The sequence below is a fragment of the Musca autumnalis genome, unplaced genomic scaffold (assembly GCF_047663935.1).
Source record: "Musca autumnalis isolate F117 unplaced genomic scaffold, ASM4766393v1 scaffold_1, whole genome shotgun sequence".
Taxonomy (NCBI): domain Eukaryota; kingdom Metazoa; phylum Arthropoda; class Insecta; order Diptera; family Muscidae; genus Musca; species Musca autumnalis.
Window position 1 is genome coordinate 102,366,012 of NW_027411644.1, and position 277,738 is coordinate 102,643,749.

General features: G+C 35.8%; 1 protein-coding gene across 1 annotated transcript; it reads left to right on the forward strand.

The window, feature by feature from the left end:
- The first annotated feature begins 27,525 nt into the window (after window positions 1–27,525).
- On the forward strand, window positions 27,526–145,939 carry LOC141403803 (uncharacterized). The gene is given in 9 exon segments (XM_073986787.1): window positions 27,526–28,456; window positions 71,405–72,859; window positions 87,065–87,411; window positions 107,491–108,426; window positions 111,749–112,089; window positions 129,805–129,879; window positions 129,881–130,005; window positions 130,384–130,507; window positions 145,309–145,939. Coding segments are annotated over 8 exon segments (3,009 nt in total). The 5' UTR covers window positions 27,526–28,456; window positions 71,405–71,927; the 3' UTR covers window positions 145,438–145,939.
- The last annotated feature ends 131,799 nt before the right edge of the window (window positions 145,940–277,738 follow it).

Consider the following 277,738-nt stretch of genomic DNA (forward strand, 5'->3'; position numbering starts at 1 on the left):
CTCCTGATGGTAGGTATCGTTGTGCAAACATTTGGTGTGTATAATTTTTATGGGCCTCCAACAGTCTTAATTTTATTGCTTCGTTGTTTGTTCGTTGCTTGCTCAATCCTGTTGATTCCTTCCATTCGGTTGTAATGTTTTCATATTGAAAGTCTTTTCCTTCGAAAGTCTTGGCGAGGAAAATAACAGAACATCTTTGTTCATATCTTATTTGTTTAAATACTTGTGTACACCACTTGAGTTCTGTGTGTGTTATTAAAGCCTCAGGCGGCGCTGTGGCAGTATGGGGTAGGACAAATTGTGGTATTTCTGCTCCGGTAACATGTTAAACACACAGCCTTACGGCTGGAGGTAAGCCGATGGAAGCAGTTAAGCGTTCCATGTGGAATAAAGTTCTTATTTGCCTTTAAGTGTTTGTTTTATTATAACTCGCCAGCCATGAAGGCAACACTTGCCGACGATTTTATTGTGTGTCGGTGTATTTCATTAGGGATTTATTGTCAGGATGACTTTTTTGTTTTGTACTGGCTTCAGGTGCTCGGAAGTAATTTAATTGCTTTAAAGGATTGATGTGAAAAGATTTATAAGCTATATTATTTTCCATTGAAATTTAAATGCCTAATATGGCAATTAAGATTATGGGGAAAGTTTTTTCTTGTGTGGTTTATTATGGTTGGCGGTGTGAAGTCAAAGGGATTTTGGTGGTTTCTTCTTTGTGGTTTTTGGTTTTAGTATTATAAGTTTCAAGAAACTCAAGATGTTGGCTCCCCTTCATTCCATGTTGACACATTGCTCTCCATTTTGTCGTCTGAGGAGCGACCTACAACATTCGGTAATTGTAGTAAGCGATCATTTGCGGCGAAAAGTTCACCAATGAAAAAAGTAACAAGTAAGAACGGCATTAAGTTTGGCCGAGCCGAACTTTTTATACCCTCCTCCATAAAGTGTATTGAAGTGAACAGGAACAATTAGTTTCCTTTTATTTATGAAAGTACTATGCTCCTCCTATTATTCTTTGCAGGAGCAGAATATCTTAACTGATAATACTCCCTTTAAAACAGCTCATATGGGGCGTCATCGTTGTTCTTCCCAAAACATGAACCAATATTGTTAATATTCCGAATTAAGCTTTCTATTATCTGGCAATATCCAATATTAAATTACATGTTCGAAAATTTTTCAAAAAAAAATGTGACTAAAATCTTCAAAAAACCTTAAATGGGGCTACCCTTATATGTGAGCCTTACCAAAACGTGGACTTATGCTGTCTGATTTTTTCCACGGGATGTTTTGTACCTGTAACCTGTAGCTTTAGCGAAGACTAAATATCAAGTTTCAGTAATTGCTAAAACTTAATGTGGCTAAAACTTTCAAACTAACGAAAATCGGGAAGTTTCAGCCATTTAGGTGTGATATTGAGGCTAAAACCTTAAAAATACCGGAGATTAGGAGGAACGGGGGCTGTATGAAGACGTGGAGCAATACCGACAACTTTCAGGTGGGTAGTTTTAAACCCCAAAAATTTTACCATTTCGGCGGGATATTGAGAGCACAATCTTCAAAATACCGAAAATATATTTATATATGAAGACGTGGACCTATAGTGATATTTCTCGTCTGGAATATTTTATACCCCATGGAAGACTTAATACCAAATTTCAGCCATTTCGGTGCGAAATTAAGGACGTAACCTTCCAAATAACGAAAATCGGGAGTTACCGTTATATGGGGGTTATATGAGGGCGTGAACTTATACCGAAAAATTTCAGGTGGCATTTTTTTACCTACATCGAGAACTAACTACCATATTTAAGTCATTTCTGTTGGATATTGAGGAAACAATCTTCAAAGTAAATGAAGACGTGGACCTATACTGATAATTATCCTCTAGAAAGCTTTGTAACCCCAGCGAAGACTAAAAACAAAATTTGAGCCATTTCGGTGTGATATTGAAGCTTTAACCTACGAAATACCGAAAATCGGGAGATACACTTCTATGTGGGCTATATGAAGACGTGGACCTATACCGACAATTTCTATACCAAATTTCAGTCATTTCAGTGCGACATTAAGGCCATAACCTTTAAAATACCGCCACAACCTTCAGCTGGAAAGTTTTGTACCCCCAACGGAGACTAAATACCAAATTTTAGGCATTTCGGTGGGATATTGAGGACACAAACGCAAAGTACTAAAAACCTGGAGGAGACATGGACCTATACAGATAATTCTCCTCTAGAAAGTTTTGTACCCCCAACGAACACTAAAAACCAAATTTCAGCTATTTCTGTGCTACATTAAGACATTTAAAATACCGAACATTCAAAATACCGAAAATCGAAATGTACCGTTCTATGAGGACTATATGAGGGCGTGGACCTATACCGACACATTTCAGTTGTAAAATTTTATACCTTCAACGAGAACTAAATACCAAACTTCAGCCATTTCGTTGGGATATTGAGGAAACAACCTTCAAAGTACCGAAGAGCGGGAGGTACCGGCCAATGGTGCTAAATGAAGACATAGACCTATACTTATAATTCTCTTCTATAATATGTTGTACCGACAAATTTCTAGGGAAAGTTTTGTAGCTCCAAAGTAGACTAAACACCAAATTTTTGCAATTTAGGTGGCCACAGCCATCAAAATACCGAAAATCGTTCTACGGGGCTATGTCAAAACAAATTTCTGGGGGAAAGTTGTGTAGCTCCATAAAAGACTAAATATCAAATTTCAATTATGACACCCTAGCACCCGTAATTTCTCTTTGCCCAGACTAACTTTCCGCCAGAAGACCACACGTCGTCTTAAGCTCTGAACGTCGTATTTTTTGGGTCATGATTAATCTGAATGACAAGAATTTACCAATTACTGTTTCAAAGAGAGTTGTCCAGCCCTTCGGATCCTGAGCGAGCTGAAAGAACTGTCTGGGATACCATCCCTGCAGGACGCGGTCGCTATATGCCTCCTGGTCGAATACTTGAAGAAGCGTCAGCGTTCCCTTTGTAGTCGGTGGGGCAAAGTAAACGAGCGTGACGAATCAAGTCGAACGATGAATTGGAGAGCTTACTCCTGAAGTAATCGATGACTTTAAAAGATGAATCAACAGTTTAATAACTCCCGAATCCAGCTAGGAACGGTCATAGAGGGACTGTTGCTTCAAATGGCGTGTCAGAATGTGTTGATGGTATTTTAAGCGGTAGTTCATAACGTTTCTAGATAGTGTCAGGACTAAGAGAAGCAGGGAAGCTGTTAGAAACATTTTCCCAATTCACAAACCCCTTCGAATGGATTCTATTGAAGGGCTTAACCGTCTGACACTGTGGGATTTCATTTCTAACCATTAGGTTTGACACTTCCTACCAGGTCGAGTAAATTGATAGCTTCACATTTGTTATGGATAAGAGAAACCGCGATTATGACACTTTGGTCCTCAGACCAACTTCAGGTTATCCTCCACGTCAAAAGACAACACGTCATCATAACCTCAGAACGTTGTATTTTCTGGGCCATGATTAGGTTTATTGGCAAAAATTTTAAAATTGCTGCTTCAAAGAGAGCTGTTCCTTCCTTCAGAACTGGCAGCTGAGAGAACTTTCTGCGATATAATCACTTCGTGATGAGTCAGGACGAACCAATAATTGGGGAACTCGCTTTTGAAGTAATCAGTGACTTTACCACCTGAATTGTGGACAACGGAGAGAACGAGGAGAATTAGCGTTAACGTTTAATATCGCTCCTAGCCGAGAAGCTCATGCGAAACGCGACATATTTCAAAGCTGTGGTAATTCAACTGAATGAATCCGGAGGAGAATGCTCAACAAGTTTCCTCAACAAGTATGTATATACATATACCACGATAGTTGAAAGGGTGATCACACTTCTGAAGCTAGCCAAGTACGGTAGCAATGGCAAATTGCACAGACCGATTTTCTTTCTGTCACCAGTAGCGAATATACCTAAGACACTACACTATTCCGATGATTAGAAGCTTTGCCCCAGTTGCCCCACATCAACAGGGAGTCTGCAAAATTTACAGTACAAGAAGAGCATTATACACTATATCCACATTAGTCGAGGACTGCATATGACCTATCAGAGACCTTCGATGTCGTCAAACACGTCCAGGTCGCGTATATAGAAAATATGGTCTCTAGTAGTGTTTGAAACTTTGGATAATCAACACCATACAAAAACATATGAGTGAGTTGCGGTGGTTCTTGACCTATCGAAGGTCTTCTAAATCGTCAACCATGCCCAGCAGTTTGACGACTTGGAAAGAATAGCCTTCAGAAAGAGGGAATAATATCTGGAGAATCAACGAAGCATCAATGGTGATCTCAGTTGAAGGGAATCTCTTCAAAGCTTAGTATCAGTTTAAGTTTCGCAGAAGCGCACACTGGTCGAAACCATTGATCTAGCGGCGCGAAAGTCAAAAAATCAAAGTATAAAATTGCGAAATATTTTCCATTGTATCGTTTACAGACACTCTGGTGACTAAAATTTTGTTTTTACTTTTTTGTTGCTGTAAATATTCACTCAGTTATTCGCTGTCAAGTGCAAGAAATTTTGATGCATCAGATTTTAACAAAATTGTTGCTAAAAATCTGATTTCATATTTGTTTAATTATTAAACAAATTCGTAATAGAACTAAACAAAGTTTATTTTTTATTGATAGGGGATGGTGTAAGTTAAATTTAAAATAGATGTTTGGGGCCTGAAGTTATATAGCAATAAATTGTCAAAAATTATAATTATACCCTATACCACAATGTGGAAAAGGGTATTATAAGTTTGTTTTGGTAAAAATTCATGTAACACCGCGAAATATTCGTCGGAGACCCCCAATGTGGTATACCAATCTTCATATCTCGACGAGATAAAGCGATTTTGAGATGTGTGTCTGTCCGTCCGTCCGTCTGTCCATTATAAATTGTAAACACGCTCCAGGCCGCAATTATGGACCGATCGTCACGAAATTTTGTATGGAGGTCGGGTTCAGGTCAGAATAGATCCCTATTCTTATTGGTGATGATCGTGAAATATTTAGCGGGTGAAATGGACTAAAAACATAATATTTATTCAATTTTCTAGCGGCTCTGTAGGTCTCAATAATAGTCCGATCCACGCGTAATTTTAAAAAAGGTAAGAGTATATCACAAAGGAGAAGCTTGCAATTTCAGATGGCGATCGGATAATATTTAGAGGGTTAAATGGACCAAAACTTTTGTGCGAAAATTGTGAAAATTTTTAATATACAGTTTATATCTTAATTCCTGGAAGTGACATTCCGGACAAGTGGGATATACTTGAAAGTGGAACGCTTGACCTTTCAATTGATGCCAATTATGTTGGTGTGCATGATCAGATAACAGAGTTACAGCCTAATATATTCCGTTATTTGTTTGTAGTGTAATAATAAACTCGCTAGAAGTCGCAATTATACATCAATAGTCCCGAAATTTTGCACCGGGTAAGAGTATAGGTCGAAAAAGATGCCTACAATTTTGAATGATGATCTGATGTTCTTTAGCGGGTGAAATTGACCATTACTTTTGTATGAAAAATATAAAAATTTTATTTTTGGTCGATATTTTAATTCCTTGAGGACATATATATTTCGCAAAGTAGCCTACATATGAAAAAAAAAACTTCTGACCTATCCTCTGATGTAAATTGCAATAAAGTGTTTGGTAGATAACGGGCCTACTGCCTAATATATAATGGGTTCTGTGTAGAGAACCACATTTTTATCCCATGCTACATATTGTCTCTCCAAAAGTTTATGTAACACCACGTCCAATATTCGTCCTTATTTGGTATGCCAAAATTCATATCTCGACGAGATAAAGCGATTTAGCGATGTGTGTCCGTCCATTAAAAATTATAAACAAGCTTTTAAGGCCGCAATAGTTCGGGCCAGAATAGCAATGATTAGTTCTTGGTGATGATCGTGAAATGTTCAGGGAATGAAATGGACCAAAAACAAAATTTTAACCAATTTTGTAGCGGCTCTGTAGGTCAAAATAATAACACGCAAAATTTTAAACAAAGTTTGAGTTTATGATGAAGAAGAAGGGTACAAACCAACGTGAAGATCAGATAATACTTACCGGGTTAAATGGACTGAAACTTTTGTGAGAAATTGGTAAAAATTTCAATAACGTAGCGGTTAAACAACGGAAGTAGTAGTACTAAATAAGTGGGTTTCATTACATTTTAGATTGTGTGAACTAAATTTTCCTTTCCTGCTACAAAAATGTCTTTGTCATGCTAGGTAACTTTTTGGTTTTGGTCATAAGTATTATACATTAGATCTCTGATATCTGATAATTAAATTTTCACAATCATTGAGAAGAAGTTCCGTGAAGAGCGACAGGGATAGTGGTATAGGGTATCCCATGGTCGGCTCCGTTCGACTATAGACTTTTCTCACTTGTTTTTTTTATGTATTTAGTGCAACATACTTTTGTTGAATGGAGCGTAACTACAAAGGTTCTCTAAGTTCCAGTCCAATTTTTTGTTTACTAATTAATTTGGACTTCCTAGATTCCGAATAACCACAATTTAGCTGCAAATATTTGCAAATCTTGCTAATAAATGGTTTTGAAAAATAGCTTAAATCCTCAAGATACCCAAAATCTCTCGGTACAGTTTTATGGGCTATGTAGAGCTATGTTCACAATTTTTGGTGGAGAAGATGTATAACCAACGAGAACCTCCTATACCAAAATACAGCTTATTTGGTCTGAAAATGTAGACAAAATCCTAACAATACCGAATATTGGGGGTACCGTTATTAGGGGACAATATCAAAACGTAGACCTATGTCCACAATTTTTGGTGGAGAATGTTTATGTCCACTGGGAACCCCAAATACCAAATTACACATAATTTGGCTCGAAAATTTTGCTTTAAACCCCCAAAATACGGAAAATCGGGAGGTACCTTAAAAGGGGCCTATACCCAAACGTGGACCTATGTCCACAATTTCTGGTGGAAAGGTTTAGTGATCACTAGAAACCCTAAGTACCAAATTACAACTTATTTGGACCCTTAAATTCTCAAAATACCGAATATTGGAAGGTACCGTTATACGGGGGCTATACCAAAATATTACCCGATGTTGTTCATATTTAGTCCATTATTACCCACGGACACAGACTGGGTTTGCGCAAAATTTCAGAAAGATATCTCCATTCGTTTCCAAGTTATTAATTTCGCGCCGCTAGATCAGTGATTTCGACCACTGTGAGGCGCTCCGAAATCTGTTTTAAGTTTGACTTTAAAAACTGTCTTTGTGGTTTGCTCTCCTAAATTCCGCCTTTGGACATTCTACAACTCAATAGTTCTAGAGCTGGGTAATCTAGTTCCTAGTTCACTGTACTAGTTCCAAAACGCAATGTCATAAAATCTAACTTGTGTTACGTATACGCTGTTTGATCATACAAATGATGTGTGCCATTGGAACCGCTACTTCGTATGCGGAAAGGATATAAAAACACAAATAAACAATATTTAATACGGAAATGGCGAAAACTGAAAATTTTGTTTTATTAATACCAATTTTATTCAATATTAATTAATTAATAATTAAAAAAATCAGTCGTATCTCAGCCAATACTCACCCTAACTCCAAAAAAATACAGATTCCAGCTCTGTCCCTACACCCAATGACAAATTGATTGTCATTTAGTAATTTTCGTATACTTATGGTACGTAATTCGACAACCACACATCTCAACCATACACTGACATTAATACAAAATACAGCAATCTTAATTCCTAATCTCATTTCAGCTGTATGCGTTCATCCAATACTAAATTGTACCAAACTTAGAACCATTTAGTACTCTTCGTACCCATAAGTACGATTTTTCAAAACTACCTCAATCCTACACTCCAACAGCAATCTTAATTTCAAATATCAGTATTCCAGCTCTATCCGTTCATTCAAATCCATATTGTACCATAATTAGTGCCATTTCGTACTTCTCGTTCGATTAAACATAACTTCCTTAAACCTACACTCCAACAGTAACCTTTATACCAAATCCAGCTCTATTAGTTCACCCAAATCTAAATTGTACCAAATTTAGTACCATTTTGTACTTTTCGTACGCATAAGTATGTATTTAAAACACTTCCTCAATCCTACACTCCAACAGTAATCTTAATTCCAAATTTCAGAATTTCAGCGCTATCCGTTCACCCAAATCTAAATTGTACCAAATTTAGTGTCATTTAATACTTTTCGTACCCATAAGTACGAATTTCCAAAACTACTAGGATTACACTCCAACAGTAATCTTAATTCCAAATTTCAGGATTCCAGCTCTATCCGGTCATCCAAATCCATATTGTATCATAATTATTGCCGTTCAGTACTTCTCGTACCCATAAGTACGAATTTACAAAACTTCCTCAATCCTACAATCCGAAATTCCAGCTCTATCCGTTCACTAAAATCCAAATAGTACCAAATTTAGTACTTTCCTTACCCATAACTATGAATTTCCACAACTCCCTCAGTCACACATTTCAACAGCAAATCTTAATTCCAAATTTCAGGACTCCAGCTCTATCCGTTCACTTAAATCCAAATTGTATCAAATTTAGTACTCTTCGTACCCATAAGTACGAGTTTTCAAAACATCCACAAACCTACAGCCCAACAGTAATCATAATTCCATATTTCAGGTCTCCAGCTCTATCAGGTCAACCAAATCCAACTTGAACCTAATTTAGTACCATTTACTACTTCTCTTACGCATAAGTACGAACTTCCAAAATCATTGCCTTATATCAAACTCACTTCCTAACCTTGATTCCCATTTCAAATTTGAAGATCCGTTCAAAATATATAATTAGTACCAAATTTAGTAGCTTTTAGTATCTTTCGTACACTTATTGTTCGAATTTCCAAAAACCTTTGGTACATCTTTATAACTCCTCATCAGTGACTCTCATTCCAAATTTCAGAATTCTAGTTCTTCTTGTTTGCCGAATACTTTTCGTGTCCTTCTAGGGAGAATTTCCAAAAAACTCAGCATTATCTCACCCCACACATTTGAAGCTGGGGTAGGTTCAGCGGGGGCCAGGGTCGTCACAAGAATTTATTTCTGATATTGGACGTAAAGGAAGAGAAACTCACACTGATATATTTTGTTTAATAAATCGTTATATATGTCTTTATTTACTTAAACACTATCACTACACTACACCTAACACTTTGACTGCACGGCAACAATAACACAAAAACAGCTTATCGTTAATACGGGAGCATTGTAAATACAGCAGCGGATCTGTTGTTGAAGTTAATAACGAGATGCAGCAGCAGCGGGACGATGAGTTAGGTTGGATGACGGCGAGTTGTATTGGCGGCGGCTTGGCCACAGCGGCGACCCGATGTGGATGGCGAAGATTGTTATTGGCGGCGGCTTTGGTACAGCGGCGGCCCGATGCGGATGACGACGGATGGTGATATTGGCCACTTGGACAGTAGCGGCACGACAAAGATGATGGCGGCAGCTTTGACCAACTGCCCCATGATGAAGCGCTATGATGGTGGCAGATTTGGCACAACAACTGCCCGCTGATGATACGCTATGATGACGGCAGCTTCGACACAACATCCGTCCGAAGCTTACAACGGTGACACGTGGTGACGCTATGCTGACACGGTCAATGTACGGTAAGTTGGCGTCGGCGCAGCCCGAAGAATAGGGTGTATTGCTACAGCCCCCACTTGGGCCTGCGGTCAGTCGGCGTCGGCGCAGCCCGAAGAATAGGTTGTATTGCTACAGCCCCCACTTGGGCCTGCGGTCAGTCGGCGTCAGCGCAGCCCGAAGAATACGGTGTATTACTACAGCCCCCACTTGGCCCTGCGGTCAGACGGCGTCGTCGCAGCCCGAAGAATAGGGTGTATTGCTACAGCCCACACTTGGCCCTGCGGTCAGTCGGCGTCGGCGCAGCCCGAAGAATAGGGTGTATTGCTACAGCCCCCACTTGGCCCTGCGGTCAGTCAGGCGTCAACGCAGCCCAAAGAATAGGGTGTATTGCTACAGCCCTCACTTGGCCCTGCGGTCAGTCATGCGTCAACGCAGCCCAAAGAATAGGGTGTATTGCTACAGCCCTCACTTGGCCCTGCGCACGGTCCAGTCACCACCAAAGAGTTAAGGCCTATTGTTCAGCTTACTAAGGCTCAGACCAACCAAAGTTGCCCACGTTTTCTTCTTCCCAATCACACTTAACTCATCAGCCATCAACAGACGACTGTCCAGAATGTGTGAAAAGCAACTCCTTTTATAGCCGAACGGCCGCTCATTCATCCACTCACTGCTCTCTCACAGGCAATGTTTACAGTACGTTGTTCTGTCAGCGGTACTATTAATTGTCGCTTTAGTCTCATTATTAGCCGCCAGGGGTGCATGTATGTGTTGATGTTTAATATCCTCGCTAGGTGGCCTGTTTGACCGTTAATATTTAAATGATAATTTAAATAATTTATTATTTCAAATATAAACAAAATAAACTTTACTTCATCCATTAAAGGTAAATATATGAAAATTAATTACAAAATATAAAATAAACACATTACGAGGGCAGTTCGGAAACTTCTTAGCCTAGCACAAAAAGCGCGGTATAAACAGAAAAAAGTTAAGTGTTTTGGAAACTTCCATCTCTTTTATGAACACATGTTAAATTTTGTTTTGATCTGGCAACTCCTTCATATAGAAACAGGTGTTTAAAAAAGACGCATCCGCAATTTTTTTACAATGGAAAAATTAGATATGCGTGCTGTCATTAAATATTTACATAAAAAAGGTTTATCGGGACAAGAAATTCATAATGATATGGTGAATATGTTAGGTGAAAGTGCTCCTTCATATGCCACAGTAAAAAATTGGGTTGCTGAATTTAAACGTGGGCGTACAAGCATTGAAGATGAACCACGTATTGGACGTCCAAAAACAGCAACAACAACAGAAATTATAGCCATAGTGCATGATATGGTATTAAATGATAGACGAATAAAAGTGCGTGAAATTGCTAATATCATGGGCACTCAAATGATCGAGTCCATTTAATTTTGCATGAAGAACTACAGATGAACAAGCTTTCTGAAAGATGGGTGCCGCTTTTGTAACCAGTCGATCAAAAACGCATAAGAATGAACATTTCTCAAGCTTGTTTGGATCGTTTTAAGCGAAATAAAATGGATTTTAAGCGTCGTTTCATAACTGTTGATGAGACATGGATCCACCACTATACTCCAGAGACAAAAGAACAATCCAAACAATGGACTGAAGCTGGAGGAAGTGCCCCAAAGAAGGCAAAAACAATTCAATCGGCTGGTAAGGTTATGGCAACGGTTTTTTGGGACTTCAAAGGTATTTTATTGATTGACTATCTGCAAAAGTGTAAAACAATAAATTAAGAGTACTATTGCAACCTTTTGGATCAATTAAATGTACAAATTCGAGAAAAACGTCCTGGCTTACAACACAAAAAAATAATTTTTCATCAAGACAACGCACCAGCGCACAAGAGTGTTTTAACAATGGCTAAAATCAACGAATTAAAGTACGAGTTGCTTGACCACCCACCTTATTCTCCTGATTTAGCTCCCAGTGACTTTTACTTGTTCCTAAATCTAAAAAAATTCCTTGCTGGCAAGCGTATTACATCAAATGAAGATGCAATTACAGTTGTAAACCACTATGTTGAAGACCTTGAGGAAAACTATTTTAATCAAGGGAAAGAACTGCTAGAAAAACGTTAGACTAAGTGTATTGAAGTTTCAGGAGATTATATTGAAAAATAAAAATATTTTTGAAAAACTGACTATTCTCTTTCATTGATAGGCTAAGAAGTTTCCGAGCCGCCCTCGTAATATTCATAGATACATCAGTAAAATATTGAATAAACAAATAATATTTATAATGAACCCCAAAAACAAGCGTAGGGACTTTTGGGCGTTACAACATCAACAGCAACCCACAGTCAAAATTTCAACTTTCTAGCTTCAGCGGTTTCGTTTGGGCGATGATATGTCAGTCACTCACTCGCTCACTCATCACTAAGCTCTTTTATATAATAAGATTTGGCATAACTCTAAATAGCCCTGTATATTTGATTAATATATTGCAGAGTTTCAGCTTGCCTTTCAAATAGTTCTAAGTATTTTTATTCTCCAGATTACCAAATTTATTTAAAATGTAACTGTTGCAACTTTAAAAACTCTATTAAAGACAACCTACTACACCTACAATTTTGAAAAAGTCATTGTATTGTAACAACAATAACAACATCCATCATACTCTACTTTAACCTAAAAACACCATCCAATTGGGGAAACAAAACATTTGCACTGCTGTCATATTGTGTCGGTGTTGTTGTTGCCTGGTGTTTTTGTTCTGGTATCTGCGGAAACAATTGTGCCTGCTCCAGGATGCATGTGTGTCAACAACACAAAACCATAATTAAATGCATGAATTAAAAGACCTCAAGAATGTAATTAACACAGTAATGTCAGCTGCACGCTGTCCGTCGACTAGCAGCAAATGTGTAACAAAAACCAAAAAGCTCACGCGAAGTAAGAGTGCCAACTATTGTTACAACACAATACAATGTAACCGCTTAACCTAGAGCGTGCACATAGGTTTCAGATGGACTGAACTAGTTTTAAAGGGAGTTGGGAGAAAGTTTTAAAATGAACGCAGTATATAGCACGTAGATCCTACGAGCTAAACTCTGAAAATAATATAACATTTTTAGGAAGGCAAAGCTAATGTCCAGATCCATAGTAAACTTATTGTTGTTATTATTAAAGGCAAAGAACTCGTTGTTTCCGTTGTTACGTTGTGTTCGATCTTATCTCGTTGTCACATGTTAAATCCATTGAACGTCCAGCTTTCTAGTACAGACATCTTTATTCATTATCATGGCATGATTTAACTTACGAAATTGTAGCACCACCGTGGTGCAATCATAAGGTCTGCTGTATTTGTACTATTATTTATGCGGTTTTTATGAACCGATTATTGCACTGCAACAAAAATCGTATTCTTGAACCTCCACCATAGTATGGAAGATATATTAAGTTTATTTTTCTGTTCGTACCTATAAAGTACATATGTTTGTATATTATTGATCAGGGTAAAATTCTGAGTCGATACAGATACAAAACATTTTTGGCCTATCTGTTCGTTCCACTGCACATTGGTCGCAAATGTGAATTCTTTGGGCAAAAGTCAATTTTTTGACATAATTCTTTTGAGTTTTTTCTTCTCAATATTGAAGTAAACACTCCAAAACAACAAAACCAATGATTGTTTATTACAAATTTGCATTTACCGTTAGACGAGAAGGAGTCAAAGTAGAGATTTGTTTACTGTATTACACTATGCAACACTGAAAATGCAAACAACTTCTCGTATGCATTTTTTGAAAGTACATATTTAGACTACAAAAACCCTAGTTGGGGTTTGTCCTGTTAGATCCAGTTCGGATTTTATGGCCCCATCCAAACCGGGCTAAATCTGCACATTGCATTTATCAGGCCTTTATCTCAGAAACGAATAGGAATTTGGCCTTGCTGTCTTTAGCAATATTGTAGCCCTAAACTAGTAGAACTTTACTTTTGAAAAAACCACATAAGAAAAACTCCATCTAGGGCATCAAAATCTATAAAATATAGAAAATTTTACATAATTGCTGGAATTCTGGTTAGTATCGGCTAAACTATTGGGAGTTGAACCAAGTAACCTTTTGCAAAAATCTTCCAAATTAAGTTCTCAACAATTCTTTAGAACATTCTGAAACTTTAAAATGCTTACTTCATGTTGTTTCAGCAGTATTTTGCATCATATCTTTTACAACACGTTTTTCAAACACAGTTCACACCAACAGTTTATTCTCGCATTTCGGATTTCACTGCATTATTGACATTTTTATTAAATCGTCGTTGAAAAATGTACTGAAAACAACGGCATAGAGGCATTTTACGACAATGACATGTTCTGAAGAGTTGTGTATTACATTCCAGGGAATATTTTTCTAAAACAAAATATTCAGAAAAAACTAACGGTTTTGGAGATACGCACGGTGGTCGAAAGCACTGAATTAGCGGCGGGAATTTCATAACTTGCAAACGAATTGAGATACGCCACTGAAATTTTGCACAAACTCAGCTTGTACCTTTGGGTAATAATAGGCCAAATATGAACAATATCGGCTAATGTTTTGGTATAGCCCCCATATAACGGTACTTTCCGATTTTCGGTATTTTGAGGATTTAAGCCACAATTTCGTAGGAAATTAGCTGTAATTTGGTACTTAGGGTTCCTAGTGGTCACAAAATATTTCCACCAAAAATTATGAACATAGGTGCACGTTTTGATATAGCCCCCTTGTAACCGTACCTCCCAATTAAGGTATTATGAATATCATGACCACATTCTAAATTCAACTTGGCTGTAATTTTGCATTCCGTGTTCTCACTGCGTATTAAATCTTCTTGCAAAACATTTTCAATACGGATTTATGTTTCGATGTAGCCCCTTTTATGGTACCCCCGATTCGTTGAATTTTTACTTGTTATCCCATATTTAGTAACATATTTAGCTATAATATGGTATTATAGTGTCTCCAGGGGTAGAACTCCTCCTTGCAAACATTTTTCAAAATAGGTCCATATTTTGATTTAGCTCCCATACAAATGTACAGGTAAACTTGTATGAATTTCATGCAAAATCCCTTATTTTAAAAGTGCAGTCATCTAAAGATTTGCAAATATTTGCAGCCCGAATGTGGTTATTCCGTATCCAGAGAGTCCAATTTCATTCCCCAAAAAATAATCGGACCTAAGTTCGGCCAAGTTTACAAGATGCACTCTATGGAACAAGCGCGTACAACCCATAAAAACACTAAAAAATTGAATTTTTTAAAAATTTATTGGTATATAACTAAGTACCTCCAGACCCCAAACTAATTTTTATAATTAAATCACACCCTCTGCTATTAATTAAAAATATATCTTGTCCATTTTCATTACGAATTTATTTAAAATTTAAACTAATATGAAGTTAATTTTTTTGCAACCATTTTTTAAAATCTGATGCAACAAAAACTCTTGTATTTGATAGTGAATAACTGAGTGAATATTTACAACAACAAAAATGAAAAAACAAAATCTTGGTCTGCAAAGTGTCTGCAATCGATACAATGGAAAATATTTCTCAATTTTATAGTTCGATTTTTTGACTTTTCCGCCGCTAGATCAGTGGTTTCGACCAATGTGATACGGTGGGAAATGTATAAAAATTTTGGAATTTTTGCATATATTTTGAAATTTGAGGCAATAAATGTTGTTTTTCAAGTTCATTATTTCTCCAAATATTTTATTCCTGTCCTTATCTACAAATTTGCTTCGGAGGTCAGAAGAAGATTCGCATTGGTTTCAGAGATATAGCCCCGAATTTCTTTAAAAACTCAATATTTAACCATGTTTAGATGGGGCCATAAAATCCGACCTGGATCCGACACAACAAAACCCAACACGGGTATCTTGTCGTTTGGGTCTGTACTTTCAAAAAATCCTCAGTTCGAATTGTTTGCACAAGATCACCTTAAAAATGTTGCACAGTGTTATTAATCGAGTTGAGTGCGCTGTATTTTGTAATAATTTGTGGGTTATAAAATCGCAATAAGTAAAAGTGTAAAGGTAAAACTCAAATATGGAGAAGAAAGAAGAATGTAAATACAATCATTTTCCAAAAAGAACAGAAGAAAAATTCGGTCTAAGAACAAAGCTATCAACATGTTTCTGGAACACTCTTTAATTCTTACATTTTGTTTTAATGGTAAAATTGTTATGGACCGAAATAATTTTGGCCGCTAGTGGTCGATGTTAGAAAAAAATCAAAAATACATTGATGTGTATACTTTAATAAAAAAAATCATTTCAAGGTGCGATTCGTTGCGATAAATGATGCACAATTTTTTCGGGCTACATCAAATTCCGAAATATTTCATATTCGGCAGGTACAAAATTAATTCTAAGAAACACAATTTTGAACCGATTTTCCTGAAAACTTGGTATTTTTATTTTGAGAGTCCAGAGAATATTTCAACTAAAAATTGTCGACATAGGTCCACGTTGGGGTATAGCCCCCATATAAGGGTACACCCAATTTAAGGTAATTTGACAATTTTAGGCATATTTTTAAGCCGATTTAGCTGTAATTTTGCATTTTGATTTCATAAAAGATATGAACCCTTCGCACCAAAAATTATTAATATTGGTCAAAGTATTAGTTTAGACCCCATACAATGCGATCACCCTGTTTAATATATTTTAACGGTTTTTTGGAAATTCAGGGTGAAAATAATTCTGAATTAATATTTTGTGACAGTAATTATAAACAACCCTAAATATTAATAAAAAGGAGCATACAAATAGTTTTGGCCAGAAAAATTGGATTTCGGACCAGTGTGCACTGGGAAGGTCGAATTATTGAATGTGTATGTGACATTGGTTTTCACGTGATGCATTATGAATACTAGACCAGACTTCCTGTGGGCCACGTGAAGTTTTTCCTTCATTCTAGATATACATGAATGGCTTGTTAGTGATAAGGTCATGAATACCCAGACAATAGTTTGACTGGTGTCGGCAGAGATTTCATAAACAATATTGGTCCATTCCATCGAGTACTTCACTACTCTCGAATCGCTTTGATTTTTTTCAACAACTTGTATTCGCTGCCCCCATTACGACAAGGGGCAAGGCCATACTTCCTGAGAAAATGGCCCGAATGCTGTAGTGGAGCTGGAGAGCACGATAACTCGTGAAGGCAGTGACCGAGTTGATCCATACTTTCCACATTGTAATATTTCTGCGAATCCTAAATGCAGTTCGAATATGGACTATATTGTCCATACCGATGTTACTCCTTGTCGTCATCTTTTCAACGATATTATGTTTTTCGTGGGTAAGTCCATGCTTTCTAGTGACTAATTGAAATGACTGGAGGGCGCGCTATGTATCGAAAAGAAATGACACCCAAAATAAGATCCAAAATGGACAATACCGATGTATTCCTTCAGGTATCTCCTCCGCTTTAATCCAAATAGATTTTTGTCGGCAAGTCCATACGCCCAAAAGGGGCCACAAATACATAATTATTGAAAAAGGATTTCGGTAGCGTAGACAGTATTCAATTCGATATTGTCAATAGATGAAAGTTTCACACAGGCTGAGGGTATGTCCCTGTCGGCACAGCAGAACGATACTTTTTTTACTTTACATCGTCAAAGACGATCCCGATAATCGCAAAAAGGTCATAACTGATGACGAATTATGGGTACACGGCTATGACGTTGAAACCAAGGCCCTAACATCCCAATGGAAATGTCCAGAAGACCGGAAAAATGGATTTTGCACCATGATAACGCATCGACTCACACATCGATGGTTGTGCGTGAGTTTTCGGCCAAAAACAAAACCGTTATCATGCCTCACCGACGTAGCCGGGCCCCCCCCGAAATGATTTTCGATCCCATGGGATATTAGCTTATGCTACACATTTTTTGTTAATTTTTGAATTTTTTGTTTTAAATTTTTCAAGAAATATGTAAAGTATTTGGAGGAAGTATTACAGAGAATTATTTAATTACATTGATATACTTATTGTCCAACATATTTGAAAGTATAAAGACTAATGAACACGTTAGGCTTTTTGATCAATTTGTTAAGTTTAAAGGTGTTTAAGTGTTTATTCGTAATTTTAGGCTGACTGCAAGTGTTACTGAGTTCAGAAGAAACTGTTTATATGTATTTGTTAAGGCTTATAACACCATCTAACAAAACATTTTCGCGATCTTTTGTTTTTGAAATTTTTGATAAGAGTAATTCAACAATAAAAGATACAATCGTTGCTTAATTTTGTGGTTTTCAATTTTTGTATATAGTTTCTAACACGTTTTTGGAATGAACTATTTTGAACGTCATAACAATTACAAATTCTGTATTATATTTAAAATTTGCAAAAAAAAAAAAAACATATCAACCATTTTTTATGTTATATGTAATTCTGTTCCACCGCAGTGTCGCCCGTTGAGATTATTTGAAACTAATCTCTTGCTACAAATTAGTAAATGCCTATTGTACAAAAAAACGGATTTTTCTGTCGTATTGTTATGTTTTGTTTGACCTTTTGAATGATAATAAAATCAAGATTATTTCCAATATTTGGAAATTACATTGAATTTCATCTTCATTGTATTTTGGGAAGTACTTTCAATGGATACACATTCCTAGAAATGTTCCTTTTCCTTCTTCGGCAAAGGACTTTGTGACGACAAACGAAATCAAAAAAAGAAAACAAGTGGGAAAAGCGTTAAAATCGGTCGGGCCGAACTTTTTATACCCTCCACCACAAATTTCAGCCATTTCGGTGGATTAATCTGGCCACAACCTTCAAAATACCGAAAATCGGAAGTTATCGTTCTATGGGGGCTATATGATGGCGCGGACCTATACCTACAAATTTCTGGGGTGGAAGTTTTATATCCACAACGAATACTAAACACCAAATTTCAGCCATCTCGGTGTGATAATGAGGCCAAAACCTTCAAAATACCGAAAATCGGGAGATATCGTCCTATGGGGACTATATCGAAACGTGGACCTATATAAACATTTTATGGTAGAAATGTTTCTTAGCCTCTGGAAACACAAAATACAAAGTTGCAACCGATTCTGTTGTCAAATGGGAATAATACATTAATACTTATATTAAAATGAGGCGTACTTTATATGGGGCGTTATATGGGGGCTATACCAAAACATGGACCTATATAAACCAACTTTGGTAGGAATGTGTTTTGGCCTCTGGAGACACAAAATACTAAATTACAACCAATATAATTGTGTAGCCATTTGCGGACGTATGAACTTGCCAATAAAATATAGATTTTATCATTGAACACAAGTGTTGCGGAGAAGGTACCTGAAGAAATGGACCGGACCAACATAGTTTATTTTGGAAGTAGATATTATTTTGGGGGTCATTCCTTTTAAAAGATATTGCGCCCACCAGTCATTTCAGTTATTCACCAAGGCTGTTCATTTTCGAGCTAAAACTAAGTTTGGACAAAATATTACTAACTCCAAAGTTTGGTCCAAATCTGTGGCTCTATTCACGAAAAATCGCACATACCGCTTTAGCTAAATTCTTGATATTTGAGGGAAAATTCCAGAAGGAGTAGACCGAAAATCACCACCTTCGAACTTTATATAAGGCTCGAAGAAATATCGCGATAAAGATGTCGGGCGCACCAACCACTACACATGATTGCCGTAGGTGTTCTTTACAGCTTTCGGGCCATTTTCTCTCGAAGTATGGACTTGCCCCTGAAAAAACATGTACTGTAGTAAAAGAAGACCCGAGAACGCTTGTTGCAAAATACCAAAGGGTTTCCCGAGAGGTATTTTTGTTTATTAATTTATTTATTTCATATTTTTACTTATAACTACATTATTATCATAAAGGAAGTGAAGCCATATTTACTAATTATCCAGAGAGGTCTTAAACTGCACTTCCCTGAAAATTTTAGAAATACTCTGTGGAAGGATATCGAAAGGGTGGACCGATATTGTCCATATTCGAAGTTGATCGAAATGTGACAAAATATAACGAAGGCCAAATTTTGGACAGAGTCGGTTGATCTGTTCGAGAATTATCGTGTTCTCCACGCAGCCACCCAGATGGACGAACATAGCTAAGTGGACTCCAAATTTTCTGAACACATTTCTTCCAAACACTCTTTGCCCTTAAAACCCTTATTTCGATGAGGCACATTTTGACTAAAGGCTGAGAGTATAAAAAATATAGATTGGGAAAAATTGTGTTTATGGATTTTTGCTAAAAGAATGTATACATGTATAGACCTTGGATTTGTGCCAGAATTTCATTTTAAAAGAATTCAAGACTGGTTGCCAGAGTTTTCCTAGTTCCTGATCAACTTATGAGAAGATCCACCATAGGAAACCAGAATTTCTGTAAGAGAAGTGCGACGATTGTCCCGCGATTGGGTGCTAGAATTTCATCATGGATAGAATCACTCTTGCTCAGCATTAGTTCTCTATCAAGAAAACCACTATGAGCCTTCAGAAATTCTTTGCGATAAAATCTACGATTGGACACCAAGATATACTTAGGAAAATAACTACAATAGTTTTCTTTATGACAATAACAACGATTGAATTTCCGAAATTGACCATATTTTGACGCGGCAGCGTGATAAAAGACAAAAAAGGAGACACGTTTCTCGGCGTTTTTTCTTTATTTATATAACTCCTAAATATACCTGTAAATATAAAAAAATACTACTGGATAACGCCATGATATCCGAACGTTCCCTCTGCATAAATCAATTCTCTACTAATCCCATTTTCGTTCCATAAATTGTTCAATAGAATTCGAGTGGAAAATTGAAGCCGTGGTTTTGAACTTTTGTGAAGTAGAAAACAAAGGAAAGGTCCTCAACATTCCATGTAAACAACAAAATTAAATGTTAAGATATTTCTAAGGTTTTCCGATTGTATACTATTCCTTTTGGTCTTACCGAAGTGATATCACTGAATTATATAACATTAACTGTAGTTGTGAGTTAATTGATAAATTATACATCCAAAAATATATGCTATTATTAATATATACATTGTTTTGAACATATATTGACTTTGATATATTGTCAAAAAAATAAAAAAAGAAAAAAAAACAAGGGACATTGGCGAAGAAGTCTTTCGTCATTTTAACTAAAATATAGTAACAATATTTCATCAGTAATATAAGTCTAAAATAAGGTTTACGTCTTTGCTAAATAAGAAATTTTCGCTAACATGAACTTTCAAAATTTTGGTCAGGTGCCCCCCCCCCCCCCCCCGAAATGAAATCCTGGCTACGTCCCTGTGGTCTAGTTGACTTTTTTGCTCAGTACAATCCCAAGAATCAGAAACTCCGGGCGCCCGATAACACTTTTTTCCTTCCATACAAATCGCCCCGGCCTAATGTGCTTATTTTGGCTATAATATTCTAACTACTATCCCGATGATTATAAGTTTGGTCTCATTTGATTCCCCGTGAAGTCTTTCTTTAAAACTGTTACTTTTTTCTAATTTTTGACGGGTAAATGGACCTATATTTTCAAACAATTCGGATTACATTTAAAATTTTGTCAATATTTTGTAAATTCCGCGAATGCTGAGTAACATTTTACAAATATTATGCAATCTACTTATGACGTCATTTCGTGATAACTTTTTAGTGCCAATTGTGCTCAATAAAATAATTAGCGTTTTTATAATAATTTTTTCTTAAAAGCAGAAGTAAAACCGCGATAACATTTGTCCGCAACAACCAAAAATTTGCTCGCGAGCGGATTTGTACTGGGGAATTTTTTCTTAACCTATGTACCAAAAATCGTTAATGTAGCGCGAAAAGAAAAAATTCAATTTTTTGGAAATGGAATATGAAATAATTGGCAGTTTTGCCCATATATTTTTTGAAGAACAAATTTATTCATCGGAAAAAACTATTTCCCATAAAGACTTCTTCATACCAATGTTTAAAAATGTTGAAATAAGTAATGAAACATCAACAAAAGTTAAATATTAATTCTCCCTTAACGTTTCTTCTCTCTCGATTTAGCTCAGCTCTGTTTTAGAGTCATATCTTTTTGATAGATATGGCGCCCACTAGTCATTTCAGTGGGTCATCGTATAAATTTTGGACCAGTAAGCTAGGATGCTGTAAACAGGACCACAACGAACAGCATCGGTATGCATTTCCAAAGGATCATCGAACAGACCCTACACTGCACTTAGACAATGTTAAACTTTTGTGGGGGAGGTACCGTAAGGAGAAGATCGATATCGGCCATTTTAGAAGTTAAATTAAATTTGGACAAAATATTGGAGGGAAGTACCGGAATTTGTTGCCCATCTTCGAACTGAAACTAAGTTTGGACGAAATATGACGAAGTCCAAATTTTGGACCAAATCGTTTGATCAGTTCTAGAGTAATTTTGTTCTCCAGCGACTACATATGGTGCCATAGGAGGTTTTACACCTTTCAGGCTGTTTTCTCAAGATGTGTGGATTTTGCCTCAAAAAAAACTTTTACCGTCGTAATTGAGGCAGCCAATGCAAGTTGCTTCAACAGAAATCAAAGTGATTCGAGAGCAGGTCTTAAAGTGAACTTATATGAAATTTTGTGTGGGAGGCCAAATTTTAGACCGCAGATGCGTTCGAGAGTTATCTGCAGTTGCGTTCGAGAGTTATTTTGCGCTTCAACCACTACACACGTTGTCATAGGGATTTTTTTTTGCAATTTTCAGGCCATTTTTTCATGAAGTATGGACTTGCCCCTGATGAAACCTGTACCTTCGTATGGGGGGAAGTGAATGCAAGTTGCAACAATAAAAATCAAAGCGATTCGAGAGCTGGTTCTAAACTGAACTTCATTTAAGTTTGGCAGAAGTTTCACGATGTGCAAAGTATGGACCAAATCGGTTACTGTTCGAGTTATGAGTTATAGTGCGCACAGATTTTCGAACATTTGTGGAGGAGTGGACCGATATAAACCATCTTCGAACTTAAACTATGTTTAAAAAAATATTACGAAAGCCAAATTTTGGACCAAATCGGCCAGACAGACGGACCGACATGACTAAATCGACTCCAAATTGTCTAAAACGGATTTCATCCAAACATACTTGGGGTCTAAAACCATTATTTCAATGAGACACATTTTGCCGTATGAAAGTGTATATACACTCGTTAGCATAAATGCTGAGGTTATAAAAAGGACCAATGTAACCCCATAGACGCCTTAAAGACCCCTTTAATGACCCGCACGAGGGTTAAGATAAAAAAAATTCCTCGAATTTCTCTAGTTAGTAAAGTTGCCAAGGACACCATATACCTAAAGTGATGATACTGATATCTCCTTGGTAAGTAATGCAGCAAGGGCTTTAATTATTTTGTTGACTTATATTGAATTTTTTCTGCAGTTTAAATAAGACATAACGTTTTGATTATTCTAGGTCTTTAATAAAATTTTATGGCGAACACATTTGTAGAATATTTTGATTTGATACGATCATAAGTATCTAAAGTTAGGTCAAAATCCATTAATTTTTAGAGTATTGGCCAGGTTCTCAGAAAATTGGCCACTGTGTACCAAAATTTGGTGTTGTTTGTGGACAGGAAATATCACAATTATTGACATTTATACGAAACATAATGATCATGATAAAAGTTCCAAAAGTTCCAAGACGCCGTATTTTATTAGCAACCCACCCGAATAAAAAATTTCTAAAAGGATTTCGGTTTTGTAGTTGGTATTTGTGACGTAGGGGATGAATGATACCAAGCAACGGTCTTGACCGGCTTTAACACGGCAAAGCCCAGGATTTATCTTGGTCCCTCTTTCATCTCAAGTGGACACTGACCTCCCCGTGGTGTCACCTGGGGAACTGCCTTTAACACCCGTTAATGGTAGTGAGCTAACATGTGCCGCGCGTTCACCCATAAGAACGTTAAAAACTTGGGTTTGGGCGTCGGGTTAGTAACCCTCCCCTAGAAAAAACATCCTACTATGAAAAAACGAAAGAAAAGAAAAACAAACCCCTCTAAAGTTGACGAACCCCGCAATCGTTTTAAGGACCATGATCTGCGAATCTGCACCTGGAATGTTCGCACTCTTTATAGAGAAGGTGCAGTCTTCGCATTGGCAGACGTACTTGAAAAGTACAAGGCCGATATTACTGCCATACAGGAAATACGATGGATTGGGAAAGGCGTCACAACAACACCTAAAGGTGACGCACTGTATTATAGCTGCCATGACGTAAAGCATGAGTTTGGTTGCGGATTCGTAGTTAGTCGGAGACTAAAACATCTGGTATCCAGCTTCACCCCAGTGAATGAAAGACTTGCTGCAATTCGAATAAAAGCTAAATTCTTCAACATCAGCTTTATTTGCGCTCATGCTCCCACTGAAGAAAAGGACGAACAGACCAAAGATATATTTTACGAGTGCTTAGAAGAAACATATGACCGTTGCCCTGCCCATGACATTAAAATCATTCTAGGCGATTTTAATGCCAAAATTGGAAAGGAGAATATCTTTGGCCCAACAGTCTGGAAATTCAGTCTCCACAGTGAAACATCTGACAATGGTATGAGGCTGATAGACTTGGCAGCTGCAAAAAACATGGTAGTTAGCAGTACCAGATTTAATCACCTCGATATTCATAAGGGCACCTGGCTGTCTCCAGATCAAAGAACAAGTAATCAAATTGATCATGTTGTGATAGATGGAAGACATTCATCCAGAGTGTTGGATGTACGATCGTTCCGAGGCGCAAACATTGATTCGGACCACTACCTTGTTGCAGCAAAGGTACGTACCCGTCTAAACGTTGCAAATAAAGCACGAACAGACACAACGCGGAAGTTGGACATCGATAGGCTGCAAACACAACAGATAGCCACAGCATATTCCACTCAACTAGCCCAATTACTTAACGCGAGCACTCCTTGTCCCGATAGCATAACAACACAATGGCAACATATTGCCCACTCCATGCAAACAGCCGCAAAATCCATACTTGGATTCCAGAGACCTCCACAAAGGAATTCATGGTATGACCAGGAGTGTCGTGCTGCTACCGAAGAGAAAAATGCGGCATATAGAGCTACTTTACAATCAGTAGCAACGCGTAGCGCACGAGAGAGATATCGGGAGAAAAGGAGAGAAGAGAAACGTCTTTTCCGCAAGAAAAAGAGAGAAATGGAAAGGCGGGAGTGTGAAAAAATCGAGATGTACAGGAGCCAGAATGAAGTCCGAAAATTCTACCAAAGAGTGAAGCATCAAACAGAAGGCTTTGGTACAGGCACATCCTCCTGTAGAGACCAGCAAGGTAATCTGGTAACAGATACAGATAGCGTGCTCAGGATATAGAAGGAACATTTCTCCAATCTGCTGGTATCCAATAGTAGGGAAGACGATGATACCACAGATCCAATTCCAGAAGATGGTATAGAATGTATACCGCCCGGCCAAGATGAGGTAAAAACAGCAATCAACCGGCTGAAGAATAATAAAGCAGCAGGAGCCGATGGCTTACCAGCCGAGCTGTTTAAAACCGGCGGCGACGCGCTGATAAGGTGTATGCATCAGCTGGTTAGCACCATCTGGCAGGAAGAACGCGTACCCGACGATTGGAACCTGAGTATCCTATGTCCCGTCCACAAGAAAGGAGATAAGACTGTATGCTCAAACTATAGGGGCATAAGTCTTCTCCCTATTGCCTATAAGATAGTGTCAGGGATATTGTGCGAACGACTAAAGCCAATGGTCAACGAAATAATTGGACCATACCAATGTGGCTTTAGACCTGGCAAGTCCACCATTGACCAGATATTTACCCTCCGGCAAATCCTAGAGAAGACCCAAGAGATGCAGATCGACAAATTTCATCTTTTTGTCGATTATAAAGCAGCATTCGACAGTCCCCTCCGATCAAAGGTATTCCACGCAATGTCTGAATTTGCTATCCCCGCAAAGCTCATCCGGCTTTGTAAGATGACATTAACTGATACTAGGTCCTCAGTTAAAATTGGAAAGAACCTCTCCGAAGAATTTTGTACCAAAAGAGGTTTCAGACAAGGAGACAGCCTTTCGTGTGATCTTTTCAACATTTTGCTGGAAAAGGTAATACGAGATGCAAATGTCAAAAGAAATGGCACAATTTACACCAATAGCCACATGTTACTTGCCTATGCTGATGACATAGACATCATGGGACGATCAGTAAAGGAAGTAACTGATACCTTTATGAAGGTCGAAGCAGAATCTGCGAAAGTGGGTCTGGCGGTAAACGGCGAAAAGACCAAATTGATGGTGTCGACGCGCAAAGCGTCCATAGAGCTCCTACAACAAACAACATCAGTTGTGAAATAAGAAGAAGAATTGTATTGGCCAACAGATGCTACTATGGTCTAAGTAAGCAATTTAAAAACAAAGCCACATCTCGTCAAACAAAAATAACACTATACAAAACGCTGATACTACCCGTGCTAAAGTATGGCTCCGAAGCATGGGTACTTGCGCAAGCAGATAAGGCAGTGCTTGGTGTGTTTGAGAGGAAAATTCTTCGAAAGATCTACGGGCCGATTTGCGTTGACGGTGAATATCGACGTCGTATGAACCACGAGCTATATAAGCTATACAAAGACATGAATATAGTTAAACGTATCGAGATGCAACGATTGCGTTGGCAAGGCCATATCATGAGAATGAGTGATGATGAACCCGCTAAAAAGGCGTATGAATACATGCCACATGGCGGTGCACGCAGAATCGGGAGGCCTAAGCTTCGATGGAGCATACAAGTGGATGAAGAAATGAAAAGGCGCGGTATTCCAAAAAGTCAAGCGAAAAACAGAGAGGAATGTAGATCTTTTCTTAGTTCGGTCTATGGAACAAATGTTCTGTAATGGGCCAACTAAGTAAGTAAGTAAGTATTTGATCATCCAATAAATGAAAGTCTCAATTTCTACTTGAAGGTCTGCCTCATACGGAAACCAATACATGTCACACTCGTAGACGCCACGACTAAAATATTGGGATTTGTTTCTTTTTTATATCTCAGTTGAACATATCCCTTTTTGGCAAGCGGTTTGTTGTTATAGGATGGGGTTACTAATCCAATGCATAGAAAAGCGATTTTTAATGTCCTCATAGACAAACCCCAGAGATCAAGTCTACTCTGACATTTTCACTGAATGTGTACGCCAGATCCGCATAATTCTACGGTGCTGTTTATTTAATTCGCAGCTACCTTATATCCACCGGTTGTTCCAATATTTAAAGTCTGATCTGTCCGACAGCACTAAGCCAAGAAGGATTTATACTGTTAAATTTATTTAGCTACCTATAACTTTTGTTTAAAAAACATTTACATTCCTTTTGCCTTCTTATTTTCTTCTCCAAAAATTATTTCCTACGTCCTAAATTATAATATCAAAATGTTTCAAAGTACCACCCACATTATATAGAGGTAGGTATGGTTGGTTAGCGAAACAAAGCACGTGTTATGTTACATGAAGCCTAAGTTGGTTTTCCGGCATTTTGGCATATCTAGTCCTTATTAGCATATGGTGATATTTTGTAAAAGAAAAACAACACAAACACGGAACTGTTTCGAAGCACGTGTAAGAGGTATCAACAAATGTAAACAATATTTCGGCGGCTATTTAAAGCCGGTAACAATATTTACATATCACATTTATCCGTAGCGCATGTGCAAAAAAGAGAATTACTACTCACAGAAAGCTATTTTTATCCATTCACTCTCTCACTATAGAAAAAGCACAAAGGATAAAGGTAAAGCTTTTTTGGCAAAAAGTATAAATTGGGATGATTTTACCATTGAAAGATTAGTTTGTCGTTGGCACGCGTTTGGTAAACTGGATAAAGAATTAACTAAAACAAAGCGGAATGTCATTGCTGTTAAGGATTAAAGCATAAACTCTTTCTAAACTCTCTCTCTCGAAGAACAAGGATTAAAGTGTATTTGAAAGGATTTAATTTTTGGTGTTAATTAAATGTTTAAAAGTTTTAACAGCATTTTTTTCATAAAGAAAAAAGCAAACATTTAAGGCAAAAAAAAAAACATAAATGATAAATGGATAAAACATAAATTATCCTTGCTCATATAAAATTTAATTAAAACAGACATTTAACAGATAAATTTTGTTCAGACAAAAAATGTTGTCTGCTGCTGTGCAACGACGAGTGTTGGTGTTAAATGCTCAATAATTAATCAAATGAATGCCTCAAGTGTTGGCATGCATACATAGTGCTTTATGTGTCAGTGTGTTGTCTACGATAATTTAGCTGAAGATAAAAGCCTTCTGGGGCGTATGATTAATATTTCATTAATATCCCTATAATCATCATTAAAAACTTATACGCCAGTTGCAACCAACACACTAGTGAAATTAACAAAAAGATTAAAACACATTCACATACATACAGAAGTACATGCTTATGTTTGTACAAACTCACACATATGATATGCCTAGTGACAGTGTCTGCAAATATCATTAATTATAGCATCCATTTTAATCAATTTGATTTATGTAAATCAATTTCCGAAGCGTCATCATCAGCAGTGGATCAGTGAGTGTCGTTGGTTTTATTGTGTGCGATGTATTAAATGCAAATTACTTATAAATGGAAAATTAATGTATTTTGTGTCTTTGTGGTGTTTCGAAGTAAAAAACTACTAACAGAAGCAAACTTATCCACATTTGGCCAGATTTGTTTTTAAGAGGATACGAAAATTTATCAGCTATATACAATAAAAAAGGTATGTTATCCAAAATATTGAAAAATGATTAAAAAGTAAATTAGTTTACGAAATGTTGTGTATGATTAAACCCTCAGCCTTTATGCAAGCGAATTGTTAATATAAATATTTTATACAATATAAATATATTTAAACTAATTGAAGAGTTTTAGCCACGGCTTCATAATATGGACCATACAACGGCGTGTGCATTAGGGCTTTGTTGTTAACCTTCTTACGAGGATTTTTTGATGTTTGCGCTATGGAATTGACATTAGTAACCAAGTGGGTTTATTAAATCCGCTCAAGTCCAAACGGGGTATAACAAAGTATTTACATGGAAGCTGTTGTAATATAAAACAAGTACGAAACTATCAGGCAGCTGTGCTGATGGAGATATACCCTCAGCCACTGACAAAAAAAAAACAGTTTGGAAAACATTTTTGAAAAAGTTTTAAAGTTATCTTGCACAATAGCTATATGTGCCAACAGGGTTTTGGAGCTTTTGGGCCATTACCTGAGGAAGTATTGACTTACTCCCAAAAAAGTGTACCGTTGTAAATGAGGCCGCTAGAACAACATACTGAAACAATAATCAAAACGATGCGAGAGGAGCTCTTAAACTTCACTTTTTCCGAATTTTTTTGTGGCAGGTACCCGAAGGAATGGACCGATATAGTCTATATTCCAACCTGATACATATCTGGATGAAATAATACGATGTATTATAGTAAACAGAACCGCAAGGTCAACTTACTGAAAAAAATTCAACCCGATCCGAGAGGTGCTCTTAAAATTCATTTTATCCGAATTTTGTGTGGGAGTTACCCGAAGGAGTGGACCGATATTCTCCATATTCGAACCCGAACGATGTATTATAGTAAAAAGAGCCGCAAGGACAACTTACTGAAAAAAATTCAACCCGATCCGAGAGGTGCTCTTAAAATTCACTTTATCCGAATTTTGTGTGGGAGTTACCCGAAGGAGTGGACCGATATTCTCCATATTCGAACCCGATCTATATCTGGAAGGAATAATATGATGTGCAAAGTTTGGACGGATAATTTTACAGACAAATTTTGAACTTTTGTGGGGGAGGTAACCGAGGGAGTGGACCGATATGGCCCATCTTCGAACATAAACTGAGTTTGGACAAAATATTACGATACTCAAAATTTGGTTCAAATCTGTTGATCTTTTCGAGAGTTATCGTGCGCACCAGCCAGCCATACAGACGGACAGACAGACGGACGGACATGGCTAAATCGACTGCAAGTTGTTTGAAGTGAATTTCGTCCAAACATACTTGGGGTCTAAAACCGTTATTTCGATGAGGCACATTTTTGGTCGTATCAAAATGTATATACCTTTTGTAGCCTAAAGGCTGAGGGTATAACAAGTAAAAAACATTAAGTGCGGCCGGGCCGAACTTTTTGTACCCTCCCTAGGTACAAAAATTGTTCGACTACGGATACCCCAAATTTAGTCAGAAATGCTGAAAACCGCAAGTGTCAAACTACAGGTGGTTCGGTTGAAATTGTAGCTAAAATCCTCAAAATACCGATAATCGAGGGGGGGGGGGTACCTTTATATGGGAGCTATATTTTTGGCGGAGAAGTTTCGTGACTACTGTAAACTTCAAATGTCAAATTACAGCTAGTTCGGTGAAAAAATTTGGCTAAAATCCCCAAAATACCTTAAATCTGGAGGTACAGTAATTACGGGGCTATACCGTATTAACCCATGTTAAAGATTTTTGTTGGATAAGTTCCGTGACTGAGAAGGTCAAATATAAAATTACAGCTAGTTAGGTCACAAAATTTAGCTAAAATCCTCAAAATACCGAAAATCGGGGGTACCGTTATATGGGTTATCTTGATGAATTTTTCTCATGAATTTTTTGTAGAGAAGTTTTTTGGTCATTGGGAATATAGAATGTCAAATGTCAGCTAATTCGGTCAGAAAGTTTAGCTAAAAGCCTTAAAATACCTGAAATCGGGAGATACTGTTATATGGGGTCTATACAAAAACGTGAACCCATGTTCTTAGTGGAGAAGTTTTTGGTCGTTGAGAACCTCAAATGTCAAATTTCAACTCCTTCGGTCAGAAAATGTAGCTGAAAGCCTCGAAATGCTTTAAATCGTTAGGTGCCGTTAAGTGGGGGCTATACACAAACGTGAAATTATGTTGGCAATTTTCAGTGGAGAAGTTTGCTGGTCATTGAGAACCTTAAATGTAAAACTTCACCTAATTCGTTAAAAAAATTTAACTAAAAAACTTTAAATTGGGAGGTACCGTTGTATACCAAAACAAGACCAACCTCTACCATTTTTGGGCAGCAGTTTTTTGACCTCTTGAAACTCTAAGTGCCAAATTGGAGCCAAATTGGGTGGAAAATGTAGCTCAAATCCTCAAAATACCTTAAATTGGGAGGTGCCGCTATATGGGAGCCTATATCAATCTATTTTAGGGACATTTTGAGTTATGAAATATATATCTATATATATACATTCCGTTTCATGTCAACAGCACATTTCAAATAGTTTTTGTCATTTCAGTTTAGTCGACATCCGTGGAATAACCTCGGGAAAGTTTATATATCTTGGTTTGTAATTTTATGAAGTATCTTTCAACAAAAAGTTTGGTTTCGATAACGTACCGTTATAATTGTTTTAATTTTCTTTCAAAAAGCCCAAAATGTGTACTATTTAAAGTGTTTCATCGGAATAGCACATTCTTTAATAACTTGAGTGAAAATGAAAATATTAAATGCTACTGTTACGATTCTTTAAAATTGGAATAAATAAAAGCTATTTCAAGTTTAAAACGCTAAAATTGGTCGAACTCTTAATAGCGGGGAAATAAGACCTTATGAAAGCTGTGGGCTTTAATTGTCTATAATACGTTAAAAATTTGGCATAAGTTAACAGTTTATTCTTAGTTTTATAAAAAACTAAAGAAAAACGAAGGAATGAAGAGAGATGGTGCAAAATAAACTTGAAATTCTCACCTGATATTTTGAAGTTTCTCGATCAAAAATATCCAATTATCAGTTGAATTTCAAGTTTATTTTGACCATTCGTTCGTTTTTCTTTAGTTTTTTTTTTTTTTATAAAACTAAGAATAAACTGTAAATTTATGCCAAATTGTTAACGTATTATAGACAATTAAAGTCCACAGCTTTTATAAGGTCTTATTTCCCCTGTATTAAAATCTTAGTTCGACCAATTTTAGCGTTAACGTAAACATTGCGTTAACCGAACGAATGCGTTTATAGTGTACGTGTGTGTCGTTTGCCCGCGGGCATAGGAAAGTTGTTGTCACTACATCCCACTTTAAACTTGTTGTTTTTATTATTACAGTGTTTTATTTAACTTGCTTTGGTGTGTGTTTAGTTCAAATCTGGTAACTCATTTTTAGCACAGTTGCAGTTTACCAATCGAACTAAAACTTTGCACACTTTTCAGATTTGGATGACAATACATGAATATGAAATCAAAACCAATATTGGTCCATTTTTACACTGTTTTACAGTGTTTTATCTAATTTGCTTTTCAAATCTGTTAACTCATTTTTCACATAGTTTCAGTTGACCAATCGAACTTAAAATTTGCACACTTTTTAGATTTGGATGACAATACATGAATATGAAATCAAAACTAATATTGGTCCATTCTTACAGTGTTTTTACGGTGTCTAACTTGACCCCCTTTTCAAATCTGGTAACTGATTTTTAACACGGTTGCAGTTGACCAATCGAACTAAAACTTTGCACACTTTTTAGATTTAGTTGACAATACATGAATATGAAACCAAAACCAATATGGGTCCATTGTTTCCTATAGCCCCCATTTAACGGTACCACCCGATTTCCGGTATTTTGCTTTTCAAATCTGGTAACTCATTTTTCAGGCAGTTGCAGGTGACCAATCGTACTTAAACTTTGCACACTTTTCAGATTTGGATGACAATACATGAATATGAAATCAAAACTAATATTGGTCTATTCTTACAGTGTTTTTACGGTGTCTAACTTGACCCCCTTTTAAAATCTGGTAACTGATTTTTAACACGGTTGCAGTTGACCAATCGAACTAAAAATTTGCACATTTTTCAGATTTAGATGACAATACATGAATATGAAAACAAAACCAATATGGGTCCATTTTTCCCTATAGCCCCCATATAACGGTACCACCCGACTTCTGGTATTTTGAGGATTTTGTCTTCATTTTTATCCCGAATTCCGAAGCGACAAATTATTTTTTAGTTTTAAGTGCATTTCTAAATAAAACACTGAAACATAATTTTTTTAAATTATTTTTTTTTAAATTTGAAAACAACAAATATGAATAGTAAGTAACTTATTTTTTCTATAAAAATTTTGTTTCTTTTATTTTTAAATTAGTTTTTTTGTAAACGAAATCTATACGTGATGGGTTTGTTAGTGTGGTATGTTTTGATTTGTTAGTGATGGTTGTTTAGGGCCTAAACAACCGGCAAAAAGGGGCGCACGTGCCCTTGATGCGAATAACAACAGAACAACCACCACTCAGTCTTCGTTTAAAAGTCAATGAAGAAGGTTCTGCTGTCGCTTGTTTCAATAATTTTTAATTTTAGCAATGCATTAACGCACACGCTGTTTGTGTAGAGAGCGAGAGAGAGTCGCATGCGTGCGGCCGCTAACAATGCGTTTGTATTAGTGCCGATACCAGGTTTATGTTGTTGTACTTTGTTCACACGGAGCATGGTACAATTACTTAGGTAAAAAATCTCACTCTACCAATACCAAGTAAACTATACCTATTAGATTATCTTAATGTTCAATTAAGCTAGTTTAATTAAGTAACTTTTTATTAATATCTCCTTTAACTGAACTACTAGTTAGTCACATAAATTAATTGAGACTAGTTGTAGTGTAAATTAAGCACACATTGTAACTGATAATGCTTAATAAAGACAAAAAAAAAAAAAAAAAAACTTAGGTAGATGCCTCAGCCCAGCTGATCTAATGTAAAACGTCAAAAACTAGGAATTCGCTATGAAAAATCAAAACAAAAAACCATATGATTCGGTAAGTAAGAGATAGCATGTGTTCACTTCACTGTACAAACACAAGCGATAAAAAGAGACAACAAGAAACCATTCGGCGAAAATTTTGACAGTTTACATTACAAAAAATGTTGCTTTGTTGTAGCAATTCGCCGATGTTTCTACCTAAGTAATTGTACCATGACACGGAGTCAATGTCAGTGTAGATCAGTGTTAATCACCACTGGGCTCGCGAGCCGTGTCTGTGTGAACACACACAATCTCAATTGTGGTGAGTTTGAATGTTGCTCTCACCACCGATCATCTTCTTTGTTTTAGCAATGAATTAACGCACAAGATGTTTATCTAGAGAGGGATAGATAATCTCGTGTGTGTGCCCAACACAAACGCAGCGGTTGAATTTGTTGTTGCTGATGAACACTGGTGTAGATACGATGGAGGGGAAGAAAGACAAAAACAATAGAAGCAAAACCAAACATCTTTATAGCAGCGTCAGGCACCATACTTTTCTATTGCATACTTTACGGAGCGTCATTGTGTGAGTGCATGCTTTTTCAATGGGTTGAATTGTGTGTGTGGAGAGAGCAACGTCAAATGAGCGCACACGGGCGCCTAATCGCCTGACGCTACTTTATAGGCAAAACACAGAAACCTTTTTTTGCAAAAAAATAAATAAATAATAATAATAATAATGGTGAATGTAGGGGAAACTAAAAAATTTATTTTTGTATTTTAGAAAAGCATTCATAGTTTTGCAATAATAGTATTGTGTACATGAATACACAAATGTGTCCATTCAACTTAAAATTTAAACGTAAATTATGGGCAAAAAAAAAAATATGAACGGAATTAGTAAAAAATCATAGTTTTGTTTTTTCTGTGTAAGTTTTTTTTTGAAAAAGGTGTTTCAATTCACACAGGCTGAGTGTATTCCTCTGTCAGCAAAACCGACTGATACTTTTTTAATTGTTTTGTTTCCATTTATATGAAATGATAGGAGTTTGCTAGTAATTCAAATGAATTTGGTTTCTCATCGTCTTAGGGAACTGACCATAATATTTTTGCGTGTTATTCTAAAGATTGTCACTTTATGTAGTATTTTGTTGTTTTGAATGCTGTTTGTATACTGCTCAATAATAACACTATGCAACAAAATTCAAAATGATGGGAAACCCCGAGTATATTATGAAATATGATACACGTGTATCGGCGTTTTTAAAGTTTACATCGAAAAGTAACCAAAGTAGTCGCTGCAAGTTCCGCCTATTTCTAGTTTTTTTTCGAAATATTCGAGATAAGATTTTATGGAATCCTTGCATTTTAGGTATATAGTATCTTTGGCAACTTTAAAGAGGAAGATAAGGGCAATATTTTTGTTAAAAATTGTAACCCTCCTGCGGTTCCCCAAAGGGGTCTTCTTGGTAATATTTTTCGAAAATCATTCAAAAACTACTTTAAAATGTGATCATATCAAATCCAAATATTCTACAAAACAGTTCGTCATAAAATGTTATTATAGGTCTCAGAATACACCAAATCTGTAATTCTTATCTAATCGCAAGAAAACTCTTAAAATGAAAAACACGTTTTAGGGTTAAAGTCGGACTTAATCTGACTTTATTCAAAATTGTCCCACAAAGAACGTCAAAAACAAAATTATTTCACTATGGGTCACCAAAGAAAGGAAATGTCTATTTATATTATATATCAGAAAAATAGCAGTATCAATTTTGCTGAAAAACATGTAAATATTTCCAGATTTTTTTTTTTGATGGAATTACTCCCATCATTGTATTATTTTGATCCAGCATGGAATTAAGTAAAATTAACAGTCCAAAATTAAAAAAACATAAGTTCATCCTAATATATATATATATATATACATTTGTAATCTATTTTTCAAGGAAATTTACCTAGATATACGGTTTATTTTGAAACTCATAGTGAAATATTATGTAGAATTTTTCATCTTTTGACACTTTTCACCTAGAACCAAGTTTCATATTACTTTCATGTATCAAATCGAAAAAAGAAGGAAAAAATTTCATCAAAAAAACAGGGAAAAATTCTTCAATGTATATAATAGGTCTAATAAACTCAACTCGAAAGAGAATTAATTAAAATTGGGAAACACTTTCATGTTTTTTCAGCAAAATTGATACTGCTATTTTTATGATATATAATGTACATATACATTTCCTTTCTTTGGTAAGTTATAGAAATTTGATGAAGAATATTTTTGACCTATAGTAAAATTTTATGACGAACAGTTTTGTAGAATATTTGTATTTGATATGATCACATTTTAGGAGTTTTTGACAGATTTTCGAAAAAAGGACCAAAAAAGACCCCTTTGATGAACAGCAGGAGGGTTAAATTTTTTAACAAAAATATTGCCCACATCCTCCTCTGTAAAGTTGCCAAGGACACTATATACCTAAAATGCAAGGATTCCAAAATATCTTAACTCGAATATTTAAAAAAAAAACTAGAAATGGGCGGAACTTGCCCGCCTACTTTGGTTACTTTTCAATATAAACGCCGTGCACGTATCTCATATTTTTAGCAATACTTTCATAATCTACTCAGTTTTCCTTGTCTTTTTTTTGTCGCACAGTGTAATATTCAGCCATGCTAAATGTGAAACAAACTTTTATGTATATTAGGGTTAAACTTTTTCACAACCTCGTATCCCTGCATCATATTTTGAAATAAGCTCACGCACAAAGTCATTTGAAAATGTTTGAGCTTTTTTGACAAACTTTGAAGTCACTATCATCCGATATATAGAAAAAATACACTGAAAGAAAATTGCTTTGTATCAATGAAATTTGTCATTGATTTTGAACCAACGTAACACTTCATTGTATTAGTGAAGAAATTTCATTGAGTTTCATAAAATAACTTTCATTATTGTTTCATAGTATTAATGTAGAACTTTCAAAGCAACAATAGAATTGCAACTTCTGACTACTTTATTGAATTAATAAAGAAGTATCATTGCATAATTGAGGAAATTTCATTGGAATAATGAAGAAATCCATTATTGTTATTTAATGAAACACTTCATTTAATCAATGAAACTTTACATTGGTTCAAAATCAATGAAACATTTTTCTTTCAGTGTAAGCTTTGGAGCCACACGATATACATATATGTATATCATTTTATATCATACTAGCATATGCCCGCTACTTCGTTAGCGGAAAATCCCCATGGTATAAAGCAGGATAATAAATAAATTTACCAAAATTCAGAATATAATGTCTCCATTTCCCATTTACAACTTTTTTTTATCAAAATAAAAGCTAGTAATGCTACTTACGACAGTTAGTGTTAGAGTGTTACTATTTATTTTATTTGCAATCAAGTATGCAGTTTTCAAAAAGAACTACATAAATCGAATCGTTCGCGATATAGTTTGACGTAAATCGACTTATCTCCAAAAATTAATGTCTACAATCGTAAGCAAATATGTCTCTCCCTCACTCCTTCCCTTCGCATCTTATGGAATTGTATTTTTTGAAGGCAAAAAAAAAAAAAATGATTTCTTTGTTAGTTAATACCAGCACTTTAATGTTAATTAACATTTAGTAATATTCGTACCGCGAAAACACTAATTATCAAAAACTCTACCCGTTTGTAAAAATTGAGCTTGCTTCTAGTTTGTTATAAAATAGTTGTTTGGTGGATAGAATATACGGAATCGGGAGAATATATGGGAGCTATATCCAAATCTCAACCGATTCTCGTCAAAAGCAATAGCTATAGTCCTTTGGTCAAAATTGCGACCATCATAAATTTTAACCCGGATGATAAATGCGACAAAAGTGCATTAACGGATGGACGGGAACGTATAAATGGACTCAGAATGTGATGCTATGTAGATCATCGAAAGGAACCATTGACCTGTTTCGTTTCCTTTTGCATGTTACATACAAATGCACAAATTGATAATACCCCTTAACACAGAAGGGTGTAGGGTATAACAAAAAATTCTAAAATCGACAAACTTTATCATAAGAAGATTTATGGCCAGTTTCATTAATACGATACATATACAAATTCGTTGAAAAATATATAAAAATGTATGAGTCATGTTTGTTTTCAGTCAAACAAATATTTTCCACAACAGTAGGAGTTTGGTTGGTAGTAATTCGAACGGATTTGATTTCCAATCATCTTAGAGAAACAGGCCATTAATTAATTACTTTGTCTTAAAATATTCAGCGTTAATAGAAATCTACTATACTATAATCATTCAATAACCATTATTCAAAAACGCAGATTTTTTTCACTGAAAAGTAAATGTATTGCAATTTTTCTGCAGAGCAAAAATGTATTTAGTTTCGTTGTAATTTTAAATATGTAATGGATACTTTACACGATATGTTTTTACATATGTGTTGAAACTTTTCATATGCATTTTGTATGTACATATTTAGGGTTGGTCGACTTTTGACATTCTTTTTCACATGAACATTGAGGATGTCCGAAGAAAGTATTCTTCGAAAAATGTATACATTTGACTGTTTTAGTTATCTAAATATTATACAAATTTTATTTGTATAACATTTATCGTATCGGGACTTTCAGGAAAAGTTGGTCTTAATATAACGTATACCTACTTTGGGTATCAATTACAGCTTTTAAACTCCTAGGATTTAAAAAAATACAATTCGAAAGGTCATATTTTCTTGGTATTTGTGCCATTGATCTTTATTAAGTCTCTCATATTAGTGGGCTGTCTTATTCCCGACTTCTGTCTTCAGATGAACCCATAAATTTTCAATGGGGTTAATATATGGACTTTGGACTTTAGTGTCGATGTCTTCGTTGTAGTTGTATAACAACCAAGTCCTACGTAAATAAGATTTACGTCTGTATAGACTGTCTTGTATTGGTAGAGTTTATATTATAATTTTCAGTGTCCAAAAACCCAATGTTGACGTTGTCGATTAAATAATTTTCAATGTTTCCTCCGAAATCCGTATTTTAACAAAGCCCTTGCTTTATATACAACCCCATGCCACAGAAAAACGGATTGTATAGACAAAGGACTGCTCTCACCAATTTTATTAACATTGAGTTTGGTGACAGAACAACTGTATTAAAAATACAATTGTAATCATATTTTGTTCAAACAAAAACTGTATGGGGTTAGTTTTTGACGAAATCTACATCCTCAGATAAATGTATAAATGCAAATATTGCATTTTTTTAAATCGCCTTCGAAAAACGTTGAGTATTTTTGTTTGGGTCGGTTAACAGCATATAACATGATGTGGTGCTCTTGAACCAACATTAAATGAAAGGAGCTTACACCTGGGAATAAAAAAATCGCCTGAGCGTTTTTAAACAAATCACGGTCAAAGTTCACATTTTTTGGGGGTTTTTAGGTTTTCACGCCCTATCAAAATGGAATAAAGAAATTGTTGTAGCATCGAAAATTCTCTACAAAGTTGTCCTTTATGATATTTTTGTAGGTTTTACCATTTGTAAGATATAGATGTTCAGATTAGGACAATTCACTGACTGTATCGTCTCCATATGAAACAATGTCACGACTGCAATTTCCCTACTTTAACTTATATATCGCAAAAATGGTACAACCTAGGAAAAAAATACGAAATTTTCACAGCTATAAGATTTTTTTAGTCCCATTTTGACAATACATGCCGTTTTCAAGCAAACTCGCGAAAACCTAACAAAAACCCTAAAACTGTGACCTGAACTTCTATATCTCAAAAATGGTAAATCTAGGAACAAATCGAATGAGTAATCCTTTGTCTATACGATTCATTTGTTAACATCGATTTCGTTTACAGAACAACTCAATTAAAAACAATTAAAAACAAAAACTGTATGGGGTTAGTTTTTGACGGAAAGACATCCTCAGATGTAAAAGAAAATCTTGCAATTTTTCTCAAAAAACGATTTCGAAAAATGTTAAGTATTTTGGTTTGAGTCTGTTGACAGCACTCAACATGAGTAATGCTTTGTCTATACACTTCATTTGTCTATGCCCTTACCATAACTTACAGTTCTCCGAACTTTACAGTATGTATTGCATTTTTATTTTCCAGGGCTGTGAGAGGGTTGCGCCATAGTTTTTGGGTTCCGTCGTAATAGTGCAACATAATTTTCATCTCATCAGAAAATATAACGTCATCAAAGTACTTGAACGGGCTTGAAATCTTCTTAGTAGCAAATCTGATTCGTTGCTTTATATTTTGCGAGGAGATAACTTTTTCCTAACTCTTCGTGATGAATACTTGTTATGTAATACGTTTCTGCCTTTTTCACGTAACACACATACTCCAAAATCGTTTTCAATTACAGAACCAATCTTTTGTCTCTGGTTTGGGGCCTATTATTGATTTCATTAATTATTTAGCGATTTCTTCAAATTACAGATTTTGAAATTGAAAATTGAATAGTTATGACTGTACATCTCCATATACGATAAAATTCTTAATTGCAAATAAATTGTGGTAATATGCACCATTTTATTGCACTTTCATTGATTTGCAAACATTTAGTTATTACCAAAAAGTCAAGTCCATACAGTTTTTTAGCTGTTGTTATTTCTGGCCGATTTCTGAATTTATTCCCCTAATGTTGTCTTCAACAGCAACTCATTTGTTCAACAAACCCAACATTATTTATTGAAAGAATTTTTGTTTTAATTTTAAATTGAAAATCAAAATTTTTACAAATGCATCGTTTGTAATCATTTTTTTAACTGGACTTTAAAGAGTGAAAATCTTTTGTGCGACACCTGTTATGTGAAAACAAAATCAGAATCGGTTTGTCTTTGGCTTTCTATTATTTAGTGGTTTACGATAAAATAAGTGCGCCTAGAAGTAAACTACAAAATTTGAAATTATGTGTGATCTCTTACGATATCAAGAAGTTATAGCATAGTTAATTTGACACATGTCTTGCAGAGGGCCAACTAAGTGAATAAGTACGTAATAATAATGAAAAATAAGGATTTTTGTTGTTGTTATTTTTTGTGGTTCCAGGACGAATTTTCTAAAACCCGGCCTTATCTCGCACATTTGCATCAACAGTGACCCACTGGTAAAATTTCAAGCTCCTAGCTTTAGCCGTTTTGGCTGGGCGTTGATGATGAGTCAGTCAGTCAGTCACTTATCACCAAGCTCATTTATATATATAGATATATAGATAGATATAATCATATTTCATATATCATATCAAGTCAAAGTGGTTTGTGCGTGACCTTTTTGAATAGTTAAATGGAATAAAATTGTTTTAGTCAATAATAGGCAAAAAGTCAATCATACGTGCAACAGGAAATAATTTTTCGGGAATTTTTTTTATTTCATAGTATTTTTTAAAAAGTGGTTTGTGTGTAACTTATACAGAGTAAACGTTATTTTAGTCATTAATAGGAAAAGTTCATTCACGAAATCATTTTTGAGAAAAAAGATCAACAAGTCATAACCCTATTGTTTATACCATCTTCGAAAATGGTGAAGTTGTGTCCGAAAAGTAAATAAAATAGGAATTGAAATAATAACAAATAAAAAGCGTTAGGTTCGGCCGGGCCGAACTGTTTATATTCTACACCATGAAATATGTCATACGTTGGATAAATCTTTTTTTGAAATGTTCGCCCACTTTTTTTCAATTTTAATATTTTCAACAAAAATTACTGAACTGATTTTCCTAAAACTGTCATGGCCTGTGCATACAATAATTAGGAATGTATCGGTTTGGAAATTAATTTGCGACACAATTGTGGTTGTGTCTCTGCCCTTACCTATTTTGTAGAAACCGAAGACTTGACCACGCCCACTTTTTAAAATATGTTACATCTACAAAACTACTAAACCGATTTTCATGTACCTCCCCATGCGATATTTAAAAAATGTTATATTTGCAAAAATTACGTATGTATCGGTTTAAACATTTACGGATTAATCTACAAATTAGGTACTTTTTTGGAGCCTATATATGTTATATCTCCAATACTACTGAGTCGATTTCCTTCAAATTTGCAGCGAAAGCTCAATGTTTGCCGTTGTTATGTATGTTTTATGAATTTTGGAAGAGGTGGGGTACCTACCCCATGCGTTTCTTTTAAACGCTATATGTATAAGCCAAACTTATGATTATATCGGCCTCAGCATACATTTCGGTAGGCAATGAAGTTGTGTGCACCCTAGGTACATATTTGGAGCCAAAATACCGGACCACGCCCACTTTTTTAATATTTTATATCTTGATAACTGATGATGATGATCTTAAGTGGTGAGGTTCTGCGGTCCATCAGCCATGAACAGCTAAAATATATAAGTCTCAATTAACGGGAGAATTCGACTTAACCATTTTTTAAACTTTTATAAATAGATAGCTTTGATTAATAAATCCTAAACAACATAAAAAAAATCCGACAAAGCCCGAAAGAGAAAAGAAAGCTTACAGACCAAATTCGTTTGACAATGGACCGAAGAAGTGAGGTAGAAAATACTTTTTTTAATTGTCAAGCATAAAGTCGATAAAAAGTTGTCATTAAAACTCATTACGACGGCCAGCAACGCGTACCGGGGTCTGCTAGTAATAAATATAAATCATAAAATTTTAATAATTTTTAGAAATACATTCAATTTCATTTATATTCTTTAACAATAGGAATCCTCTTAGTCTGCATTTCTGATGGATAATAACATTGTTTATAGCTTTGTTCTTATATTCTGCTTCACGTTCACATATGCAATTGAAACCGTGTCAATTACAGCATCATTTCAATTGATTCCCCCAGACAATAGACATCTCTTTTAACATACATTTATACGTATGTATCTATGAGCGTTTTAACCTTTCGTGACGTTGCACAACAGCAACTGAAAAGAAGAAGGAGAAATTCCTAATAACCCCACATTAAGAATTCCATTAAATCAATCATGAAGTGGCTTCATTCCCAACTGCTTAATGAAATTTCTTTTGCCAACAACAGATCCAATAGAAAAAAACTCATTAATTCTTTTCATGAACCTTTCTACGTAGTTTCCCTGAAGGACTTACAGCTAGCTAGCTCCTCGTCGACTGACAAAATGACTAAAAAACAACCATCGAACAGAAAAAGCTTAGAGAAAGTGAACATAATTAAGGCATTGTTGTGTATAATGTGCAGTAGAAGAAGGATGTTCAACTTCATGAATGGAATATTTTCATCATCAGAAGAAGCAGCAAAACATCGTCGCCGTCGTCATCATCAATGGAATTTTCGCCAATGTTTTTGAATAGTTAATGCGAAACAAGGCAAAAGAGAAGAGAATAGAAAAAAAGGCATCCAATTATTATTATTGGCAGAGTACTGCTAGTCGAATTGAGGTTGCAACAACGTCAACCAACAAAAGCTATTCCTTCCTCATCTATCCCAAATCTAAAGTTGTTGTGGCGGTTCACGCATACATGAAATGGTTTTATTTGTTAGCTGTGCTGTCATGCGAAAAGTTTACGAGAAACTTTTTTAAAGTGAAACATTAGAATCTTTCAATATATATTAGCTATAGAATAAGAAGGATTTTTTGATATACGAAAATCCGCCTAATGCTTCATTTTAGGAAACGAATGAAACAATAGTTGCAGAGGCTCAAAATTAATATTTTGCTCCATAGAAAATGTGGGCCAGGAACTCATTCTTAAGGGACTTTCTTTATACCCCTCACCATTTAAATAATCATTTGTGATTCTGTAAAGTATATGGTAAATTTCAAATTTCCTTTACAATTACATAGAAAAAAAATTAAAAACTTTTTTGGCGAGCACATCCGCCATTTTTGGTACATGGGTTACGAAATAAATCGTGGTTCAAATCTGTTCGCGTTCACAAAATTGGATGCTGCACTCAAAAGTTATATGCGGTTTTACTCTCTTGTAAAGAAAAAATATTTAAAAATTCCTATTGTGTTGTAATAAGAACATGTATATATGAATCGTTAGCAGCATTTGATATCTATCCGTAGATGCTGAAATAGTTGCTAATTTTTTTTTATTTTCGCGGAAAATCAAAAAATATTGAAGAAATCTTGGAAAAAATTTTATTTATTCTAAATCGGAGTCCAAAAAATCTCTAAAAAAAATAATTTAAAAATACGAACAGAATCTAGACAACGCGTAGAAAAATGTGAGACCAAAATTATAAAGATCGCGTTTATAACTTGCATATTACAGCAACAACAAAGAACGGAAACTTATTGTTGGAAATTATTTCAAAAATATATTTCTGGTTAAATACGAAAAATTTGAAAAATAAATGTTGGGAGTTATTCTGTTATTTCGCTAAATTTCGATCCAAATCCTGAAGTATTTTGCTTAAACTTCTACGAGAAAAGTAATTAGTCATCGTGAAAGTATATTTGATTTCTGTGATAAGCAATAGAAATAAGAAGTGGAGAGTAATATTGAAATTACAATCAAAGAAAAAACATAGAAGTTAAAAACCGTATAATTCGCGAATTGCTTTAAATCGGTTGAGGTGCATGCGCTTTTCGGATACAGGGAGTCCATGTCTATCAATATGCATGGATTTTCCCATGTTTCATCCAGCGGCCAAAGTGTGCCATCAGTTGCATCTTACTATTCAAAAAACCTTCAAGTGGGCAAAAATTACGCGATGTGCATATGATTATAAGGTGCATCCGATTTCAATGGCCCCCTATTAAAAATACGTCAATATAAATTATTTTAGACAGATTCGTCAAGAACTGCGGATGTGCCACCGCATTCTATTTTGGGATAAATAGGGATATTACTCCTGAATCTTTGTAATTTGTGACACACCTTTTTGGCAAATATTATAATCGCGTATAAAGGATTACATTTATGCAAAAATAATCAAAGAAAATCGCGGTTCAATTCGCGGAATTGTCACAATATATTTTTGCAGATTTTTCTACTTTCAAGGTATCTATATCCGGCGTTTTAATGGATGGATTCGACCGCGGAAGAGCTCATTAGATCCGGCACGTAAAAAAACTAAAATCACGCGGGGTTCAGGGGTACCTGTACGACAGTTGTAAATTTTAAAGCCAAAAAATAGGTTTTTTTCAGAAAATTTACGCACCAAAGTTTCGCCTTTTGACTCCTATTACTAGGAAGCTGTACGGAGCACACTCATGAGATATACATCGAACGACGTGGAATCGCGAGTTCTACAATCCTATAAACTAGTTTGGATTATTATCTAGTTGCACCCTATAATTATAAGAAAATATCGAAAAACACTGAAATCAAAACTTCAAAATGTCAGCATCGATTTTAGGGGGATGCAGTGTATATATCCAAAAGTCATACACTAGAAACATGTTGCCCAAGGGGTATTGTTTAGTTCTTTCTTTGAGCACAGGTTCAAATTTTGCGTGGTTTGGCCAGAAATCAAAAAAGAACACAAAAAAACAAGTAAACTTCAACACATTTTTCCCAGTTTTTTATATTACCACCAACGCATCTTCCACGAAAATGATTTGTTATGTTCCATATTATGAGACCGTGGCTAAAACACTTCAATTAATAAAAATATATTCATATCTTATAAAATATATTAACAGTTCGCGACTTATTAAATGGTGAACCTCAACTTCAACGATTGAAAAACTTTTTTGAATATTGCCATATATATTCTTGATTAGAATAAAATTCTGAGTCGATATAGCCCTGTGCGTCTGCTGTGATCATTCTAGCGTCCACAATAATTGAGCCAGAACGATATATTTTTACACCCGAGTGTATTTTTACCATAGACAGGTCAAGTTCAAAGATAGTCTATATCGGCGCACATTTTGTTATAGCCCCCATATCCTGTTTTTTGGTATTTTGGGGATTTTTACTAAAATTTTTAACCCACTTAAAGCCATTGGCCGTTTAAACGCCACCAAAAATGGTTGCAAAAATTTGCGTAAAACTGGAATATTTTCGCACATTTTTGTGTTTTTTTTTGCATTTTGTTATAGTATTGTCTGTTATCTGTCATTCCATGCTTATAAAGCTTTATTTAGCCTATGCGTTTCCACTCAATTGGCCTAAAACGACTTTTGATGACAAATTTAAATATGCGATAAGAATTTAATCATAAATGTTACATTCGTATAAAGTCAGGGATTTGTTAGGAATGTTGTAAGAGTATTTTCTCAATAAAAAACCAAGAGATTGGCGTGTAAGAATACACGTATATTACCTTTAAACGTTTTCGGGACTTTAAAAAGAAGTTCATAGTGCTAAAAAATCTCCACATAAAATTGGGACAAATTAATTATATCCGAGGTATCCGTGGTCATAAAATGTCTCCACCTTAAATTTTGGACAGGAGAGGGAGGCAATTTTATGGTGGATGGTATAAAATGTTCGCCCAGGCCGAAATTTGTGACTGTTACTTGTTTTCTGTTGGGGAAGCAGAATTTTTAAATGGTTTTATTTAGCTCACCCCGTTTGTTTTATTTATTATTCTTGGGTCAAATTTAGTAATTCAAATTTCACCCTCTTCCTGTCAACCGATTAATCTGAAATTTTGTATACACTTTGGATTTTGGTGACAATACAATTATGTTTATTCATTATCATTATAAATTCAAGATGGCCGCCGCTACAAAATGGCGGATAACGTAGGTTTTATCAATCCCATTAATATGAGTATCAAATGAAAGGGCTCAACAAGCAGAATACAATGTACTATATAAAATTAAAACCCAAGATGGCGGCCTCTACAAAATGGCGGATAACTTAGGTTTTATCAATCCCATCAACATAGGTATCAAATGAAAGGTCTCAACAAGTAGAATACAATTTACTATGCAAAATTGAAATCTAAGATGGCCGCCGCTACCAAATGGCTGATAACATTTTTTTATTAATCCCACCAAATAAAAGGGCTTGACAAGAAGAATACAGTGCACTATACAACCTCAATATTTAAGATGGGCGCAGCCACTAAATGGCATATAATTAAGATTTAAATTTAGAAATTGAATCTGTAATTTAGGTATCTGATTAATCCAGCCTGAATCCACCACCCACGTCAAGATTTTTTATCGTGTTGAGGACTGTGTGGCGTTAGGGTGGCTAAAAATGATACGTCGTTAGCGGTACACCACCCAAGTTAAGGTGAAAGGTTAAAACGCGCAGAGAACTGTATGGCATTAGGGTGGATAAAAATGATATGTCGTTAGCGTTTTCCCCTCAAGACTCTGGCGCATCTTGTTGTACATAGCCTTGCCCCTTTATTGGACCTCTGGGGGGGTCGACCGTTTAAATGTCCATTACTCGTGGGAACAAAATGGTAAAAAAATATAAAAAATACAAACACAAATAAAACAGAAACTGCAACACAACGTAAACGAAGGCTTCAAAAAGCGAAAGAAAAGTATAAAGCAAAACGAGCTAAAGAAAGTGAAGGTGATAGAAATAGTCGATTACAGAAACGACGGGAACAATTAGCGTCAAAAACACCTGAGCAATATGAGGCCAGGTTAAAAAAGCAACGTCAGCGATATACACAAATGACGGCGTCAGAAACGCCTGAAGAATATGAAGCCAGGTTAACAAAGCAACGTGAGCGATACACACAGATGATAGCGTCAGAAACGCCTGAAGAATATGAAGCCAGGTTAACAAAACAACGGGAGCGATACACACAGATGTGTGTTGCCTTTAATACTATCATGGGCTTCTACAATACATAAAATGCAGGGCAGCACTGTGGATCACGCAGTCGTATACTTAGGTGCGAAACTGTTTGAAGAAGGTCAAGCCTACGTGGCTCTTAGTAGAGTAAGATCTTTGCAGGGACTACGTATAGAGGAGTTGGACTGCAATAAACTAACGGGCAAGAAACCTTGCAATAATGAAGCACTAAATGAATTAAACAGAATGCGAAATAAAAACTAAAAACTAGAAAATAAAAAAAGGTAAAACAACTTTTTAAGTTAAACGGTTTTATGTTAAATATACATTGCAATGTTTAAGATAAATGTACTAAAACCAAAAAATAATAAAATAGATACAGTCGTGGGAATTATAAACATATGCATAGACTAGACTAAAATAAAACCGTGGGGCACGTCAATTGTCTACAAATTATCGACTTAATGTGCGATAGAAGAATCGTTTAATTCGTCGTTAGGCAGTTGGCCCGCAGACGGTGAGGAAATTACTTACTATTTTCTTGCTCATGGAAATTCCAATAGTTATACACTCCATGTAAATAAAAGAGATGTTTCAACTAGTTTATCGTTGGACATTCACACTGCTGGCTGGCGAGGAATCGTTTCACTGCTCGTAGTTTGTCTTTAATCGACAAAGTACTACTCGCTCACCACTATGTTGTTTCCACATTCCACAGTGGATCCACTTGTATGGAGAAAGTGGCCAAAAATATTTAGAGCGTAAAAATCAAGCTAATGCGCCGGTTACAGCTTTGTGCTGCTGCAAAGAGCGTTTTAAGAAACCACGAGCGTAACATTCTCCCCCCTTTCCCCTCTGGAGGGGGTATACGGTAAGAATTGTTTTATGCTGTTAATACAAAATGACATGAACAAAGCTCCCGATTATCTTATGATGCAAAAATAGGCTTGGGGAAGCAAAACAATCTCCAAAACAACATAAAATCCAACCAAGTTAGCGGATTAAAAAATATCAACATTTTTGCCTGAAAATTGGTAAAATTTTTAATATTGATCTTATAGCGTTCTTCCTGGAAAGCACGTACCGTCAACGTAAGACAAATTTGGAAGAAGATTTCTTCATCTTGCCACTGATGCCAATTATGTTAATGTACGTGGTCAGATAGCAGAGTTATACGCTAATATATTCATAGAAGGGCAGCTTTAGTCAGCGACCCACCATTTGTAGTGTGGCACTAGATGGCAGCTGATCTTAATACTGAGTAATCTTAAACCCATGACCTACTTTGGAAAATTATTCCCGAGGTGGGCACTGGTGGGCATCATGACTAATACCTTAGGTCAAATTTAAGTATATGATCGAATTAGCATTACAAAATACACTAAGAAAATATGCAGCTAACTAGAATTCCACAACATGCTAAAGCACTATTTTTTAATGAAAATTAAGCTATTACCTTCTCCTTCAAAATCCACTATAATATTTTGATATACGTATTAGTTTCGCGATATTTTGAATATATTTACTTGCACTTAAAATATAGGTTGTACTCACAACAAAAAATATTAGTCAAATGTTCCGACTTTTGAAGCTATTCTTAAGAAGATCGCGTTCGAATGAAACAAAAACTAATATATTTTTAAAAAGGCCCATGTCATAGCTTTCAGATTTGCCAGATGTTGTACCAAAATTTTGACATTCACTTTTTTTATTTTTGGCCAATGTGTGGATCCACTGTGCATTCTAGCCCTACTTATCACACGTCCATCGTTGTCGGTTGAACAACTGCCTCATTATAGTGTAACATTACAAAACAAACATTTTAATCAACGATTGTAGACAATTTACGTGCCCCACCGTTTTATTTTAGTCTAGTCTATGCATATGTTTATAATTCCCACGACTGTATCTATTTTATTATTTTTTGGTTTTTAGTACATTTATCTTAAACATTGCAATGTATATTTAACATAAAACCGTTTAACTTAAAAAGTTTTTTTACCTATTTTTATTTTATTAAAATGCACACCCATTTTTATACCCTCAGCATTTATGCTAACGAGGGTATATACACTTTCATACGGGCAAAATGTGGTCTTAGACCCCAAGAATGTTTGGACGAAATCCGTTTCAGACAACTTGGAGTTGATTTAGCCATGTCCGTCCGCCTGTCTGTCTGGCTGATGCGCACGATAACTCTCGAACGGATCAACCGATTCGGTCCCAAATTTGGCTTTCGTAAAATTTGGCCAAACTTAGTTTAAGTTTCCACTCCTTGCGTTACCTCCTCCACAAAAGTTCGAAAATGTTCAGAAATTTGTGCGCACGACAAATCTTGAAGGGAGTAACGGATTTGGTCCATACTTTGCACATCGTGAAATTACTACCAGACTTAGACAAAGTTCCAATATGGACTTAATCGGTCCAGTCCTTCGGAGGTACCCGAACACAAAATTTCGCAAAAGTTTGGGACCTGCTATCGAATCGCTTTGATTTTTGTTGTAACAACTTGTATTCACTGTCCCTTATACGACGGTACAAGTTTCATCAGGGGCAAGTCCACACTTCCTTAGAAAAAAGCCTGAAAGGTGCAAAAAAAACCCTATGGCACCATATGTAGTGCTTGAAGCGCAAGATAAATCTCGAACGGATCTGCCGATTCGGTCCAAAATTTGGCTTTGATAATATTTTGTCCAAACTAAATTTAAGTTCGAAGATAAGCCATATCGGTCCACACCTTCTGGTACCTCCACCACAAAAGTTCAAAAATGTGCGGAAAAATTTTGCGCACGATAAATCTTGATGGGGGTGACCCTGTCCATACTTTACCCATCCTAATATATCTACCAGATATAGATCAGGGAATATGGACTATATTTGCTCACTCCTTGGGGAACCTCCCACACAAAATTTCGGATAAGTTCACTTTAAGATCTGCTCTCGAATCACTTTGATTTTGTTGAAGTAACTTGCATTCACTGCCTCAATAGGGGCAAGGTGTTATAGGGGCAAGTCCATACTTCTTGCGAAAACAGCGCGAAAGGTGTTAAAAACCCCTATGGCACCATATGTAGTGCCTGGAGGGCAAGATAACTTTCGTCATATTTTGTCCAAACTTAGTTTCAGTTCGAAGATGGACAATACCGGTCCACAATTTCCGGTACTTCCCCCAATATTAAAAAAATTCCACTTAAATGGTATGCACTATATCTCTTGAACGGGGCAACCAATTTGGTCCAAACATTGAATCTCCTAATATTTTGTCCAAATTTTGTTTAACTTCTGTAATGGGCCATATCGCTCCTCTCTTTAGGATACCTGCACCACAAAACTTCCGCATTTGTGTTTAAGCGCAGTTTAGAGTCTGTTCGAAGATCCTGTGGAAATGTATACCGATAATGGTCGTTGTGGTCCTGTTTAAAGCGATATTATGTTTTCCGTGGACAAGTCCATGCTTCATGACATACTGGTCAAAAAGATATGACTCCCAAAATAAGATCAATTTCCATAATGGACGAAGTCGGTTCATTCTTGACGACACTTTTGAGCTTTATTCCTAATTCACATTTTTGTCGGCAAACTCAACTGTCCAAAAAGGGACCACAAAGTTCTGAAAAGACCCTAAATACATTCGATATGTTCGTAGATGAAACTTTCAAGTTTTTTACTTGTTATACCCCCAGTCTTTAGACTAGAAATAATGATTTTCAACTTCAAGTAGGTTTAGACGAAATCCGTTTCAGACAATTTGGAGTCGATTTAACAAAGTCTGTCCTTCTGTCTGGCTGGCTCGAGCACACGATAACTCTCGAACAGAAGAACCGATTTGGTCCAAAATTTGACGTTCGTAATATTTTTTGCAAACTTAGTTTAAGTTCGAAGGTTTGTTTTAGTTTTAGGAAAAATTGTGCGCACGATGACTATTGCACATCGTGAAATTTCTACGAGACATAGATGAGGTTCCCATATGGACTCTATTGGTGCACACCTTCGGTTACCTCGCACACAAAATTTAAGACCTGCTCTCGGATCGCTTTGTTGTTCGTTGTAGAAGCTTGTATTAGCTGCCCTCATTATGACGGTATAAGTTATTTTCAGGGGCATGCCCATACTTCTTGAGAAAATAGACCGAAGTTTGTAAAAAACCTATACGGCACAATGTGTAGTGGTTGGAGCGGACCATAACTTTCGAACGGATAAACCGATTTGGTTCAAAATTTGGGTTTCGTAATATATTGTCAAAACTTAGTTTAAGTTAGACGATGGGCTACATCGGCTTACAGCCTCCGGTACATCCCCTAAAAAGTTAAAAAAATCACTAAAATGTACGCGCGATATGTCTTGAACGGAGCAATAATTTGTTCCAAATTTTGGATCTCCTAATATTTTGCCCAAATTTTATTTTTGCCCAAATTTTATGTTCTAAAATGGTCCATATCGGTTTTCTCCACAAAAGTTCAGTTTAGCCTCTGTTCGAAGATCCTTTGAAAATTTGTACAGATTCTACTCCTTGTAGTCCTGCTTACATATTATAATTTTCGTGGGCAAGTCCATGCTTGATGATATACTGGTCCAAAGGCTCTAATTTATACAGTGATTAACTGAAATAACTGCTGGGCGCAATATCTGTCGAAAAGAAATGACTCCCAAAATATAATCCACTTCCAAAATGGTTAATTCGATTCATTGCTTCAAGTACATCCTCCGCAAGACTTTTGAGCTTTAACCCTAATATATTTTTTTCGGCAAGCTCAAATGTTCGAAAACATTCTGAAACCCCCCTAAATACATACTTTTTGGGGAAAGAACTTTGGTCCTGTAGCCGGTATTCGATCTGTCGGTAGATGAAAGATTCAATTTGCATTGACTGAGGGTAATCTCGGTCAGCAAAGCTGACTACTTTTAACCATAAGAAACTGGTTGGAATGGTTTCAGAGCATTTAAAAATATCTTACTTTAGAGAGCATTACCTGCAGATTTGCCTCCTGTGCCAAGTGTTACAGTTAAGCTAACGCCTTAATAATTAGTAGTTAGGGTTTCGCCATCAAATAGAAAAAATGGAGGGTATGTATTTAAGGAAAACAATTTTGTGATGTGGCTATCAGTTGTGATTTCAGCTTACCGATGCCCAACTTCCGTGTGTCTGTTTTTATTTGCTACGTTTAATCGATGTTTGCCCCTCGAAACTCGATAACTTCCATCTATCACAAAGTGATCACATTGATTTCTTGAATGTCGAGATGCTTTAATCTGGTACTGCTAACTACTATGTGCTGCGAGGCATATCAGCATCATTCCATTGTCAGATGTTTCACTCTGAAAATTGAATTTCTCGAAAATATTCTACTTTCTACACTAAAATCGCTAAGAATAATTTTAATGTCCTGGACAGGACAATGGTCCTATGTTTCTACTAAGCGCTCGTAAAATATATCTTTGGTCTGCTTGTCCTTGGCTTCAGTAGGAGCATGAACGCAAATAAAACTGTTGATAAACAACTTATTTCTTATCCGAGTGTAGCAAGTCTTTCAGCTTCACTAGGGTGAAGCTGGAGACCAGATGTTTTAACCTGTGACTAACTACAAATCCCCAATTAAACGCATGGTTAGTGTCATGGCAGCTTTTTACAGTGAGTCACTTTTAGTTGTTGTTAGTTGTTAATGTTCTTATGGGTGTTACATTGGGCGCCACCGTGGTGCAATGGTATGCACGCCTTACGCGCAGAAGGTCGTGGGTTCGATATCCCGGCCAGTCAACATCAAATTTTTAACGGTGGCAAAATACCCCTCAGTAATGTTGGCGACATTTCCTGAGTATTTCAGTCATGTAAAACTTCTCTTCAATTGGTGTCTTAAGACACACCGTTAGGGCTCGGCGATAAACAGACTTTCTTTTCAACTTTAGTACACCTCGTAACCAGCCATAGCTTTCCATCGTGATTTCATCGCTAAGATAAATCCTGTACCCTTTGAAAACTTTAAATAAATAATTTTGAAATGTTGGCTCAATTATGTTCATAAATATCATCCACATTTGCCTTCTCATTGACATTCATCTTTAGCAATGTAAAATTTCCTCATGCACACTGGGAAAAGTTTTCACATTTCAAAGGAAAAGTTTCACATCGATGTGCGGAAGAAGCAGAGGAAAACAGCCGTTGAAACAAAGACAAAAAGTAACAAAAATAAAATTGTCGAAAATTTTCGGTGGTAAAACATCCTGAACCAATTAAAAGAACATTAAATTGTTTGCTCACTCAGCCACAATTAATTAAATGGGAACAGAAGACAAAGGACAAATATCATGGACCTCAGGCGGAAGATATTTTTATGTTTCCTGGCAACCTTTTGTCGAGAAGTTCAAATGTGTTCATTGGTTCGTGTATATGTTGCGTATATACATGCAATTGTGAGTGTGTACTTGTTGATAAGATTGTATGGGTTGTTCTGTGGCATAATTAAACCCGGAAAATGTTGGAAAATATAAAAAAAAACTTTGTTAATAACTTACAATTTGTTATGTATGTGTATTTAATTTTCAATGGAAAAATGTTACACATGAGAAATGTAAAAAAATATTGTATGTATAAAGTTTACAACTACTTTAAATATTTTTTGTGAATGTTAACTTTTGTAAAATTGCTCATATTATGGATTCGTTTTAATTGAAAGAAACTTTTTGGAGAAAAAGCAGGGCCACGAGTCTACAATTGCCATTCGGCCATGGTCATGAGTATGTACAGAGCAAGAAGATAACAACTGCTAGAAAGCATAAGTTACAGCAGTTTAGAGAGATACATAAGATGATTCTAAAAAAATTAAGGTTCACTCATATGGCACTACTCAGTACTGCATTCGTGGTTTTTTGGAACAAATTAAGAAAAATTGAAACACTGTTTTCTCCGGAATTGTAAACAAATATTACAACTAGTAAGAAACGACTTTAAGTTCTGCCAAACATAGGAAATATGTATGTTTTTATATCCTACACTACTATTCGGGGGAAAATGTCCTGGACGACCCTTATATTAAACCAAAAAGAATGGCTCGAGGACCTGAAATGACTTACCTATGCATGTCTTCAAATTGGGAATTTAGTTACAAAAATTAATATTTTCCTAACGGGTGAATGTACAGCAATGGAATTTGGAGGATATGTGGAATTTATTGAAGTTCAGTGCGATTTTTAATAAAAGATCACGAGGCCTTTCTTAATAGTCAAGTAGGAAGAAGGAATCTTACTATGAAACAAGTAAGAACGGCGTTAAGCTCTTCCGGGCCAAACTAGCGTGATTACAAAAAATGGAAAAATGAGATGAATTGCCGACTTTTGAGATATCTCCGTTGTTTGACTCATGGGTACAAAAAGTACTAAATTTGGTACAATCTGGATTGGTACTAAATTTGGTACAATTTGGATTTGGGTGAAGGGATAGAGCTGAAATCCTGAAATTTGGAATTAAGATTGCTGTTGGAATATAGGATTGAGGTAGTTTTCGAAATTCGACCTTATTGTTTCGAAAAGTACTAGATGTTACAAAATTTGCTACAATTTAGAATTATGTGAACGGATACATCTAGAATCTTGAAATTTGAAGTAAGGATTGCTGTTGTAGTATAGGATTGAGTAGTTTTGGAAATTCGTACTTATTGGTACGAAAAGTACTAAATGGTAATAAATTTGGTACAATTTGGATTTGAGTGAGATTGTAGTTGAATTAAGTAGAATTAATGAATGTAGTAGAATTAAGGTAGTTTTGAAAATTCGAAATTATGAAATCGAAGTGTACTTAATGGCACTAAATTTGGTACAATTAGGATTTTGGTGGACGGATAGAGCTGGAATACTAAAATTTGGAATTGAGATTAGGATTGAGATATGGAGGTAGTTTTGAAAATGCGTACTTATGCATTCCAGAAGTGTTAAGTGAAACTACACCTTGAACCTTTTGGTATTTGTTAAAATATAAAACTAAAATTCTGAATTAGGATCACTGTGTAGAATGGAGATGAGAAAGAAAGCTCGGATATAACTGCTTATCTTTGTAAATAAAAACCAAATGTCGTTCGTTGGTAATGGCATCAGTTGAAAATGGCTGGACTGATTTGGATATATCTTTTTATGAAATGTTCGCCATAACCCGACTTAAGTTTCTATGCAAAGAATATTTGACCACGGCCACTTTTAAGCCCACTTTTTTCTAAGTTTCAATTGTTATCTTTTCTACAAAAACTACTGAACCGATTTTTCTGAAATTGTCAGGTAATGTATAGGGATGGCCCCGGTTAAAATGAGCTACAAGTTTTGTTGATTTTCGGTGGGGGCGGGGTACTTCCCCTATACCCTATTTCTTTAAAAATGCTATATCTTTATAAATAAAAATCAAATTTCGGTCGTTGGTTATGACATCAGTTGAGAACGGCTGGACCGATATGGATAATTGTGAATTGTTCGCCATAACCCGACTTAGGTTTCTATGCAAAGAAAATTCGACCACGCCCACATTTTTTTTATAATTTTCAATTGTTATCTTTTCTACAAAAACTACGGAACCGATTTTTCTGAAATTGTCGGGGAATGTACAGCGATGGCCCCGGTGGAAATAGGCAACATATTTAGTTGAATTTCGGAATTTTCGAATTTCTTTAAAAATGCTCTATGAACAATAATTATGAATGTATCGGTTTGGAAATAAATTTGCGAGACCGTTGTGTTTGTGTCTCCGACCTTACCTAATTGTTTAGGGCCTAAAGACTTGACCACGCCCACTATTTTAAATTTGTTATAACTTGAAAAGTGATGACAACGCCCATTCTTTTCAATACATTGTTTTTCCAAAACTACTGAATCTAATTTCATGCAATTTTCAGAAAATGTTCAGGAATGTCCCGTGGTCCAAAATGCTATATATTTTCAGACGAATTTCTGCGGTCTATTGTTTTATAATCGCTATATTTGCTAAACTTATGAGTGCATCGGCTTGCAAATTAATTTTCGAGACAACGTTGGGTGCGCCTCGATCAATAAAAACAATATACTTACAAATTTCCTCAAATGGCGAGTTTCAACGGTTCATAAGCCTTGAAAAAACTAAAAAATTACATAAGTCCAAATAAGGGGGAGATTTCGCCTTAGCCATTTTTTAACTTTTATAATTGGATCGCTTTAGGATAAAGACAGGGGCATGGACGATAATAAATCCTTAACAGCATTAATGGGAGAAAAAATCCGACCAAGTCCGTAAGAGAAAAGAAAGGCCACAGAAGAAATCTGTTGACAAATTTAAAATCCTTCTCGGTTTGACCATGGACCTAAGAAGTTAGGTAGAAAATACCTTTTTTGAATTGTCAAGCATAAGGTCCATAAAAAGTTGTCATTAAGACATATAACTACGGGCCAGGAAGGCGAAGGCGTGTTGTAATAAATTTGATATCGTATGTAGAAATAGGGGGGATTGCGGAAATATGGTATTAATTTCGGTGTTTGTAGGTTGGCTTGAGATATGGATGTGGTTGTGGAAGTTCGTATCATAAGTATACCAAAAGTACTTAATGGTACTCAATTTTTATTTGGTGTAAGGGTGAATGTTGGTGTGTACCGCTGGTATATGGAGGTTATTAAATACGTTCCATAAATATACAAAAAGTACTAAATCGGTCTAAATTAGGTATTTGGTGTAGGGGCAGAGCTCGAATTCTAGAGACACTGTTGGTGTGTTGGGTTAACATGAGATGGGGGAACATATAGAAGTAGCAATGAGAATAACGGTTGGTGTATAGGGTTAATATAAGGAGCATTTTTTGATGTTTATTCCAAGGTGTACGAAAAGTACTAACTTCGGTACCATTTTAAATGCGTAAAAATTTTGAAATTTATTATGAATGTCGCAGTGGACTGAGCTTTTGAGGTGGTATTGGAAATACCTCCTATAAGGCTACGAGAAGTACTAAATTTGGTCATGGGTGTAGGATTAAAGCTGAAATTATATAACTTGGAAAAATACTAAAGCTTTAAAGGGTACTATACAAAAAGTGTTCTAGATATTAATGAACTGATAAATCCAGCGCTATAAAATTTGTTATGAGAGTCACTGTTGGGATTTGATCACAATGGTTATGAAAATTCGCACTTAAAATTTATGGCATGTTTCTACATCCCACCAAAAATTTGGATCCGGTAGTCATTACGTAACCCTTTACAAAGTAATGTAAACAAGCTTCTTTTCCCATTACAAGTAATCTGAAAAGTAATGGGTTACTTCTTAAAAAATTTACAAGGTAAACCTACTTACTTTACTCCTCACTAAGTAATGACGACGGTGGCACAGTGAGTGTGTGTCCGACTATAAATCCTACGGTTGTGTGTTCAACGCTCACCGTCGGCACGCGAGTTTTTTTTAATTAAAAAATAACAGTTCGTGGTGCACATGTGTACTGCACATTTAAGTTCGTAAGCAACCCTTAATATTCGTGTGCGGGGCATAGTGTGTAGTGTCTTTGGCTAGAAATCAGAGGTTTCGAGGGTTCAATTCGGGCAGACAGCGAAATAAAATAAAGTAAAATAAAAGTAAGAAGTGTGATGAAATTAAAAATTCTCTACATCAACTGTTCAAAAAATATAATTTTTTTTACCTTACTTTTCAACTTCTAGTGGCCACAGAATAACTAGTTATTCTAGTGGTCATAAAATAACTACAAACTGAGTGCGACATGCCCTTGTAAAAATAATGGGGAAGAAAGGGGGTTTGAGAGTAGTTACGGCTGCCAAAAATCCCTTACGAAACCCATGATTTTGGGAGGACTTTTTTTGCTGGGATGTAATGCCATTGGCATTGAGCGAACAAGTAGGCATAAAACTGTAAAATGTTAGGTAAGGCTCTGGGTTTGAAAAATTTTATTGAATATTGCACCATACGTTTTATGTGAAGGAGGTTTTAATTTTTCAACAAAATTCTGAACGCTTAGAAAGTCCATTTGAAAATGTGGACCTATGCGACAATTTTTTTGCAGGGACTTTTAAAGCCTGAGGACAGAAAACCATAAATTGAAATAATTCGTTCTTGATTTGTGGGGGGTGATACGTCCGATTTTTTGGAAAATCTAACTAAAGTGATACAAATAGTAATTAACAACAATTTCGCTATTAAATATTGATTGTTGTTTTTTGTTTTCTTTCCGCATACGAAGTGGCGGGCACTTTGCTAGTTGTACATAAAACTTTGTTCATTTTTCTTAGGTATTCTGACTTCTATCATGAATTCAACAGACAGACGATCGGACATAATTCATTCAACTTAGAATTGTATGCTGGTCAAGAATGTATAATTTTTAGATTCTATGAGAATAAAAATAGGTAAAAAAACTTTTTAAGTTAAACGGTTTTATGTTAAACATATATTGCAATGTTTAAGATAAATGTACTAAAAACCAAAAAATAATAACATAGATACAGTCGTGGGAATTATAAACATATGCATAGACTAGACTATATTAAAACCGTGGTGCACGCCAATTGTCTACAATCGTTGATTAAAATGATTGTTTTGTAATGTTACACTATAATTAGGCAGTTGTTCAACCGACAACGATGGACGTGTTATAAGTAGGGCTAGAATGTGGAAACAAGCTAGCAAGCTCGATTATAAGCGAGTTTTAGGGTTTCATAGTGGTGAGCGAGTAGTACTTTGTCGGTTATAGACAAACTACGAGCAGTGAAACGATTCCTCGCCAGCCAGCAGTGTGAATGTCCAACGATAAACTAGTTGAAACATCTCTTTTATTTACACGGAGTGTATAACTATTGGAATTTCCATGAGCAAGAAAATAGTAAGTAATTTCCTCACCGTCTGCGGGCCAACTGCCTAACGACGAATTAAACGATTCTTCTATCGCACATTAAGTCGATAATTTGTAGACAATTGACGTGCCCCACGGTTTTATTTTAGTCTAGTCTATGCATAAGTTTATAATTCCCACGACTGTATCTATGTTATTATTTTTTGGTTTTTAGTACATTTATCTTAAACATTGCAATGTATGTTTAACATAAAACCGTTTAACTTAAAAAGTTTTTTTACCTATTTTTATTTTCTAGTTTTTAGTTTTTATTTCGCATTCTGTTTAATTCATTTAGTGCTTTATTATTGCAACGTTTCTTGCCCGTTAGTTTATTACAGTCCAACTCCTCTATACGTAGTCCCTGCAAAGATCTTACTCTACTAAGAGCCACGTAGGCTTGACCTTCTTCAAACAGTTTCGCACCTAAGTATACGACTGCGTGATCCACAGTGCTGCCCTGCATTTTATGTATTGTAAAAGCCCATGATAGTATTAAAGGCAACACACATCTGTGTGTATCGCTCCCGTTGTTTTGTTAACCTGGCTTCATATTCTTCAGGCGTTTCTGACGCTATCATCTGTGTGTATCGCTCACGTTGCTTTGTTAACCTGGCTTCATATTCTTCAGGCGTTTCTGACGCCGTCATTTGTGTATATCGCTGACGTTGCTTTTTTAACCTGGCCTCATATTGCTCAGGTGTTTTTGGCGCTAATTGTTCCCGTCGTTTCTGTAATCGACTATTTCTATCACCTTCACTTTCTTTAGCTCGTTTTGCTTTATACTTTTCTTTCGCTTTTTGAAGCCTTCGTTTACGTTTGTATTTTTTATATTTTTTACCATTTTATTCCCACGAGTAATGGACATTTAAACGGTCGACCCCCCCAGAGGTCCCATAAAGGGGCAAGGCTATGTACAACAAGATGCGCCTGAGTCTTGAGGGGAAAACGCTAACGACATATCATTTTTATCCACCCTAATGCCATACAGCCCTCAACACGATAAAAAATCTTGACTTGGGTGGTGGATTCAGGCTGGATTAATCAGATACCTAAATTACAGATTTATAAATTTAAATCTTAATTATACGCAATTTAGTGGCTGCGCCAATCTTAAATATTGAGGTTGTATAGTGCACTGTATTCTTCTTGTCAAGCCCTTTTATTTGATACCCATATTGGTGGGATTGATAAAAAATTGTTATCAGCCATTTGGTAGCGGCGGCCATCTTAGATTTCAATTTTGCATAGTAAATTGTATTCTACTTGATGGGATTGATAAAACCTAAGTTATCCGCCATTTTGTAGAGGCCGCCATATTGGATTTTAATTTTATATAGTACATTGTATTCTACTGGTTGAGCACTTTCATTTGATACCCATATTGATGGGATTGATAAAACCTACGTTATCCGCCATTTTGTAGCGGCCGCCATCTTGGATTTCAATTTTTTTATAGTATATTGTATTCTGCTTGTTGAGCCCTTTCATTTGATACACATATTGATGGGATTGATAAAACCTACGTTATCCGCCATTTTGTAGCGGCCGCCATCTTGGATTTCAATTTTTTATAGTATATCGTATTCTGCTTGTTGAGCCCTTTCATTTGATACCCATATTGATGGGATTAATAAAACCTACGTTATCCGCCATTTTTTAGCGGCCGCCATCTTGGATTTACATTTTTTTATAGTATATTGTATTCTGCTTCTTGAGCCCTTTCATTTGATACCCATATTGATGGGATTGATAAAACCTACGTTATCCGCCATTTTGTAGCGGCCGCCATCTTGAATTTATAATGATAATGAATAAACATAATTGTATTGTCACCAAAATCCAAAGTGTATACAAAATTTCAGATTAATCGGTTGACAGGAAGAGGGTGAAATTTGAATTACTAAATTTGATCCAAGAATAATAAATAAAACAAACGGGTGAGCTAAATAAAACCATTTAAAAATGGTTCAGGGTATAAAAATTAATAATGTATGACGCGTACTTTATATGTGGCGTTACTACCTACTTCAATCCGTTCGGACGCTAGAGTGATTTTCACATACGGACATGCCTATATCGATGTAGATTTTGCAAAAAGATTGAAGGATTAAAATATCGTATATCTCCTCTGCACAGTTGTGGCACTTACATGGGAAGTATAGATAGTATATCGAACTGAAATTTTTATCAATGGGTCCTAGTGACCTAAAAACACTGTAGCATAATTATTACAGTCCTATGTTCAAGTTTTCGCGTGGTTCCCATGATATTAATGTATAGTAAATATTTTCATTTTTACCAATATTATAAATAAACAAGTAAGAACGGGGTTAAGTTCGGCCGGGCCGAACTTGTTATACCCTCCACCATGAGTTGTATTGAAGTAAAATGGAACAATTAGTTCCCTTTCCTTTGTGAAGAAGAACAAATACCAAATTTCAGCAATTTCAAAATACCGAACTTCTGGAGGTACCATTTCGATCGATTATTCTGGCCACAACCATCAAAAGACCGAAAATCAGGAGTTACCGTTCTATGGGGGCTATATGAAGGCTTGGACCTATACCGACAAAACTCTGGAGGAAAGTTGTGTACTCCCAAACTTCATTTCGGTGTAATAATGAAGCTAAAACCTTCAAAATATTGAAGATCGACTATTACCGTTCTATGGCGGCTATATGAAGGCGTGGACCTATACCGACAAAATTCTGTGGGAAACTTTTATACCCCAAATTTCAGCCATTTCCGTGTGATAAGGAAGCCAAAACCTTCAAAATACCGAAAATCGGGTGGTACCGTGGTGTTTGCCATTAGAAGTAATGACCTAATCGATCCAATGTGTACAAACGAAGTTATTCAGGGTCAAAGGTAATTTTTGGAGGCCTTATTCAGTTTTTTGATTTTTCTCAAAAACGGTAAGACCTTAAAAATTGTCTATAAGAATGATCTTTATTACTTTCCAATAGGAGTCACCATTCTTGAGATATCGTGATATATGTAAGTGTCAAATTACACATGTGAAGAAATAAAATAACAACGCCATGTGCTAGGTATTTCCATAGGATTTCAAACGATATCCATTTTGCAGTAAACGGTTCAGTAGAACCGGGTCTAACCCGTTTTAGATCAGGCCTTTCGGATCAAATAACCGCCGAACCGGATCCGCCGCCTATGAAAATTATGCATTTCCGTAATCAGCGCGACAAACCCTACCTTTTGACAAAAATTCAAAAAAGATCGGAGAGTTTTCGTTGGTGTCGTTCCCGTTGGGCTTTTGATTACACATGTGGGTTAAATGGGCTATTATTGCATAAAATGTCTCTAACATGGAATAACTCTAGTAAACACGCTCCAATTTTTTTATAATAGATGGGGGAACAGACCCGGTTACTTCGGTTATTTAAGCCGTTTCACCCGAATATGTGCGTATTTCCCTTATACATAATTGGATATAAATAAGGTGTTTATTAGAACCGCAATATCTCAAGAATGATTCCTTCTAGGAAAAAAATATACATAAATACCAAACTTGTAGAGAATTTTTCTGTCTACAATATTTGCTCTAGTCACTTTTTGATTAGCCCCACCGTTTTCAAGAAAATATCCTAAAACCTAAAAAATTTTGACTTTTGACCACGAATAGCTGTTTTTGCACACATAGGATTGATGGGGACTTTTAGGACATTGCTTCTAATGGCAAACCCTAGCTCTCTACCAAAATTCACACAAAGCTGAGAATTTTGGTAGATAGGTGTGAAATTATTAGCTTATCTAATTGAGCCTTTGCTTACATATTTTATATCTTTTATTGAGTTTTTTTATGACTTGACTATAGAAAAATAAAGAAATTCAATTTTAAGAAAAGATTTCTTAAGATTTTTCTTAAAATGTTGATAACCTTTATTTAGTGCTTTTAACTTTCACTCTTTTGCATATTCAACATAAACATATGTATATAAATATGTACATACATATCTATACCTTTAACTTGTTCACATATGAATACGACAGATCCATGTCTCCACACACACAAATTAAGCTAAATGACAAAAGAATGACAGAGATTTAAGGTATTCGTTAGTGCAAATGATGCCATTTCTTTTACAGTTAGAAAGAAGAAATACCGCATTGGGATATTACCCAATTTGTTAGGGGATTAACTGACAAGCAAAAGTGTGCCGCTCCATTTCCTTTGCTGAGGCCGTCCCATTGTTGCCAGCCAGCACACAAAATGAACTTCCTTCGTTTTAAACATTTTGCGAAATAATAAACCTTTCTCTAGATGAATGAAATAATCTCTTCCATAAGGATATCCGTAAACGGATGTTACCAGTTCCTCTGAGTGTTGTCTATCTATGGCTTACAAAAACTACAACTACAAATTCTCAAGTGGATTTTTCATTTGAAGGTAAAATGAAAGTAAAATAAAAAGAAGCTTATAAGAAGTGGAATTATTTACAATCCATTGCTTTTATAAAAATACTTTGGTTCATCGTTACCATGTGAATGGGTGGATGTCCGTGTGTATGTGTAGTAAAAGTAGTAGTTTGTGACTCTAATCCTTAATTGTTATTATCCTTATGAGTTTCTTTCTGTAATTTACTAGTTTGCTGTTTTATACTATATTAATTGAAAAGTGTTTTTACGAGAATTTATATTTGATATCCGTAAACATAAGGTAAGGATATATGGGTAAAAATTGAGTTTTCCAAACTTTGATCGACCGTTTTGAATTTGTTGATGTGAATGTTTGGAAAACAATTAAAAAAATTACGGATTGATATAATAAGCCATTATATGTCATTACCGTTAAATAAATTCTTATACTTTGCGATGATGCAAAAATAGTCCCGAAATTGCTAAATAGATTTGCGAAAAATCAAATTTATGACACAATTTTTCGCATTTGTAGACATATTTTTGAAATAGCGCATATACAATTCCGGTCATTTTTTAATATCTGTTTTAGCAAATTTTAAGCGTATCGATCTATTTATTTAAGTAAAAAATGAAACATCTAAAACGCGTTTTAATACGCGATATCTGCGAAACAATTTTTTGCAGTTTTTCAAAATTTGAGTTGTTTTTTTTTTTGAAAAAAAAAAAAAATATACGCACAAAAATTTCTTTTTTGGGAGAGGATTGCTCTGATCCTATGAAGCTTACACTCTCGATTAATACATGCAAAATTGCGTAATCGTAAGTACTGCAATCACATATTAATCTTTTAGATAAATCCAGTTGTGCGTCCAAAATAGAGACAAAATTCAAAAGAACCCCATTTTTCAGTCTTCAAAACGTCAACATCCGTTAGAGGCTGATATAGTGGATATATCAAAAAATCATACATTAGGAACTTCATTCCTTAACTTCTTCTTGGAGCATTATGCTCTACATTGCGTTGAAAAGCTACTAATTGGAAATTAATGTAAAAAACTCGTTTCATTCAAAGCATTTTTCCTATTTTTTTACGGCTTCCGCTCAAATTATTATTTTAAAAACCTTTGAGAATCGCTTGGAAATGCGCTCAAAACTTATGGTATAGGACAATTCTTCGCGAGTTAAAATACCCCAAACCTCAGTTCCAACATTATGTTAATTTTCTACAATAAGGCTCATATACGTGATGAAGGTCTTTTAAGAAGATTGTTACACGCAGAGAAAAAATATTTTTTTTAACTGGTGGTGGGCAAAATTTTATTTTGGCTGACACCAAATAATTTTTGTGGAGCACATATTATTTTGAAGGCGATAATGTATATTGCCAATTTTGATTCTCTTCACCATATAAAACAACAACAAATCACAAAATCTTGATATATGGTAATATTTTCATAATTATCTGATGGGCAATCCAACCACAATCTGCTTAACTTTCTCATTTTGACATATGAAGTGTCAAAAAGTAGGAACAGCTGTTCACTGCCAAAAGCAAATACATATTCTCTCATTAGTTGTTCTGTCGCTGAGTAAAGAGGTTGTAAATTTTGTTAAATTTTCATTTAAAAGAATGGTATAAAATTAGTAAAAACAGATTCCAAACAAAAAATTAAATAGTTCGAGTATTTGTTGACGGTATTAATGACAACAATTTATTTGTGATTGAAGATATGAAAATGTGTAGAAAGAAAAATCAAAAAGTGACAAAAAGATATCAGTGCCGGAGTTGTGTTTCATTTTCTTTCACTTGTTAAATAAAAAGAATCTCCGAATGTTTCTTGCAAAGTTTGTGCATTATTTCATTTTGTAATTGATAATTAATAATAAAAATAATGTATGTATAACATAAACATCTGTTGTTGTTTCGTAATGTTCTCCAACATAAACATGCCTTCGGTATAGGTATGAAACAAACGTAGAGACAACAGAGAGAACTGCATAGTATTTTTTAGTGTTATAAAGTATAAGAGTATTCTATATTATACTTATTTATTCTATTATATTCAAAGTGTTCTAGAATAAATAAAACTTTTATTTAAAATATCTAGAAAAATCTTTTAATGGGCAATTAATCACAAAGGTACAGTATAATTCCAATAAAAATACTACTTATTACAGCCAACCACAACATGTTTCGGCGGCTACCACATCATTTTAAAATATTTCAAAAATTGTATTATTAAAATATGATAGAGGTTACCATATATCTATAATATATATTTTTATTTCAAAATATGGTGGCATGAATCATATTTTTTCTCTGCGTGTAGTTATAAAATTTTGTTTTACATAACAATACAATGAAAAGTGGTTAAAAACCACTGCGGTATTAAGCGTGCATCGTTGATATACATATACAGTTAACAGTAGTTGTTTAATGAATATACAGTCGAAATCGCTTATAACGTCGTCGTTTATAACGTCATATCGCTTATAGCGACGAAATCCAAAAGTCCCGAATTTCTGCCCTTTATATTCCACACAAATAAATATCGCTTATAACGTCATCGCTTATAGCGTCATATCGGTTGTAACGTCGGTTTTTTGTGAAATATTTGAATTTTGCTATCGGTTATGACGTCGAATCATACGAAGAAGGAAATTGTCTCTTAATAATTTGTTGTATGTATATTTTTTCAAACTCAAACAACAACAAAATGCCAAACTTATGCACAACATGTTCGAAGATGGCGGTCTCAAGTCAATTAAGCTTGAATGTTTGTCACCCAATGTCACATCTGTTTTACAACCCATGGACCAAGGTGAAATATAATCATTAAAATAGCATTGCCGGATAAGCAAATATCCACTATCCTGTCAAGAATAGAAAAGGATCAAAGTACGAAATTAAATGTGTTGGATGCCGTGTTAGTGTTAGATGAATCATGGAAAAATGTAACGTCTTCTGTCATTGATAATTTTCTTCATCTTGCGGGATTGTTAATGGATCTTTAAAAGTTTCTGAAGACATTTATCTTCGTTCTAATTTCTCCCAACACGTAGAAGATATTCATGAATTATTTGCCGTCGATGACAAAGTTTTCACATCTGCCTTATATAATGACGACATAATTGGAAGTTTTAGATGGAGGCAATTCTAATGAACAGAGTTTCAAATGCTGTAAGTGTCAGAGGCGTGTCTAGCTGTAGAAACTCTTCAAAAATTTATTTACTCAGAAGATGTTACAAACAAAAATGTGTTTTGGAAACCCTTTCAAAACTCAGATCTGAGTTAAATTTAAAACTTATGTCGGAATTCAAAAGCACAAACTAAAATAACAGACTCTTAGAAATAGAACCATATCCTATTTAAAGGTGATATTTTGAAGGCGATCTGCTGAAGAATGAATTTAATATCGTTATTTTTTATTATTTTGTCATTTATAGAATTAAAAAGTAAAAAATTGAATTAATTTTATTTATTTACTTAATAAAACAACGTATTTATACCCAAATGTCACAATACATAATATTATATTATCTCTTTTATAAATATCGTTTATAACGACTATCGCTTATAGCGTCCGATTTTGGCCGGTCCCTTGACCGACGTTATAAGCGATTTCGACTGTATATAGATTAGGCCGGGGCGATTTGTATGGAAGGAAAAAAGTGTTATTGGGCGCCTGGAGTTTCTGATTCTTGGGATTGTACTGAGCAAAAAAAGTCAACTAGACCATATGTCTACGATTTTTGCATATTTTGGCATATAACAACCAAACCACTGAGATTTGCGATCCAACACAAAGACAACAATTGTAGCCAAGACAATAATAAAAAACTCTTTAGTATATCGCAATAGCATTGGAACGCTCCTTCAGGAAGTTATGGCCTCGAGAAGGTGCAAATTTTTCGGAAAATATCGATAAATGACACTGTGCTACAAAATGGGACTCAAAGTCAGTGGATGGAAAATTCTTTTTGGAGATAAAAGCCCTTGGTTAGTGTAGTAAGAACCCAAAAGGAAATTTTCACCTTAGGTCAAGTTTCCGAGATATTGCGTGATTAAAGGTTCAATTTTGGCCCCTTAATATGTGAGAAAATAGCTTTATATCTCTCTAAAGCGTTATTGTAGCTTCATTTTGACATTACATATCTTCAGTCAAATCGGATGGTGAATCTTTTTGTAGAATATTTCATCCCTCTAACTCAATTCCTTTCACGTCCTTTTCGTCCTTTATTTCTTGTGAAAGTACCACAAGACGAGATTTTACAGCATCCAAATATTCTACAAAAATGTTGTTCAGAAGATTTTAGGTACGTTTCTTATTGATGCCCAATCGATATTTCCCCGATTTCATGGTCCTTTTTGACATTTACCCGGTTTTTGTTCAGAAAACTATGCTTTGTTTTTATGCATATTCTTTATTGGTTTGTGGTGCTTCTGAAATAATTACCATAAATAGCTCTTGTAATGACGGACACGTTAATAACAAATTTGATTGGAGGATAGAACCGGTTATGTAAATTTTTGAACCGGAATTTCTGATATTGAAACCGATTTTAACCGTATATGTATATCATTAGAAAGCTAATAAAATGGTGGATCAAATGACAACAAGTAGCTTATTACAACTTTGTTGGTTCCGAAGTTTGTTGGTTTGTTGGTTGGTTCAGAAGTTTGTTTATTCACAGTTTATTTGATGCTACGATCGTTTACAATAAACTAACAAAAATTCGTCAAATGAACTAAAATCAATAAAATAATAAACAATTAAAATCCCATTAACCGTTAGGGTATACAATAGGGATACGTAGGTCGTCTTTCAATAAATCGATTAGTCGACTTTTCGGTTGACGATATAAATCTAAATAATTGGTCTGTTTCAGTACTGCAAGAATCTACTAACTTATACTATTTTTTCCGATAACATAGAGGGAAAAATGCTATCGTAGTAAAAAACAGTAGCTTCTTGCAGGTTTTGGAACATAACAATAATAAGACATAGAACATTTTTAAAATTTTGCGCTATGAAAAAATGAAAATGGTAAGGACGGACGGTTATTGACGTGGTTCAAACTTCTGAGTTATCGGTTTTTTTTGTTCTAGCTTCGGAACCAACAAAGTTATAATCAGCTACTTGTTGTCATTTGATTCACCATTTTATTAGCTTTCTAATGATATACATATACGGTTAAAATCGGTTTCAATATCAGAATATCCGGTTCAAAAATTTAGATAACCAGATCTATCCTCCAATCAAATTTGTTATTAACGTGTCCGTCATTACAAGAGCTATTTATGGTAATTATTTCAGAAGCACCACAAACCAATAACGAATATGTATAAAAACAAAGCATAGTTTTCTGAACAAAAACCGGGTAAATGTCAAAAAGGACCATGAAATCGGGGAAATATCGATTGGTCATCAATGAGAACCGTACCTAAAATCTTCTGAACAACATTTTTGTAGAATATTTGGATGCTGTAAAATCTCGTCTTGTGGTACTTTCACTACGGTTCAAGAAATAAAGGACGAAAAGGATGTGAAAGGAATTGAGTTAGAGGGATGAAATATTCTACAAAAATATTCACCATCCAATTTTACTGAAGATATGTAATGTCAAAATGAAGCTACAATAACGCTTTAGAGAGATATAAAGCTATTTTCTCACATATTAAGGGGCCAAAATTGAATCATTAATCACGCAATATCTCGGAAACTTGACCTAAGGTGAAAATTTCCTTTTGGGTTCTTACTACACTAACCAAGGGCTTTCATCTCCAAAAAGAATTTTCCATCCACTGACTTTGAGTCCCATTTTGTAGCACAGTGTCATTTATCGATATTTTCCGAAAAATGTGCACCTTCTCGAGGGCATAACTTCCTGAAGGAGCCTTCCAATGCTTTTGCGATATACTAAAGAGTTCTTTATTATTGTCTTGGCTACAATTGTTGTTTTTGTGTTGGATCGAAAATTTCAGTGGTTTGGTTGTTAGATGCCTAAATATGCAAAAATCCTTGAAAAAAAACTTCAAGTCAAAATCCGGGGGCTCGATTTTCACCATAGACATATGGTCTAGTTGACTTTTTTGCTCAGTACAATCCCAAGAATCAGAAACTCCAGGCGCCCGAGATGATGTTCAAATCGCCCCACTCTAATATAGATACCTTTTATCACACGTGGTTTAAGTATCTGTAGAAGCACAATTTTTTTAAAGAAATGGTCTACAGAAGCGCCCTTTCTTCGAGAAAGGGTTTGTAGAACCACCATTTCTTTACGAAAGGGTCTATGGTCCTTTCTTCGAGAAAGGGTCTATAGAACCACCCTTTATTTGAGAAAGGGTCTATAGAACCACCCTTTCTTTGAGAAGGGGTCTATAGAACCACCCTTTCTTTGAGAAAGGGTCTATAGAACCACCTTTTCTTTGAGAAAGGGTCTATAGAACCAGCCTTTCTTTGAGAAAGGGTCTATAGAAGGACCCTTTCTTTCTTTGAGAAAGGGTCTATAGGAACACTCTTTCTTCGAGCAAATGTCTATAAAAGTGCGCTTTTTTTGAGAAAGGGTCTGCAGAAGCATCCTTTCGTTGAGAGAAAGGGTCTATCCCGATTCTTTTTGCATGCTACGTACTAATGCAAAATGACATAATACCCCTTATCTTTAGAGCTGGTAAACCATCGATAGTCAAATTATTGTTTTAATCAATTTTGCAAAGCTATGTTTATGTTATACTTCAACACCGCTTTATTTCAAATAGTTGGAGGCGCATAACTCAAAACAAAACAAGTTTTGTTGGGCGACTTAAACTTTGCTTTATCACAGCAACTAAAACGATGGTGGTGGGCAAAATTTTATTTTGGCTTGCACCAAATAATTTTTGTGGAGCACATATTATTTTAAAGGCGATAATGTATATTGCCAATTTTGATTCTGTTCACCATATAAAACAACAACAAATCACAAAATCTTGATATATGGTAATATTTTCATAATTATCTGATGGTGAATCCAACCACAATCTGCTTAACTTTCTCATTTTGACATATGAAGTGTCAAAAACTAGGAACAGATGTTCACTGCCAAAAGCAAATACATATTCTCTCATTAGTTGTTCTGTCGCTGAGTAAAAAGGTTGTGCATTTTGTTTAATTTTCATTTAAAAGAATGGTATAAAATTAGTAAAAATAGATTCCAAACAAAAAATGAAATAGTTCGAATGTTTCGTGCAAATTTCCTGCATAATTTCATTTTGTAATTAATAGTTAATATAAATCGTATGCAAGTGATCGAAATAACAAAAAAGAATGTATGTATAACATAAACATCTGTTGTTGTTTCGTAATGTTCTCCAACATAAACATGTGTTCGGTATAGGTATGGAACATACGGAGAGACAACTGAGAGAACTGCATAGTGTTTTTTAATGTTATAAATTATAAGTGTATTCTATATTACACGTATTTATATTCAAAGTGTTCTTAAATAAATACAACTTTTATTTAAAATATATTGAAAAATCTTTTAATGGGCAATTAATCACAAAGGTACAGTATAATTCCAATAAAAAGACTACTCATTACAGGCAACCACAACATGTTTCGGCGGCTACCACATAATTTTAAAATATTTCAAAAATTGTATTATTAAAATATGATAGAGTTTACCATATATCTATAATATATATTTTTCTTTCAAAATATGGTGGCATGAATCATATTTTTTCTCTGCGTGTATGGCAAATATTCCAAAATATTCCAACAATTTTTGTTGCTCTCCTTAAAATTCTACATTTGTTCTTTAAGACATTACTTTTAGTCAGCGAAGGGAACACATAAAATATTGATGACAAATACTTGGAAATTGTATATATTTCTGCAATTTGTCATCTTTATATCTGTACTTGACACTATGAAATATTTCTCTCGATTTTTTTTCTCAGCTTTCATTAATAATGTGCGACCTTCATAATTAAATCTCATTAGTAATCGCCTTTATGCAGCTTAATTATTCTAATTAATTTATTTCTTTTTATTTCGAAAATTTTTAGACATCCAGTCAGTCATGGAGCTTAACAACAAACAACACGTACATCTATCATAGTTGCCAAGAACAAAGGGAGAACAACAAAAGCACAACAAAAACAAAAATACAATAAAATGCCATTTTTATGTCCTTACGTGACTCTTAACACACAAAAATGTGTGACGGCGAACAATGAAATGTTTTGCCAACAATGCTCTGGAGAACAATAATTTTAGCAAATCTTTTAATGTTTAAATAACACAGAGGTCATCATCGTCCTAGTCATTATCTGAAAAACGACAACAACAACAAAACAAAGCTTAAATCACACGAATAACAGCAAAACTGAGAGATAAATGAACCCAAGTGCTCAGCAAACATGAAATGTCCCATCTTAAGTGGTTCTAACGTCAAAAATTAATTGCTGCTCCTAGATTTGTTAATATACTCGAGAGTGGACGAAGAAGAAGAAACAGAAGACGATAAACTGAACAACTGAAAAGTTGCATGCTCAATGCTTCAATGATTAGGACAAAAAGAAGAAAACCATGTTTTCTGAACACAAACAACGAATGAGTAATCAAAAACACCAACAGTCACCAAAAAGTCTGAAGAATGTCCTGACCTGCCTACTTGTTACAATACTGCTGCTATTTGAAGGACATGGTATAGGGGCAACACCCATAACTAGATTAAGAGCTAGACAACAGTCGCAGCAATACCATCAACATCATCAGAATCACAATCTTCCACAACAATTGCAGCCAGAATATGAACACCAACATCATCATCAAAAACAACAACAACAACAGAAGTTTCAAGAAAAAAGTGCCCTGGATTGTGAACACAAAAGTTTGGTTGAACTCATTAAGACTAGTCCCATAATACTTAAAGCTTTGGGTTCCCACATATTTAGTCCGACTGCCACCAACATTAACACCAACAACAACAATTATGATGACGATGAAGATCTCCATGGCGGACACAGTGATGACGATGATGTTTTATTATCACCTTGGCAAAGTGAACAAATTCAATTTGCCAGATACAAAGCGACTTCATCATCGTCATCATCAACATCTTCATCATTTTCACCATTGTCGGATTCATCTGCAGCGTATACAGCCTCCCAGTTGAATGCACAAAGTCTGCTAGAAGAGCGCATAGCCAGACAAAAGTCAAACGAGCAAAATTCCCTTGACATGATGACAGCAAAAAGTGACGCCATTCTGTCCTACTCATCCTTGAATAGTGATGCCCTTTTAATAACATTAACACCGGACACCATTTACAAAGGAGCTTCACTTCTAAAAACGGCAACAAATGCCGCAGTTACTCCCGCCAACAATCGAAATACAGGTGGTAGCGGTGGGGCTTTTGGCACTGCAGGCGGCAGTGGTGGTATCAATTCTGCTGATACAGCTGATGCAGCCAATGATGGTGACACGTTGTATTCATCGTCAGAATCCGCAGTTGATGGGTAAGTGGAGAAAAAAAAATAACTTGAATATCATTATTTTGAAAATTTGTTTTTCTTTTTTTGTGAATAAGCATGGAAACACATTTTAAGGATGAATTTTTGAAAGTTTAAGATTAAAGAAATGCAACTGTGATTACGAAAAAGAGATGTACTTATTTTACCTAAGTAGGTTTTGAGAGACTAACTTATTTACTTAGGTGGACCCAAAGCCGAATTTACTGCAGCAAGGTAGTGACACGGGTGACATAGGGGATGAAAGATACCAGCCAACGGTTCTGGCTTTAACATGGCAAATTTCAGGATCTATCTTGGTCCCTCTTTCATCTCAAGTGGATGTCACCTGGGGAGCTGCCTTTAACACCCGCTAAAGGTAGTGAGCTAGCATGTGCCGGGCGTTCACCCTTAAGAACTTTAACTTTGGGCGAGTTAGTAACCCTCCCCTAGAAAAAGCAGCCTACTATGAAAAAAAAACGAAAGAAAAGAAAAACAATCCCCTCTAAAGTTGACGACCCCCGCAAACGTTTTAAGGACCATGATCTGCGAATCTGCACCTGGAATGTTCGCACTCTTTATAGAGAAGGAGCAGTTTACGCATTGGCAGATGTTCTTGAAAAGTACAAGGCCGACATTACTGCCATACAGGAAATACGATGGATTGGGAAAGGCGCCACAACAACCCCTAAAGTTGTCATGACACAAAGCATGAGTTTGGATATGTAGTTAGCCGGAAAATAAAACATCTGGTCTTCATCTTCACTCCAGTGAATGAAAGACTTGTTACAATACGGATAAAAGCAAAATTCTTCAACATTAGCTTTATCTGCGCTCATGCTCCAACCGAAGACATGGACGAACAGACCAAAGATATATTTTATGAGCGCTTAGAAGAAACATGTGTCCTGCCCATGACATTAAAATTGTTCTGGGCAATTTTAATGCCAAAATTGGAAAGAAGAATATCTTTGGCCCAACAGTCGGGAAATTCGGTCTCCGCAGTGAAATATCTGACAACGGTATGAGGCTGATAGACTTTGAAGCGGCAAAAAAGCATCTGGCATCACCACATTTAAGCATCTCGACATTTATAAGGGCACCTTGCTGTCTCCGGATCAGAAAACAAGAAATCAAATTTATAACGTTGTGATAGATGGGAGACATTCATCGAGCATGTTGAATGTACGTTCGTTCCGAGGAGCAAACATAGACTCGGACCTCTACCTTGTTGCAGCAAAGGTACATACGCGGTTAAACGTAGCAAATAAAGTACGAACAAACACAACACCAAAGTTAGACATCGGTAAGCTGCCATCACAACAGATAGCCACAGCATATCCCACTGAACTGGTCCAATTGCTTAATCAAAGCACCCGAGAGGGGTATCGGAGAGGAGAAACATCTTTTCCGCAGGAAAAAGAGAGAAATGGAAAAGCGGGAAAGCGGGAGTGTGAAAAAATCGAGATGTACAGGAGTCAGAATGAAGTCTGAAAGTTCAACCAAAGAATGAAATATCAAACTGATAGCTTTGGAACAGGTACATCCTCTTATTGAGATCAGCAGGTAGCAGGAGCCGATGGCTTACCAGCCGAGCTGTTCAAAACCCGAAGGCGACACGCTGATAAGGTGTATGCATCAGCTAGTTAGCACCATCTGCAAGGAAGAACAAGTACCCGACGATTGGAACCTGAGCATCCTGTGTCCCGTCCACCTCAAAGGGGATACGACTGTATGCTCTAACTATAGGGGCATAAGTTGTCTCCCTATCGCCTACAAGATAGTGTCAGGGATATTGTGCGAACGACTAAAGCCTATGGCCAATGAAACAATTGGACCATACCAATGCGGCTTTAGACCTGCCAAGTCCACCCTTGACCAGATATTTTCGCTGCGGCAAATCCTGGAGAAGACCCAAGAGATGCAGATTGACAACTACCACTTTTTGTTGATTATAAGGCTGCCTTCGACAGCCCCCTACGCCCAAAGGTATTCCAAGCCATGTCTGAATTTGGTATCCCCGCAAAGTTCATTCGGCTTTGTAAGATGACTTTAACGGATACTAGGTCCTTAGTTAATATAGGAAATAACTCCTCCGAACTATTCAGTACCAAAAGAGGTTTCAGACAAGGAGACAGCCTTTCGTGTGACCTGTTTAACATCCTGCTGGAAAAGGTTATACGAGAGACAAACTTCAAAAGGAGTGGCACAATCTACACCAATAGCCACATGTTACTTGCTTATGCTGATGATTTAGACATCATGGGACGATCAGTAAAAAAAGTAATTGATACTTTATGAAGATCAAAGGAGAATCTGCTAAAGTGGGTCTGGCGGTAAACGACGGGAAGACCAAGTTGATGGTGTCGACGCGCAATGCGTCCATTGAGATCGGACCAACTGTTGAAGTTGGTTCCTATAATTTTGAGGTAGTAAAAGACTTCGTCTACCTCGGCACCTCCGTAAACACAACAAACGACATCAGTTGTGAAATAAAAAGAAGAATTGTATTGGGCAACAGATGCTACTTGGCTTAAATAAGCGGTTTAAAAACAAAGCCACATGTCGTCAAACAAAAATAACGCTTTACAAAACACTGATACTACCCGTGCTGATGTATGGTTCCGAAGCCTGAGTACTTGCGCAAGCGGATAAGGCAGTGCTTGGTGTGTTTGAGAGAAAAATTCTTCGAAAGATCTACGGACCAATCTGCGTTGACGGTGAATATCGATGTCGCATGAACCACGAGCTGTATCTGCTATACAAAGACATCAATATAGTTAAACGTATTGAGATGCAACGATTGCGTTGGCTATGCCATATCATAAGAATGAGCGATGATGAACCCGCTAAAAAGGCGTATAAATATGAGCCGCTTGGCGGTCCCCTCAGTAATGCTGGCGACATTTCCTGAGTATTTCAGCCTTGTACAACTTCTCTACAAGTGGTGTCTTAGACACGCCGTTCGGACTCGGCGATAAAAAGTAGGTCCCATATCATTGAGCCAATATGAATCGGCGTGCACTCATTGATATGAGAGAAGCCTCCATTGTCCCTTCGGGGATGTTGTGGGAACATATGTATGTATGTATGTAAAAGACTTCGTCTACCTCGGCACCGCCGTAAACACAACAAACGACATGAGTTGTGAAATAACAAGTAAAAAAGTATCAGTCGGCTTTGCCAACAGAGATATACCCTCAGCTAGTATATATTGAAACAATTTTTTTCCCAAAAAACGTATGTATTTAGGGGTTTTTATAAATTTTGGGAATTTGAACCGACAAAAATGTTCATTAGGATTAGGGAAAATAATCGATCTACAATGACCATTATGGAAGTGGATCTTCAGCCACTACATATGGTGCCATATGAGGGTTTTACACACTTCGGGATGTTTACTCAAGAATTATGGACTTGCCCCTGAAAAAATGTTTACCATCGTAATTCAGGCAGCGAATGCAAGTTGCTTCAACAAAAATCAAAGTGATTCGATGGCAGGTCTTAAAGTGAACTTATCCGAAATTTTGTGTGGGAGGTACCGGATGGAGTGGAAAAATATAGTCTATATTTGATCCTGATCTATATCTAGTAGATATATTAGGATGTGTAAAGTATGGACCAATTCGGCCACTCCCTTTAAGAGTTACCGTATGAACAAATTTTCCGAACATTTTTGAACTTTTGTGGGGGAGGTACATGAAGGAGTGGACCGATATGGCTTATCTTCAAACTTAGACTATGTTTGGACAAAATATTACTAAGGCCAAATTTTGGGCCGAATCGGCAGATTCGTTCTAGAATTATCTTGCGCTCCAACCACCTCACACGGTGTCATAGGGGTTTTTTTTTTTGCAACTTTCAGGCTATTTTCTCAGAAAGTATGGACTTGCCCCTAATGAAAATTTTACCGTCGTGTGGAGGGCAGTGAATACAAGTTGCTAAAACAAAAATCACAGTGATTCGAGAGATGGCCCTAAACTGAACTTTTCCGAAATTTTGTGTGGGAGGTACTCGAAGGAGTGGGCCGATTGATACCACATTGGAACCTCATCTGCCTCTTGTAGAATGTTTACGATATACAAAGTATGGACCAAATCGATTACTCACTTCAAGAGCTATAGTGCGCACTAGTTTTGCGAAATTTTTTGAACATTTGTGGGGGAGGTACCTGAAGGAGTGGACCTATATGACCCATCTTCGAACTTAAATCAAATCTGGACAAAATATTTTGATACCCAACATTTGAACCGAATCAAGTAAGTAAGTAATTGCGGGACGAAGTTCGCCGGGTCCACTAGTATTTTATAAACGGCATAATTATTGTGTAAGCTTCTTCTTTTTTCTCGGAGGCTGAAGGTATATCTCCTTCAGTATAGATGACTGATACTTTTTACTATTTTTCTCTTCATTTTCGGGCAAAATTGTATATCAAAAAAAAAAAAAAAAAAAAAATAGGACATACGCAAAGGGGGTAAAGCCCCCATATAACTTTAACGCCCGATTTCAGGTATTTTCAAGTCTCCAGATAACCGAAGTTATCAAAAACTTCCACACCTAAAATTGTGGGCATTGGTACTCACGTAACTGAAAGAAAACTAATTATTCCATTTTATTTGAAAATACAGTATAGTCTCGAATTTTTTACATTGTAGACTCTGTAATCCGGACACCACAAATTTTTCTTACATCGATAATCCGGACATCAACAGTTTTTTTCTATCGTGAGCATTAGATTCTTATTTATTTAAGTAACATTTTCGTTCTTAGCAATAACAATTGGAATATAAATCAGAAAAATTATGTTTTTCAAAGTTTTCAGTCCAAATCTCCACTTTTTAGCAAACCACTGTTGACTCAGTTATGCAGTCAATGCGGAATTAATAATCTGAATCTGTCGAATGATTTTTCTACCGTTCAACCATTGATGGCTGACTATGATAAGACCCATCGATCCCATGTCTGCAAAACAAGTTATTCGGGGTCAAAGGTCATTTTTGGAGGCATTATTCAGTTTTTTTTTTAATTTTTCTCAGAAACGTTAAGACTTAGCAAAAGCCGACTAGAGTAAAAGTTGTAGATTTAACAATTATCTACAAGAATGGTCTTTATGATTTTCAAAAAAAAAATACTTACCATTTTCGAGATATCGCGATCTAAAGGCCAAATTAAAAATTAGCCGCGTAAATACATTTTGGGTCGAACGGGTGAAAATATACACACTATGTGTTAGGTATTTCCGGATCCGCCGCCCATGAAAAATATATGTTTCGGTAATCAGCGCAACAAACCCTACCATCGGACAAAACTTCAAAAAAATCGGAGAATTTGCGTTCGAGTCGTTCCCGTTGGGCTTTCGATTACACATGTGGGTTAAATAAGCTATTTTTGCATAAAATTACTTTAACATGGAATAACTCTACTAAACACGCTCCGATTTTGTTGGAATTTGTTTTAAAAAATAGGTGTAATTTCGCTCTTCAAGGAAACATATATTTTTTGGGGGGACAGATCCGGATATTTACTTTAGTCACTTTTCGATTAGATCAACCGTTTTCAAAAAATAAATCCGATAACCTAAAAACCTTTAAAATTTGTTTTTTGACCCCGAATAACTGTTTTGCACACAAGGGATCGATGGGGAATTTTAGGACGTTGCTTCTAATGGCAAACCCTATCTCTCCATCAAAATTCAGCTTTGTGCGAATTTTTGCTATTTCAATATCTATTTTGACTGGACTATAAAGCTTTGGTATTTATATCTTACTTTATTGGGATTTAAGGCTGAACGTGGAAACGAGTAGAGACCATGTATAGAATTTCAATAAATTATTAAAAAAATCGTATTCTTTGACATTAAAAATCAGATGTAGGTCGAGGTATTGTTGTATTGTACTCGCGAAACTATGCAACCAATAGATTTAAATTCCGTTTTGTCTTATTTGTAGACTATAACATTTATATAAATCAATGTCTATTTTATGTTTTAACGACGAGATGAAGTCATTTGTCGAGGTTCATAGAAATTGTAAATATATATTCACCATAATGTGATGAGTGCATTAAAATTCTGAAGTTCTATCCTGAGTCGTAAGAGGCTCATGTTTACAAGACGATTTCACGTCTGTGAAATGTATACACATAGGCTACGAAGTTTATATCCTTAAAAAAACATTGAATAAATATAATATATAATTTTTCGAGTAGCTATGGCATAAAGAAGAAAATATTGGAAAATATTTCAGCTTTCAAAAAACTGGTTATTATTAAATTAAATAGTTAAATTTTTATAGCATATACATATATTCATTGTTATTAAACTTCACAGAAAAAAAATACAAAAAACATAACTTTTATTCGAGTATCGATATTATACTGTATATAATGGTTGAGGGTATAAAACGCTTCTTCTTCTTCTTCTTTATTTGCAAATTCGGTATTCGAATATAAGCGACCATACAATTGTAGCATATTTCATTGCAATTACATAGATTACAAATGTGATATTTTTTTCATGACATTTATAAATTATTGATAATTCTTTCAAAACTGCTTCTATTTCTTGATATACTGAGAAGATTAGCCGTGTTGTTGATATTTGTCCAGTCTTCTATGTTTTTTATCCAAGTCATCTCTTTTCTGCCTCTGGTACGGCGTCCTTCAATGGTCATTTTAATTATTGCCTGCAGGAGCTTATACTTTCCATGTCGCATGATGTGTCCTAAGTGTGCCGTTTTTCGTTTTTTGATGACAGATACAAGTTCTCTCCGTTGGTTCATTTTTGTCAGTACTTCGAGATTTGTGACGTGTGCAGTCCAAGGTATTTTTAATACTCTTCGATAAATCCACATTTCGAAGGCTTCTAGTCTTTTTATGTCAGCAGCTTTAATGGTCCAGACTTCTGCAGCGTATAATAAGACTGACCATACATAAAACGCTTCTTAACTTGTTATAATCTACACCACAAAGTGGAAAGTGTATTATAAGTTTGTTTTTCCAAAAATGCATGTAACACTGCGAAATATTCATCGTGGTACATCAAACTTCATATCTCGACGAGATAACCCGATTTTGAAATGTGCGTCTGTACGTCCGTCTCATCACGAAATTTTGTATGGAGGTCGTGTTCCGACCAGAATAGAAACGATTAGTTTTTGGTGATGATCGTAAAGTATTTATTTAAAGGGTGGAATGGACTAAGGTTAGGGTTTATGACAAAGAAGAAATTTGCAGTTTAGCATGATGATCAGATAATATTAAGCGGGTTAAATGGACCAAAACTAATGACTATGTCTTTATTTCTGGACGACATATTCCACTCACATGTGTTATATTTGGAAGAGGAACTCTCGACCTTTCCATTGATGTCAATTATGTTGATGGTCAGATAACAGAATAATAATAATAATAATTGTTCAACAAACATCCCAGGCGGGACAGGGGAGACTTCTCTCATATCAATGAGTGCACCCCGATTCATATTAGCTCAATGATATGGGACCTACTGTTTATCGCCGAGTCCGAACGGCGTGTCTAAGACACCACTTGTAGAGAAGTTGTACAAGGCTGAAATACTCAGAAAATGTCGCCAACATTACTGAGGGGTATTTTGCCACCGTTGAAAAGTGTTTGATGTTGACTGGCCGGGGAATCGAACCCACGACCTTTAGAGTGCAAGGCGGGTGTGCATACCATTGCACCACGGTGGCACCGGTACAGTGACCCACAGTTATAGTTTAATACTGACAAAATTTTTAAAAACCAAGGAATTTCTATAAGTAGCCGTTAATATAAGTTAGGGGTTTGTAATATTTCAATTTTGTGCACTAATGAAAAAACTTCATGTACATTTTATTCAATTTATTACGCATTCCCTGAAGATATCAACAACAATTGACGAAACGTCGTTATCTTCTTATATATAAAAGACAATAGCTTTGTTCCTTTACTTTTTTCATGGTAAGAGTGGTAAAAGAGAAAAGTGTCAAAATTGCTCTCTCGTGAACATTTTTACCACAAAAGTAAAGGAACGGAAAAAGGTAGATCCGGCAGCAATGTCAGAAAAAAAAACATAAAAAAAACCAATTTTCGTCTTTTATTTCACAGTTTTTAATTTAGTGTTGTCAGTGTTCGACTTTTTCTTCGGTTTTTCGTCCATTTTGTGAAATAATCGTCAAACAAAAGTCGAAAAATCAGTTCTGCCATTTTCTACCTGCAGAAATTTTGCTGGTAGCCTGTGGTAGAAGAGAAAGCCATTTTCGGTCTCTCTCCCCTCTCACTCTCTTAAAAATTGCTTCCAGTTTTGCCACTTTTCGGGGTTAAGGAACACTTTGCAGGTTAAAAATGGTAACAAATGGTTAAAATGGTAACCTCAGGTAAGTAAAGGAACCCAGCTAATGTGTGTATGTTAGTATGTTCCGTATAGACTACAAAACGTCTGAACAGATTTTCTTGAAAATTTCAGAGAATGTATAGGGATCACCCGTGGTGAAAATAGGGTACATATTTTTTTTGAATTTCGGAGGGGGAGGGGTACCTCCCCCATGCTATACTTTTTTAAAAACCCTACTTTAGCAAGCCCACTTTTTAACTATGTTGTATATCCAAAATTAGCGAACCGATTTTCCCGAAATTTTCAGAGAATGTACAGGGAGGATCCGTGGTGAAAACATATTTGTTGAATTTCGGAGGGCGGGGTACCTCCGCCATGGCACATTTTTTAAATACGATATCTTAGCAAAACTGAAACGAACGATTGAGTTAATTCTTTCAAACCCCAAACCACTTTTTAAGTTTTTTTTGAATTTCGGAGAGGGCGGGGTATCTATCCTATGCCATATTTTTTTTTTTAAAAACTCTATTTTAGCACGGCCACTTTTTAATTAAGTTATTTATCCAAAACTACTGAACCGATTTTCCTGAAAATTTCATAGAATGTACGGAGAGAACCCGTGGTGAAAATAGGTTATACATTTAGTTGGATTTTGGAGGGGGCGGGTACCTCCCCTACGCCCTACTTTTAGCACGCCCACTTTTTTATATACCTTATTTCTTCAAAAATACTGAACCGATTTTCCTGAAAATTTCATTGTATGAATTTCCGAAGGGCGGGGTACCTCCGCTATGCCCAATTTTTTAAAAAAACTATTTTAGCAAAACTGGCACGAACGATTGAATTAATTCATCCGAACTTTCACCATCCAAACCACGCTCCGAACTCCCACCCTCCGATCTACCCGCTCCGAACTTGCACCTTCCGAACCACTCTGCTTCAAACTTTCACCCACCGAACCACCCTGCTCCGAACTTCTATCCTCCGAACCAACCCGCTCCGAACTTCCACCGTCCCACCTACCCCGCTCCGAACTTCCACCTTCCGAACCACTCTGCTCCGAATTTTCAGCCTCCGAACTTCCGCCTTCCGAACCATCAAAACTACTGAACCGATTTTCCTGAAAATTTCAGAGAATGTACAGGGAGGACCCGTGGTGAAAAAGGTTATATATTTATATATTTTCGAAAAATCACTTTAAGTCCTTATTTGGGACCTAAATGCCCGACATGAATTTTTTAAATATGTTATATCTTTAAAATTTCTGTACCGATTTTCATGTATTTTTCAGATGATGTACAGGGATGTTCCCTGGTGAAAATAAACTATATATTTTGTTGAATTTCGGCAGAGCGGCGTTTAAAAATTAATTCGATAGACAATGATGGTTGTGTCTCGGAACCGAGGCACTTATTTGTGTTCTTAAGACCCGACCACGCCCACTTTTTTCAATATGTTGTAAATTAATGGAAATACCAGCATAACGAAGCTTTGGTCTTATTGGAAATCAAGTATTAAATTAGAAGACTACATATCGATAGCTCAGGTATTTAACATACATTATAAGAAGGTGGAAGGACGATACAGTGGACCCTTAAGTTGCCGCTGGATATTCATTTGAATGAAGGGCACACATGCAATATTAAATAGAAGTTATCATTTGAAACGCATGAACGATTGCACATAAAATTTCCCTAGAAACTTTAGATCGATTCTTGGGCGATTTAAGAAGCAATCCGCGTTTAGTTTTCAGACAAACACTTCCAGTTATTGTACTCCAGCAGATGAAATAAATGCATACCTTAAGTCATCAGTTCTTTGGCGGTATGTTAAACTAAAACATAAATATAACATAAAACTGTTTCAAGGGCCAGCAACGCGGACCGGGTCGGCTAGTCTAATATATAAAAGACAATGTGTGTATGTTAGTATGTTTGTTTGTATGTTCCGTATTGACTCAAAAACGGCTGAACCGATTTTCTTGAAAATTTCAGAGAATGTACAGGAAACACCCGTGGTGAAAATAGGCTATATATTTTTTTTTGAATTTCGGAGGGGGCGTGGTAACTCCCCCATGCCCTACTTTTTATATATCCAAAACTACTGAACCGATTTTCCTGAAAATTGCAGAGAATATACAGGAAACACCCGTGGTGAAAATAGGCTATGCATTTTTTTGAAATTCGGTGGGGGCGGGGTACCTCCCCCATGCCCTACTTTTATATAAACCCTATTTTAACACGCCCACTCCTCTATGTCTGATTTAATAAAAACGCTATCTGAGCTAAACTGAAATGAATGATTGAATTAATTCTTCGGAACTCTTACCCTTTGATCCACCGCGCTCATAACCACCCTGCTGCGGACTTGCACCCTCCGAACCACCCGCCCCGAACTTCCAACTTCCGATCTACACCGCTGCGAACTTCCACCCTCCCATTCACTCTGCTTCGAACTTCCACCCTCCGAACCACCTCCGAACATCTACTCTCCGAACTTCCACCTTCTGAACCACCTTGCTCCGAAGTTCCAACCTCCAATTCACCCCGCTCCGAACTTCTACCTATCGAACCACTCAGACCGAACACCCTGCTCCGAACTTCCACCCTCCGATCCACCGTGCTCCAAACTTCCACCCTCCGATTCACCACGCTCCGAACTTCTACCCTCCGAACCACTCTGCTCCGAACCACCCTGCTCTGAATTTCCACCCACCGATTCACCCTATTTCAAAACATTCACCCTCCGAACCACCCTGCTCCGAACATCCATCCCGCTTCGAACTTCCACCCCGCTTCGAACTTTTACCTTCCGAACAACTCTGCTCCAAACCACCCTGCTCCGAACTTCCAGCCTCCGATCCACCCTGCTCCGAACTTCCACCCTCCGAATCACCCCGCTCCGAACTTCCACCCTCCGAATCACCCTGCTCTGCGGAGTACCTCCCCAATGCAGTATTTTTAAAAAACGCTATTTTGAGAAAGTTAAAGTTAAGGCAATTGGGGCTGTGTCTCCGACCCTAGGGACTTATTTTCGGACCTTTAAACCCGACCACTCTAAATTTTTTTAAAATGTTATATCTCTGAAACTTCTGAGCCGATTTTCCTACAAATTTCAGGGAATGTACCGGTGAAAATAGACTGCATATATCCCTTGGTGCCTGGTGAAAATGAGTGATATATCTTGTGGAATTTAATCGGACCGGGGTTTGAAAATTAATTCGATAGACAATGGAGGCCGACTACGCCCACTTTTTTAAATATGTTATATCTTCAAAACTTCTAAACCGATTTCCATGTAATTTTCAGATGATGTACAGGGATGGCCCTTTGATTCCTAAAGGCTATAATTTTTTGTTTAAATTTCGGAGGTGCGGGTTATACCCTGCGCACAGTGCGAAATTTGGGAAGTTTAGTGGAACTTTAAGGGATTTTCAAAGTACATGAAATTAATTAAACTTTTATTGAATTCGTTAGCTAAGTACTCCACTGCAAATGGTCCATACTCAGTTCGCCGATTTACTCCACCAAACGACTAAAAAATGCACTTAAATTTGCACTCTTGTTTAATAATTTTTTTTTTTGTAAGAAATGTATTTTTGATTCATTAAAAAAAAATTGAGTGGCGCGAACAAATGGTAAGTCAGTATGCCACAATTTATTTTTCTTAATATTTTACAAAACAATTATGATATTTTACACTTTAAAACAATGCAAAAAACCCTTATTGTTTTCGTACAATTTTAGTCGGAAAGAAGTGATTTTTTGAAGTTTTCAAAATTATAATTTTTTATTTTCCGTGGACAATTCAAAAGTGAGTTCCGTACATTCACGTGTTAAGATATATATAATCTGAAAAATTGGATTCTCCTCTGTTCGCAAAGCTTTAAAACTGCTGTGGTATCGGTCTTTGGAGATATTCAAGATTTTCTAAAAAGACTTCGGGAATTTCATTCAGTTGCATTTTCCAAAAGTGGAAGGTAAACGCGACAATGAACGCCATTGTTGACTGTGTTTTGAAGAAATGGACTCACTAATTCTAACAATGATAATTTCTGTAAAATTAAGAAACCTCTCGCAATTTTTCATAATTTTGACCTCTAAATGTTGGTGATTTACATATAGTGCAACATTTTTAGATGCTGCGGTGCAAATACAAAAATACGTTAAAAATTGTAATGCAGTGCAGACCTGAACTTGATCTGAAAGACATTATTAACACAATTAATGGTACAGACCTGCTGAATGGACCAATAAACATTATAGATACAAATGGAAACAAAAAATATTGACATTTTACTCCTTAATAGATGTGTAGGGTAGTGGGGCTTCACCCAGAAGTGGACCTATGTTGACAGCTTTTGTGTGAGAAGGTTTTTTCATCGCTAACATCTTAAAATTTACATTTGCATCAAAATCGGCTGCAATTTTTGTCTTTAACCTTTAAAATACCCAATATGAGGGAACCCGGCATGTGGGGGCTATTCCAAAACGCGAACCTATATTGAAAATATTTTGTACATAAGTTTTCTATCCGCTGAAAACTCAATATACCAATTTGCATCAAAATCGATTGAAAAATGAATGTAAAACGTAAAAACGGCAGCCACCGTTACATGAGCGCTACAGGAAACCGCGGGTCTATATGGCCCAATTTGAGCCCCACACTGTGCACTAATATAAGAAACATTTGTGCAAAAATTTGGGAATCTACACCTTTTCCTTTAAAAGTTATTAGTAAAGTTCCGCTAACGTGCTCATATTTTGCACTGTGCTGCGTCCTATTTTGTAGATGTGCTATATATGTAAAGTTTACAAACCATAAGACCCGACCACTCCCACTTTCTTAAATATGTTGCAAATCAATGGAAATACCAGGTGTTATGCATAGCGAAGCTTTGGTCTTATTGGAAAGCAAGTATTTAAATTAGAAGGCAACATATCATCTGGTATATAAGATGTACATTATAAGAAGGTGGAAGGACGACACAGTTGGCACTTAAGCCACTGAACATTCATGTGAATGAAGGTCACATATGCAATATTAAATATAAGTTATCACCTGGAACGAATTTACAATGACACAAAATAATTTAAGAAGCAATTCACCTTTAGATTTCAGACAAACACTTCCAATTATACTATTCCAGCAGATGAAAAAAATGCATGCCTCAAGTCATCAGCTTTTTGGCGGTATGTTAAAATTGCATATCGACACAAATAAATCTGATGATTTTTTATTTATAGTCACTTGCAGATCCCGACTAATTAGCGATGCAAGAAAACTACAATTGCTGACTTAAGGTAACATAAAACTGTTTCAGGGGCCAGCAACGTGGACCGGGTCCCCTAGTTTATGAAATAAAATTGAATTTTTATTTACATAACATAGGTGTACAACCTTAAAAAACCACACAAATAAACCCAAGAAAATCATAAATCTTTAAAAAAGTTTAATTTTTACCTTGAATTCGTCAGCATCTGCTAAACCTAATTTGATCGTTTATGATTCATCGGAAGCGAATTATGTTACCTGTCCAACAAAAAAAGAAAATATATCTATCCGTTCAAAAACTACAGAATTTTGATCAAGAAAAAAACTATTCTGAACCACAAATGTTACGAACATGGTCGTAACAATTGACAGTTGTTTAGCTTTACCAATATTCCACACATATTTTTGTGATATCCCTAATGTACATCCCTATACATACAAATAGATATTTGCTTTTTTATTTTCATTTGTTTAGTTGTTCTAAACCAATGATGTGTAAACATCCATTACAATAATTAAACATGTTTCAAATTTAAAACAAAAACAACGAAACTTTGTTACAACAAATTTAATTAGGTCTTTGTTTCCACACGTTTTCTATTTTGCAGACAATTAAATGCAACCATAGAACCATTATCGTGTTTCGATGAAAATTTATTAAAAATGTTGCCGACTGATTTAATTATTTTTGGTGAATTAATCACAGTGGATCAGCAACCAAACCATCAACATCAGCAACCCGAACCCTTAGATGCATTAAATAGTCGTCATAGTTATTCAATAGAAACATCATTACCCTTATCCTCCGTCCATCAGCAATCGCAGCAGCAACAGTCTCTGTCGCAAAAACAACATCAAACGCCGCCACAACAAACGAAGCAAATTCTAAGGGTCAGCATAAATGGTTTACATCGATGGTCAGCACAATTTGAGAGTTTCATATGGACACATTTAGGTAAGTTGGCGATGTGTGTAATATATGTATGTGTTCATACATACGTTTGTACATTGTAAATATATTTGCTTATGTATAAATTAAATTAAAATTCACATACAGGGCTAGTGGTTATAAATGCATTTTCCGCTATTTATGGCGGCATTCGACATTTTGTAAAGTTATACGTAGAATTAGGGATTCTTTTTCGGATACATGTTTGATCACTATGGAACTCCTACTTGGACGTAATTTGATTATTGACAAAATGCCTTTGTTTCACATTAAAAACATATTAAATGTTAAGCGATCTGCATTAAGATTCTGCATTTTCACATAGCCTGCATTACGTAGTCAATGCCACTGTCATGACATTGGGACCACCACCATCCATACATGTCCGGTTACAAGAATAGCATTCACACAGATGCAGTCGCAGATGCCATAAACAATTATCGCGCGAATGCGGTGATCGGAGTACATGCCACATCTATCGCAGCTGAGGAGCGTCAGCTTCCACGACTAACCAGAGTAGTTATAGCTCATAACACCGTGCAAAACATCTACCCAGTATGTGAGAACAAGCGATGTGGTGGAACAACCTTGAGCCGTACTAAAACAGTATAGGTTCCCAGTCGAACAAATAGCCGCACACATATTGTTCAGGGTCCATACTTTGGAACTGCACCATATAAACAACAGCCTGGATAAAATGCTGACTGTAGAGAATAAAACCATGGACACGACAGTGACCCACGTCACAATCTCTAGTCATGATACACAGAAAAAATTTTAACCATTTGATAAAAAATTCAAAAATCTGATTTATTATACCCTACTCCAAAAAGGTGGGAAGGGTATTATAAGTTTGTTTTGCTAAAAATTCATGTAACACAGCTAAATATTCGTCGTAGACCCCCAATGTTATATACCATTTGTCATATATCGACGAGATAAAGCGATATAGCGATGTGTGTCCGTCTGTCCATTATAAATTGTAATCAAACTCCAGGTCGCAATTATGGACCGATCGTCCCGAAATTTGGTATGGAGCACGGTTTTACATCAGAATAGATCGCTATTTTCATTGGTGATGATCATGATAGGGGTGAAATGCACCAAAAACAAAATTTTTATCCGAATTTGAATCTGCTCTGTAGGTTGTAATTATAGTCCGATCAGCGCGAAATTTTAAATAAGGTGTGAGTTTATAACAGAAAAGAAGCTTGCAATTTTACATGATGATCATATAGTTTTTAGCGGGTAAAATGGACCGAAACTTTTGTCTGAAAATTGGAAAAATTTAAAAATATATATTTCATCTTTATTCCTGGTAGACACATTCCGTGAGTTATTTTTAAAAGACGATCTCACGACCATTCGATAGATGCCAATTATTTTGATGTACGTGCTCAGATAACAGAGTTACAGCCTAGTTATACAGAAATTCGACAGTTTTAATTGTGTGTATAGTAACCATAACCAAGCTAGAATTCGCAGTTATAGTGTAATAATGTCAAAGTTTTACACGAGGTAAGAATTTTGGTCAAGGAAGATGCCAACAATTTTGGATAATAATCGGATAGTTCTTAGCGAGTGAACTTTTGTGGGAAAAATATTCAAATTCAATTTTTGGTCTATATTTTATTTCCAGGATACATATTTCGGCAATCTGCGAAAAAAAAAAACTTGAAAACTAACATGAATATAGCGGTTAGAACTACTGCCTAACATATAAGTGGTTTTTTATTGTTGTGATTTTCTTACATAGACCTACATTTACATTCCATATTACAAAATGTCGCAATCATGATAGAAAAGTTTTCAAATCATGGAAGAAGGAATTAGTCCGGTCAAAATAGACATGCGTATAAGGGGGAAATAGCAAAAATTCCCACAAAGCTGAATTTTGGTGGAGAGCTAGGGTTGGCCATTAGAAGCAACGTCCTAAAAGTCCCCATCGATCCCATGTGTGCAAAACAAGTTATTCGGGGTCAAAGGTCATTTTTGGAGGCATTATTCAGTTTTTTTAATTTTTCTCAAAAACGGTAAGACTTAGCACGAGCCGGCTAAAGTAAGAGTTGTAGATTTAATAATTGTCTACAAGAGTGGTCTTTATGATTTTTAAAAAAGACTTACCATTTTCGAGATATCGCGATCTAAAGGTCAAATAAAAAATTAGCCGCGTAAGTACATTATGAGGCGAAACGGTTAAAGTAATGACACCATATGTTAGATACTTTCATAAGCTTTCAAACGATATCCACTTTGCAGTAATCGGTTCAGTAGAACCGTATCTAAACCGGTTTTTAAATTTGGCCTTTCGGGTCGAATAACCGGCGAACCGGATCCGCAACCGTTAAAAATTATGCATTTCCGTAATCAGCGCAACAAACCCTACCTTCTGACAAAACTTGAAAAAAATCGGAGAGTTTTCGTTGGGGTCGTTCCCGTTGGGCTTTCGATTATACATGTGGGTTAAATGGGCTATTTTTGCATAAAATGACTCTAACATTCAATAACTCTATTAAACTTGCTCCGATTTTGTTGGATGTTTTTTTTAGAAGATAGCTACAATTTCGCTCTTCAAGAAAATATATATTTTTTGGGGGACAGACCCGATTACGTCGCTTATTTTAGCCAGTTCGTCTGAATATGTCCATATTTCCCTTATAAGTGCATAAAAATCATGTGTTTTTTAGAACAGCTATATCTCAAGAATGGTTCCTTCTAGGAAAAAATTATAAAGATAAAACTTGTAAATAGTTTTTCTGTCTACAATATTAACTTTAGTCACTTTTTGATTAGATCAACCGTTTTCAAAGAATAAATCCGAGAACCTAAAAACCATTAAAATTTGACTTTGACCCCGAATAACTTTTTTGCACACATGGGATCGATGGGGACTTTTAGGACGTTGCTTCTAATGGCAAACCCCAGCTCTCCACCAAAATTCAGCCCTGTGGGAATTTTTGCTATTTCAAAGTCTATTTTGACCGGACTAGAATCCCAGGTTTTTAAATTGTTACAAATTACAATGCTGTACGGGGTCTTAAAGTTTTTGTGATAACTTTGGTAAAAAGTAATGTAATAGTACCTCGAAATATTCGACAAAAATCCCCGAAAACTATTTCCATTTTTTTTTAATATTTGTTTATACCCTCAACATTTAGGCCAACGAGATTTTCGATAAGATAAGGTTTTAGACCCCAGGTATGTTTGGACAAAATCTATTTCAGACAATCTGGAGTCGATTTACCCATGTCCGTCCGTCTGGCTGGCTGGTGCGCACGATTACTCTAGAAGGATCAACATGTTTGGTTCAAATTACACGTACATTTTGTCCAAACTTAGTTTAAGCTCGAAGATGGACCATATCGGTCTACCCCTTCAAAGTTCCAAAAAGGACTAACCGAATTGTTCCAAACTATGGATGTGGAAATATTACTTCCATGCATATGGTAGGTTCGTATATGGATCATACCGGCTCACTCCTTTGGGAAAAGTGTAGTTTAAAAGATCTTCTCGCACCGGTTTGAATTTGTTTGAAACATGTTCGCCTTGCGGCCCCTTTTACGACGGTGCAATTTTTTTGGGCAAGTCCATACTTCCTGTGACGACGCCAACTGACAAGTGCCCAAGATAACACTGTGTAACATTTTAAAGTTAATTGTGTGCAAACAACATCAACTGCGGATTTTATATAAGTACGGACCATATTTTGGATTTGTGTTGTTAGATCGGGTTTACATTTAATGGCCTCATCTAAACATTGCTAAATATTTACTTTTCAAAGACAATTTGATAAATATATAAACAATGCATTGAAATCTCAAATATGAAAATATACAGTATGTGTGAGCATTAGGGTGGGGCGATTTGTGTGGAAGGAAAAAAACGTTAATGAGCCCTTCGCGTTTCTGATTCCTGGGATTGAACTGAGCAAAAAAGTCCACTGGACCATATATCTACCGTGAAAATCGAGCCTTCCGATTTTGACTTTAAGTTTTTTATTGACGTTTTTTGGATATTTTGGCATATAACAGTCAAACCATTGAGATTTTCGATCCAACACAAATACAAATATTGTAGCCAAGACAGTAATAAAGAACTCTCTAATACATCGCGAAAGCATTGGAACGCTCCTTCAGGCAGTTTTAAATATCCAAAAAACGTCAATAAAAAACTTAAAGTCAAAATTGGGAGGCTCGATTTTCACGGTAGATATATGTTGCAGTGGACTTTTTTGCTCAATTCATTCCCAGGAATCAGAAACGCGAAGGGCTCATTAAAGTTTTCAAATCGCCCCTGACTAGTGAGCATTGTTTGAAATATGTTTTGTAGAACGTATGATATGAAATACCGTCTAAACAACTTGAAATAAGTATTTTAGAGTTTCAGAATGGTCTGAAGTATTGTTGAGTACATCATTTGGAAAATTTTTGCCAAAGGGTTCTTGGTCCAACTCCCAATATTTTAGTTACAGAAATTATGTAAACTTTCATATGTTTTAACGATTTTGATGCACTAGATGCAGCTTTTCCTAGTTCTTCTGTTTGACACGAAGGTTCTACTCCTTTAGGGCTACAATATTGCTAAAGACTGCAAATACAAACCCGATCTAACAACACTAAACCCAACTAGAGGTTTTGTACTCTCAATATATACTTTCAGAAAATGCCCATTAGAAGTGGTTTGCATTTTCAGTTTTGCACAGTGTAACCCTCAAAGGAAGAAACCGGTTTGGTCCTAATTTTATACATCGTATTATTTCTTAGAGACTTGGATTACGTCCGAATATAGACTACATCGGAACACTCCTTCGGGTGTCTCCCACACAAAATTTGGAAAGAGTGCCGTTTAAGCACTCGTCTCGGATTATTTTAATTTTTTGCATTTTTTGTCTTTGTGGTCTTTGTGTCACGACGGTACAATTTTTTGGGGGTCAAAGTCCGTTCTTCTTGGGATATTGGCAAAAAATTTAAAACAAACCGTAGAGACGATATAAGTATTGAGTTTACTTATTTACTTTGTGTCCGAGGCTAAGGGTATATCCCCGTCGGCGCAGCTGACTGATACTTTCTAACTTGATTTAATAATAAGTAGCGAAAAAGCCCCTATTGGTCATTATAAAATACGGAAAATAATACCTTACGCTTCCATTAATGACGGCGTATATACATATGTATGTATGTTCTAATCCCTGGTATGTTACCATTTATATCATCTAATGAATGTATTACCGGACGGATAAAATATATCGCAATCATATAAATGAAATTCCTTGGAAAATAGTGACCAGGTGTAGTGGAGTGTATCACATGGTCGGCGCTGTCCGACTGTAACCCTCTCTTACTTGTTTTATTTACTTTTATGACAATAATGTTCTACGTCCCTAATATTCTACGATACATAGCAATGGCTTTTCGTGTTTTAGTTGTTACATGGTCTTTTGGGCTTCGTGCTTTTTCTGCCAAATAAATGTTGCAGTATAAGTATTACCGTTTTACAACAAATGCATTTTATTACATTTCCTATAAGCTAAGGAATAATCCACTCGATTGGAATACAATTTCAATTTAAGTTTCAATTAAGAAAGGTGTCACGTTAAAAACAAAACATGTCCACACTTCTTTCGTGCTCTGTAAGATTCCATTTCAATCGGATTAAAAGCTGAAATCCCTCTACTGATTCCTTTTTCCTTTTTTATATACGGTAACATAACATATCACATGAATCACTTTATGCGACATGTGCGGAATTCCACAATTAAATCGCAACGAATGAAGAACATTCACCTAAAATGAAGTCACGCGAATCACAAGTGCTTCAACAAATCATAGTTTTACCCTCAATAAATTTCTCTTTTCTATCATTTTCCATGGAAAGGAGAACAGCAACAACAACAACTGTATAAAATGTAATGAAGCCCTAGATAAAAAATCCCTTTTCAAATGTTGCAGCGAAAACAAAAACTCGAAATAAAATTGAAACCAAAAAAGTAAGATAAACCCATATATAAAAACACACAAAAACAAAAACAAGTCAATGCACCCTGAGTCTGTAATAAAGTCAATTGTTGGTTTGTATTCTGATTCATGTGCTTTACTGTTGAAGTTATGTGCATATTTTATGGCAGACAACCAACCACACAGGGAGTGTGTGGTGCATCGTACCAGAAAAAATCGATGAGATACGTGTTAACGCATCACTGACACTTTGAAGGAATGTTGAGGAGCATACAACATGCTCATAACTTATTTTTTATTGAAGTGAGTGAATGTTTCGATAAAAGTGTTGCCACAAAGTTTGTTACATGCAACTACATAGTTGAATTTACTACAAAAAAGCAAAAAAAAAACCTTCAGGTACTTATGCAAATTGGCACAAGCATAGGAAATCTCAAATGAAGCAGAACCACCTTATATTTCCCACATACGTATAAGCAAGAAGAAAGATATGCAAATGTATGTTGTTGCTAATCCGTAATACAACGATATAGGGAATGTGTCCTTCATTTTTTGTGCCAAAGACAAACACTACACCTCATGTAGAGTAATTGGAGGTCCTTAAAGTGGGACAACATAATTAAATAAAAATTAATTTTTTTATAATATTAAGCAAATTTTTTATATCCCAGTGATACATTTATAGCTCAAAACATTACGTTAGAATGGTGATAAAATGTTGTTATATTTTACTTCGGGCATCAATGACTTTTGGTCATTCATTAATAAGTTTTGCTCGAAGGTTCACAAATTGGGATCATTAAGGAAAGAATCAAAGTCGAATGTGGCCGACTATATGATACCCTATGAATACACGCAGAGAAAAAATATGTTTCGATTTTCTTGAAACAAGAATATCTATATGTTTCCTAACAATTTATTTGGTTTGTTCAAGCATTCTAATTGCAAATCCAAAAATGCCATATTTTGCCCCAAACGTAAAAAATAAAAACAACTTTCGAAATTCTTCAATATTTATGAAGGTTGATCCATTTTGCCACCAGACTGAAGGGTATGGTGCAGGCACCTTCTCCTGCAAAGATCATGAAGGGAATCTGGTAACTGATACAGATAGCGTACTGAGGTTCTGGAAGGAGCATTTCATGAAGCTCTTAGTATCGAATATGGGCGACGATAAAGATACACCAGAACCAATCGCAAACGACGACGTTGAATGTCTTCCACCTAGCCAAAGCGAGGTCATGACAGCAATTAATCGGCTGAACAACAGTAAAGCAGCAGGAGCTGATGGGCTGCACGCCGAACTGTTCAAAACCGGTGGCGAAATGCTGATAAGGAGAATGCATCAGTTAATTCCCGAAATTTGGCAGTAAGAGAGCATACCCAACGATTGGAACCTCAGCCCCCTATGTCCCGTACACAAGAAAGGAGACAAAACGATGTGTACAAACTACAGAGCATAAGTCTGCTCCCAATCGCATACAAAGTGCTGTCGAGTGTACTGTGTGAACGTTTAAAACCCATGGTCAATAACAGGGTCATACCAATGCGGTTTTAGACCTGCTAAATCGACAATTGACCAAATCTTCACAATGCGCCAAATACTGGAGAAGACCCACGAAAGACAGATCGACACATACCACCTGTTCGTCGACTATAAGGCCGCCTTCGACAGCCCAATTCGATCAAAGGTGTTTCAAGGCATGTCTGAGTTTGGTATCCCTGCAGGATGACATTGGCTAATACAAGATCAGCTGTTAAAGTAGGAAAGAACCTCTCGGAATTTTTTTAAACAAAACGAGGTTTCAGGCACGGTGACAGCCTATCGTGTGACCTATTTAACATTCTATTGGAAAAGGTCATACGAGAAGCGAATGTACATATATACCGATAGAGATAAAAATAGCACTATATACAATAAGGATATAATGTTACTGGCCTACGCAGACGATATTGATATAATAGGTCGATCAACTCGATCCGTAACAGCCACCTTTGGAAAAGAGTCTGCCAAAGTGGGTCTACGCAGACGATATTGATATAATAGGTCGATCAACTCGATCCGTAACAGCCACCTTTGGAAAAGAGTCTGCCAAAGTGGGTCTGACAGTCAACGGCGATAAGACAAAGTTTATGGTATCAACACGCAAGACGTCCAGTAGACTCGGGCCAACTGTTGATGTTCAGAACTACTATTTTGAGGTAGTAAATGACTTTATTTACCTCGGCACCGCCATAAATAAAACGAACAACATCAGTTTTGAAATCAAAAGAAGAATAATATTGGCCAACAGATGCTACTTTGGTCTAAGTAAACAGTTTAAAAGTAAAACCACCTCTCGTCAAACAAAACGTATACCCCACCAGACTCTGATACTATCCGTACTTATTTATGTATGGATCTGAAGCATGGATACTTGCAAAAGCAGATATGACAGAACTTGGTGTGTTTGAGAGCAAAATTCTTCGAAAGATTTATAGACCAATAGGCGTTGACGGTGAATACCGACGTCGTATGAACCACGAGCTACACCAGCCGACCGACATCGGTATAGTAAAACGTATCGAACTACAACGATTTCGTTGGCTTGGGCAAAACGTATATATATACGCCCCAAGGGAGGCCAAAACTCCGATGGAAAGGCCAAGTTGAAGAAGATATCACAAAACATGGCATCAAAAATTGTAAAAGTAAAGCAGAAGGTTGGTGCGTTTGGAAATCTATTCTTAGTTCGGCTTTTGGAACGAGACGTTCTGTTTAATATAAAAGCCATCTATGTAAGAAAGTAAGACCCATTTTGAGGTTCCTACTTTCTTTAAAGCAAAAAACACAGAAAAATCAAATTGAATGCGCAATGTTTATTATCATTTGAAAAAACATTCGATGAAATATCTTTTTTACAGATTATGTCTAACAAATATTGGCCGAGGCTACGTCTCTGACGATCCATCCGTTGAGTCCAATTTTCAACTACCCGTTCAAGCTTTTCGACTGGTAACTGGCGAATGGAACGTCTGAAGTTTTCCCCCAAGACCGGAATCGAAGCGGCTTTATCCGCATACAATTTTTACATATTCTTACTAGAAAAAGTCTAACGGAGTGATAAGAGACGATCTTGGTGGCCAATCGACTGATCCAAAACCTGCTCACCGAAGTGCTCTTTCAATAAATCCATTGATTGATGCGATGTGTGGGAAGTTGGTTATCACGGCGCAATAACGGTCGTCATTGACGATGAAGTCCTAACCGGCATCATTTTGAAGAAATAGGGTCCGACGATTCCACCGACCCACAAACCGTTATTTTTTCTGGATGAAGTGACAGCTCTTAATTTTGCTTCTTTACATACCTATAAAGCCAGAAATGTGCCTCATCACTAGACATCGAATTTTGCATATTTTTATACCCTCAGCATTTATGCTAACAATATATATACACTTTCATACGGACAAAATGTGCCTCATCGAAATAATGGTTTTAGACCCAAAGTATGTTTGGACGAAATGTGTTTCAGACAATTTTGAGTCGATTGAGCTATGTCCGTCCGTCTGTCTGTCTGTCTGGCTGGCTGGAGCGCACGATAACTCTCGAACGGATCAATCGATTCGATCCAAAATTTGGCTTTCGTAATATTTTGTCCAAACTTAGTTTAAGTTCGAAGATGGGTTATATCGGTCCACTCCTTCCGGTACCTCCCCCACAAAAGTTCGAAAATGTTCGGAAAATTTGTACGTACGATAACTCTTGAAGGGAGTAACCGATTTGGTCCATACTTTGCAAATCGTGAAATGTCTACCAGACTTAGATGAGTTTCCAATATGGACTCAATCGGTCCACTCCTTCGGGTACCTCCCACACACAATTTGGAACATGTTCAGTTTAGGACCTGTTTTCGAATCGCTTTGATTTTTGTTTTAGCAACTTGTATTCACTTTTCCCTATATGTACCCAGCAAAATGTTCGATGCCAAGGATGCTATTCAAGAATGGGTGCAAGTGAAATGGAATGTCATTTTTTCAGCATCTTCACTCATTCTTTTTACAAGAGCGTGACCCCCAAAAGATGCAATTCATTTTCAGATCCTAAGCATGTCATCTTTACTAACTCGATGAATGGCATCTTCAACAATTCTTTGGAATGGCATCTATACCAATCCTTTGGCATGTCATCTTAACCAATTCCCAAGAATAGCATTTTCACTAATCTTTGGCATGTCATTTTCACCAACCCTTTGGCATGTAATTTTCACGTCTTGTTCGGAAAATGGAAAATGCTGTATTGAAAAATGATTTTAATTTTTTTATTTTATTAATTCAAAGGAATTAATGAATTAACTATAATTTATTTATCATCATAAAGTTTACATCTATATTTGCAGTTTGTTCTCGTTGTTGTAACAGTAGTAAATATGTTTGTATTCTCATTTTTCTACTTAATCTGACTCTTGGTCTATCAGTCGTAAAAATGTGCCTATTTCGCTATTTATATGGTTTGTAACCACAAAGCTGCAAAGTTAAGTTTCTTAGCAGGATTGGTAGGGCAATTGAAAAGGAGCAGTGTGTCGTGGGGGCCTGTGCTGTATGCTGGGCAGATGTTTTCCACGGTGTCATCAGTACTTGCCCTATAGGAATTTTGACGGCTGCACCATCCCGAGCGTATTGACCCTAAACTACTCTGGTTTGTCCTGACAGCTGGCGCTTCTCAGCTGCGATAGATGGTGGATGTTCTCCAAGGACTGCATTCACACGATAACTGTTTACTGCATCTGCGACTGCATTCGTGTGAATGCTACTTAAACCTGGTTGAAAGGCTTGTTGATCGAGGTTCTCTCTTGTAACGTTAGACTTCTCTTATAGTTATTTATGAAGACACCCTGGCTGCCTGGGCCTGTGGTCTGAATTCTGCTATCATCGACCATGACATTCAACTCTATTGTTCCCAACTCGGCCGCCCAGGTAGTGAACAGAGAGGCCGTAGATTTATTGGCTGGTATTTGCATATTCCTCGCGTGGAAACAAATGGTAAGATCAGACAAAAAGTACCTCAGTCTTTCACAAATGTCGTCAGGGAAGGCACCTGACGCCAAGATAGTACAATCATTCGCATACGTTACGTTCTCAATGCCGTCTGCAGCGTTTGGAATTCAGAAGAGGTTTTCTTCACTCTACGGGTCTTGGACTTCTTGATCCTAAATTCTACGTACTACTGTCATCCACACTTAAAATTTATTATCCAACGTTTCAAACTTGGACAGTGCGTAGTCTGCTCGATGACATCAAACAACGAGGGTGCTTGACAATATCAAAGGGCTTTGCTAAATCAAGTGTCACTATCACTGTTCTATCGCACAGCTTGCTCTGAGTGAGTCTTCGGCTAATATGGAGATGGCCTTCAGCGCAGTTGTTGTGCTGCTTATGGATCCTTTGCTATTGATCGGCAACTGGAAAGTTATTTCTGATGGTGGAAGAACTAAAGCCACAAGGGTCCTTGCTACGGGCGACAAAATCGGCCTGTAAGATTCACCTTTGCTGGCATCCTTTTCGGGCTTCAGTAGCTGACCTATTTTCCAGACTTCGGGAACGATGTGTTTGACAAGCGACAGGTTGTAAATTTAAGTGAGAAACTTGACTTCCGGCTGTCCCAGCTGTGGCAGTCTAAACACCGCCGCTGCACCGCAACAGAGTTTACTTCGTCTACTTCAGCCACTGATTTTGTTTCATCTTACAAAAGCTTTTCTATTATCTTCTCATCACCAGTTCAGATTTCGACATGGACTCCAACAGCACTCCTTTAAGAATTTCTAGTTCGTGAACCTACATTTAACTTGTAATTTTATAACAAAATTTTTGGAAATGTATACTCTTTTGTTTTGATGTCGCTACATGTAGGGATGTACAAATCGACTTGTTTTTTTTTTGTAGTGATCTGTAAAAATGATTCAAATGCTGATGAAAAGATCGGATCTTTCACGACTTCCTTTGCATGGGTTTAAATGCTAATGAAAAGATCGGATCTTTCACGACTTCATTTGAACCAATGCAAAAGATCCAGTGAAATCATGGCATCTCATGGAACCACTTCCATAAAATTTTGCTGGGTATTCACTGTTCCCTACGGTACAAGTTTCATCAGGGGCAAGTCCACACTTCCAGAGAAAATAGCCCCAAAGTTGCAAAAAAAAACCCTATAACACCGTGTAAGGTGGTTGGAGTGCAAGACAACTTTCGAATGGATCTGCCGATTCGGTCCAAAATTTGGTCTTAGTAATATTTTGTCCAAACATAGTTTAAGTTCGAAGATAAGCGATATCGGTCTACTCCTTCAGGTACCTCCCCGACAAAAGTTTAAAAATGTTCTGAAAAATTATTCGTACGTACGTTCGTAACTCTTGAAGAGAGTGGCCGAATTGGTCCATACTTTACACATCCTAATATATGTACCAGATATAGATCAGGTTCAAATATGGATTATATTTGTCCACTTCATCCGGTACCTCCCACACAAAATTTCGGATAAGTTCACTTTAAGACCTGCAATCGAATCATTTTGATTTTTGTTGTAGTAACTTGCCTTCGCTGCCTCAATTACGATGGTAAATTTTTTTTCAGGGGCAAGTCCATACTTCTTGAGCAAACAGCCCGAAGGGTGCAAAAACCCCCTATGACACCACATGTATTGGCTGGAGATCCACTTCCATAATGGTCAATGTCGATCCATTCTTTAAGTATCTCCTCCGCAAAACTTTTGATCTTTAATTCTAATCAACATTTTTGTCGGTTCATACATCCAAATTTTTTAAAACCCCCTAATTACATACGTTCTTTTGGATAAAATTGTTGCAATATACATAGGCTGGGGGTATATCTCTGTCGGCAAAGCTGACTGATACCTTTTTACTTGTTTTTATTAATAAAGATAAGAAAATTCTGATTGGACCAAAATTCGTTTCGAGGAAAACTGAATGCAATGACGGGCTCATATTTTTTATTTTTTTTTTGTAGAAAATATGCAAAATATGCAAATATGCAAGCATTTTTTTTTGACGAAAATCGTCAATTAAATTTGGAAAATCATCAAAAAGTGTTCTAAATTAAGTTTTTTCCCATTTAACGTCGATTTTTTGCAGATTATTATGTCATTGAGACTCTCCAGATATTCCGGCATAGAAATAAATATGGGATAATGCCATGTTCATACAAGCATTTGAACCACGCTGTTCGCTCTCATAATTACGTACATGAATTAACCCGTTCATACGACATGGTACTCAATTCATAGCAACATGATTCAAATTTTCATACTTTTTATTTACTGATTTTAAGGAAAGTTCCAGGCAAAAGTCGAGTAAATTAATTGATATGAACTGAAAAAATATTTGCCCTTCTTGCAGATATCTATTTAATATTAAATTATATTATTTTCATTCATGTTTTCTATTTTTTATCACAATTTTGGTATTTTTAGGACATATTTTAATTAACGAGAGCAAGACCTGCCAAAATAACTTTTTGGTATACATACTTTCTGGCAGGTATTTGATTTTTGTTTCTAGATTTGTACGCGAATTTGAACCGATGGACAAGAAATGCAACTGCAATGAAGAGAAGACAAAATTTGCTATGATTTGAATGTATACTACACCTTTTTGAAATGCAATTCGAAACATTCCAGTTGTAATTCGATTATTCTATTTGTAATTCGTAACATTTCATTTGTAATTCGTAACATTTCATTTGTAATTCGAGAATTCCATTTGTAATTCGAATTATTCTATTTGTAATTCGAATTATTCCATTTGTAATTTGAATTATTCCATTTGAAATTCGAATTATTCCGTTTGAAATTCGAATTATTCCATTTGAAATTCGTATTATTCTATTTGCAATTCGAATTATTCTATTTGTAATTCGAATTTTTTTATTTGTAATTCGAATTATTTCATTTGTAATTCGAATTATTCCCTTTGAAATTACAAATAGAATAATTCGAATTACAAATGGAATAATTCGAATAACAAATGGAATAATTCGATTTACAAATAAAACAATTCGAATTACAAATAAAATAATACGAATTACAAATAGAATTATTCGAATTTCAAATGGAATAATTCGAATTACAAATAGAATAATTCATATTACAAATGGAATATTTCGAATTACAATTATATCGTAATTTGGGTTCGAACAACGAATGGAGAGCGAATAGGCCTAAGTATGACCAAGGCATAATAAGACTTAAATATAGATATAGACAAAATTAGTTTACACAAGGTGAGACAATTTCCTATAACCCAGCCTTGTTATTACAACATAAATTGCTTTCCTATATAAATTTGTTCAAACACTCAATCAGAAATGTCAAAATCAACGTATCCAACTATGCTGATAGTTCCAAGCAGAAACTAGCAGAAAAACAAATGAACTAGACATTAAAACTAAGAAAATATTGAATTTTACATAAAATCTATTGTACGTTTGTTTGTTTGTTTGTAATTAATGGACTCGAAAACCACTGCACAGATCTTCCTGAAAATTTGAGGGTATATTGCGACATGGCCTGAAAGTAAAATAGGCTATATTAAATTTTGAAATTCCGCTCCGATCCGGAGATATAGCCTCAGAATCGGAGGTAACTCCAAGAAATTTATATTTTGTATGCAGATATCTGATTAACGGTTATAGATACAGTCTCCAAATTTGGAATGGGTGACGAAATTTGGCCTACAAATAAATGTGCCAAACTATATCGAAATCGGTTCAGATTTGGACATAGCTCCCATATATATTTTTGTCCGATTTCAAGTATTTGCTGTACTAAACACGCTATGCCACAAAATATCGAAATAGGTTCAGATTTGGATATAGCTGCCATATATATTTTCGTCCGATTTGAAGTATTTGATGCACAAAAAGAACGTTTTTACAGTGGTTTTCCTCTGTATCCCTTATAATTGTTTTCACAAATACATGACCAGGCGGACAAGCCTAAAGCGACTCAGAAAGTGAATCTATGCATATCATCAAAAGGGGCTATGGATCTATTTCGTTTTCTTTTGCATGTTACATATATATATATATATATATATATATATATATATATATATATATATATATATATATATATATATATATATATATATATATATATAATTTAATACCCTACACCACACTGTGATAAGGGTATTATGTCATATTGAATTAGTTTGAAACATGCAAAAGGAAACGAAATAGATTCATAGTCCCTTTTGATGATATGCATAGAGTCACTTTCTGAGTCGCTTTAGGCTTGTCCGTCTGGTCATGTATTTATAAAAACAATTATAAGGGATACAGAGGTGAGATACCTCACTGGTGGTATAGGAATATGTACATATTTTCTATTTTATGACTCGTAACTCAATAATGGTAAGTCTAAGCCAGAAATCGTGAGGAGCAATTTTATTGCAATCTAAAAGGTTTACTTTAATCCCTCTTTTTGATAAAACCTCCCGTTTTTGAAATAAGTTTAAAATAATCGTGTAATGACAACTTCCTCAGAGGTGGCGTGGAAATATTGTGTATTGTTTTACAGACCGTAAATACCGTTCTTGTACACAATTTTATACTCTACTAGCGGACCCGGCGAACTTCGTCTCGCTATTAAGGAATAAAATTTCATACAAAAAACTCAATTTTCGATTTTTCCAATTTTCCGACTTTTCCAGAGAGATTTTCCAAAATTTTCTTCCGTAAAGACCTTCTCCTCGAAAATACGAATAACTGACAAAAAATTTTACAGAAATCGGCCTAGCCGTTCTCATTTTATGAATTACTATACATTTTTTACACCATTTTTATATATATAGATAATCTGTTTTTAATCACTTTTTAACAGAACATACAGTTTTCGAAACAATTGTAAAATAATCGCGTCATGTTAATTACCTCTTAGGTGGTATGGCAATAAGTGCATATCGTGTATTGTATGACTCGTATCGAAGGAACGGTACCTTATAGGTGTTTATTGTAAAGAACAGTCTTATTGGAAATTTTGTAATATGCATTCTTCTCTGTGTTCATTTCTTGATAGAAGCTATGGTTTTTGAAATAAGTGTAAAAGAATCGCGACATGCAAACTACCGCATTTTCCCATTTTTTGAGAAATACGAAAATTTTGCACATTTCTGGAGAAAGAAGTAGCTATTTCTCGGAAACTATAAGAGAGATTGTGTTAATGGTTTTTGATAAAGTAGGTAGGATTGTGGCCTTTAAAAATAGTTTTAATAAATTACCGTATCGTTTACACTTCATGAGCAATTTTATTTTTCCTCAGGTACTAAATTGTATGAAATTGCAAATGTAGTGGACTAGAACCAAAAAATTAGGTCAAAATATTGGAAGGTGTAGGCATGGGGTGCCCCTAAAGACGAACATTTTTCCCATTTTTGGGAAATACGCAATTTTTGCACATTTATGGAGAAAGAAGTGGCTATTTCTCGGAAACTATAAGAGAAATTGTGTTTATGGTTTTTGATAAAGTAGGTAGGATTGTGGCCTTAAAAAATAGCTTTAATAAATTACCGTAGCGCTTACACTTTGTGGAATAACATGGACCAATGTTCTGTTTTCACAGAATGATGTCCGAGAGACGCGTGCTTCAGCCCATATATACTTTTGTACCAGTTCCGCTCCGTCCGTTTAACACTTTTTTTTAAATTTATTGAAATTACGTGGAACATTTTTTGATGAGTTTTTATACGAGTTATATATGTTTTATGAATACCCATGGAGTATTTTTTTTAATTTTTGAAAAAAATTAAATTTTTTTGTAATTTTTTTTTTATAAAAAAATTTTTGGTATTTTTTTAGTTTCCTTATTGGCGTTTGACCATCTTTAATACATACGAAGATATAAAAACACAATAAGTATATAATTAAAAAAAATTAAGTAACAGTGTTTTATTTATAAATGCACTTAAAAGTAGAAAATAATTTTTCATGATGGAATCTCTCAAATAAAAAGCTTGCCGTTCAATATTGTCACAATTTTTAATTCAAATGCAAGCGTTTTATTTGAGAGATTCCATCATGAAAAATTATTTTCTACTTTTAAGTGCATTTATAAATAAAACACTGTTACTTATTTTTTTTAATTATATACTTATTTTCTAGTTTTTAGTGCATTTAAAAATAGAACACTGAAACTTATAAATTTTATAATTATTTTTAATTTTTTGGTAAATACATTTTTAAGATTTTCAATTTTATTTCTATATACTTGAGATTATAAATGATATTTAATGATGGGCTTATTTTTATTAATTACATGTATAATGTTAGTAAAAATTTATTTAGGTTGGTAGTTTCTCATCCTATTGATTTCAGTTAACGCTTCGTTATTGCATGGCTCCTTTCCTGTTAGTTTCGAGCAATCCAGTCCTTCTATTCTTAATCCATCCAGCGATCTTACACGACTCAATGCCACATATGCTTGTCCTTCTTCGAAAAGCTTGGATCCTAGATATTAAACTTCCACCGAACCTCCGAAAAACCACCGCCGAACAACCTCCTCCGAACTTTCCCCTCTCAACATGCTCTTTCCATTTTCGACGGGACCCCATAACCAATTTAGGCCGAAAATGTAGATACAAACTTTAAAATGCCTGAAATTGGCTGGTACCATTTATAGGGGCTATATCAAAACCTGGACCTATGTCCATAATTTTTGGTGGAGAAGTTGGGAACTAGAAATCAAAGTTATAGCAATTTCGGCCCAAAATTAAGACAAAAAAAACTTAAAATCTGGTGGAGCCGTAATATAAGGGCTATACCAACACCTGGACCTATGTCGCAATTTTTGGTGGAGAAATTTCTGTACCACTGGATCTTCAAATGCCAAGTTACACGCAATTCGGTATAAAAATGAAGATAAAATCCTTAAAACACTTGAAATCGGGCAATACCGCTATATGGGGCTACATCAAAACCTGGACCTATGTCCATAATTTTTATTGGGTACGTTTCTGTACCATTGGAAACCCTAGTTGTCCAACAAAAGCCAATACGGGCTTAAAATGACGATAAAATACCTATCGAGTGGTACCGCTGGATGGGAGCTACAGGAAAAAATGGACACATATTGGTTTTGGTTTCATATTCATGTATTGTCATCCAAATCTGAAAAGCGTACAAAGTTTTAGTTCGATTGGTCAACTACAACTGTGTGAAAAATGAGTTACCAGATTTGAAAAGCAAATTAGATAAAAAACTGTAAAACAGTGTAAAAATGGACCAATTTTGGTTTTGATTTCATATTCATGTATTGTCATCCATATCTGAAAAGTGTGCAAAGTTTTAGTTTGCTTGGTCCATTACAACTGTGTTTAAAATGAGTTACCAGATTTGAAAAGCATGTGAAATTGAATACTGTACAAATCTGGTATTGTCATCCAAACCTGAAAAGTTTGCAAAGTTTTAGTTCGATTGGTCAACTGCAACTGTGTGAAAAATGAGTTACCAGATTTGAAAAGCAAAATACCGGAAATCGGGTGGTACAGTTTTATGGGGGCTATAGGAAAAAATGGACCCATATTGATTTTGGTTTCATATTCACGTATTGTCATCCAAATCTGAAAAGTGTGCAAAGTTTTACTTCGATTGGTCAACTGCAACAGTTTTAAAAATCAGTTACCAGATTTGAAGAGGGGGTTAAGTTAGACACCGTAAAAACACTGTAAGAATGGAGCAATATTGATTTTGATTTCATATTCATGTATTGTCATCCAAATCTGAAATGTGTGCAAATTTTAAGTTTGATTGGTCAACTGCAATTGTGTGAAAAACTAGTTACCAGATTTGAAAAGCAAATTAGATAAAAAAACTGTAAAACAGTGTAAAAATTGACCAATTTTGATTTTGATTTCATATTCTTGTATTGTCATCCAAATCTGAAAAGTGTGCAAGGTTTAAGTTCGATTGGTCAACTGCAACCGTGTTAAAAATGAGTTACCAGATTTGAACTAAACACACACCAAAGCAAGTTAAATAAAACCCTGTAAAAACACTGATATTTTGATGAAAAATAGTAAAAAAACTCAAAAGTATAACTTTGACCTTGAGTTTCTCTGCAAGTGCCACACCGAATTTGACCGCTTATAATTCATTTGATTGTGTTATCTGTCTAACAAAAAAAAAAAAGAATTATGGAAATATCTCTATGCGTTCAAAGTTTACAGAATTTTGACCAGGAAAAAACGATTCTGAACCACTGTGCGGCGTATATATGTATGTATGTTCTATATCTCTGGTATGTTACCATCTATATCAACTTATGTATGTAAGACCGGGCGGCTAAAATATGTCGCAATCATATAAAAGAAATTCCTTGTAAAATAGTGCCCAGGTGTAGTGGAGTAGCGTATCACATGGTCGGCCCTGTCCGACTATAACCCTATCTTACTTGTTTTTTAATAATTCATTACACTTCACTTAAAAACTCCAATGCTTTATTAAGATGAATGTTTGAAACACCACTTAAGTTGAAGTAAAGGCAGAATTTTGAATTTAAATGAAATCAGTTGACATCCGAAATGGCCACAAAAGCTTAATACTAACATTTTTTGGTTCATCACAATGGTAGTGTTTCACATTTTCCTTGTCATATTCGGTAAAAAACAACAGCAATTGTAGCGTTAACATAACTCTCTAATTACCTTTATTAATAACGTCTGCCGGTTTTCCTGTCGTAGCTAATTTTCTAACGTTTCATTTAGAAACCAAACAAAAAACCTTTAATGACATTTTCTCCTTTTCCACGAATATTCATCATCATCATTATTATCATCATCTGTTTAAACGTGTAATAATATTCATGTTATGGTCCTTCCATCCATCCACAGGTGTTCGTTCGACAGATACTTAATTGATAATGGTTTACAATACACTTAGCTTCAATTTGCGCAAATATTCATTCATTCCACTAACAGCATTTTCTTGTAATTAATGTCGTTACAACAACAACAATAAAGAGCAATCACAACAACCACATCCGCATCATACCCACCACATAGCTTTGGAATATAAATTAATTCGTTTTTACCACCTCACCTCCACTATTTCTCATTTATGTTTTTTTTGTATTCTCTTTCAGGTTGGGATGATTGGAGTGATTTTACCGTTTGTAGTGTTGCCTGCGGCAAGGGTGTCCAACAACGCTTCCGACGTTGCCTTCTCGATAATCCCATGGTTGATATGAAAATGAATTTCAATGAAATCGAGGAAGAAGAAATCGAAGCCGAGGAGGAGGAATTGGAGGTGGAAGAACAAGTGGAACAATACGATGATGATAATGAACTGAACGATGACGAAACGGTTGCTGATGCTGAAGAGGAAAAACAATACGATGATATTGACAGAATGATATTTGAGGATGATGATGACGATGAAATCATTGAACAGTTGAAAGCTATCGACAACTATGATAGTGCCGAACGTTCACATTCCATTGATGCTGGCGGTGGTCAAGCTGTTGCCTTTGGCTTTATAAATGAACGTTATGAAAAACCGGATGTTAGAAATAAAAAGCATCGTCGAAGAGCTCAACTATCACAGGATGTTGCCAGTCAACAAAATAGGAGAGCTGATGAAGAGATGGTGGAGGAGGAAGAGCACCAGCGAGAGCAAGAGGATGGTGTTGAAGTGATGACCCAAACGGATGTATTCGAAGTGGACAACAATATGTTGCACTTTGTAACGGCACCATCGTCATCGTCGTTAGTAGGTGAAAAAATAAAATCACAAAAGGCAAAAAATAAACTTAAAAAAACAACAACGACAACTGAACAACCCGAAATTATGCGCATATTTGAGGGTGATTTCAACGATGTCTACAGTGAACGAATTTACAATGAAAGTCCATTTAATGGTCCCCAGTTGTCAGAGGATAAACGAGACTTCAAAATGCACAAAAAAGGACAACAACAACATTCAAAGCGTAAACGTCATAAATCAGCAAAAATCGTCAGCACAATGTTCTGTGAGGGCTACAATATTGAACAGAGAACGTGCAATAATTTTGAATGTAGTGGTAAGTGTAACCATTGAATTTATTAACAACACACTGTGTGTAGAGTTTTTGTGAATGCGGAGTTTTAAAATTTATGATTTGAATTAGGTTGGAGGCTCCATTTTAACTGAGCCAAAAATCGATAAAGGCTGCACTCATTGATGTGAGAAAAGTCAGCGAAACTATTTTGTTAGGCGAAAATGCTATTGACAATTTCCATGAAGTTTAAGGTTTTCCAAGCAAAATCCTAAACACCTAAAATTATCCTAATAATGTGAACTTTGACCGCGATTTATTCAAAAATTCCTCCTGCGAGCATCAGGGGAAAGGTCAGTAGTTTTTCATTCATATGTTACTGATTTTTACCTATGAACATTGATGTTTCAGATTCCGCAAAAAACTTCCCAGGTGTAAGCGGTTTTCATTTGAAGTTAGTTAAGGGCACCGTACATGACATTGGGCTATATCATCCACGTTTTGATGGAGCCCCCATAGAACGGTACATCTCGATTTTCGGTATTTGCAAGGTTTTATCTTCAGTAGCCCCCATAGAATGGTACCGCCCGATTTTCGGAATTTTTAGTTTTTAGCGTCGTCAACACAGTGGAATGATTGAAATTCAGGTCTTCTTTGGGACTATAAAACTTACCCCCACAAATTTGTCAGTACAGGTCCACGTTCTGAAGTGGCCCCCATAGGACGGTACCGTCCGATTTTCGGTATTTTCAAAATTTTAGCCTCATTACCACACCGAAATTCCTGAAAGTTGATATTAAGTTTTCCATGGTTGATCCATAGAACGGCACCTCCCGATTTTTTGTATTTTATCAGTACAGGTCAACGTTTGCAAGGTTTTATCTTCATTATGACAGCGAATGGCTGAAATTTGGTACTTAGTCTTCGTTGGGGTCAAAAAATTTTCCACAGAAATGTGTCAGTACACGTTTCGATATAGCCCCCATAGAATGGTACCGCCCGATTTTCGGAATTTTTAGTTTTTAGCGTCATCAACACAGTGGAATGATTGAAATTCAGGTCTTCTTTGGGACTATAAAACTTACCCCCACAAATTTGTCAGTACAGGTCCACGTTCTGAAGTGGCCCCCATAGGACGGAACCGTCCGATTTTCGGTATTTTCAAAATTTTAGCCTCATTACCACACCGAAATTCCTGAAAGTTGATATTAAGTTTTCCATGGTTGATTCATAGAACGGCACCTCCCGATTTTTTGTATTTTGTCAGTACAGGTCAACGTTTGATGTAGCCCGCATAGAACGGTACCTCCTGATTCTCGATATTTTGAAGATTTTAGCCTCATCGTCAAAACGAATTTGTAGAAATTTGGTATTTTCTCCCAGAAACAGATCCACGTTTTGATATAACCCCAATCAGTACCTCCCGATTTTCGGTATTTGCAGGTTTTTAGCCACATTATCCTACAGGAATTGGGAAAATTTTAAATATTATTACGACATTATTACAACATTCTTGCAGAAAATTGCCAGTTTAGATTCAAGAGAAATGACAGAAATTCCCAGATTGGAAGGTAACCTATATCGACCGATGTGAATGAAGCCTTTTAAAGATTTTTTTACTGAAGTGGCGGCCACTAGATATTTCGGATTCTTAATAGGTAGAAAACATCGGCGTCTCATTGGTATTAAACCTTGCATAAAAAGAATTGATATTCTTCAGTTAGTATATTCCACTTCAATGCTTAGTACATTCATTAATTCTGGGTCTATATCTAGTTCAAGGAATGTGACTGCTTTTATCCACAAAGCTAGTGGGTTGCATCCACAAAGCTACTGAAGTTAGTTGAGTAAGTTAAGCAGGGCAGTTGAAAAGATGCAGTGTGTCGTGCGGGCCTATGTCGCATTCGGGGGAGATGTTTTGCTCGGTTTCATCTATCCTTGACCAAAATGAATTTATAAAGCTTCACCATCCCGAGCCTATTTGAACTAAAACTAATCTAGTTAGTCGTGGACACTGAGGCTCCTCAGCTGCGATAGATGGGGGATGTTGTTGATGATAGTTGTTTATTGCATCTTTGACTGCAAGTGTGTGAATGCTATTAAAACCTGCTTGATAGGCTTGTTGATCTAGAGGTTTTCTCTTGTAACGTTGAACCTCTCCTTCTAGATCATAAAGATCTCACCTCATATGCTCGGGTGGTGGAGTCCCATCCACCATATGGTGATAAAGATAGCTCTCACGGTAACACCAGAGCAAGTTCTGCAGCGATAGTATGCCATCGTGTTGCTGTACTTGAAGAATGTAGATAATCCACTGAAGACATGAGGAGGTACTCTGTTGCAGTTCTCAGGGCGGCATTCTGACAGGTTTGAATATTTGTCCAATGCGTTGCACTTATATTCGCGGACCACACTGGCGCCGCATAGCTTACAAGAGACCGACCTATCGCGTAGCAACAAGGCCAACTAGGGATTTGAGGACCTTTATCCTTCATCTCAGCTTATCGCAGATAGCTGTGGCATTTGCGGACGACGTGAACATGCTTTCAAATATGACCCCTAGAATCTTGGGGTGGTTGGTGGTCGGAACTCGTTTACCATCGACAATGACATTCAACTCAGTGCTCCGCTCTGCAGTCCCTGTGGTGAACAGAGTTGCCGTAGATTTAGTGGCCGATATTTCCATATCCCTCGTGTGGAAAATGGTGGTAAGATCAATAAAATAGGAGTTTAGCCTTTCACAAATGTCATCAGGGAAGGTTCCTGAAGGTATTTTTTTAGCAAAGTTCATGCTTCCTTACATTATTGCCCAAAAGCTCAAAAGGCCCAGTCAGCACGAACCAAAATGACTGTCGAGTACGATAACTTACAAACTTAGTAACCGATTTTGCCGAAAGTATGCAAATCATAATATTTCTTTCTATCGTACCTGAATTCCAAAGAATGTCTATATGGCACGAGCCTCCCTCACAAATGTTTCAATTTAAGTGAAGTTTTCATAATATATGAAGGATTTATTCTTCCACAAAAATTCCTAAATTATCACATTGAAAACTTTCAAATAATTTTTGTCACCTACGTAAATGATATTTCATTTTATCATTAAGCATCTGTTCATCGAACGTTCCCATCCACCAATCCCAAGGGTATTTAGCTGTCGCGAAACCCGGCAGAGTTTTTATACCATTTTCCTGTTACACTGTTTTACCTTTTTTCGAAGTTTGTTCCGCTTTCTCTTCATTCTCATATATTTTCTTATGCAACGCCTATAACAATGATGTATTTGTATTGTCCTTAAATATTTCAAACATAAATACTAACACAAAATATTTCATATGTTTTGTTATTTTTGTTGTCTCATTTACAGATGATATCAATGATTTATTAAAGTTTTATCGAAAATATCCCAGCAGCGAGGAAACAAGTTCTACATCAACACAAACATTAAATAACGATTTTAATACAGCGCCATCATCATTTGTATCTTCTTCATCATCATCATCATCGTCCACTTCCTCAGTAACAACATCATCAGCAAATAGCTTCAATGGAGCGTTTGCTCCTTCAACCCAGCCAAATGATTTGGGACTATGGAACAGTTTTACAGAAAATACAAATACAATAACACCAATACCGAAGAATACAGGCTTTGTAAAGACGTGGCATAATTTCTTAAATTTTACCATTATGCTAACGCTGCGGGCGAAGGTAAGTAAAACAGTCATTCTTGATCTATTTAACGAAATAGACATATCTAAGAATTTTTTTGTCTGTATGCTATTAGAGGTCATTGGAACAGGGAGGTAACTATCCAATTAAATTGACTGATGAACGCAATAATTTACGAATGGAATATCCGAATTATCAGAACCGTTGTAAATCGTAATATTTATTCCAAATGTACATAAAGTCCCAATCTGGTCTGTATTGGCCAAGCCCAACGGGAACATCGAAGACCTGCAGGCACTAACTTAAATGAAAATGTAAAAATTGAGTATCCCATTTGGCAAATCGTGTAATATGCGCCCATTACATGACAAAGCCCAGGACGTAAAAGATAAAAGATAAATAATATAAATAATATAATAATAACCCAGCAAAATGTTCGATGAAAAATCATGAGTTGAATCATGGGTGCAAGTGACACGTCATAAGTGAAAATTCGGGTGAATCACCGATGACATTTAAAAGGGAGTGACATACGATTTCACCAATTCATTGTCATGGTTTTTTGCACCAATTCAGTGTCATGAATTTGTCATTTAAATTCCAAAGGCCAACATTTTTCAACAATTATTTAAAATACTTGTACTCATCGCACGGTGCTGGTGTTGGTGTCATACCAAAGAGGAGAGTATTGGCCTTATATAAGAATTATAAATTATTGCATACAAGGATTAAAAAGACTTCTAAAATGTCCTTAAAAAATTAAATACTAAAAAATCCTTTGTAAACGTCTTGCAATTTTTTTTTCAAAAATATATATGTTGATATTCTTATGTAGCGCAACACTTCCCGAAATTGCAATATTCTAGCTTTGTAAGTTATTTTTTAATAACTATTTACATGAAATTCATTAAAGAAAACAAGACATTTTATTCTATATCAATGTGCGACACGAAATGATAGAATACCAAAAATAAGAAGACACGTGTCCCGGGGTTTTTCCCCATCGCTTCCACTTTCGCGGTTATGGGCCCGAAAGTTTTGAGGACTTGTTGACAAAAGGTATTATTTTGTCATGCTCATACCTTTTAAACAATGAGTACAAGTGTGATGAGTACAAGTATTTAAAATATTTTTTTTGAAAAATTTTGTCCTTTGAAATTTGAATGTCCTTTAAAAGGTGAGCAGGCTTTATCAAAGTATGGAGCTATGTTGACAATTTTTGGTGGAGAAATTACAGATATTTTAGTCAACAAATGCAGCTAAACTCCTCAGAACACCTAAAATCGAGAGGTACCGTTATATGGGGGGGCTATACCAAACACTGACAATTTTTAGTGGAGAAGTTGTGAAACCACTGGGAACCTCAAATGTCAAATTACAGATATTTCAGTCAAGAAATGTAGCTAAACTCCTCAAAAAATCTAAATCGTGAGTTACCGTTGTATGAAACTCTAAAATGTCAAATTACAGCTATAGTCCTGTCAAAATAGACATTGAAAAGCGAAAATTCCCACAAAAACGAATTTTGGTGGAGAGCTGGGGTTTGCCATGAGAAGCAATACCCTAAAAGTCTCCATCGATCCCATGAGTGCAAAGGAAATTATTCGGGGTCAAAAGTCAAGTTTTAAGGGGTTTCAGGTTTTCGGAATTTTTTCTTCTTAGACCCACCTAATCAAAAAGAGATTAGAGTAAATGTTATAGATGGGGAAATTCTCTACAAGTTGTTCTTTATAATTTTTGTCGTAGGGGAAACCATTCTCTGAGCAGCTCTAAAAAACACATTATTTGTATGCACATATAAAGGACATATACACATATTGAGGCGGACCGGCAAAAATAACGGGGTCTGTCCCCCCAACAAATATATGTTCCCTTGAAGAATGCAATTACTATGTTAAAAAAGACTCCAACAAAATCGAAGAGTGTTTAGTAGCGTTCCATGTAAGAGACATTTTATGCAAAATTAGCCCATTTAAGCCACATGCGTAATCGAAAGTCCAACGGGAACGACTCAACGAAAACTGTTGGTCCATTCTTTTAATTTTGTCGAAAGGTATTGACAATTTTGGTGGAGAAGTTATGTAGCCAATGGGAATCTGAAATACAATTACAGCTAGTTTGGTTAAAAGTTGTAGCTAAAATTCTCCAAATATCGAAAAACGGGCGGTATCGTTATATGGGGGCTATACCAAAACGTTGGCCGATATAGCCCATCGAACTTAAATTGCCTATGGAAAAATACACTCGGCTGCAAAAATTAGGTATTCTAGCTCAACTGTTGTGGACGGTAGATTTTAAATCAGACAGACATGGTTATTTCACTGCGTTACAAAAGGAAAAACAAAATTAATATACCCTCCGTACTATGTGGATGGTATAAAAAAAATAAAACAAAGAAAAATAAAAACGACCTACCCTAAAGCAAACGTTTTATGGACCATGATATGCACCTGGAATGTTCGGACACTCTATGGTGAAGGTGCAGTTTATTCCCTGGGGGATATAGTTGCAAAGTAAGTAGCCGAAATTACTGCTGTAGAGTAAATACGAAGGTTTGCGAAATTACGAGTTTAACAGCGGATTTGCAGTTGGAGGTTAAACATTTAGTTATCAGTTTAACTGTGCCCATGTCGCCACCGAGAACAAGGACAAGCAGACCAATGAAAACTTCTCTTTTATTTATCAATGAATGCACCCCGATTCATATTAGCTCAATGATATGAGACACCACTGCTGAGGTTTATTTTCTACGTTGAAAATGAGATCATTAGGGTGGCACCCTACCTTTGTTCATAGTAATATTTCTCTCGAACTTAAATCAATTTCGAAGATGGATTACATCGGACACCTTCTTTCTAGTATCGCCCCAATAAACCTTCAAATTTTCACTTTGTGCAGTTTTAGGCTATTGGAGGATCCTGGTGAAGTTTTTACTGACATTAGTGGATGTGGCTCTCTGGACAATTATATAATGTTATTCGTGGGCAAGTCGAGGTATGAGTGTACATTCATTGGCAGAGGGTATTTCGCCAGATTTTGGATATATTATGAGAAATTCAGTGAAAGATTTTTTGTTTGTTTTTTTTTCACATTACAACCACTATAACTTAGTCATTTATTAACCGACTTAGAAAATAATAGCTTGTTCGAAAGATATTATTCCCCGCTTTAAAAGGAAAAATATTCAATATAAATCCGTTATGAAAATAGAAGTTATGCCCGTGTAAACTTGAAAATCTTAGAAACCAAGTTTTTCACTACATTTACGGTTATAAAAAAAAATAACCAAGTGACAACGTTATTTTCGTTGTCCATGAACCTTAATACGATAGAATTTTTGTATCAGAACGCTTGAATATATTTCCGGTCAACTTTTGTAGCACAGTGTCATTTTTCGACATTTTCCGGAAAATTTGCCAAGGCCAAAACTGTCTGAAACAGCGATCCAATGCTTTTGCGATGTACTAGAGAGTTCTTTATTATATATAGTCTTGGCTACAATTACGTCTTAGTGTTAAATCGAAAATTTCATTGATTTAGCTGTTATATGCCAAAATATCAAAAAAACCTTGGATAAGAAACTTCAAGTCAAAATCGGGAAGCTTGATTTTCACCGTAGACATATAGTCTAGTGGACTTTTTTTCTCAGTACAATCCCAGCAATCAGAAACGCGGCGCCCCCGTTAAGGTTTTTAAATCGCCCCGGCCTATTGTATACCCTTTACCATGAAGTATTCGGAACTAAAATAATTAGTTTTCTTTCTGTTATATTCTGATAAAAAAGTAAGAAGTATTAGTCGGCTTTGCCGACAGAGAACTAAAACATTCATCTATTGGTAATATTGAATACCGGCTACGCAACCAGAATCCTTTTACCCAATACTTATGTATTAGGGGGTTTTTAGATTTTGTGGCCCTTTTAGACGCATGAAAAAATATATATATTTGGATTAAAGCTCAAAAGTTTTGTATACAAAAAATTTTTCTTTTAGATTCACTTTGGCAGTTTTTTGAGTTTTGTTGAGATGTGTGTTTTACTTACTATTTGTATGTAAGTCAAGCTTAATCTCATATTTGTTGTTTTCAAATTTAAAGACAACAAGTTCAAAGTGGGATGTAGTTAAAATTGATTACTTTAGAGGATGGCAGAGAAGACTAGTTTCGTCCAACGCCACTTGGACTCATCAGTTCTCTTAGTTCTTTGCATTGAGACAAAGAACCCTTCCCCAATTTTATGACGACTCGAGCTCAAGAATAAGTGTGACTGATGAATTCGTTTAAAAGCGAATTCAACCGAAACACCTAAAAACTCTCGTAGCCGCATATGTAAACCAAATGAACTACTCCCGCTGTCATGTGTCTTCACATTGCAGAGAATGCACATAATTATTTTGATAGTTGTCCCCTAAAGTAATCAATTTTAACTACATCCTACTTTAAACTTGTTGTTTTTAAAATAGCTTGACTTACCCACAAAGAGTAAAAAAAATTTTTTTGATTATTTAAGAAAATAAATAGTGTCTTAAAAAATATGCAAGTACATTCTTAAAAACGAAAAGCGCCACAGGCGAAAATAATTTTGAAAAAAGCGCCGCAGCCGAAATTATCGCGCAATTTTTTACAAAAATGTTTTCACTATTTAAAAAAATAAAAAAAGTTTTTGTAAAAATATGCAATTACCTTCTAAAAATCAAAAAGCCAAAGGCGAAAACATTTTTAAAAAGTCGCTCGATTTTCTTAAAAATTATTTTTATAATTTAAGACATTTTTTTGTAAAAATATGCAAATACTTTATATATAAACTTTATATACTTTTTTATTTACATGTCTATATTAAAAAAATTAAATAATTAATATGTATACGAAATATCTTCTTCGAATACCATAGTCTTACAAAACTTCTTCGAACGGATACTGACATAATTTTATAAATTAAGCAAAAAATAATTTTGAAATTGAAACAAATGCTTTGGAGTTATGCCCGCGTTTTTTTTTTTTTTTTTTGTGGGAGTTACGCGTTTTGCCATATAACTCCCAACGAGTTTTGGGAACTATGTCCGCAAAGCAAAGCGGACATAACGCCCAAAATCATTTTGGGGGTTATGTCGAGGCACCGCCAAAATATCCAAAAAAAACTTTGATAAAAAACTTCAAGTCAAAATCGGGATGCTCGATTTTCACCCTAGACATATGGTCTAGAGGCTTTTTTGCTCAGTACAAACCCAGGAAACAGAAACGCGGCGCTCCCATTAAGGTTTTCAAATCGCCCCGCCCCACACTGGTCGAAACCACTGATACAGCGGCGCGAAAGTCCAAAAATCAAACTATAAAATTGCGAAATATTTTCCATTTTATCGATTATATACACTTTGCTGACAAAAATGTTGTTTTTCATTTTTGTTGTTGTAAATATTCACTCAGTTATTTACTATCAAATACAAGAAATTTTGCTGCATCAGATTTTAAAAAATTTTTTGCTAACAAATTGTCTTCATGCTCGTATTTGTTTAAATGTTAAACAAATTCGTAATAAAACTGAACAAAATTTAATTTTAATTGATAGCGGAGGGTGTGACTTAAATTATAAAAAATAGTTTTGTGTCAGGAGGTACATAGTTATATAGCAATAAATTAAAAAAAATAAATAATTTTTATAGGGTTTTTCTTGGTTTTCCCCTCTTTTTCCATATAGTGTATCTTATAAACGTGGCCGAACTTGGGTTCGATTATTTTTTGGGGAATTAAATTGGACTCTTTGGATACGGAATAACCACATTAACCACAAATATTTGCAAATCTTCTGATAGCTGCACTTTTAAAATATGGGATTTTGCTTTAAATTAATACTTATTTACCTAAAATACCATGTTATAGCTAAATCCGGTAATAAATACTCGCAGTGATAACACGTAATGCAAAATAACAGCCAAGTCGGTTGAAAAATGTGGTCACGATCTTTAAAATACCTTAAATTGAGAGGTACGGTTACGTGGGGACAATATCAAAACGTGCACCTATGTCCATAATTTTTGGTGGGAATATTTTGTGACCACTAGGAACCCTAAGTACAAAATTGCAAATAAATTGCAACGAAAATGTGGCTTAAATCCTCCAGATATGGAAAATCGGAAGGTACCGTTATATGGGGGCTATACCAAAACATTAGCCAAAATTGTCCATATTTGGCACATTATTACCCACAGACACACCGACCACCGTGCGCCCTATTGTATACCCTTCACTACGAAGTTTTTTGAACAGAAATATTTAGTTTTCTTTTTGTTATGTTCTGATAAACAAGTAAGAAGTATCAGTTGCCTTGGCCAACAGAGATATAACATTAGCCCTGTGAGAATTGAAACATTCATCTATTGATAATATCGAATACCGGCTACGCAACCAGAATCCTTTTACCCAATAATTATGTATTAGGGGGTTTTAAGATTTTGTGGCCCTTTTTAGACGTATGAAAGATATATATTTGGATTAGAGCTCAAAAATTTTGCTGAAGGAATGCATCGGCATAGTCCACTCTGGAAGTTGATCTTATTTTTGGGAGTGATTTCTTTTCGATAGATATATACCTCCAGTCATTTCAGTTGGACTTGCCTACGAAAAACATAATATCACCATAAACAGCGCCACAAGGAATTGTGTCGAAGGATCTTCCAAGAGACCATAGACTGCACTTAAACGGAAGTGTTGAACTTTTGTGGGCAAAGTACCCTAAGGAGCAGACCAATATGGACCATTTTCGAAGTTAAACTATATTTAGTCAAAATATTAGCAGAATCAATGTTGCTCCGTTCAAGATAATCGTACATACAATATTAGTGAAGTTTTTATACCCTACACCACTATGTGGAAAGGGTATTATAAGTTTGTTTTGGTAAAAATTCATGTAACACCGCGAAATATTTCGTCGGAGACCCCCAATGTGGTATACCAATCTTCATATCTCGACGAGATACAGCGATTTTGAGATGTGTGTCCGTCCGTCAGTCCGTCCGTCCGTCCGTCTGTCCATTATAAATTGTAAACACGCTCCAGGCCGCAATTATGGACCGATCATCACGAAATTTTGTATGGAGGTCGGGTTCAGATCAGAATAGATCCCTATTCTTATTGGTGATGATCGTGAAATATTTAGCGGGTGAAATGGACCAAAAACATAATATTTATCCAATTTTCTAGCGGCTCTGTAGGTCTCAATAATAGTCCGATCAACGCGTAATTTTAAATAAGGTAAGAGTATATCACAAAGGAGAAGCTTGCAATTTGAGATGGCGATCGGATAACATTTACAGGGTTAAATGGACCAAAACTTTTGTGTGAAAATTGTGAAAATTTTTAATATACAGCTTATATCTTAATTCCTGGAAGTGACATTCTGGTCAAGTGAGATATACTTCAAAGTGGAACGCTTGACCTTTCAATTGATGCCAATTATGTTGGTGTGCATGATCAGATAACATAGTTACTGCTTAATATATTCCGTTATTTGTTTGTAGTGTAATAATAAACTCGCTAGAAGTCGCAATTATACATCAATAAATGCACCGGGTAAGAGTATAGGTCGAAAAAGATGCCTACAATTTAGAATGATGATCTAATATTCGTTAGCGGGTGAAATGGACCATTACTTTTGTAAGAAATATAACAATTTTATTTTTGGTCGATATTTTAATTCCTTGAGGACATATATATTTCGCAAAGTAGCCTACATATGGGAAAAAACTACTGACCTATCCTCTGATATAAATTGCAATAAAATGTTTGCTAGATAACGGGCCTACTGCCTAATATATAATGGGTTCTGTGTAGAGAACCACATTTTTATCCCATGCTACATATTGTCTCTCCAAAAGTTTATGTAACAACACGAAATATTCGTCCTAGACCCCTTATTTGGTATGCCGAAATTCATATCTCGACGAGATAAATCGATTTAGCGATGTGTGTCCGTCCATTAAAAATTGTAAACAAGCTTAAGGCCGCAACTATGGACCGATTGTAACGAATTTTTTTAAGGAGGTTGGGTTCGGGCCAGAATAGAAATGATTAGTTTTTGGTGATGATCGTTAAATGTTCAGGGGATGAAATGGACCAAAAACAAATTTTAACCAATTTTGTAGCGGCTCTGTAGGTCAAAATAATAACCCGCAAAATTTTGAACAAAGTTTGTGTTTATGATGAAGAAGAAGCGTACAAACCAACGTGAAGATCAGAAAATACTTAGCGGGTTAAATGGACTGCAACTTTTGTGCGAAATTGGTAAAAATTTCAATAACGTAGCGGTTAAACAACGGAAGTAGTAGTACTACATAAGTGGGTTTACTAAATTACTAAATTTTCCTTTCCTGCTACAAAAATGTCTTTGTCATGCTAGATAACTTTTTGGTTTTGGTCATAAGTATTATACATTACATCTGTGATATTTGATAATTAAATTTTCACAATCATTGAAAATAAGTTCCGTGGAGAGCGATTGTCCAGGGATAGTGGTATAGGGTATCCCATGGTCGGCTCCGTCCGACTATAGACTTTTCTTACTTGTTTACTCTTTTGAGAGGGAGGGATTTGAGAGCAGACCTTAAACTGCACTTTGTCGAAATTTTGTGTGAAAGTTGCCCGATGGAGTTAACATACTTATGGGGATTTCTGAGTTAAGCCGGGCACTTTTTCAAAATGAGGCTTTTGATTTCCTTTATTCTTTGCTATGCAAAGAAATACTCATAACTTCTTTAATATTGCTCCAATTTGAAAAAAAATCTGTTTTGTATGTTTTGTTGTTTTATCAGTTATTTTATAAAAAAATTGGAAAAAATTTGCACTATGGGCTCGCATGCAATAATGTACATAAAATGCTTCATTCGGGAGGCTCTTTTTATGGTGCCTATATCTAACTATGTATGTTGACATTTTTGGTGGGCGAGAAATTAGGAAGTACCGTTATATAGGGGTTATAATAAAACATGGACCTATGTTGACAGTTTGATGGAAGCCTTTAATGTCAAATAACTCCTAATTCGGTTAAAAATTGTAGCTAGAAACTTCAAAATACCGAAAATCGGTACATAACGTGGGAACTTCAAATGTCATTAACAGCTAGTTCGGAGGTATGTGGGCTATACGAAAATATGAACTTAAATGAACAATTTTTGTTGCAGAATTTTTGTTGGCTTTCAAATTTTAAATTACAGAAAGTTCGTCCAAAAAATAAAGCTAAGGTACGGAAAATCGGGAGGTTTGTTTTGGGGCTATACCAAAACATGGACCTACGTGGTTAAACATTTTAAATAAAATCCTCAAAGTACCGAAAATCGGGAAGTATCGTTATAATGGGGCTATGTTGAAAATTGTTGATGCAGATGCGTGGTGACCACTATAACCTTCAAATCTCAAATTTCAGTTAGTTCGGTTAAAAATTGTAGCTAAAATTGCCAATAACTGAAAATTGGGAGGTACCGTTATATGGGAGCTATATCCGAACATGGACCTATGTTGACAATTTTTTATGGAGAGGTGTTGTGACCACTAAGAACTTCAAATGTCAAATTACTGCTAGTTCGGTTTAATATTGTAGTTAAAATCATCAAATTACTGAAAATCGGGAGGTACTTTTATATGGGAGCTTTATAAATACATCGACATTTCTTGACAATTTTTGGTGGAGAGGTGTGGTGACCACTAAGAATTTCAAATGTCAAATGTTCAAATTACAGATAATTCGGTTAAAACTTGTAGGTAAAATTCTCAAAATACCGAAAATCCGTTATATGGGGATACCGAAATCCGTTATACCGAGGTACCGTTATATGGGGCTATACCAAAACATGGACCTACGTTCATAATTATTTCGAATACAAGTTTTTTGGTCACTAAGAACACTAAATATCAAATTATAGCTAATTCGGTCTAGAAATGCAACTTAAATCAAAATACCAGAAATCGGGCGGTAACGTTATATGGGGGCTATTCCAAAACATGGACCAATGTCCATTAGTTATATAAGTTTATTGACATTTAAGAACCCTAAATGTCAATTTATAGCTAAATCGGTCTGAAAATGTAACTAAAAACGTCAAAATGCCATAAATCGGGGGTACCGTTATATGGGGGCTATACCAGAACGTGGACATATGTCCACAACTTTTGTAATATAAGTTTATTTACACTTAAGAACCCTAAATGTCAAATTATAGCTACATCAAAATACCGTAAATCGGGGGGTACCGTTATATGGGGCTATACCAAAACGTGGACCGATATTGCCCATCATCGAACTTGACCTGCCTTCAAACAAAATACGCATTTTCCCATAATTACAGACAATTTTGGTGGAGAGGTGTGGTGACCACTAAGAACTTCAAATATCAAATGTTCAAATTACAGCTAATTCGGTTAAAACTTGTAGGTAAAAATCTCAAAATACCGAAAATCAGGAGGCACTAAGAACCCTAAATATCAAATTATAGCTAATTCGGTCTAGAAATGCAACTTAAATCAAAATACCAGAAATCGGGCGGTAACGTTATATGGGGGCTATTCCAAAACATTGATCTTCGTCCACTAGTTTTGTTATATAAGTTTATTGACACTTAAGAACCCTAAATGTTAATTTATAGCTAAATCGGTCTGAAAATGTAGCTAAAAACGTCAAAATACCGTAAATCGGGGGTACCGTTATGTAGGGGCTATACCAAAACGTGGGCCTATGTCCACAACTTTTGTCATATAAGTTTATTGACATTTAAGAACCCTAAATGTCACATTATAGATAAATCAGTCTGAAATTGTAGCTAAAAACGTGAAAATACCGTAAATCGGGGGGTACCTTTATATGGGGCTATACCAAAACGTGGACCTATGTCCACAACTTTTGTTACATATGTTTAGTGACGCTTAAGAGCCCTAAATGTCAAATTATATCTAAATCGGTGTGAAAATGTAGCTAAAAACGGCAAAATACCGTAAATCGGGGGGTACCGTTTAGGGTGTCCAAAAAACCGGTTTTTCCAAACAAAACGGTTTTCGGTTAACCGAAATTTTCAGTTTTTTCAAAAACCGGTTTTCGGTTTTCAAAAATTTTCAAAACCGGTTAACCGGTTTAAACCGGTTATGTAAAACAGGTACAAAATTGCTCATAATTGATAAATATTTGATTAAAAATGTGCGGCAAGGGGTAAGTATAACTAATTCGTTATTATATAATTATCTGATAATATCCTTATTACTTAACTTTCAACCTTAAAGTGGAGACAGCAAACATAAGCCTTAAATTGTGCTCTAAGAATAGTAAAAGCCCTTGCAAATATACGATTGTGTACCAGAGAAATTAAATATACATTTTATCAAGTCTGGATTCTCCTTCTTGCGTTGAGAACCTCAAATTATCGTGCCGGAATCAAAATGCACTTTGTTATCGTTACCCTTTACAACCTTAAATTCGACAAGTTCTTAGTTTACTGTAATAATTCAAAAACGTATGAATAACGTCATTCAAACAACCGTGTGATATTACGTATACGCAGTTTTTTCATAGATCGTTCAATTGAACTATATTGGAGTTGTGCCATTTTACACAAAATATTTTCAAGTTTAAAGGTATCTGACATTTATAATTTAGCCGTACCTTTTGTTATTTAAGTTTAGTTTACATTCAAGAATACAATTGTAATGAAATTTTAAAAATATTACTACTTTTTTAAAACCGGTTAACCGACACAAATAACCGGTTTTTTCGGTTAACCGAAAATGACGTTTTTGGCGAAAACCGGTTTCGGTTTTGTAACTCAAAACCGGTTAACCGGTTAACCGGTTTCGGTTTTGGACACCCTAGTACCGTTATATGGGGGCTATACCAAAACGTGGACCGATATAGCCCATCATCGAACTTGACCTGCCTGCATACAAAAGACGCATTTTCCCAAATTTTTTCAGCGTTCTATATCCATGCTAGGGTGATTACCACAGACGGACGGACGTACACAGATCGACTCAGAATTTTACCCTGATCAAGAATATATATAATTTATAGGGTCGCAAATGAGTATTTCAATGCGTTACAAACGGAAAAACAAACTTAATATACCCTCCATACTATGGTGGAGGGTATAAAAAAATACAAAATTACATTTTTATACCCTACTCCATAGTATGGAGAGTATATTAAGTTTGTTTTTCTGTTTGTAACACATCGAACTAATCATTTGCGACCATATAAAGTTATACAGTGCACGATGGGGCCGATGATATGTTTTTGAGGCAAAAAATCACAGGGGCAAGCTAGACATTCAAAATTTCGTGCAGATGTTTATAATCGGCCTAGAAGCTTATCTGCCAAATTTGGTTGATATCGGTTCATATATAGATATAGCTCACATATATATGTTCGCCCGATTTCGAGTAATTGATGGACCAAACACGAAAATTCTGTCCAATTATGATAATATTTGGAATATGTGGCGGAATTCGGACTGGAAATAAGTTTGACAAGTTATTTTGAAATCGGTTCAGATTTGGATATAGCTCCCTTATATATTTTCGCCCGATTTGAGGTATTTCGTGCAACAAACACGCAATTTCTGTCCAATTTCCAAAAAATTTGAAACGTGTGACAGGATTTGGTCTAGAAATATGTTTGCTAAATTATATTGAAATCGATTCAGATTTGGATATAGCTCCCATATATAATTTCACCCGATTTTAGGTATTTGGTGCAACAAACACGCAAATTCTGTCCAATTTCGATGAAATTTAAAATGTGTGTCGAAATTACGTCTAGAAAAAAGTATGCCAAATTATATCGAAATCGGTTCAGATTTGGATATAGCTCCCATATATATTTTCACCCGATTTTAGGTATTTCGTGCAGCAATCACGCTATATATGTCTAATTGTGATGAAATTTAAAGTGTGTGACGGAATTTGGTCTAGAAAACATTATTGAGACATCATATTGAAATCGGTTCAGATTTGGATATATCGTTCATAAATTTTCTCTGTCGAAGTTAATTCTTTTCTCAATTTAGTTGGTTTATACCGAACTTCCTTGAGAACATAGTTTAAATATTTTTCTTTTGACAAATTGGCCGAAACAGAGGCGGCATGAATCAAGGGTTTGGTATTGTTGCCGTGTTCATAACAGACTTCCGAAGCAAGTTTTCTTCCTTCACTATAATCCACATTAGGGCGCCCTCTCTTCTTTTTATCATTACCTTGTTCTAGCGTAAATACTGTGTCGCTAGCTAACCATAAGCTTTCAAATTGTAATACACGACTTTTTGATATCCAATTGTTTATCCATTTTTGGTTAAGGCGTGCACAAATATTATAAATTTGCTTTTTACTTCGGTCATGAAGTTGTCTTTGACACCTCGATTAAATTTTGCAGAAATCCATTCTATAAGGTGTTTAGGTTTTCGCTGATTTTCCAACCAAAAATTAAAAATATCCAAATTTTTAAGTTTTACGAAATCTGGAAGTTGATAATTTTTTTATTCGCAAGTATACGCAAAAATTCTTTTCAAAATCTGTTAGCCGACATTGTCGCCTTTCACCAGATACATATTTTTACGAGAAAGCACCCTGAAGCCGAAAGTTCTACTCCAAAGAACACATGGACGATACCACAGACTACATCAAAAACCATCACTTACTGACACAACAAATTATTGACCACATCTAATACTACATTTACACTTTTAATAATAATCTTAATTTACATACCATTTCCCGTATTTTCCATTTTTAAAAAATAGATAATATCAACAGGCGCCAAAATACTTAAATTGTTTAATTACGACTGAATGTCAGAAATAAACGGCATCATAATTATGACATTTTTGACAGCTTGGCATGTCGCCGTGGTTCGTTGCCAGATTGTAATTTTTTGGTTTTGGAAGTTTGAAAGTGTTAAGAATATAATTCCGTTATTATTTGATTTCAATCGCTGACTTGAAATAATGACTTGTTGCCTCAAAAACCTGCCATTGGCCCCATCGTGCAGTGGTGGCCAATACATTTGCAACAAAATTACGTTTTAGAAAATTTGATTTAAACTATTTTTTTGAAAGTATTGTTACGAAAATAACTGATAGATTTAAGAAATTTAGATGAATATCTGTTAAGTTAAGAATTTGAATTGTAACGTAAATTTTTAGTAAGCATTTTGTTCATTTAAATCAAGTTTACAACAACAATTACGCTATAGAATTCCAATCACTATCGTTTACGTTTTCAGTTCTCCCTCTCTTATTTATATCTGCAACAACAACTATTATTCCAATTATGAAATCATCACTGAGTCCTCATTTACACTTTTACTTGCCTAAATAGTTTTTGTAATCTCACTCTCTTTTTCTGTTTATTTGTTTTACGTCATTACATTCACCTATATGCCCTACTGCTCTCGCGTGTTTATTGCCGCTGCCCTACTGTTTACATTAAATTTGTCTGTTTGTATACGGGTATGTGTGTATGTGCATCCGGATCTCGTTGGAACATAGTGGAACATTCTACATGAGGGATGCTAGAAACTTCTATGTATCGGCGAGCGGATATAAATACGCGGGTGCAGTTGCCGGCCTAGTTAGTTATGATCTGAACGCGATATTTAAACCGTAAGTGTAAGTAAAGAAGTAAAGTGGAAACCAACTAAAGTGAAGTCTTGTGTGAATATCGGAAGTGAATAAAGTCAATAAAGCATTGTGGAATCGTAATCTAAAACGAACCCTGTTTTATTTGGTACAAATCGTATCGGGGAATTAAACAACGTCTACACGGGATTAAGTTCAAACCCTAATTCCGTAACAGTATAATTAAGTATTTTTGCAATTATTTATAGCTTATTGCTTCAAATATAAGAAAATAAAAAGTTTTGACACGTTATACGACAAAAATTTTGAAAAAATATGAAAATCCATAATACGCCTTGAAATTTAATGGTCAAAACATATGCAACTGAACCAAATTCAAAAATCTTCAATATTTCGTAAAATATAATTTTTTATATGATTCAAATAATTTGTTTTTGTTTTGGAGATATTAAAAGTGAAAAAAATTTGAAATTGATATCAGTCATACGAACTTCTTCGGGGGAGTGGCCGGTCGTACGGGAGAAGCATGGATATGGGTGCAAGGTTCAAAAATTTCAAAAGTAACATTTCTTCACATTTCAGTTGCCAATTTAATAATTCAAATTTCAGAGTGCAGTTGCATCATTTATTAGCAAAAGTCAAAAGTCTGGGACTCGAAAGACATATGAGCATAGGGATTTGGTCCATATCAAAATGATGCATACTGATCTATTGAAGTTATAACGGGCGGTATCATTGGAAATTTTGAATTCTATAAACTTAAAAAGTTTTAGTAAGCTCATCAAATGATAACTAAATACAAACATTGAGGTTATAGACACTTCCAGAAAAAGGAAACGCCGGTATCAAAAGGTTACCGGCGTTTTTTTTCTGGAATTGTCTATATAATCAATGTTTGTGTATAGTTATCATTTGATGAGCTTTCTAAAACTTTTTAAGTTTATAGAATCCAAAATTACCAATGATACCGCTAGTTATACATTCGAGACTCAAACTTCTGACTTTTGCTAATAAATGATGCAACTGCACTCTAAACTTTGAAACTGAAATGTGAAGAAATTTCCATTACTTTTGAAGTTTTTGACCTTTGGACCCATGTCTATGCTTCTTCCGTGCGACCCGCCACTCCCCCGAAGAAATACGTATGACTGATATCATTTTCACAATTTTATACACTTTTAATCATCCCAAAACGAAAACAAATTATTTGAAACAAATAAAAAATATGTATTTTTTCCATAGGCAGGTGAAGTTCGAAGATGAGATATATCGGACTACTTCTTGGCATAACCCCTATATAACGGTACCTCCCTGTAATGTCTTGTTTGGGGTTCCCAGTGGTCACAAAATATCTCCACTAAAAACTGTCGACATAGGTCCATGTTTTGGTATAGCCCCATATAACGGTACCTCCCTTTTTTCGGTATTTTGAGGTTTTTAGCTAAAATTGTTGGCCGAACTACCTGTAATTTCACAGTTGCGACTCCTAGTAATTACAAACCATCTCCACCAAAAACTGTCAACATACATAGGTCCAAGTTTTGGTATAGCCCCTCATATAACGGTACCTCCCGATTTTCAGTATTTTGTGGATTTTAACTACATTTTCTGACCAAACTACCTGTAATTAAACATTTGAGGTTCCCAATGGTCACAAAACATCTCCACCAAAAACCGTCAACATAGGAAAATGTTTTGGTATAGCCCCCATATAACGGTATCTCCCGATTTTTGGTATTTTGAGGATTTTAGCTAAAATGTTTGACCGAAGTACCTGTAATTTGACTGTTGGGGTTCCTAGTAATCGTAAAAAATGCCCGCTAAAAACTGTCGGCATAGGTCCATGTTTTGGTATAGCCCCCATATAACGGTGCCTCCCCATTTTCGGTATTTTTGACCGAACTATCTGTAATTCGAAAAACTATCCACATAGGTCCATGGTTTGGTAGAGCCCCCATATAATTTTTGACCCAAATATCTGCAATTCGTCATTTGAGGTTCCCAATAGTCACAAAATTTCTCCACACTTTGATATAGCCCCATATAAGGTTCCCGACAGATTGAACACATTTTTATGTTTGTTTACCTTATTCAGGTATCAGTGGTCACAAAGTATCTCCGCCTAAAATTGTGGATGTATAAATAGGGGATCCAAATGGCGAAAATTGTCTAGCAACAACAACATCTGATACGCCTGAGGATGTTAGCCTTACCAGATAACGAAATGCTCGTCGCATATCGGTTTATGTGTGTGTAGGACTTCGCTAGATATCAATTTTTTCAATGTAATCTCCTTAGGTCATAAAGCTCGATTAAATAAATTAAGGAAAGAAAATAATTATTCCGTTTTAGTTCAGCATATTTTATGGTGGAGTGTATAAAAAATTCGACCTGGCCGAACTTAAAGCTTTTTTACTTGTTTAACATTTGTTTTGTTGCTTTATTTAGTAATTTATCTTAAACATCTTAAAAACTGCATCAATTTTCGAATTTGAAAATGGTTTAGCGATTATTGTACCAAGATTAGTGGGTATTACTGAATGGCGTTTTTTTGTGCCTCTCAAATTCAACGCCTCTTTCATATTTAAACAATCATCTTCTTGAGAAAATCTCACTGTAATAATTCGTAGATTATTTGGCTCGGATGCCCATTCATATAATTCCCAAACCATGATTATCTAATTATCAATTTATTTAGTCTTTTGTTCGGCTGGTATCCATTTTTAAAATCGAAAAATGACACAGTTTGGAGATGTTTAAGATAAACATAAATAATAAAAACTGGTTTCGAATCGTCTTAGAAAATCAGGTCATTAAAGTCGAATTTTAATTTCGGTTAAGACATTTGATTCGTCCCTCTGCAATCACAATACTCGATTTGAGATTCTTACAAATATTTTGTTAACAAAATTTCGTTCTGACTGTACATGTCGCCGTATCCACTTCCTTTGAGTTCTTTTCCACGTGTGTATTTGTTAAACCTGCATTTTATTGTAAACTCCTCCCCCCTTTGTTTACTTATTGTGTCTTAATTCAATTTTATCACTTCTTTTTCTTTTCATATTATCCTTATCTGCGACATCAAACAAACTTGGCTCTCCTTTAACTGTCATTTAACCCGATTATGAATGTGGAAACTTAACCTCATTGGCAGAATGACAGTTATAACTCGGCAACAACAACGACTGCTGCGACAACGGCGACAATATTCTCCATTCGCAATGGTACACCACAATCTGTACTTGGAAACATATCGGGATGGTTTACACCTGTACTTGGAGCGAGATAAAACCACTGAAATGCTGCCCATTCAATTTAATTTATACGACTATCGGTGGCATCAAGTGGCCATAAGGTGGGTAAAAGTTTGTGGGTAATGTTTTGAGCGGTTGTGTGAATGCATATGTGTGTATCGTCGTATGAGGTTGGGTGTGTGTGTAGTTTAAATGTATTTTTGAACATCCTTTTATGTCGGTAAGCGTTTGTATGATTTTGCATTCAACATAAAATGCCTTTGGCTCCTTGTTGAGTTACTGAAATTTACATTTTTATTGGTCATAGTGGATGCTGTTATTTTGTTGTTGTTGTTCTTGTTTGTTTTTTGTTCGACAATGAATGTTCAAATGTTATTACATTTTATTTTATGTGGAGTAAAAAAAATAAATTAATTTTATTACGAATTTTCATATTTGTTGGCTGTTCATTGTTTTGTTTCTTCCTTTGTTTTTGACAGCATAAAAAATGGTGATTTCATAACGATATACATCGATTGTTCCTGGTCGAACAGTTTTGTCGTTTCGAAACGTTTATTTTCATTGCCTTTGGATGCTGATGTGGAGGTTGGCAGGGGTTTCAATGTAAGTATTATATATAATATACAATATAATAAAACAAAGCATACACATGTTGTAATTATATTTTGTTACAATTCAATAAACATACATACATATGTATGTATGTAAGTAAAAAAAACAATTGCATTGTGTCACTGAAATGTTCATATTCCATTTTATAGTAATAAAAGAAGGACAAATCGAAATTTTAAGTGTAATTTGCCTGTATATGAAATTGTAGTATTGGATTAATAATAAACAATTTGTAACGCAACAATAAAAATCGAAACCATGATTGCTCTTTATTACTATTTTATTAGTATTAAAGCTTTGACGAAGGTTACCATTACTTTTACTAATAATGGTTTTAATAAATTTAGTAAAGTCTTCTCCAATAGATTTAAGGGATTGTTATACAATTTGTATTAATAATATTGGACACATGTCGAAAACAGTTTGCAAAGTGCTATTATTTTCTTAGAATATGGAAAATCAAATAACAATTAAAATTCATTATTCGGCCGAGCCTTTTACACCCTCCACCATAAATTATTCTTAACAAAAACGGAATAATTGATTTGATTTCCTGCACACAATTTTAGGGGCGAACATTTTTCGACCACGGATGCCTAAATTGTCAAATCTAAAAAATGTGTTCAATCAGTTGGTACTTTTATCTGGGGGCTATATCAAAGTGTGAACCATTTTTTTGGTGGAAAAGTTTTTTGGGTACAGGCAACCTAAAATGTCAAATTACGAGTAGTTCCGTCAAATAATGTAACTAAAACCCTAAAAAACCCACAATATGAAGGTACCATTATATGGGGGCAATTCACAAAAAGGGCGACGTAACAGATGTATACAACTTTAGAGGAATATCTTTTTTGAATTGCGTTGCTATGATTGGAATGCTGAATACTAGAATAGAGGATTGGGTAATCCGGCACAAAATTCTCAATGAATATCAAGCGGGTTTCCGAAAAGGTTATTCTACTATAGACAATATACTTAATCTAGCTGCAATAGTTAATATTAAATTGAGAGAAAACAAGAAAGTGTATGCATTCTTCGTTGATTTTAAGGTGGCCTTGATAGAGTGCCAAGGGATTTGTTAATCTATAAGCTATATGAAATTGGGTTGTCGGCGAAACTAGTTCGTTTTATTGAGAATATATATCAACACACAAAAGCTGCTGTTTGGTCTGGTATCGAGCTGTCACAATATTTTAGTACTTTTACTGGAGTAAAGCAAGGTTGCCTTTTGGCTCCTATTCTGTTCGCGATCTACTTAAATGATTTGCATGATCAACTTGGTGGGGGACTATATGTAGAAGAAACAAATATCCGACATTTAATGTACGCGGATGATATTGTGCTAATGGCGGACAATCCTTTAATCTTGCAGAGAATGATTGATAAACTTGAAGATTACTGTAAAAAATGGGGAATGGAAGTAAACCAGATGAAATCGGAGATAATGGTTTTTCGGAAAGGAGATATACTTTCAAGAAATGAAAAGTGGACTTTCAAAGGTGAAGCAATAAGGATAGTAAAAGAACACAAATATCTTGGCATGATTTTAACGCCCAAATTTTCTTTTACGAAACATATGATCAAAAAGGAAGAAGCCACCAAAATGTCAATAAACTCAACATGGAAACATTTTATATGTAGACCATCAGTAAATCTAACTTCAAAATGGAAAATGTTTTTAGCTGTTTGTCGTTCCATACACAGCTATGGTGCGCATATATGGGGAAATTCATATTTTAATGAGGTGGAAAAACTATATCGGTATTTCATTAAAAGAATATTGAAGCTACCAGAATCAACGCCAAATTACATAATATCTCTGAAAACCAGATATGAACCGGGTTATGTATACACATATTCTCTCCATTTAAACTATCTGACAAAAGTCTTATTTGACCTAGGCAATCACAGGCTGCCAAAAATACTCGCCCTGAAGCTGGCAAACAGAAATTTATTTTGGATCAAAGATTATATGTCAAAACTTGCAGAAAACAATATAGACAATGTGAATATATTAACAAACAAGAAATGTTGGATGGCGCCGGTCATAAACTGTTAATGGCATTAAAAGAGAAAGAGTTTGCTTCGTATATACAAAAGGCACAACAAAGCGAGCATCGAATATACAAATACCTTGAGCACGGCATTGGTCCATTATACTGCAATGAAGCTGTAACGCAGGAACAAATTCGTTAATAATGAAAGCTAGAGGAGATCTGTTTCGATTAAGATGTAACAGATACGCAAACGCTGAAAATCAAACATGCTCTCTATGTAATACCGGAGAAGCAGAAACAATAATCCATTTTAATGGTCAGTGCCCAATTTTGACATACTCAAGACTTAAATTTTTTAATAAAAATTTCTTGGATGCGCTTGAAGTTATTAGCATACTAAATGGTGGTGAAGACTTTTGTTGGCTAAATTTATATCAATTTTTGAAAGAGTCACTAAAATATAGAAAAATGTCAATAGAAGAATTTAATTACTAAACAGCCAAATACTAAAATTAAATAACAACTCAACATCCCAGCGGACGGTTCTCTACATAACCATGCTGGAATATTCTTTATAAGTCAAACTTATTATGTATTGTATTACCAATTTGTAATTTTTATAACGTTATATGAAAATAAAGAACAAATTGAATTGAATTGAATATGGGCGCAATACCAAAACATAAACCTATGCTTACAATTTTTGGTCGGGAAGTTTTGCTACTGCAGGGAACCTCAAATTTCAAATTTCGAACAGTTCCGTCAAAAATGTTGCAAACTATATTGACAACTTTTGGTGGAGAAGTGTAATGAACAATAGAATCTCCAAAAGTCAAATTACAGCAAGTTCGGTCTAGAAATACTGCAAATTTCTTAAATTCTCGAAATGTCGAACATCGGGAAGTACGCTTACCAAAAAGTGGAACTATATCGAAAATTTAGTGAAAACGTTTTATGGCTACTGGGAAACTGATTTTTGGATGAAAATTTTCGTGTCCATTGACAACCTCAAATGTCAAATTACAGCTAGTTCGTTTCAAAATTGTAGCTAAAACCTCAAATTAAAAGAAAATCGGGAGGCTATACCAAAAAATAGACCTATGTCCAAAATTTTTCGTGGAGAAATTTTTTGACCCCTTCGAACCGCAGAAGGCAAATAAATAACAGCTATTTCGGTCTGAAAACCTAAAAACGTCAAAATACCTGAAATCGTTCACTATAAAATGGAAAAAAAACGCAAAAAAATATTCCTGTTGCACAAATGAATGATCCTTTGCTTATTATTGACTATAATAACTTTTATTCCCTTTAAATATTGAACAAGTAAGAACGGCGCTAAAATCGGCCGGCCGAACTTTTTATACCCTCAACCACCAAAATATTAACAATTAGTAACTACTGAGCTCTTTCTTAACATTAAGAATAATTCCTTGGAGGAGAATAATATCTGAACGGTTGATAATCACATTATTCTCATAATTTTCTGTGTGGAGGTTTTCTATCAATTGAGATTCCAAAAGCCCAACACAACACTCTTTAAAAGGGGTTCAAAGGAAATAGAATGACACTTGTAAATTTGGAAAAAATAGTTTTTTTTAAGAAAATTCAAGCATCAAATTTTCAGGAGTTTCATGGAGTTTTCTGTCATTCTTTTTTGCATAGGTCTATAAAATGTAAGGTTAAGCCAGAAATCGGAAGGGAACATAAAAAAACTTGTTGGCATCAACCCACACGCAGGGGGGGATGGGGGCAGAGATGGGTGCAGGGGCCCGATATAAGTATAATTGCAGCCACAGCCTTTAGGGTTACGAAATTATATACACTTTGACGCGACACAAATCTGCCTCATCGTAATAATGATTTTAGACTCCACATATATTTGGACGAAATTCGTTTCAGACAAGTTGGAATTACTTAGCACAGTCCGTCCGTCTGAATCTCTGTTTGTCGGGCAGGCTGGAGAGTATGATAACACTCGAACGGATAAACCGATTTGGTTCAAGTTTTGGATCTCGATCGATACCTCCACGATACCTCGAAGCGAGTAGTCGATACGGTCTAAACGTTAGACATCGCAATATTTCTTCCAGACATAGATCGAATCTAATATGAATTATATCATTCCACTCTTTCAAATATCGTAATATTGCTTCCAAACGTACATCAAGTTCCAAGAGAATATGTATGGACAACATCTACAGGTACATACCTTTCTCACAATAGTTCAACATAAGTGCAGTTTAAAGACTGTTCGATGATCCTTTGGATATTTTAACCAAACGTACTCCTTGTAGTCTTGTTTACAGAGATGTCCTATTTTTTCGTGTACAAGTCCATGCTTCCTGACAAAGCCCTTAATGCTACATTGACCAACTAAAATAGTTTGTGACCGCGGTATATATCGAAAGGAATGACTCCCAAAATAATATACATTTTCACAATGGATAGAGATGGGAAATGGGTAAATACCCAAATGGTAAATACCCATTAAAATGGGTAAATTGGGTAAAAATGGGTAAATACCCAGAAATTTACGTGTCATTTTAGCAAATTTTCGATTCAATATTATTAAGATTATCTTATTTGCATATGGAAACTGTTGAGACATGACCTATTTCGTTCCATATTTTGATAAAACTCCCAAAATAGCAACAGCATATTTTCTGGTATATTAGAGTATTTAGAGCAATTGGTTCATCATATTCCTTATATCAAACAGTTTTATCCTAGATTTAAGATGGATATCTTGAAATTTGGTCATCTTCGGTAAAATTGAGGTTTTTCCACATACAACTTAAACGCTTTAAATGAAAAATGGAAATTGTCAAGATAGCGGAATTAACCCACTGGTCGTTTAAACGTCACAAAAAATTGTTGCAAAAATTGACGTAAAACTCAGTTTTCTTCGAATATTTTTGTGGGGTTTTTTGCATTTTGTTATAGTATTGTCTGTTAGCTGTCATTTCACGCTTATAACCCTTAATTTGATCTACGCATTTATACGCAATTAGCCTAAACCCCAAGCTATTCAAAAAAATCTACTTTTTTGTCATTTTCGAATTTTGATGAAAAATTTAAAAATGCGATAAAAATTGAATCATAAATGTTAGAATCATATAAAGTCAGGGATTTGTTAGAAATATAGTAAGAGTATTTTCTCAATCAAAAACCAAGGATACACCAATATTACCCTCAAAATTTTTTGGCACTTTTAAAAGAAAGCCAGATTGCATGAAAACTATCCGTTTTAGAGAATAAAGTTATTTGTTAACAAATTCTTAAAAAGTCTCAAAAATATAATTTTCATAAAAAATTTTGAGTTTTATCGCAAAAAAATTCTCGGCGCTAAGTGGGTTAAACCGCCTTTCAAGTCTTTTTGTTGCATAATTGATTTTCTATATGACAGAAAAACAAAATGTTCATTTCAATATAAATTTTTAAATACCCAAATAAACACCCAAAAAAGGCATTTACTGGGTATTTACCTGGTATTTACCCATGTTTTGGGTAAATACCGGGTAGAATCCCATCTATAACAATGGACTATGTAGCTCCATTTCTACAGGTAGCGTCTCCGCAAAATTTTAAGCTTTAATCTATATTAAATTTTTTTAACGTTTGCATTTATTCGGAACGTCCACAATCCTTAAGATAAATATCCCAAATTTTTCGATATTTTTATTGGCAAGTTTGCTCGTCCAAAAAGGCCACAACATTCAAAAAACTCCCTGAATACATATTTTTGGGGAAAATATTTTGTTTGTGTAGTCCGTATTCGATCTGGTCATAGTCGCAAATTCACACACGATGAGGGCACATACATATCTGTCGGAAAATGAGACCAAAATTCACGTTTCCAACCGTTTACTAGTTCACAAGTGGTCAATGGGCAAGGGTGGAGTCTCTGTTATTAATTTGCTTATTATTACCCAATAATTTAATGGGGTTCAATAATGACCGATTGTCATTTGTCAGAACTATGTAACATTTGAAACAATAAATTTAATGTAGGAAATATTTAATGGTCTGTTTCATTAAGTCGATTCAAATTCGTTCGAAGTTTTGGTAGTAAACCAAACTAATTTTATTGTAGACAATTTGTATTTGATCGAAAACAAAAATAAATAAAATATTTTTCAAAAAAACTGAAGTTTGGCTGTAGTTCGAACGAATTTGAATTCGACTCGCCTTAGGCGAGGACGTAGGCAAGAACTGAGTCCAGCAAAGTATTTAATGCCATCGAGTCCAAAAACTTCTATACGTACAGTTAAAACAAGTAAGAACGGCGTTAAGTTCGGCCGGGCCGAACTTGTTATACCCTCCACCACAAGTTGTATTGAAGTAAAATGGAATAATTTGTTTCCTTTCGTGTATGAAGAAGACTTAATACTAAATTTCAGCAATTTTGGTTAAACAATGTGAGGCACCATTCTATGGGGGCTATTTCAAAACGTCGATCTATACCGACAAATTTCTTACGGAAAGTTTTTAGGCTCAAAGAAAACTAAATATCAAATTTCCTATATTTCGGTAAGAGAATGTGGCTAAAACTTAAAAAATACCGAAAATCAAGAAGTACGCTTTTATGGGGATTTAGGAAGACGTGGACCTATACTGATAATACTCTTCTGGAATATTTTATAACTCTTGGAAGACGAAATAACGAATTTCAGCCATTTCGGTTGGATATTGACGTCGCAATCTTCAGTATTACGAAAATCGGGAGGTACCGTTCTATGGGAGCTATATCGAAACGTGGACCTATACCGACAAATTTTAGTCACAAATGGGGCAATATGAAAGCGTGGACCTGTACAGATATATTTCTGGCGAACAGTTTTACATCACATTGAAGACTAAATACCAAATTTCAGCCATTTTGGTGGAATATTGAAGACACAACCTTCAAAATACGAAAAATCGGGAGGTACCTTTCCATGGGGGCTATATGAAGGCGTGAACCTATACCGACAAATTTAAAGGGAAAGTTTGAGTACCCCCAACCGACAAATTTAAAGGGAAAGTTTGAGTACCCCCAACGAAGTCTAAATACCAAATTTCAGCCATTTCGGTGGAATATTGAGGCCACGACGTTCAAAATACCGAAAATCGGAAGGTACCGTTCTATGAGGGCTATATGAAGGCATGGACCGATACCGACAAAGTTCTGGGGGAAAGTTTTATACCAGCAACGTAGACTAAGTACTAAATTTCAGCCATTTCGGTGTGATAATGAAGCGAAAACCTTCAAAATACCGAAAATCGGGAGGTATCGTTCTATAGGGGCTATATGAAGGTGTGGACCGATACCGACAAAATTCTGGGATAAAGTTTTGTACCCCTAAAGAAGACTACGTACCAAATTTCAGCCATTTTGGTAGGATAATGAATCTAAAACCTTCAAAATACGAAAAATCGGGAGGTACCGTTCTATGGGGGCTATATGAAGGTGTGGACCGATACCGACAAAATTCTGGGGGAACGTTTTATACCCCTAAAGAAGACTACGTACCAAATTTCAGCCTTTTTGGTAAGATAATGAAGCTAATACCTTAAAAATACCGAAAATCGGGAGGTACCGTTCTATGGGGGCTATATGAAGGTGTGGACCGATTCCGACAAAATTCTGTGGGAAATTTGTATATCCCTAAAGAAGACTACGTACCAAATTTCAGCCATTTTGGTAGGATAATGAAGCTAAAACTTTAAAAATACCGAAAATCGGGAGGTACCGTTATATGGGGGCTATATCAAAACGTGGACCGATGTATCCCATTTTCAATACCAACCATCTTGCAAGTAATAAAAACTTCTGTGCCAAATTTTGACTCTCTATCTTTAAAATTGCGAGCTGTATCTTGATTTCAACAGACAGACAGACGGACGGACGGACTGACGGACGGACGGACGGACGGACAGACGGACATGGTCAAATCGACATAGAATTTTATGCTGATCAATAATATATATACTTTATAGGGTCTCCGACGAATATTTCGATGTGTTACAAACGGAATGACAAATTTAATTATACCCTCCATATGGTGGAGGGTATAAAAATATATAAAGCTTCTTTGGTAACATTACATCAAAAGTAGAGAATACAGCCGGAAGTTCCGGCTGAAATGCGTAAGGAGCTGATTTTAACACTAATGATCCACATGCTAAAAAACAATTGTATGTGCGGCTTGCTACTCTAAAAAATAAATGCAAGTGTTGCTTGCCACTCTCAAAATATGCACGAGTGTGGCTAGCCACTCAAAAAATAAGTTATTTAAAAATGGATATTTTTATACACTTGGGTATGCTTTGCTAAGTAGTCTTGAATAGTCAATAACATTTTCTGTTTTACTTTGTTGCTCATCGCACATCAAGTGTTGTTTTCAACCCTTGTAATTCAACCTATTGTCTTATGCTCTCCGAGAGATTGAGAGCAAATATTATTTTCTAACACTGATTTTTTTATAAATTTTATACCCTACGGCACTATGTGGGGACGGTGTTATAAGTTGGTTTTGGCCAAAAAGTTTGTAACGCATCGAAATAATATTATGGTCGTAGACCCATGCTTATACCTACCATAATGAATGTCTCGACGAGCTGAGCTATGTGTGTCCGTTCGTCCGTCTGTCTATCTAAACCTTGTAATCACGCTACAGGGCGCAATTTTGACCGGATCGTCACCAAATGTTGGGTGTTGATGAGGGTCCCGGAGGAGATTTTGGTGATGGACGGATAATATTTAGGGGTCGGAATGGGCAAAAAATGTATTTGGAGAAAAAGTCAACGTTTTATCCAAAGCAAATATCTCAGCTTCTACAAGGGTTATACCAAAAGCAAAACCTGACTATAAAAGTAGAAAATATTACCTTTCAAACGAGTAGGTTGTCGTAGGTGGTCAAACAACGGTCGCAAATAAAACCCAACTTTCCACTTTTTACGATTTTAATTACAATGACGAATATCACAACTTTGGTTGGGGATATTCCAAAAGCAAAGTCTGACTATGAAAATAGAAAATCCCATCTTTACAATTATGCAAAGTAGGTTGGCGTACACGCAGAGAAAAAATATTTTTCGCCTTTTTTGGGAAAAAAATATCCATTTTTGTTCCAAACACTTATTTGTTTTATTCAAACTTTGTATTCTAAATCCAAAAATACCATATTTTGCTCCAAACATAGAAAACAAAAACAACTTGCGAATTTCAGGAATATTGTAAAAATCCTTTACAATACCGATGGTATGAACTAACATAATCTAGAATTTTTACAAAAACTATTGTCAGCCCAGAAAACCTGTTACTGAAATTTTTGATTTGAATGTATATACTTCTCAAAATAACTAAAGGTAATATACATATTGGTTTAATCCAAGAACCTTGGACCATAAAAAACAAGGTTTCTGGACTTAACCATATAAATTATCAACTTTTTTACGCAAATACGGGATCCCGACCGAGGACCTGCATTATATGCCACAAAAACTTATGCTTTCTTTTTTCTCCAGAGTTGTCATCGTCGGACGTCACAGTATTGAAGCAGGGGAATGGTAACATATACCTAGCATCATTATACCTGCCGTTCGACTCCCCGACATTACCACCTTCGTCGGAATTGCAGCAACTGGTGAGAAGGATAAAGCAAACAGGTAACGAAGTACTAGTAGGTAGCGATGCTAACTCTCACCACATCTCGTGGGGTAGTACTAACATTAACAAAAGGGGTCAAGCCCTTATAGATTACTTAAATACTAACGACCTGATTACACTTAACACCGGGAATACACCAACCTTTGTTAATAGAATTAAGGAGGAAGTACTAGATATAACGATATGTTCAGAAAATCTAATAAACGAGGTACACGAGTGGAGGGTCCTGGAGGAACACTCCTTCTCAGACCATAAGTATATTATATTTAAAATAGCTAGGCCATCGCCTAACCCGATAACCTTCCGAAACAAATCCAAAACAAATTGGACAAAGTTCGGTAAACGAGTAAAAGAAAGACTTGGGCAACCTGATGAAACGCCAAACGAAACTCCTGGAAGCTTTTCTGCGAACAGGTGGATAGTGTAAATGACGTTTCAAAGATTAAAAAGTTTCTATCTAAAACCCATACACAGACCGAGCAATTGGTCGATGGAAATGGAAAAAGGATTGAAACAACAGAAGAAACTCTAGGCCTTCTGATGAAAACGCACTTCCCGCAGAATACCATGGTTAACACCGAGGCATCGACGGAATGTATTAACTCATCGGAAGAGGCACCAAAGATCGACAGCTTAATGGTCCAACAAGCCATTTTAAGCTTTTCACCATATAAAGCAGCTGGACCAGATCAGATCTTCCCGGCTTTACTACAGAGGGAAGTGGACTTTATTGCGTCCAAACTGGTCGGGATCTTCAATGCATGCTTAAAATTTGCATACACTCCTATAGCCTGGCAGGAGGCAAGGGTAGTCTTTATACCCAAACCTGACAAGGCAAGTTATGCAACACCAAAATCTTATCGACCGATAAGTTTAACTTCATTCTTACTCAAAACAATGGAACGGACAGTCGACACCATGATAAAGAGTAAGATCCCCAACGATATGCTTAAATTCAAACAACATGCATACGTTAAAGGCAGATCAGTGGAAACCGCATTGCATGAGGTAGTACACCACATAGAAAGAACCTTCGAAATGAAAATGTACACACTTGCTGTATGCATCGACATCGAAGGCGCTTTCAATAACGTAAGCACCGAGACACTTATCCACTCCTTAGACGAGTTTCAGGTAGACAGGGCCTTAAGGAACTGGATAAACCACATGCTAAGGAACAGATGGATAAGCTGCGGGCTATACGACGTGAAAATAAGAGACAAAGTTGGACAAGGAACGCCACAGGGAGGGATTCTTTCACCTCTGTTGTGGGTTACCACCATAAACAGTCTCTTGAGGACCCTAACCGAAGAAGGATTTGACCCAGTCTGCTACGCAGACGACGTTATAATACTTCTGAGGGGAAAGAATCCGAATCAACTCGGTCGAAGAGCAGAAACGGCTCTAAAAATTGCTTTTAACTGGGCCAGGCCGAGAGGTCTGAACGTCAACCCGGAAAAAACAGAATTATGTCTATTCACTAGAAAAACGAAAATGGGACACTACGAGGAACCAGTTTTTCTAGATAAGACAATAAATACCTCCTGTACAGTTAAATATCTGGGAGTAATTCTGGATAGGAAACTTAAATGGAAAGACCATATACAAGAAAGGGCTAACAAGGCCCAAATATGTTGGTCAACCTGCAGAAGGGCGATAGGCTCAAAGTCTTGGAATAATACACTGGCTATACAGAAGCGTAATTAGACCAATTCTAACGTACGCGTCTGTGGTATGGTGGACAGCCATGGACAAAAAATGCAATGTGGAAATATTGCAAAAGGTCCAAAGAACATGCTGCCTAAGCATTAGCGGAGCAATGAGGACCACACCGACTAGGGCTCTAGAAACAATTTTGTTTGTACACCCAATAGATATTCAAGTAAGGTATGAGGCAGCCATCGCAGCTGTAAGGCTAAAGTCGATGAGCGAGTGGATCGAAAAGAGCCACCAAACATACCACCAAAACATATTAAAGGTCACAACGGGTGAATCTATAAATCAGGTAGTATCGGACCGTATACCTGAAACTAGTGAAGTAGCCTTGTGTGAAGTGTCAATACCTGACAGAGACATGTGGATCGGGGAAGCTCTAGCACAGATTCTCGCTGGAAGCTGTGGGTTTACGGATGGGGCTGTGCTAGGGGGGAGAACCGGACTGGGTCTTTACATAATGGAACCGGAAACGGAAATCTCCCTCCGTCTGCCGGATCATAACACGATCCTGCAGGCGGAACTCCGGGCGATAACAGAGTGTCTGCTTTGGTTTGATACTCACACAAGGCCTACCACTGTAAATATCCTTACGGATAGCAATGCAGCCATTAGAGCTATATCAACCAAGACAGTGAAATCTAGAACTGTCTTGGAATGTATTAAATCTATAAATTATTACTCCCAACACGGTAAGGTAAACATTATATGGGTACCAGGGCATACCGGGATTAGGGGTAATGAAATAGCAAACTCCTTGGCAAAACAAGCCAAGGAGCAACCCACGGTAAGTCTAGAAAACGCTAAGCCGTTTAAAGCTACGCGACTAGAACTAAAGACATGGGCAAAAAATGCACATGTATCCCTCTGGAGTAGTGAAGAGAAGGGAAAAAACACAAAAATCCTATGGGGAAACCCAGACGAGGACAAAACAAAAGAATTACTTTTACTAAGTAAAAAAGATATTAGTAGACTGACAGGAATCCTTACCTCACCTAGGTCTAAAAGCGCATCTGCACAAAATAGGTTGTGCAGAAAACAGTGAATGCAGAGCATGCGGAGAGGACGACGAAACGTTGGAACATTACCTCTGCCATTGTCAAGCCTTCACAAATCTGAGAACCCAGTTACTAGGGAATGACATTATACCAGGACTCGACCAAATTAGGACAATCGAGTTCAAAAAGATCAGAGACTATGTAAATAGGACAGAGATCCTAGACTAAGTAAAAAAAAAGATAATCCTCCATAACGCAAAAAATTAGAGCGCACAACAGGCCTACTTATGGCTTAAGTGTATGTCCACATGGGCATGTGGTGATCTAGGATCACCCCTCTTATCAACCTAACCTCACCTAACCTATATACTTCTCATATACAATTTCCACATAACATTGATATAAATACCGCGTATAATATTACGAACATTGATGAACACAATACATATTCCTAATTCCGGGTGAAATGCTTGCGATGTTGATATCCAATGGGATATCCAATTTCCAATTTGCGGAATTTTATTTCCGTGCTAGATATGTATATCTTCTTCTGTTGGACATGTTCCCAGGAGGGAACTTGATAATGAAACTAAACTATCTGAGCTTTAAATTAATACATAATGTAGTTGTGTAGGGTATCACATAGTCGGACCCGTTCCAATCTGAACTCCCTGATTCGAGTTATTATTCTTTTAAAGTTATTTAATTAACACGATGCGTCTGAACTAGTTTAAAAATTTCTGAGGGAATGTTGTGTACCCCCAACGTAGATTAAACACCAAATGTCAGCCATTTCGGGGGATATTGAGGCCACAACCTTCAAAATACCGAAAATCGGGAGGTACTGCTCTATGGGGGCTATATCAAGATGTGGACCTATACCGACAATTTTCAGGTTAACATTTGTATACTCCGTATTTCTTGGAAGTTTTTCATACTCTACACTGCTATGCGGTGGTATTTTTGATTTTGGGGAAAATTGAAAAAAAGTTTTAACCGTTATGAACATACATATGTACAAGTTGAGTCTATCACCATTAGTTTGAGATATTAGATGTTGCCTTAAAACTAAAGAAATTAAAAAATTGTAGATGCGAACTATATCGTACAACCAATTTGTTTTTCGACAACAAACGCTTTGTACGTGTTTGGTCTGTTAGTAGTTGCGACGGTGGTAGTTTAGTGTAAATGTCAATGTGATGGTAAGACGATGAGACCATTCAAAAGAAAAAAAGAACAAAGTTGAGAGAATTTACAAACAAGAGCGGAAATATGAGAGCAAATAATGAAAATGGAAAAATAGGAAAGTGATTTTGCATCTATTTTCATATTTTTGAAAAAGTGGCTTTCGGGTAGATATAAGAAACTGCACATGTATCTTATGTAAAAACCATGAAAAAAAATACAAGATATGTAAAAATTCATAAAATATTTTTTCTGTGTATGATACAGGAATATCAGAAAATAGGCATTATTGTTGCTGTAATTTGAGAGTTTGTTTTCTTACAGGTCCAAGTTTTATTATAGTCATCGTATAAGGGCACCATGTTTTCAAATTTGGCTGCATATTTATTTATTAACGAGTATACTTATAGTAAATATAAGGATAATTACAAAAGTGGTAAAAGCAAACATTTTCTACAGCCAGTTTGTTTGGAAAATCTGCCTTAAAACTTAAAAAATAAAAATACTCTTTGAAATTGTTCATTGTTTTCTTTTTCTAGAGAACAAATTTTAAAATTTTAATTTTTTTATAAAAATGGTTTAATTACCGCCAAATGGTTTACTTTAAACAATAATTATAAAGCCAAATTTGAAAAAAAAAGTTTGAAAATATCTCTATACATTCAAAAGTTTCACCAGGAACAAGCGATTCTGAAACACTGTGTTTCCATGGGTGAAAGTTCTCCTGGAAAACAATTACCAAGATACCAATTCCTATACAAGTGCATTGACAAACTTGACTGATTTTATATTTAAAAATATTTGCATCCAAAATATATGCGTTCGTTATTAAAATAAACACATTTAAAACGAAAAGGACCGATCAAAGCAAAGCAATATCTGGACATTTGAGAAGCACACATATCCTAAATTCCAGTTCATACGCTTCATGAGTTTTACACTTAAATTTAAGTATTATTAATTACTAAAAGTATTTATACATTTACAAGAATTATTATCCATTGTATTGGTTATACGTTGGATAAACTTATATTGAAGTGTGGCGCCCACAATAAATATAATCAACTTCATACATGAACTTGTTAATTAGTGCGTATAATTATTTAATTAATCTAAATCTCCACATTTCATTACATAACATAATTGTTATGTTAAAAATTAATTCATTCAAACTTGTGTATCGTTATTTAATTAGTAACATTACAATAATTTAATCAACACACTGCTATTATTACTTTTCAATTACAGGGTGAACTACAACAACTTCTGATATTACCACGGCTACAAGGCAGACGGCAATGTTCAGACAAGCGAATATCCATAAATGAAGTAAAACGTTATATAATCGACACATTTATCGGTGATTATGGAAATTAAAACGAGAAGAAGAAAAAAACGTTTCTTCAAGATTTGTTACAGAATTGAGTTTGTTTAAGTCTCTGCTGATTTTCCTTTTGTGAAACGAAACAATAAACTAGGAACAATTATCAATACATACTGACATCCATAATTTTTTTTGCTACATAACTAAAGTATAGCCATGAGTAAAGTTAAAGAAACAAACATAAGCTGATTAAAACAAAACTAAGGAAAATAATCTTAATAAGTTTCTGAGAAAATATATTATGAATATATTTTTCATATAATTTTAGGGCAAAAAAAACAACAAATTTGCAATACAATAAATGTAATTGATTATATTACTATTATTATGATGATGATGATTATATACAAACATTAGTGCATATACATGTATACATTATTATGGATAAAAAAGACGTAAACTAAGAGACAAATAAAAACTCGTAAAAAATATTATTACTAATAAATTGGAATAAAGAAGGAAACAACATACATAAAATAATACACTTGTATATAATAATTAAAAGTTTTAATTGGAAGAAGTGATGTGGAAATTGAAGGTAAGTGTGTTTAAAATTATAAAACATAACAATAATAAAATAAAAAAAAAACATTTACTACGACTGCACCAGCACTTGTACGCTATGGAATGTAAAATTATTTTTTAGTTAAGGTATTTCCTCAAATTAAGTGGAAATAATTTAATGGAAAATTTTGGTTTATTTCTGAACAAGGAAAAAAGCATTAAAGCGTTAAGGTCGTGCCAAACTTGTTATACCCTCAATCATGATATGTTCTGAACATACATGGAATAATATTGTGAAAGTAAAATGTTTTCTGATGCATGTAGTAGTTGTTTGGGGGCAAAAGGGTGCGAATTTTTAACTTGATACCAACCCAGCAAACACAATGTCGGACGTCCGACGCGTCTGCTCAAAGTCGGAAGTTTTTTCCGACGCGTCTGACCGACTTCGGCCCGAACTCTGTCTTCCTCTCTGAAGGGAATTTTTCTATTTTCCCTTGTGATGCTTTGGCAAAATTAAGTGTAAATAAGCACATTGTAAATGTTGATGTGCCGACGTGGATGCAGTACGAACGAAAAATTGAGTGCTCGGGTTTTAATTTCTGTATCGGAGAACAAATTTGGTTTATTTTTGTTATGCGTGTTGATGCATGATAGTGTTTAAATGTTATTCATAGTGATCGGTTGCATACATATTTCTTTATTTTTATAAAGATTTTCTTCGTCAAACTTCAACACTATTCCGTGGAAAGTCATATGTTTTATATTTGTATATGGCCAAAGTTAAGCTTCTTAACAATTATGTGTATCAAAATTTTTTGCATGTGAAGACATGTATTTTTTCATATATTAATAACAATTGTTTTACATATTTCACAGATCGTGTTGACGAATTTGTTGTTCTCCACAGTTTGTTTTTCCACCAAGTCGCGCATTTAACACAGCATAAGACATTAAAACCTTTAATATGTTTATAGTATATACACTTTTATAGGATTTGGATATTTCATGAATTAACTGCGTATTTTCAACATCTTTTAATAATAAATGCTCTGTTCCATAACCTGCAAGAGGCTACTATTTTTTACTACGATAACATTTTTTCCTTTATGTTATCGGAAGAAATAGTAAAAATTAGTAGATTCTTGCAGTTCTGGAACAGGCCAAAAAACAAATTCTGGTCTGGTTCATATGATAGTTCATCTGACTTCGGACCAAATTCGGTCAGAGAGTCGGCAAACACTTTCGAATTTCATAAGATTTTTCTTCCGAATTCGGACCGATATCTGTCCGAAAGTCGGTAAATAAATCAGAAATTTATACGATAGTTCATCAGTGTCGGCTAAAACATCCGATTTGCATCCGAATTTCGGTCAGAGAACACGTCAACCACGCCATATGATTTTTTGTCAGTGTTCGGACCGAATTCGGTCCGAACTCTGATGTTTCTTCCGATTTTTGTTTGTTGGGAAGACACGTCCTTTTTCCCCCAAACAACTACTTTTATTCATCACAATCGTATTTGAACGTACGTACTTGTTTGGTTGTGAAAATAGATTGATATTTTCACAACCAAACAAGTTACTTTCAAATTCTTAATACATCAAAACATTGAACATGTATCTTTATAATAATAATTGTTCCACAAACATCCCAGACGGGACAGGGCACCCCGATTCATATTAGCTCAATGATATGGGACCTACTGTTTATAGCCGAGTCCGAACGGCGTGTCTTACGACACCACTTTATAGAGAAGTTTTACATGGCTGAAATACTCAGGAAATGTCGCCTACATTACTGAGGGGTATTTTGCCACCGTTGAAAATTTTGATGTTGCCTGGCCGGGGAATCGAACCCACGACCTACTGCGTGCAAGGCGGGTGTGCATACCATTGCACCACGGTGGCCCCGGGGGAGCGGGCCCCCCCGAAATGATTTTCGATCCCGTAGGATATTAGCTTACGCTAAACATTTTTTTTAATTTTTGAATAAAATTTTAAAATGTTTTAAATTGTTCAAGAAATATGTAAAGTAGTTGGAAGTATTACAGAGAATTATTCAACTACATTGGTATACTTATTGTCCATCATATTTAAAAGTATACAAATAATGAGCAGGTTTTAAGGTGTTGTTTAAGCGTTTAATCGGAATTTTAGGCTGACTGTAAGTGTTACTGAGTTCAGAACGAAACGTTTATTTGTATTTATTGAAGGTTTGTAACATATTAATTTTTTATAAGAGCAATTCAACAATAATAGATAAAACCGTTGGTTAATCTTTGTGGATTTAAGTGTTTGTATATTTCCTCTAACACGTTTTTATAATGAGCTGTTTTGAAATTCATAACATTTACAAATTCTTTATTATGTTTGAAATTTGCAATAAAAAAACTACATCAACCATTTTTTATGATATACATCATTTCTGTTCCACCGCAGTGTCGTAAATGCCTATTGGACAAAAGGATTTTTCTGTCGAATTTTTATGTTTTGTTCGACCATTCGAATGTTAATAAAATCAAGATTATTGAGCTTGAGGTCAATGTTTATATTTTACTAGCTGAACCCGAAGCGCGCTACCCCGAATAAGGTAAAATATAGTTTGACAAATTTTTTTGTAAGCCAATTTTCGTCACTCATTCCAACTTTCGTTAAAATCGGGTATATAAAGCGTGTTTGGTCCATCAAATACATGAAATCGGACGAAAATATATATGGGAGTTATATCCAAATCTGAACCGATTTCAATATAATTTGGGACATTTATTTCTAGACCCAATTCCGCCACACACTCCAAATTTCATTGAAATTGGACATACATAGCGTGTTTAATGCATAAAATACATGAAATCGGCCGAAAATATATATTCCTGCACACATCCAAAATTTGGAGACATTATATGTTACCATTCTATAGATATTTGCATAAAAAATCTAAATTTTTTGGAGGTACCTCCGATTCTGATGATATATCTCCGGATTAACGCGGAATTTCAGAAATTTGTATAGCCTATGTTACTTTCAGGCCATGTAGTGATATACTCTAAAAATTTCAGGAAGATCAGTTCAGCGGTTTTTGATTCCATCAACATCAAACAAGTAAACGCACAAAATTTTTTTTTACTTTATATATATTGATTTATTACATATTATTTCCAATATTTCAAAATTACAATGAATTTCATCTTCAGCGATATATCTGTCGATTACTCTTTGAATAAAACCTGAAGAAAACGTCATAGAAATCCACAGCAATTGTATTTTGATAAGTACCTCCTTCGGTAAAGGACTTTGTGACGACAAACGAAATCTACAAACTAATCGGAAACAGGTTCTTTTTCGTCAAAATCTCAACAAGTACCACTCGACTTTGCGGACAAGAATATACCCTGTGCCTGTGTGAATTGAAACTTTCATCTATAGACAGATCGAATAGCGGCTACACAGCCAAAATCCTTAAACCCAAAAACTATGTATTAGGAGATTTTCAGAAATTTGTAGCCATTTTCGGACGTATAAACTTGTAAACAAAATATGGATTTGTATCATTGATCACAAGTGTTGCGGAGGAGGTATGGAGAAATGGACCGGACCGATATAGTTCATTTTGGGAGTAGATCTTATTTTGGCAGTCATTCATATTAAAAGATATTGCGCCCACCAGTCATTTCAGTTCGCAACAGTATAATTTTCACCTTTTGACCCTAATGTCAGGAAATATGGACTTGCCCACGAAAAACATAATACTGCTCTAAACACAAGGAATACCTACAGTAAAAATTTCTAAAGATCCTCAAATACACCTTAAACTGCACTTAAACAACTATTTTGAAGGTTTGTGAGGGAGGTACCCCATTTTCGAGCAAAAACTAAGTTTGGAAAAAATATTACTAAATCCAAAGTATGGACCAAATCTGCTGCTCCGTTCAAGAAAACTCGCGCATACCACTTTATCTAAAATTCTTGAAATTTGGAGGAAAATACCAGAAGAAGTAGACCGAAAAGCACCATCTTCTAATTTTGTATATACAAGGCTCGCTGAAATATTGCGATAAACAAAGTTTGGACCAACGCAGTATCCGGTTCGAAAGTTGTCGTGCGCATTAGCCACAACACATGATTGCCTTAGGTGTTCTTTACAGCTTTTATATTAACTGTGACATATTGTCAAAAAATTCTAAAACAAGATAAAATTGGCCAAGAAGCTTTACGCCATTTGAATTAAAAAATAGTAATGTAAATTATTTCATCAGTAAAATAAGTCTAAAATAAGGTTTACATCTTTGCTAAGTCAGACATTTTCGCTAACATGAACTTTCAAAATTTTGGGATAAAACAACGGACGAAGTCGTCTATAAGTTGCGCGAATCGACGACTGATTTTCAAAGTAAATTTGGATAATTTCGTAGCGTTGTTCAAGCGTGAGTCTATTCATTATGATTTTGTCAGAGTATACTGAAACAAATAAAAAAGTTTCATCCAAATTTAATTTTTTGTGTTACTTTTTACAATTTAAAGTTCTATCTAGCTTAAAAAAAACACCCTATATAAGGGAATTCCAAAACATGGACCTTCATACAATCCGGTTCATCTGATTAGAAACAACCTGATTGAATTTACAAATACCGTTATATCTAACGGTAGGAGAGGAATTGTTAGTTACATTTTTGTGGACGTGTAGAGTATATAGTAGCCGAAAATTTTAATACATGTTTCTAATATGCGCCATAACGGTACTTCTTACTCGCTTTTTGGAAATATATGGATATTTTAGCATTCTTACGATTGTTGTTCGCGGTAAAATTTTATAAAAAAAAATATAATTCAATATAAAGGCCAAGAGTGTCCATTGCCAACAAACATTGGCTTGAAAAGTGTATTATGGTCTTGCAAGATGATGAAAATCGATGTTTGGAGCTTTCATCGGTACAATTAATAAAGTCAATTTTTGTACTGAATTATGTCCAAAATTTTGAAAACCACAAGAAAATTACAAAAAAGTCACATTTGATAGTTTTATAAGTTCACCGTGGTGCAATGGTATGCACACCCGCCTTGAACACAGAACGTCTGCGGTTCGATTCCCAGGCCAAGGGACATACATTTTTCAACGGTGGCAAAATACCCCTCAGTAATATTGGCGACTTTTTCTGAGTATTTCAGCCTTGTAAAACTTCTCTACAAGTGGTGTCTTAAGACACGCCGTTCGGACTCGGCGATAAACAGTAGGTCACATATCATTGAGCTAGTATGAATCGGGGTGAACTCATTGATATGAGAGAAGTCTCCCTTGTCTCTTTTGGGATGTTTGTGGAACAATTATAACTATAAGTTCAAAAGAGAGGAAATATGGTAAAGATAACTCCAAATTCTGCCTTTGTGTTATCTTCTACCTTTAAATATAACGGTGGGGAAGTACCTGAAATCAGGCAGTACCGTTATATAGGGACTATACCAAAACGTAGACCTATGTCCATAACTTTGAATGGAAAAGTTTCTAAGAACATCAAAATACCTGAAATCGGGCGGTGCCGTTATTTGGGTACTATACCAAAACGTGGACCTATATCCATAGTTTTTTGGAGAAGTTTCTGTATTCGGCCAGAAAATATAGCTAAAAACGCCAAAATGCCTGAAATCGGGTGGTACCGTTATATAGGGGCTATTCCAAAACGAAGAACTGTGTCGATAATTGTTGGTCGAGACGTTTCTTGATCATTGGTAACCCTGAATGTTAAATTATGGCTAATTCGGCACAGAAAATGTAGATAAAAATTTATAAATCCCTGAAATCGGGCAGTACCGTTATATGGGGGCTATTCGAGAACGGTACCTTTATAGGGATCTATGTCCATAATTTACTGGTGGTGATTACAAAATGTTTCCAAACACATACAACAAACCTCGGGATATTGGGCGAAAATCGAGCGCGCCGTGCAAGACATCTGCCCAGTATGCGGCATGGGCCAGCTCTACACAAACATCTTTTCAACTGCCCCGCCTAAACTACTCATCTAACTCCAGTGGATCTGTGGTTACATCCCATCGAAGCAGCCACTTTCCTGGAATTGGAAATAGACCCAGAGCCAGATTGAACAGAAGAACGGACATACAAACTTAATAATATACACTGTTACAACAACAAAATGTTTAGGAAGTAAAATGGAACAAAAAGACAAATTATATCCGATTTTGTAGATGATGACCATTGCGACGAAATTATTTGAACTTCAGAGGGATCGGTACCAAAAGTAGTGGACCGACGTCAATCTTCGAACGTTATCTATGATTCGCAGAAAAAATACGATATGTAAAGTTTGAACCAACGCATTATCCGGTTGGAAAGTAGTCATGCGTAGGGGGGTTTTTACAGCTTTCATTTCATTTTCTCACAAAATATGGAATTGCCCTTTACAAATTATTGCAAAAAAAAAAGTAAGGAAAGAAAGAATCAAAGTCGAGTGGCGGCGACTAAATGATACCCTACACCACTGTGATTATATAAAATATATATGGGCGCTGTCTCCAAATTTGAACCGATTTCAATATAATTTGGCACATTTATTTCTAGACCAAATTCCGTCACACGTAAACGTAAATGGCTGTTGAAAGCCATCGACAAAAAGGTTGAAGGTATCGACCTGCATATCTTAAGTTTTCTCCAGAATATACCGTAGGGTGAAGACATGGTCAATGTTGAATTTGCCAGGTCAAAAGCCTCATTGATATGGCCCTATTATCTCATTGACCTTAGACGTCAGTTGTGCTGATAATACGGTGTAAAAGATTTTATAAGCAATGAATAGCAGACTTATGTCACGAAAATTGGAACATACCCCCCACCACTTTTTATACTCTCCTCCATAATATGGAGGGTATAATAAAATGTGCCATTCCGTTTGTAACACATCGAAATATTCGTCGCAGACCCTATAAAGTATACATATTCTTGATCAATGTAAAATTCTAAGGCGATTTAACCATGTCCGCATGTCTATCTGTTGAAATCAATATACAGCTCACAATTTTTAATATAGAGCTTTATAATTTGGTATGAAAGTTTCTATTACTCCTGCGATGTTTGGGGGCATTAAACTTTCCACCTGAAATTTGTCGGCATAGGTCCACGCCTTCATATAGCCCCCATAGAGCGGTAACTCCCGATTTTCGTTATTTTGAAAGTTGTGGCCTCAATATCCCACAGGCTGAAATTTGGTATTTTGTCTCCGTTGGAGGTATTAAAGTTTCCAACCGAAATTAGTCAGTATTGGTATTTTCCCGATTTTTGGTATTTTAAAGGTTATGGCCTCAGTATCCCACCGAAATTGCTGTAGTTTGGTTTTTAGTATTCGTTATGGGCATAAAACTTTCCATGTGTCGGTATAGGACCACGTCTTTCCACAGCCTCCATAGGACGGTACCCCATATTTTCGGTATTTTGAAGATTGTATAGGTCCACGTCTGAATATAGCCCCCAAAGTCCTTAGTCCTTTTGGGACCGAAAAACTTAGGGAATATAGTATTCTACATGTGTACAAAGCATGCCTACAGAGGACTGAGGGTAGGCACGTTTTAATATAACTAGCATTGAAGAGGTATTGCGGATTTATAGAAATGGGTAGAAAATCTCGACGCAGAAAATGATCAATATAGGTATGTATTCGGTATGTATGCAGGTACCTCTTGATTTTACTTTTAAGTTTATGCACGCATCGTCGAAAGGGAGTGACTGTTAGATGGTATTTCCGATTCCGATTTGGTACAAAACATTAATTTCTCATTGGTATTAAACATTGTTTAAAAGAAATTGATATACACAGAAAAAAATTTTTCCGATAAACAGCTTTATCAAAATTTGTATGTATTTTGTAACTAAATAAATTACACTAACTTTTTAAAAGACGATGAAAGAAAAGTTATTATGTTTTCATTAAATAACTATGTGAAAAAAACAGCACGTCAAAAAACTGATAAAGTTTTGGGAAATGTTTGATAAACACGTTTGTAAATATGACAATTTGTTTATCGGCAAAAAATTAACCAAAATTTAATTGAAAATTTGAATTTGTTTTGTGACGACCAAAAATCACCTGGGTTCATTTTTGCTCACACCGAGTGAAGTTTACATATTGAATTGTTGTTTTTTTTTGTATAGACTGAATAAATCAATTTAATCTTAACCTACGTGAGCAACTTTTGTGTTCTGAGGCCACATTACAGATAAAGAGAGAGATCCGCGTTATCTCCCAAAAACAACGAGGCAGCAGTCATCACTACCATGTGGTGATGATTACTGGCTGTGTTGTTGGGATGTTCCATTTTGGTAAACAAGGTCCAGTTGTTCCATTACAAACACTTGGCGGAGTGGTAAACAAGGTCCCGTTAATGCACCACAGAACACGTGGATGGATCCCACTATAGAAGGGGCGACCTAACTTAGAGCGAGGACAGTCAGCAACAGACCAGCGAAGCAGCAACATCGAACTCGGTAAGTAATAGAATCCCCAGGAAAATTCTTGGGCATCCTGGAATATGCTGCCGGCCTCCTGGAGTATCCTGCCGACATCCTTGAGTATCCTGCCGACATCCGTGAGTATCCTGCCGACATCCTTGAATATCCCTTATACTTCCTGGAAGAAATCCTCGGACATCCTTGGTAAGTTCTTCACGCCCTGTGATTATCCTTAATTATCCTCGAAGTAGTGCTTGAGTACTTATTAAGGTCTCTTGCAACCCACAACCCAGTAGTGCTTGAGTACTTATTAAGGTCTCTCGCAACCCACAACCCAGTAGTGCTTGAGTACTTATTAAGGTCTCTAGCAACCCACAAACCAGTAGTGCTTGAGTACTTATTAAAGTCTCTCGCAACCCACAACCCAGTAGTGCTTGAGTACTTATTAAGGTCTCTTGTAACCCATAACCCCGTAGTTCTTGAGTATTTATTAAGGTCTCTTGCCACCCATAACCCCGTAGTCTCTTGCAACCCATAACCCCGTAGTGCTTGAATACTTATTAAGGTCTCTCGCAACCCACAACCCAGTAGTGCTTGAGTACTTATTAAGGTCTCTTGCAACCCACAACCCAGTAGGGCTTGAGTACCTATTAAGGTCTCTCGCAACCCACAACCCAGTAGTGCTTGAGTACTTATTAAGGTCTCTTGCAACCCATAACCCCGTAGTGCTCGAGTACTTATTCAGGTCTCTTGCAAACCATAACCCAGTGGTGCCTGAGTACTCATTAAGGTCTCTCGCAATTCCTAACCTTGCATGTCATCTGAGTAGTGCTTGAGTACTTATTAAGGTCTCTTGCAACCCATAACCCAGTAGTGCTTGACTGCTTATTAAAGTCTCTTGCAACCCATAACCCAGTAGTGCTTGAGTACTTATTAAGGTCTCTCGCAACCCACAACCCAGTAGTGCTTGAGTACTTATTAAAGTCTCTTGCAACCCACAACCCAGTAGTGCTTGTGTACTTATTAAGGTCTCTCGCAACACACAACCCAGTAGTGCTTGAGTACTTATTAAGGTCTCTTGCAACCCATAACCCAGTAGTGCTTGACTACTTATTCAGGTCTCTTGCAAACCATAACCCAGTAGTGCTTGAGTACTTATTAAGGTTTCTTGTAACCCATAACCCCGTAGTGCTTGAGTACTTATTAAGGTCTCTTGCAACCCATAACCCCGTAGTGCTTGAGTACTTATTAAGGTCTCTTGCAACCCATAACCCAGTAGTGCTTGAGTACTTATTAAGGTCTCTTGCAAACCATAACCCAGTGGTGCCTGAGTACTCATTAAGGTCTCTCGCAATTCCTAACATTGCATGTCATCTGAGTAGTGCTTGAGTACTTAAGGGGTTTCTTGCAACCCATAACCCAGTAGTGCTTGAGTACTTATTAAGGTCTCTTGCAACCCATAACCCCGTAGTGCTTGAGTACTTATTAAGGTATCTTGCAACCCATAACCCAGTAGTGCTTGAGTACTTATTAAGGTTTCTTGTAACCCATAACCCCGTAGTGCTTGAGTACTTATTAAGGTCTCTTGCAACCCATAACCCCGTAGTGCTTGAGTACTTATTAAGGTCTCTTGCAACCCATAACCCAGTAGTGCTTGAGTACTTATTAAGGTCTCTTGCAAACCATAACCCAGTGGTGCCTGCGTACTTATGAAGGTCTCTCGCAATCTCTAACCTTGCATGTCATCTGAGTAGTGCTTGATAACTATTAAGGTCTCTCGCAAGTAGTAGTGGTTGAGTCTCGCACCTCCGCCCTATTAGTAGCGAAATCCCATTAGGTACCCGAAAGGGCCAACCCAGAATCCCCGGAGAACCGTAGAGTACTTATCCAGGTCTCTGTTAAATCATCCCCCGGCTCTCCCATTCCACCACCAAGGGTACTCATCCATGTCTCTGTTAAATCAACCCCTCCGGCTTCCCCATTGCACTACCACGAGTACTTATCCAGATCTCGTATCCCGGATCCAGTGAGCCCATCTAATAACCCGTGGACCGCGGACCATTGGACTCCGTGTAATACTTTATATTCTTAGATCCACAATAAATCAGTGAACTTATTATATATAAAATAGTTTAGACATTGAATAAAATTTGATTCAGAGAACAACAAAACATACTGCTCTTTCTCTCTCACACAAATTCAAACTAAATCTCTGTACGAACCGCTGGACCCCGGCGAGCTATTCTAGCCCACGGGGAGAAATCCCGCCGTTACAGTTTATCAAATCGTTCTCCACTTCTCCTAGGAATAAGACTTGTCGTGGTGCAGAATTTAGTGCTTTTATAAACGAAAGGAAACTAATTGTTTCATTTTACTTGAACACAACTCATGGTGGAGGGTATAGAAAGTTCGTCCCGACCGAACTTAACCCCGTTCTCACTTGTTTATGTATGCTTTAGTTGATATCGTCGGTCACACTTTTGCTAGTTAGTGCTAACGAGCTAATGCAAAAAACCTTACCAGCTCTGGTCTTTAACAACTCGGCTGTGAACCCATCAGATTCTGTAGCTTTATTATGGCGAGGTGGTATACATTCAATTCTATCTGCTTGTTAGCAATAGAAAAATTTTCTTTCGACGTATGCATTAAATAGGTATATAATACTTAGTTAAAATTTCAAGAATGCGAACTGATCTCACTTAAACTTTGCCGCTAATATTTGATACAAAAAACTATCTTCCGCTATCAGCTATCTCCATCTCAAGCTATGCTTCTTATGAAAACTGTGTTTTCGAGAATTTTCAGCTCCAACGCCGACAGTTTGAAAAATCTCACTGATATAGTTGTTCAAGTCCTTCGGCGTTATGTACTTTATGATCTACGAAAAAATCGACATCGGTAGCTTATTTTGACAAAATCTAGAGTACCAAAATATGCCTTTGTAGTGGAATATAGAAATGAAAATTCTGAACAAAGCCGAACAAATTTATTTGAACATTTTTATTTTTTAGCTTTCTTGACAAACTTTTGAAGTCAATATAAGCAGATACATAACTGAATATAAGTTTTGGATCCCCACACGACATAACCAAAATGCTTAACCTTTTGTTTCTCACGATTTACATCATATATAATTATACCCTCAGCCTTTAGGCTAACGAGGGTATACATACATATGTATACACTTTGATACGACCATAATGTGCCTCATCGAAATAACGGTTTTAGTTTGGTTCAAACTTCGCACATCGTATTAGTACTTCCAGATACAGATCGGATATGAATATGGACTATATCGGTCCACTCCTTCGGGTACGTCCCACACAAAATTCGGATAAAGTGAAGTTTAAGTTTATTGAATCGTTTTGAATTTTTCAGCAGGTTGTCCTTGCGGCTCCCTTTACGACGGTACATTTTTTCGGGCGCAAGTCCATATTTCCTGAGATAATGGCCTAAAAGCTATTAAAAACCTTGACGGCACCAACTAAAATCCGCAAACTTTGCACATCGTATTATTTCGTCTAGTCATGTATCAGGTCGGAATTTGGACTATATTGGTCCTGTCCTTCGGGTACCTCACACACAAAATTTGGGAAAAGTGCACTGTAACAGCTCGTCTCTGATCGTTTTGATTTTTTTGCAAAACGTTCTTCCGGCGGCACCATTTTTTTCGGGTCAAGTCCATACTTCTTGAGATAATGACCCAAAATCTACAAAAAAGTCCATACTTCTTGAGATAATGATCCAAAATCTACAAAAAAGCAAGGCGGCACCAATTAACTGGGTAGCACGTAAGATAACCCTTGGATTGTGTACGAATATTGACTACATAGGACCATTCTTACTGGTACTCACAAAGTTTGGAAAGAATGAAGTTCAAGGACTCGTCTGGGATCGTTTTGAAATTTTTGGTAGCATGTTCTGTATGCGGCCCTAGTTAAGATGGTACAATGTTTTTTGCGACAAATCCATACTTCTTGGTAAATTGGGACAAAAACTCAAAAAAAAATCCTGTAGATGTCATATTGTGTTTGAGTCCTTTCTTTAGGTCCGAAGCTGAGGGTATATCTTTCTTACTTGTTTTGTTTCATATATCAATTAAAAGTGGTTTGTGCTGGACATTTAAATGGAAAAAAATTGTTATAGCCAATAATAGTATATTTTGAAAATTGTAGCCTCAATATCCCACCGAAATGACTGAAATTTGGAATTTGGTCTTCGTTGGGGGTATACAACTTTCCACCTGAAATTTATCCGTAACGGTACCTCCAGATTTGTGGTATTTTGAAGGTCCGAAATGGCTGAAATCTGGAATTAAGTCTTCCTTGGGGGTATAAAACCTTCCACCTGAAATTTTTCGGTATAAGTCCACGTCTTCATATAGCCCCCATTGTGGCTGTGGTTATACATTTCTCTATTTTATTGACTTGTCTGAAGAGAATTTTAAAAAGAATAATTGTACACACAAACATTTTTGTACCTATTATTGAAATATTTGTTGCATATGAAAATATGTAAAATGAACACATTTTGCATATGCACATATTTTTTTGCATATGGAAAAATTTATGCATTTTGCATATGTCATATATTTCGATTGAAATTTAATCAGAAGTCAAAAATATGCCTAGACCCAAAATTTGACATGAATCGGACCAAAAATAGGGGTTACATAAAATTCCAATGTCTAGTAATTACCGTTGTTTTTCGGGAAATTAACGACGAATAAAAAATATTCGTAAAGTTCTACCGATAGCAAGAGTGTTGTCAACTTTTATTTAAACTTTTCATACACAATTTTGCTTTTCAATTTTACCGATTTTTGTCGGTAGCTCGAAAAATGTGTTATAGAGTCGCACTAGTGGAAATATTTGTTTAACACAATTTTTTTCATGTCCTAATATTTAAAAAAATCAGTTTCAATAAACGTTTGCAGTAAATCACAAGGTAGGTTCACGCTTTTTGTTCTATATGTATTTTTTATGCACCATATTTACTCGTTATTACTCCCCTTAATTGTTGTACAACAACAATTGTTGTTGATCACCTTTTTCTTCCACAAAACAATTATTTTACATTTAAACATTGAATTTTCATATCTATTACATGCATACGTATGAATGTATGTATATATGACCTGAAATTACTTCAACATCATTGTATTGCGATAACAATACTAAACTTAGTTCTAATGGCAACAATGGTAGAATGTATATTTGTGTGTAGATTTTTCAGAATTCTGTGAAACAATCACTATTGTTTCTTTGAATTCCAAAATACTGATAAAATAAATCGGGCTACGGAAAAACAGAGGATATAGTTATTGTTTAAAATAATTGGACTGTAATAAATTTGGACATTTCAATACATCAAACAAATACACATTTGAATATGTATGTATATCGTTTTTAGAAAAATTTAAATTGATTTCTATTTTATTGTATGTATGTAGATACTTTCCGTTTTGGAAAAAATGCTATAAATTGGGCGGCAAAATGAATATACATATAAGTATAAACCTGGATGGGTGAATATCATGTCCTGGAGGTATATTAATAAGTAGGACATCTATTGAATACATAAAATCGGGTTAATTTTGATAAACAAGAACTATCGCGACATACATATATCATATGACAATCGTAACGTATAACTGCCGAAAATGCTGTATGATTATATTGTTACGGAATTAGGTTAACTAATCTCTGTGCATTTGTACCAAATAAAACAGAGTTCGTTTCAGATTACGATTCTACAACGCTTTAATGACATTAGCTCTGTTCCAGAACTAAAAAGTTTTTACAATTTTTACCACTTTTACACATTTTGCGTTCCCGTGCACAAAATTTATATGAAAATCGTTTACGATTTTTACAACTTTTACGACTTTTACCACTTTATAAAGTACGGGAACAGGCCATTTATCACACTTATCCACAATCTATTTATTTATTTACTCAGGAAACAGCTTAATTCTAGTAGCACACAGCTTTCTATTACTTCTTTACTACCTTACGGTCTTAGTTCGCGAGGAAATTTACAACTAACTTTAATTACGAAGTACACAGCTTAACTCCAGTAAGCACACTGCTTTCTCTTTACTTCTTATTCAACCGACTGTTCAGTTTGCCCTAAGCGACCAATTGAATTTTTCCCTATCATCAACGAAGTATAACACTGTCCAACATTTTTAAGGTAGTTGTGTGCAAACAACTTCTACAGAGGATTTTATGAAAGTACAGACTCAAACGACAAAAACACTAGTTGGGTATTGTTTTGTCAGGTCCAGCTTAGATTTTATGTCCTCATCTAAAAATGGCAAACTTATAGATAAAAGAACGAAGAAAATATTTTTACAAAAAATCAACTCGAAAATCTGCCTTAGCACTATAGAATCTATGCATCATCTAAAAGTACCAAAAATTTTTTATAGTTTGCTCCATATCTCCCATACTTTCCAATTTGTCGTAATGATGTCATTGAAAAAAATATTCGCTTGAATGTGATACACAATTCTTCAGAGCATAACTTTGTTGTCTAAAGTCTCTATTTGGGGTGGATCTAGAATATTTGTCGACGACCATTTAATAAATATATCAATAATGTGGTGAATTGCCAAATATGAAAATAATCTGTTCGTGTCAAAAATGTAAATTATGTAAAAAGAGTGACATAAAATACTGCTGAAACAACATAAAGGAAGCATTTTACATCTTCACAATGTTCCAAGGAATTGTTAAGCACACCTCTTGGAAGATTTCCTGTAAAGGTAACATGGTTCAACTCCCAATGGTTTAGCAGCTATTAACTAGAATTTCAGAAATGACGTAAAATTTTATATCGATTAAATCGATTTTAGGTGCAATTTTTCTCAATTGATTTGATCGTAAAATTACTTCTATACGTACACAAATTTCCAATAGAATATGTATGGACAACATCTTCAGTTTATACCCTCACAAAAGTGCAATATAAGTGCAGTTTAAATACTGTTCGATGATCCTTTGGACTTTTTTTTACACTTGACCTGGAGTGCCGTCCTGCTACCGAAGAGAAGAATACGACATATATGGCTACTCTACAATCAGCAGCAACTCACCAGTGGGAAAATGTAATCGATGGGAATCGAACGGGTAATACAGAGCCACTATGTTTTATTGATTACCGAATACATTATTCGTAACACGGTGCATGTCCTAGGAAAATAATATATTCCTTTATAGTATCCATAGAAAGCATCGTGTAATCTATGGGTATATTCTTTTATAGTTCTTTAGTAATATATAATGGAATTCATATACTGGAATGCATCGTATTATGTATGTATTATTTTTTTATAAATAATTTATTCCCCCGGTATGCCTTAAGTAATTTATTGGATTAAAATAGAAACCCATTAATTTTAATTAATTTTTATATATATTTAGAAATATAAGGATTTTATGTAGGTAAAATAGTATTCATAGAATACAAAAAAAAATCATTCTTTTTAAAAAACAGAAATTAATAAGGCAAAAATAAAAAAGAAATTAAAATAGTTCATTACAATTTTGTTTAAATTAATTATTGCGTTGTTTTTTTTTTTATGCGCTTTTTTTAAATTGACGCACTTTTATAAGGTGTATCGCCTTTCTTATGTCTCTTTCGTACTCCTTTTTGTCATATCCCTCACATTTTAGTATTTCTACAATCCAAAAGTATAAATTATAAGAAAAAGGATATGAAATTGCGACAAACTGTACTTACCAAACATAACATTATTTAAATTTTCGAAGGACTTTAATGCACGCTTTCCTTTAATGCCATCATAATTATATTGCATTAATTACACTGTGAACCGAAATTTTGGGGGGTGGAAAATTCCTCTTGGAGATGAAAGCCCTTGGTGAGTATATACAGTACCCCGAAGGACAGATTTGCCGTGAGTCGATCTTTCGCGATATGGCGTGATGAAATTTTTGCTAGAGACCCTGTAAGCCATCAGGAATTATCGTTATATCTTTGTCCACTGTTGCTTTAGCTTATTTTTGATATGACATGTCTTCAGTCAAATCGAATGAGGATTATTTTCGTAGAGCACTTCGACCTTCTAACTCGCTTCCTTCAATGTCCTTTTCGTCCTTTATTTTAAGAGCCGCTATAAAAGTACCACAAGATGACGTTTTTCAACTTCGAAATGTTCAGCACAAATGTCGGCCAGAAAATTTTTGGTACGGCTCTCATTGACAACAAATCGATGTTGTCGCGTTTTCGTGGTCGTTTTATGCATTTACCCCTGTTTGCTCAGAAAAAAACTGAGTTTTGTGTTTTTATATGTTCTGTAACGAATATACAAAAAACAAAATATAGTATTTTTCTGAACAAAAACAGGGTAAATGCACAAAACGACCACGAAAACTCGACATAATCGATTTGTTGTCAAGGAGAGCCGTACCTAAAATTTTCTGGCCGACATTTTTGCAGAACATTTCGAAGCTGAAAAACGTCATCTTGTGGTACTTTTATAGCGGCTCTTAAAATAAAGGACGAAAAGGACATTGAAGGAAGCGAGTTAGAAGGTCGAAGTGCTCTACGAAAATAATCCTCATTCGATTTGACTGAAGACATGTCATATCAAAAATAAGCTAAAGCAACAGTGGACAAAGATATAACGTTAATTCCTGATGCCTTACAGGGTCTCTAGCAAAAACTTCATCACGCCATATCGCGAAAGATCGACTCACGGCGAATCTGTCCTTCGGGGTTCTGTATATACTCACCAAGGGCTTTCATCTCCAATAGGAATTTTCCACCCCCCACACTTTGAGCTCCATTTTGTTGCACAGTGTTATTAGTCTTCTCCAATATCTTTTGAAATACATTTTACAAACTTGCGTCTTTATTGTTACACGACACAAACAAAACTGGCAAATTTATGCTGCGACTTGAAGGCGTCGGCAGACAACGGGATTAAAAAAAAAAGAAATAGAAAAAGAAACATTGCATTCCCTTGTCGTATCCAGTGGGAATGTAAGAGGTAATTAATATGAATTTTTTGTCAAGTGGAATTACTCGTTCGATTCTTAACGGTATATTATATAACGTATCTTCTATAATATATTTAACTAGCTGAACCCGGTGCGCTTTGCTACCCCGACTTAGATAATATATAATGCAATGCTTTTTTAATATTTTAACGTATAAATATAGGAGATATGAAGGCGTTCTCTACCCATTCAGGGCTGTTTTGGAGCTACTATGGTATTTTTGTATGTTTCAGGAGGTAACACTCCTCCTAAAGCCTTTTCGACTATAAGTATTCCTACGGTAGTTATCTACTCTTACAATATTAATTTCTCTTTATTTGTACAGATTGGATTTGGAGTGAATAAAATTAAGAATTTAACCAGGTTTGAGAACCTTAGGTTTGAGGATAGTTGTAATTTATTTTATAAATGGGACTTATTATTTCCAGGTCATATACATATTAACATATTGTGATATCTGAAATTACTCTTAGGATAACTCCCACTCGTATTCAAAATTTTTACTCAAATAATGATTTAGTTATATCATATTAAAACATTATTCTTAAGAAGTCTCTCAAAGATATAATATTTAATGCTGTAGCCTTGGTCAATTCCTTCTCAACTATAAGTACTCGTACTTGTGTATATAATGATGACTTCTAAGTATCTTCAAAATTTCATTCAAATTAAACATATGTAACAAAAACATGAAAATATATATGGGAGCTATATTCCGATCTGAACAGATCTCGATATCATTTTGCACATTTATTTTTACACCAAATCCCGTCTCGCATTCCAAATTGCAATGAAATTGAACATACATAACGTGTTTGGTGCACAAAATGCAAGAAATCGGCCGAAAATATATATGGGAGCTATATTCAAACCTGAACCGATTTTGATATAATTTGTAACATTTGTTTCTAGATCAAATTCCGTCACACATTCCAAATTTCAGCAAAATTGGACATATATATCGTGTTTGGCGCATAAAAAAAGGAAATCGGCCGAAAATATATGTATATGGGGACTATATCCAAATCCGAACCAATCTCATTATAATTTGGCACATTTATTTCTAGAACAAATGCCGTCAGACATCCAAAATTTCAGCGAAATTGGACATATATAGCGTGTTTGGTGCATGAAATAAGGAAGTCGGCCGAAAATATATGTAAGTGGGAGCTATATCCAAATCTGAACCGACTTGAAAATCATTTGGTAAATTTATTTCTACATCAAATTCCGTCACACATACAAAATTTAGAGATTGTATCTGTAATAGTTCTAAAGATATTTGCAAACAAAATCTAAATTTTTTTGGAGGTACCTCCGGTTTTGATGCTATATCTCCAGATCAACGCGAAATTTCAAAAAATAATATAGCCTATTTTCATTCCAGGCCATGTAGCAATGTACCCTAAAAATTTCAGTAAGATCTGTTCAGCGGTTTTCGAGTCTATATGGCACAAACAAACAAACGTACAAACAAATTTCAAATTTATATATAGATAGCTGAACCCGGTGCGCTTCGATACCCCTTTAGATTGATATGCATTTGAAATTTTACGGATTTTTTGAAATCAGAAAGAAATCAAATTCAAAAATTTAAAGTAAAGTATTTATTGTAATGCTTTAGGATTTACAATGTTTTTTGTTTTTCTTTCAGGAGCGTAAACAAACAAATCGGCCGGTCTACCAACACGTGAACATGCAACGTAGAGCTGACCATGAGAAAAGCAAGAACATGCTAAATTTAGGCCGCATACACGAAGAGTCTGTCCTTGGGATTTATTTATAGTCATTGCAAACGCCAAACGTACAGGAAACTGCAATCTTTTAAAATTGTAGGGCGTTTCTGTTGCTATATACTTCCCAGTAATAATCGTTGCCTCAATTAAATAGTTATGTAGTTTTTTATACCCTCCACCATAGGACGGGGGTATATTAAGTTTGTCACTACGTTTGTAACTACTCGAAATAATCATAGTAGACCCCACAAAGTATATATATTCTTGATCAGCGTGCAATTCTACATCGATATAGCCATGTCCGTCCGTCTGTCCGTCTGTCCGTCTGTGGAAATCACTCTAGCGTCCGAACGGATTGACGTAGGTTGATGAAACTTTGGGAAAATATATTATATGTACGTAGGACTTTTGGTATTGAAAGCGGGTTATGTAGGTCCACGCTTTCGTATAGCCCCCATACAAAATGACGCGTGACGCGTCGTCGTTTTAAAGAATTTTTAAGATATTTGTCCCATTTTACCACCGAATTGGTTGTAATTTGGTACTTTGTGTCTCCAGAGGCCAAAAAACATTCCTACGAAAGTTGGGTTATATAGGTCCACGTTTTGGTATAGCCCCCATATAAGGCCCCATATAAAGTACGCGTCATTTTAATATACTTTGAATGTATTGGACCCATTTGACCACAGAATTGGTTGTAATTTGGTATTTTGTGTCTCCAGAGGCCAAAAAACATTCCTACCAAAGTTGGGTTATTTAGGTCCAAGTTTTGGTATAGCCCCCATATAAGGCACCATATAAAGTACGCGTCATTTTAATATATTTTGAATGTATCAGACCCATTTGACCAAAGAATCGGTTGTAACTTTGTATTTGTGTTTCCAGAGGCTAAGAAACATTTCTACCATACAATATTTATATAGGTCCACGTGTTGATATAGCCCCCATAATACGATATCTCCCAATTTTCGATATTTTGAAGGCTTTAGCCTCATTATCACACCGAGATGGCTGAAATTTGGTATTTAGTCTTCTTTAGGCTTATAAAACTTTCCCCCAGAAGTTTGTAGGTATAGGTCCACGCCATCGTATAGCCCCCATAGAACGGTACCTTCCGAATTTCGGTTTTTTGAAGGTTGTGGTCACATAAATCCACCGAAATGGCTGAAATTTGTGGTGGAGGGTATAAAAAGTTCGGCCCGGCCGAACTTAACGCTTTTCTTACTTGTTTACTGTTAACTTTGTACCATTGCAAAGGCGAGGTGGGTCTATGTTTCTTAATAAAATAATAGGAACACCAACTTTTAGCCTAATTATGTGGTGGAAAGCCTGAAGATCCAACGAACTTAGGAATTCAACTGGATAGTTAACCGCGTCGTCTTCAGTTGCCACAGTATCAATGGATTTGTACGTTCGTGCATTTCCTGAAATTCTATTAACTGAAATTCTTTCAATATAATTTACCAATTTGTTTTGTAGACCAATTCCCGCCACATATTCCAAATTTCATTGAAATTGGGCTTACATAGCGTGTTTGGTGCATCAAATACATGAAATCGGCCGAAAATATATATTGGAGGTATATTCAAACCTGAACCGATTTCGATATAGTTTGGCAAACTAATTTCTAGGATCAATTCCGTCAAAGATTCCAAATTTCGTCAAAATTGAACATACATGGCGTGTTTGGTGTAGAAAATACATGAAATCGGCCGAAATTTAGTTACACATTGGACATACATAGCGTTTTTGGGGCATCAAATACATGAAATCGGCCGAAAATATATATAGGAGCTATATCCAAATCTGAACCGATTTCAATATAATTCGGCATACTCATTTCTACAACAAATTTAGTCACACATTCCAAATTTCATTGAAATTGGACATACATATTGGGTTGGGTGCATCAAATACATGAAATCGGCCAAAAATATATATTGGAGGTATATCCAAATCTGATCCGATTTCAATATAATTTGGCAAACTAATTTCTAGGATCAATTCCGTCAAAGATTCCAAATTTCGTCAAAATTGAACATACGTGGCGTGTTTGGTGTAGAAAATACATGAAATCGGCCGAAAATATATATAGGAGCTATATCCAAATCTGAACCGATTTCAATATAATTCGGCATACTCATTTCTGTAACAAATTTAGTCACACATTCCAAATTTCATTGAAATCGGACATATGTAGCGTGTTTGGTATATCAAATACTTGAAATCGGACGAAAATATATATGGGATCTATATCCAAATCTGAACCGATTTCGATATAGTTTGGCACATTTTGTTATAAACCACGTTCCGTCACGCATTCCAAATTTCATGGAAATCGGACATATATAGCGTGTTTGGTACATCAAATACTTGAAATCGGACGAAAATATATATGGGAGCTATATCCAAATCTGGACCGATTTCGATATATTTTGGCACATTTATTTTTAGGCTAAAATCCATCACACATTTCAAATTTGAAGTCTGTATCTGTAACCGTTCTATAGATATTTGCATACAAAGTTTAAATTTTTTGGAGGTACCTCCGATTCTGATGCTATATCTCTGGATCAGAGCGGAATTTCGAAACTTTTGATAGCCTATGTTACTTTCAGGCGATGTAGTAATATACCCTGAAAATTTCAGCAAGATCGGTTCAGCGGTTTTTGAGTCTATAAATTTCAAACAAACAAACAAACAAACAAACATACAAACATTTTTCTATTTTATATATATAGACTAGCAAAATGCCCGCTACTTCGTATGCGGAAAGGATATAAAAAAAAAACAATATATAATATGGAAATGGCAAATACTGAAAATTTTGTTTCACTTATACAACTTTTAATCAATATTTATTTTTATTTTAGTACTGTACGTACCCCTTTATTTCGATTTTCAAAAATATCAGCCGTATCTCACCCTTACACATTAACAGCGAAATCAACGTTGCACAGCAATACTTAGCCAACTCCAAAAAATACAGATTCCAGCACTGCCCCTACATCCAAAAACAAATTGAGTACCATTAAGTACTTTTCGTATACTTAAGTTACGTATTTCGACGGCATATCTCAACCATACACTGACATTAATACAAAATAATTACAGTAATCGTAATTCCAAATCTCAAGATTCCAGATGTATCCGTTCGTCCAATTCCAAATTGTACCAAACTTAGTACCATTCGTACTCATAAGTAAGATTTTCCTAAACTACCTCAATCCTCAATTACTGTTCAATCTTAATTCCAAATTTCAGTATTCCAGCTCTATCCGTTAAACCAAATCCAAATTGTACCAAATTTAGAATAATTTAGAACAATCCAAATTGCACTAAATTTAGTACTTTTCGTACCCATAAGTATGATTTTGGAAAACTACCTGAATCCTACTCTTCGACTGTAATCGTAATTCCAAATTTCAGGATTCCAGCGCTATTAATTCACCCAAATCCAAATTGTTCCAAATTTAGTACCATTTAGTAATTTTCGTACCCATAAGTACGACTTTCCGAAACTACCTCAATCCTACACTCCATAAGTAATCTTAATTCCAAATGTCAGGATTCCAGCTCTATCCGTTCACCCAAATAAAAATTTAGTACTGCTCGTACTCATAAATACGAACTTCCAAAACCATTTCCAAATTTCAACGCCACTTCCAAAGAACAAATTGTAGAATTTTAGCTCTAAACCCCATACCAAATTTAAAAGGATTTAGTACTTTTCGTATATTTATGGTATGCACGTATTTTTTAAACCACCTCCATATACCAACGGTACACAACAACACTCACCCAGACTCCAATAACAAATTGAGTGTCATTTCTTAATTTTTGTATACATATGGTACGTATTTCGACAACCACATATATCAACCCTACACTGAAATTAATACCAAATAATAACAGTAACATTTATTTCAAATTTTTAGGATCCCACCTCTATCCGTTCGTCCAATAACAAATTTTACCAAACTTAGTACCAATAAGTACTCTTCGTACCCATAAGTACGATTTTCCAAAACTACCTCAATCCTTCACTTCAACAGTAACCGTAATTCCAAATAACAGGATTCCAGCGCTATCCGTGCACTTAAATCCAAATTGTACCATTTAGTACATTTCGTACCCATAAGTACGAATTTTAAAAACTACCCCCATCTCAATCCTACCCTCCAACAGTAGTCTGCCCAAATTCCAGGATTCCAGCTCTCTCGGTTCCCCAAAATCAAAATTGTACAAAAGGTAGTACCAATTAGTACTTTTCGTACCCATAACTACGGATTTCCAAAACCACCTCACCCCTACACTCCAACAGTAATCCTAATTTAAAATTTCAAGACTCAAGCGCTATCCGTCACCCAAATCCAAATTGTACCACATTTAGTACCATTTAGTACTTTTCATATCCATAAATACGAATTTCCAAAACTACCTTAGTCCTACACTCCAACAGTAATATCAATTCCAAATTTCAAGATCCCAGCTCTATCCGTTCACCCAAATCCAAATTGTACTAAATTTTGTACTTTTCGTACACTCATAGTTTCCAAAAACCCCTTTGGTACATCTTTCTTAGTCTTCATCAGTGACTCTCAGTCCAAATTTGACGAATCAAGTCTATTCGTTCACCCAAATCCAAACTGTGCTAAATTTGGTACTTTTCGTACCCATAAGTATGAATTTCCAAAACTTCCACAATCTTAAACTCCACCAGTAATCTCAATTCCAAATTTCGAGATTCCAGCTCTATCCATTCACCCAAATACCCATTGTACAAAATTTAGTACCATTTAGTACTTTTCATACACATAAGTACGAATTTCCAAAACTACCCCAATCCTACACTCTAACAGTAATCTCAATTCCAAATTTCAGGATTTCAGCTCTGTCCGTTCACCCAAATCCCTATTGTACCAAATTTAGTACCATTTAGTACTTTTCGTACACATAAGTACGAATTTCCAAAACCACCCTCATACCTCAATCCTACACTTAAACAGTAATCTTAATTCCAAATTTCAGGTTTCCAGCTATATACGTTCACCCAAATCCAAATTGTACTAAATTTAGTACCATTTAGTACTTTTTGTACCCATAAGTACGAATTTTCAAATCTACCTCAATCACACTCCACCAGTAATCTCAATTCCAAATTTCGAGGTTCCAGCTCTATCCGTTCACCCAAATCCCCATTGTACCAAATTTAGTACCATTTAGTACTTTTCATACACATAAGTACGAATTTCCAAACCTATCTCAAAACTGCACTCCAAATTTCAGGTTTCGAACTCTATCCGTTCACCCAAATCCAAGTTGTACCAAATTTAGTACCATTTAGTACTTTTCGTACACATAAGTACGAATTTCCAAAACTACCCCCATATCTCAATCCTATACTCCGTCAGTAATCTTAGTTCCAAATTTCAGGTTTCCAGCTCTATGCTTTCACCCAAATCCAAATTGTACTAAATTTTGTCCCATTTAGTACTTTTCGTACACATGAGTACGAATTTCCTAAACCATTTCCTTTTATAAACACATCTTCCCAACCTTTATTTCCATACCAAATTTTAAGATTCTAGCTATAGCCGTTCAAAATATACAATTGGTACTAAATTTTGTAACTTTTAGTACTTTTCGTACACTTAGAGGTCGAATTTCCAAAAACCATTTGGTACATCTTTCTAACTCTCCATCAGTGAATCTCATTCCAAATTTCAGAATTCTAGCTCTTCCCGTTTGCCTAAAACAAAGGGTACCATATTTAGTACCTTTTAGTACTTTTCGTACCCTTCCAGTTCGAATTTCAAAAAACCGAGCCTTATCTCACGCCTACATACCAACAGCAACCTACACTCAAAATTTCAAGCTTCTAGCTTCAGCCGTTTCGTCTGGGCGATGATCTGTCAGTCACTCACTCACTCACTCACTCACTCACTTATCACTAAGCTCTTTTATATATATAGATAATTTAACCTTTTGTCCAATTATATTCTTTTCTCGATTCTTACGGATACGTTTTGGAACGTATTGCTTATAATGCGTTAATAAATATATTTTCAATGTAATATGTTCCCAATTTTCCCACTGGGTCGTAGCTCACGAGAGAGGTACAGTGAGAAAAGGAGAGAGAAGAAACGTCTTTTACGCAGGAAAAAAAAGAAATGGGGAATGCGAAAAATCAAGATGTACCGGAGACAGAATGAAGTCCGAAAATTCTACCTAAGAGCATTGGTGCTCAGAAAAGTTGGTGTATTAGTAGTGGTAAGATTCTCCAACCATTGCTAAACAATGGCAAATGAAAATTGAAGAGAGAATAAGTGTGTTTTGTTTACACTTTTAAGTAGGGGTGAGCACGCCTGTGTGCTAGCACACAGGCAAATTGGGAAAACGTACTCTTAGTTTTTTGTGAACCATAAATAATTAAAAGTTTATGCAATTTTTTATTTATATTTTTTAATAATTTGCATTGTGAATGATTTTAGACAACATTAATGTTTAAAAAATTTTGAAATAATTAATGAAACATCAAGAAAAATTAAATATTAATTCTCTCTTAAATTTGCCTCTCTCTCGATTTTGCTCAGCATTGCTTTTAAGTATGAGGGCGAGCATCGCTGCTAAGAGTAAAACATCAAATGTATGGTTTTGGTACAGGCACATTCTCCTGTAGACACGGTGTTCTTGAACCATAGATGGGCAAAATTTCTCTTAAATAGAAGTTAAGGGATAATTAGAACGGGGTTTTTGTTAAAATTTTTTTGCTTTTTTAAAATTTTTTAAACACAGACGGTATCTTAACAAGTCCAAAAAACTATTACATTAAAAACAAATTTGAAAAATTGCCCATAAATGTTTATTTATGTTGCAACAACGAAAAAGAGAAACAAAACATAGCAAAGCTGGCGTGCAAGAAAGCCCATCTATTTCTTGAACCAAATTTAAATGGAAGGTACTTACACAATGTTCATAGATGAGAAAAAACAAAAAAATCGTCGGAGCGCTTTTTAAATAAATCGCGATTCAAATTTACATTTTTAAGGGTTTTTGGTTTTCACGATTTTGCTTTTAAACCGCAATTCCTATCAAAATGGAACTAAGGAAAATGTTGTAGCTATGAAAAATCTCTACAAGTTTGACTTTTATGATACCTTTTTAACCGTTATCGAGATATAGATGTTCAAATTAGGCTGCATCGCCTCCTTATAAAACAATGCCATGACTGCAATTTCCCAACTTAAACTTATATATCTCAAAAATGATACAAACTAGGAACAAATTACGAAAGCCAATCTTGTAGAGCATTTTCACAGGTACATCTTATTCTTTAGTCCCATTTCGAAAGGATTTGCAGTTTCCAAGCTAAATCGTGAAAATCTAAAAATGTGAACGTTGATCGCGATTTATTAAAGAATCCATCCAGCGATTTTTTCTTGTTATGGATTTTTCTCATCTATAAACATTGCTGTTTAAGAATCCGCAAAAACTTCCCTGGTGTAAGCGGAACAATAAAATCATTTTTTTTCGAACAAATATTTATGGATGAAAAAGGTTAAATTTAAAATTGTTCCCTTGAAAACCCCATCTCCCCCTCGATGTTAAGGGTAGATTTTTAAAACCTATATTTTTGGATCTTTTTTGAATTAATTTAAAAAATTATAAAAAAATTAAATTAAATAAGTAATCATGTGGAATTATTGCCAATATATGTAGCCGTTTCACAAAATATAGAGAACTTGATTTACATGCGCAAGCGCGACTTTACAGATGTGCAAAGTTGACTGTTCGAAATTTCGAACGCTGGTACAAATGACAAATTGCGGGGAAAAGTTATTATAGCACCATATAAGACTAAATACTATATTTCAGCCATTTCTAAAGGGTAATGCGGCTGAAAGCCTGAAATACCCTAAAATCGTTAGGTACAATTCAACGGAGGCTATATAAAACGTGGACCTATGCTGACAAATTTCTGGAGGAAAGTTAAGTAACCTCAAAAAAGACTAAATATGTATTAATTTACAGTCATTTCCGTAGGATAATGCAGCTAAATCCTTGAAATCTCCCGAAAATCGGGCGGTACCGCTCTATGGGGGACAATCAAAAACGTGGACCAGTGCTGACACATTTCAGGGAAAAGTTTTGTAGGTACAAATAAGTCTCAATACCAATCTTCAACCATTTTTTCATACAAAAATGGTGAAATAAATCAATAAAACGGCAAATAAATCAATTTTTTTACTTCTATACATATAGCTTAATTAATTAATTAATTTCGGAAAAATTTTTTGAGTTCATTTTTGACATCAGTGGGTCCTAATTACAATAAAAAGTGCTTTGTTTAAAAAAAAAAAATAAATAAAAAATGTTTCTCGGTACGATATGGGTTAAGGTGCACTGTGCATAACATTGTAATATAAAAAGGGGATACAATCAATCCATAGTCCTAATTTGAACTTCTATATCTCAATAACGGTAAAACTACGAAGACATCATAAAAGTCAATCTTGTAGGGAATTTTCAAAGCTACAGGATTTTCTATAGTCCCATTTTGATAGTACTTCCGGTTTAAAAGCAAAATCGTGAAAACCTGAAAAACAATTAAATATGTCAACTTGAATCGCGGTTTATTTGATTTTTCTCATCTTTGAACATTGTAGTGTTCAGAATCCGCAAAAACTTTCCAGGTGTAAGCACCTTCCATTCAAATTTGGTTCAAGAGCGCCGTGTAGAGACTAGCAGGAAAATCTGGTAAGAGATACAGATAGTGTGCTGCGGTTATGGAAATATCATTTTCCAAACTGTCGGTATCCAATACTAGGGAAGACGAAGATACCACAGATCGAATTCCAGAACATGGTATTGAGTGTATACCGCCCAGCCAGGGTGAGGTAAAGACATCAATAAACCGGCTGAAGAATAATAAAACCCGTAGGTGACATGCTGGTAAGGTGTATGCATCAGCTAGTTGTCACCATTTGGCAGGAAAAACGCGTACCCGACGATTGTAACGTGATCATCTTATGTCCAGTCCACAGGAAGAGAGAAAAGACTGTGTGGTTCAATTACAGGGGCAGTCTGCTCCCTATTGCATATAAAATAGTATCTGACATATTGTTTGAGCGATGGTCAATGAAATAATTAGACCCTATCAGTGTGGCTTTAGACCAGGCAGATCCACCAATGACAAGATATTTACCTTAAGACAAATCCTGGAAAAATACCTAAGAAATGCTGATACCATATTTTTGTCAATTATAAAGAAGCCTCCGACAGTCCTATAAGTTCAATGGTATTCGAAGCCATGTCTGAATTTGGTATCCCCACAAAATTCATTCGGCTTTGTAAATGACATTAACTGATACTCGGTCCTTAGTTACAAAAGGAAATAACCTCTCCCACGAGTGTTTGGTGTGTGCCGGTGCTTCGTGTGTTCGAGAGGAAAATTCTTCTAAACATCTGTGGCCAAATCTGCGTTAACGTTGAATATCGACGTCTTATGAACCACGAGCTGTATCACCTATACAACGACATAAGTACATATGGTAACATGGGGAGGGTGTGCCACGTTTTTGTTCAAAATGTTCTAATATCAACGCCGTTAAAATTTTTTCAAATAATATTTTTGGAAAAAATATAAGCATATCTTGGCTATAAGTTTTGATATATAAATGTTTATAATTTTGTTTTTAAAATTTAATCTTTGAGAATTTACAAAATATCTAAAAAGTGGCAAAGCCGCTCCACCCATTGGGCAGCTTTGTCACCGGCGCACAGTGCGAAATTTGGGAAGTTTAGTGTAACTTTAAGGGATTTTCAAAGTACATGAAATTAATTAAACTTTTATTGAATTCGTTAGCTATGATCCATACTCAGTTTGCCGATTTACTCCACGAAACGACTAAAAAATGCACTTAAAGATGCACTTTTGTTTAATAATATTTTTTTGTAAGAAATGTATTTTTGATTAATTAAAGAATGGAGTGGCGCGGTCAAATGGTAAGTCAGTATGCCATGATTTATTTTTCTTAATATTTTACAAAACAATTATGATATTTTACACTTTAAAACAATGCAAAAACCCCTTATTGTTTTCGTGCAATTTTAGTCGGTAAGAAATGATTTTTTGAAGTTTTCAAAATTATAATTTTTTATTTTCCGTGGACATTTCAAAAGTGAGTTCCGTACATTCACGTGTTAAGGTATATATAATCTGAAAGATTGGGTTCTCCTCTGTTCGCAAAGCTATAAAACTGCTGCGGTATCGCGCGGTCTTTGGAGATATTCAAGATTTTCTAAAAAGACTTCGGGAATTTCATTCAGTTGCATTTTCCAAAAGTGGAAGGTAAACGCGACAATGACCGCCATTGTTGACTGTGTTTTGAAGAAATGGACTCACTAATTCTAACAATGATAATTTCTGTAAAATTAAGAAACCTCTCGCAATTTTTCATAGTTTTGACCTCTAAATGTTGGTGATTTACATATAGTGCAACATTTTTAGATGCTGCGGTGCAAATACCAAAATACGTAAAAATTTTAATGCAGTGCAGACCTGAACTTGATCTGAAAGACATTATTAACACAATTAATGGTACAGACCTGCTGAATGGACCAATAAACATTATAGATACAAATGAAAACAAAAAATATTGACATTTTACTCCTTAATAGATGGTTGTGGGGCTTCACCCAGAAGTGGACCTATGTTGACAGCTTTTGTGTGAGGAGGTTTTTTTCTTCGCTAACATCTTAAATTTGTCATTTGCATCAAAATCGGCTGCAATTTTTGTCTTTAACCTTTAAAATACCCAATATGAGGGAGCCCGGCATGTGGGGACTACTCCAAAACGCGAACCTATTTTGAAAATATTTTGTACATAAGTTTTCTATTCGCTGAAAACTCAATATACCAATTTGCATTAAAATCGATTGAAAAATGAATGTAAAACGTAAAAACGGCAGCCACCGTTACATGAGCGCTACAGGAAACCGCGGGTCTATTGTGGCCCAATTTGTCCACTAATATAAGAAACATTTGTGCAAAATTTTAGGAATCTACACCTTTTCCTTTAAAAGTTATTAGTAAAGTTCCGCTAAAGTGCTCATATTTTGCACTGTGCGGCGTAATATTTGACTTTGACTTCGCATTATAGTGCGGTATATCTATAACATAAACAATATAAGTTAAACCCGACAAATTTCTCAAATTAACCCTCCCCACCTCCATCCTGGCATAGGCGCCCCACCCCCAACATATTTCATAATATGAATAATTTTGGCATTTATAATTATTTTTTGGATTTATATTCTTTAGAGGTGGTCTTTTAACGGTATACACTATATTTTGGATATCACCAAATGCAAACAAGATATAACAAAATATACCTTCCATGAACTTTTTTCGCAATACCCTGAAAAACACAAAACTGTTTGCATTCTTAATCATATCTTTGATTTTTTCCTTTTAACGGGTTTTTTGTAGCATTTGTAGTTTTCAAGAAAATCTGCAGTGGCAAAGCCGACCCAGTGGCACAGCCGCCCCATGTTACCATAGAGTTAAAAGTATACCACTAAAAAGGCGTATGAATACGGCCCCCATGGCGGTACACGCAGAACTGGAAGGCCAAGGCTTCACCTATTTTGCTTTGTTTATAAACATGATAGTTCCAATTCAAAATTAAATAAGTTGAATTATTTTCTCTATATTTCTTCATAAAATTGGTTAGTTTGCAATTCAAGAAATACTCGCATTATCCGGTAAGTCAAATAAAACATTTCATCACATCATCTGCGTAGAGCTGTGCAGAATTTATTTTCTTTTTCTCTTGTGCAAAAATTCTTTGAATTACTTCACATTTTCAATTGAGGAATTACACACAACAGAGCATTCAAGAACATATTTTCATTTATAATGGAGAAAATATAAGGATTGTCAATTGTTGGGTAAGGCAAATAAGCACGTGAAAGACAATCATTCACGGTAAGGATATTGGGATGATGGAATATAAAAATGATTGTTTTATTTTTAAATCTTAAAAAATGAACATATATGAAGAAAAGACAAAATTTTTTAGTTTTCCATAAAAAAAAATAAATTTTTTTTTTAAGCTACATGAAAGATTTTTGGTACATAGATTGGGAAAAAATGTCATTCTTAAATCTGTTCGTGATACTAATTTTGGTTGTTGCGCGCAAAAGTTATGGCGGTTTCAATTCTGATAAAAAGAAAAAAATCTTTAAAAGACTCTAATCATTATATTGAGAAACTCTCTTAATTAGCGGCTCCCTACATACTATATGTTTACTGAGGTCCCATAACTTTAGTGAAAAAGTTGTGCATTTTCGCGGAAATTAGGAAAGAATTCCAAACAATTGGTAGTTTGCAACTTGTTTTAATAAAATTCAACCTGCTTATGCCTCTGAAAAATATATAAAAAATATGTACGTAATCTATACATCGCGAAAATTCAAATGAAACCAAAACTATACAAATCCGTTTAGTGGTTTTCATATTATAGCAAAAACAAAAAAATATATTGAGGAAATTTATAAAATTTTTGTAAGAGAAAATATTTATTAAAATTTATTTTGTGAGTTAGTTGAACAAAATGTAAGAAAAATAGGTCGGAGTTTTTTTTCTATTTTAGTTAAATTTCACGCAATAAATCACATTTTTTATTCTTATCACTTCTCGAAAACACGCTAACATCTAGCAGAAGATATGGATATCTTTCAAATAAATGTTGGGTTCCTTTAAATGGGGTATAATCTTGAAATAAAATTGTATCGGGTAATGTTCATTTTGAAATGCGTGTAAATCGCGAAATCCTCAAAATCACTTGATGCGCATGCGGTTTACCAATACAGCGAATTCTTCTCTTTTAATTTGTACACATTTGCCAGGATTTACTTTGGCCGCTAAGATGTAGCATCGTCTGCAGTTTAGTGTGCAACAAACTGTATAACGCTTATATTTTGCACAAAGTGCATACACTTTTTATGCGCATCCGATTTCACTATCAACCGTGAAAAAATACACCGATCTAAACATATTTCAATAAAATCCATCAAGAACCGTGAATGTAGCATCACACAGTATTTTTTGGATAAATCGGATACAGCTCCCACGCCACTAAATTTTTCAAACCGCTGTTTTCGCACAAACGTGAGTGATGATTCACTTTCTTCATTGAAATGGAAACGATCCACATAAAACGCGAATTAGTCAGCGATATTTTGAAAAACATTTTTCGCAAATTTTTCAATTTTTTTTTTAATTTTTTCAATTTTTGATTTTTATGATCTGTGATTCATATGATCCGGATCGTCGAAAAACTAAAATATCGCGGGGTAGCAGCACACTCAAAACGATATTGTAAATACTGTACCCAAAAAATAGGTTTTTTAGAAAAAATATTACACTAAATTTTGGCCTTTGGCAGTAGATTACTCTGCTGCTGTGTGGGCTACATACTCAATATACATATCAGATTATGCGAAATCGCGAGTTCTTTAATCCTATAATTGGTTTTTCGAAATATCCGAATGCGCGTCGCAGTTACATAAAAAATACAAAAAACACCTGAAATCCGGCTTCAAAATGTCAGCATCCATAAAAGGTGGATGCAGTGGAAATTTTGGAAAGTGATACATTAGAAGTGTAATCTTCATTTTGTATTCTCCTACTTTTACTTTGGACAGATGTCCGTCATTTGAATGGTTTAATCAGAAATCGAATAGCAATGTAAAAAACCTGTTTAGCTTCAACGTGTTTTTACCTATGTTTTTTCCTTTACGCGGTCGTAACTACCACGTAAATTAAATTTTTTTGCTAAATTTTTGAGCTTTGTACAAAAACATCTAAAATAATCCAGCAATAGTCATAGTTACTGGTAAACTACAATAGTTCGCGTATTATAATAGTGCAAACTTTGGCTTCATGGAAACTAAAAAATTTTGACTTTTCCTCATATACATTTTTCTTCAGTTTTATTTTGGAAAACGCAAACTTAATTGTTTTGTTTTTTTTTTTTTTTGTTTGAGAATAAAGTTGTAAAGTAAAAATGCCCTTATTAGTTAATTTTCTTACCTATTTGTTTTGGCAAATCAGCTCATTGCTGATGGGATGGTGACTGTTTACGTTCTATAGTTTTCTTGCAAAAGAGAATAAAAACTCCTTACTCTCTGAAAAAGTTCTTGCTGAGATAGACCTAATATTATGGAAATGTATATTGGAGATATTTAGAAATTTCAGATGCTAACAGCAAAAAATACGTGTTTTTGTTATTGCCATACTTTTGCAATAACAATATGAAATAATTTCTCCCCGAAATCACAACCTCCCTCTTAATACGTTTTTAAAGTAGATATTTTATATTTCTATTTAATTCTACTTCAATTCCTGTATATTTTCTGGCATTTTTATTTCATCCTATCGGATTATTATGTATATAGATAATATCCCATTGCGTCCACATTTCTCTTCTCTTTGTCTACATTTCCTAATGGATATTTGCTTTATTTTCCGCTGTAACATCATCATTGCATATCTTTTATACTTTTTTCATATTTCAATTGCATTTTCTCACATCTCCAAACACTATCGCCGTTACTTACATAGCTAAAGAAATAATCGCAGCAACTTATGCTCAATTTAGTAAAAGTGCAAGTACGTGAACCAATGGCTCAATTTAAGAATTGGAGTTTATAGGTAAATATCTTAGTTAACGGGGCTTTTTTAATGATCCGGATAAAATGTTATGTACTTGCGTTGGGTCTGATTTTAGTGAATAACTTCAACGTAGATTTGTCATCGGTTTCGGCATTACTGGCCGAATTTTGAATAATAATAAATAAATGTTGTAAAATGTGTCGCCATAACATAATCAATATTTTGTTGTTGTCCATTGTATTTATCCTAAAATTAGATAAGAAAGGGAGAAAGACAGGAAAGTGATACAAGGAGAGTATATATAACAGAGAGGTGGGGAAGAAGTAGTTAGTTGAACTTTCATAGTCAATGATGACCCGCCCCATAGCCACTTAAGGCTCCTGCAGTAATAGAGAGGCACCACCACACAGCACACCAAACAGCATATGTGTTTTGACTGACAGTCTCTTCCACATCCTCACAAAAGCAGCAATACTCAATTTTTTATTACGTAGTGAGAGAAGGACGCAGTTCTACGCCCTGAGGTTGCCGGCCAGATTGACCTTAAAACAAGTTAGAAAGGGGTTAATTTCGGCCGGGCCGAACTTTCTATACGATCCACCACAAAGTGTATTCAAGTTAATATTCCTTAAGGAGGCTATATCGCAGGATGCTCCCAAAAGGATCATGAATACTCCCTCCACTTCTTCGCAAGTGGAGAAGGGGATCAGATCCCCCGAAGAGCAGAACACTGTAAAGCCGACAAAAAAGAGCTCCACATCTCCAAATGTGCACAGCGTCAAGAACCACGCAAAGGAGACTGTTCCGAGAATCCTTTGGCAGAGGGCGACAAAGTCAGCTCGAACGTGAAGAGGGTGTGCCCAGCTGCAGAATCGACTGCAGTGTCTGGGGATTCTGCGAAGAAATCCCGGACCCGGCAGAAAAGGAAAAGGGCTGCGGAGACTGGTAGAGAGCCGCCATCTTACGCCAAGGTAGCCAAGAAACTCTACAGAGACGAACTCTGCTATGCAGTGATCAATACCAATAGAGGTTCCGGAAAGCTACACAAAAACCATCTTCCAGCAATTGAGTAAAGGGTCAACAACAAAATATTGGATCACATAATGAATGGAGTTGATCCAATTCAAATTATCAGCAGCGGGGTCAAAGGGGACGTGATGGTGTTACAATTTCCCCAGCATGTAAACGTTGCCGCCCTCAAGGATATTATCAGCAGCATGGGAAAGCGGCAAACTCAAGTTGGAAAGGAAAGGCCAAATTCCTCTACTAAGACATCGGTATTTGTCAGAGATTGGGGCAGCAAGTTCGAGGAGCAGCATGCTCGAAGTCTTTGGTCGCCAAAACAAAGATTTGGACGTGAAGGGATGGGAGATCTTCCACAGGGAGGAGCAGGAGGACGGTACTCTCTTTGTGGTCGCAATTGACCATCTCTCCATGGCCAGTCTGACAAAGACTAAGGGCAGGTCTTTCTACATCTCCAACGCTGTCCGCTTCGAAGCAGGAAAGGCGGTAATCGGCATAAGCGAGGATACAGCGAAGAGGTTTTACCTTCAAGCAAAAGTGAAAAGGGAATCGATGCTGAAATCACCGACTCTCAAGAAGCCCGTTTACTGGAAGACCAATGATTGAGGTCATCCAGATAAACCTCCATCGGAGCTAGACGGCAACCGTGGCCCTGATGGAGCAAATTAATACAGGTATGATTCATATTGGCTTGATCCAGATATTTGGACTATTCAGAACAAGGTCTCTGGACTAAACCATATAAACTACCAACTGTTAGATGCAAATACGGGGTCTCGACCGAGGACCTGTATAATATGTCACAAAAACTTATGTTTTCTTTTCTATCCAGAGTTGACAACATCGGACGCAACTGTGGTAAAGCTGATGAATGGCAATATATACCTTTCGTAAGTATATTTACCGTGCGACTCGCCGACACCACCACCTACGTTGGAGCTGCAGCGGTTGGTGAGGAAAGCAATACAAACGGGTAACGAAGTACTAGAAGGTAGCGTTGCTAACTCACACCACATTGCGTTGGCTAGTACTAATACTAACAAAAGGGGCCAAGCCCTTTTAGATTTCTTGAATACTAACGACCTAATAACCCTTAACATGGGAAATAAAGCCACCTTTGTTAGCAAGATTAGGGAATAGGTATAAGAAAATCGTACAAACGAGTCGCAGAATTGGAGGGTCTCGGAAGATCACTCCTTCTCGGACCATCGGTATATAAGATTTGAACTAACACGGTCACCGCCAAACCCTATAAGTTTCCGAAATAAATCCAAAACCAACTGGACAACATTTGGAAAAATAACAAAAGAAAGGATAGGACACGATATTTATGAATGCTTAAGCACGAAAGATACATACGGACGGAAATGTCAACATTATGACGGAGGTCTTAGTAAAGTCATTCGAAGAAAGTTGTCCCCTTCGAGAGAGGAAATCTGCATAAGAAAAACCCAGGATGACTGGAGAAATTCGTAACAAAGGCAAAGAGGTCCGAAGGCTTTATAACAGAGCTCGACGTAAAAAATTAGCTGTACTCTGGGGCAAATATCATACAAAACTTAAAGAATATACAAAATTAATGGAACAGCAAAGCGTAATTCTTGGAAACTATTCTGTGAAGAGTAAACAGCGTAAACAATGCACGATGGGGCCGATGATATGTTTTTGAGGCAAAAAATCACAGGGGCAAGAAGCTGATCTGCCAAATTTGGTTGATATCGGTTCATATATAGATATAGCTCTCATATATATGTTCGCCCGATTTCGAGTAATTGATGGACCAAACACGAAAATTCTGTCCAATTATGATGATATTTGGAATATGTGGCGGAATTCGACTGGAAATAAGTTTGCCAAGTTATTTTGAAATCGGTTCAGATTTGGATATAGCTCCCTTATATATTTTCGCCCGATTTAAGGTATTTCGTACAACAAACACGCAATTTCTGTCCAATTTCGAAGAAATTTGAAACATGTGACAGGATTTGGTCTAGAAATATGTTTGCCAAATTATATTGAAATCGGTTCAGATTTGGAAATATCTCCCATATATAATTTCACCCGATTTTAGGTATTTGGTGCAACAAACACGCAAATTCTGTCCAATTTCGATGAAATTTAAAGTGTGTGACGAAATTACGTCTAGAAAAAAAGTATGCCAAATTATATCGAAATCTGTTCAGATTTGGATATAGCTCCCATATATATTTTCACCCGATTTTAGGTATTTCATGCAGCAATCACGCTATAGATGTCCAATTGTGATGAAATTTAAAGTGTGTGACGGAATTTGGTCTAGAAAACATTATTGAGACATCATATTGAAATCGGTGCAGATTTGGATATATCGTTCATAAATTTTCTCTGTCGAAGTTAATTGTTTTCTCAATTTAGTTGGTTGATACCGAACTTCCTTGAGAACATAGTTTAAATATTTTTCTTTTGACAAATTGGCCGAAACAGAGGCGGCATGAATCAAGGGTTTGGTATTGTTGCCGTGTTCATAGCAGACTTCCGAAGCAAGTTTTCTTCCTTCACTATAATCCACATTAGGACGCCCTCTCTTCTTTTTATCATTACCTTGTTCTAGCGTAAATACTGTGTCGCTAGTTAACCATAAGCTTTCAAATTGTCCTTTTTTGAAAATCTTTCAAAAACTCCTTAAAAATGTGATCGTATCAAATCCAAATATTCTACGAAATTTTTCGCCATAAAATTTTACTATAGGTCTCAGAATACACCAAATCTGTAACTCTTGTCTAATCGCCAGGAATCTCTAAAAATGAAAAATACGTTTAAGGGTTAAAGTCGGACTTCATCTGAATTTATTCAAAATTGTCCCACAAAAAATAATTTTAGAGAGATGATGTCAGAAACAAAAATATTTCCCAATTTTTTTGATGAAAAAAATTTCCTTCTTTTTTCGAGTTGATACATGGAAGTAATATAAAATTTGGTTATAGGTGAAAAGTGTCAAAGGATGAAAAATTCTACACAATATTTCACTATGAGTTTCAAAATAAACCATATATCTATGTATACTATTTCCTTAAAAAATAGATTACAAATTTATATATATTAGGATGAAATTATATGTTTTAATTTTGGACTGTTAATTTTACATAATTCCATACTGGATCAAAATCTAGCAAAATCCTTTACTTTTTGAGAATATTGTTAAAGAAAGAAATGTTCCAAAAGAAATTTCATTGTGAGTCTCTGAATAAAAGAAATCTGTAACCATAGCGTATAACATTCTTAGCAGCCCTTGTTTTTGGTGTAGTGTTTAGGGACGTATTTTACAATTTTTAACCAGATTGTCGTTGTGATTAAAAAATATAAATATCTTATTGATGGTTTTTCGTTATAAATTCATACAGAAGATGTTGTGTGTTCAATTTAAATAGCTTTAAAAACATTTGTGGTAAATATATATTTGAAAAATATAGAAAACCCAGATCGGACCTGCCAAAATTGCGTATTTTTAATACTTTTAACTTAAATTCCGTATTTAGGATAAGCCATTGGTTGCTTATATTGTATGTGAAAATACATTAGAGGTCTACGGCTATGGTCCAGTGAAAATATAGGTGTCATATAGGCTCTCACTCCTACTTTGGTGGCATTTACGTAATTAACTATAGCAATTGGCATAAATGAATATATCCTAACTGGGTTCGTTATGGTCATTCATGATACAGCTATTTACGTCAGTTGCTATAGTTAATTACGTAAATGCCACCAAAGTAGGAGTGAGTCCCATCATTGTAGTTTTTTGGACCACACCAAATTGTACATGTGAGAGCCTATATGACACCTATATTTTCAGTGGACCATAGCCGTAGACCTCTAATGTATTTTCACATACAATATAAGCAACCAATGGATTATCTTAAATACGGAATTTAAGTTAAAAGTATTAAAAATACGCAATTTTGGCAGGTCCGATCTGGGGTTTCAATATTTTTCAAAAATATATATTTACCACAAATGTTTTTAAAGCTATTTAAATTGAACACACAACATCTTCTGTATGAATTTATAACGAAAAACCATCAATAAGATATTTATCAATCTGGTTAAAAATTGTAAAATACGGCCCTAAACCCTACACCAAAAACAAGGGCTGCTAAGAATGTTATACGCTATGGTTACAGATTTCTTTTATTCAGAGACTCACAATGAAATTTCTTTTCGAACATTTCTTTCTTTAACAATATTCCCAAAAAGTAAAGGATTTTGCTAGATTTTGATCCAGTATGGAATTATGTAAAATTAACAGTCCAAAATTAAAACATATAATTTCATCCTAATATATATAAATTTGTAATCTATGTATGGTTTATTTTGAAACTCATAGTGAAATATTGTGTAGAATTTTTCATCCTTTGACACTTTTCACCTATAACCAAGTTTTATATTACTTCCATGTATCAACTCGAAAAAAGAAGGAAAATGTTTTCATCAAAAAAATTGGGAAATATTTTCTTTTTTTTCAGCAAAATTGATACTGATATTTTCATGCTATAAAATGTAAATAGACATTTCATTTCTTTGGTGACCCATAGTGAAATTTGATGAAGAATATTTTTGTCTCTGACATCTCTCTAAAATTATTTTTTGTGGGACAATTTTGAATAAACTCAGATGAAGTCCGACTTTAACCCTAAAACGTATTTTTCATTTTTAGAGATTCCTGGCGATTAGACAAGAGCTACAGATTTGGTGTATTTTGAGACCTACAGTAAGTAAACAATTTTGTAGAATATTTGGATTTGATACGATCACATTTTTAAGGAGTTTTTGAAAAATTTTCAAAAAAAGGACAAAAAAGACCCCTTTAATAAACCGCATGAGGGTTAAATTTTTTATCAAAAATATTTTCCACACCCTCCTGAATAAAGTTGCCAAAGACACTATATACCTGAAATGCAAGGATTCAAAGATATCTTAATTTGAATATTTCGAAGAAATTAAAAATGGGCGGAACTTGCCCCGCCTATTTTGGTTACTTTCCGACGTAAACTTTAAAAACGCCGATACACGTGTCTCATATTTTTAGCTCTACTTTCATAATCTACTCGATTGTTCCCATCATTTTGAAAAAAATTGAGTTTTGTTGCACAGTGTAATTATGACATCTTTGACAGCTTGGCATGTCGCCGTGGGTCGTTGCCAGATTGTAATTTTTTGGATTTGGAGGTTTGAAAGTGTTAAGAATATATTATTTGATTTCAATCGCTGACTTCAAAAATGACTTTTTGCCTCAAAAACCTGCCATTGGCCCCATCGTGCAATGTATCAAAAATAAAAAAGTTTCTATCAAAACCCCATAAACAAACCGAGATTATGGTAAATGATATGGGAAATATAATGGAAACAATCGAGGACACGCTGCGGCTTTCGATGAATACGCATTTCCCACCGAGCACTGCGGTGCACGCAGGGGTGCCGGAAGTTAGGGAATATGTTACAGACGAAGCACCAAAAATTGATGAAGCTATGGTAAAGGATGCCATCAAGAGTTTCAAACCTTTCAAAGCAGCGGGACCGGATGGGATATTTCCGGCCTTATTCCAGATAAACTACATTGCGTCCAAACTTTCTGGAATTTTCAATGCATGCTTAAAATTTGCGTATACTCCTAAAGCCTGGCAGGAGGCGAGGGTAGTATTTATCCCCAAACCTGGGAAGACAAGTTACGCAATTCCTAAGTCTTATCGTCCAATAAGCCTAATATCTTTCCTCCTTAAAACCATGGAACGTATAGTCGATACCATGATTAAGAGCAAGATTCCAAACGATATGCTTAAATACAACCAACATGCATATTAGGGCTATAACCGTTATTATTACTAAAGCTCTTCTGATATTTTTTCTATTTAGAAATTTAAATTTGCTTTGTTTGAAAAAATATTTATAGAAAACAAATCCGATTCTCACAGGCAAAGTCATTAAAAACAGTCAGTAGTTTGCGCCAATTCGTTGCAAATGACCACTTATTCTCTTGTCCGATAGGTACAATAAATATAAACATAAAATTCGCTATTTTATAAAGAAAAACTAAAAATTTCAATATAGTCAAAGGTGCACTAAATTCTCTGAAATATCGCGATTTGATAACAAATTGTTCCAGAATGGTTTCAGATTGATTTTAAACTAGATTTAAACTATTAATAAGTTATTAAGAAAAGCCTACATGTCATTGTAACAAATAAAATTAAATAATGCGTTACTTACTTACTTAGCTGGCCCATTACAGAACATTTGTTCCATAGGCCGAACTAAGAAAAGATCTCCAATTCTCTCTATTTGTTCCTTCGCACTCTGGAATACCGCGACTTTTCATATCTTCAAACACTTGTTTGCGTCATCTATTTCTTGGCCTGCCAATTCTGCGTGCACCGTCAAGCGGTTCGTATTTATACGCCTTTTTAGCGGGTTCATCTTTACCCATTCTTATGATATGGCGTAGCCAACGCAATCGCTGCATCTCGAAACGTTTAACTATATTGATGTCGTTGTATAGCAGATACAGTTCGTGGTTCATGCGACGTCGATATTCACCGTCAACGTAGATTGGTCGTAGATCTTTTCTCTCAAACAAACCAAGCACTGCCATGTCTGCTTGCGCAAGTACCCAGACTTCGGAGCTATATATCAGCACGATAGAGCGTTATTTTTGTTTGACGAGATGTGGCTTTGTTTTTAAATTGCTTACTTAAACCAAAGTAGCATCTGTTGGCCAATATAATTCTTCTTTTTATTTCACAACTGATGTCGTTTGTTGTGTTTACGGAGGTGCCGAGGTAGACGAAGTCTTTTACTACCTCAAAATTATAGGAACCAACTTCCACAGTTGGTCCGAGCACGCATTACGCGTCGTCACCATCAACTTGGTCTTCTCACCGTTTACCGCCAGACCCACTTTAGCAGATTCTCCTTCGACCTTCATAAAGGTATCAGTTACTTCTTTTACTGATCGTCCCATGATGTCTATATCATCAGCATAAGCAAATAACATGTGGCGGCTATTGGTGTAGATTGTGCCACTTCTTTTGACATTTGCCTCCTGTATAACCTTTTCCAGCAGGATGTTGAAGAGATCACACGAAAGGCTGTCTCCTTGTCTGAAACCTCTTTTTGTACAAAACTCTTCGGAGAGAGAGGATCTCGTGTCAGTTAAAGTCATTTTACAAAGCCGAATGAGCTCTACAATCGACAAAAAGGTGGTAAGTGTCGATTTGCATCTCTTGGGTCTTCTCCAGGATTTGCCGCAGGGTAAATATCTGGTCAATGGTGGACTTGCCAGGTCTAAATCCACATTGGTATGGTCCAATTATCTCGTTGACCATAGGCTTTAGTTGTTCACACAATATCCCTGACACGATCTTGTAGGCAATAGGGAGTAGACTTATGCCCCCATAGTTAGAGCATACAGTCTTATCTCCTTTCTTGTCGACAGGACACAGGATACTCAGGTTCCATTCGTCGGGTACTCGTTCTTCCTGCCAGATGGTGCTAACTAGCTGATGAATACACCTTATCAGTGTGTCGCCTCCGGTTTTGAACAGCTCGGCTGGTAAGCCATAGGCTCCTGCTGCGTTATTATTCTTCAGCCGATTTATTGCTGTCTTTACCTCATCTTGGCTGGGTGGTATACATTCAATACCATCTTCTGGGATTGGGTCTGTGGTATCTTCGTCGCCTTCGCTGCTATTGGATACCCACAGTTTTGAAAAATGTTCTTTCCATATCCTGAGCACACTATCTGTATCAGTTACCAAATTACCTTGCTGGTCTCTACAGGAGGATGTGCCTGTACCAAAGCCATCAGTTTGATGCTTGACTCTTTGGTAGAATTTTCGGAAGTCATTCTGGTTCCTGTACATCTCGATTTGTTCACACTCCCGCTTTTCCATCTCCATCTTTTTCCTGCAGAAAATACGTTTCTCCTCTCTCCTTTTCACCCGATATCTCTCTCGTGCGCTACGCGTTGCTACGGATTGTAAAGTAGCCCTATATGCCGCATTTTTCTCTTCGGTAGCAGAACGACACTCCTGGTCATACCATGGATTCCTTGGTGGAGGTCTCTGGTATCCAAGTATGGATTGTGCGGCTGTTTGCATGGATTGGGCAATACTTTGCCATTGCGCTGATTTGTTATCGGGATGAGGAGTGCTTTGATTAAGCAGTTGGACCAGTTGAGTGGAATATGCTGTGGCTATCTGTTGTGATTGCAGCTTACCGATGTCCAACTTCCGTGTTGTGTCTGTTCGCACTTTGTTTGCTACGTTTTATCTGGTACATACCTTTGCTGCAACAAGGTAGTGGTCCGAGTCTATGTTTGCACCTCGGAACGAACGTAAATCCAATACGCTCGATGAATGTCTTCCATCTATCACAACGTGATCAATTTGATTTCGTGTTTTTGTGATCTGGAGACAGCCAGGTGCCCTTATGAATGTCGGGATACTTAAATCTAACTACTATGCTTTTTGCCGCTGCAAAGTCTATCAGTCTCATTCCGTTTGTCAGATGTTTCGCTGTGGAGACTGAATTTCCCGACTGTTGGGCCAAAGATATTCTCCTTTCCAATTTTGGCATTAAAATCGCCTAGAATAATTTTAATGTCATGAGCAGGGCCACGGTCATAAGTTTCTTCTAAACGCTCGTAAAATATATATTTGGTCTGTTCGTCCTTTATTTTCAGTGGGAGCATGAGCTAATGTTGAAGAATTTTTCTTTTATTCGAATTTTAGCAAGCCTGTCATTCACTGGGGTGAAGCTGGAGACCAGATGTTTTAACCCCGACCAACTACAAATCCGCAACCAAACTCATGCTTTGTGTCATGGCAACCTTTAATACAGTGCGTTACCTTTTGATGTTGTTGTGACGCCTTCCCCAATCTATCGTATTTCCTGTATGACAGTAATGCCGGCCTTGTACTTTTCAAGTAGAGCCGCCAGTGCGTTAACTACATCTTCACTATAAAGAGTGCGAACACTCCAGGTGCGGATTCGCAGATCATGGTTCTTTAAACATTTGCGGGGTCGCCAACTTTAGAGGAGTTGGTTTTTCTTTTTCTTCGTTTTTATACCCTACACCACTATGTGGGGAGGGTATTATAAGTTGGTTTTGGCCAAAAAGTTTGTAACGCATCGAAATAATGGTCGTAGACCCATACTTATATATACCAAAATGAATGTCTCGACGAGCTGAGTCGATCTGGCTATGTGTGTCCGTCCGTCAGTCCGTCCGTCCGTCCGTCTGTCCGTCTGTCCATCTAAACCTTGTAATCACGCTACAGGTCGCAATTTTGATCGGATCGTCACGAAATTTTGGATGTTGATTGGGGTCCCGGAGGGGAAGAAGCCTATTGATTTTGGTGATGGTCGGATAATATTTAGGGGTCGGAATGGGCAAAAAACTTATGTGGATAAAAAGACAACGTTTTTTTCCAAAGCGGATATCTCAGCTTCTATACGGGGTATACCAAAAGCAAAACCTGGCAATAAAAGTAGAAAATATCGCCTTTCTAATGATGTAAAGTAGGTTCTCGTACGTGATCAAACAACGAAGATATCACAATAGTCGCAAATAAAACCCAAATTTTCATTTTTGCGATTTTAATTATAATGACGAATATCACAGCTTTGGTTGGGGACTTTCCAAAAGCAAAGCCTGGCTATGAAAGTAGAATATCCCATATTTACAATGATGTAAACTAGGTCGGCGTAGGTGACCAAATAACGGAGATATCGCAATAGTCGGTAATACATCCCATTTTTCCACTTTTTTGGAAATCACGCTACAGGTCTCAATTTTGATCGGATCGTCACGAAATTTTGAGGGTTAGTGGGGGTCACACAGATGAAGAAGCCTATTGATTTTGGTGATGGTCGTATAATATTTAGGGGTCGTAATGGGCAAAAAACTTATTTGGAGAAAAAGACAACGTTTTTTTCCTAAGCGAATATCTCAGCTTCAATATGGGGTATACCAAAAGCAGAACCTGGCCATGAAAGTAGAAAATATCGCCTTTCTAATGATGTAAAGTAGGTTCTCGTAGGTGATCAAACAACGAATATATCGCAATAGCCGCTAGTAGAACCCAACTTTTTATTTTTGCGATTTTAATAACAATGACGAATATCACAGCTTCGGTTGGGGATCTTCCAAAAACAAAGTCTGACTATGAAAGTAGAAAATCCCATCTTTACAGGGATGCAAAGTAGGTTGGCGTAGGTGGCCACATAACGGAGATATCACAATATTCGGCAATACATTCCATTTTTTCATTTTTTTGTAATCACGCTACTGGTCGCAATTTTGATCGGATCGTCACGAAATCTTTGTGGTTAATGGGGGTCCCAAAGAGAAAGAAGCCTATTGATTTTGATGATGGTCGGATAATATTCAGGGGTCGGAATGGGCAAACACTTATTTGGAGAAAGGTCAACGTTTTATTTCAAAGCCAATATCTCTGTTTCTTTAAGAGGTATATCAAAAGCAAAACCTAGCAAGGAAAGTAGAAAATATCACCTTTACAACGATGTAAATTAGGATGTCGTAGCTGCTCAAACAACAAGATATCGCAATAGTCGGTAATGCATCCCACTTTCCGATTTGTTTGTAATCAGGCTACAGGTCGCAATTTTGATCGTATCGTCACGAATTTTTTGGAAGTTGATGCGGGTCCTAAAGAGGAAGAAGCCTATTTAGCTTGGTGATGGTCGGATAATACTCAAAACAAAAAAACATTGTTCCACAACATCCCATGCGGGACAAGGGAGACTTCTCTCCCTTCGGATAATACTCAGGAGTCGGAATAAGCGAAAAGCTTATGTGGATAAAAGTCAACGTTTTTTCCTTATGCGAATATCTCCGCCTCTTGTTGGAGTATTCCAAAAGGAATATCCGTCAATGGAAGAAGAAAAGATCTCGTTTATATTGATGCAAAGTATGTTGGCGTAAGTGAGCAAACCGAGATATTGCAAAATTCAGTAATATACCCAATTTTTCAATTTTTTGTAATCACGCTACAAGTTGGAATTTTGATCGGATAGTGACGAAATTTTGGGGGTAGATGGGGGCCCCATAGAGCAAGAAGCCTATTGACTTTGGTGATAGTCGGATAATATTTAGGGGTCGGAATGGGGAAAACTCGTTTGGAGACAAAAAGTTTTATACTTTGTAAATATATGGGCTTCCAGTAGGTGTATTCCAACGGCAAAGTCTGTCAATGGAAGAAGAAGATATTACCTTTACATTGGTGTAAAGCAGGTTGGCGAAGGTGGTCAAACAAGGGAGATACCACAATGCATCTAATTCTTCCATTTTTTGCAATCACGCTACAGGTTGCAATTTTGATCGGATGGTCACGAAATTTTGGTTGCTTATGGGGGTCCCGAGAGAAAGAGGCATATTATGTTTGATGGTATTCGGATTATATTCCCTAAATGAAATGTTTACCAGTGAAAAACTTATGCACAGCGGTAGTGGTGTAGGGTAACACATGGTCGGCCCCGTCCCGACTATAGCCTTTGCTCACTTGTTTTATAGTAGGGTGCTTTTTCTAGTGGTGGATTACTAACTCGACGCCCAAACCCAAGTTTTTATCGTTCTTGTGGGTGAACACGCGGCACATGTTAGCTCTCTACCATTAACGAGTGTTGAAGGCAGTTCGCAAGGTGACACCACGGGGAGGTAGGTGTCCACTTGAGATGAGAGAGGGACCAAGATAAATCCTGAGCTTTGCCATGTTAAAGCCGGTCAGACCGTTCCTTGTTATCTTTCATCCCCTACGTCACCACTCGCAGATTATTAGTCACTGCTTCCCCAGTGGAAGTGATGAGCACTTGCCTCACAGCCCATTATCAAATTGAAACTGCCCGATGTCTCGTCCACTACTTTGCGCACCCGTCACTGTAATTGTTTACCTTACATATAATAAATAAGAAAACAAAGTTAAAATTTTAGGCAACACAAATCTTAAGGTATACGGACATCAAACGAAAAATGCTTTAAAATTAAATAGATTGCATGTCAATTTGTTATAATATTCCCACTGACTGTTTGTTATGTGTTTTGGCACTTATCCTTTGATTTGGTAGTGGTGGTGGTGTAAGTGTTCAGTTCCAAATGGCATCATTTCGTTTTTTCTCAACATTTTTTATCTTTATATTCCATTGTGTTTATTATCTATTCGACACGAGCTACGTGATGTGATTTGCTTAGTCTGAAGCGTGGAATAAAATTCACTTGCAAAAACAGACATTGGCGTATACCGTCCTTCTATTTTGTTGGAACCTTAACATATTTCTTACTCTTTTAGGAACTATGTTTCTATCCTCTATGTTTATTTCTCCACCATTTGGAAAATAAAAATGTTAATCCGAAATGAACAATTACCATCCTATCTACGCCAATGTCTTTAGTGCTGCCAGTGCGCCACCCAACATGCTTCATTGAACATTTTTTTCACTTGACTGCCTTCGAATAGAGGAGTTAAGTACTAGAAAAAATATTTGCAAAGCATTATAAATCAATAGTTGGGCCAAACAGAAAAAAATAAGAAGCATCACATGTCATTTATCTTGGTTTAATACAATAAGTAGCTGTTTTTGGTTACCGTCGTAGCCCAAGAACTCTCGTCCCAGAGCAAATACCACAAGATATGCATATTATTCAACATTTTAGTGGTGTTGGGCAAAAAAGTTAAATGTTGTGTTGAGTCGGTTGGGAGGAAGAAGGTGTTTTTTTTTCAGAGAAATTCTTATTTTCCCAACTTTTCATGAAAAACTATTGGTTTTTCTCAAGTGGTTGTATGACACGTACTTGGGCTTTTTATGAACCATGAATTTTAAAGTATGTATAACGAAATTTCTAGGCGTGTAGAAGAGACTTCATATTGTGTTTAAAAATTTTTTTTTGTTAATAAATAGATTTATGTTTCTTGTTTTCGTTGGACATGGAGGAGATTTATAGTCCTTTTATTTGCGATTTGTTTTGGAAGATAAGTTGCTTAAATTTCCTTCAAGGGCCTGAGAGACGGAAACTTGTCGAAAGGCCATTTCGTTGGGTTGCTGTGACCACAACCTTCAAAATACCGAAAATCGGGAGGTACCGTTCTATGGGGGCTATATGAAGGCGTGGACCTATACCGACAAATTTGTGAGAGAAAGTTGTATACCCCAACGAAGACAAAGTACCACATTTCAGCCATTTCGGTGTGATAATGAAGCTAAATACCAAAAATCGGGTGGTACCGTTCTATGGGGGCTATGTGAAGGCGAGGACTTATACCGACAAATTTTATATGGAACGTTTAATACCCCAAATGAAGATCAAATACCGAATTTTAGTCACTTTGATGGGTTATTGTGGCCATAACCTTCAAAATACAGAAAATCGGGAGGTACCGTTCTATGGGGCCTATATTAAGTCATGGACCTGCACCGACACATTTCTGGGAGAAAGTTTTATACCACCAACGAAGACTTAATACCAAATTTCAGCCATTTCGGAGGAATATTGAGGCCACAACCTTCAAAATACCGAAAATCGGGAGTTACGGTTGTTTGGGGGCTATATGAAGACGTGAATTTATACCGACAAATTTCATAGGGAATGTTGAAAACCCCAACGAAGACAAAATATCAAATTTCAGCCATTTCGGTGGGATATTGAGGCCGCAAATTTCCAAATACTGGAAATCGGGAGGTACCGTTTTATGGGGGCTATATGAAGGCGTGGGCCTATACCGACCAAATTCTGGGAAAAAGTTTTATACCCACAACGAAGACTAAGTACCAAATTTCAGCGATTACGGTGTGATAATGAAGCTCAAACTTTCAAAACACTCAAAATCGGATCGCTATATCAAAACGTGGATTCATATAGGCCATTTGCAATACCAAACATTCTAGGAGTAATAGAAACGTTTTTACCAAATTACAAAGCTTTATCATAAATATTTCGAGCTATTTATTGATTTCAACAGACGGACCGACAGACGGACATAGTTATATTGACGTAGAATTTTACCCAGATGAAGAATATATATACTTTATAGGGTCTCCGATGAATATTTCGATGTGTTACAAACGGAATGACAAATTTATTTATACCCTCCATATTATGGTGGAGGGTATGAAACCAAATGGATTCGAAGTCACAATTTTGGACCGATTCAACTGATCCGTTGGAAAGTTAACGTGCACTCCAGCCATATGGGTATTTTAAACCTTTCGGACTATTTTCTCAGGAAATATGGACTTTCCCCTAAAAAAAAAACGTGTACTGTCGTAATGGAGGCATCGAATACAAGTTGTTTCAAAAAGCAGCAAAACGATTGGAGAGCCGGACTTAAACAGCACAGTTCACAAATTTTGTGTGGGAAGTACTCGAAGGAGTTTACCTGTATAGTCCATATTCGAACCTGATTTATGTCCCGTAGAGATATTACAATACGAAAAGTTGTGCGCACAATTTTTCCGAACATTTTCAAACTTTTGTGTGCGAGGTACCTGAAGGAGTGGATCGATATGGTCTATCTTCGAACATAAGCTATGTTTGGACAAAATATAATGAACGCCAAATTTTAGACCGAATCGGCTGATCCCTTCGAGAGTTATCTTGCGCTCCAATCACTACACATGGTTTCATAGAGGTTTCTTAAACTTTTCCCACTATTTTCTCAGAATATATGGACTTGCCCTTGATAAAACTTGTACCTTCGTAATCGAATACAAGTTGTTACAACAAAAAAGCGATTCAAGAGAAGGTCCTAAACTAAACTTTTCCGAAATTTTGTGTGGAAGGTACCTGAAGTTTACCGATTTACATATTGGAGCCTCATCTATGTCTGGTAGAAAATTAACGATGTAAATAGTATGGACCAAATCGGTTAGTCCATTCAAGAGTTATCGTGCGCACATTTTTTCCGAAAAATGTCAAACTTTTGTGTGGGAGGTGCCTGAAGTAGTGGGCCGATATGTTCCATCTTCGAACTTAAACTAACTAACTAACTAACAATAGTCGGACAGGCCGACCATGTGATACCCTACACCACAACCTGTACGAATTAGCTATGTGCAACCTTGCATGCTGAATGTCCGGGTTCGATTCCGATCAAATTGTCTACGGTGGCAAAATATCCCTTAGTAATGTTGGCGATATTTCCTTAGTATTTCAACCATGAAAGACGTCTCTACTAGTGGCAATTTAGGACACGCCGTTCGGACTCGGCGATAAAAACTAGGTCACATATCAATAACTTAATATAAATCCATTGATATAATAGAAGCCTCCCTTGTCCCTACTTTGGACCATTATTTCAGGAAGTATGGACTTACCCCGGAAAATTGTACCGTTGGAATAGGGACCGCGAAAAGAAGCTCCTTCAAAAAATTCAAATAGATCCGATACGAGTCCTCAAACTGCACTTTTCCCAAATTTTGTGTGGGAGGCACTCGAAGGACGGGACCGATATAGTCCATATTCCAACCTGACTGTATGAAATAATACGATGTGCAAAGTTTGGACCAATCAGAAAATCCCCTTGAGAGTTATCTTGAGGATTTGCCATTTTATTTAAGTTTCTTGTTTGTTTTTTTAGGGTTTCTTGGAGCTCTTCGGCCATAATCTCAGGAAGTATGGACTTGCTATTGCAATTGTACCATCGTAAAGGGGACCGCAAGGAAAATCTGCTGAAAAAATTCAAAACGATTCGAGACAACTCTTAAATTTCACTTTTCCGAATTACCCGAAGGTGTGTATCGATACCGTCTTACCCGACTTATCGATCGAATGCTCACTTCGCCAGATATCGTTCACACAATTTTTCAAAAAAAATTGAACTTTTGTGGGGGAGATGTGGACCTATAAAGTCTATATTTGAACTTAAACTAGAGTGATACGACTTTTTTAATAAATTATTGAAATTTCTATACAAGTACTGTAAGTCCCAATTTACATTAGGCGAGTTTACTTGCGGTAATTGTCAGTTTGTGGGTGAGAGAGGGTGTTGAGAGGCAAAGGGTTACCATATACCTCACCTCTCTTTCCATCAAACTGACAATTGCCGCAAGTAAACTCGCCTAATGTAAATTGGGACTAACTCTCTAATTTTTTTGCTTTACCGACAAAAATCGGTAAATTTAAAATGCTTATAATATCGGTAATTAACGATATTTTTCAGTAAGTTAGCGATCAAAAAATTGTCGTTAAGTTTTTGCTATAGCAAGAGTGCTGTCAAGTTTTATTTGAAACTAGCGGACCCGGCGAACTTCGTCTCGCTATTAAGGAATAAAATTTCATACAAAAACTCAATTTTCGATTTTTCCAATTTTCCGACTTTTCCAGAGAGATTTTCCAAAATTTTCTTCCGTAAAGACCTTCTCCTCGAAAATACGAATAACTGAAAAAAAAAATTACAGAAATCGGCCTAGCCGTTCTCATTTTATGAATTACTATACATTTTTTACACCATTTTTATTATATATATAGATATAGATTTTCATTCAGAATTTTGCGTTTTAATTTTATAGATTTCTGTCGGTAACTCAAATAATTACTTAGATAATCTAAATTTGAAAAAAAAGCTATTAATCCCAACGATTTAAATATGTAAAACATTTCTAGGTAAAATATCCTTGGAATACATTACATGGTTCCAAGAGTCTTTCTCACTAATTAGAAGGTTAATGAACTTATATAAGAATCTGATGCTCAAGATAGGAAAAAATGTTGATTTCCGGATTATCGAGGTACGAAGATTATGAGATGTCCGGATTACAGAGTCTACAATTTAAAAAATTCTAGTGTCCGGATTACCGCGTTGTGCGGATTAACGAGTGTCCGGATTATCGAGACTGTATATTCATTCTAATTAACATATGTTTGTCTAATTTTTTCTACTCGTGTATCAAGACCAGCCATAGGCACCATATTTTTCTATTGCATACTTTACGGGGTGTCATTGTGTGAATGCTTGTTTTTTTAGGTTTTTTCGGGTCAACCTCCTTTATTTTATTTATTTATTTATTATTTTCCAAACTTGTTACCAGGCTTATGTGCCCATTTATTTAGGTTACAAGCAATCTGCAATACTTAAAGACATACAAACATAATATAATCTAATTCGTAAGAAAACATAAAACTAAAAATATAATTAAAAATAATATAAATTTATGGCAAAAAAAATGAATTAAAAATGAAAAAATAAAAATAATAAAATCCCAATTAGTTATTAACAACACAATAACAAATACAAAACAAGAAGTAACTAGATTTAGACTACTAAAAATATATGTTAAAACATAAAACCTACAAGAAATGCCCAGCTGTTCAATAAACAGCAATTGTCTACTTTGGCATACACGCAGAAAAATATATGTTAAAAACTGCAGCAAACATATAATATGTTTGGATGCAAACATAAAATATGTTTGGATCCAAATATGTTTGCAACAGTCCCTAACTTAACATATTTTATGTTTGCATCCAAACTTATTATATGTTTGCTGCAGTTTTTAACATATATTTTTCTGCGTGTATGCCAAAGTAGACAATTGCTATTTATTGAACAACTGGGCATTTCTTGTAGGTTTTATGTGTTCATTTATTTATTTAAGTGAATTTTCCTTTATTTGGTTTTTATACCCTTAGCATTTATGCTAACGAGGGTATATACACTTTCATACGGGCATGGACCGACTCGGTTCAAATTTTGGCTTTCGTAATATTTTGCCCAAACTTAGTTTAAGTTCGAAGATGGGCTATATCGGTCCACTCCTTCCGGTACCTCCCACACAAAAGTTCGAAAATGTTCGGAAAATTTGTGCGAACGATAACTCTTGAAGGGAGTAACCGATTTGGTCCATACATTGCACATCGTGGAATTTTTACCAGGCTTAGATAAGGTTTCAATATGGACGCAATCGTTCCACTCCTTCGGATACCTCCCACATAAAATTTCGGAAAAGTTCAGTTTAGGGCCATCTCTCGAATCGCTTTGATTTTTATCTTAGCAACTTGTATTAACTGCCCCCCATACGACGGTACAAGTTTCATTAGCGGCAAGTCCATACTTCCTGAGAAAATAGCATGAAACTTGCAAAAACACATATGACACCGTGTGAGGTGGTTGGTGCGCAAGATAACTCTAGAACGGATCTGCCGATTCGGTCCAAAATTTGGCCTTAGTAATATTTTGTCCAAACATAGTTTAAGTTCGAAGATAAGCCATATCCTTCAGGAACTTCCCCCACAAAAGTTCAAGAATGTTCGGAAACATTTTTCGTACGGTAACTCATGAAGGGAGTGGCCGAATTGGTCCATACTTTACACATCCTGATATATCTACCAGATATAGATCAGGTTCAAATATGGACTATATTTGTCCACTCCATCCGGTACCTCCCACACAAAATTTCGGATAAGTTCACTTTAAGACCAGATATCGAATCACTTTGATTCTTGTTGAAGCAACTTGCATTCGCTGCCTCAATTACGATGGTAAAAGGTTTTTTTCAGGGACAAGTCAATACTTCTTGAGCAAACAGCCCGAATGGTGTAACAACCCCCTATGGCACCATATGTAGTGGCTGAAGATACACTTCCATAATGGTCAATGTCGATCCATTCCTTTTAGTATCTCCTCCGCAATACGTTTGATCTTTAATCCTAATCAACATTTTTGTCGGTTCAAACGCCCAAAATTTTTAAAGCCTCCTAAATACATACGTTTTTTGGGAAAGAATTGTTTCAATATACACAGGCTGAGGGTATATCTCTGTCGCCAAAGCCGACTGATACTTTTTTACTTGTTTTCTTTTTCTTTGCAATAGATGCAAGCAATAGAAAATCTAAAGAAGAGTGGAATGGTGGAAAAAAGACCAGAGTTTGGTGTCCAGCAACAAAAGACAAATACGAGGGCAGTTCGGAAACTTCTTAGCCTAGCACAAAAAGCGCGGTATAAACAGAAAAAAGTTAAGTGTTTTGGAAACTTCCATCTCTGTTATGAACGCATGTTAAATTTTGTTTCGATCTGGCAACTCCTGCATATAGAAACAGGTGTTCAAAAAAGACACATCCGCATTTTTTTTACAATGGAAAAATTAGAAATGCGTGCTGTCATTAAATATTTACATAAAAAAGGTTTATCGGGACAAGAAATTCATAATGATATGGTGAATGTGTTAGAGGAAAGTGCTCCTTCATATGCAACAGTAAAAAATTGGGTTGCTGAATTTAAGCGTGGTCGTACAAGCATTGAAGATGAACCACGTAGTGGACGTCCAAAACAGCAACAACAACAGAAATTGTAGCCAAAGTGCATGATATGGTATTAAATGATCGACGAATAAAATTATACTATACTCCAGAGACAAAAGAACAATCCAAACAATGGACTGAAACTGGAGGAAGAGCCCCAAAGAAGGCAAAAACAATTCAATCGGCTGGTAAGGTTATCGCAACGGTTTTTTGGGACTTCAAAGGTATTTTATTGATTGACTATCTGCAAAAGGGTAAAACAATAAATTCAGAGTACTATTGCAACCTTTTGGATCAATTAAATGTACAAATTCGAGAAAAACGTCCTGGCTTACAACACAAAAAAATAATTTTTCATCAAGACAACGCACCAGCGCACAAGAGTGTTTTAACAATGGCTAAACTCAACGAATTAAAGTACGAGTTGCTTGACCACCCACCTTATTCTCCTGATTTAGCTCCCAGTGACTTTTACTTGTTCCCAAATCTAAAAAAAAATCCTTGCTGGCAAGCGTTTTACCTCAAATGAAGATGCAATTACAGTTGTAAACCACTATTTTGAAGACCTTGAGGAAAACTATTTTAATCAAGGGATAGAATTGCTAGAAAAGCGTTGGACTAAGTGTATTGAAGTTTCAGGAGATTATATTGAAAAATAACAATATTTTTGAAAAACTAACTATTCTCTTTCATTGATAGGCTAAGAATTTTCCGAACCGCCTTCGTATTTACTAACATTTTTTATGATTTTCAATTTTACTTACTGGTGACCACGCCCAATAGGATCATAAAGTGAAAGTAGGTATGAAGTGGTTAATGTAAAACGAAAACACAAATATTTAACTATGTACTATTTTATGTTAATTTTGTATGTGGTATCCCAACGTCATGGACGTACACATGGGATGACTCAGCGGCAAAATATGAAGGTAAGTTATTGTTGAGAAAACCAGTTAATTTGTTAACCAATTTTTTATTTTTTTTATACCCTAAGCCTCTAGGCTAGAAAGGGTATATCACCAATATTTTTGAAAATTTAACATAGTTGAAGCCAAGGTTTACCCTTTTAGAACACGCGACTTGTGATTGTATATTATACAAATTAAATGTTTTTGGCTAAAATGAGATGTTTTTGGACGTGGCAACAAATATTGACATCAAAAGTTAATTTGTGGCTATATTTATGTTAAAAAATAGGTAAAAATGGGTTGAAGCCAACGTGTCTTTTTAGGAAATAGGAAAGCTTTTACATGAATGTCTATAAAGCAAAATCCGTATATTTTAGTGGGAGATTTAAGCAAAATGAAGGAAGTATTCCTATAGATTTTTCCAAAATTTAATACTACATAATGAATGTGAAAAAATAATGTTTCACACAAAAAAATATTTTTTTACCAAGATATGAGTTTATTTTGGCTGTGACGTCGAAACTATAATACCAATCTGTATGATTTTAGTCTCATTTGATTCGCCGTGAAGTTTTGCTTCCATACGAATTTTTTTCGTAATTTTACAGCGGGTAAATGGAACTTTATTTTGAAAAAAGTTGACTTACATTCAATAATTTATCAATTTATTATACATTTCGCGAGTACTGAGTAACATTTAATAAATATTATGCAATCTACTAACTCAAGCCACTTCCAGATAACTTTTTAGTAGCAATTGCTCGCGGTAAAATAATTAGCGTTTTTATAATAATTTTTTCTTTAAAACGAAAATAAAACCGCTATAACTTTTGTCCGCATCAACAAACAACTGGCTCGCGAGCGGATTCGTACTGGGAATTTGTTTCTTAACCTATGTACCAAAAATCTTTGATGCAGCGAAAAAAAAATTTAACATTTTTTTTGAAACGGAATATGAAATATTTGACAACATTTGTGATATACACTTTCATACGGGCAAAATGTGCCTCATCGAAATAATGGTTTTAAACCCCAAGTATGTTTGGACGAAATGTGTTTCAGACAATTTGGAGTCGATTTAGTAATGTCCGTCTGTCTGGCTGGTGCGCACGATAACTCTCAAACGGATGAGCCGATTTATTCCAAAATTTGGCCATCGTAATATTTTATTCAAACTTAGTTTAAGTTCGAAGATTGGCCATATCGGTCTACTCCTTCAGGTACCTCCCCCACAAAAGTTCAAAAATGTTCGGTAAATTTGTACGCACTATAACTTTTGATGGGAGTAACCGATTCGGTCCATACTTTGCACATCGTGAAATGTGTACCAGACTTAGATAAGTTTCAATATGGACTCAATCGGTCCCCTCTTTCGGGTACCTCCCACACAAAATTTCGGAGAGGTTCAGTTTAGGGCCTGCTCTCGAATCGCTTTGATTTTTGTTGTAACAAATTATATATTTACTGCCCCCCATACGACGGTACAAGTTTCATCAGTAGTGGTACACAAAAGTTCAAAAATGTTCGGAAAAATTGTGCGTACGATAACTCTTGATGGGAGTGACAGATTTGGTCCATACTTTACACATCCTAATATATCTACCAGCTATAGGTCAGGTTCGAATATGGACTATATTTGTCCACTCCGTCGGGTACCTTTCATACACATTTTTGGATAAATTCACTTTAAGACCTGCTCTCAGATCACTTTGATTTTTGTTGAAGCAACTTGCATTCGCTGCCTCACTTACGACAGTAAAAGTTTTTTCAAGGGCAAGTCCATACTTCTTGAGATATCGTAATATTTCTTCTAATATTAGAAAGGAGTGGGAAAGGTGTGGACCTTCTCATACCTCCCCCACAAAAGTTCGAAAATATTCACTAAAATAGTACTCTAAATATTGTCGAAACTCAGTTTAAAAAAGTCCTATCTATCGATATCCCCGCAAATTTTTGCGCTTTAATCCTATCCATATTGTTTTGAAAACCCCCCTAAATACGTAAGTGTTTTTGAAAAAAAAAAGTATTTCAATCCACACAGGCTGAGGGTATATCTCTGTCGGCAATGTCGACTGATACTTTTATACTTTTTTTTAAATTTTACTTACAGATGACAACGCCCAGTGGTATCATTAATGTATGTAGTTAATACCTGAGGAATTAAAAATGACCAGGGCCAAAACTAACAGCAATAAAATGAATTAAACATATTTAACATTGACTTAATTTTTATTTATTACGTGAGTTTAAATCACTTCATAACATAAATGAAATCGTACGTTACATCAATTTAATGAAAATATTTCATTACATTAATGAAAGTATTTCATTGTATTAATGAAAGTATTTCATTATATTAATGAAAGTATTTCATTGCATTAATGAAGAAGTTTCATTGCATTAATGAACGTATTCGTTAATTTTACTTCAGTGAAAGTCAATGAAACTTTTTTCGTTTATTCAATGAAGCTCTACGTTTGTTCAAAATCAATGACAAATTTCAAATTTAAATATTGTGAGCTGTATCTTGATTACTACAGACAGACGGGCGGAAATACACATGGGTGGAAAGAAAGGTCAAGAATAAATATACTTATAGGATCGCCGACGAATATTCGATGTGTTACCAACGGAATGACAAATTTAATAATACCCTCCATATTATGGAGGATGGTATACAACAAATGATACTCTTTAAGACACTGATAAGATCGAAAGCATGGATAGTAGCAGTAGTTTGAGTGTTTAAACTACAATCTGTACCAACTATATAACGACACTAGTTTGGCTTATAGGACAAATATTTTGAATCGGACTACCTAATGTGCCGTTTCCAAGGTACGTCGTCCGTTCTTTATTCGTTGTTCGACCCATAACTACGAATAAATTACTTATTTCCCCATACAAAATTCTATGATCGAACGACGATTTTTCTACGTTATTCAAGTATAAATGCTCTCTGAACGAAGAATAAATATGTCCCATCCCTAAAGCTGCGTATACATTGTCAGTTTTGAATGGCAGCTTTGTTGTTGCTTGCTAGTGCGGCCGTTCATTTTTGTCATTCATCATGCAACCACAAAACATTTTGTGGTTGCTGGACGGTTGGACACTTATCGATAATTGCAAAAAATCGTCATTCAAAACTGACAAAGTGTACTGTACTGACATGCAACAACAAAGCTGTCATTCAAAACTGACAATGTGTACCCAGCTTAACAAATGGTATAATTTATCGAAAAAATAAATAATGACATGTCTAAATTCAAAATTGAAAAATTTTTGAAAACACAAAAATTTTTAGAAAAATGGAAAATTATGAATGGAAACTAATTAACTAAACATTTTATATAGAAAATAAGTAATTAATGAACCGGTGAATGTTGTTGTAGGTCGAAGGAAGCAATTCTAATGCAGATAACTCACACGTAACATCTTGACAACTTAATTTAATTGTCCACACCCACTCTATCACCCACATTCCGTTCCTATATGTTTCACAGTGGAGGCGAAACGGTGGGAACACCGTGTGTCTATATATGAGGAAAAGTCAAAATTTTTTAGTTTCCATGAAGCCAAGGTTTGCACTATTATAATACGCGAACTATTGTAGTTTACCAGTAACTATGGCTATTGCTGGATTAATTTAGATGTTTTTGTACAAAGTTCAAAAATTTAGCAAAAAAATTTAATTTACGTGGTAGTTACGACCGCGTAAAGGAAAAAACATAGGTAAAAACACGTTGAAGCTAAACAGGTTTTTTACATTGCTATTCGATTTCTGATTAAACCATTCAAATGACGGACATCTGTCCAAAGTAAAAGTAGGAGAATACAAAATGAAGATTACCCTTCTAATGTATCAATTTCCAAAATTTCCACTGCATCCACCTTTTATGGATGCTGACATTTTGAAGCCGGATTTCAGGTGTTTTTTGTATTTTTCATGTAACTGGGACGCGCATTAAGATATTTAGAAAAACCAATTATAGGATTAAAGAACTCGCGATTTCGCATAATCTGATGTGTATATTGAGTATGTAGCCCACACAGCAGCAGAGTAATCTATTGCCAAAGCCAAAATTTAGTGCAATATTTTTTCTAAAAAAACTATTTTTTGGGTACAGTATTTACAATATCGTTTTGAGTGTGCTGGTACCCCGCGATATTTTAGTTTTTCGACGATCCGGATCATATGAATTACAGATCGTAAAAATCCATCTACTAGAACGGCGAAAACAGCAACTGCAAAAATTGAAAAATTTGCGAAAAATATTTTTCAAAATATCGCTGACTAATTCGCGTTTTATGTGGATCGATTCCATTTCAATGAAGAAAGTGAATCATCACTCGCGTTTGTGCGGAAACAGCGGTTTGAAAAATTTAGTGGCATGGGAGCTGTATCCGATTTATCCAAAAAATACTGTGTGATGCTACATCCACGGTTCTTGATGGATTTTATTGAAATATGTTTAGATCGATGTATTTTTTCACGGTTGATAGTGAAATCGGATGCGCATAAAAAGTGTATGCACTTTGTGCAAATTATAAGCATTATACAGTTTTTTGCACACTACGCTGTAGGCGATGCTACATCTTAACAGCCAAATTAAATCCTGGCACATGTGTACAGATTAAAAGAGAAGAATTCTCCGTATTGATAAACCGCATGCGCATCAAGTGATTTTGAGGATTTCGCGATTTACACGCATTTCAAAATGAACATTACCCGATACAGTTTTATTTGAAGATTATACCCCATTCAAAGGAAACCAAAATTTATTATAACGTTGCCCATATCTTCCGCTAGATGTTAGCGTGTACTCGAGAAGTGATTAGAATAAAAAATGTGATTTTTTGCGTGAAATTTAACTGAAATAGGAGAATAACTCCGACCTAATTTTACTACATTTTCTTCAACTAACTCACAAAATAAATTTGAAAAAATATTTTCTCTTACAAAAATTTTATAAATTCTCTCTATATTAATTTTTTTTTTTTGCTATAATATGCAAACCGCTAAACAGATTTGTATATTTTTGGTTTCATTTGAATCTTCGCGATGTTTAGATTACGTACATATTTTTAAAATGTTTTTCCGATGCATAAACAGCTTAATTTTTATTAAAACAATTGGCAAGCCAGCAAATTTTTTTAAATCTTTCTCAATTTCCGCGAAAACTTAAAACTTTTTCACTAATGTTATGTGGCCTCAGTAATCATATATTACGTAGGGAGCCCCTAATTAAGAGAGTTTCTCAATATAATGATTAGAGTCTTTTAAAGATTTTATTCTTTTTATCAGAATTGAAACCGCCATAACTTTTGCGCGCAACAACCAAAATTAGTATCTCGAACAGATTTAAGAATGGGATTTTTTTCCCAATCTATGTACCAAAAATCTTTCATGTAGCTTAAAAAAAATTTTTTAATTTTTTTGTTATGGAAAACTAAAAAATTTTGTCTTTTCTTCATATACATACATTCATATGGATTTGCCACCACTGAAAAATGTAATGTTCTTGTCAGGGATTGAACCGCAGACTTTCTGAGTCAAAGACGGACGTACGTACCACTGCACCACAGTGTTTTGAAATAACTTGGAGCAATAAATCAATGGTCTGCTCCTCAGTTGGTCATGAGAGCAGATAAGGCTGATGTTGATGAATTTAGCTTTTATGCGAATTGTCGCAATTTATTCACCCACGGTGGTTAATCAAGGACGAATTCGCAGCCACCTAATATATTTGTACACAGACTCATGTGCCTGCTTTGCAATTTTCCATTAAATTTAAAAATGCACAAATACTTTTTAAGAGAATTGTATGACATTTTAGCGGGTAATCAACAATATGTTTACCACAACTGAAACTACAGATTTATTCCACACTGAAACTGTTGTGGTTCCATCATGAAAGAGATTGTGCATTTGATTGAAATTCTGCTGTTGTGTTAATCTCAATGTGTTTAGCCACCACAGCACGATGGGGCCAATGGCAGGTTTTTGAGGCAAAAAGTCATTTTTTGAAGTCAGCGATTGAAATCAAATAATAACGGAATTATATTCTTAACACTTTCAAACCTCCAAAACCAAAAAATTACAATCTGGCAACGACCCACGGCGACATGCCAAGCTGTCAAAGAGGCCATAATTATGATTCCGTTTATTTCTGACATTCAGTCGTAATTAAACAATTTAAGTATTTTGGCTACAAAACCTGATCTGTTGATATTATATATTTTTTAAAAATGGAAAATACGGGTAATGGTATGTAAATTAAGATTATTATTAAAAGTGTAAATGTAATATTAGATGTGGTCAATAATTTGTTGTGTCAGTAAGTGATGGTTTTTGATGTAGTCTGTGGTATCGTCCATGTGTTCTTTGGAGTAGAACTTTCAACTTCAGGGTGCTTTCTCGTAAAAATATGTATCTGGTGAAAGGTGACAATGTCGGCTAACAGATTTTGAAAATAATTTTTGCGTATACTTGCGAATAAAATAAATATCAACTTCCAGATTTCGTAAAACTTAAAATTTTGGATATTTTTAATTTTTGGTTGGAAAATCAGCGAAAACCTAAACACCTTATAGAATGGATTTCTACAAAATTTAATCGAGGTGTCAAAGACAACTTTATGACGGAAGTTAAAAAGCAAATTTATAATATTTGTGCACGCCTTAACCAAAAATGGATAAAAAATTGGAGGTCAAAAAGTCGTGTATTACAATTTGAAAGCTTATGGTTAGCTAGCGACACAGTATTTACGCTAGAACAAGGTAATGATAAAAAGAAGAGAGGGCGCCCTAATGTGGATTATAGTGAAGGAAGAAAACTTGCTTCGGAAGTCTGCTATGAATACGGCAACAATACCGAACCCTTGATTCATGCCGCCTCTGTTTCGGCTAATTTGTCAAAAGAAAAATATTTAAACTATGTTCTCAAGGAAGGTCGTTATCAACCAACTAAATTGAGAAAACAATTAACTTCGACAGAGAAAATTTATGAACGATATATCCAAATCTGAACGTATTTCAATATGATGTCTCAATAATGTTTTCTAGACCAAATTCCGTCACACACTTTAAATTTCATCTCAATTGGAGATATATAGCCGGATTGCTGCACGAAATACCTAAAATCGGGTAAAAATATATATGGGAGCTATATCCAAATCTTAACCGATTTTAATATAATTTGGCATCCTTTTTTTTCTAGACGTAATTTCGTCACACATTTTAAATTTCATGGAAATTGGACAGAATTTGCGTGTTTGTTGCACCAAATACCTAAAATCGGGTGAAAATATATATGGGAGCTATATCCAAATCTGAACCGATTTCAATATAATTTAGCAAACATATTTCTGGACCAAATCCTGCCACACGTATCAAATTTCTTCGAAATTGGACAGAAATTGCGTGTTTGTTCCACGAAATACCTCAAATCGGGCGAAAATATATAAGGGAGCTATATCCAAATCTGAACCGATTTCAAAATAACTTGGCAAACTTATTTCCAGTCCGAATTCCGCCACATATTCCAAATATCATCATAATTGGACAGAATTTTCGTGTTTGGTCCATCAATTACTCGAAATCGGGCGAACATATGTATATGAGAGCTATATCTATATATGAACCGATATCAACCAAATTTGGCAGATTAGCTTCTAGGCCGATTATAAACATCTGCACGAAATTTTGAAGGTCTAGCTTGCCCCTGTGATTTTTTGCCTCAATAACATATCATCGGCCCCATCGTGCACAGCTGAGCCAAATGGTACTGATACGTATTTTCAAATCTATGTATGTATAAGTCTGTCGGATGCTGATGATATGATGCATTGTTTATTTGATTTGCATAAACAATATACCCTGCGTTGCTAGTTGCATTCATTCTGTTAGCCTTATTTAATGACAATAAATGTTTGCCAAATGCAACTGTTGCGAATGCGAGATAGAAAATGGCTTAAAGTGAATAGAAAACTCACCATATGGACGTGATATGAAGCATGTTGTGTAGTAAGAATGTAGTAATCTATAAGGGCATTTAGGGATTTGTTGCAAACATATGTGGTAATATCGACGATTCAGGCCAATGGTAAATTGACTTTTTTTGCAATAACTGGCATCTGCATCTAAGAAAGAAAGATAATTTAATTTGCAATCATTTAATTGCAAAATTATTAACTTAAAATGGAAATAGTATTTAAATAATTCGAAAAAGAATATTCTAATGTTGGTTTGCAAGTAACCCATTTTAGTAGCAAAGCAAAACCGACCACTATAGTCGGACAGACGTTGAAAGTGTTTCATTGAAAGTCGTTTTAATTTGAAGCCATTGGTTGTGGTTAACGCAGAGAGGAAAATCATTTACTTGAAGTAAATGAGGTACATCGAACCGTAATGTTAGGGGAACTTACTCAAAATGGCAAGACGCTTGCAAACATCTTCAAGAACAAGCTTCAGGGAACAAAGCTATCACCACAATGTCATTTCATTCCTGAACATTAAAGTTAAATTTTCCATCCGTTCAACCAAAAATCGTTCCATTAGTAACACTCTTTTCCTAATTATTAATTCATCGAATAACATCACTCATTCGTAAAGTTTATGAATTGGGTTGTCAGACCATGTGTTATTCACGTTCTTGATAATGTGTGTAAATCATTCCAAAAACTCTCAAAAATTGGATGAAATGTGCGTGTTGGATGATGATGTCTGTCTCTGTCTGCATGCAATACATTTTTGTTCATGCAAATCACGTTGTATTTTACCAAACCCGAACATGTTGTTGTTGCTCTTAAAAAGGGTTAGCAAAAAACATGGTTACTTAGTTTCTAACCGTAAGATTAAAATATCATTTTTGCTAAAAGATAAAACTTGACCTTTGCCTCAACTCGGACATTACACAAACATACCCAACTATACCCAAGATGCTGCTTAAATTAATTTTAGATTTGGGACCGAATACCATATGTGACCAATGTCATTTGCACGTTTAGTACAATTTGATGACCGACATCGAAGTCATTGGTAATTTACGAAAACTAGTAACGTTGTATGTACATATATGTATGTGTTACAAAATGTGAGATGCATTAAAATAAATTAATATGACCGTCGTCATATAAGAACTATAAAAATGTGAGTTTATCTAAATGTAATGTCATAAAATTAAAATAGTATTGAAAAATCAAATTGCATGTTTGATATTTGCAGAGACATGTGAATGTCATAATTGTTGAAATAAAAGAAACGATTAAGCTGAATGTTATCTGGAAGCGACACGCCCGCACACACGCCTTGCACATATAAGGTCGTGGTTTTGATTCCCCGGCCAGGCAACATCAAATTTTCAACGGTGGCAAAATACCCATCAGTAATGTTGGCGACATTTTCTGAGTATTTCAGTCATGTGAAACTTCTCTACAAGTGGTGTCTTAGGACACGCTGTTCAGACTCGGCGATAAACTGTAGGTCCCACATCACTGAACTAGTATGAATCGTGGTGCACTCATTTATATGAGAGAAGTCTCCTTTGTGATTCTGGGATGCTTCTGGAACAATTATTATTAAAATGGATTAATTAGTTTCCTGTTATGTGGAAAAATTTTAGACCGCGCACACCCCAAATGCCTAAATTAGATAAAACAAGTAAAAAAGTATCAGTCGGCTTTGCCGGCAGAGATATACCCTCAGCCTGTGTGGATTGAAATACTTTTTTTTTCCAAAAAACTTATGTATTTAGCGGGCTTTCAAAATTTTAGGCGTATGAACGGACAAAAATATGGATAGGATTGAAGCGAAAACATTTCCGGGGATATCGATAGATAGGGCTTTTTTACCATACTACCCTATGAAAAACATAATATCGCTATAAACAGGAAGAATCCTAGAACAGACCCTTAACTACACAAACATGTTGAACATTTATGTGGGTGGTACCCCAAGGATCGGACAGATAGGGCCCAAATTTGAAAATAAACTAAGTTTCGACAATATTTAGAGATCCAAAGTTTGGACCAAATCGGTTGCTACGTCTATGAGGTATCTCGCGTAGCATTTTAGCGAATATTTTCGAACTTTTGTGGGGGAGGAGTGTACCTATAAGCACCACCTTCGAATTTTATCTTATATTCGAAGAAATATTACGATATCCAAAGTGTGGACGAGCGTAGTATTCGGTTCGAGCTCTTGCCCCTGAAAAAACTTTTACTGTCGTAATTGAGGCAGTGAATGCATGTTGCTTCAACAAAAATCAAAATGATTCGTAAGCAGGTCTTAAAGTGAATTTATCCAAAGCCACATACAGGCCATATTCGAACCTGACCTATTTCTGGTAGATATATTAGGATGTGTAAAGTATGGAGCCCATACTCGAACCTGACCTATATCTGGTAGATATATTAGGATGTGTAAAGTATGGACCAAATCGGTCACTTCTATCAAGACCTATCGCGCGCACAATTTTTCCGAACATTTGTGGGGGAGGTACCTGAAGGAGTGGACCGATATGGCTTATCTTCGAACTTAAACTATGTTTGGACAAAATATTACGAAGGCCACATTTTGGACCGAATCGGCAGATCCGTTCGAGAGTTATTTTGCGCTCCAACCACTACGCACTGTGTTATAGGGGTTTGTTGTACTTTTCAGGCTATTTTCTCAGAAAGTATGGACTTGCCCCAGATAAAACTTGTACCGTCGTATGGGGGTCGGTGAATACAAGATGCTACAACAAAACCGAAGCGATTCGAGAGCAGGTCCTAAACCGAACTTTTCCGAAATTTTGTGTGGAAGGTACCCGTATGAGTGGGCCGATTGAGTCCTTATTGGAACCTCATCTAAGTCTGGTAGAAATTTCACGATGTGCAAAGTATGGACCACATCGGTTACTCCCTTCAAGATTTATCGTGCGCACAAATTTTCCGAACATTTTCGAACTTTGGTGGGGGAGGTACCGAAGGTGTGGAGCGATACAACCCATCTTCAAACTTAAACTTAGTTTGGACAAAATATTACGAAAGCCAAATTTTGGACCCAATCGGCTTATCCGTTCGAGAGTTATCGTGCGCACCAGCCAGACAGACGGACGGACATTGCTAAATCGACTCCAAATTGTCTGAAACACATCCCGTCCAAACATACATGGGGTCTAAAACCATTATTTCGATGAGGCACATTTTGCCCGTATGAAAGTGTATATACCCTCCTTGGCATAAATTCTGAGGGTATAACAAGTAAGGGAGGGTTATAGTCGGACAGGGTCGACCATGTGACACCCTACTCCACTACACCTGGGCACTATTTTCCAAGAAATTTATTTTATATTATTGCGACATATTTTAGCCGTCCGGTCGTACATACTTGGTAACATACCAGAGATATAGAACATACATATATACATACGCCGTCATTACTGGAAACGTAAGGTATTTTTTCCGTATTTTATAATGATTTTTATAGGTGATTTTTTGCTACATATTATTAAAACAAGTTAGAAAGTATCAGTCAACTGTGAGGACGGAGATATACCCTCAGCCTCGGACACAAAGAAAATAAATAAACTCAATACTTATAACGTCTCAATGGCATTTTTTAATTTTGGGTCAATTTCCAAAGAAGAATGGACTTTAACCCCAAAAAAAGTTATACAGTCGTTATAAGGGCCACAAAGACAGAAAAAAATTCAAAAAATTAAACAATCCGAGACGACGAATCCAAGACGGCACTCTTTCCAAAATTTGTGTGGGAGGCACTCGAAGGAGTGTTCCAATGTAGTCCATATTCGGACGTAATCCAAGTCTCTAAGAAATAATACGATGTACAAAATTAAGACCAATCCGGTTTCTCCTTCGAGGGTTATCTTAGGCACTAGTCAGTTTAGTTGACGTCGTCTCAGGAAGTATGTACTTGGACAAAATTTACGAAACCTAAAATTTGAACCAAATAGGTTGATTTTTCGAGAGTAATCGTGCGCACCAGCCAGTAAGGCAGACGGACATGGGTAAATCGACTCCAAATTGTCTAAAATCATTGTTCGATAATTTCGTTGGTTTGAATGTTGAGGGTATAAACAAATATTAAAAGAATTTTAGAAATAGTTTTCGGTGATATTTATCGAATCGGTCAATGAAAAAATACCATTATTTCGAGGTACTGTTATATTACTTTTACCAAAGGTATCATAAAAACTTCAACACCACGTACAGCATTGTAATTTTTAACAATTAAAAACCTGGAAATCGTTCTTTCATGATTTGAAAACTTTTCTATCATGATTGCGACATTTTGTTACATGGAATGTAAATGTAGTTCTATGCAAGAAATTCACAACAATAAACAAGTAAGAAAAGTCTATAGTCGGACGGAGCCGACCATTGGATACCCTATACCACTATCCCTGGACAATCGCTCTCCACGGAACTTCTTTTCAATGATTGTGAAAATTTAATTATCAAATATCAGAGATGAAATGTATAATACTTATGACCAAAAGCATAAAGTTATCTAGCATGACAAAGACATTTTTTAGCAGGAAAGGGAAATTTAGTTCACACAAACTAAAATGTAATGAAACCCACTTATGTAGTACTACTACTTCCGTTGTTTAACCGCTACGTTATTGAAATTTTTACCAATTTCACACAAAAGTTTCAGTCCATTTAACCCGCTAATTATTATCTGATCTTCACGTTGGTTTGTACGCTTCATCTTCATCATAAACTCAAACTTTGTTTAAAATTTTGTGAGTTATTATTTTGACCTACAGAGCCGCTACAAAATTGGTTAAAATGTTGTTTTTGGTCCATTTCATCCCCTGAACATTTCACGATCATCACCAAAAACTAATCATTTCTTTTCTGGCCCGAACCCAACCTCCTTAAAAATTTGTTACAATCGGTCCATAATTGCGGCCTTAAGCTTGTTTACAATTTTTAATGGATGGACACACATCGCTAAATCGCTTTATCTCGTCGAGATATGAATTTTGGCATACCAAATAAGGGGTCTAGGACGAATATTTCGTGGTGTTACATAAACTTTTGGAGAGACAATATGTAGCATGGGATAAAAATGTGGTTCTCTACACAGAACCCATTATATATTAGGCGGTAGTCCCGTTATTTAGCAAACACTTTATTGCAATTTACATCAGAGGAAAGGTCGGTAGTGTTTTCCCATATATAGGCTACTTTGCGAAATATATATGTCCTCAAGGAATTAAAATATCGACCAAAAATACAATTTTTATATTTTTCATAAAAAAGTAATGGTCCATTTCACCCGCTAAAGAATATCAGATCATCATTCAAAATTGTAGGCATCTTTTTCGACCTATACTCTTACCCGGTGCAAAATTTCGTGACTATTGATGTATAATTGCGACTTCTAGCGAGTTTATTATTACACTAAAAACAAATAACGGAATATATTAGGCTGTAACTCTGTTATCTGATCATGCACACCAACATAATTGGCATCAATTGAAAGGTCAAGCGTTCCACTTTCAAGTATATCTCACTTGTCCGGAATGTCACTTTCAGGAATTAAGATATAAGCTGTATATTAAAAATTTTCACAATTTTCACACAAAAGTTTTGGTCCATTTAACTCTCTAAATATTATCCGATCGCCATCTCAAATTGCAAGCTTCTCCTTTGTGATATTCTCTTACCTTATTTAAAATTACGCGTTGATCGGACTATCATTGAGACCTGCAGAGCCGCTAGAAAATTGTATAAATATTATGTTTTTGGTCCATTTCACCCGCTAAATATTTCACGATAATCACCAATAAGAATAGGGATCTATTCTGATCTGAACCCAACCTCCATGCAAAATTTCGTGACGATCGGTCTATAATTGCGGCCTGGAGCGTGTTTACAATTTATAATGGACAGACGGACGGACGGACGGACGGAGGGACGGACGGACACACATCTCAAAATCGCTTTATCTCGTCGAGATATGAAGATTGGTATACCACATTGGGGGTCTCCGACGAATGTTTCGCGGTGTTACATGAATTTTTACCAAAACAAACTTATAATACCCTTTTCCACATTGTGGTATAGGGTATAAAAACCACAATATGTTAGGGTTTCAAGTTTATTTTCGTAGATTGCCGAAATACGCACGTCTCCTTGAAATAAAATATAGACCAAAAATTTAATTTGGATATTTTTCCCACAAAAGTTCACCCGCTCATTATCCAAAATTGTTGACATCTTCCTTGACCAAAATTCTTACCTCGTGTAAAAAATTATCTATATTAAACTATAACTGCGAACTCTCGCGTGGTTTTGGTTACTACACACAGTATAAAACTCTGGAATTTCTGTACATACTTGGCTGTAACTCTGTTATCTGCACCTATGGAAAGCTCTCGACCTTTCCATGCCAATTATGTTGATGTACGTGCTCAGATAACAGAGTTACAGCCTAGTATGTACTGAAATTCCACAGTTTTAAATTGTGTGTAGTAACCATAGCCACGCTTTCAAAATATCTTACGTGGGCGGAATGTGTCTACCAGGAATATAAGATATATATATATATATATTCTTTAAACATTATTAAAATATATTCTCGTATCTTTTTCACTCCTATTTTCATAATGTTCTAAATTGTAGAAAAAATGTTACCTTTTTTATTAGGCGAACTAGTAAACGAAACCGGTTTTCGACAAAAACGTCATTTTCAGTTAACCGAAAAAACCCGGTTATTTGTGTCGATTAACCAGTTTTAAATAATAGTAATATTTTTAATATTTGAATACAATTGTATACTTGAAACTAAACTAACGCAAGGCATGGCAATGTGATAAATGTCAGACACCTTTAAAATTTGAAAAATATTTTTTGGTAAAATGTAGAGTTGTTCTGTTCTATAGTTCTAGTTCTATTTCAGTACGCAGTTCCAATGGCCCACCTCGTTTGTAAGCGTATACGTAACATCACACGATAGTTTGAATGACGTTACTCATACGGTTAGGAACTATTACAGTGAACTACGAACTAGATTGTCCAACTCTAGTAAAATGGCCCTGAAATCGCCGTTGTAGCTGCAGTTAACCCACTTAGCGTCGAGAATTTCTTTCGCGAGAAAACTGAAAATTTTATATGAACATTATATTTTTGAGATTTTTCAAGCATTTTTTAATAAATTACCTTTTTTTCTAAAACATATAGGTTTCCTGCAATCGGGAAAAGTACCGAAAACTTTGAATATAGGTCTGATCTTACATATCATTTCCCTGGTTTTTGATTGAGAAAATAATCTTACTTTATTTCTAATAAATCTCTGCCTTTAAGTGAACGTAACATTTATGTTTAAATTTTTATCGCATATTTAAATTTTTCATCAATAGTAGAAAACTACAAAAAGTCGATTTTTTGAATTGCTTGCGTTTTAGACCAATTGCGTGAAAATGCGTAGGCCAAATGAAGCTTTATAAGCATGGAATGATACATATCAGACAAAATACTATAACAAAATGCAAAAAACACCATAAAAATTTGCGAAAATATAAGGGTTTTACTTCAATTTTTACAACCATTTTATGTGGCGTTTAAACGACCAGTGGCTTTATGTGGGTGAACATGAATATTTGGTCCAACATAGTCATTATTCAACAGACCGCCGAATTTTCCGATACTGTCAAATATTCTCTATGAGCAGTCATATTAGGCGAAGTCTGTGCATAATTGACACGATCTTAAGTCGAATGTCAGGTTGTAAGGGGAAACGATAACAAAATGTATGTTTGATTTAAGCATTTCACGAAACGTAAACTTAATTTTTTGTATACAATGTTATATTTGTAAGAACTTTTACTATTCTTAGAACACAATTTCTGTCTCAATTTGCCTGTCTCCACCTTGAGGTTGAATGTCAAATAACAGGGAAATTATGAGATAATTATATAATAACGAAGTCGTTATTCTTAATACCGCACATTTTTATTCAAATATTTTGCAATTATGAGCAACTTTGTACCTATTTAAAAAACCGATTAACCGGTTATGAAAAAATTTTAAACCTTTTCATAACGGGTTAATCGGTTTTGTTAAATAGGTACAAAAAACCGGTTTTTGAAAAATTGAAAATTTCGGTTAACCGAAAACCGTTTTGTTTGAAAAAAAAAACGGGGTTTTGGACACCCTATTTACGACAAGTACTAAAAGGTACTAAACGTGTGCCATTTGGTATTATGTGAACGAATAATGTTAAAATCTTCAAAATTGTTATGCTAATATCTGTGAGATATTTTATGTATGTAAGGAGGTGATTTGGAAATGTGTAGAAATACAGCCCTAGAAATAATTATATGGTACACCCAGGATTATCTTAAACTTATTTAAACTTATTTAGGACTAAGGACTATTAACCGGATGTTATTAATTTAGGTTGGCAGTGGTTAGAATGCTTGTTCTTAACTGTGACTGCCGACCTTGTATGTTTTATATAAATATCCGTAATATTTTTCAAATTAATTATTTCTTTATCATTTGAATACAAAGGACCTAATCAGAATTATTGACATACAAATTATTAAGGATTAAGTACAATAAACGAACACAAAATTTAGGAACAATTGAAATGGTTTGAATTGGCTTCTGTCTATCAATACAGTCCAGGGGAACAATAAAATCGTGGAAGCTGCGTTGCGGAAAGATGTCATGTAAGCCAAAGAAGTATACATATGTATGTATATACGAAAAGTACTTAATGTTACTAAATTTAGAACTATTTGGCATTGAGTGAACAGATACATACATACATATGTTTCTACAACATCTCCGAAGAGACGAGGGGGACTTCTCTCCTACCAATGAGTGCACGTCAATTAATATTGGCTCAATGATGTGGAACCTACTTCTTATTGCCGAGTCCCAACGGCGTGTCTTACGACAGCACTTTTTTGTGATGTTTTGCATGACTGAAATACTTAGCAAATGCAACAACCCACAATTTTGATGTTCTGCTCAGTGATTGAACCGCAGACAATCTTTGTGGTAGTAAGTGGACAAGGGAAATAATTACATTTATTATCTAGGTCACAGATTGTGTGTATGGTTGAGGTACCATGAACAAAATTACCATATTCCGACAATGCAGCCTGTTAGATGACCAAACAAGTAAATAACTCTAAACGAGAAAATTAATAAAAAAAATAGTTAAGTTCGGCCGGCCCGAAGTTTTTATACCCTCCACCATAACATATTCTGAACTAAAATAGAATAACTATTTTCTTTTCTGTCCACAATTTTGGGTGGAGATATTTTGAGACCTCAAATGCCTAAATAAGGTAAAAAATTAATCTAAAAATGTCTTCAATCGGGCGGCACCTTTATATAGGGCTATATCAAAGGGTAGACATTTCTTGACAAATTTTGGTGGAAATATTTTGTGACCACTGGGAACCTTAAATGTTGAATTACAGATAGTTCGGGCAACAAATGTAGCTGAACTCTTCAACAAACCTAAAATCGGGGAGTAACTTTATATTGTGGCTATACCAAAAACATGGACCTATTTTCACAATTCTCAGTGGAGAGGTGTTGTGACCGCTATTAACCTCAAATGGCAAAAAAGAGAAAATTCGGTTTAAAAATGTAGCTAATATCCGCAAAATATCGGAAACCGGGAGGTACCGTTATATGGGGGCTATACCAAAATGTGGTCCGATATAGCCCATCTTCGAACTTGACCTGCCTATGGAAAAAAGATACTCGGATGCAAAAAGTTATCGCCCTGTCTCAATTATTGCGAACGCTAGAGTGATTACTACAGACGGACATGGCTATATCAACTCAGATTTTTATCCTGATCAAGAATATATAATATATATTATAGGGTCGCAAATGTATATTTAATTGCGTTACAAACGGAAAAACAAACTAAATATAACCTCCATACTATGGAGGAGTGTACTGCCTCAAACTCGTATCTCAATAAATGCATTTCTGGCTTAAACTACAAAATATATGCATATTATTCCTACAAATATGCATAAATATACTCAATTCCGTAATAGTTGCATTTGAAATTTTACCCAAAGACCGATGTATCAAAAGATAAATCTTTTTTGACTCTCCTGAAAAGTTGTCTTTTTTAAGATAAGAGATTGAGAAAGTGAGGCGTCGATATATTAACTACCCAATCAAAATGCTGAATTACAGAAAAATCTAATGAAAATGTAACTACAACCCTGGTATACGGGTTTTGGAACCTATCTTCGTCAATGAACTCGAGCATAATTCCCACAATTGTATATATTCGCGAGCACATATTGAGTTAAAATCTTAAATCGCGACCGAAGACTGCGAGACTATAACATCTTTTAATGTTTAAAGAAGATTTTACACGAGGATTGAAATCACGTCGAAAGCCGGCCGAATTTTAATTTAAAAACAAAATTATTTAAGTTTTCCTATGGGATGTTTCAAACTACATAAAATGCGAAAGTAACTCCCCAAATTGATTTGGGAGATATTTTTCATTGTATCATAGTCTATACTGTATACACCTCTTTAGCCACAAGGTTAAAATAAAATAATTTTTAGCAATAGAAATAACATTTCATTGTGAAAGATTTTCCACAAATTACGAAAAGAAATGTTGCCATTTTCTTTGTTGGCACTCTTTCCTATTCAACAGACAAAGCTGACTGACGAAAAAAAGTAAAACGTGACTTTTTCCGAAATTCATATTTAATGAAGTGCCTAGTCGGAGTCAACTTTTTCTCTTGTTCAAGTATCCCTTTTTCTTGCCGTTATAAACCAACATTAGAAAGTAAAGAAAATGGTCATCAAATGGTCATTAGAGACCTCTAATGGAAAACTGTTATAACAATGTAATTGTCATTAAGTTTTATATTAAAGACAAATACAAAAAGTGAAGGATAATTTCCAATGAATTGATTTCGAATATGTACCTATCGCTGATTTACTCAAAGAGTATTAAACGTATTATTACACAAACAATAAAATAAAAATAAATACTCCATATTTCACTACTTCCAGGAGAGTCCATATGCTATAGAAAGTTTCTACCAAGCAGAGACGTGCAAAGTAATCTGATAATAAGTACAAATACGAGGGGAACTAGAAAAGTTACGGGCCCAGACAATACGTTGTGTTGCCAGACGCCATTTGCCATTTTTTTTTTTTTTTGTTTGGAAAGTTTGACAATTTTTAGCCCAAACGTACTCATCACAGTTTGACATACGAGGGCGGTTCGGAAACTTCTTATCCTATCAATGAAAGAGAGTAATTAGTTTTTCAAAACTATTTTTATTTTTCAATATAATCTCCTGAAACTTCAATACACTTAGTCCAACGCTTTTCTAGCAATTTTATCCCTTGATTAAAACAGTTTTCCTCAAGGTCTTCAAAATAGTGGCTTACAACTGTAATTGCATCTTCATTTGAGGTAAAACGCTTTCCAGCAAGGAATTTTTTAGATTTGGGAACAAGTAAAAGTCACTGGGAGCTAAATCAGGAGAATAAGGTGGGTGGTCAAGCAACTCGTACTTTAATTCGTTGATTTTAGCCATTGTTAAAACACTCTTGTGCGCTGGTGCGTTGTCTTGATGAAAAATTATTTTTTTGTGTTGTAAGCCAGGACGTTTTTCTCGAATTTGTACATTTAATTGATCCAAAAGGTTGCAATAGTACTCTGAATTTATTGTTTTACCGTTTTGCAGATACCTTTGAAGTCCCAAAAAACCGTTGCCATAACCTTACCAGCCGATTGAATTGTTTTTGCCTTCTTTGGGGCACTTCCTTCAGCTTCAGTCCATTGTTTGGATTGTTCTTTTGTCTCTGGAGTATAGTGGTGGATACACGTCTCATCAACAGTTATGAAACGACGCTTAAAATCCATTTTATTTCGCTTAAAACGATCCAAACAAGCTTGAGAAATGTTCATTCTTATGCGTTTTTGATCGACTGTTAACAAATGCGGCACCCATCTTGCAGAATGCCTTTTCATCTGTAGTTCTTCATTCAAAATTAAATGGACTCGATCATTTGAGATGCCCATGATATTAGCAATTTCACGCACTTTATTCGTCGATCATTTAATACCATATCATGCACTTTGGCCACAATTTCTGTTGTTGTTGCTGTTTTTGGACGTCCACTACGTGGTTCATCTTCAATGCTTGTACGACCACGTTTAAATTCAGCAACACAATTTTTTACTGTTGCATATGAAGGAACACTTTCACCTAACACATTCACCATATCATTATGAATTTCTTGTCCCGATAAACCTTTTTTATGTAAATATTTAATGACAGCACGCATTTCTAATTTTTCCATTGTAAAAAATTGCGGATGCGTCTTTTTTGAACACCTTTTTCTATATGAAGGAGTTGCCAGATCGAAACTAAATTTAACATGTGTTCATAACAGAGATGGAAGTTTCCAAAACACTTAACTTTTTTCTGTTTATACCGCGCTTTTTGTGCTAGGCTAAGAAGTTTCCGAACTGCCCTCGTACGATTATGTGTTGTTTTGTTTACAGTAACTTGAAAAAATCAGTTCGAAAAAAAATGGAATTTACTTGTGAACATTTTCGTCCGATCATTTTTCACAACTTTCGACATGAATAATAACGGCAAGAACACATCGGTCAAATTTAAAGGATAAAGCGATAAAGGGCCTTGCTATAGCACTATGAATAACTGGTTTAATGAATTCAATCGCGGCCGACATTCGCCAAAAAAGGAAGGTCGTTAGGGTGGTCCAAAAATAGCCGCTGTGCCAGAAAAAAATTATTCCGTGCGTGAAAGGATAATGCAAGATCGCCATGTTATATACCGTGAGATAGAGGCATTCTTGGGCATTTATTCCACCAACTAACATTTGATATTGCATGAACATCTGGCGGCATAAAATGTTTTTTTCTCGCTGGATACCATATTGATCGTTGCAAGAAATTTCGAAAAATACGATCGCTTCAAAAGACGTTTATAAGATGGATCCAGTTGACGAATTAGGGAACTATGCGTATTAGTCCGCAAAATAGCAGCAATCGGCAGAAGATGCTGTAAAAGCGTTCAAAAACCATGTTTTGGAGCTGTCTGAAACGTAGTGGAAAAAGTGTTGTAAGAAAACCACAAAAGAAATATTCGCGTTTGTATACCCTCCATATACATACCATAATATGGAGCGTACAATTAAATGTGTCATTCCGTTTTCGAAGTAATCGCCTGAGACCCTATAAAGTAACGGGTGATCCAACTAGAGGTACTTTTTTCGGCGTTACGAAATAAGTCCCCAATGAAATAACTCCCCAAACTGAAAATGAAATAAGTCCCCAAAATTTTATACACAAAACAACAACAACTATAATTTAAATTTTTGGGGATTTATTTAATTTTTCTGGGGATTTATTTCATACAAAAAATTGCGGACTTATTTCATTATGAAATAACTCCCCAAATTTAGAAATGAAATAAATCCCCAAATATTAATTTTGGGACTTATTTCATTTTTCTAAAATTGCAAATTATATCCCACTGGACTTACCACGCAGCCGTTCTGCTTTCTCATCAAGTAGTTTTTTTGAAAAGCGTCTACTGATCAGTACGGAAGTCGAAATTATTGCCGCCGAGAAAAAAAGTTCGAAGGTATTATATATTCCAAAATGATTTACACACAACCTGCATTTGCAGCATAAAAGGTTGCAAATTAAGAGTGAATGTGGAAGATGGAAAGTTTGTTTAACAAAAAATATGGAGCTTAGTCATTAGAATGAAGAAGGAATATATATAACTAAAAGCACAGGGAAATATGATTGTGAAAGTAAATCGTTTTCGATGAATGGTAGTACGAGTTGTTGTTTGTGGGAAAAAGACGTGGCTTGGTATCAAGTTAAAAAAATAGGTTGATATTTTGATATGAAACCAAAATTCGCGCGAATTTTTGTTTCATACCAAAATATCAACCTATTTTCACAACAAAATAATTTACATTCAAATTCTTAATATTTGAAAGCATTGAATATGTATTAAATCGTTTTCGATGAATGTTATTACGAGTAGTTGTTTGTGGGAATTTTTGTTTTTGCGCGAATTTTTGTTTCGTACCAAAATATCAACCTATTTTCACAACAAAACAATTTACCATCAAATACGATGAATGGTAGTACGAGTAGTTGTTTGTGGGAAAAAGGACGTGTCTTGGTATCAAGTTAAACGGTGAAAATCTTTTTAACTTGTATAATATATGAGAGAAACGGCATGCGTACAAATGTGGTACCAAAAGTAAATATTTTCCAAGAGGAAATTCGAAAAGTTTGTTTTTCAGATGAAAATAAAATCTTTGCAGAACAAAATAACACCTTCAAGTGGCTTTGTTGCCTAGAAAATTTGTATCTAAATTGATGTTGTACAACTGTATATGTTATCAATTACTATTTTTGCTGCATACGAACAAAAAAACATAACAATCGATGAAAGTTTTTGGGGAATTATTTCATTTTTAAAATTGAGGACTTGTTTCATAATGAAACTAGCAGACCCTGGTCCGCGTTGCTGGCCCGTCGTAATGAGTTTTAATGACAACTTTTTATCGACTTTATGCTTGAAAATTCAAGAATAGGTATTTTCTACCTCACTTCTTCTGTCTATTGTCAAACCGAGAAGGATTTTTTGTCTGTAACCTTTCTTTTCTCTTACGGACTTTGTCGGATTTTTTTGCCAATTTATGCTTTTTAGGATTTATTATCGTCCATGTCCCTGTATTTATCCTAAAGCGATCTAATTTTAAAGGTTAAAAAGTGGTTAAATCGAATTCTCCCGCTTATTGAGACTTTTCATGGCTAATGGACCGTTGAACCTCACCATTCAAGTAAATTTGTAAATATATAGTATTTCTTGATCGGGAGCGCAACCACCGTTGTCTCGAAAACTAATTTGCAACCCGATGCACTACTCATAAGTTTAGCAAATATAGCGATTATAAAATAATAGGCCCCGAAATTCGTCTACAAATATATAGCATTTTGGACTACGGGACATTCCTGAACATTTTCTGAATATTAGGTTCAGTAGTTTTGGAAAAATAATGTTTTGAAAAGAGTGGGCGTGGTCATCAGTTTTCAAGATATAACATATTAAAAAAAAGTAGGCCTGGTCCGGTATTTTGGCTCCAAATATGTACCTAGGGTGCACACAACTTCATTGCCTACCAAAATGTATGCTGAAACCGATATAATCATACATTTGGCTTATATATAGCGTTTAACAGAAAGGCATGGGGAAGGTACCCCACCTCTTCCGAAATTCATAATATATACATAACAACGGCAAACATTGAGCTTTTGTCGCAAATTTTATGGAAATCACTTCAGTAGTATTGGAGTTATGACATATTAAAAAAACAGGCGTTGTCGGGCCTATAGGCTCTAAAGAAGTACTTAGATTGTAGATTAATCCGTAAATTTTTAATCCGATACATGCATAATTTATAGGTACCCCGCTCCCTCTGGAATTCATTGGATCCTAAAAGAGTGGGTAAGATCTTCCGAAATAGATACATACATTCGTAATTATTGTAAATATAACATTTTTAAAAAAGTAGGGTATAGGGGAAGTACTTTCCCTGGCAATTTCAGGAAAATAGGTTCAGTAGTTTTTGTAGAAATGATAAAAATTGAAAATTGAAAAAAGTGGGAGTACATTTTCTTTGCATACAAAAATATCGAAATGGGTCCAGCCGTTCTCAACTGATTCCATGACCAACGAACGACATTTGATTTTTATTTTTAAAGATTTAAAAGTTTAGAGAAATCGCGATTTCCTTGAAAATCTCTTCAGTAGTTTTGTAGATATAACCTAATTAGAAAGTGAGCGTGGTCGGATCTTAAGTCCCAAAATAAGTACGTAAGGTTGGAGACACAATCGCCATTGACTCGCAAATAACTTCCGAAACCGATACATTTGTATTTGTTGCAAATATTGCATTTTTACAAAAATAGGGCATAGGGGAAGTACCCGCCCGATGCGAAAGTCAAAGAATATGTAGCCTATTTTTATCGGGGACCAACCCTGTACATTCGCTGAAAGTTTCAGGAAAATCGATTCAGTAGTTTCGTAGATATAACATATTTAAAAAAGTGGGCGTTGTCCAGTCTTAATGCCCCAAATAAGCACGTAAGGTCGGAGACACAATCGCCATTGACTCGGAAATTAATTTTCAAAGCGATACATTTGTAATTGTTGCAAATATTGCATTTTTACAAAAATAGGGCATAGGGGAGGTACCCCGCCCGATCCGAAATTCAACCAAATGTGTAGCCTATTTCAACAGGGGGCCATCACTCTACGTTCCCTGAAAATCTGTTAAGTAGTTTCGTAGATATAACATATTTATAAAAGTGGGCGGAAAAGTGGGCGTGGCCAATTTTTCTTTGCATAAAAACCTAAACTGGACTATGACTAACATTTCCACAAAAAATTATCCAAATCGCTCCAGCCGTTTTCAACTGATTCAATTACCAACAAACGACAATTGAGTTTTATATATAAAGATAAGTCCCCAAATTTGGGCAGTTATTTCATTTTATTTTGGGGAGCTATTTCACTTCGTTGGGGAGTTATTTCATTTAAATTTTTGGAGACTTATTTCATTATGAAATATCGCCCCAAATTTGGGGACTTATTTCATTTTCATTTTGAGGACTTATTTCATTGGGGACTTATTTCGTAACGCCCTTTTTTCAATAGCACTTTTTTTGACAGATCACGTGTGAGACTTGTCTTGCTGTCATGTTATTTTTGTTAAGTATTGTTTGGCGTTTCATCATGGAAAGACTTACGCCTGAACAACATTTACAAATCGTTCAAATTTATTACGAAAATTCACGTTTACGATATTGGGGGATGTGTTTCAAGCCAATTTTTGTTTAGTGAGGAGGCCCATTTCTAACTGAATGGGTATGTAAATAAGGAAAGTAGGCGCATTTGGCTTAAAAGAAACCTAAAGAGGTTCAAGAGGTGTCACTTCATCCAGAAAAAACAACTGTTTCATGTGGGTTGTCCGCTGGTGGAATCATCGGTCCATATGTCTTCAAAAATCATGTCTGTGAGAACATAACCTTCAATTGCGACTATGATAGCCGATTATTTGATGTCTGAAAATGAAGCGCGTGATCTCGGCGACATTTTGGTTTTAAGAAGACGGCCCATCTTCCTCCACATGGCATCATTTAATTGATTTATTGAGAGAACACTTCGACGAGCAGACATTTTGCGTTTTGGGACGGTCGATTGGCCACCAAGATCGTATGATATCACACCGTTAGACTTTTTCTATGGGGATATGTAAAGTCTAATGTGTTCGTGGACAACCCCTCTTCGATTCAGGCCTTGGAGCAAAACATCAAGCGTGTCAGTTAACAGTCGAAATGTTGGATCGAATTATCGAAATTTGGACTCTATGGACATACCGTCTAAGACGTAGACGCGGTCAAAATTTGATACACATAAACGTTAAAATAAATGCCAAAGAATATTCTTTTAAATGATAATAAACATTTCCCATTCAATTGAAATTTCTTTCTACGTTGTTTTCTTTAAAAAAGTTGGGAAGCTCTAAATCAGGGACGATCTATACTGTCTAGTGAGGGCGCCCACTGAGTTGTTTTTGCATTCTCTATCTCACTTACAGTGTAAGTGAATGAAAACAAACAATAAACATCATGTGGTTGTTGTTTTCTTCGCCCATACATACACACATACTAAACCATTGATGGCAATTCTTGGGCGACACTAAAAAAAGAAGTTTCCATGAAGCCAAAGCCACTATTACAATACGCGAACTACAGTAGTTTACCAGTAACTATGACTATTACTGGATCAAATTAAGTGTTTTTGCCAAAGCTCGAAAATTTGGCTAAAAAAGTTAATTTACGTGGAAGCTATGACCGTGTAAATGAATAAAAATAGGTAAAAACAGGTTGAAGCTAACGCGGTTTCTTAAGTTGTTGTTTGCCGGTTAAACCGTTTAAATCACGTATATCTATCTAAAAGTAGAAGAATACAACATGAAGATTACACTTCTAATGTATCACTTTTCAAAATCTCCACTGCGTCCAACCTTTATGGATGCTGACATTTTGATGCCGGATTTAAGTTGTTTTTGTCTAACTGCAACGAGCATTCGAGTATTTCAAAAAACCAATCATAGGACTAACTTGATGGATGTATCGTCTATGTAGCCCACACAACTTCACAGTAATCCAGTGCCAAAGGTAAAAATTTAGTGTGATATTTTTTTAAAAAAAAAAATATATATATATATATATATATTTTTTTTTTTGGGTACAGTATATAAAATATCCTCTTGATTGTGCTGGGACCCCGCCATATTTCCTTTTTTTGAAAGTCCGGATCATATAAAACATAGATCGTGAAAGGGCGGAAAGGGCTACTGCAAAAATTGAAAAATTTGCGACAAATGTTTTTGAAAATATCGCGGATTTATTCGCGTTTTCTATGGTTCTTTGCATTTTCAGTTAAAAATCGGCACATCACTCGCGATTTTGCGGAAACAGAGATTTCAAAAGTTTTCCGGTATGGAAGCTGTATCCGATTGATTGTGAATGTACATCCACGGTTCTTGATGGATTTTATTGAAATAGGTTTAGATCGATGTATTTTTCCATGGTTGATAGTGAAATCGAATGCACATAAAAAGTGTATGTACTTTGTGCAAATTATAAGCGTTATGCAGTTTTTTGCTCACGAATCTGTAGACAATGTTACATCGCAGCCGCCAAAATAAATCTTGACAAATGTGTACAAATTAAGAGAAAAAATTCGCTGTATTTGTAAACCGCATGCGCATCATGGGATTTCAACATGTATGAACCCGATACCGTTTTACTTCAAAATTATTCCCCATTTAAATTATTGAACATACAACATATATTCCGCAATATGTTAACATGTATTCGAGAATTGATTACAATAAAATATATGTGCGTTTTTGCGCGACAATTAACGAGAATAGAAGAATAACTCCGAACTATTTTTCTACAATTTTTTCAACTAACTCACAAAATAAATTCGAAAAAATTTTTTTTTTTATTAAAAGATGCATAAATGGCCTGAATTGTATTAAAATAAGTTGTAAACTACCAATTTTTTGCATTCATTCTGATTTTCCGCGAAAATGTGCAACTTTTTCACTAAAGTTAGACACTAAAGACTTCAGTAATTATATAGTATGTAGGAATCCGTAAACTAACAATGTTTCTCAATGTAATGAGTAGCATTTTTAAAAGATTTTTTTATTATATTCAGAATTGAAACCGCCATAACTTTTGAGTGTAATAACCAAAATTAGAATTTCGAATAGATTTGAGAATGGATTTTTTCCCCAATCCATGTAACAAAAATATTTCATGTAGCTTCAAAAAAATTTAAGATTTTTTTATTGGAAAACTAAAAAAAAATTTCATTTCCTCACATATATTTTCTTGATCAGGATAAAATTCGAAATAACAATGTCAGTCCGTCCGTTTGTTGAAATCAAGACACAGCTCGATTATTTTAAGATAGAGTTTTGTAATTTGATATAAAAGTTCCTCCCTATTTTCGGTAAGGTTTTGGCCTCAATATTCCACCGAAAGAGTTGAAATTTAGGGGTATAAAGCTTTCCATCTGAAATTTGTGTGTATAGGTTCATGTCTTCATTAATATACCTCCCGATTTGCTATATTTTGAAGGCTGTGGCCTCAATATCCCGCCGAAGTGGCTGATATTATGAACTTAGGCTTCGTTGGGATATAAAACTTTCCACCTGCTATTTGTCGCTTCATAAGCCCCATAGAACTGTACCTCCTGATTTGGCATATTTTGAGCGTTGTGGGTTGTGGTATTCCAAAAAAGTAATTATTAGTATAAGTCCACGCCTCCAATATCCCACCGCAACTGCTGAAACTTGTTATATAGTCTTCGTTGGAGTTACAAAACTTTCTTCCAGGACTTTTTTAATACATGTTAACGTTTTATACACCCTCCATAAAAAGGTGTTTCCGATTTGCGCTACTTTGAACGTTTTAGCCACATTATCCAACTGGAATAACTGATTAAGGTACAAAACAATTTTACAGCTACAAAAATTCCCTTGCAAAAAATCAGAGAGTATTCGTCCACGGTTTGGTAACCCCCATCTAAGGGTAGTTTTTGAAGATTTTAGTCACATTTTTCTAATGAATTGGTTGTTAATTGGAATTTTGTGTTCCCAGAAAATAAAAAACTTACTCGCAAAAAAAGAACTATACATATCTAGGTTTAATATTTTATATATTTCGAGGGTTTTTTTATCAAATTTTTGAACCGAGATTGCTTTAATTTAATCTATATATATAAAAGAGTAGTGAGGTGAGTGACTGACTGACTGCCTGACTGACTGATTGACTGACTGATTCATCAGCGCCCAGACGAAACCGCTGAAGCTAGAAAGTTGAAATTTTGGGTGTAGGTTGCTGTTGGGGTGTAGGGGTGAGATAAGGCTGGGTTTTTGGAAATTCGACCTAGAAGTGTACGAAAAGTACTAAAAGGTACTAAATATGGTACCCTTTGTATTAGGCAAACGGTAAGAGCTAGAATTCTGAAATTTGGAATGAAGGTAACTGATAGAGAGCTAGAAAGATGTACCAAAGGGTTTTTGGGAATTCGAACTATAAGTGTACGAAAAGTACAAAAGGGTACTAAATTTAGTACAATTGAGATTTGGGTGAACAGATAGAGCAGGAATCCTGTAATTTGGAATGAAGGTCACTGATGAAGAGTAATGATGAAAGGTTTTTGGAAATTCGAACAATAAGGGTACGAAAAGTACTAAATGATACTAAATTTAGTACAATTTGGATTTCGGTAAACGGATAGAGATGGAATCCTGAAATTTGATATGAGAGTCGCTGATGAAGAATAACGATGAAAGGTTCTTGGGAATTCGAACTATAAGGGTACTAAAAGTACTAAATGGTACTAAATTTAGTACAATTTGGACTTGGGACGGATAGAGCTGGAATCCTGAAATTTGAAATGTAGTTACTAATGGAGAGTAACTAAGAAAGGTTTTTGGAAATTCTACCTATCTGTGTACGAAAAGTACTAAATGGTACTCAATTTAGTACTATTTGGATTTAGGTGAACGGATAGAGCTAGAATCTTGAAATTTGGAATGAGGGTCACTGATGGAGAGAAGCGATGAAAGGTTTTTGGAAATTCGAACTATAAGGGTACGAAAAGTACTAAATGGTACTAAATTTAGTACAATTTGGATTTCGGTGAACGGATTGAGCTGGAATCCTGAAATTTTGAATGAGGGCCACTGATGGAGATTAACAAAAGTACTAAATGGTACTAAATTTAGTACAATTTGGATTTAAGTGAACGGATTGAGCTGGAATCCTGAAATTTGGAATGAGGGTTCACTGATGGAGATTAACAAAAGTACTAAATGGTACTAAATTTAGTACAATTTGGATTCGGGTGAACGGATAGAGCTGGAATCCTGAAATTTTGAATGAGGGTCACTGGTGGAGAGCAACAAAGAAAAGTTTTTGGAAATTCGAACTGTATGTGCACGAAAAGTACTAAATTTAGTACAATTTGGATTTGGGTGAATGGATAGAGGTGGAATCCTGAAATTTGAAATGAGAGTCGCTGATGAAGAATAACGATGAAAGATTTTTGGAAATTCGAAGTATAAGGGTACGAAAAGTACTAAATTTAGTACAATTTGGATTTCGGTAAACGGATAGAGATGGAATCCTGAAATTTGAAATGAGAGTCGATGATGAAGAATAACGTTGAAAGGTTTTTGGAAATTCGAACTATAAGGGTACGAAAAGTACTAAATGGTACTAAATTTGGTACAATTTGGATTTCGGTGAACGGATTGAGCTGGAATCCTGAAATTTTGAATGAGGGCCACTGATGGAGATTAACAAAAGAACTAAATGGTACTAAATTTAGTACAATTTGGATTTAAGTGAACGGATTGAGCTGGAATCCTGAAATTTGGAATGAGGGTTCACTGATAGAGATTAACAAAAGTACTAAATGGTACTAAATTTAGTACAATTTGGATTTGAGTGAACGGATTGAGCTGGAATCCTAAAATTTGGAATGAGGGTCACTGGTGGAGAGTAACAAAGAAAAATTTTTGGAAATTCGAATTGTGAGTGCACGAAAAGTACTAAATTTAGTAAAATTTGGATTTGGGTGAACGGATAGAGCTGGAATACTGAAATTTGGAATGAAGGTCACTGATGAAAGGTAACAATGAAAGGTTTTTGGAAAGTCGACCTATTAGTGTACGAAAAGTACTAAATGGTACTAAGTTTAGTACAATTTTGATTTAAGTGAACGGATTGAGCTGGAATCCTGAAATTTGGAATGAGGGGTCACTGACGGAGGTTAACAAAAGTACTAAATGGTACTAAATTTAGTACAATTTGGATTCGGGTGAACGGATAGGGCTGGAATCCTGAAATTTGGAATGAGGGGTCACTGATGGAGAGTAACAAAGAAAGGTTTTTGGAAATTCGAACTATAAGCGTACGAAAAGTACTAAATGGTACTAAATTTAGTACAATTTGGATTTGGGTGAACGGATAGGACAGGAATCTTGGAATTTTGAATAAGGGTGACTGATGGGGAGTAACAAAGACAGGTTTTTAGAAATTCGAACTAAAAGTGTACGAAAAGTACTAAATATAGTACAATTTGGATTTGAATTAACGAATAGTGCTGAAATTTGGAATAAGGGTCACTGATAAAGAGTATGAAAGGTGTACCAAAGGTCGAAAAGTCCTAAATGGTAGTGAGTGAAACTTGGAATTAAGATTACTGTTAGAATTAGAATTGAGATATCATTATCAAATCATACTAATGTGCACGAAGCAGTACTAAATGGTTCTAAATTCGATACAATTTGTATTTGCGTGAACAGATTACTGTTGGAGTGTAGGATTGCGGTTACTTTGGAAATTCGTACTTATGAAAAAGTGCTAAATGAAAGTACATTGTCTGTAATTTGGATTTAGGTGAACGAAAGAAGTGAGTTATGCAAGTTGTTTTTGGAAAGCCGTGTACGATAAGTGGCAAATGGTACAAAATTTGGTACCTTTTGGTATTTGCTATATGGTACAGAATTTTGTACAATTTGTGATTTTGTAAAGGGGTGGAATTTTTAAATTTGAAATTCGGTATTAGATTAGCAATTGTTGTTTAGAGTGGAGGTAGGGATGAAGTTTTGAAAATGTGCACTTATTTATACAAAAAGTACTAAATAGTAATATAATTGCTTTCAGCGGAACATATAAAGCTGGAAAAGTGAATTGCGGTCGGGATATATGTTGAGTATAAGGAAGTAAACTTTGAAACCTTTAATTATGTGTACGAAAAGTTTGGTAACATGTTGGTACCAAAACCATTTTGGTATTGTGTAAACGGTTAAAGTGAGAAATACCTACTACAGGTGAACGAAAAGTACTAAATGGTACTAAATTTGGTGTTGGGTGTAGGAACAAAGCTTGGATTATATAATTTGGACAAAAAATACGAAATGAAAAATATTTGTTATGAAGATCACTCTGAACTTGGAGATAAAGTTCGGAGTTCGGTTGGAAAATGTGCATAAAATCTTCAAAATGCTCTAAGTCTTCAAAATACCTCTTCTAATAAAAGTGGATTGAAGTAGACATTTTTTAAATAAAGCTTTTATATCCTCTAAGTATTCAAGGTCCAAATGTAAATAAAATTGGACAGTATAGATTTGTTCTATTTTTAAAAAAACACTAAGTCGTGGGGTACCTTTATATGGGGATATATTTCGAAAATTTTAGGAACCTATTCGGGTTCTTGGCGAAACCGCTGAAGCTAGAACCTTGAATTGTGAATGTGCGTTATTGTTGTTGTGAAGGGGTGAGAGAAAGTTTAGTGTTTGGAAATTCGTATTGGGAGGGAATGCTGTGTAAGTGAAGGAGTAAAACCAGAAGTGAAGTCTGAAATTTGCAATATGAGTCGCGGTTGGTGTATGTGATATGAGGTCGTAGTTTTGGAAATCCGAAATAAAAAATATGGTAGCTGTGTAGGGGTGCGATACGGCAGATATGTTTTTTTTTAATTAAATCGATTAAATGTTGGTATTTAAAATAGGTTTTAATACAACAGAACAGAGTTCATATATATTTTATGCCCTTTGCGCATACGAAGTAGCGGGTATTTGCTAGTATTATATATTGCCAGAGGATACAAAAGCGCAATTCGGAAAATTTTTAATATTGGTCCATGTTTTGGAAAGAACAATGATGACTCAGTTGGGATATCCTGCTCCTGCTTGGAATAAAAGGAGGTGTTTCAGAAACGAAACAGAATATCCTCAGTTAAAATAAAAAATAATTTTACTGAACAGTTTGCTACCAAACGAAGTATAAGAAAAGAACGCCGCTACACGTCAGATCTTCAACACCCTGTTGAAGAAGTTGAGAAGCAAAAGAAAATAAAGATAGTACAATATAAATAATAAACTAACCCAGCAAAAAAATCCTTACTAAATAATAATACTAACCCATTATTTTAACACCTGCATGTCGCATTGAATTACTAGTTATTCTATGACCACCAAAGTAACTACACACAGAAAAATATATGTTAGAAATATGTTTGGATCCAAAGAAATATTTATTTGTGTCCAAACAAATATATGTTTGCAACATTTTGTAACATATCTCACTTTTATTTGTTTGGGTACCCACATATTTGTTATGTTAGAACATATTTTTTATGGGTGGAGAGAGGATTTTTGTCTAAGAGAGTAACAACAGGGCTCTCGCGGCTGCGGAATTCTGTTTTATAATAAAGAGCTGTGTGTATGGTGTGTTTTGTTGTTGTTTTTCTTTTATTAAAGTCTGTTATGTATTTCTTTAGAATTTTTATGTACCTATGTGTCTGTTGTTGCTTTTGCTTTTTTCTATGTCTTTCAATAAACCACCACCATTTATACATGTGTGAATATGTTAGAGATAGCCAGTGAGCGCTTACTGAGAGCAAGTGAGTATACATTTCAATGTGTTTTACATTGAAATGTACGCTCCCTTGCTCTCAGTAAGCGCCCACTGGTGCATGTGTTTGTTTTTTTGGCTTTTGAGTTTGTATTTGTTTGCACCCAAACATATAATTTGTTTGCCCCCAAACATATAATTTGTTTACACTCAAACATATATTTGTTTGCAGGACCCTAACATATGTTATGTTTGGGACTGGTTGCAAACAAATATATGTTTGCTGCAAAATATATTTGGGACATATGTTAGAGAGGCCTTTTTTTTCCTCCGTGTAGTTATTCTATGTCCACTGTGTAAAGACCAGAAGTCATCATATTCGTTTTTGGTCAAATTTTTAATATTGTTTTACATTAATAATTTAATTAATTTAAACAATAATTGTTTCAAATATTAACGGTCATATATTCCACCTAGCGGACAGAGTAAACGTCAACCCGTAATGCATAAGAACTATCCTTGCGGAGAATAGTTGTACTAGAACGACAGTTAATGCCTGTGGGGGAGAAATGATTGGATGGAACGATCAGCCGAAATGGTATAAAAAGAGGTGTTGGTCACACAATCGAGGCAGTGGTCTGTTGATGGCTGATGAGTGAAGTGTGATGGAGAAGAACAAATGGTGCGCAACTTCGGTTGGACGGAGCCTTAGTAAGCTGACCAATAGACATTTACTCTTTGTGGTGACGTAGACTGACGGTAGGGCTAAGTGAGGGCTGTAAAAATACACCCTATTCTTAGGGCTACACTGACGCATACTGACTGCAAGGGCAAGTGAGGGCTGCGCCGACTGAACGCAGGGCCAAGTGAGGGCTGTAGCAATACACCCTCTTTTTCGGGCTGCGCCGACACCGACTGATCGCCAGGCCAAGTGAGGGCTGTGGCAATACACCCTACTCTTCGGACTGCGCCAACGCCGACTGAACGCAAGGCCAAGTGAAGGCTGTAGAAATACACCCTATTCTTCGGGCTGCGCCGAAGCGGACTGAACGCAGGGCCAAGTGAAGGCTGCAGAAATACACCCTATTCTTCGGGCTGCGCCGAAGCCGACTGAACGCAGGGCCAAGTGTAGCAATACACCCTATTCTTCGGGCTGCGTTGACGCCTGACTGACCTCAGGGCCAAGTGAGGGCTATAGCAGTACACCCTAATCTTCGGGCTGCGTCGAGTAACCGACCTATACGGAACCTGTCATCCGCATCAGGTCGCCGCTGTGTCAAAGTCGCCGCCAATAACAACCGTCGTCATCCGCCGCTGGGTCAAAGTCACCGCCAATAACAATCGTCAACCGCCGCTGTGTCAAAACCGCCGCCAATAAAAAGCCGCCGACAACATATACCATCGTACCGCTGTTGTGCATTCTGTTGTTGAAGTTATTAACTTATCCCACTGTTGTACTTACAATGTTCCCGTATTATCGATAAGCCGTTTGTGTGTTATTGTTGCCAAGCAGTTAAAATGTTCTGTGTAGTGACACTTTAACACTTTAATAAAGACATAACGCTTTTTTAAGAAAAATTAACAGTGCGAGTTTCTCTCCCTTACGTCCAACACTAAAAATAAATTCTTGTGACGACCCTGGCCCCCGCTGAACCTACCCCAGCTTCAAAGTGAGAAAACACGTCGTCACATGTGGAAGTTGACAAATGAGCTATACGTTAAAAAAAGAAAATTTTCTATTTTTAGAACAGTTGAGGTGGAATTTGTTCACAATTTCAACTTCTGCTTTGTAACCGAATACACTACACACTATGCCACGCGTATAAATATTAAGGGTTGTTTAAACGCTTACATATGTTACATGTGCACCACCAACTGTTTTTTGTGTTGTTAACAAAAAGTACCCGGCGCACAGTGGTCGAAACCACTGATCTAGCGGCGCGAAATTAATAACTTGGAAACGAATGAAGATATCTTTCTGAAATTTTGCACAAACTCAATCTGTGTCTGTGGGTAATTATGGACTAAATATGAACAACATAGGCAAATATTTTGGTATAGCCCCCATATAACGGTACCTCCTGATATTCGATATTTTGAGGATTTCAGCCACCTTTTCCTTCCAAATTAGTTGTAATTTGGTACTTAGGGTTCCTAGTGATTACTAAACCTTTCCACCAAAAATTGTGGACATAGGTCCACGTTTGGGTATAGGCCCCTTTTAAGGTACCTCCCGACTTTCAGTAGTTTGGGGATTTAAAGCTACATTTTCCGACCAAATTAGGTGTAATTTGGTATTTGGGGTTCCCAGTAGACACAAAAATTCTCCACCAAAAATTGCTAACATAGGTCTACATTTTGATATAGCCCCCATATAACCGTACCGACAGATTTTGGGTATTTTGAGGATTTAAGCTATTTTTCAAGACCATTTATCAGCAAGATTTGCAGCTATTTGCAGCTAAATTTTGGTTATTCGGAATCTAGGGAGTCCAATTTAATTATTAAAAAAATAACTGGACCTAACCCCGGTGGACCTTTGTAGTTACGCTCCATCCAACAAAAGTATATTGCACTAAAAACATACAACAAATAATAATTTTTGAAAATTTATTGCTTTATAACTATGTAACTTCAGGCCCCAAATATTTTATTTTAATTTAACTTAAACCCTCCCCTATCAATAAAAAATAAACTTTGTTTAGTTTTATTACGAATTTATTTAACAATTAAGCAAATATGAGATCAGGTTTTTAGCAACAATTTTATTAAAATCTGATCCGTCAAAATTTCTTGCACTTGACACTGAATAACTGAGTGAATATTTACAACAACAAAAAAGTAAAAACAAAATCTTAGTCAGCAGAGTGTCTGTAATCGATATAATGGACATTTCGCAATTTTATACTTTGATTTTTTGACTTTCGCGCCGCTAGATCAATGATTTCGTCCTCTGTGCGGCGTTGAAAACACAACCCTAGGATTTGTAGTCGGAAGCACACTCTCTGTGTCACGGTACTCATAACTTAGTAAGGAGTAATATAAACAGTTTTTTTATATTACTTTGTAATGGATTACATAATGACTAACGGATCCGAATTTTTGCTGGGAAAAGTTCACACTATGCCAAATCCTGGACACATAACTCGAAAGCCTTCAAAATATCATAGTCGAAAGTCTCCCAACGTATGTCTGAATTTGGCATCCTGCACAATTTATAAGATCCCAGCAAAATGTTCGATGCCAAGGATGCTATTGAATCATGGGTGCAAGTGATCTGGCATGCCACCTTTTTATCATTTTCACTCATGAATTTTATATGAGCGTGACCACCATAAGATGACATTCATTTTCGGATCTTAAGATGACATTCATTGTCGGATCCTAAGCATGTCATTTTGACCAATACTTTGACATGTCATTTTCACCAGCCCTTTGGAATGACATTTTCATGTCATGTTTGGAAAATGGAAAATTCTGTATTGAAATATGATTTTCATGACAAAGCAAACTCTTTATTAATTTAAAGTAATTCATGAAATAACTAGAACTAATTTATCAGCATAAAGTTTACACCCAAAATTTCAATTTAATCACCGCCGCTGCAACGCAACAGAGTTTACTTCGTCCACTTTCAGCCACTGATTTTGTTTCATCTTACGAAAGCTTTTCTATTATCTTCTCATCACCAGTTCAGATTTCGACATGGACTCCAACAGCACTCCTAAATTTATTTTGTAATTTTATAACTAAAATTTTGGAAATGTATACTCTTTTGTTTTGATATCGCTACTTGTAGGGATGTACAAATCGACTTGTTTGTTTGAAGTGATCTGTACAAATGATTCAAATGCTGATGAAAAGATCGGATCTTTCACGACTTCCTTTGCATGGGTTTAAATGCTAATGAAAAGATCGAATCTTTCACGACTTGCTTTGAACCAATGCAAAATATGGCATAAAATCACGTCATCGCATAGAACCCCTTCCTTCAAATTTTGCTGGGATTATGTAAATATGGAAGGTAAGTTCAAATATACTATCAATAAAAATAATATATTACAGGTAAGCAAATTTTATTGTCTCAAATTTACGGAAAATTTCAAAAAGAAATCTTTACGTATTATTTTTTTATAAAAACCATGTGCTATATCCATAATAACATATTTTATTCGTCTTATAAATATGTTGCACGACTCAACCATTCGTGTATTTGTAAGACAATATTGGAAAAAAGGCATCTTATTCCAAACAAGAAAATAAACCCATCAGAAAGTATGTATTAAGCCTCTATATATATTTGCCTAATGTATAATGGCAAGAACAACAAAATTTTTTATCCAAATGGATATGAAATGGCAATTGGTGGGATTGTTTGGAATAATTGAATTTTAATGTGTTTTTCTATCTCTAGCAGGAATACAAGAAATGTTAAAAGGAATGTTATACTGCTACAAGGGCGGAATACAAATGTATAAATGAGGAGATGAGACTTTGAAACATTCAACCAGCAGTCTAATGTTGAATGAAAGTTTGAATTTTTTGAATTTTATGCAAAGTACACACACAAAAGAAAACGGATTAAATTTCTAAAAGTAAACAAGAAATCTACGAGAAAGAGTAAAATCATGGGAAAAGGGATAACGAAGCAAATCAAGAAAACATTTCTGCGGAAAAAATCGAAGGACTAATCTATGTAGAAAAGTTTAAAATGGTATAGAAAGATTATCTATTCAATGTTGTAGTATATGAATTTATTTATTTCATGAATTAAATTAAATGTCATTTTCTAATTTAAAATGTCTTTCCGAATTTCTGTCAATTTGATGTGAATGACGGGAAAAATACACAAAAAAAATACACCGCAATGTTTTCAAACGAACCATAATCAGAATTAACAGTTTATACACAGGCGAGTGTTTTTCACGATCGTTTACAATTTTTTTGTCCATTAAATGCTTAAATTGCGAAATTGTTGCCCAACCGGCGGAAACTTTGATCTAGTAATGAAAGATCCAATTGAGGAAAGCGAACAAAAGTGATCCAAGTCAAGCCCGAATTAATGTCATATTTTACAGCTGTCTAAGCTTTGAAGGGATGACGAACTCCGACATGATCTATAAGTATCAATTCTGGCGGATTCAGCTTCAAGCCCCACAGAAAAAATTCAATCTTTCAAAGTTGTACCCATAGCTTAAGCCTAAGTTTGTCACTACACCTGCAATCGTTGTGTGTAAATCTATTTCAAATTTTGACTTTCCACTACTGCAGCAACTGAAATGACTTTAAGTTGGGATTATCTTTCCTTTGAGATTAATATCGGTTATTATTCATACAAATCGACGTTTACAAATGCTACGAGCTTCGCCAAGTAGCTTATGGCTACTATATAATTATATATGGTTTTGTAAAAAAAAAAAAAACATTTAAAGAAGCGGTAAGTTCAGCCGGGCCGAACTTGTTATACCCTTCACCATGGATTATGCAGAACTTATATGGAATAATTAATTTTCACAATTTTATGTGGAGATTTCGTTTTGACCACTGGGAACCCAAATACATAATTTTAGATAATTCGGTCAGCTATAAATGGGTGGCACGGTGGAGGTATATTGCGGCTATGACACATCGTGGGCCAATGCCCACAAAATTTTGATTGAGACTTTTTTCACTACTGGGAACCATAAATGCCAAAGTAAATTTAATATAGCCCGATAAGTAGATACGTTCAGCCGTATTGAAGTGAATAGGAACAATTAGAATCCTTTCCTTTATGAAAGTACTAAGCCTCCCTCTTATTCCTTGCAGAATCACAATATCTTAACTGATAATAATCCCTTTAAAAGAGCTCATATGGGGCGTAATCGTTGTTATTTCCAAAACATGGGCAACAAACACTTTTACATTTTCGGAAATCTCGGTTCGAAAATTTGACAAAAAAAAATAAAACAAGTAAAAAAGGGTTAAGTTCGGCCGGGCCGAACTTTTCATACCCTCCACCATAAAATATTCTGAACTAAAATGGAATAATTAGTTTTCATTCCTGTCCCCAACTTTAAGTGGGTACGTTAAAATGTCAGATAATGTATGTAATGCTTCATTCGGGAGGCCCTTTTTTATGGTGCCTATATCTAACTATGTATGTTGACAATTTTTGGTGGGCTAGAAATTGGGAGGTACCGTTATATAGGGGTTATAATAAAATATGGACCTATGTTGACAGTTTTTGATGGGTGTCTTTAATGTCAAATAACTCCTAATTCGGTTAAAAATTGTAGCTAGAATCCTCAAAATACCGAAAATCTGTACATAACGTGGGAACTTCAAATGTCATTAACAGCTAGTTCGGAGGTATGTGGGCTATACGAAAATATGAACTTAAATGATCAATTTTTGTTGCAAAATTTTTGTTGGCTTTTAAATTTCAAATTACAGAAAGTTCGTCCAATAAATAATGCTAAGGTACGGAAAATCGGGAGGTTTGTTTAGGGTCTATACCAAAACATGGGCCTACGTTCGGTTAAACATTTTAAGTAAAATCCTCAAAGTACCGAAAATCGGGAAGTATCGTTATATTGGGGCTATGTTAAAAATTGTTGATGTAGATGTGTGGTGACCACTACAACCTTCAAATGTCAAATTACAGTTAGTTCGGTGAAAAATTGTAGCTAAAATTGCCAAATTACTGAAAATTGGGAGCTATATCCGAACATGGACCTATGTTGACAATTTTTGATGGAGAGGTGTTGTGACCACTAAGAACTTCAAATGTCAAATTACTGCTAGTTCGGTTTAATATTGTAGCTAAAATCATCAAATTACTGAAAATCGGGAGGTACTTTTATATGGGGGCTTTATCAATACATCGACCTTTCTTGACAATTTTTGGTGGAGAGGTGTGGTGACCACTAAGAATTTCAAATGTTCAAATTAGAGATAATTCGGTTAAAACTTGTAGGTAAAATTCTCAAAATACTGAAAATCGGGAGGTACCGTTATATAGGGCTATACCAAAACATGGACCTATGTTCATAATTTTTTCGAATATAAGTTTTTTGGTCACTAAGAACCCTAAATATCTAATTATAGCTAATTCGGTTTAAAAATGTGGCTTAAAACGTCAAAATACCTGAAATCGCCCGGTAACGTTATATGGGGGCTATTCCAAAACATGGACCTATGTCCACTAGTTATATAAATTTATTGACATTTAAGAACCCTAAATGTCAAATCGGTCTGAAAATTTAGCTAAACACGTCAAAATGCCGTAAATCGGGGGTACCGTTATATGGGGCTCTACCAAAACGGGGACCTATGTCCACAACTTTTGTTATATAATTTTATTTACACTTAAGAAAAAACGTAAAAATACCGTAAATTGGGGGTTACCGTTATATGGGGGCTATACCAAAACGTGGACATATGTCCAAAAGTTTTGTCATATAAGTTTATTGACACTTAAGAACCCTAAATGTCAAATTATAGCTAAATCGGTCTGAAAATGTAGCTAAAAACGTCAAAATACCGTAAATCGGGGTGTACCGTTATATGGGGGCTATACCAAAACGTGGACATATGTCCAAAAGTTTTGTTATATAAGTTTATTGACACTTAAGAGCCCTAAATGTCAACTTATAGCTAAATCGGTCTGAAAATGTAGTTAAAACGGCAAAATACCGTAAATCGGGGGGTAGCGTTATATGGGGGCTATACCAAAACGTGGACCTATGTCCACAACTTTTGTTATATAAGTTTATTGACACTTAAGAACCCTAAATGTCAACTTATAGCTAAATCGGTCTGAAAATGTAGCTAAAAACGGCAAAATACCGTAAATCGGGGGTACCGTTATATGGGGGCTATACCAAAACGTGGACCGATATAGCCCATCATCGAACTTGACCTGCCTGCAAACAAAAGACGCATTTTCCCAAAATTTCAGCGTTCTATCTCCATTTTTGTGGATGCTAGAGTGATTACCACAGACGGACGGACGGACATGCACAGATCGACTCAGAATTTTACCCTGATCAAGAATATATATACTTTATAGGGTCGCAAATGCGTATTTCAATGCGTTACAAACGGAAAAACAAACTTAATATACCCTCCATACTATGGTGGAGGGTATAAAAACATAAAATTGGGAAATACTGGCTATACTTAAACCTGTATATATTCTATTATACTGTCTGATTTCTGCGAGGGATTCTTTGTAATTGTAAAAATGTTTTGTACCTTTACCGAAGACGCAATACCAAATTTCAGTTATTCCCGTTGAATAATGTGGCTAAAACTTTTCAAATACCGAAAATAGTGGGCACCGTTCTGTGGGGACTATATAAAGACGTGGGTCAACACTTACAAATTCTGGTGGAAAGTTGTATACCTTGAACAAAGACCAAATACGAAATTTCAGCCATTTCGGCGGGATAATGGAGCCAAAATCATCAAAATATCGAAAATTGGGAGGGATAGTTCTGCCGACAACCCTCACAATACAGAAAATCGGGAGGTACTGTTTTACTGAGGCTATATGAAGACGTGGACTTATATCGGTCAATTTTAGGTGGACAGTTTTACACAACCAACGAAGACTGAAAAACCAAATTTCAGGCATTTCGGTCGGATATTGAGGTCATAACCTTCAAAATACCGAAAATCAGTACATACCGCTCTATGGAAGCTATATGATGGCGTGGATCTGTACCGACAAATTTCAGGTGGAAAGTTGTATACCCTCAACGAAAACTAACTACCAAATTTCAGTCATTTCGATAAGATTTTGAGGCATCCACCTTCAAAATAACGAAAATCGGGAGGTACCGTTCTATGGGGACTATATGAAGAGGAACAAATTCAGGTGGAAAGTTTTATACACCCAACGAAGACCAAATACCAAATATAAGCCCTTTCGGTGGAATATTGAGACCTCCACCTTCAAAATAACGCAAATTGTGAGGTACCCCTCAATTGGGGCTATATGAAGGCGTATATCTATTTCGACAAATTTCAGGTGGAACGTTTTATACCCCTAACGAAGACTAAATAGAAATTCAGAAATTCCGGGGCGATATTTAGGTCACAACATTCAAAATACCGAAAATCGGGAGGTACCGTTCTATGGGGGCTATATAAAGAATTTTCAAGAGGTCAGACGGACATGGTTATATCGACTTAAAATTAAAAGAGATCAGTTAAGATATTATTCTCCTCCAAAGAATTATACATATACGTATTTTCTTCAATACAGTGGTGGTGAAGGTTACAAAAAGTTCGGCCCGGCCGAACTTAACGCCGTTCTAGAGAGTCATGGGTGCTATATCAAAATGTGGACGGACATATACCGACAATTCTCAGCAGGAATGTTTTATATTCCTAACGTCGACTTTTTACGCATTCCTGTAGAATAATTCGTCTAATAACCTGAAAATATTGAAATTAGGGCGGTCCCGTTCTATGGGGCTATGTAAAAACGTTAACCGCTAAAGCAATATTCAATAGACTGGAAACTGGTATCGAAGACATTTGAGGCCCTTAGCGCCATCAAAGTGGATATAAAGATCTAGCCGGAATCTTTTGAAATAAATGGAATATTTTTGTAGAATATTTCATCCTTCTAACACAATTCCTTTTCGTCCTTTATTTCTTGAACCGTAGTAGAAGTACCACAAGATGAGATTTTCCAACATCCAAATATTCTACACAAATGTTGCTCAGAAGATTTTAGGTACGGTTCTCTTTGGCAACTAATCAATATTTTCCCGTTTTCATTGTCATTTTTGATGTTTACTGGGCCTTGGTTCAGAAAAAAAACTATGTTTGGTTTTTCTGTATATTCGATATAGGTTGTTTATTGGTATGTAGATTTACCAATTGGTTATTCCTTATGTAGACATCTGGGGTGCTTTTGAAATATTTAGCAAAAAATGCTCATGTAATGAAGAACACGTTAATAACAAGTTTTCATGGAGTACATATCCGGTTATCTCAATATTTGAACCGGATATTCCGGCATTAAAACCGATTTTCGAACCGCATATGCATACCATTACAAAGTTTTTAGAGTTGTCAATCAAATGAAATTAATTAACTGATTCAAACTTTGCTAGTTGCAGTTCTAGAACAATGACCCCGTTTAGTATGAAGATCAAAGGCTGGGGGCGAAACTTTTTTTTGGCGATGAAAGTCGATGAAGATAATATTTCGAAGCCGGAAGGACAGTTATGCCGTAGGTCAAACTTCTGAGTTATAGCGAAATGAATTCTTTCTTGACGAACTTTACATGCATGACCAAAAAGAACCTAACAAAAATTTGATCACGCCATAACTCAGAAGTTGGACCTACGGCACACAGTGTCACGACCGTGGCCAAAAATGGTAAAAACTAAGTACTTCGTTGAACAAATTTATTGATGGGGAGTGATAGAAAACATATTAATTAAGAAGAATCTGAATTTTGGTACTGATACGTGAAGTAGTTTTTGCTATATGAGGATTTAAATCCGACAATTTTAGTTAATACGTATTTTTGTGTTTTTTTTAATTAATAAATTATATTATGCGTTAATATTTAAAATTTAAAAGTAACGGTCGCTGCAAAAATGGTCCCTAAGTTCTCTTGGGATGTAATAAACTTGGCTACACTTTTGTTTGCATGCAAATATTAATCATATGGTGTTTACATTTACCCAAACATGTATTACTAAGTTTATTAATTTTCTGAAGCAAATTTTAAATTGAGTGGAGTGGGAAAAAAATCGTATAAAAGTGTATATCGATATTTTTTGCTGTATGAGTAGTAAAACGTGAGTACTTCAAATATTTAAAGGTCCCAGCTGCAGAGGTTTGCAGACGAATGTGTCATTACTCCTTTTCAGCTACCACCTCATTGAGAGGATACCCCCTTTTTTAAAAAATCGTTTTGCGGTGTTGGCTATAGCGCGAAAACGAATGAACCGATCATCATATATTTTTGTGGGCTTATTGAGTACCTAATAATCTTGCTTTAAAACGAGAGAATTTTAAAAATATCAATTTTTAAAAAAATTGTGAACAGCGAAAATCAAAATTCGATTTTATACAAAAAATTTACCGTTTTTTTTTGACCACTAATCGGTCAAATTTTTAAAGGAAATTTCTCATATATAAAGACAAGGATTTGATATATTCAATATGCTTACAAACAATATGAAGACTAAACACAAAATTTCAGTCATATCGGGTGGATATTGAGGCCACAACACTCAAAATACCGAAAATGAGGAGGCACGTTCTATGGAGGCTATAGGAAGACGAGGAACTATACCGACATATTTCTGGTGGAAGGTTAAAAGTCCCCCAACGGAGACTTAATACCAATTTTCAGCCATTTCGGTGTGATAATCAGGCTAAAACCTCCAAAATACCGAAAATCGGGAGGTACGTCCTATGGGGGCTATATGAAGGCGTGGACCTATGCAGACAAATTTCAAGGTGAAGGTATAATGCCCCCTACGAAGACTAAATACCAAATTTCAGCAATTTCGGTGTAATAATGAGGCTAAAATCTTCAAAATACCGATAATCGGGAGGTACCGTTGTATGGGGGCCATACCAAACGTGGACCTAAGCCCACAATTCTCTGTTGGAATGTTTGATACCTCTGCCAAAGACTAACTACAAAATTTGAATACTTTCGGTTGGTCATCGTGTCTGAAACATTAAAAATACCGAAAATCGGGAGGTACGGTTCTATGGGGGCTATATCAAAACGTGGGCCGACCAACCCAATTTTTTGTCCTGAAGATTGTTAGTCAATAATAGGTACGTGTACCAAAATTGATGCACCTACGACAACTCCTTCTATTTTTGGCCACAGTTAATATGAACTCGCGACATTGTGCGGCATAACTGTCCTTCCGGCTTCGGAATATTATCTTCATCGACATTCATCGCCAAAAGGATGTCCGAAATTGCAGCAGGATGTTGAGTTAGGATATTATTGCATCTATAGCAGGAGACCAATTGATAGCATATGAATTCCTTACGTATATGTCGGGCAGGCGGATCTTCCATCAAAGTGTGATAGCTAGGAAGACATGGCAAATATGACGCCAGCAACATTATGTTGCCTTACTAACACCATTCTGGTCTCCTCATGGAGGAAATCTACCCTGGAAATTCAGACACTCAAATCAATTTGGATTTCATGATTTTTGAAATTTTGGAGATTCTCTATTGTATGTCGCTAAAAATGAAGTCAAAAGTAAAGCTTCATATTTATCTAAGGAACGACTGATTGCTGTATAAGTGCTTGCATATGTTTCCTAATTACAAGCCCAGAAGATGCCAGTAAGTTCATTGAGGATTTTAAGGGCAAATTTATACATAAATGATCGATGAAACTCAACTTTAAATATCGAAAAAATATACTCATGTGGATCTGGCGTTACACCGACAGTCTGTACTTGCGATAAAATGGTTAACGGGTTTGAGAACAACAAAAAAATCTTTAAACAAATGTGAACTTTGACCGCGTTTTATTTAAAAATCCCTCCAGCGATTTTTTCTTGTTTTTGGATATTTCTAATCTATGAACATTGCTGTTTCAAAATCCGCAACAACTTCCCAGGTGTAAGCGGTTTTTTTTAAAGTTAGTTAAGGCGCACCGTATATGACATTGTTTTATAAGGACGCGCTACAGTCAGTGCATTGTCCCAATTTGAACTTCTATATCTCAAAAATGGTAAAACCTACGAAAATATCATACAGATCAATCTTTTAGAAAATTTTTACTGCTACAACATTTGCCTCAGTTCCATTTTGATAGGGCTAATGGTTTCCCAGCAAAATCGTGAAAACCTAAAAAGACCCTAAAAATGTGAACTTTGATCACGATTTATTTAAAAAGCGCTCCGGCGTTTTTTTTTTTTGTTTTTATTTTTCTCATCTATTTACACTTAAGTTTCAGAATCCGCAAAAACTTCTCAGATCTCAAAACTTCCCAGATTCTCATCTATAAACATTTAAGTTTCAGAATCAGCAAAAACTTCCAAGGTGTAAGCTCCTTTCATTTAAAGTTCGTTTAAAAGCAAGCCTTATTTGAAAATTGCACATTTTATATGGCCTCTACTAATTTCCTCACCACAGCTGTACATGTGTGGACAATTGTGACAAAGTTTTTCTAATTGCTTCATATTTTAACAACTATCAACATCATGACCAGGTTTTGTCCTTTGTCCATGTCATAAATAAGGTTTTATGCAACTTCATTAGAGCAGTCAGCAATGAGCCTGAGAAATTATTTAATTTACATAACAAAAACCGCAAACAAGTTTCTAACAATTATAAAATTAATAGTTGTTGACATTATCCTTGACCAACAATTTAATTTGAATTTGTGTGGAAACTTCAGTTCATACAATCATCATTTGTGTTCGTTGTGCGAAATGGTCTGCAATCGAATTGCAAAGTACCGCAAATATTAACTCAATTATGAAAATGTGGCATTTATGTATAGGTTAATACAATCAAATATTTGTGTGTGTGCGGTAATGGTAATCCATGTCCGAATAGTAAATAATTCCAGTAGTTGGGATATTAAAATTGTTTAATTGAAATTGCCTCAAAGTTGAATTAAAATGTTTAATTGTTTATATATGTTTGTGCATTTTGAAATGTAGAAATAATTGTTACTTAGGCGTTTCAATGAAGGTGACATGAAAGAATTGCCATAATAGGTTTTCTACTGCTTAATGTTTAATGGTACCTGTAAAGGTATGACATTGAATAATAGATAGTACCAAGTAATTTTGAGGTTTATGTCATGCTGGATCATACATTGTCTGGCAACAAATCAAAGTTGATCAGATTGAAAATGTGACCAAAAATTAATAGATGTCCAAAATTAATGGGGGAGAATTTGTGGTAGAGTATTGTGCCTTTGTTAAGCAACAGCTGACATAGGCAAAGGAAGAGAAAGATTCCTTTGTCATTACGACAATGTATATGGACTGATGTCTACGCTTGAAGCCATCGACCCATGTTATGGGTACAATTGTCGTCATCATTTGCGTGACATTTATCTTCTTTGAACTTCAGCATACATACATATGTAAGCGAAGGTTTACCTTTTTGTGGTTGACTACCTTTTATAACACTGTGCAACACGAAAATTATTAACCATATTCTGACACCGCAGTGTGATAGAACACCAAAAATGAGAAGACACGTGTCTCGTGACACATATAACCCATCAAACTTCATCTGCAAGGTCAAAATCGCCATGGTCAAATTTCGTTTAAAATTTTTCTCAAGTTTTGTTATACAGCTATCAAACCGATCAAATTTGAAGCAGACAACCAACTTCAAAAATGTACCTCAGATCTCAATAAACATCTTTCTAGAATATACGAACCCTGAAGAAACAGGCCTTAATGATTAAAATACCAAAACAATTGTCATTTTTATCCTCTTTTCTAGGATTCTGCTCTATAGATATTAAATCATTCAAAATTCAAGAAAACAATCAACCACAATAGTGTAGCAAAGGCTTCAATAAACAACTTTCTGGAATATGCGAAATGTTTATGAACGGTTCTTAATGGTAAAAATAGCAAAAATCTTTTGAAAATATCCAATTTTTATACTTTTTTCTCCGACTCTGATCCAAAGATACACAACCGTCCAAAAATTAAGGATACCGTCAACCACAAAAATGTACCTAAGATTTCAATAAACAACTTTTTAGAACATATGAAGATTCTAGAAATGATTCTTAGGGCTGAAATTCACGAACAATTAATTTTTTTTTAACATTCCCAAGCTCAGGTTTGGAAATAAGAAACTGTTAAAAACTCAAGGAAATTTGAAAGGTTTGTTATTTACGAACCTGAACAGGAAAGAATGATCAAAAATAATCTAATTTTGAGCTTGAAGAATCTTTCCTAGAATCTTCATTTGTTCTCGAGACATGTTTGTTGAAATCTAAGGTACATTTTTGTAGTTGACTGTATCCTTAATTTTTGGGCGGTTGCGTATCTTTGGACCAGAGTCGGAGAAAAAAGTAAAAAAATTGGATATTTTCAAAAGATTTTTGCTATTTTTACCATTAAGAACCGTTCATAGACATTTCGCATATTGCAGAAAGTTGTTTATTGAAGCCTTTGCTACACTATTGTGGTTGATTGCTTTTTTGAATTTCGAACGGTTTAATATCTATGGAGCAGAATCCTAGAAAAAAGGATAAAAATCGCAATTGTTTTGCTATTTTGACCATTAAGACCTGCTCCTTCAGGGTTCGTATATTCTAGAAAGATGTTTATTGAGATCTGAGGTACATTTTTGAAGTTGGCTGTCTGCTTCAAATTTGATCGGTTTGATAGCTGTATAACAAAACTTGAGAAAAATTTTAGAAGAAATTTGACCATGGCGATTTTGACCTTGCAGATGAATTTTGATGGGTTATATGTGTTCACAATTTTTGTTCTTGAAGACAAGAGCTACAACTTTGCCTCTGAGATAAATTCAATTTTCCTTGATAATTCGACTCTTCGAGTGAATATATGAATCTTGAGTGTAACAAGTTTTGTTGTTAAATAACTTTCTCCCCTTACCTTTTCATAAGCAATGCCAAATATACCTCACTAAAAATACAAGCTTTTAAAATAAAATGTTCAAAACAATAACAAATAATAACTGCAAATCATAGTCAGGTCTGCGAGTATTCCTGTCCAATTAGCTACTCTGGGAAAAAATATGAGCCGATATGGTGTACCGAAGAGCTTCATACTCTTCATTAATTACATGTCAACCTCTCTGAATTTTCACTAATCAAATCAATTATTCAGGCCACCGACGTGTTACATCCCTCCGTAAATTTAAAAAGGTCTATATCGAGAAAGTGGGTCTAAGATGGCAGCCCCAATTTGGATGCAGACCTTTACGCCTTCATATTACTTAGTTGGCCCATTCATATAGCCCCCCATAGAACAGTACATCCCAGTTTTCGGTATTTTGAAGGTTGTGGCCTCAATATTCTACCGTAATGGCGAAAATTTGGTATTTAGTCTTCGTTGGGGGTGTAAAACTTTCCACCTGAAATTTGTAGGTTTAGGTAAACGCCTTCATATTGCCCCATAGAAGTGTACCTCCTGATTTTCGGTATTTTGAAGGTTGTGTCTTCATGGGGGGTATTCAACTTTCCCCTCTAAATTTGTCGGCATAGTCCACGCCTTCATATAGCCCCCGTAGAACGGTACGTCCCAATTTTCGGTATTTTGAAGGTTGTGGCCTTAATATTCCTCCGAAATGTCTGAAATCTGGTATTTAGTATTAGGTGCCGTGACATATGTAACTCCCAAAAACGATTTTGGGAGTTATGTCCAATTTGGTTTGCGAACACAAATCCCCAAAATTGTTTGGAGCTATGTCCAATTTGGTTTGCGGACACAAATCCCCATAATATTAGGGAGCTATGTCCGACCCCCCACCCTATCGGACATAGCTTCCAATTGGAGCTATGTCCTTTTTAAAAATTTATACCGTACACCATAGTATGTAGGTTGTAATTAAATTTGTCATTCCGTTTATAACTCATCGTTGGAGAAATGGTCCATATCGGACCACGGTACCTTCACGAAGTGGCTGAAATTTGGTATTATATGTGGTGTGTGTAATGGGCAAAAAACTTCTTTTGAGAAAAAGTCAACATTTTATTCAAAAGCAAATATTTCAGCCTCTATAAGCGGTTTACCAAAAGCAGAACCTGATAATGAAAGTCCAACAACGAAGATATCACAATAGTCGCAAATTAAATCCAACTTTTCAATTTTGCGATTTTAGATATAACGACGAATATCACAGCTTTGGTTGGAGACTTTCCAAAAGCAAAGCTATGAAAGTAGAAAATTCCATATTTACAATGATGCAAAGTAGGTTGGCGTAGGTGGCCAAATAGCGGAGATATCGCAATAGTCGGTAATACATCCCATTTTTTCTTTGTTTTTAAAATCACTCTACAGGTCTGAATTTTGATCGGATCATCACGAAATTTTTAGGTTGATGGGGGTCTTACAGAGAAAGTAGTCTCTTGATGTTAGTGATAGTCGGATAATATTCAGGGGCCGGAATGGGCAAAAAACTTATGTGGAGAACATTCAACGTTTTATTCATATGCGAATATCTCCGCTTCTAGTAGGCGTATTCCAAAAGGAAAGCCCGTCAATGGAAGAAGATAAGATTTCCTTTACATTGTTGCAAAATAGGTTGGCGTAGGTGGTCAAACAACAAGATGTCGCAAAAATCCGTAATGCATCCCATTTTTCCATTTTTTGTAATCACGCTACAAGTTGCAATTTTTATAGGATCGTCATGAAATTTTGGCTCCCAAAAACGAAAAAGCATACTGAGTTTTGTGATGGTCGGATAATATTGAAAAACTTATATGGATAAAAATTCAAAGATTTATTCTTATGCGAATATCTCCGCTTTTAGTAGTCCTATTCCAAAAGGAAAGCCCGTCAATGGATGAGGGAAATATAACCTTTATTATGATGAAAAATAGGTTGGCGCACATCCCACTTTCCCGTTTTTTTTATTTGAATTGTAGTTACGTGTATCTCAGCTTTGGTTGGATGCGTTTCAACAACGAAGATATATTCCCAATTGCTTTACCAAAATTGGTGAAATGCTTGTGATGTTGAAAAAGACTCTGGGATATCCCAATTTGGACATGTTGGACATATTCCAAGGAGAGAGCTTGATAATGAAACTGAAACATCTGAGCTTTAAATTAATACAAAATGTTGCATTTATGGTGAAATATTATAATATTTTGAAGTTCTTACTTTAATGACAAATACTTCTGTTTCTATTTGGTGTATGAAAGATTAATCAAGAAGACAAGCAAGCTTTCAATTAGTAACAAGTAGATGTCGGCAGAAGTCAAATATAAAATTAAATATTTATTATTTTGATTCAGTTCGCCTTTAGTCATTTGGTAGATAGATGAAAGCTTTAGTATCTCCCTAAAAATGTTTACGAGTGAAAAGCTTATGCACAGGGGCAGTGGTGTAGGGTATCACGTAATGTGAACGTCAACACTACGTTACTGTTCTGATAGATTTCAGAGTTAAACACTAACCTCATTCATCAAATAACAACTCTATACGAAACTAGAAAAAAAACACGATTAGTAATAAATTTAATAAAAACACATAACTTCAAAACCGCAATATAATTAATATTTTACTCTAAAATTTCCTTAAGCCTTTTCTAAGTAAAGTGATCTCTTCCATGCCGTTTCCGTTAAAATTGCTAGAAATAAAAACCACAATCTTCAAATACTATTACCACGAAACGTGTAATGAAAACTTCCTTAACAACCGTCAAGGGGTGACGATAGTCGGTAGCTAAAAATGTAATAACGATGGTGGTAGTCTCATCATCAGTTTTTCAAAGTTTTTAAGTGGTTATAACAGGAAAATGTTTTTGTTTGTCATTGCAATTAAGTTGCACTTGACAATTTTATGACAAACTATTTGTTTTTAACAATGTTTGAGAGTAATGGAAAAGGGTGTTCTTCGTAGAAGATGAAAATACTTCATCGAGAATAAGCAAGAGTTTTGTCAATTTAAGAGTTTAAAAATACAAATAATAAGTAAAAAAGGTGTTTAGTTTGTAGTGAAGTAAAAAATGTTCTTTCGTTTATAAAAGTCATGTCTTAATCGTAGGAGGAGTACGATAATACTTATCGTATTAAATTATAAATATGTATCACTTTATTTTAAAGAAGAATTATAAATATGGGTGACGTAGTGGATGGAAGATACCAAGGAACGGTATTGACCGGCTTTAAAATGGCAAAGCCCAGGATTTATCTTGGTCCCTCTTTCATCTCAAGTGGACACTGACCTCCCCGTGGTGTCACCTGGGGAGCTGCCTTTAACACCAGTTAAAGGCAGTGAGCTAACACTTGCCGCGTGTTCACCCCTAGAAAAAGCAGCCTACTACGAAAATACGAAAGAAAAGAAAAACAAACCCCTCTAAAGTTGACGAACCCCGCAAACGTTTAAAGGACCATGATCTTGCCACTCGTGTCAGAATGCCAATTTTTTATATGCACTATACGTCTCTGGTACACTTTACCCAACGAACTCCAAAGCATCAGTATCGCTTCTACTTTTAAAAAACGGATTCTCCAATTTTATAGTAATTAATCAAGTCCATTTTATTTATTGCTCTTATTTTTTTCAGTAAATCTTTATATTTTCAATTTGAACATTATTTTCATCTAAAAACTAAATAATTATGTACTACCTAATTCCCCCATTCTTTACTTGTGACCCTAGTTAAGACGGATATGACATACATCTATAATATAAATCTGCACTGTAAATATAAGATTCTTGTCTGGATGTGTAGAAATAAAATAAAGAAATAAATAAAAAATCTGCGAATCTGCATCCGGAATGTTCGCACTCTTTACAGAGGAGGAGCAGTTTACGCATTGGCAGATGTACTTGAAAAGTATAAGGCCGACATTACTGCCATACAGGAAATACGATAGATTGGGAAAGGCGTCACAACAACACCTAAAGGTTACGCACTGTATTATAGCTGCCATGACACAAAGCAAGAGTTTGGTTGCGGATTTGTAGTTAGTCGGAGGTTAAAACATCTGGTCTCCAGCTTCACCCCAGTGAATGAAAGACTCGCTGCAATTCAATTAAAAGCAAAATTCTTCAACATCAGCTTTATTTGCGCTCATGTTCCCACTGAAGACAAAGACCAACAGACCAAAGATATACATATTTTACGAGCACTTAGAATAAACTTATGGCCGTTGCTCTGCCCATGACATGAAAATTATTCTAGGCGATTTTAATGCCAAAATTGGAAAGGAGAATATCTTTGGCCCAACAGTCGGGAAACTCAGTCTCCACAGTGAAACATCAGACAATGGTAGGAGGCTGATAGGCTTTGCAGCTTCAAAAAACATGGTAGTTACCAGTACCAGATTTAAGCATCTCGATATACATAAGGTCCCCTGGCTGTCTCCAGATCAAAGAACAAGTAATCAAATTGATCATGTTGTGATAGATTGAAGACATTCGTCGAACGTGTTGGATGTACGATCGCTCCGAGGAGCAAACATAGATTCGGACCAATACCTTGTTGCGGCAAGGTACGTAACCGTCTAAACGTTGCATATAAAGCACGAACAGATACAACGCTGAAGTTGGACATCGGTAAGCTGCAAACACAACAAATAGCCCAATTGCTTAATGAAAGCACTCCTCGTCCCGATAACATTTCACCACAATGGCAAAAAAAATGCCCACTCCATGCAAACAGCAGCAATATCCATACTTGGATACCAGAGAACTCCACCAAGGAATCCATGGTATGACCAGGAGTGTCGTGCTGCTACCGAAGAGAAAAATGAGGCATATAGGGCTACTCTACAATCAGTTTCAACGCGTAGCGCACGAGAGTGGTATCGAGAGAAAAGGAGAGAGGCGAAACGTCTTTTCTGCAGGAAAAAGAGAGAAATGGAAAGACGGGAGTGTAAAAAATCGAGATGTGCAGGAGCCAGAATGAAGTCCGAAAGTTCTACCAAAGAGTGAACCATCAAACTGATGGCTTTGGTACAGTCACATCCTCCTGTAGAGACCAGCAAGGTAATTTGGTAACTGATACACATAGTGTGCTCAGGATATGGAAAGAACATTTCTCCAAACTGTTGGTATCCGATAGTAGCAAAGACGGCGAAGGTACCACAGATCCAATCCCAGAAGATGGTATTGAATGTATACCGCCCAGCCAAGATGAAGTAAAGACAGCAGTTAACCGGCTGGAGAATAATAAGGCAGCAGGAGCCGATGACTTACCAGCCGAGCTGTTCAAAACCGGAGGAGACACCTGATAAGGTGTATTCATCAGCTAGTTAGCACCATCTGGCAGGAAGAACGAGTACCCGACGATTGGAACCTGAGCATCCTGTGCCCTGTCCACAAGAAAGGAGATAAGACTGTATGCTCTAACTATAGGGGCATAAGTCTACTCCCTATTGCCTACAAGATCGTGTCAGGGATAATGTGCGAACGACTAAAGCAAATGGTCAATAAAATAATTGGGTCATACCAATTCGGCTTTAGACCTGGCAAGTCCACCATTAACCAGATATTTACCCTGCGACAAATCCTGGAGAAAACCCAAGAGATGCAGATCGACACTTACCACCTTTTTGTCGATTACAAAGCAGCCTTCGACAGCCCCCTACGTTCAAAAGTATTCCAAGTCATGTCTGAATTTGGTATCCCTGCAAAACTCATTCGGCTTTGAAGAATGACATTAACTGATACAAGGTCCTCAGCTAAAATAGGAAAGAACTTCTCCGAAGAGATTAGTACCAAAATAGGTTTCAGACAAGGTGACGGCCTGTCGTGCGACCTTTTCAACATTTTACTGGAAAAGATTTTACGAGATGCGAGAGTCAAAAGATGTGGCACAATATATACAAACATCCATATGTTACTTGCTTATGCCGATGACATTGACATCATATGTCGATCGGTAAAGTAAGTAACTAATGCCTTTGAAAAAGTCGAAAGGGAAACTTCTAAAGTTGGTCTGGCGGTATACGGCGAGAAGACCAAGTTGATGGTGTCGACGCGCAATGCGTCCATAGAGATCGGGCCAACTGTTGAGGTTGGTTCCTATAATTTTGAGGTAGTAAAGGACTTCGTCTACTTCGGCACCATTCTAAACACAACCAACAACATCAGCTGTGAAATACTAAGAAGAATAGTGTTGGCCAACAGATGCTACTTCGGGCTGAGTAAGCAGTTTAGGAATTAAGCCACATCTCGTCAAACAATAACAACGCTTTACAAAACACTGATACTGCCTGTGCTGATATATGGTTCCAAAGCGTGGGTACTTGCACAAGCAGACAAGGCAGTGATTGGTGAGTTTGAGAGGAAAATTCTTCGAAAGATCAATGGACCAATCTGCGTTGACGGTGAATATCGACGTCGTATGAACCACAAGCTGTATCTGCTATACAACGACATCAGTATAGATAAACGTATCGAGATGCAACGATTGCGTTGGCTAGGCCATATCATAAGAATGAGCGATAATGAACCCGCTAAAAAGGCGTATAAATACGTGCCACAGGGCGGTGCACGTAGAATTGGCAGGCCTATGCTTAGATGGAGCCAACAAGTGGATGATGAGATGAGTTAAATCTAATTCCGCAACTATATATTAAACATTTTCTGAATTGGATTTTTTTTGGTAGAAACCCCTCTAAATACACAAAATCGGGCTATACTGACAATAATCTTTAAGAATGTTGTGAACTCCTAGCGAAGACTGTGTAACAAATTTAAGCCACATTGGTTCGATAATGTAGTAAAATTATTCAAAATACCGATAATTGGTCGTTACCGTTCTACATATGTGGACAATATCAAAACGTGGACCTATACCGACAATTCTCTTAAATTTCCGTTCAGTACCTTGGTCAAAATTTGTATACCCTCCGCCATGAAATATTCTGAAATTATATAGAACAATAAATTCTCAAAATTTTATGTAGAGATTTTTTGAGCACTGGGAACCCCAAATGCCTAATTTTAGAGAATTCGGTCACCTAAAACGGGCGGTACCGTTATATGCGGGCTATACCACCGAGAATTCCGCTATATTTTTAAAGTATCTTATTTTCATAGGCAACTTAAATTTGAATATTGGCTTTATCCAATATTCAAATTTAAGTTGCCTATGGAAATAAGATACTTCAAAAATATAGAGCTCTAGCTCAATTTTTGTGAACGGTAGGGTGATTACAACAGACGGACATTGCAAAAGCCCGACTCAGAATTTTATCCTGATCAAGAATATACACTTTATAGCGTCGCAAGTGGTTATTTCAATGCGTTACAAACGAAAAAACAAATTTTATTTAAACTCCATAGTGTAGTGGAGGGTATAAAATTTTCTCTAATTTTTATTTCCTTTGGTTCTCTACTTTTTATACCGGGTATTTCTTCCATATTTAGATCATTTTTGGAGACCGACTATATCAGTCACCTTTGCTTATCTTCCCAATTTCCATTATGTGATTTTTAAGGAGTGTTCGAGAATAGTAATATGACGTAATTTGTTTCATGAGCAGGTCAATATTTCCAGATATAATGGCCCCAAAGCTCGAATTCACTTGCCGGCAATAACAGATATTATTGATGAGCATGATGATTTGCGAATTGAACACCCAATTTTGCCGAATCTTTGTAGATCGTAATATATCTTCTAAACGTATATCAGGTTCCAATATGGTTTATAGCGGAGAACTAATTAGCGCATCTCCCTCACAACAGTTCCAACTTTTCACTTCAGTGCAGTTTCGGGTTTGAAATTTGTATCGAAGGTTGTTCTTGTGGTACTTTTACAACGATTATTCGTGTGCAGGTCATATTTTACGAGATAGTGGCCCGAGAGCTAAAAATCCTACAGTCGAAATCTGCATACCGATTATAACGGCGGAATCCAAAAGTCCCAAATTAATAATAATAATAATAATTTTTTGCGGTTAGGGATGGGAAAATGCTTTACGCATGTGACGACGTCGTCACAGTCGTCCTATGCCGGACTCATGTCTATACCGGCTAAAAACCCACCTCCGTCCTCCCCAGGGGGTTCGCCTCCACCTCGGAACCGCTTACGCATTACTTCGAGGTGCACCCCTATGTGGTGTTTCTCACCATCTTCTTCGAATATTGCCTGCGTCCAGGCACCGCTATTTCGTTCTATGCGTTCCTATCCAGGACAATTTTTTGTTGCGGAGAACATATTCCGCGTATTTTGCAAGTGTTTTCCAGTTTGCTTCTCTTTCCATCATTTTCATTGTGATGCTTCCACTTCCAAAATGACCAATCTCGGTTTCTACTATTTGCCGCCTTTCTGTCCAGCGGTTACACTTAAAGAATGTGTGTTCCGCGTCATCAACTACCCCCTCTTCTTCATATACGCAATAAGGTGTACTGCATTTTCCCATTCGGTGTAGGTACTTCCGGAAATAACCGTCACCTGTTATCATCTGTGTTATATAGTAGTTGACATCACCGTGTTTTCTGTTATACCAGCTTCGTAAGTCAGTGATTAGCTTGTGCGTCCATTTACCACTACTTTCATTTTGCCACCGTATTTGCCAAGCTTCCATCGTTTCTTCTCGGACAGCTCTCGCGTACTCTATATGTGGTGGTTCGCTTTGCTGCTTGGCGATAAATATTTTATGGCGCTCCATTGCCTGTAGATCTATGGGGACCATTCCCGCTATAGCAAGTACAGCTCCTGCAGATACCGTGCGGTAGGCTGATGTTACCCTTAACGCTGCTGTTCTCTGCACCGACAATAATTTACTCGCCCTGACATGAGTTGTAAGAGCCGTAGCCCAGATTTCCGAACCCTACACCAGTATGCTGTTGCTCGCCTCCATAAGAATTTTCCTCCTGCTTGGTATGGGGCCACCAATATTAGCCATCAATCTACTCAATTGTGAGGTTATTTTCGCAGCTTTGGTGGTTGCATACTCAATCTGCTTTGAGTATGTTAACTTTGAATCCAGTCTCAAGCCCAAATATTTTAGGGATTGTTTTGTGTGGATGACTACGTCGACTATATTGATATCTATTTCGGTTGGTATATGTCGCCTGGTAAGAAGTAGCAGTTCCGTTTTTTGCAGAGCTAGTTGAAGCCCATGTTCATCCAACCAACATTTCGTGCGTATCATGGTCTGACGCAGTTTACTTTGAGCTTCGTTAATGCACCTGGCTTTGATTACTGCAGCGATATCGTCTGCGTATCCCACGAGGAATGTATCATGTGGCATCTCAATCTTTAATATTTTATTGCAGGTTGCGTTCCACAGATCAGGTCCCAGTATAGAGCCTTGGGCTGCTCCCGACGTGACTTGCATACTTTTCTTCCCTTGTTTGGTATCGTACAGCAGTGTTCTATTTCTCAGGTAGTCTCTGATAATCTTGAGTAAATACTTCGGGATATTGAATATTTTTTCTATCGTTTGCGTTACGTCAGCCCATCGTAAGCTATTAAACGCGTTTTTCACATCCAACGTTTCTAATAATATAATGGGACGGGAGGAATGATTTCCGCACTGAGCACTTTCTACCGTATCTATCACGTCTTTGAGGGCTCCTACCGTGAACTTGCCGGGGCGAAAGCCATACTGTCTTTTTGTGAGACCGCCTGCGGCTTGAATGGCTTCATTTAACCTGGGTTTGATTAATCTCTCTAGTAGCTTCCCAGCTGTATCGAGCATACAGAGTGGCCGGTACGATGATGGTTCTGTGCTTTCGCCTTTTCCTTTGCTTAATAGGACTAGTTTTTGCGTTTTCCATGGATCAGTAAAAATACCTTCCGTTAAACATCTATTGTACATTTTTAGTAGCACATTCGGTCGGCGTTTTGCTATTGCTTTGATAGCTTCGGTTGGAATACCGTCTGGTCCCGGCGCTTTCTTAGGTTTGAGGCTATAAGCAGCTGCTTGTAGTTCGTTTATTGTGAAAAGTGGTATGTTTGTGGGAGCTTCTGTTTTAATCGGAACATCTCTGAGAGTATGTTTTGGAAATAACGTATTTACAATATTATCCATTACGTCCTCGTCCATCTGCCCAACAGTATTTTTTGACCCGAGTTTTTTCATGACGATCTTGTAGCCAAGTCCCCATGGATCTTTGTTTATGTCTTCTCTTAGTTCTTCCCATTTATATTTCTTGCTCCTTTCGATGGATTTCTGCAGCTGTTTTTTTGGCATCTTTGTATGCATCGTGTTCCGTATATGCCTCGCCTCTTCGTCTCGCTCTTGTGTATTTCCTCCTCATCTTTTGACAATTTCGCCTGGATTCATCAATCGTGGTGTTCCACCAGTATACCTCCGTTTCGGACGAGCAATTACTTTTGGCATAGCCTTATTGCAACTTTTGGTGACAATCCCCATTACGTTTTTACGGTTTGTTTAGCGTCAACATCGTCTTGTGCTTCTTCGGCTAATCTGTCTATCTCTGAGAGTTGTTGTTGAGCTTATTAACGTTCCATTTACGAGTGGTTACGTCGATACACTTGCTCCGCATGGTTTCATTTGTTTTCACACTGAAGGATATATATTGCTGGTCGCTTCCTGTATATATTTCCAACACTCCCCATTCTTTAACTTTTTCGATTAATCCATCCGATACAAAAGTTACATCTGGGATTGTGCCTTCGCACCCAGGTCGCCTGAAAGTTGCTGTGCTTCCGACGTTAACGGTAGTTGCCCCAAATCGAACTATCATATCCACAATCCGCTTACCTCTAGCGTCTGTTGTCGGCATCCCCCATTCTACAGCGCGAGAATAAAAATCTCCGGCGATTATAAGCTCTTCATGTTGGGACATAGCAAAATCTTCTATTCGGTCTAGTTTTTCTTGAAAGGTGTCAATGCTGTCGCTTGGAGTAAGGTAGCAGCTGATAATTGTAAACTTGTCAATTTGAATCCACGAGAACCCGTTTCCATGACCGCACTTTTTTATACCCTCCACCATATGGAGGGTATAATTAAATTTGTCATTCCGTTTGTAACACATCGAAATATTCGTCGGAGACCCTATAAAGTATATATATTATTGATCAGCATAAAATTCTATGTCGATTTGACCATGTCGGTCTGTCCGTCCGTCCGTCCGTCCGTCAGTCAGTCAGTCAGTCAGTCAGTCAGTCCGTCTGTCTGTTGAAATCAAGATACAGCTCGCAATTTTAAAGATAGAGAGTCAAAATTTGGTACAGAAGTTTTTATTACTTGCAGGATGGTTGGTATTGAAAATGGGATATATCGGTCCACGTTTTGATATAGCCCCCATAGAACGGTACCTCCCGATTTTCGGTATATTTAAGGTTTTAGCTTCATTATCCTACCAAAATGGCTGAAATTTGGTATGTAGTCTTCTTTAGGGGTATAAAACTTTCCTCCAGAATTTTGTCGGTATCGGTCCACACCTTCAATAGCCCCATAGAACGGTATCTCCCGATTTTCGCTATTTTTAAGGTTTTAGCTTCATTATCCTACCAAAATGGCTAAAATTTGGTACGTAGTCTTCTTTAGGGGTATAAAACTTTCCCCCAGCATTTTTTCGGTATCGGTCCACACCTTCATATAGCCCCCATAGAACGGTACGTCCCGATTTTCGGTATTTTGAAGGTTTTAGCTTCTTTATCCTATCAAAATGGCTGAAATTTGGTACGTAGTCTTCTTTAGGGGTATAAAACTTTGCCCCAGAATTTTGTCGGTATCGGTCCACACCTTCATATAGCCCCCATAGAACGGTACCTCCCGATTTTCGGTATTTTTAAGGTTTTAGCTTCATTATCCTACCAAAATGGCTGAAATTTGGTACGTAGTCTTCTTTAAGGGTACAAAACTTTCCACCAGAATTTTGTCGGTATCGGTTAACACCTTCATATAGCCACCATAGAACGGTACCTCCCGATTTTCGGTATTTTTAAGGTTTTAGCCTCATTATCCTACCAAAATGGCTGAAATTTGGTACGTAGTCTTCTTTAGGGGTATAAAACTTTCCCCCAGCATTTTGTCGGTATCGGTCCACACCTTCATATAGCCCCCATGGAAAGGCACCTCCCGATTTTTCGTATTTTGAAGGTTGTGTCTTCAATATTCCACCAAAATGGCTTAAATTTGGTATTTAGTCTTCAATATGATATAAAACTGTTCGCCAGAAATATGTCTGTATAGGTCCACGCTTTCATATTGCCCCATTTCTGACTAAAATTCGTCGGTATTGGTCCACGTTTCGATTAGCCCCCATAGAACGGTACCTCCCGATTTTCGTAATACTGAAGATTGTGACGTCAATATCCAACCGAAATGGCTGAAATTCGTTATTTCGTCTTCCAAGAGTTATAAAATATTCCAGAAGAGTATTATCAGTATAGGTCCACGTCTTCCTATATCCCCATAGAAGCGTACTTCTTGATTTTCGGTACTTTTTAAGTTTTAGCCACATTTTCTTACCGTAATATAGGAAATTTGGTATTTAGTCTTCTTTGAGCCTAAAAACTGTCCGTCAGAAATTTGTCGGTATATATCGACGTTTTGAAATAGCCCCCATAGAATGGTGCCTCACATTGTTTTACCGAAATTGCTGAAATTTTCATACTCGAAAGGAAACTAATTATTCCATTTTACTTCAATACAACTTGTGGTGGAGGGTATAACAAGTTCGGGCCGGCCGAACTTAACGCCGTTCTTACTTGTTATATTTTGCTTACCGTCTTCTATCCATTTCCCGGATTTAATACCCGCGTACTGTTCGCTGATTATAACAACATCAGTGTTCTCTTCCCAGTAAAATCTTCGATGCAAAATCATGAGTTGAATCATGGGTACAAGTGATCTGGCATGTCATCTTTTTGTCATTTTCACTCATGAATTTTATATGAGCGTGACCCCCAAAAGATGACGTTCTTTTTTGGATCCTAAACATGTCATTTTAACCAATGCATTGACATGTCATTTTCACCAATGCTTTGGCATGTCATTTTAACCAATGCATTGAACGTCATTTTCACCCATTCATTTTCATGTCTTGTTTGGAGAAATGCTCTATTGAAATATGGACAAACAAAACTCTTTATTAATTCAAACGAATTCACGAAATAACTACAATTAATTGATCAGCAAAAAATTTACATCCAAAATTGCAATGTAATCACCACCGCTGCAACGCAAAAGATTACTTCCTCCGTTCTCCGCAACTGATATTCTTTCATCTTACAAATTTTTTTTTCTATTATCTTCCCATCACCAGTTCAAATTTCGACATGGAATCCAAAAGTACTCCTTTAAGTATTTTTATTTCGTAAATTACTTTTATTTTATAATTTTCTTATTTTATAACAACATTTTGGAAATTTATACTCTTTTGTTTAGTGACGAAAATATGTAGGGATCTACAACCCGGCTTGCTTTAGGGATCTCTAAGAACAAAATGTAACGAACGGGGAGGAGAGACTTTTTCTGGAAAATACCATTTTTGCTTAATTAATTTATTTTTAATAGTTTCTTTCCCAAAGTCGTTTCATCTTTATTTTCAGATTCTTGTTCCTTTTCGTTTCGTACTTTTTTTTCAAATTCCAAGAAGCGAGATTTGATTGATTTCGTTCTATGTCAGATTTAGAACAGACAAGGGAACTTTTAAAATAGCAATGTGTGCAGTCCGATTCTATTTTTAGCTTGATGATTGGGACTTCATTTTTATTGCAGAAATTTCGAGCTTCATACAATACCAACTGTTTAGAAGTTTTAGTTGTCTGATATGCAGGAAATGTAAGACAACATCACGACGACAGTTCTATCAACTTTGGTCTGTTCCAGAACCTGCAAGAATCTACTAATTTTTACTACGATAACCATTTTTCTTTTATGTCAACGGAAAAAAATAGTAGAAATTAGTAGATTTTTGCAGTATTGGAACATACCAAAATGAAAATAAACAGGTGTGTTAATAAAAACACAAACATCATCTCTATTGGAACGATGGAATGGGTACAAATGCTGATGAAAAGATCGGATCTTTCACGACATCCTTTGCATTGGTTCAAATCCTAATGAAAAGATCGGATCTTTCACGACTTCCTTTGAACCAATGCAAAAGATGACATGAAATCACGTTATCGCAAAGAACCCCTTCCTCCAAATTTTACTGGGCTTCTTTTACAATTTAAAACAGAAGCGCATGCACAACTTTTCCCCGATGCATGTTCGCCTGAACGAAGCTCATTGTTGTTTGTGTTGGTTAGGTCTACACCTATAACTGCCGGGCATGTGGCTTGTTCGACAGTTCTTGTACTGCGAGCAGATGCAACAATACAATGCGTTCGTGCACTCCTTCAATTTATGTCCTTTCTGGCCACATCTTAGACAAATTCCCATGCCTTTTCTGTCTGGTCCTTTGCAGTCCCATTGCATATGACCCGATTAAAAACATCTACAGCATCGCTTTACTTCTTGCTTGTATTTTATTTGCCTGTATCCCAATCCAATAAATATTCTCCGTTTGTCGATGAGTGTGTTTGTGAATTTCGATGGTGACCGTCGTATTCATGTTTTTCACTTCGGCTTCTTCTTTTAGTGACCCTACAATTGTCTCGCGAAACTGCTCTTTGTTTCTTCCTTTCCCCATAACAAGGAGTATGGAGCCCGTCTTTGTCTTGCGGACGGATTGGACTGCCACGTCTGTGCTTTCTGGGTTCACCTTTCCCTGAGCGGTCCAGTACATCTGCGTAGCTGTGGCCGTCTCGAGGTTTTATGACGACAGCATCTGGTCTCTGCTTTGGCCTATTCGCGCGCGGCTTCCTCCTTCTGCCTACGGCTTTCCATTCAGGTTCACTCTCTGCTTGAGTTCGTCTCGGCACTGCTTCTAGAGGATTTTCATCTGTTTTATTTTTGTGTTTTTCTGCGGGTTGGTTTCGACTGGACTGGTTGCACTTCGCTTCTTCTTATGTGCGTGGGGTGTTGGAAGGTTTAAGTGTGTTAGGGCATTTTGGGCCCTCAATGCTTCTCTTTCCTTTTCGGCAGTTTTCCAGTTCCTTCGATAGTCGCCAATAACATCTATGAGCTCAGCTAGTTCAGTAACGCCATTTTGGACGTCTCTACTAATGTTGCCTTGTTTGGTGAATGCTTCTCTCATTCTCCGAAGCACCTCGTGGCACTTCGCGAGTGCTTCTTCTTCGGATGCTCTCATCTGCAGTATGAATTCCTGCTTTGGGGAGTTAAAAGTACGCGGAACTGCGAAATTTAGTTGCGGAGCTCTGTCGACACTATCGTCTGCTTCCACCGCCGCTGCCGTCACGTTAATCGGTGAGCGCTTGGTCCTCGTACTTACGCGGAAAGCGCTTTCTTCATCTTTTGTTTTGGGGGTTTCTGTTGTCATCATCATTTACTTGGGTCCCAACTAAGAACAGTTAACGTTACACGTAAATCAGTTACCCTTTGAATGACCACGAGGGTGCCTTTGCGAGCATTGAGGTCCTCGCGAGGGTTGACACAAGACCTTATGAGTCCATAGCAAGGTTGTTATCAGGGATTGATGTATTAGACAGCCGTCCCTAACATGGGAATCAGACGCCGACCCGAGTGCCGCTCGCTACGAGTCAGACTCACCCAGGATTCACGTGGGGTCGTTAAGCCCGTTACCTCTTGTTTTTGAGGTGACCCTGCGGGGATAATAATAATAATCTACATATATATATAAAAGGATGATGTTACTTACTACGCTTATAACTCAAGAACGGCTGAACAGATTTTGACAATTCGCACCAATTCGAAATGGTCTCATGGCAGAAAAGGATAAAACCTAAAAAAATCGCGAAAATCTGCAAAAATCTGCAAAAATTTGCAACAAATATTTTGAAGAATTTTGGTCTTTCCACACATTTCTTTGGAGCCTTTACTATTGATTTAAAAATTCTTTGCAGTTTTTGTACATTTTTAGCGAAACTTTTATGTGCACAAACTGTATGCGACATTTTATGTTTCTGTTTTGTCAATACATTCATATGTACATATTTGAAAGTTCTACAAAAATGTTTTATTTCATCAATCAAATTAATTTGATTCAAAATATTTAAAAGAAATGAAAAAGCTTTGGTAGTGGTTTCGAGTGATGCAATCGTTGTTTTGCCGATTATTTGGGAAACTTTTCGGTATTCATTTTCCAATTCGTAACCGTAAGTAACGACAAAAATGATTTTTATGTGGTTATGATATTCACATACATATTTACAAATGTATATATTCCAGTACCGCCAGGTAGATGATTCGAAAGATCACTTACGAAATATAAAGAGGTGACCAAGAATACGCCCTTGGGCATAAATTGAACTTTACAAAAATTTTTAAGCAAGGAATGTTTGCAAAGTTCGTATACCAAATTCTTAGTGGCTATAATCATAGAACTAACGAAACGTCGACTTTTGCTAAAAATGTTATCCAATGAAGGTTTGTACTTCCATCAAAGACCAAGTACCACATGTTATGCCTTTTTATTGTGCAGTGTGGATAAACCAACAACACAATTCCACCATGCGCTTAAAAATGTGAGCCTATTGACACTTTTCTGCAAGAAAACTGTATACCACTACCGAAGACGAAATATCAATTTTGATTGGGAAATGTGGCAAAAACTATCAAAATACCCAAATTAAAACGGAATCGTTATATGAGGGGCTATATCAAAATGTGGGCCGATACCAAATATTCTAGGTGTTATATTATGATCATTGAAAGCTCTTTGTTTACTTTATGTGGTCACTAACCAATTTTTCGATGTGTTTCAAATGGACAAATTTAACATATACTCCATCTTAGGGTCTATACACCAAATCGTCAAGCAACATTTTAGTACGATTGCATTATTTCCCACATCGTTCTGTTCAATGTGGAGTCTGCATGACTGTCGGCCCATTGATGGTCTCTGGGAAACTTAATAGATGGTACTGTCTCATTTAAACTACCACAACTAACCATGAAGAAACACATTTTTTTAATACACGCCAACGTTTTAGTATAGTCCCTACATAACGTTTTTTAGCGACATTTAATTATAGACGTTCCAAAATGTGGTTCTATTTCGATCATTTTTTAATTGCGGTTTTTAGGTCCACCAGAAATGCAGAACTGTAACCGATTTTAATCTTCACGTTAGACTAAAAATCTTCGTAATAACTGAATCTTTGTATGGGGGCTATGGCAGCGCTTAGAACTATCGCAAAAAATTTTGGAGAGGTGGTGAATGTATAGAACATTATATAGCAAAACACAGCCAGATTGGTGGGAAAGTGTCCCTTCAAACTTCGAAAAAAACACAAAAAAGTAATTTTTGAATTTTGATTTTTTAAAAACTTATGTCAGTTCAAGAACCATCAAGAGACTACAAATTTGTAATACAATAAGAATTTTTCCTGTATGATACCAGAAAAAATAGTAAGAATTAGTAGCTTCTTGCACTTGTGATACAGACCGGTAGTTTAATTACACTCTGCAACAATTTTCAGGTAGTATTCGGTTAGTAGGGTTCTCAGGACAACCTTTTTTAGTGCCCCTTACATATAATCTTAATCAAATGCAATTGGCCTCCAGTGTAGCGCTAACTCTATACTTCGCAATATTAAAGATAAAGCTTTGATAGAATCCTTTGGACTACATATAGAGTCATTGGTACAAACGACCACGTTCCGAACCGATTTGGTATGAGATGTGCTAAATTCCAAATGGAGGTGATGGTATACGGTCTGAAGACCCAAATCCCTAACAACGCAAAAAACCAAAATTCGCGGAAATTATTTAGAAAATATGAGTAAAACGTAAAAATTGCTCGAAATCATGGAGTACCCTTACTTGGGGCTATACCAAAAAGTCGACCGACATAACCCATCACTGCATTATTTGAGTGAAGGATCACGATAATATATGTATGCGGACTAGAAGATATTACTTTGATTTCATACGCACAAGTTTGAATTTACTCGAAGTACCACTTAGTGCTTCAAACATTCAACATCATTCTAAATATTTCAATTCAAAGAATTTATAGAAATATTAAATGTTTGATCTCAAATCTTTAATTTTAATAAGCGTCTGCGAGACGAAGTTCGCCGGGTCCACTAGTAATAATAATATAATAACAAACTTCCGAGAAGGAGCAAGGGAGACTTTCCCATAACAATGAGTTCAACCCGATTCATATTAGCTCAATGATATTGGACCCACTGTTTATCTCCGTCCGAACGCCGCCATTTGTAAAGAAGTTTTACATGGCTAAAGTACTCAGTGAATGTCGCCAAATTAACTGAGGGGTATACTGCCACCGTTTAAAAGTTGATGTTGCCTGGCCTGAGAATCGAACAGCAGTCCTTCTGAGTACAAGGCGGGTGCACACCCGATGCAACACGGTGGTGTGGATACAGTTGCACCACGCTTATAATGGCAACATCGCTTATAATGAAATTCCGGCTATAACGACGGTCGTTATAAGCGATTTCGACTGTATTTCTCTCAAACTTAAATCGATAAATCGAAGATGGACTATATCGGACACCTCCTTACAGTAACTCCCGTACAAACTTCAAAGTGCAGTCTAAGAGGGGTTTAAATCAGTGATGGCCAAAAACACACATTTGTAGATTATAACTTGCGCTAGTGTAAGTGGAAACGTAAACAATGCATTAACCGAACTAATGTGTTTACACTGTACGTGTGTGTCGTATGCCCGCGGGCATAGGAAAGTTGTTGTTGGTGGGCATCACTGGTTTAAATATTGTTTGGGAATTTTCATCGATGGTAGTGCATGTGATTCTGATTACAAGGATAAAATTGTGTTCGTTGGCAATTCCATGCTTCCTGACATAATGACCCAAAAGGTCTTCACACCCCACGGTGAATGGCTGGGTGACACTATGTCTATCGAAAGGAATGACTCCCAAAATTATATCGAGTTGCCCACTTCAACGTCGACATAAGAAAGTAACATGTGGCTTTTCTGTATATTGTGCTATCTTTATTCACTTTTCAGGAGAAAGTTGAATTAATGGTTCACTCATTGGACATTCGTTCCTATTGCCCGACGATGTGAACTAACTGTTGAATACACCTTATCTACGTGTCTCGTCTGGGTTTGAACAGTTTGGCTGGAAAACCATCGGATCTTGTGGCCTTGGACGGTATACCAATTCTGTGGCATCGTCCTCATTACTGCTACTAAATACTAGAGTTGGGCAATCTCGTTCAATTGAACGATCCGGATCACTATCTCGTTCAATGGACACTAGAGTTGGGTAATCTAGTTCCAAGTTCCTTGTACAAGTTCCAAAACTTATGAGTAACAAATTGAAATATAACGTGTGATATTAATTAAACGCAGTTTGTTCAATGAAAAAACATGGTCCATTGGAACTGCGAAGTGAACTAGATAGTTCCATATAGTTGTTCCTTTGGCACAACTCTATTGACACCGGTAATTTCTTAGACAAAACTGCGTATAGTTAATTTTACACGTTGGTTTTTATGATGTTACTCATTCGTATTTGAACGAGGACAGTGATCCGGATCCTTCAATTGAACGAGATTGCCCAACTCTACTAAATACCAGGAACTTGGAAAAAACTACTGAGCACGATATTTGTGTATTTTAACAGATTAAATTGCTCGTTCCCCGCAGGAGGCCGTGTCTACACTTAAACCGTCACTTCAATATTTCTTTCTTTTTACCAACCCCCCACATTACAGTTCGCACCATAGCACAGTGGTGGCACTTACTTGGGAAGGTGTGACAAAAATACTTCTAAATGCTATATCGAACTGAAATTGTTATCAATGGGTCATAGTGGCCTAAAAACACTCTACGTAAAACATTGGGGTCCTCGGTCTAAAATTTCGCGTGTTTCCCATGAAACGAATCATCTTGAATTTAAGTATTTTACTGTTACCAAGACATTGTTCAACCAAATTTGCTGTAATCCGGTACCAGGAGTTATTATTGTATTGTAAGCATCCTCACGAAAAATGTTCAGTATTGGTCCATGATTTGGTTCACTCCCCAATGATTTATATATCGATTTATTTGGGCAGATGTCAACCAAATATTCTAAGCGACTGTATTCTTACAATGATCTCAGACTTCAGAATATTATCTTATAAAGAAATGTCGTATCGGTCCACTTTTGACCACATCCTCCATATAGGGTTAGCATCTTTTTTTGTACTTTATAAGATTTAACCACATTTGTCTGCAGAATTACTTGTAATAATGCATTTTTTACTCAATGCGGGGAAAAATCTCCACTTTTTAGCGTGGTCCAACATTAGGGTGTCCCAAAAATAAAATAAATTATTTGTTAAAGTGATTACCCCCAAATCTTTTTTTCGCGAGTTTTCATTACAGGTCTAAGTTACCATGACCATAGAAATCGCTAATAGCACCAAAAACGTTATATTGAAACCAAATTTAAGAAAGGATAATAAAATTACTTAAAAGTATTCCAAAAAATATAAATTCAGCAACTATAAAAGGGTGTTAAACTTTTGGTCATAACTGCCAAAACCGCAAATTTCCGCAAAAAGTCTATACAGTTTTGAAATCAACAGGCGCTAGGCTACAATTTGGCACTAGTGGCCATTTGTTCGGATTTGTTGAAAGTGACTAAAAGTTTAAGGAAATCCATACACCTATATTAAATAATTTCATTTGTACCAATATTATAACCAAAATATTTGGCAACCCTTGCGATTTAGAAGAATTTTCATAACTAGAAAAATGAAGCTTAGGCAATTTTCTGAATGAGTCATCTTAAGTTAAGGCGTTAAAAATAGTCATTTTTTTCATAAATTCGCTTAGAATATAAGTATTTCTTCTCATTTTTAAATACATATTTTTCTTCAAAATTAGTCATGTTCATGAGGCGTTTTCTCCTTAAGAACCGCGAAAAATGGAAAAAATAAGTTGAGTTTCGAAAAATTTGGAATGTTTTGAATCTATTTGCATTTTTAAATTTTTGAAACGACGACATGAATTTTTTGATTTTTGTCGTTGGGCGCATCCACTGTGCATAGGCTTTATTGGTGGTGATCAAGTGGGCTATACGTTAGGGCGGGCCAATTTGTATAGAAGGAAAAAACCTTAATGTCTCGATTTTCACCGTAGACATATGGCTCTAGTAGACTTTTTTGCAGTACAATCCCAGGAATCAGAAACGCGACGAACCATTGAGGGTTTCAAATCGCCTCGACCTGCTATTAGGGTTTTGGGTAGAGATTCCCGGGATTTCTCTGTTTTTTTTTTGCTACGAGATTTGGTCCGAAAAGTTTGAAAACTTAGTTTTTCTTATTTATACATCATTTGATATTTCTTAGAACCAAAACGTCAATGAAATAAATAAGAATCTAATGCTCAAGATGGCAAAAAATATTGATGTCTCGATTATCGAGGTAAAAAAATATGTGATGTCCGGATTACCGCGTTGTGCGGATTAACGAGTGTCCAGATTATCGAAACTATACGCTATATATAAATATTTATAATAATAATATAACAAGGGAGACATCCTCATATCAATGAGTGCACCTCGATTCATATAAGCTCAATGATATTGGACCTACTGTTAATCGCCATCCGAAGGGGCGTATCTTACGACACCAGTTGTAAAGAAGTTTTACATGGCTAAAATACTCAGGAAATGACGTCGAATTACACTGAGGGGTATATGATTTCCCATGATTTCTCTGTATTTTGGCTACGGGATTTTCCTGGGAAACGAAATCATATTTCCCGGAAATCGCGAATGAATGAAAAAATTAATAAGTTAAAAACTGAAACCGATTATGATTTTACGTAATTAGGAAATGAAAAAATTTGGAAATAAGTTAAATCCACAATGTTTTCTTTTTCAGGAAAAAAGTTGATATTCATATAAGTGCGAAAGAATATTTTCTATTTTAAAGTTCCATTTCTTAATTAGTTTTAAGCATAAAAACATATTTTTGCACTTTGACACACAATAAAGGCACATTTAATTTTATTGAAGTGTTTATTTATGAAAATATGAGGGTGGATCAAAAAATTCCGTTACTTTTCCAACTTCCAGCGCAGTCATATAAAATATAGTTTTTCCCAGTTAAATTTTCAATGAGATCCGTCATTAAGTTCAATTCCTAAACATAGGATTGTCGAGGTCCATAAAATATGAATTTTTGATCAATAATTTCATTGATTGACGGTGGACAAAATTAACAGACTGTGGGCTAAATCCGGAAAACATGGTGGATGAGGCGCCAATTCGTAACCCTATCCATGCATTTTCCATAATGTTATTCGATTTAGTTCGATAGACCCACCCTCGTAACCCTACCAACTATACATACTTTTCAATTGAGCTTATGTTATGTTAGTTATGTTAGGTTTAAGGATGCGCAGCTATTATTCATCATAGCTGCTTCACTCGGATATCTTAGATCCATTGTGTGTAAATAAATATACAAGAGTGGATATGAAATATTCATACTAGGAGAAGAGCGTAAAGTACAGTGTATTGAGTAGGAAGATTGCAACATAAAAGGAAAAACCATTTGTGTTAACCCAGCCAGCATTTGGAAGATTGTTTTTGAAAGTCATGTTGCGGCGTCTTTTTAGCTTCCCTTTGGTGATCAAAAATTGATTAACTCACTTGAACGGACAGAAAGGGACTCAAAAGTGACTACCTGTAATGATTAAAAAGAGTTCAATTTAAAATACAACAACAAAATGTATAGCAATCGCAAATAAACTCCATACAAAATTTCGTGACGATCGGTCCATAATTGCGGCCTGGATTTTGATTACAATTTATAATGGACAGACGGACGGACGGACGCAAATCTCAAAACCGCTTTATCTCGTCAAGATATGAAGATTGGTATACCACATTGGGGGTCTCCGACAAATATTTCACGGTGTTACCTGAATTCTTATCAAAACAAACTTATAATACCCTTTTCACATAGTGGTGTAGGGTATAAAAATCACGACTCGAAGAAGACTTTATATACAGAGAACAGTCGTAGATGACTCCTAAATTAATGTAGAAGAGTCATTCAAGGGTCATTTATTTATAACAGTCGTGAGAGGTCACATTTTTCTCCCGACAACAGAGTCATTTATGAGTAGAAAATCCGCTCATATTACAGCTTTTCAATCGTGCAGCAGGATCATAAAAGACTGATATTCGATTAAAATTTCCGAAAAATGCTGGCTGGGAATATACTGAAAGTTGACCTCACATTAGAATGAGAGAAGCAAATTTGTGAGTGTGCCGCGCAATTTGTCCATATCATTTCACATTCTCTGGAGAACCGAAGAAAAGTCACTGGATCTATTGAGGAGCGACCATAGTCACATAAAAGTCGCTGTCGGATGCCACCAAGCACAATGCAGCGACCTAGCAGATGCTCGATCGTCTCCATCTCCTCTTCATCCTCACAGAACCTGCCAAAGTCGATATTGGTTCCATCCATTTACACGTTCTGGATCTAACGTGGCAGTGATCGGTGATTACTCCTACCGCGATTCTAATCACAGAGTCCAGTTGGATTTCGCAATCTGACAAACAATAATGTTTTTATGTTTTTGTCACTTCGTATCGTGCCAGCCTCAATATTTTGTAGGGTTTTCCACTGCATTAATATCTCCCTGAATAATATAATCATATGTCAAAGGCATCGGTCATTAGCATATGGCCGTGTGTCTCATTTGCTCGAGGCATAAGCAGGGATAATATTAATGGTAAAGAGTTTTTATGATCTGACTTTTCACCAATCATTCATCTAATCTAGAATGAATCTATAGAATAGATGTGTTAGCCTACTAGACTAACTACAAACACATTGGCAAATTCATGTTTTATTTCACAGGGGTGTAAATCCCCGCCTAAATTATTGGCGAATCTAAATGTTCATTTATTGTATGTGTGATACTTATGATGAATAATGTTTAAACCACATGACATTATGTATATAAAACGATTTCAGATTTGTGGTGCAGGTCCTTTATTGTCGCGCTGCCATTAGCCCCACTCACTTATCCAATGTTTCATCATTTTAAATTATTTTTGATAAATGACCCGTTCGCTTGACATCTCAATTTCACACAACAAAAGTCAGCATTTTAATGCAAGCTGTTTCTGCTTGTTGAGTAAGGACGAAATATAACAACGTAAGCTTAAAAACTACCAACTCATTCCCTGCTGCTACCAACTATACATTTCCAAAGTACGTACATATGTATGTACATACAGTTTTATTAAATTGTTCACTTTTCCGCCATTGGCTTCTTGTTAAGCGGTATTAAGCACCCATGACTATTTAGCAGAACATGATGCTCTCTATTGTTACCGTTGCCAATCAATTTCTTTACACAATTTCCGACCACAAAACTTGAAATTCTATTAAATGATTGCAAGTTGGTTGGTTGGTTGGTTTTGGGTTTTTGAAAATTGCTCAAGGTTTTTTGTTGTTTGTTGCTTTTCCTGTGGTTCGACATAACCATTTATTGCAAGTGTTATTAATGATGTTTTTGGTAGAGCCATTCAGTTCAATGCTGCTTACTACATGTAACGGTGGTATTGGGGTGTCTGCGGTACCAGTTAAAGTCTTTGACAACACAAAGGGAAAATTGTTGTGCCATGGGACCTTTTGTTGTGGTTTCAAAAAATACTTTTTTTAACTTTGCTTTAATTTGAAATATTAAAGGATAATTTAAGTGAATCATTCGTTCTAATCCATCCACCGTTGACAGGTGGATGGTACATAAAAATTTACCCTTTACTTAGCTTTTCCGAGAGCTGAATACCATCGGCTTATAATTGTACAAAAAACAACAACGTTCCCATCATTTTAAAAGAAGCTTCAGAAAATTTTGGAGTAAATCTTAAGGCGCCTGTGAAGTAAGTATCACAAACAGTGAGCCTTATTATGCCTGAACCAATCAAAGTATTGATCTTTAATGGAGGAGGTACCAGTAGAAATTGGCCGACATAGTCCTTCTAGGATCTTTATTTAATCTTGGGAGTCACTCCTTTCAATAATTATCTGGTCCATTTTAGAGCTTTCGGTTCATTTTTTCCGGAATATCACTTTCTTATGAATAAGGTTTAACACGAATGAGACATTGACGTTTATAGCCATTCAGAATCCGAAATGACATGTTAAGGTCATATCATCTGAACGATGCCTGTATGTGTGAAATACTAAATACGAAATTTCAGTAATTTTTGTAGGATAATTGGCTAGAACCTTCAAAATACCGAAAATCTGGAGGTACCTTTCTATAGGGGCTGTATCAAAACATGGACCTAAACCGGCAATTCTCTGCAGGAATGCACTATATGCCCAACGAAGGCTATACACTAGGGTTATGACTTTTTTACGACCTCATATCCATGTATCATTGCATGATGAGTTTCTCCATAAGATTACATAAAATCTTAATTATAAAGTGATCCGATAAAAAAGCTTCCGCACAAAAAGCTTTTAAAGTTTTTATTTTTCGGAACTTTTGACGCTTTTTTGAAGATAGATAGATATTTAACTGTAAACAAGGTATAGGGGCACATGACATAACCGAAATGACGTAACTGTTGGTTTCTCACGATTTTATCGTCGTATTATTACACATATATCATTATATATTATATACTAGCCGGCCCGGTCCGCGTTGCTGGCCCTTGAAACAGGTTTATTTTAACCATTCTTAAGAAAAATATATTTTTCTTGCGTCGCAAATTAGTCGTGATAAATTAAACGTCTTCAGAAATGTTGGTGTCTATATGAAATTTGGCGGTATGTTAACTGATTGCTTGAGGCATGCATTTATTTCATCTGCTGGAATAGTATAACATGATTTGCTCTTAAATCCTTCAAGAATCGTTCTAAAGCTTCTTGGGAATTTTTATGTGCCATCGTACATTCGTTCCAGATGATAATTTCCATTTAATATTGCATGTGTGCACCGTCTTATAATGTATACCTGATGAAGCTATATCTATCGATATGTTGCCTTCTAATCTAGAGACTTGCTTTCCAATAAGACCAAAGCTTCGTTATGAATAACATCTGGTATTTCCAATGATTTGTAACTTATTTAGGAAAGTGGGAGTGGTTGGGTCTTATAGTTCGTAAGTTTTACATATATAGCGCATTTTACAAAATATAGCGCAGAGCATAACCCGCACCTCCGAAATTGAACAAAATATATATCCTATTTCCACCAAGGCCCATCCCAGTACGTCACCTGAAAATGACATGGGAATCGGTTTAGTAGTTTTGGAGATATAACATATTTAAAAAAAGTGGGTGTTGTCGGGTCTTTAGGCCCCAAATTAGTATCTAGGTTCAGAGAAGCAACAACCGTTGTCTCGCAAATTAATTTCTCATTTAGTCATTAATATGCACCACATTATCACGCCGAAATGGCTTAAATTTTAGTACTTAGTCTTCGTTGGGGCTATACAACATTCCCCAGAAACTTGTCGGTACAGCTCCACGCCTTAGTATAGCCCCCATAGAACGGTACCTCCCTATTTCCGGTATTTTGAAGGTTGTGGCCTCAATATTGCACCAAAATGGCTAAAATTTGGTAGTTGGTCTTCATTTGGGGTATTAAACGTTCTGTATGCAATTTTTTCGGTATAGGTCCACGCTTTCATATAGCCACCATAGAACGATACCACACGATTTTCGGTATTTTGAAGGCTTTAGCCTCATTATCACACCGAAATGGCTGAAATTTGGTACTTAGTCTTCGTTGGGGGTATAAAACTTTCTCCCCGAATTTTTTTGGCATAGGTCCACGCTTTAGTATAGCCCCCATTGATTTTCGGTGTTTTGAAGGTTGTGGCCTCAGCAACCCACCGAAAGACTAAAATTTGTTATTTAGTCTTCCATTGTGTTATAAAATATTCCAGAAAAGAATTATCAGTATGGGGTGGCGGGTTTCTATATCCCCTAAGAAACGTACCTCTTGATTTTCGGTATTTTGAAGGTTTTACCACATTGTTTTACCGAACTTGCTGAAATTTGGTATTTAGTATTCTTTATAAACAAAAGGGAACTAACAATGTGTGTAATTTTTTGAGTCATGTTTTATTAACCATATTCTGATTCCACAGTGTGATGGAACACCAAAAAAGAGAAGACACGTGTCGCGCCGTTTTTTCCTATCTCATCAACTTTCGCGGTTATAGGCCTCCAAAGACTTGAGCTTTGATGTAAAAAGGGTCATTTAGTCAGGACTATATCTTCCAAACCGTTAGGAAATTTGAATTCATCTCAGAGGCAAAGTTGTAGCTCTTGTCTTGAAGAACAAAAATTGTGAACACATATTTGATCAAATTTGAAGCAAACAAGCAACTACAAAAATGTACCCCAGATCTCAATAAACATCTTTCTAGAACATACGAACTATGTATAGACGATTCTTAAAGGTCATAATAGCAAAGCAAATGGGATTTTTATCCTGTTTTCTCTGGTTCTGGTCCACAGATACTAAACCGTTTAATATTCAAGAAAACAACCAACTACAATAATGTAGCAAAAGCGTCAATAAACAACTTTCTGGAACATGCGAAATGTCTAAGAACGGTTCTTTATGGTAAAAATATCCAATTTTTATACTTTTTTCTCCGACTCTGGTCCAAAGATACCCAACCTCCCACAAATTAAGGATACAGTCAACTACAAAAATGTACCTTAGATTTCAACAAACAAGTTTCTAGAACAAATGAAGATTCTAGGAATGATTAATGATTAAGAAGGAGTGGACCGACATAGTTCATATTCGAACCTGATCTATCACGGTGCGCCAGAAGTTTTTGCGGATTCTGAAACTATAATGTTCATTTAGATGAGAAAAATAAAAAAATATATTGCAGGAGGGCTCAGGGAATTTTCACTGCTACAACAATTTCTTTAGTCTACCCGATATAGTCAATATTCTAATCTGATCTACATATTTCTGGTAAAAATATTACGATCTGCAAAGTATGG